General features: G+C 42.3%; 1 protein-coding gene and 1 pseudogene across 1 annotated transcript; both read right to left on the bottom strand.

Annotated features, from left to right (window-relative positions):
• Window positions 1–13,361: 13,361 nt before the first annotated feature.
• Window positions 13,362–13,480, bottom strand: LOC124723392 (annotated as a pseudogene).
• A 158,895-nt stretch (window positions 13,481–172,375) lies between these two features.
• LOC124722985 (autophagy protein 5) lies at window positions 172,376–283,658 on the bottom strand. Its single transcript, XM_047248154.1, has 6 exons — window positions 283,411–283,658; window positions 253,048–253,133; window positions 204,687–204,803; window positions 204,470–204,594; window positions 203,082–203,279; window positions 172,376–172,790 (listed from the first exon to the last, which is right to left on the bottom strand). The coding sequence occupies exons 1-6, from the start codon at window positions 283,564–283,566 to the stop codon at window positions 172,681–172,683; spliced, it is 792 nt and encodes a 263-aa protein (XP_047104110.1). The 5' UTR covers window positions 283,567–283,658; the 3' UTR covers window positions 172,376–172,680.
• Window positions 283,659–288,358: the final 4,700 nt, after the last annotated feature.

The following is a 288,358-nucleotide window of genomic DNA, read 5'->3' as shown; positions in this document are numbered from 1 at the left end:
GGTTGATTAATGCCTGTTAACGATCTTCGTCAAATCCCCAATGTTTTCATTAACGTGGGGATTCACTAATGTCAAAACGAACCATTATCTTGATTAATGCCTGTTAACGATCTTCGTCAAATCCCCAATGTTTTCATTAACGTGGGGAATCACTAATGTCAAAACGAACCATTATGTTGCCGTGCTCTGTACAGTGGCACTATCCCCACACACGGCTCAAATGTTTCTGGCTGCTTTCGCAACAGAAGAGTATGTCGGAAATGTTCCGATTTTTCAACTTGGCACTCCATTTTCTGGCGTCCACAGCTCCACTCACTATCTCCAAAAAAAATGGTTCAAATGGCTCTGAGCACTATGGGACTTATCATCTGAGGTCATCAGTTCCCTATAACTTAGAACTACTTAAACCTAACTAACCTAAGGACATCACACACATCCATGCCCGAGGGAGGATTCGAATCTGCGACCGTAGCAGCAGCGCAGTTCCGGACTGAAGCGTCTAGAACCGTTCGGCCACAGTGGCCGGCATCACACCACAAATGGCTGAGTTTGGAATGGTGCCATGAACAGGAAGCATGGATTGCTGATGAATAACGTCATGTTGTGTTCAGCGATGAATTGCGGTTCGGCACTATCACGGATGATCATCGTCGGCGGGTTTGGTGGCTGGGAAGAGGTCATAGCGAAGCACAGCGGTGTTAACTGCACTCCAGGTGCCATGGTGTGGGGAGCCGTCGGGTATCAATGCAGGCCACGGTTGGTAGTGATTGAGGGACTTCGGACAGCAGAGCAGCACGTCACGGACATCCTGTTTCTCAGGTGACAGCGTTATGGTGCCATTTTTAAACATGGCAATGGAACGCATGGAACATGTCTCTGTGAACTGTCTGTGTGACGCTGAGATGGTCTCTTGACCAGCAAGATCACCAGATATGTCCCAAATAGAACGTTTGTGGGTTCAGACCTGACGTCCAGGCTGTCGTGGTGCCAGTACCTGGGATATGGAGTACCAGTATCAGCAGGTGAAGGCCAACTGGTGGTGACCTACAGTAAGAAAACGGCGTTAGAAAGGACCTATTTAAACGTAATTATCCATTATAGCGGTATAATTCAGTGTAAACAAATATTTAGGACATAGTACTTCTAGTTATGTTTTATTTACGTGAGTATTTTTTTACATTGTGTTCGATCGTTACGAAGGAAAGTTACGTTAAATAGGTCCTTTCTAACATCGTTTTTAACGTAGCGCACCACCATCCTAAGGACCTCTTATCGTAAGGGAGAATAAGGAGCCAAAAACTTATGTAAACTATAGCAAATATGTATTTTGAATTGAATAACCGTCTGAAGATGACTGTCGGTTCGTAACCAATTACGGTGCTATTTATGAAAATAAATAGCGTTATCAGTGGTGGCCAGTTGCTTTCTTCTTCTTCTTCTTTCGTCGGAGGAGGGCCAATTGCCCCAAGTACTGGAGACTAGGAGTAAGTGGAGCGACTGAGGTATCGGCACGTTCAATGATGGTGGGGAAAAGAGAATAATCAAAGTGGGGATCATCTGGGACGGAGAAGACCTCTGAAAGGTGGGAAGCGAAGTGGTTGGCCTTACTGAGTTTGTCAGGAATGGGGCGGTCGTTATGGAGAAGGGGGTAGTGGGGAGCGGAATGGGAACCAGTAAAGCGATGGGAGGTGGACCAGTACTTGGAGGAGTTGATAGGGCGGGTGGCGTTGAGTCGTGTGCAGGTCTGGTGCCAGTCTCGGCATTTCGTCGCTGTAATAAGGTTCTGTATGTGTCGCTGTATTTGCTGGTGGTGTTGGAGTGTATCCCTGTCACGAGTGTGCAGGAAGGAGCGATAGAGGCGGGGGGGATTCACGACGGAGGAGGACAGCCCACGGAGGAAGAGTGGGACGGTGGAGGTGAATGGTTTTAGTAGGAACATGGGCCTCCACGGCGTCAGTAATTACCATCTGAAGGAAAGACGAGGCGTGGATGATGTCGTGAGGATGGCGATAGGTAAGAGGGTAGCTTTCGACCTGGGTGTTAGATTCCCGATAGGCATCCCAGTTGGCACGGTGGTAGTCATGGACGACCTTGGGAGGGGGTGCAGGGTGGGGAGTCGGAGGGGGGCGGTGAGCAGACGTTATGGTGAGAAGGACGGGGAGGTGATCGCTATCTGTGGAGTCAAGGATGGCGACGGCGATACCCCCAAGGAGGTTGGCGGAGGCAATCACAACATCTGGGGTGGTGTCACTTTCGGGTCGGGTGTGCTGGGGAAGGGGAACAAGGCCACCTTGGATCGTGGAGAGGAACTGATGCCACCGCCGAAGGCGGCAGGAGAGCGGCTATGGACGTTGAGGTCGGCGGCAGTTACGTAGGTGGAGGAGGTGCTTCCCGGAGTCAACTTTATAGCAAATAATTGGCGCGAAAACGCATGCGCATTGGCCTCCGTCACAGGAGCGTCCTCTATCGAAATCCGCGCCCTCTGGAGCTAATGTTCTATCTGTGGCGCGCATGCGCATGTGTAAAGGTGAAAACTACATGTCCGCCCTCTGTCGGAATGCGCGCCCGCGTCGGTAAAAAGAGACGTCAAATGTCGCCAGACGTGTCATTATGAATAAAATGTCTTCTCTCAGAGGAAATTAGAGAGATCACCGGGTCCCAGGCCTTGTCCAGCTGAAAACCGCCATCACGATTTCTAAGATTTTGCGCTAGGCGTATCTCCACAGATTCTTTAATGACCGAATCCCAGAAAGTTTTCGCTGGAGACAAGATTTTCGTGGCAGAAAAATTCATAGCGTGTCCTGTGGTTATACAGTGTTCAGCTACGGCCGACTTACTGGGCTACGAAAGGCGAGTGTAGCTTTCGTGTTCAACGCATCTTTCATGTACTGTGCGAGTCGTCTGACCGATGTAAGTTTGTGGTGGTATGTGGCATTAGATGTCTACGCACAGGTCATGTAATTCGCGTAAATAGCAGACCGCTGATTTGTGTACGCGGTGATGGCGCCCGATAGTGACCCAGACTAGGTCCAGAGGATTTACATCAGGCGAATTTGAGACATCAACGTGAGTTCACTATAATGTTCCTCAAACCACCGCAGCACGGTTCTGGCTCCGAGGCACGGACAGTTATATTGCTGATAGATGACATCGCCGTCGGGGAAGACATCAAGCATGAAGGATGAAGGGATGCAGGTGGATCACAGCTGTCAGCAAGTGCAGGAAAATGCTTCCCATAGCATAATAGTGCTTCCACCAGCCTTCGTCCACGGCCCACTGCACGTTTCGAGCCTGCGCTCACCCGATGACGGCACTTGTGTAGACGACCATCAGTCTAGTGTAGCATAAATGTGATTCACCCACAACAGCCGACAGGTTTCAATTGATCGGTGGTCGAATCCCGATGGTCTCATGCCCACTGCAGTCGTAATTGATGATGTCGTTGGTCAATATGTGAACACTTGAGGATGGTCTGATTGTGGAGCTCCGTGTTCCATAATGTACGATAACTGGTGTGCTCTAGAACACTTGTACGTGCACCATCATTGTGATCTTTGGGCAGAGATGCCACAAATCACTATCTGTCCTACTTTACAGAGCAGACAAGCCCCGAACCTCACGTTCTGTGAAAAGTCGTGGACGTCCAACCTTTTAGCGCCTAGTGGTAGTTCCACTGTTCCTCTACCTCTGTTCGTAGATGCTCACGACGGTAGTACGTGAACAATCGACCAGCTTCGCCGTTTTAGAGATACTCATTCACAGGCTCTGCGTAATAACTTTGTCAAAGTCGCTGATCTCAATGGATTTTTCCCATTTTCAGCCCATATTTTCGCTAGGGTGAACCCCATCCGTGTCTGCTCCGCTAACACATTTTTGTTACCGCGTCCCGTGCCCACAACGCACCCAACGTCGCGATGGCAGTAGTCATAATATTTTGGCTTATCAGTGTATAAGGGGCATGAACAACGTCAGGTGTTGAGTGAGCACTGTGAAGGACACAGAGATGCCACCTACTGGTGTGAGATAGCGTTATCAGTGTGTGACAGAGTTTGAGAGGGATCTCGTTGTGGGCCTGGATTTGGATAGTTGATCGATCGTGCAGTATCCAGATTTTTGAGGCATTCGAATGTGACAGTGCCTCGATTTTAGAACGTTGGGGAAGAGATACTGTCATAACCTGTTCACGTCTGTGCTTCCCACCTGAGAACAAGCAATGGAGTCCTTGGAACACTGTGTCATCCCGCACCACTGGTAGGATAGTAGCAGCAACCGCACTAAGGAGTTACCGTCTCAGGCGTAGGCTCTCGTTAACACCACAACACAAACGGAGAATGGTACCACGACCATGAATCATGGATTGCTGATGAATGGCGTCGCACTGTTCAGCGAGTCTGGCGCTTTTGCGCTATCCCGGATGACCATCGTTGGCCTGTAGGGCGGTCACGTGGGAAGAGCTCCCATTCTGTCACTGTTCCGCAGAGGCACAGTGGTGTCACTGTACTCCTGGCGCTACGGTGTGGAGAGCCGTCGGGTCTGACTTCTGGTCATAAGTGACTGAGGGAACTCTGATGGTACGACAGTATGTCACGCACGTCCTTATGCGACAGTACTGTAGTGCCATTTTTCAGCAGGACAATGCACGTCCCTACATGGCACGTGTCTCTATGTATTGCCTGCTTGATGATGAGGTACTACCAGGGCCAGTAAGAACGCCAGATCTATTCCCGATATAGGCCTAGCATAAAGGGACCTGCTCGGACGTCAACTAAGTCCCAGTGCCAGCATGCAGGATATCGAGGACCAGTTACGGCAGTTGCGGACCAGCTTGCCCTAGGAGAGGATACAACGGCTTTATGACACGCTTCCCAACCACATCAGTTCATGCATCCAGGCCAGAGGGGGTGCAAAGCCATGCTGATAAGTGGGCTCGTACTGCCAAGTTCTTTGTAAATCTGACTCGATTTTGTAATTGCTGAACTAACGTCACATACGCTCTCGTAAACTGACGTACGGCCGGGGGAGCGGTATGCAGACCACATACCCCCTCCATATCTGCATCCAGTAACGCCTGAGGGTTGAGGACAACTGGAGGTCGGTCGGTTCTGTTGGGCCTCCATGGTCTGTTGGGGCAGCGTTGTTTTTTTGCAATCTCAACCCGTGAAGTTTCATTTCGTTTCCTGCTTCCACTCTGGGTGCTTCAATATTTTTGTCATGTAGTGTATTATGTATAATAATAATAACTGTCATAATAGCAGTGACAAGACTACTTCAAACAAGATTTGTACATACATATGGAATAACAGTACTAACAACTAGTAGCAACTAATCAATAATAATAGCAGTATTACTACAAGTATTATTATTATTATTATTATTATTATTATTATTTATTTCCTTTCTCAGACGTTATGTCTGGTTAAAAATGGAAAGTGACGCGGACCTTGATCAAGCGTGACTTCCTTTTAACTGTACGGTATATGTTACATTGCATTTAGGAACTTTCGGGTAATTGAACATGTATCAATAATTACAGATTTCTGTAGTTGTATATATACGTTTGGATGTATTATTATTATTATTGGTAATGGGAAAGATATATGCTGGCTACAGGAAAATTAAAGAAACGTTAGGAGTAAAGAGAAGCGACTTGATGAATATCAAGAGCTCAGATGGCGAGCCAGTGCTAAGCATTATTATGGAAATCGAAGTCGAAGTGGATGAAGAGGAGGTGGGACATATGGCACTGCGAGAAGAATGTGACAGCACTGAATGACCTTAGTCGAAACTAGACCCCTGCCATAGATGACATCCCTCAGAATATCTCTCTGTCTCTATACCACGACAAAACTATTCTACCTGGTATGCGAGATACACGAGACAGGCAAAATACGTGTAGTCCATCAGAAGGATGTATTTATTTTAATTCCAAAGAAGGTAATTGCTGATGATTTCGAATATTGCCGAAAAATCATTTTAATAAGTCATGGTTCACCGATGGTCCAATGAGGCGTTTACCTGCAGTATTTGAAGCTTGTAGTTCAGTCCTGAAGTGGTTCAGTGATGTTTGGCGGTGTTTCTCGTATCATGATTTGTGCCCACCAACAAGTTTGAATTTCAGAGAGTGGCTATACGTCCGCCAAATTTGAAGGAAATCTCTCGTGTATTCGAGACCGTAGTCTGTTTTGTCACGATTCATTGAAATTATCTTTAACCTTCTTAAAATAGCTCAAGCTGACTATTTCATCTGAGAAAACGCAGCCGGCCGAAGTGGCCGTGCGGTTCTAGGCGCTGCAGTCTGGAACCGTGAGACCGCTACGGTCGCAGGTTCGAATCCTGCCTCGGGCATGGATGTGTGTGATGTCCTTAGGTTAGTTAGGTTTAACTAGTTCTAAGTTCTAGGGGACTTATGACCTCAGAAGTTGAGTCCCATAGTGCACAGAGCCATGTGTGAACCAAAACGCAGTGAAGTGTTGTTGGGTGAGATGATTCACAAACTTTCGTAAGTAGCTGTACGCTATGCCGTAGCAAAACAAAAATGTAGTCAGAGCCAATTTCCTTATTTGCTGAGGATATCACGATACTTTACCACTTGCTTGAGGTTCCAACAGCCCCTTCAACAGAACAGTTAAGTTTTCAGTATTTAACACACCAGAAACTGAATTACATATCTTTTTTTCCAAACCATCAACTGAAGTTTTCAAGTGCACAACTATTATTTTGTATCGCACACTAAGTTGATGTATACGCTTCTTCAGTAGAACATTCATTGCTTCTACTCAGTCACATTGTGCTTTCAGCTTTTTTTGAACATGCAAGGCAGTAAATTTGACATCATAAACAGGTGTACTAGCCACCAAGAGAATGAAATTCTACCATAAGATTATAATAATAGTTTTACTGCATAAAAAATAGAAATTATCAGTATCCATCAGTGTCTACATACTTAATCGTAACCGAGTATTTACGAGCCTGATTTTAAATCGTTGGGCTTTTCTTAATGTTCCAACCACAGTGGAGATGTCAGTTGGGTTAACGTGGGTTGCCACAAGGGGCGCTGTAAATCGTGTTAGTCACGGTGTGAAATTTTAACTCGTCGGTGCCCGCTCATTCAGGTTACCGTGAACGTGAAATAAGATAATGCGTTTCGTTCTACACAATCATGATGAGTAAACTGCGGAAACTACCGTCTTTCAAGATGAAAAACGCGCTCACCACAGAGCTGTACGCGTACGTCCCTGGTCTGGCAATCACACAGTCATCCTGTCGCACCGCGCGCCTCGATCACCCAATTTTAATCCCACCGAAAACATCTGTGACTATATGGAGCAGCAGGTGGTGGAACTAAACAGTCGGCATGCTCGCAGGTTGCTAGCTGTGCGGGATGTAAGCGTCAATCAGTGGGAGAAGTGAATGTGGCGCATTCCTCGCCGAAATTAGGCTATTAAGAAGACCGGAGACGGTGTTACACGATATTACAGTCTTGCCTCCGAGGATGACTAATTTTTTATCCGGTGTGCTAGTTTCACAGAAGGAACATTAGAAAAAAATATTTTTTATTCTAGTAGAATTTTTAACACTTACTCATTTTAACCATATTCGCCTCATCCGATTTCTGGATGGGTGCTAAAGACCTAGATGTCGTGTCCCAAACAATTATATCATCCATAAGTGGTATTTGTTCTTTCATATACGTCCTAAAGAACAGACACCATTTCGATCATATAGCCACTGTGAATCAAGATACAAAGGAGTTAAAAATATTAGCTGCCAGTGGACATTGATTTATATTAATGGGGCAAGTTGAAAATCTGTTAACAAAATGGCTCTAAGCACTATGGGAATTAACATCTGAGGTCATCAGTCCCATAGACTTGGAACTACAGCTGGCCGGTGTGGCCGAGCTGTTGTAGGCTCTACAGTCTGGAGCCGCACGACCGCTACGGTCGCAGGTTCGAATCCTGCCTCGGGCATGGGTGTGTGTGTTGTCCTTAGGTTAGTTAGGTTTAAGTAGTTCTAAGTTCTAGGCGGCGGATGACCTCAGAAGTTAAATCCCATAGTGATCAGAGCCAAAACTTGAACTACTTACACCTAACTAACCTAAAGACAGCACACGCATCCATGCCCGAGGCAGGATTCGAACCTGCGACCGTAGTAGCACCGCGGTTCCGGACTGAAGCGCCTAGAACCAATCGGTCACAACGGCCGGCTTGAAAATCTGTGCCGGACCGGGATTCTCAACCGGAGTCCCCTACTTCCAAGGCAGATGCACTGACCACTACGCCATCCGGACACAATTGTCACCACAACCTCAAGCTCGAACTCTTAGGGGAATCGGCGAGATGCCACGAGTAATGAGGCTAATGAGTGGGGGCATTGTATCAGCAGTGTGTGGTATAAGTTGAGCATTTGGGTCTGACGGGAGACGTACTATGGTAGTCCCTGCAATTGCGGTGACCACAGGGTCCAGATGGCGTACTGATCAGAGCGTCTGCCTAGTAAGGAGACGACACAGGTTCGAATCCTCGTTCTGCACAAATTTCCAACTTGCCCCATTGATATAAATCAATGCCCACAAGCAGCAAATGTCTTTAATTCCTTTGTGTCCGCGCTAGTAATGCCGGCACGGTAGCTCAGCGTGTTCGGTCAGAGAGCTATTTGGCCTCTGTAATAAAAAAAACTGAGTGCTTCCACTCAACAAACGAACTTGAACAGATGTCATGTGACGTCCGCAACGACCAAACACAATGAAAAAAAAAAAAAGTAGCTGAGCGGTCAGCGCTACAGAATGTCAATCCTGAGTGCCCGGGTTCGATTTCCGGCTGGGTCGGAGATTTTCTCCGCTCAGGGACTGGGTATTGTGTTGACCTAATCATCATCATGTCATGCCAATCGACGCGCAAGTCGCCGAAGTGGAGTCAAATCGAAAGACTTGCACCCGGCGAACGGTCTACCCAACGGGAGACCCTAGTCACACGACATTTATATTTTACCATATCACACCAAAACATATACAGTATAAGGTAAGATATGAAATTCGTGGCGGAAAATGTGATTTTCAGTGTTTTCTATATGAATGTTCTACAAACGTCTCGCAAGTGTAAATAAGTAACGGCATCCTACTCCCTACTGCGTCCATGGGCTCTGTGACGCGCAGAGTATTTATGCCGATGTTGACGGACGAGCTAAGTTCAGAATGAGAGCACACTTACTCCAAATGTGGAATTTCCGAGTAAATAAATCCCTTCAAAGGAAGTGCATAGGCACGCCGCTTGTGTTGCTGACAGCAGAGGGAGTGGCGAGAAGACGCCTGCGAGGCAGCGAAGTCTTATGATGGATGCGGTGGAGAGGTACCTCCTGCACCCGTATCATAAACGTGTTGCCCTTAGGGAGTAGAGATACTCTTCCAACCTGTATCAGGCTATTATGCCTGAAAGAGAGCAGATATCGACGAATAGCCCAAAAATATAGAACCTAGCTCAATTTAATATTTAAAAAAAACGGTGAATGAAGAATAATACTTAGTTAATGTCAATAAAACAAATCTCACGCGGGCTCGTGGATTTTTCATGCCGTGTTCCTTGACTTCCAGAAAGCGTTCGATACTGTTACGAATTGTCACCTGATGAATAACGTATGGAATATCAGACCAGCTGTGTGATTGTTTAAAATACGTCGTAGAAAACGAAATACAGCATGTTATTCTCAACGGAAAGAAATCGTCAGACGCATATGTAATTTCGGGAGTACACGAATGGAGTGTTATAGGACGAATAAAAAAATGACTCTGAGCACTATGGGACTCAACTTCTGAGGTCATTAGTCCCCTATAACTTAGAACTAGTTAAACCTAATTAACCTAAGGACATCACACACATCCATGCCCGAGGCAGGATTCGAACCTGCGACCGCAGCGGCCTCGCGGTTCCAGACTGCAGCGCCTAGAACCGCACGGCCACTTCGGCCGGCTAGGACGAATAACCTTCACAATATACGACGACGTACTGAAAAACCGTGCCTTCGAATATTTTATGTGAAAACTCTTCAAGCTTTTTAAAAAGAACAGAAGTTATTAACATTCTACGTCTTTATTCTTCGTGTCTACATTTTGCAGCGCCCTGCCACTCAAGGGCTCAGATTGTAGCACGTAGCCTGGTAACGTAGCTATGTCGGTGCATGGGAAACAGCGTACCGTAATCGAGTTTAGGATTCCATGAGTTCGTCCGCACGTGGAGCACCATGTCCTTCAGCATGACAATGCCAGATGACACACGAGCGTTACGACATCTGCAACAAGACGCCTAACGTTCACTGTCATTCACCATCCTCCTTACAGTCCCGACTTGGCTTCATCCGATTTTCATCTCTTCCCAAAACTTAAAAAGAACACCTTCGAGGTCTTCACTTTGATGATGATGAAGTGATGCAAGGAGAGGCGAATTTGTGGCAGCGTTAGCAAAGCCAATAATTCTACAGTTAAAGTATCAACAAACAGGTCTTTCGGTAGGAGATGTGTGTTCGTCGCCGGGGTGACTATGTTGAGTAATACACTGAAGCGCTGAAGAAGCTGGTATAGGCATGCGCAATCAAATACTGAGATACACAAACAGGCAGAATACGGCGCTGTGGTCCGCAACGCCTATATAAGACAGCAAGTGTCTGGCGCTGTTGTTAGATCCCTTACTGCTGCTACAATGGCAGATTATTAAGATTTAAGTGAGTTTGAAAGTGGTGACGTAGTCGGCACACGAGCGATAGGACACAGCATCTCCGAGGTAGCGATGAAGCGGGGATTTTTCCGTACGACCATTTCACGAGTGTACCGTGAATATCAGGAATCCGGTAAAACATCCGATCTCCGACATCGCTCCGGCTGGAATAAGATCCTTCAAGAACGGGACCAACGACGACTGAAGAGAATCGTTCAACGTGACAGAAGTGGAACCCTTCCGCAAATTGCTGCAGATTTCAATGCTGGTACATCGACAAATGTCAGCGTGCGAACCATTCAACGAAACATCACCCATATCGGCTTTCGTAACCGAAGGCCCTCTCGTGTACCCTTGTTGACTGCAGGACACAAAGCTTAACCCCTCGCCTGGGCCCGTCAACACCGACATTGGACCGTTGATGACTGAAAACATGTTGCCTGGTCAGACGCTTGGTAGCCGAGCGGTTCTAGGCGCTTCAGTCCGGAACCGCGATGCTGCTGCGGTCGCAGGTTCGAATCCTGCCTCGGGCATGGATGTGTGTGATGTCCTTAGGTTAGTTAGGTTTAAGTAGTTCTAAGTTCTAGGGGTCTGATGACCTCAGATGTTAAGTCCCATAGTGCTCAGAGCCATTTGAACCTGGTCAGACGAGTCTCGTCTCAAATTATATCGAGCGGATGGACGTGTGCGAGTGTAGAGACAACCTCATGAATCCATGGACTCTGCATGTCAGCTGCTGGAAGCTCTGTAACGGTGTTGGGCGTGCGGTTGGAGTGATATGGGAACCCTGATACGTCTAGATACGACTCTGATGGGTGACACGTACATAAACATGCTGTCTGATCACCTGAACCCATTCATGTCCATTGTGCATTCCGACGGACTTGGGCAGTTCAAGGAGGTCAATGCGACATCGCACACGTCTAAAATTGCTACAGAGCGGTTCCAGGAACACTTTTCTGAGTTTAAACACTTCCGCTGGCCACCAAACTCCCCAGATATGAACATTATTGAACATATCTGAAACGCCTTGCAACGTGCTGTTCAGAAGAGATCTCCAGCCGCTAGTACTCTTACGGATTTATGGACACCTCTGCAGGATTCGTGGTGTCAGTTCCCTCCAGCACTACTTCAGACATTAGTCGAGTCAATGCCATGTCGCGTTGCGGCACTTCTGCGTGCTCGCGGGGCCCGTACACGATATTAGGCAGATGTACCAGTTTCTTTGGCTCTGTAGTATAAATACGTAGATGTGAGGAATAAAGATATAGAACGTTAATAACGTTTGTTTCAACTAAAAATCTTTAAGAGTTTACATATAAAAATTATGAGGCATTATTTTCCAGCACGCACTCGTATATAAACAGCCTAGTGCATAACGTCGGAAATTCCATGAGACTCTTCGCGAATGACGATGTTGTAAACAGAGATGTTGCAACGCTAGAAAATAGTGGCGAAATGCAGGAATACCTCGACAGGATCAACATTTGGTTAGGAACGCGCGTAAAAAATGTCATGTATTACCTATAAATAAACAGAAAGACCCATTACTGTACGATCACGCGATTTATGAAACATCACTGGAAGCAGTCACATCCATTAAACATCTGGGAGTAGGCATACTCAAACTATTTAAAGTGGAACGATAACATAAATCTAATCGCAGGAAACTCAAAAGCCAGACAGATTCGTTGGAAGAATCCTGAAGAAACGTAGCCTATCCACGAAGAACATTCGAATATTCGGATCTGCGTCCAATAGGATTAACAGAGGAAATAGAGAAGATTCAACGAAGAGCAGTGCATTTTGCCTTAGGTCCATTGAGTAAGCACCAAAGCGTCGCAGAGATGCACATCCATCTCCAAGGGCAGATGTTACGGGAGAGCGTTCTGCATTATGGTGTGATTTGCTGTTAACATTCTCATACACACTAAGAGATGGCTTCCGGAGTATAGATGTAGGTGTCCTTCTTAATGTTGAACGAGGAACTCGTGTGTCAATGAGGGTTCTGCTTAATTTTAATTATCCCTTTTTATACATTGCCTGAAGAAAGTGACACATCCAGAAGACATGGTCGGCTGTCAATATAACTTCGCACACGTAGGCACCATCGGAGGATATTAAATAATTGGAGATGCAATTATCTGGAGCAGATAGGAAGGTCACCACAGTACGTCAGTGTTCTTCGTGTCTAGTGCTGCCACCAGGGCTGGCAAGGTATATAAGCAACAGGAACAGCGTCAGATGCTGAGTGGTCACTGTGAAAGACACTGAGATGGTGCGTGCTCGTGTGAGACAGCATTATCAGCACGTGACGGAGTTTGAAAGGAGACTCGTTTGGCCGGCTGGTCGAACTGTGCAGTATACATATTTGTGGGGCATTCGGATGTGAAAGCTGTCCGATGTTAGATAGCATAGGAACGTGTGGTCAGGTATACTAGACGTCAAGGTTCCAGCCGATCAAGTCTGATCAGAAAACAATTAATGAACTCCCTCCAACAATCATGCTGTCCCGCACCATTGGTAACTGAATAGTCTAAAGTAAACTAAACTCCGTCCGGACAGGCCATGAAGGTTCAACGGTACCAACCGGCCGCCGTGTCATCCTGAGCTCTCAGGCGTCATTGGATGCTGATATTCTGAGTGCGCCCCGCTTGCCAACAGCGCTCGGCAGACCGGATGGTCACCCATCCAAGTGCTATCCCAGCCCGACAGCGCTTGACTTCGGTGATCTGACGGGAACCGGTGTTACCACTGCGGCAAGGCCGACTAGCAACGTCTGGACTAGGGAATCACCGTTCCATTCGTAAACTGCCGTTGGCGTTACAACGCATCGGCTGGGTCTGGAGTGGTGTCGTGACCGGAAAGCATGAACAGCTCATGAATGTGCTCACATTGTTTTTAGTGATGAATCGCGGTTCTGCACTACCCTGGATGGTCACTTTCGGTAAGTACGGCCACAACCTGGGGAGAGGTCCCATTCTTTCAGTGTTTTTGAGAGGCACAGCAGTGTTATTGTACTCCTAGCTCCGCGGTGTGGGGAGCTGTCAGATACTATTACTAGAGGTTATGGCTAGTGGCGACGGTGCGTCACGGACGTACTGCGTCCTCGTTGTTACCTATCATGCGACAGCATCGCAGTGCCATTTTCCAACAGGTCAATGCTCATCTACCTGTGGCGCCTGTCTCTGTGAACTGCCTGAGTGATAAGGTACTTTTATGGTCAGCAAGCTCCCCAAATTTGTCCCCGATAGAACATGTATTGGACAAGCGCGGTCGTCAACTCTGTCCCAGTGTCAGTATCCGTACCAAGAACCAGTTACAACAGTTGTCGGCCAGCTTACCTCAGGAGAGTATACAAAGACTTTACAACGTCCTTCTCAAGCAAATCAGTTCATGCATTCAGGCCAAACGGGGTGCAACTTCATACTGATAAGTGGGCTCATACTGCCAAGTAATCTGTAAATTCGGCTCGAGTTTGTAATCACTGAAATAACATTGTATATCATCTCAACCCGTGAAGTTTTAATTCGTTTCCTCTTCCTCTTTTGGGTTCTTCAACTTTTGCAGTAGATTTGATGTCGTGTCGGCCAGTGCACATCGTAAGTCATACTCAATGTTCATTCAGTCTTTGCTTTCGTTTTCATTTGTTTTTTGTAAATCATTCTTCAAACTGGTATGACGCAGTCCGCCACGACTTGCTCTGCTGTGCCATCCTCTTCATCTCACGGCTGTAGTTAGACCAAATATCCTCGATTATTTGCTTGACACATGGGCGTCCGCAGAAATCCGTCCAAGGAGAGGCAATATTTTAAAACTGCCATTTTTATATAAGTCATTCTGTGAGTTTGAGAATGTAATTTGAGGGGATATAGGCCTAAATCTGTTTTCTGCTCTCTCAAAAGGATTGGAAGTGACCTAAAAGGCGAATACTCACATTATAATATGCAAAGTAGATCGTTTTGTACTATCAGTATGAATAGGTATGCTATTCTTTTTTAGTTTAACGTACTGAAATGACTTCATGTGACCAAATCGTGCGTATCCGACGAGTTGGGAAATGAGGCTAAACAATTTTATTAGATATATTTCTATTCATATTTCATTAATGTTAACATTAAAAATCTGATACAGAGAAAAATGAGGCTGACTGAGAAAAGCGCCTTGGTTGAAACTTCCTGGCGGATTAAAACTGTGTGCCGGACTGAGACTCGAACTCGGGATATTTCCCTTTCGCGGGCAAGTGCTATACCATCTGAGCTACTCAAGCACGACTCACGACCCGTGAGTTCGAGTCTCGGTCTGGCACACAGTTTTAATCTGCCAGGATATCTCGTTCTGGAGCCCCTTGGTTATCTACAAAACTAACGATCAAAAATGCTATTTAAATTCGAGAAAGAGCAAATAAATTTTATTTAACTTTGGTGCAATATATAACACTGCTTGCTTATAAACCTGCACGTATGAGCATGTTATTGGATTTATTACATTATTTACATGCAATCTATATTCGAAGTTGAACGAAATTTATTTTGGAAGCTACTTTTCTGGGTTGTTTGGGTTAATGTAACCCGCCGCCGGCATTCAAACCCCGCAAACCAACCTTAAAATTAACCGGTGAATCGACTCTTGAGAGTCTACGGAAAAACCAACATGGACATCTTTTCATCAGTTCTACAGCCATGCCAACTGGACTGAAGAATTCCTAATTTTATAGATTCTAATAACAATACCAATAAAGTATGTAAAACATTGTAACACAATAGTTGTCATTTCATTACACCAATGCTTAGAAGTTAGCTTTAGCATTATGTCCAGGCCGTTGCAGTTCAGGAAAGTACAGCATTTGAAAGCATTCGTCCGAAAATTTGAGAAGTACATGTGTCATGCAGTTAATTTAACGACTACAACGGCGACAACATCTAACAACTTTACAACTTCTTCTCTAATAGGCCCGCAGCGTACATAAGGTCAACACGCTGTGAAATTTTATTTCAACAAGTACAGTGTTATCTACAGATTGTTTTATATGGCTCATATTGATTACGTTGATTCACAATGAGCTCGTTTCGGCGGGACTGCCATTTTCAAGTGGTTTCAATTGAGCTGTCATAATTGTTATAATATACTTACGGCTATGTACTTTCTATTTAATACTAAATTATATTGTACTTACGTCTAGGTGGAATGGTGTACGTGGAGTGAGTTTTCTCTCTTGTAAAATGTCATTATTATGAGTCACGTAATTTCTTACGTTTTAGAATCTTGGCGATTTCATATCGTACTTCTTGACAGTTATTTGACGGTTTTCACCCAATCGGGGCTTTACGTTTACAGAGGAAATTGTATTGCGGAAGTTCAGGGATATTATCTGAGTTTCAGAGAGTGTAAATTTGTAGATATGCGAATCTTAAGGTTATCTATTGTTTTTTATGCGTGTGCCATTTTTATCCTTTTCTTTTTACATTTTTTCAATAAAATTTTCTAAGCAGTTTTTATGTTTCAGATCTGTCTGTTCATTGTGGAAGTTGTTCGGACATTTTTGGTATATGTGTAAATTTCCATTTCTTCTAAGATGTTCATGGCATGACCTTTACGTATTTCATGGAATCTGCAAAGCATTTTCGATTCGTTCTGCCTTACGATTTTGTCTTCTCAGATCTAATTTTGTAAAAATTTCTTGCGACGACTGCGCTAAATTATGTGTCGGACAACCAAGAAGAAACTTTGGAATCAGATTTAACGAAAATACAAAACACTGTGAAAGTAGCTAATCAAGTGTTTTACTAACACTTGAGAAGCCAAAACACAAGGTAGAACAAATCGGAAATGCTTTGCAAGTTCTACCAAAATAACTAATTTAGAAGTAGATATCCTCGGAGTAGTGAAACAACTTAAAACACTTAATAAAAGCAATCCTTCTGGTCCAGACTGTATACCAATCAGGTTCCTTTCGGAGTACGTTGACGCAATAGCTTCATACCTAATAATCATATACAATCACTCGCTCGACGAAAGATCCATACCCAAAGACTGGGGAAGTTGCACAGATCACACCAATATTCAAGAAAGACAATAGGAGTAATCCACTAAATTACAGGCCCACATCATTAACCTCAATATGCAGCAGGATTTTGGAACATATATTCTGTTCTAACATTATGAAATACCTCAAAGGGAACGACCTATTGGCACATAGTCAACACGGATTTAGAAAACATCGTTCTTGTGAAACACAACTACGTCTTTACTCACACGAAGTGTTGAGTGCTATCGACAAGGGATTTCAAATCGATTCCGTATTTATAGGTTCCCAGAAGGATTTTGTCACCGTATCTCACAAGCCGCTTATAATCAAATTGCGTGCTTATGAAATATCGCCTCAGTTATGCGCCTGGAATCGTTATTTCCTGTCAGCGAGGTCACAGTTCTTAGTAACTGACGGAAAGTCATCAAATAAAACAGAAGTTATTTATGGTGTTCCCAAGATAGTGTTATAGGCCCTCTGCTGTTACTTATCTATATAAACGATTTAGGAGACAATATGTGCAACCGACTTATGTGGTTTCCAGATGACGCTGTCGTTTATCGTCAAGTATTCAGAAGATCAAAAAATTGCAAAATGAATTATAAAAGATATCTGTACGGTGCGAATATTAGTAACTGACCCTAAATAATAATGATAAAGTGTGAGGTCATACACATGAGTCTTAAAAGGAATCAAACTTCGATTACACGATGAATCAGTCAAATCTAAAGACCGTAAATTCAACTAAATACTTAGGAATTACAATTACGAACAACTTAAATTGGAAGGAACGCATAGAAAACGTTGTGGGGAACTCTAACCAATGACTGCGTTTTATTGGCAGGCCACTTAGAAAATGTAACGGACTTACTAAGGAGACTGGCTACACTACGCTTGTCCGTCCTCTTTCGGAGTGGGATCCTTACGAGATGGAATTAACGGAGTACACCGGGAAAGTTCAAAGAAGGGTAGCATGTTTTGGGAGAGAGTGTCATGGACATGATACAGGATTTCAGGTGAACATAATTAAAACAAAGGCGTTTCTCGTTGCGGCGTGATCTTCTCACGAAATTTTAATCACCATCTTTCTCCTCCGAATGCGAAAATATTCTGTTGACTCCGACCTACACAGGGAGAAACGATCATCATAATAAGATAATGGAAATCAGAGCACGTACGGAACGATATAGGTTTTCATTTTTTCCGCGCGCTGTTCTAGAATGGAGTTATAGAGAATTGTTACAATTATTGTGAAGGGGGTTGCTGAACCGTCTGCCAGGCCCTTAAGTGTGATTTGCGGAGTAGCTATGTAGATGTAGATAATATACCTAAAGATTATGTTATAAACATCTTGGAAAAAATCGAAATTTACATACAAAAAGTAATAGATAACGTTAAGATTCGCGTATCTAGTAATTTACCATTTCTGAAACCCAACGTCTCTGAACTTCCGCAACATAATTGCCTCTGGAAAGTTAAAGCATCGCTGGAGCGAAAACTGTCTAACTGTCTAGAAGTACGATATGTATCGTCATCTATGTCTTTGCATTCAGTTTTTGCCCTCAACTAGATCCTTTAGTACCATGGAAGTTATTCCCTAATGTCTTAACACGTATCCTGTCATCGGCTGCTACCGGAGTTGACAGTCTGCAGGTGGTCCACAGGCGTGGAGCCACCCTTCTAAGCCGGCCGCGGTGGTCTCGCGGTTCTAGGCGCTCAGTCCGGAACCGCGCGACTGCTACGGTTGCAGGTTCGAATCCTGCCTCGGGCATGGATGTGTGTGATATCCTTAGGTTAGTTAGGTTTAATTAGTTCTAAGTTCTAGGGGACTGATGACCACAGATGTTAAGTCCCATAGTGCTCAGAGCCATTTGAACCACCCTTCTAAAACAAAAACAGGCAAATAAACAGAAACTTGAAATCAAGAGGTAGTGTCAGATGGAGAGGTAGAAAACGTTCAGGTCATTGTGGAAGTCACCATCTTGCACGCTACTTTAATTTTTAAACGGAAATAGGGTGCCGTGACTTATCAAACAGATAGAGAATTACACGAGAAAAGGAAAGATGTATTTCATTTGAGGATCGCTTTCTTCATTTTCAAGTACCGTCGCATTTTGTATGGAAGAAGGCAACGTCTGGTGATAACACATTAAGGCTACAGAAAGTGCGCATCATATTGCCCAGAAAGTTGTAAGATTTCCGTATCTGCCTCACGTATTCCTCACTGACGTTAACCTACACATACACTGCCTCTCTCTAGAGGCGATTAAGCAGTCACATTCATATGCGAATATGACGAGTAGAAATTCTGTAGTACATTGTACAATGGGATACACTTCACAGTGGTTTTCAAAGTATGGATGTTACATATAGATATTTATAGTAGAGCACTGTTAGCCTCGTGACGTTACGTTCAGAGAAACAAGCTGCGTTGCACGAAATTCAGGTGCAGAAATTTACGAAGTGTCCAATAACTTAGGGGTCAATATAATAAACGCGGGAAAGGATCGTAGCGAAATGTTCCGACATCAGGAACTAATCTTTGGAAACGACTGTTTCAGGCGGTACACGTCTAGCGTGAGCAATGTGTGTAAAACACGCGAAATGTTGATATCAGACATCTGCACGCCGCGTCGATGTTGGCGGTGCCGCACTGATAAACAATGCTTAGTCGTCTGTGATATGTCCAAGATGGAATCTGCTCTTTCTTACTGTCTATAACAAGTGAGCAAAGATGGAGTATGAATAGTACAGGAATATATGTAATATACCGCTAGCCATTAAAATTGCAGCATTGTAAAGGCGACATGCATCTGAGGAAAAGATTTGCCAAATGTTACATCTGGAGCGTTGCACTATATGGGGCTGAGACCTGGACATTGAGGAGAGAAGATGAAAGAAGATAGGAGGCACTAGAGATGTGGATATGGAGAAGAGGAGAAAGAAGATATAAAATGCTGGACAATATCAAAGGAGGCAAATATTCAGAAATGGAAAGACTGGCTATGGACAGACGAAAGTGGAAGATGCTTAACTGATGACAACATCTGCCATAAGGCAGAATACCATACATACATACATGCAACAAAAATCAAACTAACATTAATTATTATATTAATGCTCAAACACGCAAATGACTTATCATTCCAGTGTACCCACATAAACTGAGTTGGCAAAAGTCATGGTATAACTCCTAATATCGTGTCGGACCTCCTTTTTTCCGGTGTAGCGCAGCAGCTCGACAACGCGTGGACTCAACCAGTCGTTGGAAGACCCCTTCAGAAATACTGAGCCATGCTGTCTCTATAGCCGTCCATAATTGCGGAACTGTTGCCGGTGCAGGATTTTGTGCACAAACTGACCTACCAGTTATGTCTCGTGAATGTTTGATGGGACTCATATCGGGCGATCTGGCTGGCCAAATCATTTGCTCGAATTGTCCAGAATGGTCTTCAAACCTACCGCGAACAGTCGTGGCCTGGTGTTATGGCGCATTGTCATCCATAAAAATTCCATCTTTGTTTTGGAACATGAAGTGCATGAATGGCTGTAAATGGTCTCCAACGAGCCGAACATAACCATTTCCAGTCAATAATCGACTCAGTTGGACCAGAGGATCCAGTCCATTCCATGTGAACGCACCCCACACTGTTATATAACCACAACCGGCTTGCACAGTGCCCTGTTGACAACTTAGGTCTATGGCTTCGTGGGGTCTGCGCCACATTCAAAACCTAACATCAGTTCTTACCAACTGAGATCGGAACTCATCTGACCAGGCCACGGTTTTACAGTAGTCTAGGGTCCAACCGATATGATTAGGAGCCCAGAGAAGCGCTGCAGGCGGTGTCGTGCTGTTAGCAAAGGCACTTGCGTCGGTCGCCTGTTGTCATAGCCCATTAATGCCAAATTTCGCAGCACTGTCTTAACAGATACGTTCGTCGTACGTCCCACATTGATGTCTGCGATGTGTTGCTTGTCTGCTAGCACTGACAACTCCACGCATAAGCCGCTGCTCTCGGTCGTTAAGTGAAGGCTGTCGGCCACTGCGTTGTCCGTGGCGAGAGGCAATGCCTGAAATGTGGTATTCTCGGCGCACTCTTGATTCTGTGGATCTCGGAATATTGAATCGCCTAACGATTTCCGAAATGGAATGTCCCATGTGTCTAGCTCCAACTACCATTCCGCGTTAAAAGTCCGCAAATTCCCGTCGTGCTGTGATAATTATGTTGGAAAACTTTTCGCATGAATCACATGAGCACATACGATAGGTACGCCAATGCACTGTCCTTTTATACTTTGTTTAAGCGATACTACCGCCATCTCTTTATGTGCATATCGCAATCCTAAGAGTTTTGTCATGTCAGTGTATCGCTGTAACAGTTTGTGGGGACGTGAAAAGGAATGTTCGCATCAGTTGTGGGTAAAGCAGTTCATTGATAGGATACTGATAAAATGTAGGCAGTCTACAAACGAAAGTGCTATAAAACCATTTGTACAACCCATCGCTGAATATTGCTCCAGTGTAATCAACTCATACCATGTAAGAGTAACAGAGATATTTAACGAGTACAAAGAAAGACAACATCACTGGCCACAATTTTGTTTGAGCCGAGGGAGAGTGTGACGAAAATGCTGAATAACCTTCTCGTGCAGATGCTTGAAGATAGACGCCAACTATCTCCAGAAATGCCCTACATATCACTGCAGAGGCAACGAAGCAATCACTTTTTCCGCACATCATTTTCGAATGGGACGGATAGAAACCCCAATACATTGTGCAATGGAATGTACAATCCGCTATGCACTGGTTTTCAGAATACGGATGTCAGATGTAGATATTGATGCTAGGGCGCTATTAGCCTCGAGACGTATCGTTCATTTTTTTATGGTTTTAGGGCGCAAAACTGCTATGGTCATTAGCGCCCAGTCTGTGACTTAGGAAAAGGCAGAAATGGGAACGAGACTCAAAAAATTGGAGAAACTAAAAATAGGAGAGCTTAAAAAAACACTATAGAAGAGGGTTGGTTGTCCCCAAAAAGAGCTTCAAATGACTGTCGTCATCTCACTGGCACTTATAAACCCGAGAATGCGATCGGCTGAGCGCATGTCATCTGCTAAAATGTAAGATATATCAGGCGACAGCTGTAGACGGGCGCGTAACGGAGTAAAATAGGGGCACTCAAGTAAAAGGTGTCTTACCGTCCACAGCTGAGAGCAGTGGGGACAGAGTGGGGGAGGATCACCACTTAAAAGATGTCGATGGTTAAAAAGACAGTGCCCTATCCGGAGTCTAGTTAAAATTACCTCCTCCCGACGACGCGTTCGGGAGGAAGAGGTCCAAACACAGGGAAGAGCTTTCACGTCTCGCAATTCATTATTGGGAAGTGTCGACCAATGTGCGTGCCATAAAAGAGTAACACGACGACATAAAACACTCCGTAGATCGGTGAAGGGAATCGTGCGAATAGCTGGCTGAAGAAGAGAGACTGCAGCCTTGGCCGCTATATCGGCCGCCTCATTTCCACAGATACCAACGTGTCCTGGGATCCAGAGGAACGCCACAGAGACGCCCCCCAAGTGGAGCAAGTGGAGGCAGTCCTGAATCCGGTGGACCAGAGGGTGGACAGGGTACAGAGCTTGGAGACTGAGGAGAGAGCTGAGAGAATCTGAACAGATAACATACTGTATCCGCTGATGGCGACGGATGTATTGGACAGCCTGGAGAACAGCGTAAAGCTCCGCAGTATAAACCGAACACTGGTCGGGAAGCTGAAATCGATTTGGGGTGTCGCCAACAATATAGGCACTCCCTACACCTAACGATGTTTTCGAGCCATAAGTGTAAATAAATGTGGCATCCTTCATTTGTGCACATAGAGCAGCAAATGCCCGACGATAAACAAGTGAAGGGGTACCATCCTTGGGAAATTGACATAGGTCACGGAGCAGGCAGGTCCGGGGACGGAGCCAAGGCGGTGCTGTACCCCAAGTTGTCAAGAACGTTTTAGGAAAGCGGAAAGAAAGAGAATGGAGCAGTTGACGGAAGCGGACTCCCGGCGGTAGTAAGGAGGAAGGGCGGCCTGCATACCCTAAATCCAAGGAGGCGTCGAAAAAAATGTCATAGGCCGGATTAGCAGGCATGGAAGACAGATGGCTAGCATAACGACTCAGAAGGACTGCTCGCCGATTGGAAAGCGGAGGTTCAGCAGTCTCAGCATAAAGGCTTTCCACAGGGCTGGTGTAAAAAACTCCAGACACTAAACGTAATCCACGGTGGTGGATAGAGTCGAGACGCCGAAGAATAGACGGCCGAGCAGAGGAGTAAACTATGCTTCCATAGTCCAATTTCAAGTGCACTAAGGCCCGATAGAGGCGGAGAAGGACCACTCGGTCCGCTCCCCAGGAGGTACCATTCAGGACACGGAGGGTGTTGAGAGATCGCAGACAGCGGGCCGAAAGATAGGAAACGTGGGAGGACCAGCACAATTTTCTGTCATACATAAGACCCAAGAATTTAGCGACGTCCGAAAACGGAAGGTTGACAGGTCCTAGATGTAAGGAAGGTGGAAGAAACCCCGTACGACGCCAAAAATTAACATAAACGGTCTTACTGGGAAAAAAGCGGAAGCCTGTTTCGATGCTCCAAGAGTGGAGGCGATCGAGACATCCTTGAAGACGTCGTTCAAGAAGGCTCGTCCGTTGAGAGATGTAGAAGATCGCAAAATCGTCCACAAAGAGGGAGCCCGAGACATCTGGAAGGAGACAGTCCATAATTGGATTTATGGCTATGGCAAACAGTACAACACTTAGCACGGAGCCGTGGGGTACCCCGTTTTCTTGGGAGAAAGTACGGGAGAGAGTAGTGTTCACCCGCACTCTAAATGTGCGCTCTGCCATAAATTCGCGAAGAAAATGGGGCAGCCGACTTCGAAAGCCCCAAGAGAACAGTGTGCGGAGGATGCCTGTCCTCCAACAGGTATCGTATGCTCTCTCCAGATCAAAAAATATTGCTACCGTTTGGCGTTTCCGGAGAAAATTGTTCATGATATAAGTGGAGAGAGCAACAAGATGGTCAACTGCAGAACGATGCTTTCGGAAACCGCGTTGGGCAGGTGTTAAAAGACTGCGGGACTCCAGCCACCAAGCTAAACGGCAATTCACCATACACTCCAAAACCTTACAGACACTACTCGTGAGAGAAATGGGGCGATAGCTAGAGGGGAGATGTTTGTCCTTTCCAGGTTTCGGAACAGGAACGACGATAGCTTCCCGCCATCGTCTGGGAAAAGTACTGTCGGTCCAAATTCGATTATAAAGGCGAAGGAGGTAACGCAGACTATGGGTTGATAAATGCAGCAACATTTGGATGTGGATACTATCCGGTCCTGGGGCGGAGGAGCGAGAAGAAGAGAGTGCATGTTGGAGTTCCCGCATGGAGAAAACAGTATTATAGCTTTCGCGATTTTGAGAGGAGAAAGCAAGAGGTTGCACTTCCGCTGCACGTTTCATCGGGAGAAACGCAGCTTTGTTTCCTGAAGACAGAAGATGACCGGCGAGTAGGATCGTAAGAGGATCGACAATTCATCCTTATTGGCTCGAATGCCGCGGATATTGCAGTGGATAATGGTCATAGGGTGAACAGAAAATGGAGGAATGGGACCAAGGTTGACGTCAACTCAATGACTGCTCAGAGCTTGCAACTGACAGCGTGGAATGGCATTCAGCCGAAGGCAGAAGATCCTGATCCATAGGTTGTTCAGGAGCAGCTCCTGCCACCAGCGATCGGCCGGTTGATCGGCCGCCAGCAGTGCGCCTCGGCGACACAGAAGACGGCCGAGGGCGGCCACCACCAGGTGGTGCTGTAGATGAGACACGCCTTGGCGGAGGAGAGGAACTGGGTTTCTTATTAGCCTTCTTGGAAACATGATGTTTAGATGAAGGAGGAACCGATGGTTGTGAAGTTGGAGTACGTAAAAAATCTTCACGAGTATGCTCTTTTTCGGAAGTCTTGGTGTCTGACTTTTGGGCTCGAGATTTAGCAGAACCCGATGAAGGGTGAGCCATAGAGTGAGCAGGCGAAAGTGGGGAGGTTGAACGGGCGATCTTTGCGCTGGCCGATCTGACGACCGTGGCACTAAAGGTGAGATCACAAGTCCGCGTGGCCGCCTCCTTTGTTTGTCGAGGAGAGGCAAGGACAGTGCTGTATTTTCCTGTCTGAGGCACAGTGGGCTTTCGACTGGCGAATAATTTTCGAGCAGCAAAGGTCGACACCTTTTCCTTCACTCTGATTTCCTGAATGAGCTTTTCGTCTTTAAAAATGGGGCAATCGCGAGAGGAAGTAGTGTGGTCACCCATACAGTTGATGCGACGAGGGGATGGAGGTGGACAAGCACCCTCATGGGCATCCTTGCCATACGTAACACATTTTGCCGGATTGGAACAGGACTGGCTGGTGTGATTGAACCGCTGACACCGATAGCAACGCGTATGGTTTGGGATGTAAGGGCGAACGGAAATTATCTCATAGCCCGCTTTGATTTTTGATGGGAGTTGAACTTTGTCAAATGTGAAGAAGACAGTACGGGTTGGAATGATGTTCGTGTCAACCCTTTTCATGACTCGAAGAACAGCCGTTACGCCCTGGTCGGACAGATAGTGTTGAATTTCCTCGTCAGACAATCCGTCGAGGGAGCGTGTATAAACGACCCCACGTGAGGAATTTAAAGTGCGGTGCGCTTCCACCTGAACAGGGAAGGTGTGTAGCAGTGAAGTACGCAGCAATTTTTGTGCCTGGAGGGCACTGACTGATTCTAACAACAAGGTTCCAATTCGTAATCTGGAACAAGACTTTACAGGACTTGCAATTGCGTCGACACCTTTCTGAATAATGAAAGGGTTGACTGTGGAGAAGTCGTGACCTTCGTCAGACCGAGAAACAACAAGGAACTGTGGCAACGATGGAAGGACTGTCTGTGGCTGAGACTCTTTGAACTTACGCTTGTGAGCAGACATAGTAGAAGATGAGGAAACCATTGCGAAAGTATCCCCATGATTACCGGCGTCTCCGATGGCGCGCTTCTTCCTTGTGGGGGCCCTCTCTGAGGGCACTCCCGCCTTAGGTGATTTTTCATACCTCCGGTCACACCTCCCGAGAAACGGACGGAGGGACCAATCGGCACTTTCGGAAGGTATCAGCTCGGGTAATCACCCCTCCCTGGGCCTGGCCGTTACCAGGGGGTACGTACGTGTCCTACCTGTCTACCCGGGGTGGGGAATTACGCGTTACCCCGTCACCGGCTACTCATGGAAATGCGTGGGTCCGCCTTCAGACACACACAGGGAGGAGGAAAGATAAAGGGAAAAACAAAGAAAGGGAAAGGAAAGAAGAGAGGTCTCAAACGCCGCAGCGGAGAAAAGGGTAAAGAGAAGAGGTAAGGAAAAGGGAAGGACAAAGGAAGGATGAAGACATGCAAGCAGAGAAAGCGAAGCATGTGTTACATTTTCGAGCGTCCGTCTCCGGACGTAGGCACAAACCATACTCCCAGAGAGGGAGAAAGGGAAGGAAAGAGGCGGAGGTGAGGGGGGGGGGGCGAAGATGGGGGATGGGGAAGGATGCGGAAAAGGAAGGTATGCAGCCCGAAAAGGAAGGAGGGCCACATTAGCTTGGCGTCCCGTGCTCGCTACGCACGTATCCACAAAAGAGTTGTGGACCCCCTGGGCGGACGTATCGTTCAGAGAAACATGCTGCTTTGCACGGACTATCCAGGTCCAGAAAGTTACAAAGTGTTCCAAAGCTTGCTTTACTTACTTCACGTGTTCAGGATCAGAAAATCGCACATAGCTACAAGGCTCCTCTTACACTGGATTCTGTTTTGTGCCTTCTGTTGATAATCATCTTCTATGCCGATCTGCAGCAAGTCCTCGAGGATTCAGTCCCTCCACCTTTTCTTTGGTCTTCCTAATGGTCTTCTTGTACGGAGAGTAAAATCCACGGATTTCAGAGGCCATCATTGTTTATTCATTCGAGAGATATTTCCTGTCCTTACTAGCTGCATGCTTCTTGGCGAGCCTACCATGTTTAGTCTATTGTAGATTTCATTCAATCAGGTGACCACTGTCCTCAAATCATCTGATATATCCTCCAAAATCGGGATCCGCTTAATTAATTGGTGAATTTCTTTGTGGAATCTCGCTCCTCTAGCTTGAATGACTTCTGCCTGGATTCCATCTTCTCCTGGACGTTTGATGTTCTTCAGCTTCATTATCTGAATCTATTTTCCTCCATTGTAAGTGATCGATAATATAGATCTACAATGTCATGATATATATTTTAAAGCATAAGATCAGGTGATACCAGCATAGCTCTGCCGAATCATGTCATGAGTAAAATGCTTTTTTAGTGATATTAGCGTAAAAAGTTTTCTGTTATTACGATGTCATGAGATTGTAATTCAAACAGATCTTTAGGTTCATCACAGTTGAGGAGCTCTGTGAAGTAATGTTTCCATCTGTAGACAATGTTGGCCTCAAAGTGAATATGGTCCCATAACTGTCCTTGCCGAAGTTTTGGCTATTCTGGTATCCCTTCTTAAAGAAGTTAAATTTACGGTACATCTTTTGCCTCTCTTTCCCCAAAAAATCTTGTTGAGCCTCCTGTACATTTATTTGATGTACATTCTCTTTGCTCTCCTCATGGTTCCTTGGGTACTTCTCCGTATTTCTTTGTAGTGTACTTTGCCCTAAGCGAAATCTGCTCCCCGTGGCCAGCTCTCGGTGACTTCCCTTCCCTTGGCTAATGCGTTAATGCATTCGTCCCAAAGCTTACGTATCAATATAATACAGGCGGTAGAGCATCGTAACGATGTGTTCCGGTATCTGGAATGAATCGTTGGAAACGATGATTTTGACTGATTCAAGGCCTAGCGTGAGTAATATGTGTAAAACATGCGAATTTTTTATGTGAGACAACTTCACGCCGCGTCGATGATGATAGTGCCACAACGATAAATAAAACTTGATGATGATTAGTTAACGAAGATGGAGCACGAAACGCGCAGGAACTGCAAACATGCACGAAATGTACCGCTGGCTATTAAAATGGCAACATTATGAAGGCGGCATGCAACAACGCCAAACTGGCATGAATTGCACTAGTTGCTTGAAATGCAAATGGTTTGTAATTTCAGTGCAAACACATAAAGGACGCAGGAGTACTATCGTCTACATTCCGTAGTTTAAGACAGAGCATGCAGCGGGTTTCTCATTCAGAAATCGCATTTGAATATTGTCTGTTTGTGAGAAGATAGTGTTATGCCTCATTTAAGAAAGAGGACAGCGGCAGCATCGTGGTCTATCGAGAATGCGGTATATCGTTCCGTGTTACTCCTCCTTGCGTCAATCGGGATCCTATGACAGACAAATATCGATCGGTTCAGGCAGTCCGCAATCAACTTCAAGAAGGATCTCAGTGATCCCACGCGACTAACTAAAGAGAGGAGAGGCATATTGTTCGTTCAACATGCAGGATCATACAGCTACGTTTCGAAATTTCAGTCAGGAAATGGACATGTTTGCTGCAAGGACAGTGGAGCACAGCGGATTGTCGGCATAACGACCTTTTCGTGGGTTATCTTTATGCGGCAGCGGAGAGAGGCTCGCCAACGTGGTCATTTACGACAACGCTGGACACAGGAGTAGCAGCACTTCGTCCTTTAAGACGAATCCGTGTTCTGCGTACAGAATCACAATCGACGTGTCCGTTTGTGGAGGCTCCAAGGAGTTCGAACGTTGTCAGAATGCATCCGCATTCTGGCACATAATCACGTCTGGTATGCATGGACAGCAACCGTTACAGTCTTCGCATACTGCAGCTGCTTGCTGTGTCCACGGGATGTTATCTTCCAACAAGATACTGCAAGGTTGTATGTTGCTCATGCTGGCCAGCAATTTCTCCATTGCGGGGAACTAGCGCGCTACCACTTGTCAGCCATTGCAATTTATGAATTACAACATGGTGCTGAAACAGTATGGAACTACATAGTCATTCAAGCTCAGTTCGACTCTATGCACACTCGGGTTAGATCCATTGTTTCTACCAGAGGTGGTAGCACTGAATTATAAATTTCGCACCCTTCGTACTCTCAAATCACTGTTGCGCCACAGCTTCCTTTTACTTGGTGTGGCTGAGGTAACGGGAGTTGTCATCAAGACTTGCCGCAAGAAGCGTCAGGGAAGCAGGACAGAGGGATGCCATCGAGGCATTCTTTGGGAAGAATGAGCAAAGTTGGCACAGCAAGATTCGCCGTCCAGGCCATGCCACATGCAAAGCTACCACACTTCTAGGTCTAACTGCCACTGGCGGGGACGAGCACCGCTGATACAGCAGAAGTACAAATATATGCTGGAGTAACCCCGAGCCGGATTACCACACAGCTTAGCCTGACATTAGGCTCCTAGCTGTCCTACGCGACAAGGATTGCGAGTCTCTCAAAATGATGATGCGTCAAACTGCCATAAATACTGTCCATTTTAGCCAAGAAGTACCTGTAGTACCTGCACCCAGCTACGAGAGGAAGTCTACATCAGTCACCGTCCTGAAGTGGGTTATCTAGCTGCCTCAAATGGATACTGACTTCGTTAAGTTGTGTGTGCTCGTGGTCGGATGCCGTTGGGGGTTGAACTGGTGCCCTGTAGACAGACGGCCACCTGTTGGCTGATTTCCATCAACTGCACATCTCTTACCTCTACCAGCCGCTGTGGCCGCCATATACGCTAGGGTCCACGGTTCAACCCCGTACGCTCTGATGCGTCCTGCACTAACCCATGCGCCAGCGCCCGCCAGTGCGGTCGCCTTCCCGGGAGGTCGTCACAGCTGTAGTCCGTCCTAACCGGAGAGCTGACACGGCGGTATCCTGCCTTGCTCCAGCCTGGTTACTCCCTGATCTGGATGCTCCATTCGCTACCCTCGACGCGAACCACGGCCAATGTTGACCGTGTCCACAGTCTGCTACAACACAACGCTGTAAACCTCTGAGTATACAGGGTGTCCCAGCTATCTTGTCCACCCAAAATATCTCTGGAACAATAACAGGTATTGGAAAACGACTTTCACCGGTATCAATGTAGGGCTGGGGCCCATGAATGTACACATTTGGAAACATTCTAAAACGAAAGCATATGTGTTCTTTAACACAAACTTATGTTTTTTTTAAATGGACCTCCTATATTTTTTCTTCAGCAATCCATAGCATGACAAAGCACATACACAATGGCGTTGATTGCATCGCAATATTCCCATTACATCCCGAGATACTGAGACGCGAAGTTGACGCTTGAAACACCCGACATGCGCTGCTAGCGCACGTCCTGAGGCTCAGGCGTGAACCCCATGCTGCCCGTAATCGCGATGTGATTGTGTAATCACACCTCCATACTTATCAAGAGGTCCGAAACAACGGTAAAACTTTTAGTCCACTTGCTCGTTTCACTAAAACCATCAACATGAGTTTTACTATTACGAGTGAATGATTAACTGTCACTTGCGCTAGATCTACAGTAAAGTAAAGTTTTAACGTTGAACGGCATTACCTTTTTAGTAACGGATTAACGATAAGCGAAGTTAACTTTGTGACTAACGTTGCGGTACACAGATATGTTACAGAACCGCATCACCCCTAGCCTATGGGATAAATACCTGCTGGAATGTACGACGTTAATGCAGGATGGAAGCAGACCGTATTATTCGTTTCGGACCTCTTGATAAGTATGGAAGTGTGACTACGCATGTCAATCACATCGCGATTACGGGCAGCATGGGGTTCACGCCTGAGCCTCAGGACGTGCGCTAACAGCGCATGTCGGGTGTTTCAAGCGTCAACTTCGCGTCTTAATATCTCGGGATGTAATGGGAATATTGCAATGCAATCAACGCCATTGTGTATGTGCTTTGTCATGCTATGGATTGCTGAAGAAAAAATATAGGAGGTCCATTTAAAAAAAACATAAGTTTGTGTTAAAAAACACATATGCTTTCGTTTTAGAATGTTTCCAAATATGTACATTCATGGGCCCCAGCCCTACATTGATACCGGTGAAAGTCGTTTTCCAATACCTGTTATTGTTCCAGAGATATTTTGGGTGGACAAGATAGCTGGGACACCCTGTATAATACTGTTACCCTCTTGAATTATCAGAAGACAACCACCCAATTCCTACCCACAGCCACGCTGCATCAACGCCCAGGGTGAAGAGTCGAACGCATTCCTGATCTTCAGAATAACGACTCTTCCGCACGCTGTAGAGGTCAAGTCACCCCAGACCTAAAATTTCCTGGCAGACTAAAACTGTGTGCCAGACTGAGACTCGAACTTGCGACCTTAGCCTTTAGTGGGCAAGTGCTCTACCGACGTTGTACTGCATACCTTGCGGGACTAACATCCCGAAAGAAAGGATGTTGTGGAGACAAGTGGTTCAAATGGCTCTGAGCACTATGGGACTTAACAGCTGAGGTCATGAGTCCCCTAGAACTTAGAACTACTTAAACCTAACTAAACTAAGGACATCACACACATCCATGACCGAGGCAGGATTCGAACCTGCGACCGTAGCGGTCTCGCGGTTCCAGACTGACGCGCCTAGAACCGCACGGCCACACCGGCTGGCTTGTGGAGACAACCTTGCCGACGTTTTCCCGAATGAATTTTCTCTCTGCAGTGGAGTGAGCGTTGATAAGAAACTTTCCGGGCGATGAAAAATGAGTACCGGTTCGGGACTCTACCTTACACTTAACATTCAACAAACTGGTACTTTCTGCAGAGAATACTTACGATATAATAAATCTCAATAGAGAGAAAGCAACAGAAAAGATGTTAAATGATATTTTCCAAAGAATTATGAAGTAGGTCTCAGAAATGTAATTCTAGTCAAATTTTGAAAAAAAAATCAACAATATATTCATTTCTGTACGACAAACGGTGTCTTACCAACAACTGATGTAGCACTTGAGGAGGAGTCAGTCAATAGGATAGACTGCTCCAAATTTTTGGGAGTACATAATCGATGAAAACTTGAACCGGAAAAGGCATATTACTGAGCTTCTCAAACAGTTAAATTCAGTTACTTTTGTTCTTCACATAACTGATAATCTTGGAAACACTCGAATCAAACTACTGACATATTTTTCCTATTTCAACTCAATAATATCTTACGGATTAATCTTCTGGGTAACTCATCACTTACAAACAAAGAATTGATTGCACAAGAGCGAGCAGTAAGACAAATCAATAGTGTTCACCCACGAATGTCATGTACATACCTCTTCAAGGAGACAAACTTCTTAACTGCGCTGTCGCGGTACATGCATTCACTAATGAAATTCGTCGTAAATAATCCATCACAATATGATAAGAATAGTGATGTCCACACATACAACACCAGAGGGAAAATTGGCCTTTATTATTCATTATCAAAGCAGCCAGTGGCTCAGAGAGGAGGTCAGTATGCAGCAGCAAAGACTTTTGACCATTTGGCCAGTAACATATTGTGTCTGACAGGTAACAAAGCGTGTTTTAAATCTAACTTTAAAAAAATCATTTCTATTGGGTAACTTCTTCTTACTTAACCATTGGTAGCCAAGAAAAAAAGAGAAAATAATTTGTTTTTAAGCGTAGTTGCATGAATATGACTAAAAGATAATGTGCTCATTAATGCTAACACTAAGCGTGAATACATACCCCATAAACTGTCTAGTTCCATGTCATTTCGATAAAAGAATCGTTCAAATGATCTATGGAACATGCAACTAACTAACAAACTAGGAAAGTATGGGATGAGGCACTGGCGGAAGTGAAACTGCGAGGAGGGGTCCCGACTCATGTTCGGATAGCTAAGTCAGTGGCGCACTTGCCCGCAAAAGGTAAAGAACCTCTAGTTCGGGCCCCGGTCCGCCACACAGCTTTACTATGCCAGGAAGTTCTATAGTAGCGCACACTCACTGCACAGTGAAAATTCATTCTGGACTCCCAAGACCTCTACATCACCTACAAATTTGATATTATGCTCTCCCTGCTGCACTGGACGCGCACAATAACTAAAATTTCTTATTTTTTATCGTTCCTGCCGAAGCACCTAGAGTAAAAACTTTCCTTTCAGGAGACATCCTGACTGGAAGAAATTTATCGCTGTGTACAGAAACTTATGGAGTAGCTGATCGTTCATGTCACAGTCAGCTGGTCACGGTTCATGGCAAAAAAATATTGTTCAAATGGTTCAAATGGCTCTAAGTACTATGGGACTTAACACCTATTGTCATCAGTCCCCTAGACTTGGAACTACTTAAACCTAACTTATTTAAGGACATCACACACATCCATGCCCGAGGCAGAATTCGAACCTGCGACCGTAGCAGCAGCGAAATATTGTTCAGTCAGTATAATTACAGGAGATGGTGGTGAATTGTTTGTGATAATATTCATAGATAATCACTCGTCAACTTGTCGGTCATCACTTCAAACATTTGCTACGAACTGTAGTTGTTGCTGTAAGTTGTTAACATAAATAAAAACCCGAATGGTCATTATGAACCGTTGGTTCCTTTTCTCAGTTTGGTAATGGATGGTGTAAACTGTACTCGTACTGAGACCTGAACATGGAACCTTGCGTTTCGGTTACAAGGCTCTAATAATTAAATTTTAAAATAAAACTGAAAATGTTGGAATGAATCTTTTGTGTTCAGTGTTGTCAGTGAATCATTGCCTCCGTCTGCCATCTTTCGTACTTCAACCTCCAGTGTCTCTTCGCCCACGAAAATATTTTTGTTCCTCTGTGGCGAATTCATTAACGCGCTAAATACATATTGATCAGATGATGTGTTCCCTTCTGCATTAGGGAACTGCTTCTGGATTTTCAGAGTTCCGGGTGTAAATATTTAGTAGCCTGTGACGGACAACTTCCGTTTGTGATGCTCAGATAACAGGGTGCAAATCGAGTTCTGAATGAGATTCCAGAAAAGTTCTCATATCGCATTCCCTGTTATGGCGTGCTTTTGTCGCTCTCCCGCTACTTAATATGTCGCTGTCACCTAAAGGGAACATACGCGCGAAACTACTCATGTATGTTTTGTGCCGTACGACGGTACTCAGTACAAATTCGGACGGAGAAAGTACATATTCCAGCTATGGAAACGGTAATCCTGTATGTATGATTTACAAATAGTTACATGAGAGATACATTGGTATAAATCTCCGGTCACACAAGTCGACTCCTCCCTCGGGCATGTGTGTGTGTGTGTGTGTGTGTGTGTGTGTGTGTGTGTGTGTTGTCCATATCGTAAGTTAGTTTAAGTTAGAGTAAGTAGTGTGTAAGTTTAGGGACCGATGACGTAAGCAGTTTGGTCCCATACGATCTTACCACAAATTTACAATTTTTTTTACACAAGTCGACTCTAACGTGCAGATGGTCCCGACGGAGGTTCGAGTCCTCCCTCGGGCATGCGTGTGTGTGTTTGTCCTTAGGCTAATTTAGATTAAGTAGTGTGTAAGCTTAGGGACTGATGACCTTAGCAGTTAAGTCCCATAACATTTCACACGCATTTTTTTCGACTCTAACGAGCGACATACCAATCGCGAAATTCACGCAAGGTCTACGATCAGTTACACATCTTTGAAAATAGTCCTTTTCAGATTTTTATGCAGTTTAACGATTTGTCAGTAGTTAAGTTATTGAAGTGGGAGAAGCTGGCTGTATTTAGTAACATCTGGTGGCGAATCGTCAGTGCTAGCAATACATATGTACATACACAAATGGTTCAAATGGCCCTGAGCACTATGGGACTTAACATCTGTGGTCATCAGTCCCCTAGAACTTAGAACTACTTAAACCTAACTAACCTAAGGACATCACACACATCCATGCCCGAGGCAGGATTCGAACCTGCGACCGTAGCAGTCGCGCGGTTCCGGACTGCGCGCCTAGAACCGCTAGACCACCGCGGCCGGTTGTACATACACCCTCTGTCGAACAAGTTCCGAGACTTTTTCTTCCTGGCGTATAAATTACGTCAGCGCAGAAACTACGCTGGCAGCTGGAACTAACATGTAAACAACAGATATGCATTCGACCAGTCGGTTGTCAGCAGCCAGTGTTACGTAGTGCACGTCCGGCCGTAGTGTGACAACGTTGTTGTGCCACAAATCGCAACGGAGCGACATCTCTATAGCACAAAGACATTCTCAAGAATGTTTGCAAGAAGAGAGAAGTGTGTGCAAAGTTGGTACGGCGCACTTTGACTCCCGAACACAAATATGGACGCGTGGACGCCTGCCGCGACTTAATTGAAACGAAAAACGTGGGCAGTTCTTTCCCGAAAAAAAAAAAAAATAATCGCGGGTGACAAGTCTTGGCGCTATCAATACGAATCTACCAAAAAACGATAAAGTGCAGAAATTTACGTGAAACGTTAACACTTCAAACCAATGTGACGTGCGAGCTAAGCAACATCCAAAAGGAGGACTCTTCTGACCGTTTCGCATGGTTGCATGAATGTTTTGTGTATTGAATTCAAGTGGGGATATACAGTGTAGAACACATGAAACCTTAATACCACCCTCTTAACTTTTCTCTGTTTTTCATTATTCCAGTCCCGAAACTTTTTGGAGAGAATGAGATACATCCTTTGTGGCAGAGGATACTTCTGCTATCTCTATCATACCTCCTTTTCTTTTCTGCTCTGTGCGGTAAGAAAGGCTGTCGGCAATCCTCTGTACAATCTACTATGTCTATGATTTTGTCGTCATACTCGTTTCGCAAGGTGTACGTGGGGAGGAAGTAATATGTTGCGTGACTCTTCTTGCAATGTACGTTCTCGGAATTTTAACAGAAACAACGCATCTCTTGTAGCATCTGCCACTGGAGGCATTCTCGTGACGCACTTGAGCTTAATAAATGAAGCGTTAATAACATACAACTCTCTATTTAGGATCTTTCATATCCCTTCTTCTCTGTCTCATGTGGAAAGTGTTCAAGACTCACAAGATATACGAGGCGTGGTTTTTAAGTAAGTGCCGTTTTGAAATTAAAAAAAAGACGTGCTAAGATAACTCAATAATTTTATTTTTACATGAAAGCCTGCACCTTAATTTACTTTTCTACATAATTTCCGTCAATATTGAGGCACTTGTCATAACGTTGTACCAGTCTTTGAATACCCTCCTCATAGAAGTCGACCACCTGACTTGTTAACCACTGCATCACCACTGTTTTGACTTCGTCATCATCTTGAAGACGCCCAGGTGTTTCTTCAAGTGCAGGAACAGATGGTAGTCACTGGGCGCAAGATCATGGCTGTACAGAGGATGATCTACGGTTTCCCATCGAAAAGATGAGATCTTTGGTCTGATTCGCCACATGCGGACGGGCATTGTCTTTCAGCAAAACGATGCCCTTGCTCAACTTGCCACGTCTTTTGCTCTGAATTGAACGGCTCAGATGTGCAGTGTCTTACAGTAAGCTGCTGCATTGATTGTCTTATTACGAGCAGAAATTCCACAAGCAATACTCCTTTTCTGTCCCAAAAAACAGTGCACATGATTTTCCGGGCAGAAATTGTTTGCTTAAACTTCACTTTTCTGGGTGAATCTGAATACCGTCATTCCATTGCTTAGATTCTGGTGTGACGTAGGCCACCCATGTTTCATCGCCCATAACAATTTGGCTTAAGAAATCATCACCGTCGTTGTGGTACCGCTCAAGAAAAGTCAATGCACTGTCTAAACGTTCGGTTTTGTGCACATCCGTCAACATTTTCGGTACCCAACGTGCGCATAATTTTCGATAATTCAAGTGCTCGGTCACAATGCCATACAAAACACTACGAGAAACATTAGGAAAGTCATCCCACAAGGAGGAAATCGTAAAGCGTCTGTTTTCTCTCACATTATTGTCCACTTCCTGGACCAAACTTTCATTAACGACCGAAGGACGCCCACTCCGTTGTTCATCATGCACATTTGTGCGGCCATCTTTAAATGCTCTCACCCACTTTCTTACCATTCCATCACTCATAATGTTTTCTCCGTAAACTGTACAGATCTCACGATGAATATCGATCGCTTTTAGGCCTTTAGCACTAAGAAATATTATAACAGCCCGTACTTCACAGTCGGCGGGACTCACGATTATCGGAGGCATCTTAAACACTCAGTACACAACGTAAACAGGGAAGAATCAGCCTGTAACGGCATCAGTGCGTAGATTAAGGTACAGGCTTTCATGTAAAAATAAAATTATTGAGAAATCTTAGCACGTCTTTTTTAAATTTCAAAACGGTACTTCCTTAAAAAACACATTCGTACTTGAGAATCGGCCGAACGATGGTTTTGTAAGCTGCTTTTTCTCTCAGAATTCTTCCTATGAATCTGAGCCTATCATCTGTTTTTCCTACATCTAGTTTTATGCGGTTCCTCTGCTTGAGGCCGCTCCAGACGCACACTCGTAGATGCTTTACTGTTTGTGTTCCCGATGACTGATAGCCTATGTAGAAGGTAGCGTCCTGATATTAGCATGAACTATGTTTGTGAGAACTAAAGAAGACCTAAATCAGCTTCAGTTCACTAACTGTAGATTATATCAGAGACGTCAGTTTCCAAAAAGGGAAAGATAAAGAGGGTACGAAAGCGAAAATGTAGTCCTGAAGAGACTAAAAATGCATACAATGACTATGCAAAATAGAAATGATATAAGATGGAGAAAATCGTACCGAATTACCATGAAGTGCACCTTGTTAGTTGCCAAAGATTCAGGCAAAACCACTTAAGTTACGTCACATGGCTGACAACACACTTCAGTGACTTCACATAATAAGAGCCATATTCATAAAAAGACATTTTGGAAAGGAACGAAACAAGCAGGCAACGGTTACTGAAGAGATGTACTGTTCCACGGCTTCGCGATTCATTTCTATCACCTGTAGGGAAATTTCAGGATATGGTTTAAACGCGGCCATCACATATGCCTCGTTTCTAATTTCCTGAAACCAGTCCTCCATGATGAGACTGTTTTAGGCAGCAGATGAGGAAGATACCGTACTGCAGTGTTGTTACTAATACAAACAGTGCTGTCACTGGGCAGTGTTGAGCTAACCAGTACTCAGAGGACTATTCTTTTAGCTCGTCTCCAAAAACTGACAGTAGACTTCTTGAGGAGTAGCGAACCAAGCTGCATGGAATGGTGCCTATAATATCGAATTTATTTGAGTGAAAAAGCTAATTACATGTTTTGCAGATCATTCGGACAATTATTGTAGAAATAATGTGGAAAAAGTCAGTTTATCGAGACCCGTGTACACGATTTGTTTGTGAGTATGGTTAGATGCCCGCCCGGTTGGCCAGTCTGTGGATGGTTTTTAGGCGGTTTTCCATCTGCCTCGGCGAATGCGGGCTTGTTCCCCTTATTCCGCCTCAGCTACACTGTGTCGGCGATTGCTGCGCAAACAAGTTCTCCACGTACGCGTACACCACCATTACTCTACCACGCAAACATAGGGGTTACACTCGTCTGGTGTGAGACGTTCCCAGGGAGGAGGGGGGGGGGGGTCCACCGGATGGCCAAACCACACAATAACCCTGGGTTCGGTGTGGGGTGGCGAAGCGGTAAAGTGGACTGCGGTAGTCGTCGTGGGGTTGCGGACCACTGCGGCTGCGGCGGGGACGGAGGTCCGCGGTTAACATACAATACATTGGTTAGATGCTGGCCATCTGCAGGTTACAAAGTAATACGCTGTATAACGTGGCATTTCGTTATAAACTGCTTATGCTGTTTATGTCTGTTAAAATTCTGACATGGGAAGTCAAGTATAACGTGCCTGATACTGGAATTCCAGTTAATGAGAGAATCTGCAAATTACAAACTTCAGTTTTAATTACTGAAATTCTCAAGTCTTTCTTTTGTAACAGTGTTCTGCTACACATGCATATACGAGTAATTTGCTCTCTATTACCATTAAGATTATAGTTAGCTCAACTTGAGGGCGTCGATCTTTTCTTGGCACTGTTTAGTATGTAAGTGATTAAAGTAAATAACACACGTACAATTATTTCTTTTGAGTTATCACTAATTATTTTCAATATTGTTTTGGCACCGACTGTTATCAAATGTGCAAATGTGTGTGAATTCCTAAGGGACAAAACTGCTGAGGTCATCGGTCCCTAGACTTACAAACTACTTAAACTAACTTAACGTTAAAGACAACACTCACACCCATGCCCGAGGGAGGACTCGAACCTCCGGCGGGAGAAGTCGGACTGTTATCATACAATCATACTATTGGTTGTACAACATTTTTTCAGTGTATAAGATATTGCAGTGGCTGTGATATTCTGAATTACGATTCAAAGTTCGTTCGGAGATGCGAAAATTGCATCGTATTTTGAAATAATACAGGCATTGCAATATCGTATTTATCCGCCGACACCGGACCAGTGACTATCAAGTAAAGTGTCTCCCCTGTACGGGAATATACATAGTGGATGTACGAGATCAAGCTGTACACGCGTGTTTGACGACGTATGGAACTTCGGGTCTGGTCATGAGTCGCGCATGGATAGCCAAATGGTAAGGCAACCGCTCGTGATAGGCGGGAAATCCGGGTGCGAGTCCCTGTCCTGCGCAAATTTTCATTGTCGTCATTCTATTCTACAGCTGATGTTTGTCCATATTCGTAACTGCGAATACATTTAACGTTGCTCGTAACGGTTGTAGTCGCCACAGTGCCTGTTCCTTTGAGGAAACTTGCACCGTAATTCAGAATAACAGGCACTACAATGTCGAATTTATCCGCCGACACCGGTCTAGCGACTTTCAGTAAATGACTCACCTGTACGGGAATATACAGGGTGGTCCATTGATCGTGACCGGGTCAAATATCTCACGAAATAAGCGTCAAACGAAAAAACTACAAAGAACGAAACTTGTCTAGCTTGAAGGGGAAAACCAGATGGCGCTATGGTTGGCCTGCTACATGGCGCTGCCATAGGTCAAACCGGTATCGACTGCGTTTCTTAAAATAGGAACCCCCATTTTTTATTACATATTTCTGTAGTACATAAAGAAATATGAATGTTTTAGTTGGACCACTTTTTTCGCTTTGTGATAGATGGCGCTGTAATAGTCACAAACATATGGCTCACAATTTTAGACGAACAGTTGGTAACAGGTAGGTTTTTTAAATTAAAATACAGAACGTAGGTACGTTTGAACATCTTATTTCGGTTGTTCAAATGTGATACATGTACCTTTTGTGAACTTCTGAGAATGCATGCTATTACAGCGTGATTACCTGTAAATAGCACATTAATGCAATAAATGATGAAAATGATGTCCGTCAACCTCAATGCATTTGGCAATACGTGTAACGACATTCCTTTCAACTGCGAGTTCAAATGGTTCAAATGGCTCTGAGCGCAATGGGACTCAACATCTGAGGTCATCAACCCCCTAGAACTTAGAACTACTTAAACCTAACTAACCTAAGGACATCACACACAGCCACGCCCGAGGCAGGATTCGAACCTGCGACCGTAGCGGTCGCGCGGTTCCAGACTGTAGCGCCTAGAACCGCTCGGCCACCTCGGCCGGCTCAACAGTGAGTAATTCGCCTTCCGTAATGTTCGCACATGCAATGACAATGCGCTGACGCATGTTGTCAGGCGTTGTCGGTGGGTTACGATAGCAAATATCCTTCAACATTCCCCACAGAAAGAAATCCGGGGACGTCAGATCCGGTGAACGTGCGGGCCATGGCGTGGTGCCTCGACGACCAATCAACCTGTCATGAAATATGCTATTCAATACCGCTTCAACCGCACGCGAGTTATGTGCCGGACATCCATAATGTTGGAAGTACATCGCCATTCTGCCATGCAGTGAAACATCTTGTAGTAACAACGGTAGAACATTACGTAGGAAATCAGCATATTTTGCACCATTTAAATTGCCATCGATAAAATGGGGGCGAATTTTCCTTCCTTCCATAATGCCGCACCATACATTAACCCACCAAGGTCGCTGATCTTCCACTTGTCGCAATCATCGTGGATTTTCCGTTGCCCAATAGTGAATATTATGCCGGTTTACGTTACGGCTGTTGGTGAATGACGCTTCGTCGCTAAATAGAACGCATGCAAAAACTCTGTCATCGTCCCGTAATTTCTCTTGTGCACAGTGGCAGAACTGTACACGAAGTTCAAAGTCGTCGCCATGCAATTTCTTTTGCATAGAAATACGGTACGGGTGCAATCGATGTTGATTTAGCATTCTCAACACACACGTTTTTGAGATTCTCGCGCAATTTGTCTGCTACTGATATGCGGATTAGCCGCGACAGCAGCGAAAACACCTACTTGGGCATCATCATTTGTTGCAGGTCGTGGTTGACGTTTCACATGTGGCTGAACACTTCCTGTTTCCTTAAATAACGTAACTATCCGGCGAACGGTCCGGACACTTGGATGATGTGGTCCAGGATACCGAGCAGCATACATAGCACATGCCCGTTCGGCATTTTGATCACAATAGCCATACATCAACACGATATCGACCTTTTCCGCAATTGGTAAACGGTCCATTTTAACAGGGGTAATGTATCACGAAGCAAATACCGTCCGCACTGGCGGAATTTTACATGATACCACGTACTTATACGTTTGTGACTATTACAGCGCCATCTGTCACAAAGCTAAAAAAGTTGTCCAACTAAAACATTCATATTTCTTTACGTACTAGACGAATATGTGACGAAAAATGGGGATTCCTATTTGAAAAAACGTAGTTGATATCAGTTTGACCTATGGCAGCGCCATCTAGCAGGCCAACCATAGCGCTATCTGGTTTCCCCCTTCAGGCTAGACGAGTTTCGTTCTTTGTAGTTTTTTCGTTTGATTCTTATTTCGTGAGATATTTGGCCCGGTCACTATCAATGGACCACCCTGTATATATATATAAATGATAAGGCGACCGCTCACCGTAAGTGGGAAATGCTGGTTCGAGCCCCCGTCAGGCACAAATTTTCATTGTCGTCATTCCACTCTATAGCTGACAGTTGTCCATATTCGCAACTGCGGATTCACTTAATTTATTATAGTATGTCTACCGCTTTGTTAAAATAAAACTTATTCTTTAACTTTCTTATACAATAGTCACACTTATCTGGCTCCCTCAGTATTCTGTCTACACTTGTTAAACATCTCAATATATCTACAGCACTCCCATATCTTCCGCCGGTATCACTCGTATGTCCAACACCACGACGACCTAAGTCTCTCGGATGTGTGCGGATGCTACGAACGCTGGTTTAGCGTCCTCTTTCCAGCGATTTTGCATCCTGGCGTCAAATGCGATGCTTTTCACAGATCGGCACCACATGGCTTCATACGACCTGCCGATGTGTACAACATTGTTTCATACGATTTCCTTTTCTTATTGGCGCTTTTTCTTACGAAGCTGCTACATAGAACTCAAGCTGAGTCCAGTTTGGGCTTATGAATTCATTTCCCTGTCGATAAATTTAATTATTTGTCCGTTAGTAAAATGTGAGGTGACATCGAAGGTTTTCGAAGATTTGGTCACCTTACGACTGGTTTAAATTTAATAAAAATGAACGGAAGTTCACTAGACAATATGTTAGTCACCCACTTAAAAGATGAGACAGGTCTCTTTGGAGCGCTGCAGCTCTCACAATACCGTCAGTGAATTTGCCTGCACTGTTGGGGTGTCGACGTGGACTGTCCTACGTGTCTGCTAGAAACTGTGTATTACACGCAGCCGTATAACAAAGTGTAAGAACAGTGATCGCAAGAATGTCCTTACCGACAGGGGCTGGAGATAAGTGTTACATCTTGTTAGTGACAATAAGTTTCTAGCCTAATAGGAATTACTATTGTCGGTGAACGCATACCCATCTCAACCAGTTTTCAAGCGAAAATTGCGAAGGGATATGCATACAACGGACATTTGGAGTCGAACGTCTTACAAAAGCCTATTGCTCATAGCGGCACGTAGGGCCCGACGTTTCGATGGCTCAAAGAACAAAAAAACTGGAAGGTTTCGCCGGTTTTAAAATTATGCAAAGCGGCGCGTATGCCGAGCGGTTGTAGGCGCCAGTCTGGAACCGCGCGACCGCTACGTCGCAGGTTCGAATCCTGCTTCGGGCATGGATGTGTGTCATGTCCTTACGTTAGTTAGGTTTAAGTATTTCTAAGTTCTAGGGGACTGATGATCTCAGCAATTAAGTCCCATAGTGCTCAGAGCCATTTGCACCATTTTTTTTTTTTTTTTTTTTTTTTGCGGCGCGTGTAACGAGGGTCCAACGAGGCGTTTAACCCGCTGTGTGTGCGGGGTGTAGCTTGGATCAGAGGAAAGGCTGTGATGTTTGGTGGTATTTTTTGTACCATGGCTTCAGCTAATTCGTTCAAGTTACCGTGAGCAAGAAGCGAGGTTTTTATTTCAACACTCTCGAAGGCCAAGTGTTGCACGTTATTCTGCGTCTTGTTGATGAGTATGCTGTGGACACTGCATTCGTCCAAGATGGGAATAGCTGTGCTCATACAGCTGCACGCATACTTTCCTCGTTTGACGAACACTCAGGCTACGAATTGCATCTCGACTGTCTCGCCAGATCAATCTGTCTTAACTCCACAGAAAATGGAACAGTCGGTGCAATTTGGAAGTCAACACTGATACAGTTGGGAAGCCTTAATTTAGCTGGATATGAGATAACTGAAGAAACTCGTGACCTCTCTTATTTGTTTAAATGAGGCCCTTGTGAGGGCCAAACGTGACGGTGTACGGTGTTAGTATGTGCCTTCTGAGAGTGACTCATTTTTTGTCCCGCCTGCCTATTAGTCTTTAATACTATAAGGGGCAATCAAAAAGTTTTCGTTAGAAGATTATACAGTCTAGAATCGATATGCCAATCAGGCAAGATCGCCGTGAGCATTGAGGGAACAATCCCATCGACGAACCAGGTTCACCATTCCCGTTTGATAAAACACCGTGTCCTGCTGCATGAAGAAGTTAGTACCTGCTGTACATTTTCGTCCGACTGGAATCGTCTATCATTCAGGGTATTTGTTAAGGGAATGAAGGCGTGATTAACACGTGTCGGAAGATCAGGACTATAGGGTGGAAGCACGAGTGTCTCCCACTTGGATGAGGCTGGCCTGCAGACCGACCGGCGTCTTGTCAGGTCATGTCCAGCATGGAACTTGGAGCACTATTTCACAGTGGTGGTTTTCAGCAGATATTCTGCCCCATACGCATTCTCCATTGTCCGGCGAAGTTAAATGGCGTTTGTCTTTCGGTAGCCAAGAAAAAAGTAACAGAACTTCGGTCCTGTCAGGATGCATTTAGTAATAACGTCGCCATAGTTCACGTTTCCGCTATTACCCCACGCACGTCGGAAAGAAACGAATGTCACATTAACCCTTTGCCAGTGCTTATATACCCGCATCGGAGTCGCGCTAGATTGCATATACGCTGCAGCAACGCTTTCAAACGGAAACTTTTTGATGGGTCCTTATATTCATGTAGCTTGTAACACACATATCTTTCTTTTTGTTTTAGCTACACATACTACTAGTTCCATTCAAGAGTCGTGTATGGAATAAAGTGAGCTGTGTAGAAGAAACAATTGTAGGCAAGATATAAAATTTGCTGTGCTACTTGACAGGAATTTTATATTACTGGTGCATGTTGAACTCCTATCTGATCCATTGACAGCTTCTAGTGTTGTAATTGGGGACATCACTGTTCTCCTCAACTTGGGGTATATTGTTTATGAAGAATTCCGTCGACAAGTGTATATATTGGGAAGGAGCAGTTAAAATGCCTCACTGCTTGAAGACGAGTCTGAAGACGAGTCTGCAAGACTGCAGTAGATGGACGCCAAAGAGTATTCTCTCTTCTCGCTTTCATGCACTCAACGCTTTCCTTCTGCGTGGTGTTTACCCCGGAAATTATACCTTAATACATTCGTAAGTGGAAATAGGCAATATATGTGAAGATATGATTTGTTTGTTTCCAACACAAGCAGTTATGCGAAGAGCAAACGTTGATAAAATTAGATGAATGAGGAGCTGAGTAATAGTGCGTCATAGTATGCAAGCTGATGTAAATGTAAATACCGTGTGACTAGGGCCTCCCGTCGGGTAGACCGTTCGCCGGGTGCAAGTCTTTCGATTTGACGCCACTTCGGCGACTTGCGCGTCGATGGGGATGAAATGATGATGATTAGGACAACACAACACCCAGTCCCTGAGGGGAGAAAATCTCCGACCCAGCCGGGAATCGAACCCGGGCCCTTAGGATTAACGTTCCGTCGAGCTGACCACTCAGCGGACACATATTGACGTAAATAGCGTGTTGCAGCCGGGCGCCTAAAGCAGACGCCGACGCCGTTTCTGTGGAGCGCGGTTTTGCGACGGACAAAAAGAAGACGAGCAAAAGCAAAGGGGGAGTGTGATGGCGGAGTAGAACGGAAAAGGACAAGAAGAAGTTGTGGTGGTGGTGGTGGTGGTAGTAGTAGTAGTAGTAGTAGTAGTAGTAGAAGAAGAAGAATTGATGTAATTGGAAGGCACTAAAATCGGAAGTGGGCTGTGACGTATAAAAGAAATCGTGACGAGATTCTTACTGTACTGTTCCCTATGACCTACCTGTCCCTGCTTGTCTTATTTTCTACTACTAGTTGGAGCTACTCTCGTTATGACAGGTGAGCCAACGCAACGAGAGTTTAAAGAATATATTTTACGTCCTTTTTTACCGCTTTGCATGATCAGCATTGAAACAATGAAAAGAAATCGCGTTACTGTTGCAAGAATATCAGTTGAACTGTGTATTTTCCAAGCTCTGAATTTTATAGTAAATAAAATAATTATTCCGATAATAGCATATTTCGTGTCCGCACCATTGGCTAGTTCTGGTTCCTGTTGTGATCGCAGTAACCGGTTTTCCAGTTTTTGAGGGACGAGGACTATTCTGCAGACTGGAGGTAATGGGCCAGAATGTGTGAGAAGGGGTTCGAGTTGCACTTAGCACTCGCTACGTGGACAGAGGTCTCCTCTTATAACTTGGAGACATCAGTTAGCTGGCGGTAGCGTTTGATAACAACAATACGAACTCGAGAAGGTCTTATAGAAAACAGTAAATTCCATTTGGTCCAATGGAAACTTGTGGTGTTTTTACGTGTGTCCGTTTTTAACTTTAAGATGTTATCCTGTTTTGTTTATGGAGGAGATGCTAAACAGCGGTTCGAAACGGCGTAGTCACTATTTGCGGTGCTCATTTTCCTATCCAGTGGTCAGATCTTTGAGTCTTCTGAAAGCAGCTGGATTGCTACAGGGCGTTGTGGTGTCGGAGTAGTGAAAATTTTAACCCTGTTTTGCGTGTCAAAGCATAGCTGGCGACCCTTATTGAAATGGATAGTACGTGTGTAGCAGTTCAGGGAAGTAGTCCGGGTCCGAAAATAAACGGTTCCGAGAAAGTCTGCACAGCAGTACGTCGCGTCATTTGTCTCGTGATCCACGAATAGAGACGACTGTGTCGATACTGGCTGCGGCAGCGACCTCGAGTGTGTCTTCGCCGGACGCTACAGTCCTCCGAGGCAAGAACCGGAAGGAACGTTTTAAAATGCCTACCTTCAACTTTATTGTAAGGTCAGATTGATATCGATGAAAGAAGAAACGGGCTAAGCAGCGATAGGGGCTAAACAAAAATGGTGAAATATCAGCAGTGGAGGGGGGTTCGCAAATTCGATTTTTACCCTGGTTGGCAGTTAGCTTGGTTACTCCACCGAGTATACTATCATACGCAGTTGGATTTGAGACAGCTAGTTAGTAGTCCGCACCTCGTGGTCGTGCGGTAGCGTTCTCGCTTCCCACTCCCGGGTTCCCGGGTTCGATTCCCGGCGGGGTCAGGGATTTTCTCTGCCTCGTGATGACTGGGTGTTGTGTGATGTCCTTAGGTTAGTTTTAAGTAGTTCTAAGTTCTAGGGGACTGATGACCATAGATGTTACGTCCCATAGTGCTCAGAGCCATTTGAACCATTAGCTAGTTAGTAGCGTGTAGCACTCTCTCTCACGAGACAACCAGAGTTTTGGTGATCCATCCTGCTCCATGACCATTCAGCTGCAGCCTGTAACTTATACAGATTTATAGGGTTGCGTTCAAGGCGAACACATTTACCTCGATGGTGTCCCAGACTTGCTCACTAGGTGCGCCGGAGGTAGGAGGGACGGTTACAAAACACCTTCATGACCGACCAGTGTTCTGCATACCAATTTGACGATTCTGGGCAGTAAACAAACTGGCCACCTGAGTACTACGGGAGAAAAACTGTAGGGAGGTCCTTAGGGTTGGATATAGACTTAAAAAAAACAGGTAAAATAGTTTAGTATGAAATAACAAAGGGGTAAAACCTATGTGGTTATGTCACCAACATGGTGGCCATTTTAAATGCATGCAAGTAATTTAAAATCGTTTGGTATGAGATAGTAAAGGGGTGAAACGTATGTGATTATGTTACCAACATGGTGGCCATTTTGAATACAACCTCGTAATTTTCAAATAAAAAGTGGGTCATGTGATATGAAGGGTGTTCGAAACTCTTTATATCAAAGGTCTAGGTGTGACAGAACACGTCGTGCGGAACAACTTCTGTTAGAGACAAAATGTTCACATGCTTCCCAGCGATGCCAGGCATCCTTTAGTATTCGCCGGCCCTGGGACAACGAGGTTTCAACGCACTACCAGGCTCTGCTAACCAGGTGTGCTGCATACTGCCTACCCCAGTAAAATGACAGAATAATTTTCAACAACAAAACCTTAACAATGAGTGTCACTAAGCGTAGAAAGATATTTAGAAGCGAATCAGTACTACAGTTTTACTGGGCCTACCCCCGTTAATATGAAGCAGATAACTGTATTATATGTAACGCAAAAGTCATACTTACACAGCAGAGTGCCTATGCCCTATTGCCTCTCAGAGGCATGACCAATACAAAAGGATGTCGTCGGGAAGAGTCAGTAAGCATTTTGTGTCTAACAAATGATATTCCCCATGACGCGATCTAGCACCCCTAGACTTCTGATGCAAAGACTCTGAAACAACTATATATAAAACATAATGAACCACGCGAGAAAGACAATGGTATGTATACCACACGACTCCCTTCGCAGCTGTCAGTTCTGAAGTAATACTGAACACGGTATAGTCGGTAACTTGAACTTAGTCTCAAGTTAACAGAATCCGCTGACCAGCTCTACTGTTGACAAATGGGATGCGTCACTTCATGTAGTTTATGATCTTTGCTCGGCAAAACGAGCAGTGGGCCCAGCAACAGATGTTACCTTGCAGTGCAAACGTCAGAAATGACTGAGGCAGCAGCGACGCCTTGCTTTTAAAGTCATTAAATTTATTTATTATTATTAATTATTATTTATTAATTATTATTTATTAATTATTATTATGAGAAGGAAAAAGTAGATTCGAAGCGGGATTCATCATTGAAACAATTATACTCCAGCCAACGAGGTTCCAAGCCGATGACGTGTCTGGAGATGCCCCGGACAGCGGCAGGATGCCAACCTAAATATCGCCCGCCATACCGCCCGACAACTAGGACTGATGGTGCCATTATTTAATTATGAACTTTTGTAAAAGCGGAGATACTTTTTTCAGTACCAGTTCTCCGCAAAAGCCTATTTACGAGATCTTCACAAAAATTCAGCAGACTGATACCTTCCAATTAACTTCAACAGTTTCACCCAAGTTTTCATTTCCGCACAATACGTACAGAGTCGTGTAACACAGTAACAAGTCCACAACACAAGTCTTGATCTTTCTAGATCACAAGATCAGCTGAAAACTTTTTCAATACAAATTATGTCTTTCATTCTTTTACATTGTTACAACAAATACGCGTAGACAGAACTTCGAACTCTCAGCATATTTTCCGTCCATATGGCTGCCGACTTGATGGGGAAAAATCTCCGGTGGCGTTAACGCATTATCAAATTGACAGATGTAAACAACCAAGCACGAGCAGCGCCTATTAGACGGACGGGGTCCGACAGCCGATTAGTTCCAGTCACTCCACCAGGAAGGAGGTACACGGCTCGTGTTATCTGTAGTTCACCCATGCCTAGACGGTCAGTACCGGGGTTCGATTGCGTCCGCATTATTACTTTGTGCCAAGAAAAGCTCTCAACATGCCCAGGCGTCTCGGAATGAACCAAAGCGATGTTGTTCGGACATGAGGAACCGTCGATGACGTGCCTCGCTCAGGTCGCCCAAGGGCTACTACTGTAGTGGGTGACCGACCTACGGACTGTGGCTCTAAGGAACCCTGACAGCAACGTCACCATGTTCAATAATGCTTTTCGTACAGCCACGGGACGTTGTCTTACGACTCAAACTGTGCGCAACAGGCTGCACGATGCGCAACTTCACTCCCGACGTCCATGGCCTGGCTCTTCTATGCAACCACGACACCATGCAGCGCGGTACAGATGGGCCCAACAACATGACGAATGGACCGCTCTGGATTGACATTAGGTTCTCTTCGTCGATGAGTGTCGCATACACCTTCAACCAGACAATCGTCGAAGACGTGTTTGAAGGCTGAAGGCCTTAGACACACTGTCCAGCGACTGCAGCAAGGTGGAGTTTCCCTCTGCTGTTTTGGGGTGGCATTAAGTGGGGTCGACGTACGCGCTGCTGATCGTGGAAGGCGCTGTAACGGCTGTACGATACGTGAATGCCATCCTCCGACTGATAGTGTAACCATATCGGCAGCATATTGGCGAGGCATTCGTCTTCATGGACGACAATTCGAGCCCCCATCGCGCACATCTTGTGCAAGTCTTCCTTCAGGATAGCGACATCGCTCGACTGGAGCGGTCAGCATGTTCTCCAGACATGAACCCTATCGACATGCCTGGGATAGATTGAAAAGGGCTGTTTATGGACGACGTGACCGACCAACCACTCTGAGTGATCTACACCGAATCGCCGTTGAGGAGTGGGGCAACCTGGCCCAACAGTGCCTTGATGAACTTGTGGATAGTATGCCACGACGAATACAGGCATGCATCAGTGCAATAGGACGTGCTACTGGGTATTAGAGGTACTGGTGCGTACAACAATCTGGGCCATCGCCTCTGAAGGTCTCTCTGTATGGTGGTACAACATGCAATGTGTGGTTTTCATGACAATAAAAATGGCGAAAATGACGTTTATGTTGATCTCTATTTCAATTTTCTATACAAGTTCCGGAACTCTCAGAACCGAGGTGATGCAAAACTTTTTTTTTATGTGTGCATTTGCTCAGCAAGGGTGACAGGATGAGAGGCACCCACATGCCTTGCTCATACTGTGGCATCAAGCAGTCAGGCCTGCAAGATGAGTGGTCTGCCAAGCGAGTGGATTCATTCTTATCGAGTAACATGAACTCTCGTACTCACAATTTAGTTACAAATTATCCTCCTGTATGATTAATACGCAACGGAAACACGCATCTGACTATCAGTAATTTACAGCAGAACTCTGACTGTACACTACGCACTGGCAATACATTTTCTTTTTGTCTTTTATTTAACGGCTTTTGTCAACACGTGGCCACCGCACTGAGTATGAATGGCGCACACATTACAAATTCGGGACATTATGACAACATACAATTCGAAGGAAAAGTCCACCAATCTTATTCTTTTCACTATCTTATTTATTCCGATAAATTCTCTAACCTAAACACACAAATTCTACAACCTACAACAATAACACATGAGAAATCCCGCCCAGTGGGCATGGCTTTACAATGTTGAATCTCTATATTATGGTCTCGTAATTATTTTAACGCTACAGTGCACTTTCTGGATAGGATGGTGGATCTTTTATTATACCTCACACTTCGACTCTCACAATCATCATCACGAAACTTTCCTCCAGACCGAGCGGTACCGAAGGAACAAGCATAACCCACTAATCTTTTGAAACTACCTCGCTACTCTCCCATGCAAACCACACATACCCAAATTACATGACATACACCACACTACAACATGAAATACTACACAGAGGATAGTCACAACATTATCACTTTCAGCTTTCCCACTTCAATTAGTATTTATCCCAGTTTCACACAACACTGCCCCACTTTGTAATTCTACTTTCCTACTATGAACTCTGGAGATATTTGCACGTCTTCCTGTGCAATGCAAGCCAAGTGGCGTTGCTGGATAGACGGCCGACTCACCTTGCTTCTCTCTCAGAGTTTGAATCAAGCATCACACGGAATCATATCACGCAAAGTAATATTAAGAACATCACACACGCGAGTCCTCAACTGATACCATGGACGAGTACTTCTCTTTATCCTTTGTCTCATACACAGATTGAGACTCACACAGGACTCACCACGTGGAAGTACTCGTCTCTAATTTCAAGTCCTGCACACGCCATTTCTTAAATATTTCAGCTTATGGTACACACTCTATTTCTTAAATATTTCAACTTATTGTACACACGCTAGTAATTCAGCTTAACTTAAGCACACCGAAGTATTTCAACTTATTGCTACACGTGGTTTCTTTGTGACCGTTGGTCACTTCCGAAGATTACTACAATCCCATTAATATTACCTGCCTGACATTTAATTCTCCCCACAAAAGTTCCTGAGATAGAGAAATTATTATTTCAAACTACTCTTAAATATTCCACATGCATACCATGTCTCCACTCTTTCGTCATTACGGAGCACAACTAAAACAGGTCTTAACAGCACAAGATCCAGCGGCAGAGTGCTGAAATATGGCCGTTCTCGAGGTGCTCTCGCACCTCTGTCGAAGTGGGGGGAGCACCTTCTTACCGTATTGGTCAGCCACATTTCAGGCGCTCAAAGCTCTGGTAAATTTCATCTCTTTGGTCCCACCAAAGGTGGCCAAAGGATCGACTCAAAGATGATCATATATTCACATTCACTATCTGCGGTTAGCAGACGACCATACATTCATTCATTTCACAGATCTCACCAAACTGGATGTAGGGATTTACTTTGTGGGAGTGCACATGTGATCAATTAAATAAATAAATTGTCATTCTTTCCCACACTGGTATCCGACTTCGCTGTATTAATTGAAATTGAGTTATTTTACAAAAAAAAAATGTGTTGTTCTGACAAAAATAATCAAGTATTTCGTACCTATTTTCAATGTCGGGCGGTACTGTACCCTTTCAAGGATACAAATTTCAGAATATCTCAGCAGTCAGCATCAAATATTTGGCAAAATGTAAATGTCGTGTGACTAGTGCCTCCCGTCAGGTAGACCGTTCGTGGGGTGCAAGTCTTTCGATTTGACGCCACTTCGGCGACTTTTGCGTCGATGGGGATGAAATGATGATGGTTAGGGCAACACAACACCCAATCCCTGAACGGAGAAAATCTCCTACCCAGCCGGGAATCGAACCCGTGCCCTTAAGATTGACATTCTGTCGCGCTGACCACTCAGCTACCGGGGGCGGACCAATATTTGGTGATGAGGATGAAGATGTGGAGAACAAATGGAAAAAAATCAAAGGCATCGTTCAATATGTCCTAGACAAGTATGTTCCGAGTAAGGTTTTAAGGTATGGAAAAGATCCACCACGGTTTAATAGCCGTGTTAGAAAAGCACTACGTAAACAAAGAGCACTTTATCTCAGATTCAAGAGAAGTAAAAACCTAGCTGACAAACAAAAGCTGAACGAAGCGAAAATGAGCGTAAGGAGAGCAAGACAGAAGTGTTCAGTGATTCTGAAAGTAAGACGTTGTCAGCCGATCAACCGACCTGAGTAAAATCCCCCAAGAGATTTTGGTCGTATGTAAAATCAGTAAGTGAGTCAAAATCATCTATCCATTCTCTCAGGATCCACACTGGCACCGAAGCGGAAGATAACAGAGAGAAGGCCGAAATACTGAATTCAGTCTTCTGAAGTTATTTCACCGCGGAAGATCGTAACATTATGTCTCCTTTCAATCGTCGTACGAACGTCAGAGTGGCAGATATTGAGATAACCGATCGAGGAATTGAAAAGCAGCTACAATCGCTTATTAGTGAAAAGGCGTAAGGACCAGACTAGATACCTATAAGATTCTATAAAGATTGTGCGAAAGAAGTGCTCCCCTTGTAGCAGTAATTTATCGTAGATCGTTTGAGTGATGAAAGGCACCTAACGACTGGAAAAAAGCGCAGGTCATTCCCGTTTTAAAGAAAGGCCGTAAGACAGATCCACGCTAATATATACCTATATAGTTGATGTAAATCTGTTGTAAAATTACGGAACATGAACATGTTTTATGCTCAAGAATTATGACGTTTTTGGAAAATGAATATCTCCTCTACAAAAATCAACATTGATACCGCAAACAGAGACCCTGCGAAACTCAGCTCGCTGTGTTCCTCCATGAGAATGACAGCGCAGTGGACAACGGCGCTCAGACTGATGCCGTGTTCCTTGACTTCAGTAAGGCATTTGACACCGTCCCTCATTGCCGTTTGATGAAAAAAATACGATCTTACGGAGTATCGGAGCAGACCTGCGATTGGATTCAAGACTTTCTTGCAGATAGAACTCAACACGTCGCTCTTAACGGAACTAAATCAACAGATGTAAAGGTAATATCCAGAGTACCACAGGGGAGTGTGGCAGGCCCGTTGCTGTTTAGAATATACTGTATATAAACGATCTAGTAGAAAGCGTCGGATGCTCTTTAAGACTATTCGCAGATGATGCAGTTGTCTATACCAAAGTAGCAACGCCAGAAGATAGTAAAAATTTACAGAACGACCTGCAGAGAATTGATGAATGGTGCAGGCTCTGGCAGTTGATTATGACGTAAATGAATGTAACATATTGTTGATGACAAACCGCTGGAAACAGTATGTACCGCAAAGTATCTAGGCGTAATGATCCAGAGCGACCTTAAGTGGAATGACCACATAACACAGATAGTGGGAAAACCAGACACCAGACTCAGATTCATCAGAAGACTCTTAAGGAAATGTAACTCATCCACGAAAGAAGTGGCTTATTAGGCGCTTGTTCGCCCGATTCTTGAGTATTTTTCGTCTATCTGGGATCCCTATGAGGTAGGACTGATAGAGGAGGTCCAACGAAGAGCGGCGCGTTTCGTCACGGGATCGTTTAGCTGGCGAGAGAGCGTTACAGAGATTCTAAACGAACTCCACTGGCAGACGTTACAAGAGAGGCATTGGGCATCAGGGAGAGATTTACTATTGAAATTTCGGGACAGCACTTTTCACGAGGAGTAGGACAACATATTACTTCCCCCCACATACATCTCGCGTGTTGACCGCGAGGAGGAGATTCGAGAAATTAGAGCCAATACAGAGGCTTACCGACAATCATTCTTCCTACGCACTTTTCGCGAGTGTAACAGGGTTGAAGGGATCAGATAGTGGTAGCGAAAGTACCCTCCGCCACACAGCATTAGGTGGCTTGCAGAGTATGACGTAGATGTGGATGTAGAAGTAGATGTAGAACTGCAGCCGCTGGCAACTTGTTGCTCCGCCTCCTATGAAACAAAATAAAATAACATTTTTTGTGGTTACATCTGAATAATCCAAAATACACAATGTGATCAAAAGTATCCGGACACCCCCCCAAAACATACGTTTTTCATATTAGGGGCAATGTGCTATCAGCTACTGCCAGGTACTCCATATCAGCGACCTCAGTAGTCATCAGACATCGTGAGAGAGCAGAATGGGGCGCTCCGCGCGACTAAAAGACTTCGAACGTGGTCAGATGATTGGGTGCCACTTGTGTTATACGTCTGTACGCGACATTTCCACCTTCCTAAACGTCCCTAGGTCCACTGTTTCCGATGTGATAGTGAAGTGGAAACGTGAAGGGACACGTACAGCACAAAAGCGTACAGGCCGACCTCGTCTATTGACTGAGTGAGACCACCGACAGTTGAAGAGGGTCGTAATGTGTAATAGGCAGATATCTATCCAGACCATCACACAGGAATTCCAAACTGCATAAGGATTCACTGCAAGTACTATGACAGTTAGACGGGAGGTGAGAAAACTTGGATTTCATGGTCAAGTGGCTGTTCATTATCCACACATCACGCCGGTAAATGCCAAACGACGCCTCGCTTGGTGTAAGGAGCGTAAACATTGGACGCTTGAACAGTGGAAAACGTTGTGTGGTGTGACAAATCACAGTACACAATGTGGCGATCCGATGGCAGGGTGTGGGTATGGCAAATGCCCGGTGAACGTCATCTGCCAGTGTGTGTAGTGCCAACAGTAAAATTCGGAGGCGGTGGTGTTATGGTTTGGTCGTGGAGGGGGCTTACACCCCTTGTTGTTTTGCGTGGCACTACCACAGCACAGGCCTACATTGATGTTTTAAGCACCTTCTTGCTTCCCACTGTTGAAGAGCAATTCCGGGATGGCGATTGCATCTTTCAACACGATCGAGCACCTGTTCATAATGCACGGCCTGTGGCGGAGTGGTTACACGACAATAACATCCTGTAATTGACTGGCCTGCACAGAGTCCTGACGTGAATCCTATAGAACAACTTTGGGATGTTTTGGAACGCCGACTTCGTGTCAGGCCTCACCGACCGACATTCATACCTCTCCTTAGTGCAGCACTCCGTGAAGAATGGGCTGCCATTCCCCATGAAACCTTGCAGCACCTGATTGAACGTGTGCCTGCGAGGGTGGAAGCTGTCATCAAAGCTAAGGGTGGGCCAACACCATACTGAATTCCAGCATTACCGATGGAGGACGCCACAAAGTTGTAAGTCATTTTCAGCCAGGTGTCCGGATACTTTTGATCACATGGTGTATAATCATAGCAGTTATTTATTACAGTGACAGAAGAATTAGTACTGGTAGCTCTACCAGTCTGAGCGTGTGCAAAAAATCTCTTGAAAGCAGCTTCAGTCCGCTGTATTGCTATACTGGTCCTCCATGACTTCTTACGACACAGAAAAAAATTTCCAGCTGGTGTTGACCGGGTTTACCTTTATGTAAACTCGCAATATTTTACTTGCTTTACACATCGAATTCACTTTATGTGGTAAAATTCATAAAATATAATCGCTTATTTTGCGTAAAAAGTGGACATTAGAGGTACAAACGGATTTCATTTCTTATTTCACGCGTCTTACGAGGAATCGTAAGAAAACAAATGCTTCCTGCAATAATGATATTTTGTCATTTACTCCTGTGGAAGCGGCCAACAAAAGACTCACACTGAACAAAAACAGGTATTCACTGAAGAACTGTATTTTATTGCTTGTAGACAGAACAGTTAGTATGTTTCACCTGAACCCATGTAATATCGATAACCATCCCATTAATATTAACAGTTTCGAAGAAATTAGGTCAATCAGTACTTGATTTCAGCTATAAATGAGAAAAATTTTAAATGTCAACTCCAGTCCAAACAGCGCGTAACACCAGTAACCCAGCTTCCTGCCCCGAACAACGTGACTTAGATTTTGGTTCAAGTGTAATGACGTCATGCGCAGTCTATATTATCTACGGTCTATGCTGCCAACCCATGGGCATCACGTGTGTGGATAGCGATTGGTGGATGTCTCGTTAAATACCGGAGCTACGGCGGACAGTTCTCTTCAGTGCACGGAGTTGTGTACAGCCTCCAGTTAGCGCCGCGTCTAACAAGCTACAGTGCTCGTCCGCCGTCTCCGAGACAGACTCCGTAGGCATCGTAGACCAGCTCTGGACTCTACGTAGGCATCACTCAGAAACACAGTGAAGGGGAATTTCATATTTTAGAGGACTTGTAATAATTTCAACATCTAACTGTGCTGGAAATTTCACAAGAAGCAGCATCATTTAAGCTGAGTATTTCTTCATATTTAATAAATATCATTTTATTACTAATTGTTGGGATTCTCCTGCATTCCCAACATATACAAGACTACTCCCCATGTTCTTTTACCGTAGTTGTCCAGCACAATGTTACAAGTTTCGTTCTACCATAAGATAGTTTTGCAGTTACTTTAGAATCTTGCCAATCTGTTCAGTTCAATTTAGAACTGCGGTAAAGTGAGTTATAAAAGTCACTGTGTTTAATTACGTAGTACATTTGAGTAATTTCGGAAGTAACCATTATATCTTCTTCTTTAGACTCAGCTTTTGCCAAAATTACCAAACTTGGTGATAATGCACGACATTTATTTTTAATGAGTGTGTTTTTGTGCCATTTCATTAATAGCGCGCAATAAAATGAAATGCAGTAAACACAAAAAGTATATGTATGGTGATTTAACAAAAAAGTACCAAGCTGAAACAGTAAAAACTGTAGTCAGGTCCATCAAATACTTTAGAACGAACGAAATAAATAAAAATGCAGCGCAGTCTGCGTGGAAGCTGAGCAGGAAAGTGAAATGGCTGTGGAGCAGTGCTACCGACTGGTCAAATTACAATGCTAAATGTTGTAATATATATCCATATTTTTGTTTTGCTAAGTGACGATGCAGAATCAGGAGCATTATTTGAATTCCTAGTCTCTGTTATTTTTCTGTCAATACATAACCTTCTTACCATACCACTCCATCGCACACAAAAGCAACTGACTGCGAAATGCCGGCCGCGGTGGTCTAGCGGTTCTAGGCGCTCAGTCCGGAACCGCGCGACCGCTACGGTCGCAGGTTCGAATCCTGCTTCAGGCATGGATGTGTGTGATGTCCTTAGGTTAGTTAGGTTTAAGTAGTTCTAAGTTCTAGGGGACTGATGACTACAGATGTTAAGTCCCATAGTGCTCAGAGCCATTTGAACCATTTGACTGCGAAATGCGACTGCTCGCTGCCATCCACTCTGACACGAATGCGGAAGTGGAGAGCGTGCAAAACCCTGACAATCGATGGAACATGAGCGAACGCGAACCGAACTCGCCCAAACGCTGTTTACTCGTGTTTGTCAACAGGTTACGCGGAGAGTTTTCTCAGACCACTGATTCTCGTATGCTCCAGTGTAAACCAGTTGAAGAGACGTTCTCATCTAGGGTTACAAGACACCAGGTACATATGTAAAAGGTAACTGGCATTTCAGGGAAGGACAAGAACAGGACGGTTGGCAATCTCAGCACTAGCCACCTAGTATTATATAAGGCGCTGTTGCAAAGCTCACCCTTAGCTCGGGAAGTCTTCCACATATTGAACAGCGATTATTTTGTATGACTACGACGGATAATGTTTCTTATGTTTCAGGTGGCTGGCGCGCCTCAGTTAATTACGGTGAATGTATGGAAAGACGGCTTACCCCGTTGATGTGTCGGCAGTGCGTCAGTGAAGTTTTCCCAGGTAGGTCTACTGTTCACAGTAGCTCTGTTTGCATCCGCTATTGGCTTCAGAGTTACGCCACAGTCGCTAGTTTTGTATACACCATACTCCACTGTTTTTAAGCCACACCAAGAAATATTCCTTCGTCTGCAAAGATGCCGTGGCGTCACGTGAAATTTCACTGGCGTCCGCGGCCACAAGCCTCCACAGTCTAATTTAAGTTAATTGTTTATTTTTGGAGCTGATCTGTCAAGCATCGATGGATGACTCGGTTGCCAAGGGAATCTTTGAGAGAAAGGCGACGTTGTTCTCGCGAAACTGCATTGCGCGAATTTAACGAACTGTTATTCCAGGAAACCTGTACAACATTTGTGCTACCACCATCCTATATCTCGAGAAGGGATCGTGAGAAGAAGACAGTAGAGATTAGGGTTCATGAGGAGGCATATAGACAGTCATTTTTCATTCGCTCAATACGTGAGTGAAATAGGTGAGCACATCGCTAATATTGGTATGAAGTACCCTCCGGCATACTCTGAACACTGACTTCCAATGTGTACAGGGTGTTTCAGGAGAACCTGCCACTATTTTAGGAGTTGGTAGTATTCACTAATTCGAATAAAACGTTGCATGTAATGTGTCTCCTATTTTTACCGATTACAGAGATACTCATTCGTAGTTGTGCAATGACAATTCTCGATTTAAAGGGGTATTTATCTCAAGATAGTGGGTTTTAAAGGGATGATAACACGGTTTAAAGGGACACTTCTCGTAATAAGATAGTAGTCATACAGTACAGATAACGATCTTATCTCAAGGTCACTGATAAGATAAGGAACTGATAAGGTAAGAACTTACAGTGTCAGGTTACATTTGACATTGGGCATGCAACACACAAATAACCTTACGCATACAAGTACAAATGACCTTGAGAGATAAGATAAAGATTTCTGGCATCAAGTTATACTTGACTTTGAGAGGGAGTATTATGTTACAGCCCTATTCCCCTCCCTCACCTGACAAGGCCTTCGAGTGCCAGGTTACACTTGACCTTGAGAAGGGATATCATCTATCAGCTGAGGCAGTTGGGCAAGGTATATTCAAGGTCATCCCCCATTCTCTACCGAGCGAGGTGGCGCAGTGGTTAGACACTGGACTCGCATTCGGGAGGACGATGGCTCCGGTCATCCTGATTTAGGTTTTCCGTGATTTCCCTAAATCACTCCAGGCAAATGCCGGGATGGTTCCTCTGAAAGGGCACGGCCGACTTCCTTCCCTATCCTTCCTTAATCCAATAAGACCGATGACCTCGCTGACTGGTCTCCTTCGCCAAAACAACCCAAACCCCAACCCATTCTCTCCCCCTCCATGCCTGCCCACACTCTAGGGGTACAGCCAGCTCAAGCCAAGATCGATTATTACTGATTTAAATACAACATTTCCCATTTAATCTTTGCCTCATTGTTTTTTCATTCTGTATAGAGTATTTTATATTTTAATCATCTTTATATATACAATATATGAGAAACGGAGACTAGCAGCAGCAGGTGAAGAAAAATCACTCATATACACTTGTTACACATACATACACGAGTGTGCACATAATTTGCACACAATTAGTGTGCAGTCATTCATGTATACTCATACACACAATGAACCATTCGTTGTCAAGACATGGCAGCCTGACTTTCAGCAGCAGCACTGTACGTGCCCTTATGGCCTTGCGCTGGAAAGACTACTTGGTGCACCATATGCAGAGCGGTACCAACGCTCTCGAACAAACACATCTTGTAATCCTCTATCGTGAAAGTCTTTCAGGCCACATGATGTACTTTGTTAGCCTGTCTTTGAGTGACACCTGCATCTTTGTGGTAAGTGCACATTTTTGACCTGAGCCCCACAACCTCCACAATCTGTGACATATTCGTCTCGTCTTTCATCAGGCCAATAGCCATCTTGTTTTTAGGTATTATTACATAAGAATTTTCGACGACACATCTAGTAGATGTATCCATATAAAGTAGTTTGGGAGCAGCGAAGTTTGGCTTCATAAACTCTTAGTGGCAGCAGTACATGTGCAGTCTGGAGAGGCCCAGAAGACACATACAAATATACGAAGTGTCCATAATTAAAGTTCCAGTTTCAAAACACTGTCGAAAGAGAACCACTGCTCAGAATGACGTCAAATTTGAACAGAATATGATTGACACAGGTGGAAACATCATGGAACATACAAAAAAATTAACGAAAATTTGACCAATAGATGGCGCTGTAAGCATTAGAATATGCACACCAACATATGCGCAGTACACGTTTGTTCCTCAGTCTGCGTCCGAGACGCCCGACGTGACTGTCTCGATGAAGGATCACACACTGCAAACAAAACTCTTTTAAAAGACAGGTGGCTGTGTGCCAGTAGGTATGCAGAAGTTTCGGACACTCAACGGAATGAAAAAAGGCATTGGTCCAATGTCTGCTAATCGTCTGGAGAAAATGATTAAAAATTTCGAAAAGGCAAGTTCTTTTGAGGTGCATTGTGGTAGAGGGAGTAAAGGAGTTGATCCGACGCCTGTCGAAGACGTGACCACAGCATTGGAGGTGGAGTCGAGAGGTGGTGTGCAAACATGCAGAGCATGAGGAATTGCCTGAACGCGGACATGTCTGCGAGCACGGTGCATAAAATTCTTCAAAAATGCTATCCATACCAAATCAACCATGTTGAGGAGTTGCTTCTGGCAGTCCTGCCGCAAGACAAACGCTCGCTCTCGAATTTATTGCTCGCTCGGAAGTCGACAGTTAACGACCATAGAATATTCTGTTGACAGACGAAGCCCATTTCCAAGGACATGTTACTACGCAGAATTTCAGAATATGGGCAACGGAAAATCCGCACGCTCATCAAAGGGTCCCACTTCGCTCTGTAAAGACCGCAGCTCGCGGTCTAGAGGCTAGCGTTGCTGCCTCTGGATCATGGGGTCCCGGGTTCGATTCCCGTCCGGTTTTGGGGATTGTCTCTGCCTGGGGACTGGGTGTTTATGTTGTCATCATTTCAATATCATCATCATCATCATCATCCGTGACAGTGACTAGATTGGATTGTGTAACAAAATTGGACTGTGTAAAACTTAAGACTTTATGCGGGCACTGATCACCGTACTGCTGAGCGCCCCACAAACCAAACATCTTTATCATCATCATTATCATCATCATCATCACCACTCTGCAAAGGTGTGGTACGGGTTGATGGCATCGTTATTGTAGGGCCATATTTTCTCAAGCAGATGAGTCCTGCGGGTGATTGTTTGGCTGGTTGGTTGATTGGGGGAAGGGACCAAACAGCGAGGTCGTCGGTCCCATGGGATTAGGGAAGGATGGGGAAGGAAGTCGGCTGTGCCCTTTCAAAGGATCCATCCCGACATTTGCCTGAAGCGATGTAGAGAAATCACGGAAAGCCTAACTGAGGATGGCCGGACGCGAGTTTGAACCGTCGTCTTCCCGAATGCGAATCCAGTGTGCTAACCACTGCGCCACCTCGCTCGGTCATGCACGTCGTGTTACCTGTACCTTCAATGGTAAATGCTATGAGTCTTTTCCCCACCAACGTCATTCCAACCCGTGGTTGTGTGGGTAGGATCATTTTTATGCAAGGTGGCGCTCCTCCGGAAATTGCACAGCCAGTGAAGTGGCTGCGGCAGAGGCATTTCGGAAATGCTAGAATTATCAGCTGTCATTTCCTTGCAGTCTGGCCGTCCAGATTACCTGATCTTAATGCGTGTGACTTCTGCTGTTGGGTTATCTGAAAGATGTGTTTAGTGCTCCAACTATGAAAGTAGCTGAACTGTCGGCATGCATTGCACAACACATTCTGAAAGTGACCTCCGAGGCACTCCGATCTGTTGTGGAACGTGCTCTTTCTCGACTTCAACTAGTAGCAGAAAACGGTGGACAGCATACTGAATATACATTGCGCCAGTTTCACGGCAATTAGAAACCGGTGCCATTTTGCTTTTATGCGGTTTCTGGCCCCAGGACAATAAAAAACCGATAGCATTTTGCTTTTCATGCAATTTGTGACCCTAGGACAATTAAAAGCTGAGGTCATTCTGCTTTTTAAGCGGTTTTTGGCCTCTGGTCACCGATTTTTTCCATCCGATGTGGTACGACCTTGCCGTGGTGGGTGGGCTTATCTAACGAACAGTGTCACAATTGTTGACTGCTGAACTTGTGCAGTCATGCACACTGAACAGTACGGATGGTGCAATGTGCAACTCAAACGACAGCCATCGTATTCTGATTCATCTGTCATTTGTAGCCGACACCATTTACGTAAAGACGATTATAACGTCCTCTATTAGTAAAAATTTCGTTAATTTTTTTGTTCCGTGATGGTTCCCCCTGCATCAGTAATAAGCTATTCCAATTTGACGGCATTCTGAGCATTGGTTCTCTTTCTACAGCGTTTTGAAACTGGAACTTTAATTATTGATGCCCTGTAGATACGTTTCATGAACTGCGCTGAATCTTAGCCATCTCCACAGCGACTAGTCCTTGACTGATGATGGTAACCCGCTTGATTGTTTTCCCGTGCATTTTTCATTAATTAAAAAAATCGAAAACATACGTCATGGATGCCATCATTTCGGTGTTTCAATCAATGTACGCCTTCAACTAGCATGACTGGTTGAAGCAGATGCCGCGGGTGATTCTTGAAAGTTTCATCACACACCCGAGACAGTACTGGAGGTTTCTGTAGTGTAGAATATATCTCTCCTTGTTTCCCAGCTTTGTCATCAGTTTGGGACGTAACCTTTGCGTGGGACTAGGCGGCAAGTCACTGTGTGCATCATGCAAATGGATGGGATATTCCATGTTGGCCTCCAGGACATGTCCACCACCAGAATCCTCAGCATCCATTTCCCATCTGGACATCCATCGGAACTCTCCAATTGGGAGAGATTTCTGCATGGCTTGCCCGTAGAGGTTCTTTGCATCAAATTAAAGGATGTAACTCAAGCTGTGAGATGCTCTGCGCTCCTTGCATCTCATTCGTAGGTCATTTGCCTTGGCATATCTGTGTACACACTAGCAAAGTCCCAGGCGAATTCTGCGTTCGAAGAAGAGCAATATATCGACATCAGGCAGTAGTTCGATGTCGACTTACGTCTTCCTTGACATCGTGTCCCATGAAGGCCCTGGAGCAGTGTAATAGAAAGCAGGATCCAGAAAGTACGTGCCAAGGCATTCAGTACAGAACTCCTCAAAGACGTTTACGAATAGGCGTACGTTAATGTTCATGTACAATTTTGCATTTTTCCCTAAATCAGGGACATTGAACTCCTGCCAAATGATCACCGTGTACTCATACTCGCGTCAGTTACGGCAGTGCCCGTCAGTTTGCTAGAGAATGCAATTATGTTGGGCAATGTAGTTTTGTGGAGTATCCTCCGAATCCCGGTATTTGTAAGGAAAGACCCCATTCTTCATCACAAGCTGAAACTTTGCATCATCGGAACATGCAGTGCAGGTGATACGCATATAATCCTGATGTATCATCTCAGCAAGTTTCTGAAGAGGCACATGCATGAAACATAGCAAAGACAGGAAGGAGAGCATTAGTATTGGCGTGATCCTCTTGGAAAATTCAGTATACTTTTCATCAGTGTCAGGAATGACTCTGACCTTATCGTCCTTCAAACTGAAATCACTCAAGTTCCTAAAAAGAAAGTGAGCATCGAACTCTGTCAAATTGTGGAAGAAAATAGGTACGTATCGTGGCAGTTGGAATTTCAAGCTGCAGGCATTGTGGGCTCCACCGCAGAACTTTCCTGTTAGATGACAGTAGTCTATATGTGGAGTTTCTGCTTTTCTGTCCAATGGCAATCCACAAATATGACATGCTGCATGCTCATACAAGGCATCATTCTCCTGTGAGTTGGTAACAAACTCAGTCCTATATTATGAAGGGACAGCACTCCAGTTGATGGGCGTTCTTAGGTCTAAAATTTTTTTCTCCTCGGTAGACATTTGAGCAGGTATTGGTTTATGGCTAGAGCAATCAATCAGATGCCTTTCTAGACACTTGCTCTCGGTTAAAGAGTTGAGGCATCTGCAGCAGAAATACTTTGCGCTGTCATGTTTCGACAGTTGGGCGGAAAGTAGGTGGGATTTTTTTCTGAGCCTGATGTAATTTTGCTTCTCACTCTTGGAGAAAAGTGACAAATCTAAGTGTTTGGGGCATTAACCGATAAATGTAGAAAAGTAGAGGGTTACAACTGCTTTACGCTTGACTTCTTCCTGCACAGTGTGCTTGTGGTCACCAACATCTAGCTTGAGGTGCCTCTGAATTTATGATGCCCACAGATATTAGATGTTTCGTAAGTATTGGCGCTGGAGAGCGTTGAAGCCTGAGAACGAACGGTTGTGACTGACTGGTGTCTGAATACGGAAGATACGCAATCCTTTTGCCATCTGTGTACTGCAGATGGACGACCTGAGCCTAATGAGATTCCTGCGCATGCGCCACATTTCTGCACACAGCCCTCGTGCGCATCCTACTGTGGACCTTGAGTGGTCTGTCAGTGTACTCACGTTGTTGACAGCAATGCGACGTGTACCAGTACACGGCTGCAGAAATTACATACGGCGCAACAGATTCCAGTGGGAGAGCTGCTGCAAGCTTTTATGCCGAACGTTTCCCAAACAGATGTAACACACATCGAGAGATGCCTCAGAGAAGCCAGAAAGTTGCACGTAGGTGTTTTCTGTCTATATATTCACGAATCAGAAACATACAAATTTACAGTAGCCATACACATCAATAAATATGTACACACACACACACACACACACACATACACACACATATATATATATATATATATATATATATATATATATATATATATATATATATATATACAAATTGTATTTATATTACATGTGCCCAGTACTTTGCAACCTCCAAGGCGCTTGGAGTGGCTTGCACGAGATCAATCTTCGTGTAGGATGTAGGACACAAAAGGCACTGGAGCATGTGACTTGTGGTTTGTTCTTGTCCACAATCACAGGACGTATCTTCTGTTATGAAGCCCCATCTCTTCAGGTTGCCTCTGGATCGTCCAGCTCCTGATCGTAATCTGTTTAAAGATTTCCACAGCAGCCACCTCTCGTTGTGTCCAGGTGGTAGTTCTTCAGCTTCTGGCGTCTGCAGGTGAGGCGTCGACTCCTTCCATAACACCAGACTTGCCTTCTCTGGTGAAATGGTGAGCTTCTCGGATGTACTCAGGAAGCTCTTTCGCGATCTCAGTCGTTGCTGTCGTGGATTATGTCCGTGCAGTGGATGGGCACTGTCCTGTTCCACTGTCAGTCTCTCCTTGTTGGCAGCCACTGTTCTGCGTATCCATGGTGGCGCTATTCCAACCAGGAGGCAGTAGAGCTTATCAGTTGGGGTAGGTCTTAAGCAACCTGTGATCAACCTGCAGGTTTCGTTGAGAGCAATGTCTACTTGTCTGGCATGAGATGACCTGTACCAGACGGGAGAAGCATATTCAGCAGAAGAAAAGCACAGTGCCATTGCAGAACAGCGAATAGTTTGTGGATGTCATCCCCACTGTGTCCCCGCTAGTTTGCGAATTAGGTTGTTTCGAGCGGAGATTTTCATTTTGGTGTTCTTGCAGTGAATTTTGAATGTCAGAGTTCTATCGAGAGTGACTCCCAAGTGTTTAGGTGCGTGACGATGCTGGAGTTGGATGCCTGACCATGCAATATGTAGCTCACGATTAGCTTCCCTGTTCCTTAAATGAAAGGCACACACTTTCTGCCTGAGGTGTGTACATTGTACAGTAAAGTAAGAGCACTTGGTGCTTGGTACCTGGGAATACTATGCCCGTCTACTGTTTTTCCTCTGGTAGGTGCTGAAACGTAACGGGTTTGGCGTGTTGCCCATGAACACCCGCTCCAACCATATCATCAGCAGAAAGTGCAGGCGTTATGGGAGGATGGCTTTCCACGTCGGGTACAGTTTGTGCATTGGTGTCCGCCTCCGTAGCGTAGCGGTAGCGTTACCGCCTACTACGCACGGGGCCCGGGTTCGTTTCCCAGCAGGGGACTGAATGTTGAGTGTCCATCATCATTTTCATCATCATTGACTCGCAAGTCGCCGAAGTGGCGTCAACTAAAAGTGACTTGCAATACGGCGGCCGAACTCCCCCGACAGGGGCCTCCTGGCCAACAATGCCATCCGATCATCATGTGCAGTGGTATTTACAGTAATGCATATTCCAGCCACTATTCCCTAGCTTCGTGCTATTCGCGGACCAATGTACTTTTACTAGAGACGGTATATTAATCTTCCACAACATGTATGTTTGGACTACGAAAATCGGCGTGCGTCGATGATTCAAAATCATCAACGTAGGCTCGGTAGTAACATCTGGGCGTGGATAATTGGTGACCGTATCATTGATCCATTACTATTTCATTTTTTCTTTACTTTTACTGTTAGTAACAGGGCAGATCTACCTCTCATTTATTAGAGATGTTTTGTCTACCCTATTGGATGTAATGCCACTAAATGTTTGGATGGACATGTGGCTGCAACACGACAGACTCCAGCACACTTTGATGTCAATGTGTGGAATCATCTCAGCGTCGCATATCCCAATCGATGGATTGATAGAATAGGATCAGTTCCACGGCCATGGTATATGGCACACCTGTAATGTCAGTGGATCACCTTATTGCTCGCGTCCACGGAGCGAATGAAATACTTCAAAGACAACCACACGTAATGATTGGTTCATGTGCGTGGGGCTCAGCACCGCCGATGTATATATTCTGCATATGATTACTAACCGTCCGGCTTTTTTCCGAACGTGTCTGGCTTTTTTATAATGTCCATCCGGAACATTTGTTTTTTAGAGAATTTCCAGATTTTTGGTTATAAAGTTGCAGTTTGATTTGACGAATTTCAGTGTAGTGTAATTGGACTGCCGGCCGGTGTGGCCGAGCGGTTCTAGGCGCTACATCTGATTACGAAAACAGTGCTATTCAAACAAAGGTTTTTCCCTTACAAAGTTGTCGAAACGAAGCTCCAGAAAGTATTGTCAACTGTATTATAGATACTGTGAGAAAGCATAACTACACAAATTCTCAATGTACTGCTTTTGTTGGTGATATCGCAAATATTACCTTGGTGCTCTTGCACGCGCAGGAAAAAAAACTGTGTATTGTGGTCTCAAATGACAGCTTTTGGAATACTACCTACGACCAGCTTAAGGACAGAACTGATGACACTCTCTGTAGGACCTGACCATCATTTTGCAGGACAATGCTCAAGCACGTACATTTACTGATTTCTTTGACTGATGGGGCTACTAAGTGCTATACTACCTACTGCACTAAAAATGGCTCTGAGCACTATGGGACTTAACATCTGTGGTCATCAGTCCCCTAGAACTTAGAACTACTTAAAGCTAACTAACCTAAGGACATCACACAACACCCAGTCATCACGAGGCAGAGAAAATCCCTGACCCCGCCGGGGATCGAACCCGGGCGCGGGAAGCGAGAACGCTACCGCACGACCAGGAACTGCGAACCCTACTGCGATCCCCTGACTTAAGCCCTCGTGGGTTTTTTATTTATTTATTTATTTAACCTGATCAGATTAGGGCCATACGGCTCTCTCTTACATCGGACCAGTGTTCCACACATGCAGCATTTTGCACATCATAGTTACATCGTGACAGTAGTTTGAAATAAGAAAAATAGATTAAGCTAGTGACAATATGAATAAAGAGTAATGACTAAGACCTAATAAAGTAAATACTGGCAGTATTTTTACAACAGCTGCTATACATAAAAATAATAATACTAACAGTAGAAGTAAAGAAAAAATGAAATAGTAATGGTAAAGATGAGAAAAATTGGCGATAGTAATGAAGATTTGTGCAGATGTACATTAATATATTGGTGTATAAAGTACATGTTTACTGGTATAGCGAGTTTTGGGGAAGGGAGATTTAAAGAGGCCGCATCAGTTAAGAAAAAACGAAACTGAGGAAGATCTAGTGGGAAAGAAGGAAGAAATGGGGTGAATTGCATTCATGTACAGAGGAAGGCATTACTGTTGCTTAAGTAGATACGTCATTAACTGTTTTTTGAAGCCAGACATGTTATTATGTAGTGGAACAGAGAGGATTTTATTATGATGGCAACGTGTGTTTCTGTCATGTTGTTCAGACAAGAGCGTTAAGGACGAGGAGAGATATGAGGGACAGTGTACATTTACAAGACAGTAGATGAGACAGAGTGTATGGAAATCCCTGCGTTTGTCTGCACGCAGCCAGGACAGTTGTGCATATGCTGGTGAAATGTGATCAAAAAGTCGAATGTCACCGGACGCAGACATTCATGACTAGTTCCAGGCTTCGCGAATTTTCCGGAGAGAGACCTTGTAGGATAATATCGCTGTCGTCAGTGATTGGGAGTATAAGCGTTTGTACTAATTTCTTTTTCAGATCGAAAGGGAAGAGTTTTTTATATTTTTGTAGGGCACGAAGGGCTGCTGATGCTTTTTTGCACACTGCAATTACGTGCTCTGTCCAATTTAGATTTTCATCTATTATTACTCCCAAACTCTTTGCTGAGGGGGAGAAGTTGATATTTGTTCCATTTAGGATAGAGATAGTACGGATTCCTTATGTTTTGGGCTAATGAGCTTAGAGTGACCAACAGGTACCACTTGGGTTTTAGATGGGTTGAGTTTTAGTCCTATGTTCTGTGCCCATTTTGATAATTCATCGAGGTCAGCACTGAAATTTTCAGTAGCTTTCTTAAGATTGATTGGTTCTGCTCTTAGATACAACTGAAGGTCATCAGTATACATGTGATGTTTGCAGTAGGTCAGCACCGATGACATCATTGACATACAGAGAGAAGAGTGTAGGACCTAATACTGAGCCTTGGAGAACGCCTGACACTACCTGCTGCCATTGTGATTTTATATTCCCGGACAGGACGCGTTACTGACGAGACGTCAGACCAAAAACTGCGTTTTATTGGCAGTACACTTAGAAAATGTAACAGACCTACTAAGGAGACTGCCTGCACTACGCTTGTCCGTCTTTTAGAATACTGCTGCGCGGTGTGGGATCCTTACCAGATAGGACTGACAGAGTACATCGAAAAAGTTCAGAGAAAGGGATCACGTTTTGTATTATCGCGAAATATGGGAGAGAGTGTCACAGAAATGATACAGGATTTGGGATGGGCGTTTTTCGTTGCAACGGAATCTTCTCACGAAATTCCAATCACCAACTTTCTCCTCCGATTGCGAAAATATTCTGTTGACACCGACTTACATAAGGAGGAACGATCACCAAGATAAAATAAGGGAAATCAGAGCTCGTACGGAAAGATACAGGTGTTCATTCTTTCCGCGCGCTATACGAGACTGGAATACTAGATAATTGTGAAGGTGGTTCGATGAACCCTCTGCCAGGCACTTAAATGTGATTGTGGAGTATCCATGTAGATGTAGATGAGCGAAACCATTGCACTGCACTTGACGAGAAATTTAGGCCGCTAAGTTTGTCAAGTAAGATGTCGAAGTCGACAGTATCAAATGCTTTGCTGAAATCTAAGAAACAAATGATAATCGCTTATTGTCTATCCATGGCAAGATTCAGGTCATCTGTTACCTTTATCAACGCGGATGTTGTGCTTCGATGTTTACGGAAACCTGATTGGTATTCGTCTAGTAGGTTGTTAGTAGTTAGGTAGTTGGTGAGCTTGTCGTGGATTATGTGTTCTAAGGTTTTAGATAGTGCAGGAAGAATGCAGATGGGGCGGTAGTCAGAGGGTACAGTGGCAATGTCCTTTTTAGGCAGCGGCTTAATTTGCCACAGTTTCCAGGCCTCAGGGAAAACACTTGTGATTAAGGAATCGTTGAAAATGTCTGTTATAGAGGGCAGTAGTGGATCAATAATAAGTTTTACCATCTAGATAGTGATGCCACCATGTCCAGCAGATGTTGATTTAATCCACACGATGGCTTTCTTGACTATTGCAAGTGACGTGTTGTAGATAGAATTTTTCTTTGCTAGAATCGTTCATCCCCATGACGTAATCAATGATTCTCTGCTTTTATTTTTGCGGTTCAATTGTGGTTGTAGGTAATGTGAAGAATCAGTTTAGTTATTCAGCTGGGACCATGGGATTTTCTGCAACTTTTATTTTGCCTAAACCGAGACTACGGAGATTTTTCCACAGGATAGCTGGTCTACGTCTATTGTCAGTTAATGCACGGACATGCCTGAGCTTAGCATTTCTCACCGCTTGACTGACCATGTTTCTTTTCTGCTTGTATAGAGTATGATTTTAAGGTGTAGGGTGTATCTTGTATGCTCGATGTGCAGCGTCTCTGAGATTCATCAGCTGTTTTAGTTCGTCAGTCAGCCAAGGTGCAGGTTTCGTTTTTACTCTTCTGGTCTTTATTGGAGCATATTTGTCATATAGTTGAGTAATTTTGTTAGTGAAATCCTGAAGTTTTTCATTTATGTCCATGAGGGGAGTAGAGGTCATCCCCCAAACTATTTCTTGTTTCGAGCCCAGGCAAATTTATGCGTTTGAAGTCTCGGTATGTAGACAGTTTTTGTTTCTTTTTAGGACATTCTAGTGAATACTTCATGAAAATAATGTCATGTTCAACTCGATTTCTAAATTGAAGGAAACACTTCACGGCAGTCGCTTCAGTACTGCTACAAATGCCGGCCGGAGTGGCCGTGCGGTTCTAGGCGCTACAGTCTGGAGCCGAGCAACCTCTACGGTCGCAGGTTCGAATCCTGCCTCGGGCATGGATGTGTGTGATGTCCTTAGGTTAGTTAGGTTTAATTAGTTCTAAGTTCTAGGCGACTGATGACATAAGAAGTTAAGTCGCATAGTGCTCAGAGCCATTTTTGAACTGCTACAAATTAGTCGGGCAACAGACTGCACTGCTCGAACGGTCAACACACCTGGCACTGCTAAGAGTATCCTGTGACCTCCACATCGCTGGCAGTGGCTTATACACAATGCTGGTGACTGCGTTGAAGGTCAGTAAAACTTTGAAACACATATATATTTTGTACGAGCTGTAAATAAATAGTTGCCACTATTAAAGTCCCAACCCTCATATATATATTTCCCACAAAGAAGACTTCCCGAACGATCGACATTTGTCGGTGTTCACCAAATATATATATATATATATATATATATATATATATATATATATATATATATATATATATTTGCACCTTATATATATGGTATAAGGTGCAAAAAAAATACTGTTAGTAGAACACAAGTAACTGATTCAAAACGTCTAGTAAGGTGTTTGTCCATTTAGTACGGTTGTCCCAGAAAAAGAAAAAAAGGAAAACAGTTCATCTCGTGACAATATTTTGGAAAAGTAGACACTAGTGCTGCGCGTACTGACATATCGAGCGTGAGAGGCAAACACGTAGACCAGAACGGCCGTCGTGGTTGCGTCACTGTAACACGCCGATCGTCGGCAGTTGTCGGGTTACCTGTGCAGACGTTATTGGAACTATGTTTTACGTTAGGATGGAAGGGAGATTTAGTATCACTGAACTATGCGATATTCATTTAATTTATAGCAAGGCAAAAGGAGTTGCGAGGCAGCTGTACGAGTTTATCAAGAGCGCTTCCCACAAAGAAGACTTCCCGAACGATCGACATTTGTCGGTGTTCACCAAAGGTTTGTTTCATCATAATTTTCTACTTTTACTCGATTATTTTGCGACTCATTTGTAACAAAATACACAGTAGTTATCTTTACCTCTAATTCTGTATGCGAAACTTATGTCTGTTCTGATGTGGTTTCGTTTTATTATTAAGTAAATCATGACAGACTACAGCTTACGAGTACATATTTAAATTGCATAGATTGAAATATACTGGCTCTTTACTACCCCGCTCGGAAGGCAGAGGCCCACAACGCGAAGAACGTACTTTGGAACCTGAGGATGGACCGCATCCACGAAGATCGTGCTTATAGTACTAGAAGCATCGCGCGCCAAGTGGGTAAATCGCACACTGTCTTTCATCGCACTTTGAAAGAGGAGTGTCTGCAGCCATACCACATTCAACGTTTACAAGCATTGCAAGAGCATATTTCTCTCCGCGACGAGAACTCTCGAAGTGGTTTTTGTTACAAAGTGCGCAGCATGATTTTATAAACAAAACACTCGCCACAGATGAAGCGTGTTTCACTCGCGACGGTATAACCAATTTGCATAAGATGCACACGTGGAGTGTCCAAAATCCGCACCACGTAGTAGCAACACATTTTCAGCGCCGTTTTTCCGTAAATTTATGGGCGGGTATAATCGATAATTACAGTATTAGTCCTTACATTTTACCTGCGCGATTGACTGGTAACAATTTCCGAACCTTTCTAGGGGAAATATTGCTACCAACTTCATTACAAAATATTCTGCTAGCCGTACGTCATAACATGTGGTTCCTCCACGGTGGTGCTGCATCCGACATTGGTCACAGAGTACGAAGATGTTTGAATAGACGATTCCCAGGACGATGGATAACACGTGGTCCACGTAGATGGCCAGCACTCAGCCCTGATTTAAATCCACTGGATTTTTCCTTTTAGGGCAATATGAAGGAACTTATTTATGATCAGCAAGTAAATAGCGTGGACGAACTTAAGCACAGGATGTTCGATGTTGTCAAGGCCATAGATGCAAATGTGCGTGGATGTGAACAAATGCGAAGAAACTGGGTTCGCGGTAATGAATCATGTGTCGAATAGAATGGTGGGCATTTTGAACACTTATTGCAGCATTGGTGTAACACGAAACGTTACAGTACTGTTGTAGAAAGGGAAAATAATTTCAGTTTAATTCTCGTTACGTACTGTATAAAGCGGAAAATGTTAATTGTAATTAACACACAACAAATTACGTGGTATTTGGTTGATTTTGTACTAAGGGAAACACATTGTATTTGATGTTAACTTTTCTATCACGACCTTCGTTATGGTAATGTTGTAAAAGAGAGCACGTCCGATTGTACTTAATTCATTGTTTCCGTAAACCGAATTACATGTTACTGAAAACCCAGTATCTGTTTACATTGCTTCTTTCGGTAGTATCTAGCCGGCGCGCCGTGTAGTTGTATATATATACACACACACACACATATATATATATATATATATATATATATATATATATATATATATGACCTTGCTGTGCGTTACCGACATCGACGTTGCGGTCAGACGGTCAGAGAAAGGTAACGGACGAACCGGAGTCATGTAAACATCGGACGTGTACAACGACACGGCGCGCTGTCTAAGTACTACCGAAGAACATGTAATTCGTTTTACGGAAACAATGAATTAAGTACAACCAGACGTTTTCTCTTTTACAACATTACCATAACGAAGGTCGTGATAGAAAAGTTAACATCAAATACAATGTGTTTCCCTTAGTACAAAATCAACCAAATACCACGTAATTTGTTGTGCGTTAATTACAGTCAACATTTTCCGCTTTATACAATACGCAACGAGAATTAAATTGAAATTATTTTCCCTTTCTACAACAGTACCGTAACGAAAATGAAAGCCACATTACTCTGTTTCGTGTTACACCAATACTGCAATAAGTGTTCAAAATGCCCACCATTCTATTCGACACATGATTCATATATAACGGTATAAGCTGCCAAAATTATACAGACGATACGACTCGGTGTGCTTTAAAAAAAGTCTAATGAAACGTGACGGAGAAATAATCGCAACTCCAAGAAAAGTTGGTAGGCGTGTTTTTATATCCGAAAGATGATGTCTATTCAGATTTCGCGCCAGTCGCATAAGAGAGGCGCTAGTAGCGCCACTATGAAGACGCAAATCGAGTTTGCTTTAAATACACACTGTAACGGTAGTGAGCTTTAGTTGCCTTTCAGATGAGCTGATGTTAGTTTAAGGCGACAAAGACGCAGTTATGAGCAACAGTTCGCACCACAGCGACACAACGGACTGTTACAAATCGGTTACTGCAAGGACAGCTCCGAACAGACGCCCCGTAACGTGCGTTCCACGGACCCCAAACCACCCCCATTTCCGTCTTCAGTGGTGTCAAGCGAGGGATCATTGGAGGGCAGTATGGAGGCCTCAGCGCCAGTGATGGCTGTGCGTTGGTTAGGAGGTGGCCAGTTGAGGGCCTGCAACCAACCTGTCTCCGTGCTAGACACCTGAGGTTACGGTATGGGGTGCGTACGTCAATCTGGTGATTCGACCTGTTGTGCTGCCATCCGTGAACAGCATTCCAGGGGGTGTTTTCCAACAGGATAACGCTCTCCCACGTACGTCTGTTGTAACCCAACATCCTCTATAGAGCGTTGTGCCTTGGCCTCCTCGATCACCAGATCTGTTTCCAATCGAGCACGTATGGGACATCATCGGACAACTCCAGCGTCATCCACAACGAGCATTAACTGTCCCTGTATAGATCGACCAAGTGCAACAGGCACGGAACTCCATCCCACAAATCGGAATCCGGCACCTTTACAACACAGTGCATGCACGTTTACATGCTTGCATTCAATATTCTGGCGGCTGGCGGTTATTGATTTACCAACATTTCGCATTTGTAATGATGGCTGATCCGTCGCTTACATTACCTGTGATCTTGCAATGTTAATCATTTAAATATGTTACCTAGGCAAATGTATTCCCAAAATATCATTACTCTAAATTAATTATTTTTGGTGTTGCGATTCTTTCTGAAAGTGTGTGTGTGTGTGTGTGTGTGTGTGTGTGTGTGTGTGATTTACGTGGAGTACGCGGCTGAGTATCTTGCCCGACTCTCTTTCCTGCATTTCGGAAGAAAAATAGCCGAGTATGACACTCTTGCCAAACGTTCCACGCCACTCTTCAATTAAATCGCCCTGCGATATCACACCAGTTCTCCCCCAAATTTGGACGATGCGCTTCTCACCAACATCACTGCACTCTTTCAAGCTGGGCTGCTATTAGCACTTTCGAACTCCTTAATCATTCCTCCCGCTTACTTTATGTCATATTTATTTTTACAACCACCTTCCGCAATGCCCGACGGTGCTGCTCGTCAGTACACGAGGTCTTGCAGGTGTTGCTTTAGCTGTGGTTGCTTCTTCTCGTTTACACTTCACAATCACGTCACCAACATTCGACTTGCGCAACTTCAGAACTTTTCAAATGTCCCTGATGGATTTGTTACTCAGGCGACATCTAATGACTAGTCCACGTTCAAAGTCACTGAACTCTCCTTCTGTTTCTGCTTCTCTGCTGACAAACCAACACTCCCCGCCTCCTTTTATACTGGTCGGCCCACCTTTCGTGACATACAGTGGTCAATTCCTCATTATGCATGGGTGTTATATAGTTTTGATAGGATAGTGTACGTGTTATAATGTAACCCAAAGAAATACTCACAGAAGATCTTCATCAAAGGCAAATGATTAAGTTCAAAGTTGATTTTCATTAAGTCCACCTCCGACTTCAACACACTTTCGAATTCTCTTTATAGCGTCACGTGTAGCTATTCTGAGGTTATTTTGGCGTTCTTTAACGCATGTGTAATATCCGCTACATTTTTGTATCGAACACTGGCACATGCAGAAATTCTACATGTGTTTGTTATAGGACTATGTCTTGTTACTGTTGTTGCGGTCTTCAGTCCTGAGACTGGTTTGATGCACCTCTCCATGCTACTCTATCCTGTGCAAGCTTCTTCATCTCCCAGTAACTACTGCAACCTACGTCTCTCTGAATCTGCTTTGTGTATTCATCTCTTGGTCGCCCTCTACGATTTTTACCCTCTACGCTGCCCTCCAATACTAAATTGGTGATCCCTTGATGCCTCAACACATGTCCTACCAACCGATCCCTTCTTCTCGTCAAGTTGTGCCACAAACTTCTCTTCTCCCCAATCGTATTCAATACTTCCTCATTAGTTATGTGAACTACCCATCTAATCTTCAGGATTCTTCTGTAGCACCACATTACAAAAGCTTCTATTCTCTTCTTGTCCAAACTATTTATCGTCCATGTTTCACTTTCATACATGGCTACACTCCATACAAATACTTTCAGAAATGACTTCCTGACACCTAAATCTATACTCGATGTTAACAAATTTCTCTTCTTCTGAAACGCTTTCCTTACCATTTCCAGTGTCCATTTTATATCCTTTCTACTTCGACCATCATCAGTTATTTTGCTCCCCAAATAGCAAAACTCATCTACTACTTTAAGTGTCTCATTTCCTAATCTAATTCCCTCAGCATCACCCGACTTAATTCGACTACATTCCATTATCCTCGTTTTGCTTTTGTTGATGTTCATCTTATATCCTCCTTTCAAGACACTGCCCATTTCGTTCAACTGCTCTTCCAGGTCCTTTGCTGTCTCTGACAGAATGACAATGTCATCGGCGAACCTCAAAGTTTTTTTTCTTCTCCATGGATTTTAATACCTACTCCAAATTTTTCTTTTGTTTCATTTACTGCTTGCTCAATATACAGATTGAATAACATCGGGGATTGGCTACAACCCTGTCTCACTCCCTTCCCAACCGCTGCTTCCCTTTCATGCCCCTCGACTCGTATGATTGCCATCTGGTTTCTGTACAAATTGTAAATAGCCTTTCGCTCCCTGTATTTTACCCCTGTCACCTTCAGAATTTGAAACAGAGTATTCCAATCAATATTGTCAAAAGCTTTCTCTAAGTCTACAAATGCTAGAAACGTAGGTTTGCCTTACCTTAGTATATTTTCTAAGATAAGTCGTAGGGTCAGTATTGCCTCACGTGGTCCAACATTTCTACAGAATCCAAACTGATCTTCCCGGTCGGATTCTACCGGTAATTTTCACATGTGTCATCACCTGCTTTCTTTGGGATTGGAATTATTATATTCTTCTTGAAGTCTGAGGGTATTTCGCCTGCCTCATACATCTTCCTCACCAGATGGTAAAGTTTTGTCAGGGCTAGCTCTCCCAAGGCTGTTAGTAGTTCTAATGCAATATTGTCTACTCCCGGGGCCTTGTTTCGACTTAGGTATTTCAGTGCTCTGTCAAACTCTCCACGCAGTATCATATCTCCCATTTCATTTTCATCTACGACCTCTTCCATTTCAGTAATATTGTCCTCGAGTACATCGCCATTGTATAGATCCTCTGTATACTTCTTCCACCTTTCTGCTGTCCCATCTTTGCTTAGAACTGGTTTTCCATCTGACCTCTTGATACTCATACAAGTGGTTCTCTTTTCTCCAAAGGTCTCTTTGATTTTCCTGTAGGCAGTATCTATCTTACCCCTAGTGATATATGCCTCTACATCCTTACATTTGTTCTCTACTCATTCCTGCTTAGCCATTTTGCACTTCCTGTCGATCTCAGTTTTGAGACGTTGGTAGTCCTTTCTGCCTGCTTCATTTACTGCGTTTTTATATTATCTCCTTTCATCAATGAAATTCAATATATCTTCTGTTACCCAAGGATTTCTACTAGCCCTCGTCTTATTACCTACTTGACCCTCTTCTGCCTTCACTAGTTCATCCCTCAAAGCTACCCATTCTTCTTCTACTGTATTTCTTTACCCCATTCCTGTCAAACGTTCCCTAATGCTCTCCCTGAAACTCTCTGGTTCTGTCAGTTTCTGCTACGATCGCAGGTTCGAATCCTGCCTCGGGCATGGATGTGTGTGATGTCCTTAGGTTAGTTAGGTTTAAGTAGTTCTAAGTTCTAGGGGACTGATGACCTCAGATGTTAAGTCCCATAGTGCTGAGAGCTATTTGAACCATTTGAATCTGTCAGTTTTGACTATGTCTTATCAAAGGAATAATGTCTTCCACTTCATCCACACACTGTTCATTTGCACTGTCAGATGAAATATGACAGGTTGCCACTGCACCAGTCTCACTCAGTTTAGTGAAAATAAGCTTGACTGGTACTTTGAGGTTAAGAAATCGTCTACCATATTCTGCACAAGGAGCAGCAGCTTTTCCATTACAAAATCCGTGTACAAGAACCATATCGGCATACCCAGAACTTGTAAATACGTGCGGCATGCTTACAAATGTCAATCATTGAATAAACCCACTGCAACTTGATTAATAATACACGAATGAAAACTTGTCTCTAATCAGCTATATCTCTGTATCCAATAAAAGTTGGACCATGTTATATAGAATGTTTTATTCGACTTAGTCTATACTAACATCTCTCGAAGTATTTACTGTTCCTTCTCAAGCATGCTGTATATGTGGATGTAATGCATGAAAATATGAAGAGGAGGTCCTTACGCAGCGGTAGTCAAATGGTTGCTCCTGCTGATGATAATGGCGATACAGAAATTCACGCTAAGATTGTACTGTGTTTGTCTCGGAACCGAGTGAGTGGTGTGGTGGATATTGAGAAGAATGCGGGTGACGAAATTTTGAGAGAGGCTGGATGGCTAGGAGCCAACGTGCGTCATGAGGTGAGAAAGACGGCCAGTGCCCTAGCTGACTGGCCGTAGCGCCAGCAACGCAAATAAAATTCACTCCGCTGACATCTGCTAGGGTTGCTCGTGAGCTCAAAAAGAGGCGAGTTGTCACTGGTGAGAATATTAAAAGTTGTGCTAGCCACGTAAAGTTGAGTCTTGCCTTGGAGCCGTCGTGGAAACACTTTGGGAAATGCTGACGTGGTCTTTCCGTGGGCAGAGTTCTCGCTTCGTTCCTAATGACAAAATCACTGCAGCACAGTGCGGTTATGAAACTTGTCGAGAAGTATGCAGAGAGGGCGGCTCCGCCCCTTCCGTGTGGAGGTGGGAACTCGTTTGGCCTCCCAGCTGCCAATGCGCTGGTGGCCAGTGGCTCGCAAGCCGGCAGCGGTACGCACGTGGGATGCTGCCCGCTCCTGCTTCACCAGGGTGAGCACCATAGCTACCAACGGCTCGCGTTGTTTATGTTACTAACACCACGACGGGTCTTCCCACTGTAATTTTTTCGGATGTTCTCAATGGACAATCCAGTCTAGTTCTATACGGTTTATTTCGTTCATTACGCATTTAATGTATAATAACTTTTCTTGTTACATTCGCCGGATCGCATCTTGGTTTCATACCTGGCAACATTTGTTACTCCAGGGATCGAAATGTTCATTTGCAATTCACTTTGTAGGTCACTGTAGTCCCTAAAAACGAAATGAAATAATTTTTCTTCTTCTAAATTGTCTTGTCTGCTAAGAGGAGCATTTTCTCTTTTTTTTTAAAAAAAAATTATACGTTTTCCAGTATGCTTTGCTCGGTGTCAAATTTTTTTTATTACATGCATTTGAAAACAAGTTAACGATATAATCTAAAATTAATGATTCAGTACTTTACGAACTATAGATACACAATCTTGTCTCACTTGCTTCCTCTGAGAAAGCAAGGTGTCAGGAACGACATATTTTATTTTAAGCACAAGGTTTTTACCGCACTATTTATTTATTTACACGTGGTTATACCTGTTACACCATCTTCACAGGTACACTCGATAATGGCAAAACGCCGAAACGATCTCGTCATGTAACTTGTATCACTACGAGTAAATAAATAAAATAATAGCGCAGCAAAAAAACTTGTATCTGAAATAAAATATGTCGTTCTTCGACCTCATGCAAGCTGCGGGCGCACTGGAAAGGAAAAGGTGTGAGGAACTGCAGCGGAGTGGACTGTTTTATTGTATTAGTATGTTGCACTAATTGTTTCACATTCTTTCAGCATTCCAGAGGTTCTACGAACGATTTATGTATTGGGAGCTTCATTTTGTAGAATTGCACCACTACATTACAAGCACTGAGCACTAAACAGGTTCCTGGAGTAATTTCTCAAATTCAGTGCAGAATTCGGTTTGTAACTGCACATAAACATTCACAATATTACTCCCATATGGCAGACATATAGCTGACGCCACGATATCGATTATCGACTATGTCAGTGGCAGTAATAGCTACCTGGTTTTTGACCGCCATAAAACAAGGGTAATGGAATGTAATCGAGTTAAATAAGGTTATGCTGGGGAATTAGGAAATGAGACATTAGAAGTAGCAGGTGAGTTTTGCTACTTGAGCGGCAAAATAGCAGATGATAGCCGAAAAGTACAGAGGATAGAAAATGCAAACCGGAGATGACAAGAAAACAATTTCTGAAAAAGAGAGCTGTGTCATTATCGAATATAAACTTAACTGTTAGGAATTATTTTTTGAAAGGATTTTTCTGGAATATAGCCTTGTACGGAAATTAATGTTGGACTGTAAACAGTTAAGACAATAATAAAATAGAAGCTTTTGAGATGTACTGCTACAGGAGAACGCTGAAGATTAGATGTTGTTGTTGTTGATGATGTGGTCTTCAGTCCTGAGACTGGTTTGATGCAGCTCTCCATGCTACTCTATCCTGTGCAAGCTTCTTCATCTCCCAGTAACTACTGCAACCTACATCCTTCTGAATCTGCTTAGTGTATTCATCTCTTGATCTCCCTCTACGATTTTTACACTCCACGCTGCCCTCCAATACTAAATTGGTGATCCCTTGATGCCTCAGAACGTGTCCTACCAACCGATCCCTTCTTGTAGTCAAGTTGTGCCACAAATTTCTCTTCTCCCCAATTCTGTTCAGTACCTCCTCATTAGTTATGTGATCTACCCATCTAATCTTCAGCATTCTTCTGTAGCACCACATTTCAAAAGCTTCTATTCTCTTCTTGTCCAAACTATTTATCGTCCATGTATCACTTCCATACATGACTACACTCCATACAAATACTTTCAGAAACGACTTCCTGACACTTAAATCTATACTCGATGTTAACAAATTTCTCTTCTTCAGAAACGCTTTCCTTGCCATTGCCAGTCTACATTTTATATCCTCTCTACTTCGACAGTCATAGATAGATCATAGGTAGATCAAATAATGAATAAGGGAGGTACCGAGTCGAATTTTAGAACAGAAATTTATGGTTTAAGTTGACTAAAACGAAGGGTCGGTTGGCAGGACACGTCCTGGGGCACGAAGGATTCGTCAGTTATGTAATGGAGTGAAGTTTAAGTGCTGAAAACTGTAGACGGAGGTCAGTGTTCCGATATGTAAGAGGGTTCAAATGAATGTATGTTGCAGTAGACATGCAGAGATGAAGAGGCTTGCACATGATAGACTAGCGTGAAGAGCTGCACCAAAGCAGTCTTCGGACTGAAGACCACAACAACAACACGAAGATGCCGCCTTAAAGCTTTGAAATGGTTGAAGATGAAATAATAATTTTTTACAGAACTCACTATTACGAATTTGGACATTATGTTGAAAAATGGCAATAGATTTGAGTGTCTCTTCTCATTCTTTGTATTTCTAATCCCACTTAATCACACACAAACACGAAAATTTCTGAGGATGTTTATATGCAAATATATCTACTTACGACAGAAACGGAAGGCAGGCAGCTCCATCCATGCTTCACGGTCAGCCGGAGGAAGCCAGTAATTCACTGAAACGGCACGAAATTCCCGTCTAAAGAAAAGCTGCTCCCTGTCCAGCAGCAGGCTACGCTTTCCGGTGCAATTTCTGGAGGGACGTGCAGCCCAAATCTGTCTGCACTTACCGAACTGTGAGGTGCGTTCAATGAATGATGCAACAATTTTTTTCTCGGCCCATTTTAGTTGAAAAATGCAGAGTGTTGTGGGACATCGTGGAATATTCCCGCATCAGTCCCTATAGTTTCGTGAAGTTGCGATAGGTGGCGGCGCTATACGTAACCTTCAAAATGACGTCTGTAACGGAGGTGCGTTGCAAGCAGAGAGCTGTCATTGAGTTTGTTTTGGCGGTAAACCAGAGCATCGCAGATATTCATAGGCGCTTGCAGAATCTCTGCGGAGACCGGACAGTGAACAAAACCAAAGTGAGTCGTTGGCGAGGCGTCAGTCATCATAGCAACAAGATCGCTCAAACCTGTCCGACTTCCCGCGTGCCGGCCGGCCGCACACAACTATGATTCCTGCAGTGTTGGAACGTGCGGACACACTCATTCGAGGTGATCGACGCATCACAATCAAACACCTCGCTGTTCAACTGGACTCCTGTTGCTTGCTGAAGCGATTTCTGAACTGAATTCTGGGTGGACGTAACTTTTGTTCCTGTTACCCACAGTACGTAGATTTCGGAAACGTTCCTAAGTTTCTGAAAGCTTGAAAATGACTCGTTTTACATCTGAAACTGAAAGTGTAAAAAGTTGGCAGTAATAGAGCCGTAATGAGGTGATCCTGCACCTCTGGCAGGACTTTCAAAGCTGCGCCCACCTGCCTCTCCCCCCCCCCTCCCCCACTCCACTCTCCACTCCTCCTCCCCCCCCCCCCCCGCCCTCACTTTCTGCAGATTTTTGTGCTCAGAATTATCAAATTTTGTAATCTTGTAAGTAGGTTCAATAAAAAAAGTAGCTTTATTCAAAATTGTTATTTAAGTGAACAACGGTGATGAAAAGTATTGCACAGAACAAATTAAATGTATCTAGAACATATAAAGTGCAAAATATATAAACCGAACAAATAAGCTGAAAATAACATAAGACTCTGTACCTCGTTGGTTTTAGAATGTTATATAAAGGGACATATTTTATTTGAGCCTTATAAATTATTAATAATGCATAAATTATTATTTATAAATAAAAACAGAAGGACTATAAGAGATGAGAAAATATCCTTTTCCAGGAATAGTGTTTTTCTTATAATTGTACTTTTCATTTCTTTACGTTGTGCGAGACAAAGACATTGATTCTGTTTTTGAAATCAGGTTTATCAGCTGTGTTGAATTCAATCGACAAGACAGTAAAATTTCATTCGCCCTGGAATAACAACAAAATACTAAGGCATAAATAAGAGCTGCTTTCAGTGGTCTTACAACACCAGATGCTTGAGCATTGTAGCCAATGAACAATGGCGGAGCATACGTTTGTTTACAGGACGGTTCAACATAGATTAATTGACTTTTCAATTGTACATAAATAACATCTGACTGCAGAAATGGTTTTTATTTTCTTCAGTGCACGGTCCAGGGACTGTCAGTCCTATCTTCAGGTGCTCCTGCACACATAGCAACAGTTTGCAAAAATTAACGTTACATCCGTGCATAACAATGTAACAGCATTACTTGTGTACTGTATGGTACTCATTGTCAGACCTACTGGTTGTTGTGTTGTGGTCTTCAGTCCGAAGACTGGTTAGAGGAAGCCCTCCTGTGCAAATCTGTTCGTCTCCAAATAAGTAGTGCAGTCTACAGCTTTTTGAATCTGCTTTCAGTATTAATCTCTTGGTCTCCCTCTACATTTTTCACGCCCTCCTCCCCTCCCTCCTACCCCCCCCCCCCCCCCATACACACACTTCTGCTACTAAATTGGTGATCCTTTGATGTCTCAGAACGTGTCCTTTCAAGCGATCCCTTGTTTAGTTAATTTATGCCACATACTTCTTTCTCGCCAATTCTATTCATTACCTCCTCGTTATTTGTATGAGCTGTGCATCTGACTTGAGCATTCTTCTGCAGCACCACATAGCAGAAACTTCTGTTCTCTTCTTGTCTGAACTGTTTATCGTCCACGTTTCACTTTCGTACAAGGTTACAATGCAGACAAATATCTTCAGAAAATACTTCCTAATACTTTAACCAATATTCGATGCTCACAAATTGCTCTTCTTCAGAAACACTTTCCTTGCCATTGCCGCTCTACATTTTATATATCTTCTCTCCTTCAGTCATCATCAGTTATTTGACTAAATCACAAAACTCGTGTATTACTTGCAGTGTCTCGTTTCCTAACCTTAGGTGACAAAAGTCATGGGATAGTGATAGAGGTGGCGGTAGTATCGCGTGCGCAAGGTATGAAAGGGCATTGTATTGGCGGAGCTGTCACTTGCACTCAGGTGATTCATGTGAAAAAATTTCCGATGTGATTATGGCCACACGATGGGAATTAACAAACTTTTAACGCGCAATCGTAGTTGGAGCTAGATGCATAAGTCGTTCCATTTTGGAAATCGTCGGGGAATTCAATATTCCGAGATCCACAGAATCAAGACTGTGCCGAATACCAAATTTCAGGAATTACCTCTCACTACACACAACGCAGTGGCCGACGGCCTTCACTTAACTACCGAGAGCAGCGGCGTTTGCGTAGAGTTGTCAGTGGTAACAGACAAGCAACACTACGTGAAATAACCGCAAAAATCTATGTGAGACGTACGACGAACGTATCTGTTAGGACAGTGCAGTGAAATTTGGCGTTAATGGGCTGTGGCAGCAGCCGACCGACGCGAGAGCCTTTGAAAACAGCGCGACATCACCCGCAGCGCCTCACGTTGGCCCGTCATCCATTCATTTCCGTGTCCGGTCAGCATTTCCAAAAAATAGAAGCTGCGATAGCTTTGTCATTTCCCATTTGGATGGAGACCGGCTGTGAAAGGATTTGCCGTCAGCGCGCTTCTTCTGCCGTTGCCCAGGGTACACCCAATTGCTACTCATGTCTTGGTCTTCTCTTATTGCAATCTTCGTGGAGGTTCCTTCCATGTACCCCAATGCTGGCCCGTGATCATATCGGTTGGACGCTAGACGACTGGAAAACCGTGCCCTGGTCAGATGGGTCCCGATTTCAGTTGGTAAGAAGTGATGGTAGGGTTGGAGTGTGGCGCAGACCCCACGCACCATGGACCCAAGTTGTCAACAAGGTACTGTGTAAGCTGGTGGGGGCTCCATAATGGTGTGAGCTGTGTTTACATGGAATGGACTGGGCCCTCTAGTCCAACTGAACCGATCATTGACTAGAAATCGTTCTGTTCGACTACTTGGCCACCATTTGCAGCCATTCATGGAATTCATGTTTCGAAATAACGACTGAATTTTTATGGTTCAAATGACTCTGAGCACTATGGGACTTAACATATGAGGTCATCAGTCCCCTAGGACTTAGAACTACCTAAACCTAACTAACCTAAGGACATCACACACATCCATGGCCGAGGCAGGATTCGAGCCTGCGACCGTAGCGGTCGCGCGGTTCCAGACTGAAGCGCCTAGAACGGCGCGGTCACAGCGGTCGGCACGGAATTTTTATGGATGACATGTCACCGGGCCACAGTTGTTCGCGATTGGTTAGAACAACATTCTGGACAATTTGAACGAATGATTTGGCTACCCATCGAACGTTTATGGGACATAATCGAGAGGCCAGTTTGTGCTCAAAATCTTGCACCGGCATCACTTTTGCAATTGTGGATGGCCGTAGAGGCAGTATGGCTCAGTACTTTTGCATGGGACTTTCAACGACTCGCTGAGTCCCTGCTACGTCGAGCTGCTGCACTGTCCATGCCGGGCCTTGTACCTTAACTTCTTGAGTAATTTGTTTTGCCCCATCAAGCATTGTTTGAATCTCTTCATCATCTGCCGCGCTGGTTAGCACATATACTTGTACTACTGTGGTGGGTGTTGGCTTCATGTCTCTCTTGGCTGTCGATAGTAGCTTACCCGCATTCCTGTTTCCTTATTCATTATTATACCTACATCTATATTATCCCTATTTGATTTTGTATTTATGACCCTGTACTCACTTGACCAGAGGTCCTGTTTCCCCTGCCAGAGAGCTTTGCTAATTCCCACATATCTAACTTCAAACTATTCATTTGCCTTTTTAAATTTTCTAACCTTTCTGCCCGATTAAGAGGTCTAACATTCGACGCTCCGACCCGTGGAAAGCCAGTTTTCTTTCTTCTAGTGACGTCATCCTCCTGAGTAGTCTCCGTCCGAAGATCCGAATAGGGGACTACTTTTCCCTTCAGAATATTTTACCTAAGAGGATACCATTATCATTTAACCAAACAGTAGAGCTGCATGTCCCGGAAAAAAATGGCGGCTGTAGTTTCACCTTGCTTTCAGCAGTTTGCAGTACCAGCCAAGCAAAACCATGTTGATGTTGGCTGATGTTACAAGGCCAGATCAGCATGACACCCCAGCACGGCAAGGGCCACGGTTCCCTGGAGAGGGTGGGGGCGGGGAATGGGACATATACCGGTTCTAAAATCAGGATGGTGCGTAAGTGTGATTATGCGTGAAATTTCAATGATTCTCAGTCTTAATCCCAGTATTTAACGATAGTAGTTTTTATTTTACATGGGTCAGTGTTATTATATATTGTTTATTTACATCTAAATTAAAACCATTTTTGAGTGGAAGTATATACAGGGTGATTTTTTGCACCCTGTACAAACCCTAGAGATTCATCAATTAGAGGATACAGAACAGAAAAGGTCTAATGAACTTATGTCCGGAAATGCATGGTTTCCATGCTAGAGACCATTTATTCAGTGTACATTGTTACAGATACTGCGGTCTAATACACGCTGTACCATGCAGCCACAGCTACAGTGTCTGTTGAAAATTGTTTCCATGTGCCTCAACGCATGCATGTACGCACCGTAGCATTTTCTGTCTTACACGTTCACATCGGCCAGGCTGCATACGAACAGTATCAAAGGCAGAATGAATACTCTGCTCCAGTGTCTCCGCATCTGGAATGGGCACTGCATACACGATACTTTTTTGATGGGTCCATAACCAGAAATGGCACGGGTTGAGATCTGGTGAACGAGCAAACCATCCAACAGGACCACCTCGTCCGATCCATCGACCAGGGAAGACACGAGTGAGAGGCGTCCGGACGTTAATGGTGAAGTGGGCTGGAGCACCATCCTGTAGCAGCCACATAACCCTTCGAATCATCAATGGTACTTCCTCCAGCAGGGAAGGCAAAGTCACCAGCAAGAAACTCCGATGGATCCGGCCTGTTAGGCGACGTGAGAGGAAGACTGGTCCCAAAATACGATCGCCAGTTATCTCAGCCCACACATTCTGGCTGTACCAATGCTGATGATTCGCTGTCACCATACCGTTGTCGTTCTGCATACTATCCCACAGACGATTGTTATAAAAGTTGAAGATACCACTCCGCGTAAAGGTGGCCTCATCTGTGAATAGGGTGGATGACACAAATCCCCGAACCGTGGTTGCCTGGTGAAGAAACCAGTGACAAAACTGCTCCCGATGTGGAAAGTCTGTCGCTAGTAAGCCCTGCACATCTGTAAGTGATAAGGGTAGTAACAACTGTCATGGAGAATGTTCCATACGGCCGTCTGGCTTACCCTGTGCTGGCGGGCAAATGCCTGGTACTGACATGGCGGTCGCCTTCCACAGTGTTAATCACATTTTCCTGGAAGTCTGGTCTCCGAACATTTCTGGTAGGTCCTTCATGATATCTTGCTTCCTGAAATGACCCTGTCTCAGACAAACGGCGAAATCCTGTTGCAAACACTGAATTCTGTGGTGGTTGTTGGCGGAAATAGGCCTCCTGATGCAAACTTGCTGCCCGCCTCCCGTTGCCATTTGCCTTTCCGTAAATAAACACCATGCAGTAAGTACTGGGAGATGAAGAAGCTTGCACAGGATAGAGTAGCATGGAGAGCTGCATCAAACCAATCTCAGGACTGAAGACCACAACAACAACATCGGCAAGCTCTCGATTGGAATGCGGAACCACTGTGTACAACGCTGTATCACATCCACTACGAGGTGTGTCAGCAACGGAAGTGAATCGGACACAACGTTACCAGTTACTATGGCAGGAGAGGGCGCTAGGGCATGACGTATGAGGAACAGTACCAACCTCTAGGAGGAAACCATACATACTGCAACTGTGGCTGCATGGTACAGCGCGTATTACACCGCAGTATCTGTAACAAAGTACGACTGAATAAATGGTCTCTAAAATGCAAACCATGTATTTCCAGACATAAGTTCATTAGACCTTTTTTGTTCCGTATCCTCTCATCGATCAATCCCTAGAGTCCGTACACGGTATAAAAAATCGCCCTGTACATCACTTTCTGCGAGCATCAGCCATTTATGGCATTAAATGGATTTCTATGATAAGAACGACTGAATATTATTTTGAAACGCCATGAGACATAATGAAATACTATTTCTAAGCCCCATAGACTCCATAGTCACAGGTGAAAATTAGGTAAATGTAGACCTGTGAGACAATCACACGATAAAATAACTATTTAAAAATCTAAACAACAAAGTACATCTGGTGTAACAAATCATTCCCAACCAAGACAGGGGACTCATCGACTTGGCTATTGTGGACACCAGAGTCGAGAACTGAAAATACACAAACGATTGAAGGCATAAGAAGTGGCCATTACGCCACATGTTAATGGCTCTGCACAAGATACCATAATTGTATCTGTGATAAATTTCACAAAAGTTTTGTATGGATGAAAGAAGGAAGCGTCAGCAGATTACACATCTCATTGGCTGTCCAGGTGTCAACAAAAAGGAGGGCTTTAGTTTTTTCTTATATAACTGGCCACATTACTTGTTGTGGGAAGATTTTTAAATGGTTCAAATGGCTCTGAGGACTATGGGACTTAACATCTGAGGTCATCAGTCTCCTAGAACTTAGAACTACTTAAACCTAACTAACCTAAGGACATCACACACATCCATGCTCGAGGCAGGATTCGAACCTGCGACCGTAGCGGTCGCGCGGTTCCAGACTGAAGCGCGTAGAACAGCTCGGCCACTCCGGGCAGCCCAACGCCTTGATGTTTGGTAAATTTATATTCATATTTGCAGGAAAATGCCCCGTGGGCTCCGGTACAAGGACATACAAATGGGACAGCAGAGTACCATCCATCAAGATCCAAGGCATTATCATATAAGAACTTGTGTTTGCCGATAAGGATCCAACCGCACCAAAGACATGCTTGCTTTCCTTTACTGCGAGAGTTGTATAACCCGTAACTCTTTATCAAAACTTGATCTGGTGACGATTTTATGACCTTTTTGTTGAATATCAGTAGTCCCTTCAACCAACCGCTTGCTAATTTTTTGGGTTATTTTGCGACAGACAATCTTTTTCTTAAATTTAAATTTCTTTACTCACGAGCTGGAAGCTCTGAACTGCAGTGAACTGTGAGGGTCAATTCTCCTCTTTGTTTTCAGTGCCCAAAGTCTCAATGTTCGGTCATGTATTATTGCGTTTTCCTATCCCTTTGCATCAAAATTATCACATAATTCACGATTTATTATATCCTGCAGAATTTTTGGGTTCGACGAATGACGTTGTTGTTTTAGCCTGATTTCAAAGTTTTGCAACACATTCTTGATATTTATTTTCCTTTTCTGTACTAACACTGTTCCATTTTTCAGGCGCGGTGAATTGCTAATCCAGGACGACGCAGACAGAGAGGATCAACATTTCCATCTTTTCACCGTGATTGTTTTGTCCATATCTTGCACAAATCAGCCAGATATTCTTCTGGAAACTTCATTCGTTTCCTTGGAGATGATGGCTGATCAGATGAACCGCTGCTTCCCTGGAAATCCGGCGCTGATGACATTGTTTCATTGCTCACTGCCATGGCACTATCATTTTCTTCATCTGATGAGTCTTGACTTGATGCCTCTTCATCTATTAAAAGTGTAGAAACCTCTGCTATTACGGCATCCTCTTCTGTCAACTTTTGCTTTATTTGATCATAAACAACACGTTTCTCTTCTATAGGCACACATTCTGCAATACCAAAGTATTCTACTAACAATTTCACAATTACTGCCTGCCTCGTCGTCCAGGGTGAAATCAGCACACTTCCACATCACAAAGATAATCTGATTACTCTAACAGCAAACACAAACCCATCTAAAGTATTGCGACCGCTGCGCTGCTTTCAGAGCGATACGTAAATGGAGGGCGATAGTAGAGAGGGGAAAACTATCACCACCCCAACTATTTCTTTCTCTCTCTCTCTCCTCTCAATACCGTTGCAGCATACCACTTTATGAAGAATTGTTCTTTCTAGTCAGTAACAAAACAAAAGCAGCTTTGTTCTGTTGCCTGCAACAACTACCGTGACCTTGTCAGATCCTCCGCATGGCAACCTGCGTACTGACTACTCACTGTGCAGCTTTCTCAGCTATTGTTATTATGGCGATAACGTATGGCAGAGGGAGAGCCTGTTTAGATCTTAAGAGGACTTGTTCATTTCGGAATAGATGATACAACTGACCTGGGTTTTGAGCTTCTTTATCGATCTGTTGCTCTACCCTGTTATAGCTTGAAATGGTGCATCCAAGATATTTTTACTGGTCTGCTGTTGCAGGCTGTGTATCTTCAAGCCTGATCTTTCTTTTTTCTTCTGCCAGTTGATTGTCATGGCGACCACTTTTGATTTATTTATGGTTAAACTATGTGCTTTTAGATGGTCACTTCTGGTGACCAGCCTCTCCTTGTGTTCTATCTGTGTGATAACGCAAATTACTGCATCATCCGCAAATGGAACTGCTTTAATACCCTTATCGTTGTCCTGCTTCATTCCTTTCACACGACAATATTGTCGCAGAAGAAGTTCTGTAGTACAGTCACCGTGGTGTAGTGGTTACGATACTGCACTGTTGCATGGTCGTGAGTTCAAAACTCGTCTGAAGTGTAAAATTTTAATTTCTATATTCGGTTCAAGTACATTCTAGAAGTATCTACAAATATCAAGAATCATTGTACTGGAATGTTCTATAACAGCCGGCCGCGGTGGCCGAGCGGTTAAAGGCGCTTCAGTGCGGAACCGCGCGACTGCTACGGTCGCAGTTTCGAATCCTGCCTCGGGCATGGATGTGTGTGATGTCCTTAGGTTAGTTAGGTTTAAGTAGTTCTAAGTTCTAGGGGACTGATGACCTCAGATGTTAAGACTCATAGTGCTAAGAGCCATTTGAACCATTTGTTCTGTAAATGTATGTATACCGTATGCATTCTGGCTGGAGCCAGTTTACTCCGTTCTCTTGTACGTGCAAGTGCTGAATAAACCTTCGTTAAGTGAAATTAGTGTTCGTCATTCATCTAAGTACACCTTTTCTACGTGACATTATTCTGGTGGAGGCGCCTGGTATATGAACTTGTGATAGCGCACATTATCAACACAGTGGCTCCCATCAGGCCACGACAGAGCCGCCGTTTACGTGGCGAGAAACTCGAGTTCGGGCCGTATTCAACAGATCACAATCTATCGGAGACAGAGGAAGAAGAGGACGTTATGATGAAAAAAAAAATGGCTCTGAGCACTATGGGACTTAACATCTGAGGTCATCAGTCCCCTAGAACTTAGAGCTGCTTAAACCTAACTAACCTAAGGACATCACACACATCCATGCCCGAGGCAGGATTCGAACCTGCGACCGTAGCTGTCGCGCGGTTCCAGACTGTTGCGCCGAGAACCACTCGGCCACCCGGCCGGCGTTACGATGACAGCAACTGTTTGTCACCACATGAGACATCCTTCCGGGGTCTCTGGTGGGTGACGATGGCCAAGATCCAAACAAGTGGCTGAAGGTATATGAGCGAATAGCCAAATTTAACAAATGGGATGACACTGTGTGTTTGGCTAACGTATTTTTCTACTTGGAGGGCACTGCCAAACAATGGTATGAGAACAACAAGGAGAAGTTCACAAGCTGGGAAGTATTCCAGGCGGAACTGCGCAAGTATTTCGGCGACACACAACGACAGAAGTGCAAGACTGAAGACAAATTAAAGTGCAGGGCACAGCGTCCAGGAGAAACTACAGCATCCTACATTCAAGACGTCTTGGAGCTGTGTAAAATAGTGGATCCTAGAATGAAGGAGGAAGATAAGGTTGCACATCTCATGAAGGATGTTGCTGAGGACATGTATCAAGCCCTACTTCTGAAGGAGGTTTCGACAGCAGACGATTTCATAAAATGGTGCCAGTATATCGAGACAATGTATCAAAAAAGAATTACATGCAAGAAGTTTGAGCGGCTTCCAAACGTCGTATCGATGTCTGTGATGGAGGAAGGAACTGATTTCACAAGTGCTCTTCGTCAGAAAGTGAGAGACGTAGTTCAGAAGGCACTTGGATTGCTCGGCGAGCAAAAAACCGAGACGCTTCAAGAGGTCATAAGGAAGGAAGTGGAACAGACATTAAACCCAATCTCTCGTCCTTCATTTCCCTTTAAAACGGTGAAAAATTCGAGACCCAGGCAACGATACGCTCCTACAATGCCACATGAGGAACCTGTTTGGGCACCAAGGAAGGCTGACTTCTGGAGAACCCAGGATAACCAACCAGTATGTTTCCACTGCGGACGACCGGGACATGTGATGCGCTATTGCCGAGAAAGGCGGCGGATATTTGATGATGCCCGCCCCAGAAGATAGCAGACCGATCTTAGCCGACGCCAACTCCTGGACGACGAAGATGAACAAGAAGATGTGGGTGCAGGACGACGTAGGTCACCATCGCCGCAAGCTAGCCGCTGCAGAGGACGCTCCCCAACACGCCGATCAAGGTCTCCATCGCCGTTTAGAAGCTCCAGCCGATCACCTAGCCGCCGCAACCTGGAAAACTAAAGGATGCGACCTTCCTTGGAGGTGAGGCCGCCGAAGAGAAAATCACTACAAAAATGATAGGAAACTACACCAATATCCTCATGGATGGTCGACCAGCCCAAGCTCTTGTGGACTCTGGAGCATCATATTCAGCCATTTCGGAGAAGTACCGTCGCCAGTTGCAGAAAACCGTATTCGTCGACAACAAAACATCTCTGATGAAGGTGGCTAATGGGAAATATGTAAAACCTGCAGGGAGATGTGTCATTCGTGTGGGTATAAGTGACCATACACAACCCTTAGAACTCATAGTCTTACAAGAGTGTAGTCATGACGTCATTCTCGGATGGGACTTTTTGAAAGCTTCTCAGGCAATTATAGATTGTGGTCGCTCGAAGATTATACTAGACGAGATGAGATACTGTGGGCAGGAAGATGTGCATCCGAGTGTGTGGAGACTGTGTGTGCTGGATGAAGTAATCATTCCTGCAGTCAGCGCTAGAAAGGTAACTGTCATGTGTCATGCCATGCATCAACCCATGGATCTTACAGTGGAATGTAAGAGAAGCATACTACTGAAGAATAATTTGGTCATCCCAATCTCTGTCGTCTCGTTTAAGGACGGATTGTGGATAGTTAACTGTCGCCGAGAACCTGAGATCCTTCCAAGACGCATGTGCGTAGCAAACGCTGAGCCGTTAATTCCCGAACATCTGAGCGTCATAGAAACCTCCCATGCCGAGTCTGTGAGCGAAATTGGCGCTACCACTACGAGACAAGATCTTATAGCTCGACTATCACCAGATCTAACTAAGGAACAACAGAAGAAGCTACTTGCCATTCTTTCAGAGTTCTCTGAATGCTCCAATCCACAGGTGAAGAGCAAATTAGACAAATCGACGGTGAAGCACCGGATTAGAACTGGAGACCATCAACCAATAAGCCAGAGAGCATACCGTGTGTCAGTAACGGAACGTCGAATAATTCGCGACGAGGTAGAGAAAATGATGAAGAATGACATCATTCAGCCTTCGCAGAGCCCACGGTCATCACCAGTGGTTCTCGTCGGGAAGAAGGATGGCAGCTGGCGGTATTGTGTTGATTACAGGAAGCTTAATAAGATAACTAAAAAGGACGTTTACCCTCTTCCACGACTTGACGATACACTAGATTGTCTGAAGGGGGCTAAGTTTTTCTCAGCCATGGACATGTACTCGGGATACTGGCAAATCGAAGGAGATAAGGCTGATCGGGAGAAAACTGCATTCATCACCCCTGAGGGCCTGTATGAGTTTAAGGTCATTCCGTTTGGTTTGTGTAATGCTCCAGCAACTTTTGAACGGATGATGGATAATCTCCTAAGTCACGTGAGGTGGACGATGTGTCTGTGTTATTTAGATGACAGTATAGTGTTCTCAGAGACATTTGATGAACACGTAAAAAGACTGAGGGCCATTCTTATATATCTCCAACAAGGCGGACTGAAACTTAATCCAAGAAAATGTCTCTTTGGGGCAAAAGAAATCAAAATACTTTGACACCTCGTGTCATACTAAGGTGTGTGGCCAGACCCAGAAAAGTGAGATCTATAACGGAATTTCCTATTCCTAAAAGTATAAGAAATGTGAGAAGCTTCCTCGGATTATGTTCTTATTTCCGCCGTTTTATCAAAGACTTTTGTATCAAAGCCAGGCCACTCCAAGTGTTAAAAGCCGATGCTAAATCTATCTAGGGTGGTGCTCAACAAGATTCTTTCAATGTGCTGCGAAAAGCTCTGACGTCTGACCCTGCACTTGGTCTGTATGATGAGAGAGCACCTGCAGAACTACACACAGATGCCAGTGGGTATGGCATCGGTGCTGTTCAAATCAAATGACTCGGAGCGCTATGGGACTCAGCATCTGAGGCCATCAGTCCCCTAGAACTTAGAACTACTTAAACGTAACTATCTTAAGGACATCACACACGTCCATGCCCGAGGCAGGATTCGAACCTGCGACCGCAGCTCGGTGCTGTTCTGGTGCAAATTACTGATGGAGAAGAGAAGGTTATAGCCCATGCTTCTAGGACACATACAAAAGCCGAGAGAAACTACTCAACTACAGAAAGAGAATGTCTTGCTGTGATCTGGGCCATGTGCAAATTTCGACAGTATCTGTATGGGAGGCCAATCAAAGTTGTTACAGACCATCATTCACTTTGTTGGTTGGCAGGTCTTGAGGAGCCAACAGCACGACTCGCAGGTGGGCACTACGTCTTCAAGAGCATGGCATTACTCCACAAGAGGTGGAAGAAAACACCACGATGCCGACTGTCTCTCAATAAACCCTGTGCAAGGCCATCAAGACTTTGATGAAGATAGTGACCAACTCGCTGCACTCCAGGATCTCTCTGCTGAGCAGAAGGAGGACGCCAAGATATCTCAAACTATGCTTGCCTTAAATCGGTCAGAGGATGTGAAAAGACAATTTAAGGTAGTTAATGGATTACTTTGCAAGAAAAACTTTGATCCAGTAAGAAAGAGGTGGCTACCAGTGATTCCTAAACACATGCGCTTAGATGTTCTACAGAAATTCCTTGACACACCTGAGGTCGAACATTTAGGATTTATTAAGACCTACGATAGAATCCACAAGAGATTTTTCTGGCCAGGTTTATTTAGGAGAATCCGTCACTATGTGTCGCACTGTCGAGAGTGCCAGAGGAGAAAGGCAGTTCCTCCGAAACCACTTGGCCGACTCATACCAAATCCACCCGCCGAAACGCCATTCCAGCGTGTTGGGATTGACCTCCTCGGACGATTTCCAACGTCTGGTAGTGGCAATAGATGGATTATTGTTTGCACCGATTATCTGACAAGCTATGACATTACAAAAGCCGTGAAAACAGCCGAAGCATTCGAGGTAGCCAAATTCATCGTGGAAGACATTGTATTAAAACACGGTGCCCTAAGGTAGTTAGTTACGGATCGAGGGGAAGTTTTTCAATCTTGTGACAGAGATAAACCGTCGGTGCAACATTACTCATCACATAACGACTGCCTACCATCCGCAAACTAACGGGCTTACTGAATGCCTTAATAAGGCCTTGGCCAACATGCTATCGATGTTCGTCAATGTTGAGCGGATCAACTGGGATGAGGTGCTACCTTTCGTGACGTTTGCCTACAACACCGCCAAACAAGACACCACAGGATTTACGCCATTATTCCTGGTGCATGGGTGTGAGGCGACTACGACGATGGACACTGTTTTTCCGTTACATACTGATTGTGCAAAGCCTTTACGATCTGTCTTTGGAAATATTACACAAAAATTTAAAGAAACTGGAAGTGTGAGGAAGGAAACACGCTAACGAAAAAGCATAGTAACTGGTGAGAGAAATGCAATTAACATTTTAAAAGTGGTAACACAGGCTTCAATGCCACTACAAGGCAGCTTCAGTTTCCACGCGGGAACGACGCATCGTACGAAAAAAAAAAAAATGTTCTAGGTGAAAAGTTGATATTAGAAAAGGGGACATCTTTCTGGGCTACGACTGGCCATCTCCTAACCACCCCTCCTGCATTGGCGGAGTCAACTTTGCATATTAAAGTGGAAACTCCCCTTTTTATTGTATATTTGGATTCTTCGCCAAAAACTACTTGCGGTTTAATCAAACTATTGTTTCCCCTTCGTGGTAGACAGCGCTGTAATAGACAAGTATCAAGTGTGGCTGTCTTACAATTAAGAACCGGCGCATTTGATTCTACATTTCATTTACGATGTAACTGTAAACATTTGTGTTCTAACGGTTGATATTTATGTTCAAAATTTACTTTACTCTCGCAAATTTGATTGTGTAATACGATGTGGTTAGCTGTTTCAATGTCTGATTAGAAACTACGTTTATCGTGATACAGGAACAGCGAGATGTATGTAATAGTTTTCGGTTATCATCGAGATACTTGATATCGCTGAATGCCCTCTCTCTCTCACCATTATTGTAATTCACAATTAATACTGAAAGTGACGACCTTCCATTTCGATACATTCACTAATTCGTGCGCGAAATCCATGTACACAACTTAAAAGCATTGTGAATTTCAATTATGATGAGAGGCATTGGAATCAAGCACCCCTACGGTGAGAGGCAAGGGGACTCATCAATCCGAATATGCGAGGAATGGGCAGTTGTTTCTAAAATGATTATAGTCATTCTTTAACTTTGCATTTCAGAAGAGTTGTAAATTGTACCGTAAAACTCTATCAGTATAAATAAAATAGTTATAGTTTAGTCGATCTATTTATTTTGCTGATTTCATATCATCGACATCTGCAAGCACATTTAATTTTAGAACCAGTTTAATCAGGCAAATTGATCCTGTCACACTTTTGTTTTATTTATTTATTTTAAATCTGGAGTGAGGTTGCTTGTTTATATAGACCTACTTCTGCCTTGAATGATTTTACATGTATCCACATTTCATGTACATATAACCCGTTTCCCTGCAATGTCACATTCAGTTAATTTTATTTCTCAGATACATCAGCTGCAAACATCATCTCATATATCCACTCCTCAATCCTATTTTTGTAACAACATCATGAAACATTTTCTTTGTGTCCAGGAATAAGAGGCTTTTATTCTGCAATGCCCAGACTCTTTTTAACACTTCGCTCAGGCTCAGTCACCTCAAACTGTTGTGGTTAATTACGTTTTCATACTTTGGCCCAATATATTCAAGAACTGATTTGAACTGTCGAGCCCGCATCTCGTGGTCGTGCGGTAGCGTTCTCGCTTCCCACGCCCGGGTTCCCGGGTTCGATTCCCGGCGGGGTCAGGGATTTTCTCTGCCTCGTGATGGCTGGGTGTTGTGTGCTGTCCTTAGGTTAGTTAGGTTTAAGTAGTTCTAAGTTCTAGGGGACTGATGACCATAGATGTTAAGTCCCATAGTTCTCAGAGCCATTTTTGAACTGTCGATGGTGGAATGCCCATGCTCTGTCTGTGTTCACAACACCAACAGTAGGATCTATCACATACTTTAAATCCAGTACAGCTTTACGAAGGCTCTCCTGATGCAAAATGCAATGAAAGGACAAGATGTCACTATCTTGCGTCTTGTGCTCGTAACTTGTTTTTAAAAGCTTCATCACACATGCATTTTTCCCACAGAAAGCTCTGCCCCCATCTATCGTAACGATTAAAATTTTTTCCAGGGTCAGCTACTTTTGTCCACACAATTCACAGCACACTCAAGCAAGTCCCGACCAGTGACTATCTTTAGTTGTGCGATGACGAAATTTTCATTGATTCTCATTGATTCCACTGATAAAGATGAATAATTGTGCAGCGTCTTCGTTATCTGTGCTCTCGTCCATTGCCAAGGAAACTCGATCAAAATCTTTGCTCGCAGACTTCAGCTGTTCTGTGAGTTCCCCACTAATTAAACGAATGCGCTGCACTATGGTCCTTCTTGACAACGAAATGCTTTCAGGTTTGCTTCCAACATCAGGACAAAAGATACTTGCACTCTGTACCGTACTCTGCTTAATAAACTCGCCATCAGATAAATACTGGTTGCGTTCAGCAGCGTTATAAGCTACCCTGAAACTTGCCTCTGTAGTGCTATTCTGAAGTGTTGATTGCTTTGTAAATAAACTTTGTTGCTTCTTCATCTCTTTCACACTCTCCACACCTTTTATTTTCCCTTCTTCCTTGGAAAGTTTGTAGCCAAATTCTCTGTTTTGTTTCGTAATGATTCAGTTGTACTCCTTAAACATGGCTAGCATTTCATGACACAATAAACATTTTGCTTTATTCCCAGTTTCAAAAAAAGAAATATGTGTTTGTTCATTCTTCATTAAACATGACATGCATCAGTGATTTTGCGTTTTTTCGGAGTGTTCATGGTTCCATTAAAGTTGGTTATTTATGTGTTTACTCTTGCACAGACAAAATGGAAATAAACCAGATCAATCGGAACAGCGCTGTGTGTCATACTATTCGCAGAAATCAAGTCGATGCTCAGCGCGGCGGCTGATGGCACTCCCATGAGCCACCGCGCCGTTTGTCGACTTAGTTTACGTGAATACTATCTACACTGCGCGTGCGTGTTGATATGGCCGTACTCGTGGAAATCTTCGCTCGCGTGAGAGAAGGAAATCTCGGCACAAGGCAGATTTTTCTGACCGGCTTGGCGTGATGCACAAAAATCATTAGCGGGCTGCATGTGCCCCGCGGGTCGCTATTTGCCCATACCCGGAATATGCAATAAAATTGGGATGGGGGTGGGGTTCCCATTTGAAAATGCAATGCTGATCCGCCCACGCAGGAGGAGTGGTTAGGAGGTGGTCAGTTGTAGCACAGACATTTGTCCCCATTACTGATATCAGCTCTTCACCTAAAGCATTTTTTTTTTTTTTGTACGATGCGTCGTTTCCGAGATTTTTAGTTGTCTCAGGTTAAAACAAATACCCTGTGCACAGTTTCTAACAGTTATTGAAAGACATCCCACAGGACATAAAGCAATCCATGTAGTAGCAACATCACGGATATCCCATCCATTCTGTATAAATAGGTCCGTATCTTCTTAACAGAACGTCTGTAGATCATTGGATCGGTTGTTCGGGAATCCTAAAATGTCCCGCGCGCTCACCAGACTTAACACATTCGGATTTTTTTATCCATGTGGAAAATTAAAACAAGAAGTCTACAAGAAAACACCGACGACCTCCGAAGACATGAAATGCCGTATAACGTGGCACAATAAACATACGACCGTACCTGAGTTCTGTGCCTGTTCAGGATTGGTACACAAGAGCAGAGGTTTGTCGGACCTCTTCTCCTGACTGCCGGACAATAGTTTGCGGCGCTGTTATCTTTCCAGTGCAATAGAAAAAAGTATTTACTTCGATAAAAAAAACGATGTCGGTGTAGTAATCGGCAGCTCTAAACGCTAAAAATTAATTGCGTACGTTTACTCGTTGTGAATGCATTTTTGTTGGCCTCTTCTAGCTTCCTCACAATGTATACGGCAACCTGGCAAAAATCTCCACAAACGCTGCAGTGATCGTATGAATGCAAACCACACAAACAGTTGCTCCAATCAGCAATACCCAGTGCCGTCAGTAACGCTGGGAATCCTCTCCAAGATATGATCTACACATACTTTAACAAACGGATAAGAGATTACAAACAGATTTGTATAAAGGACTTGAAAGCTTCATAAATGGTAAAAAAATAGCGAAACAAGTTAATGCATGACAATTTAGAAAGCAATAATACGATTTGATCAAAAAAAAGTTCTTCCCAATAGATTGCCTGTTTCATTAACATAAACATTTTGTAATTCCCTTAGATTTCTTGAAAAAACATTTATCTGTATAAGCATGTGGACAAAGGTTATAGAATGCGAAGATGGTACACCTCTAACCAATACAGAACTAGTTGATGATAAGCGGAGAATATGTTGCAACAAGATGTAAATGGATAACGATGGAAAACTGGATCGTGCAGACATTCCACTTGTGAAGGAACCAAACATCTTAAAAGGAGTTGTGCGCAAGCCTATTGCTAAATTGAAAAATAACAAAGCAGTTGAACCTGACGTTATTACTGCCGAAATGATCAAAGCATCTAGAGAGCTTCGTTTGGAAATCCTACATAAAATTTGTTACAGCGTATGGAATAACGAAACATGGATAGAAGACTGGACCATGTCGGTAATGATTCCGTTTCATGACAATGGAAACGCACAGCGTCGTGACAGCTATAGAACTATCTGATTGATTTCGTATAAAAGCAAGATTTTTCTAAGTGTCATCTATCAACGACTGAGAACCCACTTAGACAAAGAAATACCATCAGAGCAAGCTGGGTTTGTGCATAAGAAAGACGAGAACACATTCTCGACGTCAGACAGCTAATTAAAAAGTGTAGAGAATTCAATATTCTTTTAGTTCTTCGTTTCTTGGACTATAGCAAAGCTTTCGACTGCGTTCAGTGGAAAGAAATGTGGAGCGTGCTAACGGAAATGAGCGTTTCTGCTCACCTTATTGCCCTTATCAGAAAACTCTACTCTAGAGAACTTTTAACATTGCAGTGCGTCTGCAATAGTGAATAATTTAATGATTATAAAGAATCCGCCTCGATTGCAAATAGGAACCGGATGTTGACCTAGGTTTCGGCGCGGATAGCCACGCCTTCTTCGGAACACACTAAAACTACAAACTGCCTAAAGAGGCATGGCCCAAAAGGACAAAAGACTCGCATAAAATGTAAAATAAACGGTACGTGTGTACCATGTCAATAGCCGTACTCAGCTCAAACGTCAGAAGCATGCTTCCACACCCCAGCCGATGTTCGGTGGGCCGCGGACTCCAGGTAAACTGAGGTGGCGCCGGGAGCTAGGCTGTGAGAATGTCAGAAAGGAACGCGCATGCGCAAATTGAGAAATCGTCTTCTTCCATGTGATTGGCATAAAGTGTGTTCCGAAAGTGATCCGCTGACTGGGTCAAAGGCGCAAGAAGTTAATGCGTGTGTATGTATAGTGTCCTAGCTCGAGGATAATTTTATAGAACTATAGAACGTGGATAGGCTGAAACTATATATGTGGGATAGCAAATTCCACGGATGGTCAAAACGCATGCACGCAGGACAGACGAAATAGCATCAGCTAGAAGCAGGCTAAAAATGTGGGGGATGAATAACCCATTTTTCAATTAGTTGGGGTCGGTGATAGTATTTAATGACTACGCTTAGATAAGCGTGTAAAGTTACTATATTAAATTCTAAGTGCTACTGACCAGAAAAGGGTCAAATTAGTATGACAGGCTTAATGTAATTGCGTGAAAGGGCGTGCAAAGTCGCCTTCCTCGCCCTAATATCTAATGACCGACAGAGGTCATCTTGAATATTGCTATCGGTTGTGTACGACGTTTGAGCTAAGTACAGCTGTTGACATTGTACACGCGTACTGTTTATTTTACATTTTATGCGAGTCTTTTGCCCTTTTGGCCGTTCTGTATTAATGCTGGACCATGCCTCTTTAGGCAGTTTGTAGTTTTAGTGTGTTCCGAAGATGGCGTGGTTCTCCGCACCGAAACCTAGGTCAACATCCGATTTCTATTTGCACTCGAGGTGGATTTTTTATGATCATTAAACTCTACTCTGTTAGTAAAGCAGTGAGCAGACTGGAGAAAGCTATTTCAAGTCCTTTTCAACCACGTAAAGGAGTTAGATAGGGGTGCATTCTATCACCAGTTCTATTTAGCATCTACGGAAAATATGTAATGAGAAAATGTCTTCATGGCTTGGCTAGTGGTCTACGAATTGGAGAAAGAAGAGTCAGTAAATTAAGATTTGCTGATGGCACCTCGCTGTGCGTCGAATCAAAAGTGGAAATGAAGCAACCACAGGATACAGTTAAGAGAGAAAGTGAGAAATTCGGGCTATCAGTCAATAAGAAAAAGACCAGCATCATGGCAACTGACAGAGGTGAACCACTGCCAGCTACCGATGTACTATCGGAATATGAAGAAGTTGATCACTTCGTCTACTTGACCTCAGTTGTTCAGAAAGAGGGTGACTCCACACAGTAAATACGGCATAGAACTTACCTGGGTAGACATGCTGCATTGAAGGTGACAATGATTTGGAAAGACCGAGCCCTAACCAGACATACGACATTCAGACTACTGAAGTCTCTGGTTTTTCCAGTTTTCCTTTATGGGACTGGAATTTGGACGATAACTGAAGGGGACTCCAAAAGAATTGATACTTCTGAGATGTGGACATTCAGGAGGTTACTGAGAATATCATGGATGAACAAACGAACTTACAACTCAGTCCTTCAAGAACTCAGGATGGAGATTAGGTTGGCCAGTATTTGCATCCAGAGAATCGTTTAGCTCTTTGGTCACATAGTTCAACGACAGGAAGACAACTCGGAAAAGATGATCATCCAGCCAAAGTCGAAGGGAAAACATTGCAGGAAAGGCTAGTGCAAAGGCTGGCAAAAGTCGAAACATACCGTTAGGAGGATCGTGTGATGAGCCACAAACTTACAGCTATGAAACAGGGAGTATTGATGTTGAAAAGAGTGTGGTATGTGGTAGTTATTTCCTCTGTTAACATGTCCCATAGTGTCATTCAAGTATAGTAATAGAAGAGTTCAAGTGCAATATCTTAACAGTGTGATTATGTTTGAAAGTTCCAACCACTGCAGTTTAAAGGAGGCTCTGTGTGAGTGTAAGCGATGTTTTTATTTTGTTTAGTGCATCATGTGCCACAGTTTGGAATATCTCACGAAATAAGCGTCAAACTAAAAAGCTACAAAGAACGAAACTTGTCTAGCTTGAAGGGGGAAACCAGATGGCGCTATGATTGACGCTCTAGATGGCGCTGTCATAGGTCAAACGGATATCAACTGCGTTTTTTAAAAATAGGAACCCCCATTTTTATTATATATTCGTGTAGTACGCAAAGAAATATGAATGTTTTAGTTGGACCACTTTTTTCGCTTTGTGATAGACGGCGCTGTAATAGTCACAAACATATGGCTCACAATTTTAGACGAACAGTTTGTAACAGGTAGGTTTTTTAAATTAAAATACAGAACGTAGGTACGTTTGAACATTTTATTTCGGTTGTTCCAATGTAATACATGTACCTTTGTGAACTTATCATTTCTGTTACAGCGTGATTACCTGTAAATACCACATTAATGCAATAAATGCTCAAAATGATGTCCGTCAATCTCAATGCATTTGGCAATACGTGTAACGACATTTCTCTCAACAGCGAGTAGTTCGCCTGCCGTAATGTTCGCACATGCATTGACAACGCGCTGACGCATGTTGTCAGGCGTTGTCGGTGGATCACGATAGCAAATATCCTTCAACTTTCCCCACAGAAAGAAATCCAGGGACGTCAGATCCGGTGAACGTGCTTCGACGACCGATCCACCTGTCATGAAATATGCTATTCAATACCGCTTCAACGGCACGTGAGCTATGTGCCGGACATCCATCATGCTGGGAGCACATTGCCATTCTGTCATGCAGTGAAATATCTTGTAGTACCATCGGTAGAACATTACGTAGGAAATCATCATACATTACATCATTTATATTGCCATCGATAAAATGGGGGCCAAGTATCCTTCCTCCCATAATGCCGCACCATACATTAACCCGCCAAGGTCGCTGATGTTCCACTTGTCGCAACCATCGTGGATTTTCCGTTGCCGAATAGTGCATATTATGCCGGTTTACGTTACCGCTGTTGGTGAATGACGCTTCGTCGCTGAATAGAACGCGTGCAAAAACTCTGTCATCGTCCCGTAATTTCTCTTGTGCCCAGTGGCAGAACTGTACACGACGTTCGAAGTCGTCGCCATGCAATTCCTGATGCATAGTAATATGGTACGGGTGCAATCGATGTTGATGTAGCATTCTCAACACCGACTTTTTTGAGATTCCCGATTCTCGCACAATTTGTCTGCTACTGATGAGCGGATTAGCCGCGACAGCAGATAAAACACCTACTTGGGCATCATCATTTGTTGCAGGTCGTGGTTGACGTTTCACATGTGGCTGAACACTTCCTGTTTCCTTAAATAACGTAACTATCCGGCAAACGGTCCGTCCTTCTACGGATCTCGTTCCGTCTGCCGCCACCAGCAGCCATAATGGCGGTGGTAAGCCTGAAGATGGTCTGAGGAGAGGGCCGAAACCGGATGCTAACAAACAAAAAAATCTGAAAACGCGATCGAGATTGTTTTGATTGATTTTTACCATTTTATACCGATCGCTATGCACCAGTCAAGAATGCTTTCAAAAATTTTAAAAAGCAGTTGTTGTTATGGTCTTCAGTCCAAAGATTGATCTGATGCAAGCTTCATTACCTCAAACTACATCAACTTGACGTTGTTTACTGTATTCAAGCCTTGTTTCCCTATACAATTTTTACCCCTAACACATCCCTCCATTACCAAACTGACAATTCCTTAATGCCTCCGGTTGTGTCCTATCAACCGATCCCTTCTTTCAGTTAAGTTGTGCTATAGATTTTTCCCCTAATTCGATTTGGCACCTCCACTTAGTTATTCGATCTACCTATTTAATCTTCAAGGTTTTTTCTGTACCACCACTTCTTGTCCGAACTGTTTATCTTCCACGTATTACTTGTGCACAAGGCTGCACTCCAGAAAAAATCCTCCAGAAAATACTCGCCAATTCTTAAATTTATATTTGATATTAACAAATTTCTCATTTTCAGAAATGTTTTTACTTGATATTGCCAGTCTGCACTTTAGTCTCTCATTCTCTTATGTAATTCTCTGACCATCGCCTGGTTTAATTCGACTTTATTCCACTGCTCTTGTTTTACGTTTGTTGAAGTTCAAAAATGGTTCAAATCGCTCTGAGCACTATGGGACTTAACATCTGAGGTCATTAATCCCCTAGAACTTAGAACTACTTAAACCTAACTGCCCGCATCTCGTGGTCGTGCGGTAGTGTTCTCGCTTCCCACGCCCGGGTTCCCGGGTTCGATTCCCGGCGGGGTCAGGGATTTTCTCTGCCTCGTGATGGCTGGGTGTTGTGTGCTGTCCTTAGGTTAGTTAGGTTTAAGTAGTTCTAAGTTCTAGGGGACTTATGACCACAGCAGTTGAGTCCCCTAGTGCTCAGAGCCATTTAAACCATTGAAACCTAACGACATCACACACATCCATGCCCGAGGCAGGATTCGAACCTGCGACCGTAGCAGTCGCGCGGTTCCGGACTGAAGCGCCTAGAACCGCTCGGCCACCGCGGCCGGCTGTTGAAGTTCGTTTTATAATTTCCTGTGAGGATAATATCCAGTCAGTTCAACTGCTCTTCCAAGTTCTTTGCCATCTCTGACAGAATTAGGATGTCATTGGCAAACCTTAAAGCTTTTGTTTATCCTTTCCGAAGTTTAATTCCTTTTCTAAACTTCTCTTTGGTTTCCTTCACAGCTGGTTCTATGTACGGATTGAAAAACGTCGCAGTCTGGAACCGCAGGACCGCTACGGTCGCAGGTTCGAATCCTGCCTCGGGCATGGATGTTTGTGATGTCCTTAGGTTAGTTAGGTTTAACTAGTTCTAAGTTCTAGGGGACTAATGACCTCAGCAGTTGAGTCCCATAGTGCTCAGAGCCATTTGAACCATTTTTTTTGAAAAACGTCGGGGATGGCTACAACGCCACTTAGTTCCCTTGTCAACAACTGTGTCTCTTTCATGTCAGTCGACTCTTGTTAACTAAAAAAAATGGTTCAAATGGCTCTGAGCACTATGGGACTTAACATCTGTGGTCATCAGTCCCCTAGAACTTAGAACTACTTAAACCTAACAAACCTAAGGACATCACACACATCCATGCCCGCCGGCCGCGGTGGTCTAGCGGTTCTAGGCGCTCAGTCCGGAGCCGCGCGACTGCTACGGTCGCAGGTTCGAATCCTGCCTCGGGCATGGATGTGTGTGATGTCCTTAGGTAAGTTAGGTTTAAGTAGTTCTAAGTTCTAGGGGACTTATGACCATAGATGTTAAGTCCCATAGTGCTCAGAGCCATTTTTGAACCATCCATGCCCGAGGCAGGATTCGAACCTGCGACCGTAGCAGTCGCGCGGTTCCGGACTGAGCGCCTAGAACCGCTAGATCTTGTTAACTACATTCCGGTTTCTGTACAAGGTGTAGATAACCTTTAACCCCCCTGCATTTCTCCTTACTACTTTGAGAATGTAATTCTCGAGTTAGCAGTCATAAATTCTACGCTCGACAGCGATATCAGTATTTAACGCCTGTCCGACTGGCCGGCGTGGACAAGTCGCTGACATGGGCTGTGTTCCTTTGTACAACTGCTTTTCTCGAGGGCAACAACTAGAACTCGCGGCGCTACGCGTCGCCGAGTCGCCTGGCAAACATTTAAATTGCAGCCCACTGTTGCCTTCTCAAAGATTTACCATCGCTCAAAGGGTTCGGGGCTTGGAGGGCATTACGATGTGATTCCAGTGCGGCGGCTGTGGCGACGCAGTTGCCAGTGTGCTGCAATATTAAAAAATAAACAGAAAACAATTTCACAAAAAATATATTAAAATATAAAGTAGTACTCACTCAGTGAAGTCCACATGTCGCCGTTTTCTGCTGTAGAATTTAGCTATGACTTTGGAGCTGAAACCTCAATGTTGGTTACCATACTCTTCTCAGTTCTTCTTCCTAAATTGGCCAAATATTTGTGACAAAGGAGAATACAAATGTGATTGCTGATTCCAGAATCTGTTGTTAACACGAAGAAGGAATAAAAGGGAAATGCACTTACTTCCTTCAGTTCTGTAACTAAACGTCATACCGCCCGCATCTCGTGGTCGTGCGGTAGCGTTCTCGCTTCCCACGCCCGGGTTCCCGGGTTCGATTCCCGGCGGGGTCAGGGATTTTCTCTGCCTCGTGATGGCTGGGTGTTGTGTGCTGTCCTTAGGTTGGTTAGGTTTAAGTAGTTCTAAGTTCTAGGGGACTTATGACCACAGCAGTTGAGTCCCATAGTGCTCAGAGCCATTTGAACCATTTTCTAAACGTCATACCGCCACTTACGCAACATTTAACAATATTATTATTTATGTTAGTATCTCCTGAAGTTTTTTACCACTGACACGTAATTAATCGACATTTAATTATGGAGAGTTGTAGAGATTTTGTTGTTCCCTTGAATTGTCTCAAAATACGTCTTTTTTCAGTTATAACTCATTCGTTGCGAAGACAGTCAAAATGCGCCTCAAGAAACAAAAAGAAACTTGATAATAACGCAAACGCTGCTATCAATCAAGGAATTTCTTAGCAATTGAAAATAACGACACATGCTTTCCTCTCTTATTTCATTTATTCGCTCGTGAAACTCTCGCTAGGTGGTGAGTTGATGACACTTAGCTAATGTACTCTAGACAGACATTTACAACCTTACTATAGTGTACAGAACTGTCAGTGCTAGAAACAAACGAGTATCTTTAACGCTACCAAAACATTAATATTAAATATCGATTAATGACTCACTGTAGCTTAACAGAGAGAGAAAGTGAAAAGGATTTGAGAGTGAAGGTTCAACCACTCTAAGGATTTCCCTTCGTTCTAAGCAATGGAACATGAAAATCGAATCGAGGTTGGTACGAATCCCTTAGGCTCAGCTTGTTAAGCCTTCTAGAAACCGATACGAGCCTTTCTCCCTGAAAGTTATATCTCCCCCCTCGCCACCCTAAAAAAATCAGCTACATGGACCTAACCGGCATTTCAGTCTAGAGCCAGGCTAGATACTACCTGTTTGAAAAACATCACTCGGTATCAACAGTTACAAATACAGTGACTGATATTATTTAAACCCCTTGTAGAAAATAATCTAAATGCGACCTGATAATTTAAATTCTGTAATACATTACTCAAAAATATATTTTTTTTTCGAGCAGCTGTTGGGGTTGGGTTGTTTGAGGGAGGAGACCAGACAGCGAGGTCATCGGTCTCATCGGATTAAGGAAGGACAGGAAAGGAAGTCGGCCGTGCCCTTTCAAAGGAACCATCCCGGCATTTGCCTGGAACGATTTAGGGAAATCACGGAAAACCTAAATCAGGATGGCTGGACGCGGGTTTGAACCGTCGTCCTCCCGAGCAGCTGTGCCTCAGACCTTTGACCAACAAGCTGCGCCTGATATGCCCACAGTGTAGCACGATCTGTTTCAGTACTCTTACATCTGGTTGTAGTTTTAGCTCAATTTATGGAAATTAGTGTAATTAGTGAGAACGGTTTCAGTGTCTACAATGTGAAAGGTAGCCTATGGCCTCATTCACTCTCCCATTTGTCAAAAACCTCGAGTGTGTCCTTGCGAGCTACAGTACATTTAGTCACCTACGTGTTGTGTGGACGACCATCCTGACACGACTGGAGTTTAATTTGCCCCGTCCTCTAGCGAGCCTTCTAATCTAAACAGTCTACAGCAACAGTATAAAGCAACAAATAGCGTCAGGCAAAGGTTGTAAGAGGTTAGTGTATGTATGAAAACATCTATGCGCGAAGCATACTACAATTACCATCGTCATACCTTGGCAAAAGATCTAGCCCAAAACCCAAGAAAATTCTGATTCTAAGTAAAGTCGCTAAGCGGGCCTAAGGCTTCCATCCAGTCACTCGTTGAGCAGTCTGGCGTGGCAGTTGAAGATAGCAAAATGAATGCCGAAGTTTTACATTTCGCGTTTAAGAAATCGTTCAACAAGGAGACTCGTACAACGTACCTTCGTTTGACCATCGAAGAGACTCCCGTACGGATGACATAGTAATATTCATCCCCGGCGTAGAGAAACAACTGAAAGTGTTGAAAACAAATAAGTCGTCATGTCCGGATGGACTCCCAGTTCGATTTAACAAAGTACACACTACGGCATTGGCCCCTTACTTGTTTGTATTCATCGCGAATCTCTCGCCTAGCGCAAAGCCGCAAGCGACTGGAAAAAGGCGCAGTGACTCCTGTATATAAGAAGGATAAGAAAACGGACTTGCACATTTACAGACCAATATCCCTAATACTGGTTTGCTGCAGAATTCTTAAACATATTCTCAATTCAAATATAATAAATTTTCTTGAGAACGAGAAGCTGGAAGAAGAACGGGTTTAGAAAGCATCGCTCGTGTGAAACTCAGCTTTCCATTTCCTCACATGATATCCTGCGAAATATGGATGAAGGAGAGCAGGCAGATTCGATATTCCTAGATATCCTACCGAGCAAGGTGGCGCAGTGGTTAGCACATTGGATTCGCATTCGGGAGGACGACGGTTCAATCCCGCGTCCTGCCGTCCTGATTTAGGTTTTCCGTGATTTCCCTAAATCGCTCCAGGCAAATGCCGGGATGATTCCTTTGAAAGGGCCGGGATGGTTCCTTTGAAAGGGCACGGCCGACTTCCTTCCCCGTCCTTCCCTAATCCGATGAGACCGATGACCTCGCAGTTTGGTCTCTTCCCCCAAACAACCCAACCAACCCCTAGATATCCGAAAAGCATTTGACATGTGCCCCACTGCAGTCTGTTAGCAAAGGTACGAGCGTATGGAATAGGTGTCCAGATATGTGAGTGGCTAGAAGACTGCCGGCCGGGGTGGCCAAGCGGTTCTAGGCGCTACAGTCTGGAACCGCGCGCCCGCTACGGTCGCAGGTTCGTTCCTGCCTCGGGCATGGATGTGTGTGATGTCCTTAGGTTAGTTAGGTTTAACTAGTTCTAAGTTCTAGGGGACCGATGACCTCAGAAGTTAAGTCCCATAGTGCTCAGGGCCATTTGAACCAATTTGAGCTAGAAGACTTTTTAAGTAGTGGAACTCAGTATGTAGCCCTCGACGACAAGTGTTCAAGAGACAGGGGTACCGTCAGGAGTGCCCCAGGGAAATGTGATAGAACAGCTATTATTTTCTGTATACATAAATGATCTGACGGACAGGGTGGTCAGCGATCTCCAGATGTCGAAGTTAAGTGACTGTAGCAGAATACAAGATGACTTAGACAACATTTTTAGTTGGTTTTATAAATGAAATTTATTTCCAGCGTTAGCAGTGTCCTGCTTGACCCAGACGCATCGGTTAAATATCTCGGCGTAACTTTACAAAGCAATATGAAATGGAACGAGCATATGAGGACTGCGGTAGGGAAGGAGAATGATCGACTCCGGTTTATTGGGAGGATTTTGGAAAAGTGTGGTTCATCTGTAAAGGAGACGACGTATAGGGCACTATTGCGACCTATTGCCGGCCGGTGTGGCCGTGCGGTTAAAGGCGCTTCAGTCTGGGACCGCGTGACCGCTACGGTCACAGGTTCGAATCCTGCCTCGGGCATGGATGTGTGTGATGTCCTTAGGTTAGTTAGGTTTAATTAGTTCTAAGTTCTAGGCGACTGATGACCTCAGAAGTTAAGTCGCATAGTGCTCAGAGCCATTTGAACCATTGCGACCTATTCTTGAGTACTGCTCGAGTGTCTGGGATCCGTACCAGGCCGGACTATTGGAAGATATCGAAGAAAATCAAGGGCGGGTTGCTCGAACAACACACAAGTGTTACGGAGATGCTCCGAGAAATGAAATAGGAGTCCCAGCGACGTTCTTTACGAGGAACACTATTGAAAAAATTTAGAATACCAGCGTTTGAAGCTGACTGCGGAACGATTCTGCTGCCGCCAACATACATTTCGCGTAAGGACCACGAAGATACGAGATATTAGGGATCATACAGAGAAATAGAGACGGTCGATTTTCTCTCACTCTTTTTGCAGGTGGAACGGGACAGGAAATGACTAGTAATGGTATAGGGTACCCTCCACCACACACCGTAGGTGGCTTGCGGAATATGTATGTAGGTGCAGATGTAGACACCTCCTACCAATTTTCTCCGTCGTCGCTCAATTTATTGTAGATGCAAAATTTATCTTGCGCAAGTGAGGACACATGTTGGCGACAGTAATGAGTTGCGACAGCCTAGATGGAGAGAGTGTTGCCGTGTGCTCGCTGGGGTATTTTGTGTTGTTGGCGGCCGTCCAGCGGCGACTTGGCAGCGTCCGCGTGGCGCCACTGCCGGCGCCGAATAACCACGGATCACCGCCACTCACCAGACATCTGGCCCGCGGAAAGCCGACCACACTGGCACCTCCAGTTACCCTGTTCAGACTACTTCTGCGGAACCCACACACAAGCCACTCCGCACGCACACACTCGCCAAGGCGCACCTGGGAGGTGTGACCACAGTTTCGACCGAAGGAACACATTGGCCTCTTCATCTACTAGGGGGCTACATTTCAAGCCATGAATTGAAGGATTCTTATATCTGGCTTGCCTGTTAAAGAACTAGAGAAGAATGACCGTTCTTGTACAGGCGTTTTCAATGTTTCGATCAACACTTAAGTGAGAATTGCATAGCAGTCATGTGGATGTATATATAGAACTTAAAGAAAAAAAATGGTTCAAATGGCTCTGAGCACTATGGGACTTAACATCTGTGCTCATCAGTCCCCTAGAACTTAGAACTACTTAAACCTAACTAACCTAAGGACATCACACACATCCATGCCCGAGGCAGGATTCGAACCTGCGACCGTAGCAGTCGCGCGGTTCCGGACTGAGCGCCTTAACCGCGAGACCACCGCGGCCGGCAAAGAAAAAAAATCTTAAATCTCAGTACGATAAGAAATTGTTATTCTTCGAGTTAATGGAAACCTAAAGTAAGTAGACAATGCAGAAGCTCTTTTTTTATTGGTGACTTCAAATTATATCTTATTTCAACTAATGACTATTTATAACAACAGCTTGACTTCTGTTAAAATTCTGTACTAGACATAATATCAAATGGCTCTGCGCGCTATGGGACTTAACTTCTGAGGTCATCAGTCCCCTAGAACTTGGAACTGCTTAAACCTAACTAACCTAAGGACATCACACACATCCATGCCCGACGCAGGATTCGAACCTGCGACCGTAGCGGTCGCGCGGTTCCAGACTGTAGCGCCTAGAACCGCTCGGCCACTCCGGCCGGCCATAATTTCAATGTTACATCTAAATTCTACAACTGTCCCCATCCGTCCTATCTGGTCATCACTGTCGACAGAATGTTATCATATAAAAATCATATCGAGAAACCAAAAGCTAAAATACAAACACGTAATGGCATACTGAACGAACTGACATCTACAAAACGGGGAAACAACAAGAATGTACTCTGTTCCACAGCACTCACACCTGCTTTTCAGTTGCTAAGTATGGATATCCAGTTTGGGAAAGATCTCGTTACGCTGGAAAAATATACGCGATCCTAAACGATACCTGCAGGAAGATAACTCACTGCCTCAGACTTACCAGAGAGTACCATTTATATTCATTATCGGATATTGCTCCACCAGTTGTCAGAAGACCATTCCTGAGCTTGAAAGAAAGGAACAAACAGATAAATGAGTAGCGCCACCAGCTACACAACCATCATCCATGCTAAAAGGCTTAAATATACACGAAGTTACGTATATTTAGTACAATCAACTGAAATTTCCATTATACCGCTATGGGAGGAGACTATCTAGAAGCCTTTATCACAAAGCAAGCTCTACCCAAGGTTCCTACCTAGACTGGCGAGACTGGAAAATGTGATGGAACTGACTTCGTACGGGCACAGGGCGATCAAAACAACTTATGAAAAGTTGGGACTACACGGACACTGACAAGTGTAAGTGTCGTGAAATACAAACAATGGCACACCTTCCAAAATGACCGTTAGTGGATACACCGAGAGAGTGTACTCAAGACGACCTCCTGAATTGTACCGAGACAGCTGCAGCTTACACCGAATTCTGGATGAGCGAAATATGATACAGCTTATATTTATGATTGTATATTTCTGTGTTTCACTAGTATGGTTCTACACACTGAGATGACAACAGTCATGGGATAGCGATATGCACATATAGAGATGGCAGTGTTATCGCGTACACAAGCTATAAATGGGCAGTGCATTGCCGGAGATGTGATTTGTACTCTGGCGATTCATGTGAAGAGGATTCCAATGTGTTTATGGCCGCATAAAGCGAACTAATAGATTTTGAGTGGGGAATGGCAGTTGTAGCTAGACTCATGTGGCTAGACTACATACCAGCAATCGTTATGCAATCCAATATTCCAGATCCACAGTGTCAAGAATTTACCGAGAACACCACATTTCGGGCATTATCTCCCACTACTGACAATGCAGTGGCCGACGACTTTCACTTAACGACCGAGAGCAGCGGCGTTTGCGTAGAGTTATCAGTGCTAACAGACAAGCAACACTGCGCGGAATAACCGCAGAAATCAATGTGGGACATACGACGAACGTATTTAGGACAGTGCGGCGAAATTTGGCGTTAATGGACTATGGCATCAGACGACCGACGCGAGTGCCTTTGCTAATAATGCGACATCGCCTGCAGCGCGTCTCCTTGGCTCATGACCACATCGGTTGGACCGAAGACGACCGGAAAACCGTGGCCACGTCAAACGAGTCCCAACTTCAGTTGGTAAGAGTAGACGGTAGGGTTCAAGTTTGGCGCAGACCCCACGAAGGCATGGACACATGTTGTCAACAAGACACTGTGCGAGCTGGTGGTGACCACATAACGGTGTGGGCTGTGTTTACGTGGAACGGACTGGGTCCTGTGGTATTGCGGAACCGATCATTGACTGAAATTGGTAATGTTCGCCTACTTGGAGCTCTTTTTCAGGCATTCACGTACTTCATGACCCTCAACAACGATGTCTTGTCACTGGGCCACATTTGTTCGCGATTGGTTTGAAGAACATGCTGGAAAATTAGAGGGAATGATTTGGCCACCCAGACATGAATCCCATCGCACATTTATGGGGCATAATCAAGACAACAATTTGTGCACAAAATCCTGCACCGGCAACACTTTCGCAATTCTGGATCGCTACAGAGGCAGCACGGCTCAATATTTCTCCAGGGGACTTCCAACGACTTTTGAGTCCATGCCACGTCGAGTTGCTGCACTACGCCTGGCAAAAGGAAGTCCGACACGATATTAGAAGGTATCCCATAAGATTCATCACCTCAGTCCATAAACATAACTGTTTTTTGTTTTAAACTATGTACTTGTATTATTTTCAGTTGTTATGCGGGATGGTTCTTATTAACGTTTAAAAATCCCCGAAGTGGCGTAGATGTCGCTGAGATAAGTAATTTAATATAAAACACATGGGGCTGCAAACGTCGGGAAATACCCCAGAAGTGGATGACAAATGTTAAATGTGTGACGTCACCAAATGATGTACCTCGCCGCACATGCAGCGGTGGAGGCTACCGTCCTGTCCCACCTAATCATCAAAACACAAGTCATAAGTATTCACGTCGGTGTAGCTCCAGGTCTCCGAGCGGGACTCTAGCGAGCGGGGTTCAGGATTCGAGTCTTGCGTCTCTTTTTGCGCTGCGTTAGACAGTTATGTGTTTACATTGAAGTAAGGTGTATTGTTTTATATACCGGTCTCGCGCTTTCCGCTGGTTAACTGCAAAGTAATGTACATCGGAAACCTGAGTCACAAGTAAGCAAGTATAAGCTTCCGAATTGTATCGCTTACAGTAAATGACGCACGTGTCCTTTGCTGAATAAAGTCTGTAAACAAAACAGAAAGGACAAAAGGAAAGAAACACAAAATTAGAGCAACTTTCGCTTGGTTACAGCTAGGGCAATAATTTTGTAACTTCTACTTTTAAAACAGATCACATTAACAAAAGGTGTTCGGAAAGAGAGTAGCGTAGCAGAGAAATGCGTAGCACTGTTCCTTACGGGCGAGGGTAGGATCGACAAGCCCAATCGCCACACGTGTGGCGAGGTACGTCAGCTGGTGACGTCACATATTCAACATTTGTCATCCACTTTTGGGATATTATGTCAGTGTCATCTACGCCGTGCAGTCAGGGACTGTGCGGCTAGTCCCGGCGGAGGTTCGAGTCCTCCCTCGGGCATGGTTGTGTGTCTTTGTCCTTAGGATAATTTAGTTTAAGTTGTGTGTAAGCTTAGGGACTGATGACCTTAGCAGTTAAGTCCCATAAGATTTCACACACAATTGAGCATCTACGCCGCTTCGGGGCTTTTTAAACGTTAATAAGAATCACTCTATATATATTTTATGATGTAGTTCGAAATCGAATAAATAAATCTGTTAAATAATACTTTTCCAAACACATAAGAAATTTGTTGAAAATTCAAAGCGAAATAAAAATCTAGATGTGACTATGGATGACCTTTTTTTTATTTAGTAACAAGTTGTTGTGGTGGCCGTTAGTCCAAAGATTACTTTGATGCATCTGTGTACACTAGTCTTTCCTGTGGATGCGCCTCAATGTCTGCATAATTACTGCAGACTACGTCCATTTCGACCTAGTTACTGCAATCAAGCCCGATCTGCCTGTACAGCCTTTACTCCACCCACTCCACTCCATTACCAAAGCGACGATGCCTCAGGATTTGTCCTGTCAACCGACCCCTTAACTTTTCTACCCAATTCGATTCATTACCTCTTGATTAGTTTTGTAGTCTATCCATCAAATTTTCAAAAGTCTTCTGTAGCCCCATAGTTGAAACGCTTGTGTTCTTTTATTGTGTGAACTGTTTAAAGTCTACGTTTCATTTCTCCATAAGACTACAACCTCAGACAAATAACTTCAGAAAAGGCTTCCCAACCGTTAACTTATATTCGTAGTTAATGTTTCTTTAAAAAAAGATTTTTTTCTATTCGCACACCGAAAATAATAATTCATTTTTTAATTTCTCACTTTGTGATATAATATATGAAGACACGGGGTGAACTGAAAGCTCTGCATGATGGCCCATCCTTGTAAAAGGAAACTGGTGATGAACAGAAATTTAACGTCAAGTATAAGGGGCAGTCAAATGGAAACGAGACAGATTATTTCAAAAGTAATTGCCATAATTCTTAATAGATTTATGGCACTGTAAGAGAAGGTGTTCAATGCCTTCATGAAAAAATGTTTGTGGTTGCCCACGGAACCACAATTGTACTCAGGTGTGCACCTCTTCTTCCGAAGTTGATCGATGGCCGCGAATGTCTTTCTTCAGGGCTCAAAAATATGAAATCGCATGGTGCGATATCGGGACTGAATGAGGATGTGCAAGGGTTTCCCAGAGAAACTTCTGCAGAGTAGTCGAAACAATCTGTCCCCATTCAATATCCACATTTTTAGAGCCCTGAAGAAAGACATTCGTGGCCGTCGATTTGCTTCGAACAAACTGGTGCACACGTAGTTACAACTGTGTTTCCGTAGGCAACGGCAATCGTTCTTCAGTGAAGAAATTGATCTTCTAGTCCAGATATTCCCAAACTTTTCCTCTGACCGAGCTCTCTGAGAATCCTAGTGATTTGGCGGAACACTTCGTTTATTTTGAAGGGCAATAAATTTTTAAAAAAATTAGGAAACTTGTTTTATTCAGTGATTAATTTTAAGTCATAAATAATAACACAGAAATCACAACAAAATTAAAAACAGAGCTAGTACCGTCAAAATGTCGAAAAATAAAACTACCATGTTAGAAATAGCATTTATTCACTTCCCGCGATACACTAGTGTTCCGCGGTACACAGTTTGGGAAACCCTGGTCTAGTAAAAATGGAAATGCCTTGTGACGAGGGCCTTCCATCGCGTAGACCGTTCGCCTGGTGAAAGTCTTTCAAGTTGACGCCACTTCGGCGAAATGCGTCTCGATGGGGATGAAATGATGATAAGGACAACACAACACCCAGTCCCTGAGCGGAGAAAAGCTCCGACCCAGCCGGTGATCGAACCCGGGCCGTTAGGTATGACATTCCGTCGAGCTGACCACTCAGCTACTAGGGGCGGACCCTGGTCTAGTGTTACGGTGGGATAAATGTATTAACAGTTATGGCGATTACTTTTGAAATAATGAGTAGTTTACTTACTTTTTCCATGTGTCTCGTTTTTATTTTACTGACCCTTGTACACTGGAGGAAAAAAAATTAGTACACCTGTAAAGACAACATCGATTTTGATTCGATGACGGCATATCTCATCAGGGGGATAGTAGATGTACTGATAATAGTTTCAGCGTCGTCCGCCACCATATAGAGCAGTGGCATAGCCACCAGAGCGCCATTTGTGTCTACCCTCATAAAGAGAATGCTGACAGCCAGAAGGCTAGTGTGGTGCAAACGTATGAAGCAAGCAGGCAACCATGTCACAGAGACGCACTCGTGCTTCCTACAGCCAGATAAGCGAGTTTAACAGATTACGGTCTTCCTTTCGGAGAATTTCTACATCTACATCTACATGGATACTCTACAAATCACGTTTAAGTGCCTGGCAGACGGTTCATCGAACCACCTTCATATTTCTCTATTATTCCAATCTCGTATATTGCGCGGAAAGAATGAACACCTATATCTTTCCGTACGAGCTCTGATTTCCCTTATTTTATCGTGGTGATCGTTCCTCCCTATGTAGGTCGTTGTCAACAAAATAGTTTCGCATTCGGAGGTGAAAGTTCGTGATTGGAATTTCGTGAAAAGTTTCCGTCGCAACGAAAAACGCCTTTCTTATAATGATTTCCAGCCCAAGTGCTGTATTATTTCTGTGACACTCTCTCCTATATTTCGCGATAATACAAAACGTGCTGCCTTTCTTTGAACTTTTTCGATGTACTCCGTCAGTCCTATCTGGTAAGGATCCCACACCGCGCAGCAGTATTCTAAAAGAGGACGGACAAGCCTAGCGTAGGCAGTCTCCTTAGTAGGTGTTACATTTTCTAAGTGTTCTGCCAATAAAACGCAGTCTTTGGTTAGCCTTCCACACAACATTTTCTATGTGTTCCTTCCAATTTAAGTTGTTCGTAATTGTAATACCTTGGTATTTAGTTGAATTTACGGCTTTTAGATTAGACTGATTTATCGTGTAACCGAAGTTTAGCAAATTCCTTTTAGCACTCATGTGGATGACCTCACACTTTTCACTATTTAGGGTCAACTGCCACTTTTCGCATCATTCAGATATCTTTTCTAAATCGTTTTGCAGTTTGTTTTGATCTCCTGATCACTTTATTAGTCGATAAACGACAGCGTCATCTGCAAACAACTGAAGACGGCTGCTCAGATTGTCTCCCAGATCGTTTATATAGATAAGGAACAGCAATGGGCGTATAACACCACCTTGGGGAACGCAGGAGTGCCTGCGATACTGTACTCAACGACGAACCTGGCTGCACGAATGGCAAAACATCATTCGGATGAATCTAGGTTCTGTTTACAGCATCGTGATGGTCTCATCCGTGTTTGGCGACATCGCGGTGAACGCACATTGGAAGCGTATATTCGTCATCGCCATACTGGCGTATCACCCGGCGTGATGGAATGGGGTGCCATTGGTTACACGTCTCTTGTTCACACTGACGGCACTTTGAACAGTGGACGTTACATTTCAGATGTGTTACGACCCGTGGCTCTACCCTTCATTCGATCCCTGCGAAACCCTACACTTCGGCAGGATAATGCACGACCGCATGTTGCAGGTCCTGTACGGGCCTTTCTGGATACAGAAAATGTTCGACTGCTGCCCTGGCCAGTACATTCTCCAGATCTCTCACCAACTAAAAACGTCTGGTCAATGGTGGCCGAGCAACTTGCTCGTCACAATACGCCAGTCACTACTCTTGATGAACTGTGGTATCGTGTTGAAGCTGCATGGGCATCTGTACCTGTACACGCCATCCAAGCTCTGTTTGACTCAATGCCCAGGCGTATCAAGTCCATTATTACGGCCAGACGTGGTTGTTCTGGTTACTGATTTCTCAGGATCTATGCACCCAAAATGCGTGAAAATGTAATCACATGTCAATTCTAGTATAATATATTTGACCAATGAGTACCCGTTTATTATCTGCATTTCTTCTTGGTGTAGCAGTTTTAATGGCCAGTAGTGTACGACTACTAACTGGGGGCGATGGGGTGGTGCAGTGTCTTGCTGAAGGTATTCCTGGGGGATGTTTTATCTCATATTTATCGAGAACGACTTGCGCAACGAATAGTTCCATATCACTGGAAAAGAGCACGGACCACTCCTGTTTACAAAAAGGGTAACAGATAGGAAGAACAGAATTGTAGACCGACATTGTTGACATCGGCCTGTTGCAGGCTCTTCAGCCCCCTGTGTGCCACTCCCATAGGGAACGTGAAGACAAAATTTGACTATACAGCACGCACAGAGCCATTTCACCAGTCGTTCTTTCCGCTATACATATACAACTGGAACGGAAGAAACCCATATATTTAGTACCACGCCACGAACTTAACGGTGGTTTGCAGGGTATGTATGTATATGTAAATTAGCTGACCGATGCTTAAATGCTACTTCTGAGTGTGGGATCCTTACCAGCTAAAACTAATAGAGGAAATAGAGAAGATCCGAAAAACACGGCATGTTCCTTCATGGATCCGTTTAGTAGTGTCGAAAACGTCACTGATGTACTCATTTCTCTCCAGCGACAGATGCTACGAGAGAGACATTGTGCATCATGGAGTGATTAACTATTAAAATTCAGAGGGCATTCATTTCGAAAAGAGTTAACCAACATATTGTTTCCTCCTACATATATTTCGCGAAAAGAGCAGAAACGTAAAATGAGAGAGATTTGAGATCATATGAGGGCTTCCAGCAGTTGTTATTCTCGTGTACCGTTTGCGGCTGGGATAGGAATAGTTCAGAAACGAAGGATATTAGGGGAAAAAGTTCCTGTGGTAGTAAATTTTTGTTCAGTAGAGGGAGGGAGTGGCCAACAGCCTTGCCACAGGAGTAACACCTGTTCCCGTTAGATCACCAAAGTTAAGCGCTGTCGGGCTTTGCTAGCATCTGGATGAGACTGTCCGGGTCTGCTCTCAGCCCTTGCGAAACCAATTGAGGATTTACTTGAAGCGAAAAAGTCAGAGCGACAGATGCCCTATTCTGAGTGGTTTCCGACATAGAACGCATTGAATGTACTTTTTTTTTTGAGACAGTGATGCATACATACATGTCTTACCCATCCAGCGTCTTTGATGTTTTATTCTAGCCACACCTACCACATTCCTCTCAGCCTCTTTGTTCTGGATGTCTTTCCGCCATTCAACTGGCCCACTGAACAAGCAGCTGTCCATGGTATGTTGTGAATGAATTAGTGTGAGGGTTTCAGAGTGTATCAGAGAGAAGCATCGGTTAACTGTGTTTGGCTGGGTGTGTAAGACATATATATGCGCCATTAGGCCAAAAACAAATGATAGCTTGGAAACCATTCGGAATAGGGAATATGTCCATCTGAGGCTTTTTGTTTCAAATGAACGTTCCTGTCATATTCGTGAATGTTTACCTTTCCCCCTGGGACGCCCTGTATAAACCTGAGCTCAGTGAAGGTTCCATATACACTCCTGGAAATTGAAATAAGAACACCGTGAATTCATTGTCCCAGGAAGGGGAAACCTTATTGACACATTCCTGGGGTCAGATACATCACATGATCACACTGACAGAACCACAGGCACATAGACACAGGCAACAGAGCATGCACAATGTCGGCACTAGTACAGTGTATATCCACCTTTCGCAGCAATGCAGGCTGCTATTCTCCCATGGAGACGATCGTAGAGATGCTGGATGTAGTCCTGTGGAACAGCTTGCCATGCCATTTCCACCTGGCGCCTCAGTTGGACCAGCGTTCGTGCTGGACGCGCAGACCGCGTGAGACGACGCTTCATCCAGTCCCAAACATGCTCAATGGGGGACAGATCCGGAGACCTTGCTGGCCAGGGTAGTTGACTTACACCTTCTAGAGCACGTTGGGTGGCACGGGATACATGCGGACGTGCATTGTCCTGTTGGAGCAGCAAGTTCCCTTGCCGGTCTAGGAATGGTAGAACGATGGGTTCGATGACGGTTTGGATGTACCGTGCACTATTCAGTGTCCCCTCGACGATCAACAGTGGTGTACGGCCAGTGTAGGAGATCGCTCCCCACACCGTGATGCCGGGTGTTGGCCCTGTGTGCCTCGGTCGTATGCAGTCCTGATTGTGGCGCTCACCTGCACGGCGCCAAACACGCATACGACCATCATTGGCACCAAGGCAGAAGCGACTCTCATCGCTGAAGACGACACGTCTCCATTCGTCCCTCCATTCACGCCTGTCGCGACACCACTGGAGTCGGGCTGCACTATGTTGGGGCGTGAGCGGAAGACGGCCTAACGGTGTGCGGGACCGTAGCCCAGCTTCATGGAGACGGTTGCGAATGGTCCTCGCCGATACCCCAGGAGCAACAGTGTCCCTAATTTGCTGGGAAATGGCGGTGCGGTCCCCTACGGCACTGCGTAGGATCCTACGGTCTTGACGTGCATCCGTGCGTCGCTGCGGTCCGGTCCCAGGTCGACGGGCACGTGCACCTTCCGCCGACCATTGGCGACAACATCGATGTACTGTGGAGACCTCACGCCCCACGTGTTGAGCAATTCGGCGGTACGTCCACCCGGCCTCCCGCATGCCCACTATACGCACTCGCTCAAAGTCCGTCAACTGCACATACGGTTCACGTCCACGCTGTCGCGGCATGCTACCAGTGTTAAAGACTGCGATGGAGCTCCGTATGCCACGGCAAACTGGCTGACACTGACGGCGGCGGTGCACAAACGCTGCGCAGCTAGCGCCATTCGACGGCCAACACCGCGGTTCCTGGTGCGTCCGCTGTGCCGTGCGTGTGATCATTGCTTGTACAGCCCTCTCGCAGTGTCCGGAGCAAGTATGGTGGGTCTGACACACCGGTGTCAATGTGTTCTTTTTTCCATTTCCAGGAGTGTAGAATAACTAATAATCAATTTTCCCTCGCTCTGTAGAACGTTGTGTACACGTTTACATATACTCTGGCCATTAAGTGTTTATTGCCATAGTATTATCTGTAACACGTACCTGTGTTACATGTAGTGTTGATACGCCCTGTGGAAAACTCCCATCTGCACACTGCTTTGCAAGTTATTTGTAAGGTGCGCTATGGGAGGGTTGGTGTAGCTTTGTGGAAGACCCTGTACATGCTTTTTGTGACGTAGTGAGGTAGAAAGAGTAGGGATTCGTCCTATCGCTCTTCGGTTTGCAGAGCCACAAGGGAAGGAAGTGCATGAAACAAATCCAACGACCTGCCTTCCCATCTGCAATAACACTTCACCCCCCCCCCCCCCCCCCACCGCCCTGTCGCCCCAACCCCTCAGCCTCTCGCACATCAGAACACAATTTGTCTCTCGTATATTTCTACTGCACTTGGCTGTGGTACACACATTGAATATTTGTTCCTAGCCCACTTCATTCAACAATATACTTTCATTTTATATCGTTGAAACACTGTTTTTAATAATTTGCGATTTTTCCATCTCGAGCTACACAATAACTGTAAGTCCTAGAGCAAAAATTAAGAGTACCTGTCTTGCAGGAAATTTAATGTTGTTTAATTCTCTACTAGGTTACATTTTTCTCTAGAAGCCTTGGATTTCGAATTATTCAATAAAAACATTAAAAAGTTATCTTTAAACGTGTTCCCACCACCAGTCTCACATCCTACCTGTCAGGAGTTGTATGTTGTTCATGGCACTCTCTCCTACTACTGTAAAATTTACGACTGCACGATTTTTTCCCTTATTCAGCTTGTTTTTATCTTCGTTAAATGGGCTAGAAAGGAGTAAGTGACAGTTGTAACCAATGTTCCCGCCGCCACACACTATAAGTTCGCTAGCGGAGTATACAGGGAGATTCTTATTAACGTTTAAAAACCTCGGAAGCGACGTAGATGACGCTGAGACAAGTAATTTAATATAAGACACATGGGGTCGCAAGTGTCGGAAAATGACCCAAAAGTGGCTGACAGATGTTGAGCATGTGACGTTACCAGGTGACGTACCTCGCCGCACGTACGGCGCTTGAGCCTTTCGGTCTGTCGCACCTGATCATACCAGCCCAATACAAGTACTCATCTCAGTGTGGCTCCGAGCCTACGCGCGTGGAGCTGAGGATTCGAGTCTTGCTTCTGGCAGGCAGTATTTTTTTTTTCACGCCTTTAGACAGTTATATGCGTACATGAAGGTAAGATTTATTATTTTGTTTAACGGTCTCGTGAAATCCGCTGGCTTATTGTAAAGCACAGTACAGCAAAAACCTACCGTATTGCGTCACATGTAAATAATGAGTATAAGTAAGCTTCCGAATTGCGTAGTTGCCAGCAACGACCTACGGTTTCTTTATAAATAATGTCTGTAAACGAAAAAAGAAGGGGCAAAAGGAAAGAAACACAAAAACTAGAACAGCTTGTACTTGGTTATAGCCAACGGCCTTGCCGCTGTGGTAACATCGGTTCCCGTCAGAACACCGAAGATAAGCGCTGTCGAGATGGGCTAGCACTTGGATGGGTGGCCATCCGGTCTGGCGAGTGCTGTTGGCAAGCGGGATGCACTCAACCCTTGTGAAACAAACCGAGGAGCTACTTGATTGAGAAGTACCGGCTCCGGTCTCGGAAACTGACGTACGACAGGGAGAGCGGTGTGCTGACCACATGCCCCTCGATATCCGCATCCAGTGACGCCTGTGGGCTGAGGATGACACGACGGCCGGTTGGTACCGTTGGGCCTTCGTGGCCTGTTCGGGCGGAGTTTAGTTTAGTTTTACTTGGTTATAGCGAGGAAAATACTTTCGTAACTTAAACCTTTATAACAGAGCACATTCACAAAAAGTGTTCGAGATTTGCACCATTTGCCCGAATGCAAGTATTGCGTCACTGATCACCCCTTGACTCCCAAGCCCAACCGTTGCACGTACGGCGGCGTACGTCATCTGGTGGCGTCACATGTTCAATATTTCTCATCCATTTTTGGGGTGTTTGCCGATATTTGCGACCCCATAAGTCTTACATTGTCCGCAGCTCGTGGTCGTGCGGTAGCGTTCCTGCTTGCCACGCGCGGGTTCCCGGGTTCGATTCCCGGCGGGGTCAGGGATTTTCTCTGCCTCGTGATGACTGGGTGTTGTGTGATGTCCTTAGGTTAGTTAGGTTTAAGTAGTTCTAAGTTCTAGGGGACTGATGACCATAGATGTTTCGACCCATAGCGCTCAGAGCCTTTTTTTTTTTTTGTCTTATATTATTTTAATTGTCTCAGCGTCACCTACGTCTCTTCGGTAGTTTTTAAACGGTAACAAGAATTATCTTTTAGATGTAAATGCACACGTTGTCGATTATTTTACTCCAATTTTTCACTCTTACGTTTCAGCAGGACGTGCCAGCGGCATTTCATGACACAGAAAAAGTGCACCTTTTTCTAGCGTAAAGGGGATTAGAAACAAGGGCGGATTAAAAAAAAGGCCTAAAATCCTTCAAGAATGCGAAAGAATGTTTCTAAAAGGTACAGGTAAACTTGTTTAACTAGTGTTTTTACTTTTAGTAACAGTCTCATTTCTTCTACGTCTGCATCTATAAAATCATATACTATTCAAACCACTGTACAGTACGTGGCGGAGGGTATATCTTACCAATATTATGTACATTATTTCCTATTGCATTCGCATATTCAACGAGGGAGAAATTACTATCTATATGGCTCTGCATGCGCCCTACTCTCCGATTCACGTGGCCGCTAAATTATACCGTCCTATATTTGTGGCAACATAACAGCCACACAGTCTTCTTCCAGTACGGATTCTCTATTGTATAATATTCTGGGGAAATACTGCAGAAGTTGAAAAAGTTCAAAAACGAGCAGTGAGGTTGATATCTGGAGTTACTAACAGAACATCTGGCACGAATCTTTTCAAGTCTATCCCTATCATTTCAAAAAATCATGGCTTGGAATTTTTTTTAATTTTACACGTCTAGTTCCATAGGACCAAACTGAGGAACAAATCTCCATGGTCATGGAACGAGTCAATAAATGGAATTACAACAGAAAAGTAATAACAAATAAAATAAAATGTTTATGAAACCTAAAAAGACGACCAGCTATAAATTTCTATAAACGCAGTCAGTAATATAACATAGGAATCAGCTTAATTTTTCAACGGACTCCTCGACAGAATAGGAGTGATTCATGAGGAGGCCAGTTGAGATTTGAAAGCGCGTTGGTTACTGCTAATATTTTTGTTTTCTTGTGGTAGCTTAATTAAAATGGATGCAGCAGAATACTGTACGCCTTTCTGTACAAGAATCAAGGACGTGCTGTCCAAATGCAGACTGGTTTTCTGCCTAGTATTAACTGAATGAAAGCTGCTAATTCTTGGGAATAAGCTGATATTGTTAACAGTAAACGATATTAAAGAATATATGTTTTGAGAGACCAGTGTCAGAATATCCGTACTAATGAACAGGGATCGACAAGAGGGTTGCGAACTTACACCACTTATTGGCCGAACCGACCGTTTCTAAACCAAAAATACCCTTTGAGAATGGGAAAAGTTACCCCAAAATACAACACCATACGTCCTAAGAGAATGAAAATAAGCAAAGTAGACTACTTTTCATGTCGAACTGTCATTTACTTTGGATATTGTTCTCATAGTACAAATGGCAGCATTAAATCTTTGAACAAGTTCCTGAACATGGGCTTTCCACGAAAGTTTGGTATCTATCTGATCACCTAGAAATTTGAACTGTTCAGTCTCACTAATCATATGCCCACTATGTAAAACCTGAATCTTACTATGATTTAGCGTTAATTTATTTTCTATAAGCCATGAACTTATGCCTTGGACCGCACTATTTGAAACAGTGACAACGTTGCACACAACATCCTTTACTACCAAGTTAGTGTCGTCAGCAAACAGAAATATTTTAGAATCATCTGTAATACTAGAAGGCATACCATTTACAGAAATAAGGAACAGGAGTGGCCGCAGAACTGATCCTTGGGGCACTCCCCATTTAACCATACCCCACTCCGACCCCACATCATAGCCATTCTCGGCACTGTGGGGAATGACTTCTTGCTGTCTGTTCTAGTTGGAAACTATTTGAGATAGAGATTCGTGGTTTGTAGTAAACCGTTTAGCAACTCTCAAAGTATTTTTTATTTTGCCTGTTTTGCAGTTTAGACATAGAGTGCATCAACATGGCGACAGTTCTGAAGAAGGCGCAACGTGTCACCTGGTATGCAGGATACAAATCTGTGACAATGGGACTGTGGATTTATTGATGCCAGTATGGGAGAGCATGACGGAAGAAAACAAGCACCATGTGGTGGTTCAAAAACTTTACAGATACGGGCAGTGCCAGACACCTTCCCCGAAGTAAACGTCACTCTATGTTTCCAGTACCTACTGACAGAATGCAAGCTGCATTTCATCGAGGATCGCGTGAGCACACCAGCAGTGACGTTGCTGCCCTTCGTGCACGAATCAATGGAGCAATCAGAACTGCTACTGCTGCAATATTGACCCGTGAATAGACAGAACTCGGTGTCCTACGAGCAACGGGTGGGGCACGCTCTGAAACTCTGGCATAACAGAAAAAATCTTTGAGAGGCGCTAAAAGTTGCAACGAAAAAAATGGTTCAAATGGCTCTAAGCACTATGGGACTTAACGTATGAGGTCATCGGTTTCCTACACTTAGAACTACTTAAACCTAACTAACCTAAGGACATCACACACATCCATGCCCGAGGCGTTTGAACATACTGACTGGATGTTTTGTTTTGCCATTATTTTAATTGTCTTAATCTGAATTACATAATTTCATTTTTTTAAATCCTATGGGACTTAACTGCTAAGGTCATCAGTCTCTAAGCTTACACACTACTTAAACTAAATTATCCTAAGGACAAACACACACACCCATGCCCGAGGGAGGACTCGAACCTCCGCCGGGACCAGCCGCACAGTCGAAGACTGCAGCGCCCCTGATCGCTCGGCTAATCCCGCGCGGCAATTTCATTTATGTTTTTGCTATTTTCTCTGAGTATTAATCCGTATTTTAAAGTGATTGAAAAAAGGCAAAATACGCTATCCTTACATAGTCAAAGGTGACACACGCCATCAGCAAGTATGTTACTCTTGATTACGTAACTGTTACATGTTCAATGGTTATGCCTAAAAATGTTACATTTTATTTTTCTATTTTTGCACTCTTTGATAGACTGAATATCATATTCTGTATCTTATTTACGTTTAATAGTTAACCATGTGCATTAAACCAGGATGCTACACTTTCTCCCACAAAACTCGTTCTTTTGAAAACGACTTCAAATACGTAGATTATAGACAGAAAAATAGTATCATCTGCGTACATATATGTATTTACATCTATATTATCCCGTAAGTTATTTATTTGTATCAGGTATGGAAGAGGTCCTAATTTTGATGCTTGTGGCACCCCATGTTGAACATCAAGTGTGTTTGATAACTGACCTCCTGAACTTACCACCTGCTTTCTGTCATCGAGGTATGATTAGTCTTAGACTTTTGCCACAAACTCCATAGTATTCTAGTTTGGAGAGCAAAACATGGTGGAGAACACAGTCGAAGGCGTTACACAGGCCACATAATGTTACCTGTGTGTGAGTTCACTATTATTCCCCTCAGATCACAGCGGCATGATTCTGGCCTTGTGACAGGGTCAGTTAGCCTGCTGGTAGATGCTATCACCGCTGGAGAAGAGAGAAAGCACGAAGGGATGCAGATGGTCCGCAGTAATGTTCACCAATTACTGCCACAGGTCATATGGAAGTCCAGGTGTATGTCCTCCTCAGCTTAATACTGAGTTCGCGGCGCGATGCAAGTTTCCAGCAGGCGTTCGCCTGGGTGTTGGTGAATCAGGACACTACTATCTACATGATGTAACAAGAAACTTTATTCATCCAACCAGGTAACACGCTTCCATTGATTCACAGTCCTTTCCCGATCATCCTGTACCCCCTTTAATCAAAACTGACAATGTCACTGAGTCAACGTGGAGACACAATGGGGACATCTACAACGGAATTTGATGTTTAAAAATATGTGTGGAACTTCGTGCTCCAAAACGGTTTTGCGTTCAGTAGCATTGTACTCTGTCGTTATATCTGCCGCAATTCACTACCTAACCTAGTTAGGAAGGAGGTAAGTCTCCGTCCTCCACAATCTGCGATGAGACCTGGACGTCCAACACCCTATCGCACCAACTCCTGATTTTACATCAGTCTCTAATGACCCCGATGTCGACGGGACGTTAAATCCTAATCTTCCTTGTTCTGAGGTTTCACCGTCCTTAGACAGCCGACCAGCCTCTCCGTTTCCGAGATGCTCATTCCCAGATGCCAGGCCATAGACACCTGTCCTTTATCAAAGTTGCTTGTGTCACTGGATTTCCCTACTTTCGGTCCATTCGTCTCTGCTCTGCTTAGACTCAGCTGAAAAAAGCTGGGATAGCGAAATGCACATATACAGATGGCGATAGTATCGCGTACACAAGGTATATGTGAAAATGTTTCTGCCGTGATTATGGCCACACGATGCGAATTAAAATACTTCAAACACGGAATGGTAGCTGGAGCTAGATGCATGGGACATTCCATTTCGGAAATCATTAGGGAATTCAATAATGCGAGATCCACAGTGTCAAGGATGTGCCGAGAATACCAAACTTCAGGTATTACCTCTCATCACGGACAATGCAGTGGCCGACGGCCTTCACTTAACGACCGATAGCAGCAGCGTCAGGGTAGAGTTATCAGTGCGTGAGATAACCGGAGAAGTCAATGTGGGACGTAGGGTGAACGTATCCGTTAGGACAGAGAGGCGAAATTTGGCGTTAATGGGCTGAGGCAGCAAACGCGCTATGCGAGAGCCTTTGCTAACAGCATGATATTGCCCGCAGCGCCTCTCCTGAGCTCGTGACCAAATCGGTTGGATCCTAGATGACTAGAAAATCGTGGCCTGGTCAGATGAGTCCAGATTTCAGTTGGTAAGAGCTAATGGCAGTGTTTGAGTGTGGCGCAGACCCCACAAACCGTGACTCCAAGTTGTCAATGAGGTACGACGCAAGTTGGTGCTGGCTCCCTAATGGTGTGGGCTACATGTACGTGGAATGGACTGAGCTTTCTGGTCCAACTGAACCGTTCATTGACTGGAACTGGTTATGTTCGGTTACTTAGAGACATTGGCAGCCATTCGTGGACTTCATGTTCTCAGACAACGATGGAATTTTTATGAGTACCGATGTGCCGAGTCACCTGGCTACAATTTTATGATACTGGTTTGAAGAACATTCGGGACAATTCGAGAGAATGATTTGGCCACCCAGACATGAATCCCATCAATTACTTACGGGACATACCGGTAATCAAGAAGTCAGTTTATACACACAATCCTGCATTGGCAACGTTTTCGCGATTATGGATGGCTATAGAGACAGCAGGTGTGAAAGAGTTACAGTGTGCTTGGAGCACAATATGGTGATCTTCCTGTGGCAGCCAGATAAGTATGCCTGCACTCACGTTCCCATGCATTTCAACACTGCACAACTGTCACATCTGAATGTCCCACAAATCTAGGTATTTCATGATTCGATCAGCTGGCCAAATGGATTCCCACTGTGAGGCCTCTGTCAAAACTCTGTCAGATGTTGGTAACACTGTCACATGCGAATATACAACATCTCCATGTTCTTCATAGAGGCTACTCAACATCTGTCAAACCCATCACATACCCTGCCTGGTCTGGCAACATCAATAAACATGAACACCACTAATGCACTCTGGTGGCTGTTCTAACTATCGCAGAGAATTGAAATTTTAATCATTTACATACTCATCGATGGTGTGTCCATGTCTGAAAAGTTAGCTTTCCACAGTCTACCTAAAGCTCTTAAGACAAATAACAGGAAATTTTCTTTGAAAACAAAATGTGTGATTTCCTTTTCCAATCCGAGCTGGTGCTTTGTCCCCAGTGACCTCATCATCAAGGTATTAACCCCTAACCTTCTTCCTTTCTTTCAATTTAAGTGTTCTACGAAGCACCATAATGTCTGTGATGGTGCTGCACAACAAGATACACCTCCATACCTGAAATGGTATAACTGTAATTCTTTTCATTATTGTTGTTGTTGTTGTTGTTGTTGTGGTCTTCAGTCCTCAGACTGGTTTGATGCAGCTCTCCATGCTACTCTATACTGTGCAATCTTCTTCATCTCCCAGTACTTACTGCAGCCTACATCCTTCTGAATCTGCTTAGCGTATTCATCTCTTGGTCTTCCTCTACGATTTTTACCCTCCACACTGCCCTCCAATACTAAATTGGTGATCCCTCAATGTCCCAGAACATGTCCTACCAACCGATCCCTTCTTCTAGTCAAGTTGTGCCACAAGCTCCTCATCTCCCCAATTCTATTTGATACCTCCTCATTAGTTATGTGATGTACCCATCTAATCTTCAGCATTCTTCTGTAGCACCACATTTCAAAAGCTTCTATTCACTTCTTGTCTAAACTATTTATCGTTCATGTTTCACTTCCATACATGGCTACGCTCCATACAAATACTTTCAGAAACGACTTCCTCACACTTAAATCTATACTCGATGTTAACAAATTTCTCTTCTTCAGAAAAGCTTTCCTTGCCATTGCCAGTCTACATTTTATATCCTCTCTACTTCGACCATCGTCAGTTATTTTGCTCCCCAAATAGCAAAACTCCTTTACTACTTTAAGTGTCTCATTTCCTAATCTAATTCCCTCAGCATCACCCGACTTAATTCGACTACATTCGATTATCCTCGTTTTGCTTTTGTTGATGTTCATCTTATATCCTCCTTTTAAGACACTGTCCATTCCATTCAACTGCTCTTCCAAGTCCTTTGCTGTCTCTGACAGAATTACAATGTCATCGGCGAACCTTAAAGTTTTAATTTGTTCTCGATGGATTTTAATACCTACTCCGAACTTTTCATTTCATACAAAATGTTACTAACTCCATTTTCTCCCTTCATTAGCTTTCCTCATGTTTACATTAACATTTTACACAATCACTATTATTATTATTATTCTTTCTTTCTTTCTTTTCTCAGGCGTTATGTCTGGTCAAAAATGGAAAGTGACGCGGACCTTGATCAAGTGTGACTTCCTTTTAACTGTACGGTATATGTTATATTCCATTAGGAACTTTCGGGTGATTGAACATGTATCAATAATTACGGATTTCTGTAGTTGTATACATAAATTTGGATGTAGCTGTATTGCATTGATGTACTGGTGGATATTGTGTGGTATGACTCCTGTAGTGGATAGTATAATTGGTATAATGTCAACTTTATCCTGATGCCACATATCCTTGACTTCCTCAGCCAGTTGGATGTATTTTTCAATTTTTTCTCCTGTTTTCTTTTGTATATTTGTTGTATTGGGTATGGATATTTCGATTAGTTGTGTTAATTTCTTCTTTTTATTAGTGAGTATGATGTCAGGTTTGTTATGTGGTGTTGTTTTAGCTGTTATAATGGTTCTGTTCCAGTATAATTTGTATTCATCATTCTCCATTACATTTTGTGGTGCATACTTGTATGTGGGAATGTGTTGTTTTATAAGTTTATGTTGTAATGCAAGCTGTTGATGTATTATTTTTGCTACATTGTCATGTCTTCTGGGGTATTCTGTATTTGCTAGTAGTGTACACCCACTTGTGATGTGATCTACTGTTTCTATTTGTTGTTTGCAAAGTCTGCATTTATCTGTTGTGGCATTAGGATCTTTAATAATATGCCTGCTGTAATATCTGGTGTTTATTGTTTGATCCTGTATTGCAATCATGAATCCTTCCGTCTCACTGTATATATTGCCTTTTCTTAGCCATGTGTTGGATGCGTCTTGATCGATGTGTGGCTGTGTTAGATGATACGGGTGTTTGCCATGTAGTGTTTTCTTTTTCCAATTTACTTTCTTGGTATCTGTTGATGTTATGTGATCTAGAGGGTTGTAGAAGTGATTATGAAATTGCAGTGGTGTAGCAGATGTATTTATATGAGTGATTGCTTTGTGTATTTTGCTAGTTTCTGCTTGTTCTATAAAGAATTTTCTTAAATTGTCTACCTGTCCATAATGTAGGTTTTTTATGTCGATAAATCCCCTTCCTCCTTCCTTTCTGCTTAATGTGAATCTTTCTGTTGCTGAATGTGTGTGATGTATTCTATATTTGTGGCATTGTGATCGTCTAAGTGTATTGAGTGCTTCTAGGTCTGTGTTACTCCATTTCACTACTCCAAATGAGTAGGACAATATTGGTATAGCATAAGTATTTATAGCTTTTGTCTTGTTTCTTGCTGTCAATTCTGTTTTCAGTATTTTTGTTAGTCTTTGTCTATATTTTTCTTTTAGTTCTTCTTTAATATTTGTATTATCTCTTCCTATTTTTTGTCTGTATCCTAGATATTTATGGGCATCTGTTTTTTCCATCGCTTCTATGCAGTCGCTGTGGTTATCCAATATGCAATCTTCTTGTTTAGTGTGTTTTCCCTTGACTATGCTATTTTTCTTATATTTGTCTGTTCCAGAAGCCATATTTATATCATTGCTGAATACTTCTGTTATCTTTAGTAATTGGTTGAGTTGTTGATTAGTTGCTGGCAGTAGTTTTAGATCATCCATGTATAGCAGATGTGTGATTTTGTGTGGGTATGTTCCAGTAATATTGTATCCATAATTTGTATTATTTAGCATGTTGGATAGTGGGTTCAGAGCAAGGCAGAACCAGAAAGGACTTAATGAGTCTCCTTGGTATATTCCACGCTTAATCTGTATTGGCTGTGATGTGATATTATTTGAATTTGTTTGGATATTAAGTGTGATTTTCCAATTTTTCATTACTATGTTTAGGAACTGTATCAATTTAGGATCTACTTTGTATATTTCCAATATTTGTAGTAACCATGAGTGGGGTACACTAGCAAAAGCTTTTTGGTAATCAATGTATGCGTAGTGTAGCGACCTTTGTTTAGTTTTAGCTTGATATGTCACCTCTGCATCTATTATCAGTTGCTCTTTACATCCTCGTGCTCCTTTGCAACAGCCATTTTGTTCTTCCTTTATAATTTTATTCTGTGTTGTATGTGTTATTAATTTCTGTGTAATGATTGAAGTTAATATTTCGTATATTGTTGGTAGGCATGTTATGGGGCGATATTTAGCTGGGTTTGCTGTGTCTGCTTGATCTTTAGGTTTCAGATAAGTTATTCTATGTGTAAGTGTATCAGGGAATGTGTATGGGTCTGCAATGTAACTGTTAAATAATTTAGTTAGATGTGAATGTGTTGAGGTGAACTTCTTTAGCCAGAAATTTGGTATTTTATCTTTTCTAGGGGCTTTCCAATTGTGAGTAGAATTAATTGCTTGGGTGACTTCATGTTGCAAAATTATCACTTTAGGCATTTGTGGTATCATCTTGTACGTATCTGTTTCTGCTTGTATCCACCATGCATGCCTGTTATGTTGTACCGGGTTTGATCATATGTTGCTCCAGAAGTGTTCCATGTCTGTTATGTGTGGTGGATTGTCTATTTTAATGTGTGTGTTATCTATTGTCTGGTAAAATTTCTTTTGGTTTGTGTTGAATGTTTGGTTTTGTTTCCTTCTATTTTCACTTTTTTTGTATCTTCTAAGTTGTCTGGCCAATGCTTGTAATTTCTGCTTCTTTTCATCTAATTGCTCTATCACTTCTTGTTGTGAGATTTTACCTAACTTTTTTCATTTTTTTTCTGACATTTCATTTCTTATAAATTGTGTTAGCTGTCCGATGTCTTTTCTCAGTTTTTCTATTCTGATCTGTAGCCTGTGTTGCAATGCTGGTTTTGTGGGTTTCTTCTGTGTGTTGGTTGGTTCCGATCTCTGCCTAGTGCGTATATTTAGTGTAGTGAGTGCTCCTATATAAACCAGTAGTTGTAACTCTTCCATAGTTATGTTTTCATTTATTTTGTTGTGTATGATTGTGTTGATAGTTTTTATTGTTGTTTCGACTTGTGGGTTATTTGGCGGTCTGTGCAAGAATGGTCTAATGTCTGTATTTGTGTCTTTGTATTCTATATATGTCAGCTGAAATTTTTCTTCTATATCTAACATGTGTGTCACTTCGTGTTCTATTTGTGCTTGTTCTGGTGGCTGTCTTAAGATTTCGTTTTCCTCTGACTGTTTAATTGATGCATGTTGTTCTTTGTTTGTTTGCTCTGGGATGTTTGAGTCCATTACTGTATTTTCTTCTTCTTCTGATTGCACATTATTTTGTTCCAGTATTTGTTGTACTTGTTGTTTGATGTTTTCTAATTCTGACTGGGGTATCCTGTTAGTTTTGATTATTACATGGAACTGATCAGCTAGTCGTTGTTCTGTTAAAAATTTTAATTCTGGGTATCTGGTAATAAATGTTGTGTATACTTGTGATCTGTATCCAGTTGTGTTGGTTCCTAGGTTTGTTGCTTGGTAATAACAGAACATGATGTGTCGATTAACTTCATCTGACCATCTCATCCTCTGTCTTTGTTTTCCTTCTAGGGTGGTTGCAGGAAGCATATCCTGCAAAACACCTCTATTTGGATTTGAATCATTTTCCAGTTGGCTAGCAGTGTCGTTACCATTGTGGGCGGGCATAGGGTTCAAGCGTCGTCCCCGACCATGACGGCACTTGTCCGAGGCTTCTTTAGTTCTGTCCTGAACCAACTAATCACACTAAAAGGGAGGTTAGCCCCATTACTGGTTTGTTCTTTTCGTCGCCTTTTACGACTGGCAGAACATACCGGAGGCCTATTCTTTTCCCGGGCCTCCACGGGGTTTTTATTATTATTATTATTATTATTATTATTATTATTATTGCTCTTATTATTATTATTTTAGTATTATTTTTATATTTTAGCTGCTATTGTTATTCTCAGTAGCATAACTTATTATTTTGCCAATGGAATTGTTGTAATTGTTTCTGCTTCAGGAATACCTCAGTCTGAGCTAAATAATATTATTCTTGTTATTATTTATGATTGTTAATTTAGCTGGTAACAGAGGTAAAGTTAAGATTTTTGCATGTATACAACCTTGGTCTCCTGTAGAAGAAAATCACTGGATATGCCTTTTCAGCTAAACGTCTAAAATTCGATGCAGTGCCAGAATGGTCCTTACAGACAAGAAGATGCAGCAGAGGAAATAAGGAAGCGATACAAAGATACCTCTCTTGTTATTTTCATGGTAAGCATTCCTGAATCAGCAAACTTGTCCCTCATATCTTTATACAAAGCATGTAAACAGTTTAGCATAAACATTTCATTTGTGAAGTTTGTTTTTACTAGTCATTAATGCACCAACTTTGTCCTCTTTTTTTCCGATTATACTGTTGCATCTAGCATCTGTAGAACTGTCTTGAGTTACCAGTGCCTGTGTGATAGTAGCAGCATTTTTTGTAAATATCTTGCCTTGCTACCAACAAGGTAAATTGTCAGCCCCCATTACATTGTTTTGATGTAATGACAGCCACAGATCTGCTCTCAGTATCAGTATGTTGTTTCATGAGAGTGTATCAAGTTATCAATGAAAACTTTGAGAGATACAAAAAATTATTAAAAAATATTCTAACAGACATTGCATGCTTATATGATACACAGCATTTTTGCAGCTCTTTTCCTATTTGAAACTAAGAGCTTGAAATGAAATAAGGGAAAACCAAGAGTCCATGTGTTGGCAGTATAAATAGTCATCTTCATTTGTTCCCTAATGCACAGCCAAGCATATCCGGATGCAAAGACAAACAAATTCAATGGAGTAGCAGGGAATGCATCAAAGTCAGCAGTCAAGACAGATATTGAACATGATTTTGAGGAAAAACCTCTCATTATCAAATCATGGTACATTAGAATGAGATTTTCACTCTGCAGCGGAGTGTGCGCTGATATGAAACTTCCTGGCAGATTAAAACTGTGTGCCCGACCGAGACTCGAACTCGGGACCTTTGCCTTTCGCGGGCAAGTGCTCTACCATGGTAGAGCACTTGCCCGCGAAAGGCAAAGGTCCCGAGTTCGAGTCTCGGTCGGGCACACAGTTTTAATCTGCCAGGAAGTTTCATGGTACATTAGTATTAATTTTTGTAGGACACATGTAGGTTACTTGTTGTGACACCTTATTTTTGTAGGCCCCTATTTAGATCTGAAAAGTCATTTATTAACACTTGTTTATTACACCCAAACAAAAATATGATGTATCGTTCATAAGTGTTACGAATGCTTTGAATTTTTGAGACTACAAATAAAAACAATCAACAGTAACACACTTTAATTTTGGCAGTGGAAACCACTCATAGGTGACGTGAAAATTAATCACTTAGCCAAATGGTATCACAGTCCATCAAAGTAGAACATAACAGCAGTAGTCTGATGTCTGTATACACAGATCTCAAGCAGGTCCAGATGTAACATGCACAACTCAAAGAATAATCAGTGAAATGCAGAGGCATTGTCGGTACTTTATCTGGTGGCGGAGATGAACACATTCATTTGCAGACAGAAGTGAGACTAGACCAGTGTCCACTTGGCCCTAAATTGGCTGGCTTATGGGCTCATATGACCTGCCAGCTGGAGAAGCTGTGTTGTTTCCCTCTAACAACAGGTTCACCAGATGTAGGATGGCATATCGATAGTACTGCATAATCTATCACTACGTTAATCATGTTTGTTGAGTAATAATCAGATACTTTAATGTAGCTCTTTTCTGATTGTTGAAACTTGGCTGACTTTGGGTTACTATGGAATATTTACTCTTGTTGCCAATGTTAACAACATAACAATTTCGTGTGTCATAGCAACAAAAATTCATTTATTTCAGAAGCTATAAGTTAGCTGCCCTGAGAGAAGGAGGCAGGGCTTGTCATTGCAACCAATGTGCCATAATCCAATTGCAAGCATCTGCAACTTAGTATCTGCCACAGAAAGGCCAACTTAATATGCATGATTAGTAGGTAAACTGAGGAACATATCAGCTTAACAGGTAACAAAGAGGCACAGTAGATACATTGACTGCCCAGTGTGCTGGAAGATGCTGTGAAGGGCGATTGTAAATATTGGTGGAGTCCCATTTCAAACTACATTAACATTAGCCATATAATAAGAAACATACTTTGATGAACATGGGTTCCATCTCTTTCTGTTCTTTCCAACACAATCACACCACACCATCAGCCTATACCAACATGTAGAGCAACTCACTACTCCAGGAAGTGTCTCTCCTTGCCTTTAAACTCCAAAGGTGACGGTCATGTGTCCCAGCTCATCTGTGTGTAATCTGACACATGGTTAATGGTGATACTTATGTCGGATGAAATGAGAAGATATGATGTACTGATAGCAGCACAGAGCATGTGATGTTGTTGTTGTTGTGGTCTTCAGTCCTGAGACTGGTTTGATGCAGCTCTCCATGCTAGTCTATCCTGTGCAAGCTTCTTCATCTCCCAGTACCTACTGCAACCTACATCCTTCTGAATCTGCTTAGTGTATTCATCTCTTGGTCTCCCTCTACGATTTTTACCCTCCACACTGCCCTCCAATACTAAATTAGTGATCCCTCAATGTCCCAGAACATGTCCTACCAACCGATCCCTTCTTCTAGTCAAGTTGTGCCACAAGCTCCTCATCTCCCCAATTCTATTTGATACCTCCTCATTAGTAATGTGATCTACCCATCTAATCTTCAGCATTCTTCTGTAGCACCACATTTCGAAAGCTTCTATTCTCTTCTTGTCCAAACTATTTATCGTCCATGTTTCACTTCCATACATGGTTACACACCATACAAATACTTTCAGAAACGACTTCCTGACATTTAAATCTATACTCGATGTTAACAAATTTTTCTTCTTCAGAAACGCTTTCCTTGCCATTGCCAGTCTACATTTTATATCCTCTCTACTTCAACCATCATCAATTATTTTACTACCCAAATAGCAAAACTCCTTTACTACTTTAAGTGTCTCATTTCGTAATCTAATTCCTTCAGCATCACCCGACTTAATTCGACTACATTCGATTATTCTCGTTTTGCTTTTGTTGATGTTCATCTTATACCCTCCTTTCAAGACACTGTTCATTCCATTCAACTGCTCTTCCAAGTCCTTTTCTGTCTCTGACAGAATTACAATGTCATCGGCGAACCTCAAAGTTTTTATTTCTTCCCCATGGATTTTAATAACTACTCCGAACGTTTCTTTTGTTTCCTTTATTGCTTGCTCAATATACAGATTGAATAGCATCGGGGATAGGCTACAACCCTGTCTCACTCCCTTCCCAACCACTGCTTCCCTTTCATACCCCTCGACTCTTATAACTGCCATCTGGTTTCTGTACAAATTGTAAATATCCTTTCGCTCCCTGTATTTTACCCCTGCCACCTTCAGAATTTGAAAGAGAGTATTCCAATCAACATTGTCAAAAGCTTTCTCTAAGTCTACAAATGCTAGAAACGTAGGTTTGCCTTTCCTTAATCTTTCTTCTAAGATAAGTCGTAGGGTCAGTATTGCCTCACGTGTTCCAACATTTCTACGGAATCCAAACTGATCTTCCCCGAGGTCAGCTTCTATCAGTTTTTCCATTTGTCTGTAAAGAATTCGCATTAGTATTTTGCAGCTGTGACTTATTAAACTGATAGTTCGGTAATTTTCACATCTGTTCACACCTGTTTTCTTTGGGATTGGAATTATTATATTCTTCTTGAAGTCTGAGGGTGTTTCGCCTGTCTCATACATCTTGCTCACCAGATGGTAGAGTTTTGTCAGGACTGGCTCTCCCAAGGCTGTCAGTAGTTCTAATGGAATGTTGTCTACTCCGGGGGCCTTGTTTCGACTTAGGTTGGTTCAAATGGCTCTGAGCACTATGGGACTCAACTGCTGAGGTCATTAGTCCCCTAGAACGTAGAACTAGTTAAACCTAACTAACCTAAGGACATCACAAACATCCATGCCCGAGGCAGGATTCAAACCTGCGACCATAGCGGTCTTGCGGTTCCAGACTGCAGTGCCTTTAACCGCACGGCCACTTCGGCCGGCTCGACTTGGGTCTTTCAGTGCTCTGTCAAACTCTTCACGCAGTATCATATCTCCCATTTCACCTTCATCTACATCCTCTTACATTTCCATAATATTGTCCTCAAGTACATCACCCTTGTATAGACCCTCTATATACTCCTTCCACCTTTCTGCTTTCCCTTCTTTGCTTAGAACTGGGTTTCCATCAAAGCTCTTGATATTCATGCAAGTGGTTCTCCTTTCTCCAAAGGTTTCTTTAATTTTCCTGTAGGCAGTATCTGTCTTACCCCTAGTGAGATAAGCCTCTACATCCTTACATTTGTCCTCTAGCCATCCTAGCCTTTTTGCACTTCCTGTCGATACCATTTTTGAGACGTTTGTATTCCTTTTTGCCTGCTTCATTTACTGCATTTTTATATTTTCTCCTTTCATCAATTAAATTCAATATTTCTTCTGTTACCCAAGGGTTTCTACTAGCCCTCATCTTTTTACCTACTTTATCCTCTGCTGCCTTCACTACTTCATCCCTCAAAGCTACCCATTCTTCTTCTACTGTATTCCTTTCCCCCATTCCTGTCAATTGTCCCCTTATGCTCTCCCTGTAATTCTGTACAACCTCTAGTTCTTTCAGTTTATCCAGGTCCCATCTCCTCAAATTCCTACCTTTTTGTATTTTCTTCAGTTTTAATCTACAGTTCATAACCAATAGATTGTGGTTAGAGTCCACATCTGCCCCTGGAAATGTCTTACAATTTAAAACCTGGTTCCTAAATCTCTGTCTTACCATTATATAATCTATCTGAAACCTGTCAGTATCTCCAGGCTTCTTCCATGTATACAGCCTCCTTTTATGATTCTTGAACCAAGTGTTAGCTATGATTAAGTTCTGCTCTGTGAAAAATTCTATCAGGCGGCTTCCTCTTTCATTTCTTAGCCCCAATCCATATTCACCTACTACCTTTCCTTCTCTCCCTGTTCCTACTCTCGAATTCCAGTCACCCATGACTATTAAATTTTCGTCTCCCTTCACTACCTGAATAATTTCTTTTATCTCATCATACATTTCATCAATTTCTTTGTCATGTGCAGAGCTAGTTGGCATATAAACCTGTGCTACTGTAGTGGGCATAGGCTTCGTGTCTCTCAAGGCCACAATAATGCGTTCACTATGCTGTTTGTAGTAGCTTACCCGTACACCTATTTTTTTTATTCATTATTAAACCTACTCTTGCATTACCCCTATTTGATTTTGTATTTATAACCCTTATTCACCTGTCCAAAAGTCTTGTTCCTCCTGCCACCGAGCTTCACTAATTCCCACCGCCACTGAACTTCACTAATTCCCACTATATCTAACTTTAATGTATCCATTTCCCTTTTTAAATTTTCTAACCTACCTGCCCGATTAAGGGATCTGACATTCCACGCTCTGATCCGTAGAACGCCAATTTTCTTTCTCCTGATAACGACGTCCTTTTGAGTAGTCCCCGCCCGGAGATCCGAATGGGGACCAGAACAGCAAGGCCATTTTGGTTAGTGTTACAAGGCCAGATCAGTCAATCATCCAAACTATTGCCCCTGCAACTACTGAAAAGGCTGCTTCCCCTCTTCAGGAACCACACGTTTGTCTGGCCTCTCAACAGATAACCCTCCGTTGTGGTTGTACCTACGGTATGGCTATCTGTATCGTTGAGGCACGCAAGCCTCCCCACCAACGGCAAGGTCCATGGTTCAGGGGGGGGGGAGCATGTGATAAATTCTGCAAAACAGCACAATGTGGATTGAAGAATACCACAATGAACACCAAAGAAATAGTGGACAGATGTAGTTAATAAAGATATATGTGTTGCAGACCTACATCTAGAAAATGCATTGGACTGAACGACGTAGTGAATACTAATTCACAAAACAAAACCATTGACCATATGACAATGGTGGGAAGAATAAGAAGAAAGGGTGGTGTAGCATATGTGGTAGTTATTGTAATGTAGCACTGAAATTGAAAGTTATCTGTGATAAACGTATCTACTGGTACAATCCAAGTTAACTTATTTTTTGTCTCTCCAACAAATGCACTAAACACGTACTTACAAAAACTGTTCAAAAGGAAGTTGAGCACAAACTGCATATCTGCAAATATATGTGAGCTTACATTCAAGAGGTACAGAGAATGAAATGTTTGAAGTGTCATAAAAAAATTATCATGAAGTAAAAATGAATGCAATAACCAAAATAAAGGGAGTCTGTTCGAAAATGCAAATCTTTGCACATCTGCAAAATCAAAATCATCTGCTGGGTAACATTCAATATTGTCAATGCAGTAGTCTTCTTATGGGAACACGTTATTAGCTACGATGGCAAATATTGGTACAATGATAACTAGTTTCAACAATTGCCATCTTCAGATCACTTAGTACAAAGTATTAGTACCTACATCAGTCTCTGAAGTTAGATGCTTTGGCATAACCATGTTTTACAAGTTTACTCTCAGTTAAGGCATTATTATGTTTCGCCCAATAGCACTTCGTAACACAATAGGTACATCAAAATGGTACAATAAGCAGTAGCAATATACATACAAAGTGTCAAGAAAAATAGTGTACATAAAAACTAACTTAAAGCAGATACTCATCTTCAGTGTACGTCTGTGGAGAAACTAATGATTCTAAAAAAGACAGGACATGGCAGCAATGATATTGTGTGTAAGAGCACCTGATAATGGCAATACACTGAAATGGGCTCATTGTAAATAATGTATAATAATCATGTCATTAAAAGATATAGTTTTCAATACAGGCCCCAAAGAACAAAAGTTATTAAATAATGTGTTGCGCTACATCATGCATTGTAACATTCTTGGATCGTCCTTCATTAGTCAATGGAGAGAGCCTGACTGAAGAGTATACACAAGCCCTGGTGTCTTGTTTACTGAACTGCTCTCAGAATGCAGGTTTACTTTTACTTTCTGTATACAGCATAACTTCCTGTGAGAAGTTTATTTATCAATATATTTAAAATTTCCTCACAGCACAAATGAACATAAGATGGATTCCTCCTCTATAGGCTAGAACCAACTTTGTTGATACCATTTAGAAATAACCAGTTTACAATTGCTCTTCTTTTACAGATCAGAAAACTGTTCACAACAGCACAAATGTGCACAACCACACATTTACCCACATTGTATCCTGAGATACTCGCTTTTTAAGGCATGCCATTTTATTTTACTTCTTGCCTATTTTATAAGGCAAAATGAATTGAATTATTCAGCGTTTTCAAATTTTTAAGGTCATCATTAGATATCCCAATACTTTTACACATAGTAAATGTGAAAAGAGGAAAACAATGTTCCCAGACACCCTGATACATCATGTTAACTCTTGGAGTAACTAATGGTGTAAATAATAACTCTTAATTAGTTCTCTGAAACTTTGAATGCCAGAAATTTGTGGATTTTACATTTATCAACTGTGTACTTGTTGAAAAAACACACTTTCAGTGCTTCGCATGTTTTGCCATCTGTCTTGGTTTACTTGTTTTGTCTTTCATTTCTGCCTGTTTTCTCTTTTTCTGTAACTCACACAAAGAATAACTACTGTATTAGTTTCTGACTAGGTTCTTTGTCTACTGAATAATAGAAACAAATGTACTACAATTAAATGAATAAAGGAAGTTTAATTTTCTTAGGAGCAGCAGAAACTTTCCCAGCAGGAGAACAACTTTTTGTCTTTTGGTACAAGCCGACGGACAGCTGAACACAGTAATTATGGAAACCATGCTGTTATTGTCAAACAGCCTTTCAGTGCTGATCATAAAACACAGATGTGTGCACTTCTATGAAATAAAAATAGTAAGTCATTATTCATTTCAGATTATATGATATTATTGGATTTTTAAAAACTTTGGTCTCTGTTCTGTTTGGATCCTAAAATCAGCTGTAAGTTTGCAGATTTTTTTCTTTTTTTGTGAAAAGTTTGTAGAAGCTAAATGGACAGTGTATAATTATGTTTATCTCATTACATTAAATGAACAACGCATGACTATTTTATATGTTATTAAATTAACTTGTTCCAAGTACATACAAAACTGAGACAACTATGTGTTAGGTATAAGCAAATGATGTAGTGCATTTGCTAAGACACAGGTCTCAGATTGAGGAGGATGGAGGCTCACATTGTGTCTGGGCATTTACATTTATATTTTCCAAGGTTTCCTGAAATCATTTCAGGGTAATCCCAGAATGGTTTCTTCAACAAAGTCATGGCCAACCACCTGTGCTGTCTTCTCCACCTTAAACACACATTTATTCTTATGTTTGTATATATAACTTATGTTTTTCTTGCATTAAGCTGGTGGATCCTACATCACTGTAAAATGATCCCTAGACAAATAAATTAAAAGCACTGTTGCTAAAATTATGAGTGATAGAGAGCATGAACATTCCTAGATGGCATGCCAAAGCAAGAACTAACTGAGCATGAAAATTTGGTAACTGTTTTCTTCATTCCAGTATTACCTTTTCATCACCCATAGCACCATCTTCTAGTTGACACTCAAGAGGAAATTAAGACTGTTTTATTATTGAATTTTACAGTATCTCAGAGTAAGCATTGATTATGTAATGTATATAATAAGGAGGTACTAAATATATTAGCATAGTAAAACTGTAGAATTGTATGTTTCAGGTACCAAAAAAACCATCAGTGAAGAGAAAAGTCTACAATAAACACCTTACAATAACAAAACATGGAGTATAACATGAAAATTAAGCTACAGTATTGCAAAATGGACTTACATTTCAACAAACAAACAAACAAACATTTTTGTGAACACATGGTCATTATTTGGTACAGAATTAACCAAATAAGGTGGTGCCATCATAAAGTAGGAGTGCAATTACAAATCTCCATGTAGCCCTCTGGATTTAGTATTTCTGTGGTTTCTGTAAAGCGATCCAAGCAAATTTCAGTATGATTCCCTCTACAAGACTATTACCTACTCGTTTCCTCCTGCATCCTTGTCCTTAATTTCAGTGGGTCACTGAACTAGAACTTTTTGTTGCGTGTAAAGTTATACATCACATTAAAGAAAAGTGCTGCAAGCTGCATCTCTTTTATTGATATGCCATGACTATTTCAAATTTGTGCCAGTAAGGATAGCATTAATTTCACTGCAGTGAATTTACTTCTATTTCTTCACCTGTTGTACTTCAATCAGCAATCCAGTTTATGTGTCTGATGTAATTTATTTGTAATTATAGGTTTTCTTTGTAAGTGTAAGTTGCAGAAGTAAGTATTATACATACCTAATAAAGGCTTGTAAACAGAGATTAATCTTCAGTTGTGTCTTGTGTCTGAATTTCTGCTAATTTATAACTAAATCACAACCGTTGTTAAACTTCCATTTCCTTTATAATCTTATTAGCATGTTTAGTCTGTCATGTTAACATTTTTATCTCATTTTTAATTACATTTTTATTTTTTTCTTAAGGGCTTCGTTCGTACTTTACTTTTGATTTTAGGCTGAGGTTATCACTCATTAGCATACCAGATATGTTCCATAGGGTTTGGATCAGGTGAGTCCAGTGGCCAAGACATCAATGTGAGTTCACTAGCATGCACCCCAAACCACTGTAGCATGATTCTGGCCTTGTATCACAGACAGTTATCCTGCTGCAAGATGCTATCTACATCGGTGAAGACATGAAGCATGAAGGGGTGCAGGTGGTCGACAGTAATTTTCACCTAATCCACACCTGTCTTAGTGCCTTTGATTACTAACACAGGTCCTATGGAAGCTCCAGAGAATGCCCCCCATAGCATACTACTGTTCTCACTGGCCTATGTCTGTGGCATGGTGCACGTTTTGACTAGATATTTGCCTGTATTATGGCCTATCTGGACACAACCATTGACCTGTTCTAACAAGAAATACGATTTATTTCCTATTGGGCATGTGGAGCACCTTGATGCAGGTTCTGCAGCTGTATTATTGGTTTTGAATAAAATTCCAGTATCAGTCACACTTTTCTCTCTATTTTAAAAACCACGACCAGTTTTTCCACCGAGGTTGTTATCCAATGGCATATGTCGCGTGCCCTGAGAGACTGCCAGTTGACCTGTGTTCTCTCAGGATGCCTCACATATACCACTGGATAATGGCCTTGGAGCTGAAACTGGTTGTAGTTTTTAAAATGAAAATATAACACGACTTATCTGACCAGGTGACACATTTCCAATGACCCACAGTCCAATTTCTATGATCCTGTGCCCACTTCAGTCACAATTGACAATGTTATTCGGTCAATGTGGTAACACATAGGGGTGTTCTGCTGTGGAGTCCCATGATCAACAATGTGTGCTGAACAATGTGCTCTGAAACGCTTGTGCCTGGACCAGTGTTATATTCTGACTTCATATCTGTCACAGAGTGCTGCCTATCCTGCTTTACAGACATGATAAGCCTCTGATGACCTTATTAATTGATGAGGTGTGGACATCTAACATCTTGTTATTTACTCATGGTGGTTTTACCACCCTTTGTCCACTTTCCATAGATACTCACAAGAGTAGCATGTGAACAGCAGACCAGCTTCACTGTTTCCCAGATTCTCATTCCCAGACACCGTTCTCTAGCAACCTGCCCCTTGTCAAAGTCACTTATGTCAACGGATTGCCCCCTTTTCAGCCCATGTCATTGCTAGAATGATTCCCCATTCATATCTGCTTCACTTATACACTTTCCTAATCACTTGACATGCCCCCAACACCACTAAGTGGCATTCTCATTGTGGTAATGTTTTGGCACTACAGTGTATTTCTTGTAAGCTTGTAGGTGGGACATTTCTGAAGTTTGCCTGTCTCGGGGTGTATGGCTTGTGGGTTTTTGGTTGGCATCAGAGGGTGGGCACAGTGGGATTTTTCTACCTCAGCTTCATTTTTCCTGCATCAACCAATGTGTTTTCTGAAATGAATCTTTCTCTCTGTAGTAGGAAGTGCACTGTTATAAAAGTCTGTGACACACTAAAACTATGTGCTAACCCAAGATACAAACTGAGAACCTTGCTCTTTGTGGACAGTAGTCTTTTGAACGGAGCTATCCAGACCTTCTCTGCTTTTGAAATAATAACATTCTCATCCTGAAGTTTTTCCACAGATTGCATTGTATTGTAGCAACAAACTCATTAACACATGATGTTCAAAATTTTGCTTCACTATGAGGAGCAATTCTTTCAGAGGAACTCATGTGAACAGTGAAGCATTAAAACTCACCAACATGTTACCTGAATCCAATTTTAGTGTCCTTAGGATGGCCACAAACTGTGCTGAATTTTTAATGTGGTAATTGCAGTCACTCATGTGGTCACCCAGTATGGCGGCAAGATGTTTTGATAGTACATATGTTAGTGACCCTATGGCACTAATTCTGCCTCTTAATTGTACACCCTCATTGTGTACCTTTGGTAGACACTACAGATGAGGTGGGATTGGTTCCTATCATTGCAAATGCTTCATGATCTTTTAAGGTAACACAGAAATGTCCAGCAATATAGTTGTCTTCTATGTGATGCCAAGTGTTGGGTCCTTGTCAATTTTCTTGTAAGTTGGATCATTTAGGTCTGCTGCCAACATACATTTCAAGTAAGGACTGTGAATATGAGATAAGAGAAGTTAGGGCTCATAAATATAAAAAAAACTTGCATACTTTGCTTACTTTTGCAAAAGTGTGTAATAAGACTCATTTGTGGTGCAAATTCAAGAACACCATGTAGAACCTGTTCAGGGAACTGGACATTCTAACTGCTGCTCCTCACTGTAATCATTCCTTCCTTAATGAAATTTGTTGCAAATTATGTCTCTGTATCCAGCCAATAGCTAAATACATGCTATCAACACTAGTAATAAGAACAATTTACATAAAGACCTAAAATCACATACCTTGGTCCAAAAAGGGGTCCAATATTCAAGAAAATTTTCAGTATGTCGCCAGAAACTGCTAAAAACTTGGTTTCAGATGGGGCACAGTTTAAACACAATTTGAAAGACTTTTTGGTAGGCAATTCCTCAACTCTATAGATGAATATCTTAACATGACTGTTAGATCAGGTTAGGTAAATATTTCTATTAGATTTCAGTTTTGATAGAATTGGTCACAACAATCAAGATCAGTTATTTTTTGTACAGTACATTTATTACAAGTGCATAACTATGTTTCAGTATGACAGTTTGTTAATTCTGTAAACATTATCAGTTCAAATTTACTGTAATGTATTCACATATCTTGAGAATCTTCTGACAAATGATCAGGGAAGTGAGTATTATATTCAAACCTTTTATATTTTTTATGTTACACATTCTGACATTTCCACACAGCAAGAAGCATCTAATTTTTGAGTCTATGGAACAAAAACTGAATCTAATCCCTAATCTAATCTTATCTAGTATGGAGGCATATAGACAGATGTTGCTCTCTTGCTCTATTTGTGAGTGAAACAGGAAAGGAAATTACTAGCAGTAGCACAAGGTATCCTCTGCCATGCACCGTATGGCAGCTCGCAAAGTATGTATGAAGACAAAGTCAGTTATTTGGCACACAGTGGCATTCTCTTTGTGAGCAGTAAGACTGACTACGTCATCCTGATGTAATTCCTTGGGGACTGCCTTCTCAGATGCTGAGATGTTAGATATGAAAGCTCAAATGGTTGTAAGAATTTGGCACACAGTTTGACAGATTCCTTCAGCTGTTTCAGATAAAAGTCATCTTATGCCTTGTTTCACTCTACTGGTGATAATCACATTTTGGCAGTATTCTGGTTGATACAGCAAAGACCATTACTTTGGTGAGAAGTGAAGAAATGCTGTGTCTAATTCTATCTCAGTCAGATTCACAGCCCTACCTGGAAGTGGTTCCAAACAAGAATGGAATCAAGCCCAGCTTTCAACCACCTGCAAAAATAAGGATTTGTTTTGTATAGTGTGAAAGACATTCTTGAGATATATTGATCTAGGTCAAAACAAAGAGCATTGGAGCATAGCACAAAAGACACACTAAAAATAAACAAACAAATTGGGCCCAATATAATCACTGTACCTCCCTGTGACAAAAGTGAGCAGATTTTGTTACACGTAAATGTATAATCCTTAACAAGTAAAGTTACTGAACTCCATTACTGACCAGATGAAATTAATTGCAGCATTCTCCGTGTGAATGAACACTGGATTAAAACTACATAAATAAACCTATTTGTGCTATTTGGTTAATTTCTGGCAAGCAGTTACTGTAGACCAAATATTGCCAATCTTTATCAGTAAGAATATGAATTTGGAATATGCAGCTATAGATCTCACCAAACTCTCTGTAGAATGTGTTTTTGAAGCCTATGCTGTGGCAGTACACACTCAAAAACTTATTATTGAATCTGTTTACTGAATGCCGGCTTCTGATGAAAGAACATTCGCAGAAAACCTCTCTGCTTTAATTTTAAAGACTGCTAAATATCAGCATTAAAATATTTTAATCATAGGAGATGTTAACCTAGATACAAAGGAAAAGAGAAAAAAATTTGATTTGTTTACTACATATGTTATGATTTAAATGATGAAACAACTAAGATGGAAACAAGGCTTGACAATTTAATTAGGAATGCATGCAGAAATCAAGTGGAATGTGAATCCAAATTAGGAATATCTGACCATGACAGCATAGGGCTCATAACTGGAAACTGGCCTATTGATACTTCCAAGATTTTAACTACATACAGAGTCCTCAATGAAAAGAATACTGAAATAATGAGAAAAGAATTGAGACCAATAGAGTGGCCCAGTTCATTAACAGTGACAAAGATGTTAATGAATGATTCTTCACATTCATTTCTATCATAAAACATACACTAGGCAGTAACTGCCTCCTTGTTACTGAAAGATGCAACATTAGCAACAGACACAAACCACTTGATGACTAGGTTTTTTTCACCTATAGAGTTACTTGTAAAACCCACATTGTGTACATGATCAGTGTTGGATGAATGAATAGCTCAGTGACTGAAATGTGAAAGAAACCCAAGTGACAAACACCTTGATTGAAATGAGTACTGGGATGCATATTGTATAGAGAGACAGTACAGTTTGGTATCACTATTGTTCAAAAACAATGAATTTACAAATAAATAACAATAGACTATGTTAATGTAAGTGACCAATGTTGCCTCAACTGTATCAAAGGCAGCATTTGTTGTATGAACCGGCTCAATGGTCTCATTCGTAGTACACACACTATGTGATCAAAAGAATCTGGACACCTGGCTGAAAATGTCTTACAAGTTCATGGCAGGTATCTATGATGGTCGAAAGGCCTGGCACGAAGTTGGCATTCCAAAACTTCCTAAAGGTGTTCTATAGGATTTAGATCAGGACTCGCAAAATAACAAGGGGTTCTAGCTCCCTCCATGAGAAACACGACCACGCCATAACACCACCGCCTCCGAGTTTTACTGTTGACACTACACACTCTGGCAGGTGATGTTCACCAAGCATTTGCCGTACCCACATGCTGCCATCGGATTGCCACATTGTGTACCACGATTCATCACTCCACACAAAGTTTTTCCACTGTTCAATTGTCCAATGTTTATGCTCCTTACACCAAGTGAGGCATCGTTTGTCATTTACCAGCATGATGTGTGGCTTGTGAGCAGCTGCTTGACCATAAAATCCAAGTTTTCTCACCTCCCACATAACTGTCATAGTACTTGCAGTGGATCCTGATGCACTTTGGAATTCCTGTCTGATGGTCTGGATAGATGCCTGCCTATTACGCATTATGACCCTCTTCATCTGTCGGCGGTCTCTATCAGTCAACAGATGAGGTCGGCCTGTATGATTTTGTGCTGTATGTGTCCCTTCATGTTTTCATTTCACTATCACATCAGAAACAGTAGACCAAGGGATGTTTAGGAGTGTGGAAATCTCGCGTAAAGACATGTGACACAAGTGACACCCAATCACCTGACCACGTTTGAAGTCCATGAGTTATGCAGAGCACCCCATTCTGCTCTCTCACGATGTCATGACTACTGAGGTCACTGATATGAAGTACCTGGCAGTAGGTGACAGCACAATGCACCTAATACGAAAAACATATATTTTTGGTGGTTTCCAGATACTTTTGATCACATAGTGTAGTTATAGATTACATGGAGTGGATAAAAATGATATAGATTCATTGGGGACAACAAGGCTCATGTTTAGTGTTGAGGCTAAGACCTATTCTGAGCATGTGTAGGTGCTGCAACAAATGAGGCAATTTTGGTATGGACAATGTGAGTCTACCATAGGGCTCAGTAATCACAACATTGGAAATTTTGGAGGAAGCGGGTATAGCTGGGTCATATACCGACAAAAACCACAAGCATACCATCAGTGATTCTGCATTACAAAGTAAAGTGAGCCATCTGCAAGGCAGTGACTGGCAAGTTGTGGAAACAGTACTGTTACAGTTTAAGGATTTATTTAATGCACAAGGTTCATTATCCATGACTCCTATTACCCATTGCATAGTGACAGGGAGTAATGCTCCAGTTTATAACAGGCCATATCGTATACTGAAGTGTTTATAACTGCTCATGGAAGAATTTATTGACCAACAGCTGGCAGGAGATGATATAGAAACCAGTGATGGTCCATGGCCCCAAAGAAATTGGCGGATGGCACCAAGAAATTTCACTTTTATTCTGGCTATAGATATTTTAACACATGAACTACCACTACCTCCTATCCAATACTGAATATTACAGACACACTTGACAATTTAGGCAAGTACTTCTCTACAATAGAGTTGCGTAGTGGGTACCACCAGATGAAAGTAACACCGGTAGATAGGCCTACAACAGTGTCTTCAGTTCCAAGGGAGCATTTTCAATTTCACCAGATAACATTCAGGCTTAAAATGTGCCAGCTACATTTCAAAGAGTACTAGATGGAGTTTTGAAATGATTGAAACCTAGGTAGTGCATGGTGTATCTCGATGATATTACAGTTTGTTTGGAAGATATAGGCGAACATGTGAAATGGTAAAAGGAAGTATTTGATTGACTAAGACCAATGCATCTTACACTAATTATTGACAAATATAACCTTGCCAGACACAATCAAAGTTAGCGAGGAGGGTGTATAAACTGATCCCCATTTAGTATCAACAGTTTCTGAATTTGCAACTCCATAAACAACCAAACAGTTACAATCTTTTCTGGGCCTTTGAAATGAAAGTATTACTGAAAATGTATTAAAGACTTTACACCCACTACTGGTGTTTCCCAATTTTGATAAGGAATCTATCCTTTCCTATGGTGCAGGCAATACGGCTATCAGTTAAGTTCTGAGTCAGGATACTGATGGAAAACAGTATCCTGTGGCATACGCTTCTTGACAGTTGGACAGACTGGAACACAATTACTCTGCCACATGGAAGGAAATGTTAGTGCTGATTAGAGGATAATGTACTTTAGATGTTACCTATACAGGCAGAAATTTAGGGTAATAACTGATCATGCTTCCTTAAAATGGCTATTAGGCTCGAAGGATCCCTCCAGCAGATTAACCTGGTGGGCCCTGAAGTTGAGTGAGTTTGATTATATATTTGTTCACAAATCTTGTAGAAGAGGAACAAATGCAGATACTTTGAACTGCAAGGTAGCAATATTGCAAATACTTGGGAAAAGTGTGACCAGCAGAGAGAACAGGCAGCTGACATGAGCTGTCCGGAATTCAGGTCGCAGGCACAGTTCACAACATATGTAGCCTTACTTTGCAGATCTAGAAAATGTGGACTGTTCATAGTTGTTCCTCTGTCACTAAGGAACGAAGTGTTACAACAGGCACATGACTGCATTTTGTCAGCTCAGGGGGCTGAAGAGTGACTGATAGAACAGTAACCAAAAAGTTTTTGTGTGTACAAGGGAGCATGATGTGCACCAATATGTGACGAACTGCATACCATGTGCACAGCAGGAAGATCTCAGCCATAAAAAGATTCCTCTTCAAATGTGATCAGAGATGTCCAAACCTTTTCAAATAATAAGTTTTGATATTTTAGGTCTGTTCAACAGGACTCCAGCTGGTAATAAATACATATTAACAATCACTGAGTTGCCACGGCATTGGTGAATAATTGTATTCTTGAATTTGGTGTGCTGGAAGCCTTAATAACTGATTAATAACCTTAATAACCCCTTATCTGATTTGGTGAAAAACCTTTGTCATGCACCTTGTGTTCACAAGTTACGGACAAGCCCGTTCAGTTTGCAAGCAGATGGATCTATGGAATGAATTCACTGGACAATATTGAAGATGGTGAGTTACTGTGCCAACAGCCAACATCACTGGAAAACATACCTTAGTTATGCTATCAGTGCATACAATTCTATGCTAGTAATGCTCTCTTGCTCTACAAGGTGGTCTATGGATGAAAAATGCCTTTGCCTTTAATGTACTGAAACCAAAGTTGGGATCTGATGTTGGATCAGAGAAGAAATATGCAGAAATAATACACAAGGTATAGAAAACAGTTTGATGAATCAATACAAAAGTACTGGTAAGGCAAGAATGTGTGGGACAGTGAGCAAGTCAGTTTCCATATTGGTTACCAACCCATATATGTCAAAAGGGCAAACCACGAAATTTTTAACGAAATATAAAGGTTATAAAGATGACCTCCCCAGTCAGTGCAAAGATCCAATTACCTACCAAAAATTCTATTGTACGTATTAGCAGAGTAAAGCCACTTGATGGTGTGATACCACAAATTCTGGTAACAGTACCACAACAAAGCAACAAACCAAGGAATGTTATGGGGACTGGTCTGTGAATACCAGGGGAGACCTTGAAAAAAATGTCAGTTTTCTAAACAGTGTAACTCAAAGAATAAGATTTATAAGCCCATATAATGCTTACCAGCTTTTAAGACATCTTTTGGGAACATTTTTATGTATGAACAACAGCTTTAGCTCTCACACTTATTTTTAATTGTATTTTTTTGTTGCAAGTGAAATAAATCATGCTAATTATTTATGTAAATCATAGTTATTCAAAATACAAACAAAGTGGAAGGTTTATTTTTTTTCCTGTAAGTTCTTTAAAGCAGACTCTTGAAAAGATGCTACTGTCATAAATTGTGCCGGCCGCTGTGGCCGAGTGATTCTAGGCGCTTCAGTCTGGAACCGCGCAACCGCGACAGTCGCAGGTTCGAATCCTGCCTCGGGCATGGATGTGTGTGATGTCCTTAGGTTAGTTAGGTTTAAGTAAGTCTACATTCTAGGGGACTGATGACCTCAGATGTTAAGTCCCATAGTGCTCAGAGCCATTTTAACCATTCATAAATTGTGGTACAAAAAATTTTAAGTAAGATTATCAAAAATTTTAGAAATGAATTCAGGGTTTTTCTTCAAAAAAGCATTTTATTTTCAAAGTTAAGTCACAAGAGTAGTCTACTTTTTAGTTAAGCATGTTTTAAGACAGTATACAACTTTCGGGAAATTCGAGTTAAAAATTCCTCCAATCCATCTGTGGCATGAATCAGCAAACCATTGTTTATTAGTATTAGTTGAAAACAATCTTGGTTTCAGTTTTAGTTTTTTTATTTATCAATTATGTGTTTCACCTTATTTTGTCATCTTCAGGCTGATCTGCATAGAAAACAGAGAACAAATACATCTATTTAAGGATCGTGATCACATTGTGCATTCTTGGATAACCTAAAAGCATGTATAAACAGATCAAATACCAAAAGAGCAAATACCTTAATTTGGTATTTCTTAGGACGATCCCTTAGACAGTGTAGTCAAAGGGCATCGTTGAGTACATCAGGCCAACATCGCCTTTGTTAACCTCAGTAAATACTAGAAATATAAAATAGTAAAAATGGATAACAGAATTGACCAATGATCAAACACTCAGAATGCAATCATATTGCCGAAGTCTTATGATAAGGCCTTACCTTTCTAGATGGACGTGAGTGACTCCAAGACCTACATAACGCGCATATGTTCACAGGAGCAAATGATAGAATAAGATGGGGCTTAAGTAGTTAGCATTATGCACCACAGTGCCGTATGCTAGTATTGATGCCTAATACAGAATCACCCCATTAGATGGCACTGTCACGCAGCTGCCGGTAAGAATGAGAGATCGTAAACTGGATATACATTGCCACTAAAAACGCGATAATGATTGCGATCCTTAAATAGATGTATTTGTTCTCTGTATTCTATGTAGATCAGCCTGAAGATGCCTAAATAAGGTGAAACATGTAGTTGATAAATAAAAAAACTAAAATTGCAACCAAGACTGTTTTCAACTAATACTAAAATTTAAGTTAAAGTTAAAACTTGCTTCCTCTATTAAACTTGCATGGTGCTAATGCATCTCAGGTGCAAATTCATCTTGTTTCCTGCATTGCTCTTCCTCCCTTCTCTTTCTCACTCATCTTCTTCTTATTTTTGCTTCTTTTGTGGCTTCCAACACCGATTTTTCTGCCTCAGAGGGTGTCAATGGCCATTAGAGCTCTATACATATTTAGTCCACCAGGCACTCCCATCAGTTCCATAACATTAAGCCTTGACACTGCACCATCACTGATACACAAAACAGCATCAAGCACACCTATTTTCAAAGTATTTAGTTGTACTAGAACAGTTCGTGGTACTGTTCCCATATACAAGTGTTGAAATTTTCATTTGGATTTTGAGTCCTACCATGCAAACATTTCCCTAATAATCTTGTGTCACTAAGATCCTTATATATAGGTTTTATAACTTCCATTGTAGCAAATAGCATAGAATGTTTATGGTCGTAGGTCTCAGCTTGAGTAACAGCCCTCTGGTAGCCACACCACGAATCACTGCCAGGTGGGCAGAGTGCATGAAATGGGTTGTCATCTGTGGAGGATTTTTGACAGAATGTAGTCCATACTGCGTTTTTCATTCCCTCAAGGTCATTTTTATTTTGTCTTATTGCTTGTCCATAATAATACTGCAACCTGCCTATTTCTTCGCCTGTAAGCCAACCACATCCACTAATGCACTTACCATCAGCAAATTTCTTTCCTTTCAAATTCCTCTTCATGTGCCTCAATCTTGTACCTAACCTTTTCTGGACATGTTCAACAAATTCAATTTTTTTCAATTTTAGTGTCAGCATAAGGTTTGGATTCACATACTTTTTGGTACCATTTTGAGTCCACATCTCCCATGTAAGATTTATACATCACACCATATTTCCCCACTGACCTGGAAAGTATCTTCACAACATGTTCAGATTCCATCCCTCTACTATAACCTCTAAAATTAATCAAAAATTTATTACTTTCAGTTCCACTAGTACAGCCATGACAGTACTTTGTAATACATTCCACATCAATGACTTTACCATTGTCCGAGGAGGTAGCTGTCACTACACCATTTAGGGAACTATAGCCTCTTCATTGCCAGGATGCATCCAGGACTGCAGACATACATGTATTCCTGAACAGCATTTTTCATACTATCATTTGCTACTTCATCTAAATTCTGTAGAATAATTTTATTGTACCTGTCAAACCTTGTGGGGGAAGGTAAGTTCATAAGAACAGAGAAAATATTTGTGCACTTCGGTACCCTTTGCCTATACACCTCATAGCATAAGCAAGTTTAATATTTGTGTTATGCACTCTCTGTTTATTTATGCCACAAATATAGCCACATTCACTTAAATCACAAAAATTACAACCAATTCTTAATTTTGATGCACAACCTCATCTAGCACATGTCTCCTCAACTACCTTCACACCACTGTTGCCACATCCCTTTCACTACAAAGCTTTATTTATTGGTTCAGCTGAAGCATAGAGTTCAACAATAACACAACCTGAATCAATAGTTAGTGTCTGTATTATCAGCAGTAATACTGTCAAGCCCATTGTCCATATATTTCAGTTTTAGCTTCAGAGCACTTGGACTAATTGAAGCTGATTCAAGCATTGCATCACGTTGCATTTCAGTATTGTCAGAGTTAATCCATTTGGTGAACCGATTTCCATAAAATTTGCATTGTTTAAACCGAAATTCTTAATTCTTTCCATTGCTTTCAAGCAAAATAACAAACTCGCACACACAATTACTTCACTACAAACAAAATATTCACACCAAAACAACAGCAAACAATGACTAAACTATCTGTATAAACAAAAGATAAGCAACTGTAAAGCTTTTGCAGTTTAACCAACTTAAGGGACTATAAAGTCATAAAAATGAAACAAATGAGAGCAAAACTTTATTTTTAACAGAGCTGACTCTGTGCCATGAGGACGTCGTGGTGCATGCAGCCACTTTCGAATTCCTCTAGTTTTGGTACGCTCTGTAGTCCATTCTCCTGAAGTAAACTTTTTCTCATTCAGTAAATTACAAAGAATGTTTTAAGAGGAAAATGAAAAAATCGATCTTTTGACAGTTATTCATATACAAGTCTCCTTAAGAAGACTGTGCTACCAAATATTCTTGCCATGCACAGGGAACTGTAAAAAATTAGATCAAGGGACTAGTTTACAATGTACTTTTCCACTTTTTAAGGTATTATATTGGTAGAGAATGTTAGGGTTTAATCAGATATTAACATAAGTCATTCATTATTGTTATTATTATTATTATTATTATTATCAGGTGGGCATACTTTTGAAGAAGGGAGGGGAATTGACGTGCATTCCTTTCCCCTACGTGGCATAACAGCAAGGACACACCAAAGAATAACTGTATTTATGGTGAAGTGGGAAGTGGGAAGTGCAATCCTGAACTAATCACTAAACTCTGGAGTGTTGTTTTCCGAACACAGCCAGATGTATTACTGACTAGCCATCACTGGACACTGAGGCTACATTTTGAGGTATGGAAAGTTAGAACTGAGATTTGGAGGCTACAAGAGATATTCATGGAATTACACGAGGGGGCACAGAAAGAAGCCATTGTATCGGCGATTAAAGACTAATACCAAGAGCTGCAACCTCCATATGACATGTTAAGGGAAGATAATGCAAGTGTTGGATGTAGTGCCACAAGCAGCTATAAGTAGAAAGAGGGGATGGATCAACACAGGTGAGACATTATTTGGTACAGCAAATGAAGTAGATGTGTAAGAACTTAATACAGTGATAAGCAGGTGCAAGGTACAGTAGAATGTGTACAAACCACAGTAGAGTGGTAATTCAGTCAACTAATGAACCTGGAACATAATTTACTGAGCAGTATTAGAGTGATACTGGAGGTAGCTAAAGAACTCAGGGAATGTGTGTGCAACCCATGGCGATGAATGAGTACCTTAGGTGAGAAGACGACTATTGCTATAATGTTACGGGTGCTGACCAACAGTGTTACTGATGCAAGACTTCAAGTTTCAGGAGTGCAAGAAGCCATACATCATGCGAGCAATTAATTTTGGAAGGCTTACATAAAGCATGGAGAGATTTTCTGCCAGAACTTCAGCATGTAATCAAGTTGACACAAAGGAATTTAGCACTATTTTATAAATAAAGGATCTTCAGGAATGTAAAACAGGGTGTAGTACTATTTGTACAACTCGGATAGTACAAATGGATACACATCCTGTGAGGTACAACTGTTCAGTGGTGAACATGACACCATGCAGTGTCACAGAGAAGTGTTGAAACCTGAATCACATTTTCAGAAAAACCCACATGATTTACTCAGTCTGCTCACCAGAAACAGTAATAATCAACTGTTTTGAGGATGGAAAACCTAGTGGCAGGTAAAGGATGAAACTATGGAACAGTGGAATATAGATCAATGGCACGACTTGTGATATAGCAAGTGAAACCAACATTTACCTGCAGCCATTACTGGTACAACCTTGATTAAGTTGTCAACACTAGTGCTGAAAAAGGACAATTTCTTATGGAACAAATGTTCAGGCATATTGAAAATTTTTGAGAACAGTATCACAGAAATGTCATTATTGTAAGTGTTTGAACTACTAGCATAACCACATTTCTCATAGCAACTTGTAAGCTCTACCTATGCTCGAGGTGGAAAGCTGTCAGTACCTCAGACCTACCATTGCAGCAGATACCTGTGGAATGGCTTGACACCATATGTAAACAATAAAAACTAGACTTACTTGCTGTAATACTTATCATATTTTAATAATTTGAGATCAAAACTACACTCATGCTCATAAATTAAAGATAATTGCAGAATGTGGTGCCACACAATGTGGCACTACACAAAACTGGCGCTAATAGCATAGGCACGTAGCGAACACACACAGCACAGATCTGTAAGTCCACGGTATTGGCAATAAGATGAGAAAACCGTCCTGAAACACATGTGCTACAAAATGCCACCGTTTCCTGCACATGTACATCGACGTCAATATGGGATATGATCACCATGCACACATACACAGGCCGCACAGTGGGTTGGCATATTTTGGATCAGGTGGTTGAGCAGCTGCTGGGGTATAGCCTCCCATTCTTACACCAGTGCCTGTCGAAGCTCCTGAAGTGCCCTTGGGGTTTGAAGACGTGCAGCGATACGTCGACCAAGAGCATCCCAGACGTGCTCGATGGAGTTTAGGTCTGGAGGACAGGCAGGCCACTCCGTTTGCCTGATATCTTCTGTTTCAAGGTACTCCTCCACAATGTCAGCTCGGTGGGGCTGTGCGTTACTATCCATCAGGAGGAAGGTGGGACCCACTGCACCCCTGAAAAGGCAGACATACTGGTGCAAAATGATGTCCTCATACACCTGACCTGTTACAGTTCCTCTGTCAAAGACACGCAGGGGTGTATGTGCACCACTCATAACCCCACCCCACACCATCAAACCATGACTTCCATACAGGTCCCTTTCAAGGACATTAAGGGGTTGGTATCAGGTTCCTGGTTCACACCAGATGAAAACCCAGTGAGAATCAGTATTCAGACTATACCTCGACTCTTCCGTGAACATAACCTGGGTCCACTGTTCCAATGACCATGTACTGTGTTCTTGACACCAGGCTTTACAGGCTCTCCTGTGACCAGGGGTCAGTGGAATGACTTGCAGGTCTCCAGACGAATAAACCATGTCTGTTCAGTCGTCCGTAGACTGCGTGTCTGGAGACAACTGTTCCAGTGGCTGCAGTAAGGTCCCGAGCAAGGCTACCTGCAGTACTCCGTGGCCATCTGCAGGCTCTGATGGTGAGATATCGGTCTTCTTGTGGTGTTGTACACTGTGGACATCCCGTACTGTAGTGCCTGGACACGTTTCCTGTCAGCTGGAATCATTGTCATTAGCTTGAGATCACACTAGGTGGCACACGGAGGGCCCGTGCTATGACCTGCTGTATTTGACCAGCCTTCAGTCACCCTAATCCGCAGGTCAAATGCACTGCATGGTCATACCTTGAGGTGATTTAAACCTGCAAACCACCCACCAGAGTGTTGTTTCACCATGTATCAGCATTATCCTTAATTTATGAGCATGAGTGTAGATTTTAAGGAACAAAGTGGTAATGAGCAGTAAAACCCACTCTTGTGAGTTGTTAAACAATAATTGCTAAATACAGTACTTTGTAAATATAACCTATGATATGGAGTTGTTCTAGTGTGACACTAACCCAAAATTTGGGTAGAATTTCTTGAAGAAAGGAGGACTGTTGCCCAGCAACCGTGTTCTGGTGCACCAATAAATTATTGAAACTATTGCTCAACACAGACAGTAAGAGACCCAAGTCTGACTCAGACAGTGTGTCAGAATCAAAATCTAGAGCATGCAAAGAGTGTCAGTACTGCAAAAGTTAGGTAACACTCATAACTCAGTGAGCAGAGCTACAGCAAGGAGTGCAAATGGTGCGGTAAGACAGACCCACAACATTGTTCTGCAAACTCTACAACACGGAATAACAGGCAACGTCCGAGCTCTGCTCCAAGCATTCTAATGCTGATAAGAAATGCATAGGCGGAGTACACAAGTTGTTATGAGAAACATGGTTATGCTAGTAGTTGAAACATCCATGCTTGAGACACCATGGCATGGACAGGATCACTGACACCTCAGGTTAAATGAGGGCAATTGGCCACCTAACCTGCTATAATGACATGATGTCTGGCTTTAAATACCCATTTTGGACATCTTGTCCTCAATGTCTGATCATTCCATCTGCTTCACTGATCCCGACAGAATAACCGTCTTACTAGTTACAGGTTAATTCTGCAGGCAAACTGTGATGTGCTCCTTGCCATCTGTTTGAAGACTTCAACTATGAGACTGCAGCTTATTGGCTGTGGTTGAACTTAATAATTCCATGCCATCACTTCTGATGGGTCGCAACCATGACTGATAGGCGATACATACCATCTAGGCCTTCCCCTGGTAAAGGGCCAAAATGACTTACTTCAAGCTGCCATCTTCTACTAGCTGGATGGGTGCCCAATTGCTGCCTCCCAGGCTGTACATGTATCACATTCTTGGTTGTAGGCTGTGTGTGCTGGGGGAGACCTGGATGCTGGAAGACACCAAGGATGCAGATTCAAGCATATGTCCCTCTTTGGGAGCACAGAAGCCATCATGTCCACAGAGTTGCGTCCGCACGCATCACTACCACAACCCACTCCCACGCAGTGTGTCAGACCCGCCGCAAAACTACATTGAGCCCTCAGGGTGCTGCATCTAACATTCCTCACCGACACTTGAGCAAGCAGCTTGGCCCATTTGCTGAGTGCCAGGGAAGACAATATTCATTGCAGTAATCACGTTAACAAAATTTTATTACAGATACTGCTGTTTCACTGACAACTTCTGGCATAAAACTGTAACACTCACCAGCGCTTGGAGCTCAGTCTCCAACACTAGTAACATCACCGTCTCACCTGTCCATCTTTGAATCCCACTGAGTGCCTGACCTGAGGGCTTGACCTTTACAACTGGCATCAGAAGTGGTTGACCATGTTATGACTGGTGGTCGGAAGTGGACCTCACGATAATGTGGTACGCCATTATGACTGGTGTGTGGAAGTGAACACTGATTGTTGATAGTGCACTACATAACACAGCTTATTTGTTGGTGATGTAATTTGCATTATGATGTGACAATGATAACTAATTCATGGTTTATTGTCTGACTTCAATGATTTTATGTTTGCTAATATGATACTGTAAATGCTTTTAAAGACCTGATGGTTAGTTGACTGAAACTGGTTGTGTAAATAAAGATTTTATCAGCAACTCAGTGGTAATCATGACACTTTTCAAAGAGGGAAAAGCCGTAACCGATGTCGTATGAGCAAGCTAGGTGGTCAGCAGGGAACTATTCTAGGGAACAGGTCTATGAGAAGACAGATTCAGAGAGTAAAAAGGAAGAGGTAATACTATAGTTTGAACCCCATCTTGCCTAACAAAGTGAGTTGTGATCCCCCTGGGTGCACTAAAAGTAGTATATGATTTTTGCTGTTTGAGTAGCAAAGTAGCTGATGTCGGTCAAAGTAGAGGAGGTCTAAACTGTAGACTGGTAATATGAAGAAAAGCATTTCTGACAGAGAGGAATTTGTTAACATTAAATATGACTTTAAATGTTATAGATTTGTTTTCTGAAGATATTTGTCTAGAATTTAGCCTTGTGCAGAAGTGAAATGTAGAAGATATACAGTTCAAACAAGAATAGAATGTGAGCTTTTGAAATATAGCGCTACATGAGAATGTTGAATATTAGATGGGTAGATCAAATATTAATGACGTACTGAACTGAAATGGGGAAAAAAAGTGGAAAGCCATGGCTTGGATATGGTAAGCAGGTTCAACTGGATATAGGTTACAGAAGTTATGTAGAGATGGAGAGAGACACTAAGACAGGCTAACATCGAGACTTGCACTAGACCAGTCTTTGGACTGAAGATCACAACAATGGGATCTAATCATCAATGAGTGGCTTCATCTGGATAGATACGGCAAGAGATACTTTTGGGCTCACTTCCTCGCCATTATTGAGGCTAGACACAAGTCATACAGTATTAGTGTGATGCTTCTTGAGGGTGCCTAATTTTTTGTCTGGTGCACTGACAGCACAACACACAATGTCAACATCAGTGTGCTGACTTTTGTCAAAAGACCAACTCACCCAGATTCTCATAATTTCCTGTGATAGCACAGTAGAAAGCTGAGGTAGTGAACTTGTCAGAAGCTCTGATTAACCAGATCCACTAACTAGCTATACTCCACTCAAATGACTGCCCTCTCCGTTTGCTCCAGCTGGACTGATTGTCAGACAGTGACAACTACAGTGAGTGAATAACAATTTGGAACTCTTACTTCCAAGTTACCCAAAACTGCTGACTAGCCCTAGTGCTAGGGCAAAAGGAAGGGAAAGGATGATTAGGAATTTATATGTGGATGAAAAGCTTCATAGAGATAGAGAATAAGCTGTTGTTGGGGAAGGAAACTGAGTGTGTCCTTTTCAGAAGAACGATCACAGCATATTCTTCAAGCAATTTAAGGGAATCACAGAAAACTGGCCAAATTTTAATTCTGGCACTTCCAAATATGGATCCAGCATCTAATCACTGTGCTGTGTGTGTGGTCTGAATGGAAGGGAAAAGTTAATAACAGGTTAAAGCTGTGGGATACCAATGATATTGCAGCAGTGGCAACATTGGTTTCCATCAGTTCACTGAAATTAAGCACTGTCGGGCTTGGCTAGCACTTGGATAGGTGACCGTCCCGGTCTGCCGAGCATTGTTGGGAAGTGGGGTGCACTCGGCCCTTGTGAGGCAAATTGAGGACCTGTTTGATTACTTAAGAAACAGCAACTCTGGTCACGAAAACTGATGACAGCCAGGGAAGCTGTGTGCTGACCATATGCCCCCTTCCATATCTGCATCCAGTGATGCCTACCAGCTCAGGATGACATGGCAGTCAGTCAGAGCTCTTGGATCTTCTGATGCCTGTTTGGAGAGAGAGAGAGAGAGAGAGAGAGAGAGAGAGAGAGTTGTAGGATTGCCTGTATGTCTCCAGGTTAGTCAACTGGAAAAGCACTGCTTGCAAAAGTGACTTCTGGGCTGGAATTTTGGCCAGTTTTAATTTTTATGTACATTTAACACAATAGATATTTCATTAATTTCACCAAAAGTAAAAGATTTTACACCATATTATGTGCTTCTTATCCAAAAATTACTCCGTAAGTTCCTTTGTGTTGCTTTAAAATTTGGTTGGACAATGACTTTTTTCTGAAACTGTATTGCACAAGAGAGAACTCATGCTCTTGGTATTTATCCCAAAATACTGTACCTGCTGTTTACCTAAAAACTGTCTTGTGAAGGATCTTATTGTTGGTGCTTTATAAATGAAGTATTAAATGTCAGTTAAAAATTGATGCCAGGTGTTTCCTTTACAATCTTGTGTCATTATATAAGTACATAGTGAGAAATTTAAAAACATTGTGTGCAATTTTCCTGCTTATGTGATAGTAAACAGGAGTAGTTTAATTTGTCTGCAATTGACTAAGAAAGTTATGGATTCACTATGAAGCAATAGGGTCAATACGAATCATCCAAAATTTTTCTACACGTATTACTGATGCGGTGTGGTCGAATATCGAGAGCAGTGCAAGAAGTAATGACCGCCACAGAGATACTGCACAGTAAACTGGTATCATGAGATGCCAATGAGATGCTACGAAGAAGCCGGGTCTCCCGTAGTTCTGAGGCACCTCTGCCCTGGAATAGCATTGCCAGAGGCCAGGAGCGCAGTTCTGTTAGAGGTCAGATCCTGCCCACTTCCATGAAGTTCCTGTCGGAGTAATGTCGTCACGCTGCCTTCTCGCCATGACATAGCCCGTGTCAACCATTAGGGAGTGAAGAGACTTACGTCTCCTGTAAACTGTGCCTAAACGCCAACGCTATCAGAAGTGTCAACAAGTGTCTACGAACTTGTGTTTTCTAGTGACTGTAGTGAAGCTGCAGTACAGCCCTTCTGAACTTGTATCAGTTTGCCACAAAGTAATCATGGCTCATTTAGTGTGTTCTGAACTGCTCATCAACACGTGCAGTTTCATAGTTACAGCCAAGCCTGGTGAGCAAAGGTAAGTTTTGTTGCAATTAATGAAGTATTACTTATTTAGGGTGTACAAAGCAACTGCATTATTACTGGTCACCTCAGTGTCTAAGAAGTCATACACAACATCGGGAAAATTATCATGAAAAACTTACTACTTATACTGCAGTACCACATTATGGGAACAAACTTACATTATTAGTGGCCGGAAAGAAGTGATTTTACAGAAATTTGCTCAGAATAAAGAACACTTAGTTTTAAAAAAAAATTATCACAAGTTATTCTTTTGTTGAACTTAATGTGTCACACACAGGATGGTTGTGTTTAAACAGACCGTAAAGAAGGCTAAGTGAGAAGTCTTCATCAAATGCAAAAATAACAATTTTGTCTACAGAGTTAACAAAGAATATCAGTCATTTGGTATGCTGCAGCTCTGATGATATCCTTGTATTTGACTTGAACTACTTTTTCCTGCTGAAGCCCATATGTCTGGCCTAGATGTCTTTCTATGAATGACTGTTGGAAATATCTAAATGTCAGCTGCATCAAAGTTAAGCTTATTGCTATCTCCTTCACACAACTTGATGTGAAGAAGTCTCATACCTAAGAAATAGATCATACCCAAATTTTAATATAACATAGCCTGATTACATATGATGATGCTTTATTCAATCATGCAGAGATTAGCATCTACTATACAAATGATACTTATTTCTGTGTATATTTTATATATGTATCCACAGATGTACCTGCATGTAAACACCCCTCCCCCCCCCCCCCCCCCCCAAATTGTGAACACTTTTACCCACAGAATTTTTATTACTGTGAATATTATTATCTACATAAAGCTCTATGTATAGATCGATAATAAACTATGCTGCTGTTTCCAAAAATGTGATCTCCTATGAGAAATGTTAATAGTCTGATCTTTCAGCTGATCAACAGCTGGAGTGATGACAATATTGTAAATATACCCAAAAGAAAACTAATGTATATAAGCACAGCCAATGATGAATCACTTGAATCAGTGTCATCATTTATATACCTCTGTATGATAAAAATAACACAAACATGTGAATCTTAAAAATGGTACATGTAAACACCAACTGAAATTCATTTGCAGTGTAACTTCTTTATGAAGGAAGTAGCTTACAAGATGATCATGAGGATCATCTTCTGGCACAATGCGTCTGTCTTACAATGTATCAAATTAAGGAAGAAAATATAAACAAAAATGGCATGATTTGTGACAGGTTTCTCTATTATACTGCATGTCATATGAAGTGTCAATTTTTAAAACTGTGAGACTATTACCAGCCACACACTATTTTAAGAACTCACTCATCCCCCCACCCCCCTCCACTCGCACTATTTTTTTCTGCTTGTTGGACCCATATCAAGAACCAGAAGATTTATGATGAACAACATGTTTGTTAACTTGTGCATCTGCAGCATATGAGAGCTGTTGTATGCTGCAGTAAGCAGTTTACTTGAAGATGAGTGATGAAGTACTTCTTGGTCTATCATAGTTGTCGCCTCTCACATCTGATTTATCGTATGAGTCAATTTCAGTTTTGATTATAAGCAGCATATGAACATTAATTATCTTTGCATGCCTGTCATTTGCTAAGTTGGAATCTTCTGTATTTCATTGCAACCAAAAGTGTGCAGATAGTACGTATTTTTTCCAATTGCTATCTCGATAAAAGCAAGACATTGTGATACGTACTGAAGTCTACAGCCATTATCATGCTTCATCCCAACAGCAACCATGAATGGAATTATAAAGGAAGGAAGTGAGTTTAGAATTTAACATCTCTCAAAGAATTACACTGTCGGCAACAGATCTCAAGCTGAAACCAACCATCCTATATTTGCCTTAGCTGATTTAACGAAACCCCAGAATGACACAATGACAAGGAACACTGATACAAGGAACCCTCTGCCACATACTGTGCAGTAACTTATAGAGTAACTAAATAATCATGAAGTAATTTTCATTTATTACAACCTAGGGTCTGGCATTTAAGAACCTGTTTTGAAAACCAAAGTACTTTATTTTACTGCAAAACCACTGACATTATCTTAATGAATAAATGAGTTGTCAGAGTTCCAGAAATGCATTCCATTCTGAGTAATCCAGTGTTTCTCGGGATCTCCACACACTTTTCATAAATCAAAGCTAATTCTTTATATTTGATCTGATAACAACAATATTTTGTACAAGGAAACATAACTACCAACATCTGCTGGAAAGAAAGGAATATGAAACCTTCACAACACCAGTTTGTAATGCCCTTAAATTTAACTACTGTTCCATGTAGAAATGTAACAGTAGATACGAAATAAACCTCTAATCATACACTTACTATTACAAAATTACAGACACAAAATTTATTTTGAAACACATTTATTTGTCACACTGAAAATACAACAAAACATACAACAGCAGCCCACAACTTCAGATACCATTGAAAACAAATATTCACAGTTGGTAGTGTTGACACAATGTATAATAAGTACTTACTAAAATGTGAAATACATTTTCCATCACTGTGACTAATGAAGCACATGAATACTACGTACAACATTAAGTACCTCATGGAATCAGATTCACAGCACAGAATGAAATACTTAAGACTTTTTAAAATAAATTACTACAGATATTAACACAAAGTTCCTTGAAAATACAGCTACACTGGACAGCTTTAGACGGTTTCTCTTTTTCAAATATGAGATCACATAAATCACAACAGTGAAATTGAACTTCAGCTTAGGAATGATATTTTGCTTAATAACTGTGGAATCATTTAGGATACCAAGTTAAATGTAAAATACGAATAGGCCCAAATACTCTAGACAAAAATGAAACAAATTTACTTTATTGGCATACAGTATTTACATCTGTACTTGAATGTATTCCTTTCATTCTGTGCAATAAACATAGTTAAAAGAAGCAATAATATGACTTCTGCTGCTTTACACAATTTTTATAACAACATATGAAAACATAAATAATAATCCATACATGGGAGACATCCATTGATTAACCCGAGGCCAAAACTGTTGTATTTTTAATCTAATATAAATGACATGCATAATTAAACTATTTGACATTTCTGCACTGAGAAACAATTACTAATTTAAAGACATTTCCTTATATTTCTTCCTCTATCTACATCCTAGCACAGAGGGGAAGAAATGACACAGCAGACTATGGAGTTTTAAGGCACATTCTTCATTTAACAATGCATGAGACACTTAGCCTATTTTGTCATGTAGTTATTTCAGTGGCAGTTAGTCTACTTCGAAATAAAACATCTTTAAGGGGCTGCAACCTCCATGTTATCTGGCACAGGACATAAAGGTAAAGTCATGTAACTAAGTATGCAGACCAATGTACAAAACTAATTATTTCATAACATACATGTGCAATTTTAAAACTGCTTGATTGCTGAAATTACTGGCAACAAATACTCAGAGATGAAACTGCAATCAACCAGCATTCTCATGTAATATATTACAAAACCTAGAGTTACTCATGCAATTTAACTAAAGGCATTTTCAGGAAGACATCTTAGCCCTTCAGGCAGTTAATACAACAACAAAATGTATGTACCACATGAATAACGTCCAATGATGCACTAAATGTAAGGGTGCCAGAAGAGGTCACTCTGACCTCCTTGTTTTCTTGTCAGCTCATTTCAGTTAATTATGTTTCCACATTGCACTGGAAACTTAATACACTCATTACCAAATCTATCAAGATGTTAGATACTCCAGACTGTTTGGCTCATTCAGTACACACAGCAATAACACTGATTCGAGAACAATATGTAAAATCTATATCTCTCCTTACAGTCACAGAAATGAGAGCCTGCTTCCTAGGCTTTAGAGCTTTACCATTCACTTAAGTACAGAACTGGAAGAAAATTGTACTCTACTTTGTCAGACAAAGCAAAAAATCCTAACAAATCAATGGTGATCATGTCTAATAAAGCTGTGAGGTATAATAGCAACACTAATATAGTGTGGCAACATTACATTCCTGAATGTTTAAGTGCCTTTATGAATGACTTAGGACAGGGGTAAGTTATCATATGTTTTAAATTTTTTTTTTACAGCCCCTGTAAGATACTCTCCAACATCTCAAAATTATTGGCCACAAATGAACATTTATTCAACAGTCAACTGAAAGCATTTAATAATTCCAATCAAAAATTACAGAATGTTCAAATTATTATACAAGCTTTCTGGACAGACTCACAATGGGGTCTATAATGTCAGTTGCTCCTACTTTTTAATTTACAATATAACAAAAACACATAGAAATACTGATATTTATACTATTAAAAATATAAGCCATAATTTAAATTTTTTATACTTTGATCGATTAAAAAAATTCTAGCTTGAACATCAATGTATTCAAATGTAAGTAATTTTAAAAAACTGATATATGTAACAAATGAGTTTTCAACTTTTACTGCAGCATTATCAGCATGTTTTATTTTAATATTGGACCATATTTCAGAAAAATCTGACATGTGATACCCATTGAAACCAGTGTGTTTTCATAAAAATAACACTGTGGTATATCATCATAGAGCAATTTGCTTTATGATTGTCACCAAATAATAACAACATGTTTATTTGAGCATGCTCATTGCTATAGAAACAAACAGTAAATGTACTGAAGCTTTGCACGAAGAGTTGTAAAACAAGTTTGTCTCTTAGAAACCCAACAATGGTAACATCATGATATGATCTATAAAACATGACTACACAGACACAAACCCAGGAAAGTGTCATTGAAGATGACAATACACCAGTGAAGTTCACAGTTCTCTCTCTCTCTCTCTCTCTCTCTCTCTCTCTCTCTCTCTCTCTCTCTCTCTCTATGTGTGTGCCATATTGGCAGAATTGCCATGTCCTGAGCACTACTGTAATTACAGCACAATATGTTATAAGACTTCCACAGAATGCAATAAGCACAATGAAGAGTTAAAGCACTCAAACAATTTGACACAAAAGAAATCTAAGTAGGAAAATGCTGAACACAATTTCTACAGTGTAGAGTTTGATTACTGGAGAAATTCATCAAGTTCTTGTCTGGATGAATACAGTTACCTATCCTCTGAAGCATATAAAAAAGATAACTTACTCGCAGTATTTCTTGCAAAAAATGTTCAGTAAAACAGTTTGTGGTATGATTATCATCATACCCAAAATTTCAGATTGTTAAACACAGATGAAATATGAATCACAATGCTGTTAAAAATAAGATCTAAAGCAGTCTGGAATGTAAAGTGTAACAAAGGCTGTCTTCGGAGATGTCTGGCTTTTTCGGCATAACTGGTGTCAAGACTCACTGTGCCAGGCTATTGTTTCATTATTCTTTGTAATTTGGTGAACTACATCAATTGTACATGAGTTTGCAAAGATTACAACACATTATTGCTGGCTCTATGGGAACAGTTAATGTCATGTAATTCTGATTCACATACAGTGGTGTCTCCCAGTTGCAGATAGCTCATTGACTGCCACCCTCAAACCCTAATATAGTACTAGAAGAATGAAGAATGTGTGTGTCAGCATAACTTTTATCATGTTTATGCAAAGATAACAGAAATGAAACCTCTAATCATGCTCAAAATTTGTATCAATGAACAACCTTGTACGGCAGTATATACTCGTCTCCTAAAGATAGCGTACATCAACCTGAGAGTGGAAGACAGATGTGGATAAAGCAAAATAGCTAAATATTTAAACTGAAAATTTCCATCACATGAAACAACTTTATTTTATTTACTCCATTAGTATTTGTTCCATTCTTCAGTTACTCTACAAAGCACAGCTGCATATGAAATATCATAAAGTATCAGCGCATAAAATTCACAATCTGGTTTTCATGTGATCTACCCTAGGTGATAAGGCAAATGCTGGAACTGGAAGCCCCCTCCCAAATATTTCCAATTTGGAATCCCTCTGCTCCACCCTCAGCCCACAGGGATATTTGGCTGAAAAGAAGAAATTTCTACAGTAACCTACCCTGTTGCACTCAGAAGTATGGAACAGAAGAAACACACCAATGAGTAGACTGTTAACTAATTGTAAAATGGTGTAACTTGACAAATCAGAATCTAGTCCCACCTATCGCTGCAACTAAACTTTGCCACACGATAAGGTATCATAAGGTGAAAGAACAAAGTCGGGTGCATTGTTTTTTTGTGATATAAGCATATCAAGAAATATAAGAAAATGCGTTTGTCGACAGGCATGAATGTTCGATTTTAATGATACTGAGTTAATTGATGAGCAGAAAAAGGAACAACAAAGTAACACTAAAAGGCAATGAGATGCTAAGGTAAGACAACTATAAAATACAGCATACGAAATATCGAGTAGTTACGAGAGTAATTTCAGTGCCTTCCACAGAGAGGAAGAACAAAATGAAAAGTGCATAACTCAATAAATCTATGCACAATTTACATAAATGTGCTACGAAGCAGCTGTGTCTCTGTACTGTTAATAGTGCAAACAAACACCAACTTGATATTTCTACCAGGAGTGCTAGTCTAGCAAGTTATGCAGGAGAATTTGTGTGAAGTTTAGAAACTAGGAGAGAGATACTGGCAGAATAGAAGCTCCTAGGGCACATCGGGTGTAGCGCCTGGCTACCACAGTTGGTAAGAAATAGGCAAGATTTTGGGTTTGAGTCCCAGTTGGTGACACATACTTTTAATCTACCAGGAAGTTTCAAAACAAAACAAGAACACACACACACACACACACACACACACACACACACACACAGCAGGGTAAAAAATTCATTCAAGAAACATCAACCCTGACGAAAGCGTACCGCTTTTCCTTATAAATTCCACATCAAGTAATGAATAAGTGATGGCCACATGACAATGTGCATTTCTAATACCAAAAGATATTGCTGATCAACATTTAATTGTGGCTTCTTATGTTTTAGCATACACAGCCTTTTGCAATATAAATGTTTTAAGCATATCTGACAGCAGTCTAGACTAAAATCCAAAGCAAATAACTCCGAATCTTGGAAATAATGTGAGGTTCACCTTCAGGCCTTACAAAACAGTATTTTATGCATCTTCTGCTGAAATATCTTTCAATGAAAGTGGCAAATTGTTCCTGTTTTCTTGAAGCAACTTGGGACTCAATTGAGAGATTATTTATCCAAACTGTGTGTCACAGCACTCCACTTGTACCAATACTGAGGAGTGCATTAAGTTCAAATTTCTGCAACTTTTTACAAGAGCATGCATGCACAACACACACACACACACACACACACACACACACACACACACACACACACACACACACATTATAAACTGCTGTGTCACTGTTTACTGTTTGCAATAATGCTAACTTTAAAATATACTTATCACAGAAATAAACTGGTATACATAAAACACGGTACATAAGAGTGTAGTACAACTGGGATATCAAAAATGCATGAATTACTGGGTGGATATTGATGTTAAGAAAACAAATAGCAACTTGGTATTCCTGATTTGGAGCAGGTGTCTTCATAAACTTCTACAGAGAATGTCAGACAAGTTTTTTTCTTTGTTTTCAGTAGAAAAACAGCAATGTGAAGAGAAGCACGCTATGACTGAAAACTATATCTCAAATAACTCACTTTTTAGAATGTAACTGTTAATCAAATTCTGGATGAATTACAAATTTCCACAGTCTATCATTACGGAAAATACTGCTATGCACAAGCAACCATATATAGATTTGGAAACTACTTGTGTGTTATAATAAGGTGGGTACAGAACAATCATCCACATCTGGAAATTCTAGTTTTCTAAAATAAGAAATTCTGAACAGGTATTTTGATCCAATGTATAAGGTTATCTGTTAAGACTAAGTGACAATGTACAACTGTGCACAAAAATGTACACAAGTTTACTCAACAATCCAGAAAACATGCCTCACTTATATCATGGAGAATAAAATTGAAGAATTTTAAATGAGATTCATAACACAAATTTCCACACCCAGTTACAAAGCAATATAATCTAGTAAAGCATTTCAAAGAGCATACTTTCATTCCAATACATTTAATACAATTACACTCAAAAAGTACATGTTAAGAATTCCCACCTGTGTACTCGATAATTATAACCAACATTATGAGCTAATACAATTTTGCACAACAATGGACAAAAGAACACAAAACTGTTCCATTGACCACAAAATGTATACATGATAGTGGACTAGGCAGGTATCTTAAATAAGACAAAATATAAAAATATAAAATAATACATAAAATAAACAGCAAAACAAAAACAACTAGTCTCAAAGAGAAAATAACGTGAAATTTATAAAGTCCATAAATTAATAAGAAAATAAAGCTATATTCTTAAATATTATGTGTGAACACACAAATGCAGGAAGTTGTCTGGGTAACTGAGATGTTCACTCATCCACTGCAGAGGAGTGTCTAATGGAGGTTCAATTCCGTGGGTTACCACTCGTACTGGAAAATAAAGACAAGCTTTTTTATGCCAATGACTTAATCTGAAACCATACATCTGTTTCAAAACAAAAAAATACTATTCTTACCATAAACATTAAATACTGTCACTATTATCATATGTCCACATTTTTAAATACATTTAAATATTATTAAAATTTGTTTAGAACAACTGTGCAAAGTAAACAGAATTAAAATATCTAAGCTTATCACAATTATACACTTAGAAAGCCATTTCCTAGGTTTTCAATGTTGAGCATCAACTGATTTCTTCCATAAGCTAACGAAGTTTTCATCCATTCTCTTTCTTTGTGTGCCTGTCGATGACACCATTTCTGCTATTCGGTGATTCACCTCTCTTATTTCATTCTCATGGTCCCTACATGAGATTTTCAGAAATTCAGCAAAATGGTAGTGCAATCAACCTCTAACATCACTCCTCTAAATTTTCCCAACAAACTTCTTTGAGAAAACATTTCTTTCAGGGATTCCTATTTATGTTTGCTGAGAATCGTTTATACTTCTGTGTTATCTATTCTGATCTGTAACAATTCTCACAATACTTTAAATGCCTTCCTTAACTTCAACTTAATATGGACATCAAAAGCTTGAGAAATACTTTACAAATGCTTACATTAGAGTCTTATGCATCATTCCTATAAAAACGTATAGTGCACCTAAGCAAATGTCTTCCATTTGCCTTCCCCACTATGGTGTTATAGTTTCATTACACATTCCTTTAACCTTTGGCAGTTTAGAAGTTTACAACTAATACAGTAATATGATACAGTTTTGTCTTGTTTTGTTTTGTTTTAGGGTGCAACAACAACTAGGGTCATACATGACCATGTCAGAGATGTAGGACACAAAGACAAAAAAGGTGTTAAAAGGATTACATGTTAAGCCCAACTGACAGAAGGAAAGACAACTAAAAACAGGGACTTTGAGAAAGGTCGATAAAATACACCATGAGAAATAGAGGTCCTGAACTTAATCTTAAGTGTCCTTTGCCATATTGCTACGACCAACAAAACATGAAACGTGGTCAATAGCCTGCATGTTGTTCACTGAAACAGCCAATAAATCAAAAGGCAAACATAAATGAGAAAGTAGTAGTAGTAGTAGTAGTAGTAGTAGTAGTAGTAGTAGTTGTTGTCGTCGTCTTCAGTCCAGAGACTGGTTTGATGCAGCTCTCCATGCTACTGTATCTTGTGCAAGCTTCTTCATCTCTGAGTACATCTACATCTACATACATACTTCGCAATCCACCATACGGTGCGTGGCGGAGGGTACCTCGTACCACAACTATCATCTTCTCTCCCTGTTCCACTCACAAACAGAACGAGGGAAAAATGACTGCCTATATGCCTCTGTACGAGCCCTACTCTCTCCTATCTTATCTTTGTGGTCTTTCCGCAAAATATAAGTTGGCGGTAGTAAAATTGTACTGCAGTCAGCCTCAAATGCTGGTTCTCTAAATTTCCTCAGTAACATTTCACGAAAAGAATGCCTCCTTTCCTCCAGAGACTCCCACCTGAGTTCCTGAGGCATTTCCGTAACACTCGCGTGATGATCAAACCTACCAGTAACAAATCTAGCAGCCCACCTCTGAATTGCTTGTATGTCCTCCCTCAATCCGACCTGATAGGGATCCCAAACGCTCGAGCAGTACTCAAGAATAGGTCGTATTAGTGTTTTATAAGCGGTCTCCTTTACAGATGAAGCACATCTTCCCAAAATTCTATCAATGGATCGAAAATGACTATCCACCGTCCTCACAACTGCCATTACATGCTTGTCCCACTTCATATCACTATGCAATGTTACGCCCAAATATTTAATCGACGTGACTGTGTCAAGCGCTACACTACTAATGGAGTACGCAAACATTACAGGATTCTTTTTCCTATTCATCTGCATTAATTTACATTTATCTATATTTAGAGTTAGCTGCCATTCTTTGCACCAATCACATATCCTGTCCAAGTCATCTTGTATCCTCCTGCAGTCACTCAACGACGACACCTTCCCGTACACCACAGCATCATCAGCAAACAGCCACACACTGCTATCCACCCTATCCAAAAGATCATTTATGTAGATAGAAAACAACAGTGGACCTACCACACTTCCCTGGGGCACTCCAGATGACACCCTCACCTCCAATGAACACCACCATCGAGGACAACGTACTAGGTTCTATTACTTAAGAAGTCTTCGAGCCACTCACATACTTGGGAACCACTCCCATATGCTCGTTCCTTAGTTAGGAGTCTGCAGTGGGTCTGATACCCTTCATCCATGGTTTGCAAGATATCATGAGAAAAAAGGGCGAGTTGTGTTTCGCAGGAGCGATGCTTTCTAAAGCGGTGCTGATGCAAGGACAGCAACTTCTCTGTCTCAAGGAAATTCATTATATTCGAACTGAGAATGTGTTCGAGAATCCAGCAACAAACTGATGTTAAGGATATTGGTCTCTAATGTTGAGGATCTGTCCTTCTACCCTTCTTATATACAGGTGTCACCTGCGCTTTTTTCCAGTCACTTGGGACTTTACACTGGGCAAGAGATTCGCGATAAATGCAAGCTAAGTAAGGAGCCAATGCAGTAGAGTACTCTCTGTAAAACCGAATTGGAATCCCATCAGGACACGGTGATTTATTTATTTTCAACCCATTCAACTGCTTCACAACCCAGTAAATACTGCAACCTACATCCTTCTGAATCTGTTTAGTGTATTCATGCCTTGGTCTCCCTCTACAAATTTTACCAGCTGCACTTTCCTCCAATACTAAATTGATGATCCCTTGATGCCTCAGAACATGTCCTATCAACCGATCACTTATTCTAGTCAATTTGTGCCACATATTTCTGTTCTACCTAATTCTATTCAGTACCTCCTCATTAGTTATATGATCTACCCATTTAATCTTCAGCATTCTTCTGTAGCACCACATTTCGAAAGCTTCTATTCTCTTCTTGTCTGAACTACTTATCATCCATGCATGGCTACACTCCATACAAATACTTTCAGGAAAGACTTCCTGACACTTAAATCTATACTCGATGTTAGTAAATTTCTCTTCTTCAGAAATGCTTTCCTTGCAATTGCCAGTCTATATTTTATATCCTTTCTACTTCGACCACCATCAGCTATTTTGCTCCCCAAATAGCAAAACTCATCTACCACTTTGTGTGTCTCATTTCGTAATCTAAGTGGTTAAAAAAAGGGCATTCTCTCAGGAAATGGTGAACCATCAAAAATTGAGGGCACTGAGCAAAAAGTGGTGGGGGAGCACCACTCAATAAATGGTGATGGCTAAGAAGTCTGTGCCCAATATGCAACCTTGCTAAAATGATCTCACCACAGTGAGAGGGCCAGGAGGAGAATGTCCAAGCCACTGGGAGAGGTTTAATTCGCTAGAGCTTGTTCCCATGAAGGGAGAACCAGTGGTGATGCCAAAGTGACACCACCTGTGGACAGATAGGAACACAGAGATAATCAAAGGGAATGGAAGAACTAATGGGCCGAGGCACGAGGACTGCAGCCTGGGCAACAGCATCAGCGGCCTTGTTTCCTGTAAGACTGATGTGACCAGGGACCCAGATAAACATCACATTGACTCCATCAAAAGTGAGTAAGTGACAGCTGTCCTGGACCTGTTGCACCAAAGGATAGATGGTTTACAGCACACAGGTGATCTGAAGGGCACTGATAAGAGTCGGAGCAGATGACACAATTGAAAAGCCTGTGTTGCCGGATGTACTGTGCAGCCTGATACAGGGCGAAAAGCTCTGCTTAATACTGAGCAGTGTTCCAGAAGCCTGCACCGAAAAACGTCTGTGCTAACGACGAAGACACACCCAACACCACAATCAGTCAGAGAGCCATCAGTGTACACAAAGGTACCATCGTGAAGTTCCATGTGTACATCGTGAAACTTAAGACGATAGAGCAAGGCAGAAGTAGTGTCCTTAGGAACGGAATGAAAGCCAAGATGAACACGGGCCGCTGCACGAAGCCAAGGTGGTGAAGGGTACACACCCATTGGGAAAGTGGCAGGTAGTGTGAAGTTAAGCTACTGGAGCAACAGCCAAAAGTAAACTCCACAAGGCAACAGAGAAGAGGGACACGCCCCTTACTGCTTATCAAAGGAGTCATCAGAGGAGGCGGCACAGGATGGGTGGCCAGGCACGGCAGACAAATAGCATGTGTATCTGCCAAGGAGAAAATCACGGCAATATGACAGTGGTAGTTCAGTACCTTCTGCATACAGACTCTCAACCGGGCTAGTGTAAAAGGTGCCAGTGGTCAAACACATGCCATGATGGTGGATAGTATTGAGATGCCATAAGAGGAATGGACGTGCATGTGCATAAACTAAACACCCGTTGTCTAGTTTTGAACAGACAAGGGACCAGTACAAATGGCAGGGGGTAGTCCGATCTGTGCCCCAGAAAGTACCACTGAGGACATACAGGGCATTGAGGGACCGCATACAGCAGCCGCCCAGGTAAGACACGTGGGAGGACCTAGAAAGCTTCCTATTGATCATGAGCCCCAGGAATTTTGTAGTTTCAATGAACAGAAGACAACTGGCCCAAGATGTAAAGACAGTGGAAGAAGCCAATTGTGCCGTCAGATATTCATACAAACGGTTTTGTCAGTGGAAAAGAGAAAGCCATTGTCAATGCCCCATGAGTAAAGATGATCGAGACAATGCTGAAGACAACACTCAAGGAGACAAGTTGGTGGAGAACTGCAATGGATAGCAAAATCATATCAATGAAAAGGGAGTCGAAGATGCATGGTGGGAGACAGGCCATTATCGGTTGGTTGGTTGGTTTGTGGGATTGAAGGGACCAGATTACTAGGGCCATTGGTCCCTTTTTCCATGAACCTTAAACACCCACAAGGAATAAAAACAAACAATGGAGATGACAAGAGACGACACAAGGCAAGAAAGACACAGACAGACCAGACAAAAGGAATTAAAATCACAAGTGTGACAGTGGTTGGCCAACCATAGAAACAAAACAAAGGAAGAGAATACCAACAAGAAACACGCTAAAAAACCCAGTCTAAAATCATAGGCCAAAGGCCAGACTCAACACAAAAAGAAGGACAAACACTCAGCTCAAGCGATAAAAACCCCCTGCACGAATAAAACTCAAAACTAAATGGGCCAATGCAGCGTCATCTGACAAAAAAAGCAGGAAGCATATCAGGCAGCGCAAACGTCTGCCAACAAGACAGAACCCACACATACATTGAAAACTTGGTCTTTTAAAAATTCCTGAAGATAACGGGGCATGCAGCCATGAGAGCCCTGGTGTATTGTGTATGGAGGATACCAGTCCCCCAACAGGTATCATAGGCTTTCTCCAAATCGAAAAACATGGCCACAGACTGGTACTTCCGCAGAAAACCATTCATGAAATGGGTGGACAAAGTGACGAGATGGTCAACTGCAGAACAGTGCGGTGTGCTCGAAATCCACATTGTGCAGTGGTTAGTAAATTGAAAACTCGAGCCACTATACCAGCTGGGCATGAACCATACATTCCATCCCCTTGCAATAATAGCTGGTGAGAGACATGGGGCAATAACTAGAAGGAAGGTGTTTATCCTTAACAGGTTTAGGTATGTGTATGACACTGGTTTCATGTCAGCATCTGGGAAGTGTGCCACCTGCCCAGATGCAATTGTACATACGAGGGAGAAAGTGCTTGCCCGCAAGAGAAATGTTCTGCAACATCTGAATGTGAACATCATCTGGCCCTGTGGCAGAGGATCAGGATGAAGTGCATTGTAGCACTCACGATTCTGAGAAGCGAAGGATATTGTCGAGACTCCTCCACTCGTTTCAGATGGAGGAAGGCAGGGTGATGGTTGGTGGAGCTTGAAATCTCTGTGAAACAGTCGCCCAAGTTGTTGGAGATAGCAATAGGGTTCACGATATCATCTGCTATGGTCAAGCTGGAAAGTGGGCGATAGACCTCGGTCCCAGAGAGTCATCGGAGGTTGGCCCACACGACAGAAGAGGGACTGGAACTGACAGAAGACCTAGTCAGCTACCTGCAAGAACGCGACAACACTGTGCATGCAACTGTTTATAACAAATGCAGCTTGCCATCATAGGACGATGGGGAATGCGGACAGCACGTCTCCACGCACAAATTGCATTGTGGCATGCCTCAGTCCACCGAGGGACCGGGATACGGAGCAGTAAAGAGAAAGTCTGAGGAATGAAATGTTCTGCGACAGTAAGGATAACGTTTGTAAGGTACTCTACCTGGTCATCACAACTGGGGAAATAATGTTCATCAAAGGTCACCAGGGAGGGTAAAGCCTTCTGTCAGCCTTAGAAAGCTGCCATTTGGGTGTGCATGTAGGTGGGGCAGGAGTCAGCAAACGGATAGCACATGGGAAATAGTCGCTCGAGTACATGTCAGGGGAACGGACCACTAGAGACCATGGGAAAGCTGGGCAGTGCAGAAGCAGAGGTCCAAATGGGAATAGGTGTGCACGGAGTCTGAAAGGAACGTCGCTGCTCCTGTGTTAAGGCAGATGTAGTTAAGTTGATTGAAAAGGTCAGCAATGAGGGCACCCCTCCGACAGGTCCTGGGAGACCACCAAAGGGGATAGCGCGCATTAAAATCACCATGCAGCACAAAGGGGTGAGGGAGTTGCCCAATAAGCTGGAGGAAGTCTGCCTGGTGAAATCGAATGATGGGAGGATGTAAACAGTACAAAGGAAGTGAGGAAGGAAAATGCAGACTGCAACATCTTGAAGGCAGGTAGTCAGGGAGACGGTTTGACTATGAACGTCATCCCGAATGAGCAGCATGACTTGCCTGTGAGATGGAATGCCATCCTCTGTGGGAAGGTCAAAGTGGATCAGAAAGAAATGCGAGAGCTCAAAGTCGTCATGAGGATGCAATTTTGATTCCTGGAGGCAGAGAACAAGTGGACATTGCGATTCCAAGAGCAGCCTAAGTTCTCTTGTTGGCTCTAAGGCTGCAATTGGAGGAGAGTCATGAGGAGGAAAGGTGAGTAAGGTACAAATGAAGGGCTGCCATCTCAGCAGCTGCCAAGTGCCAGCCTTCAGACTCACTGGTACAGAGCACAGAGGCTGGAGGATCCAGCTCCATGAGGTCTACAGAGGGATCGGCATTCTCCCTTTGTCAGTGTGTGGAGTATAGGGCAGAAAAACTCGTGGCGGTGCACAACAGTGACAATGAGGTCAGCTGGGTGAGATTATTACGTGGCGACACCGTCGAAGAGGATCTCCAAGTCAGCGAAGGAGAAGACTGTTTGCCTTTGTTTGACTTCTTGGAGCCTTTCTGGTTGTCAGAGGAAGACTCAGATACTTGTTGGCTGGAAGGACGTAAAGAGTCTTCATGGGAGCATTTGTTCGGGGCAGAAGTTTGGTGACTGCACAGCTGGAGGAGGAGACGGGGATGCTACTGTGACACTGGGTGATTTTACAACTGTATTGCTAAATTTGAAGTCGTACGTCTGTGTGATCGTGTCCTTAATGGAGAAAGTTGTAGCAAGAACAGTACTGTAAGTGCCATATGGCAGAACGCATGGTTTCTGACTAACCAATAACTTGCGAGCGACCGGGTAAGGCACAATTTCCTTCACCTGGATCTCCTGGACAGCCCGCTCATTGAGGTACACGGGACAATCTCGGGAGGGGGTTGCACAGTCACCATCGCTACTGATACATCGGGGCGAAGAAGGCAGACAATCACGTTCGTGAGCATCCCTACAACAGGTTACACACTTGGCCGGGTGTCGACAGAACATTCAAGTGTGGTGGTAACGATGACACTGGTAGCAGCACATCGGGTTTGGAATGTACCATCTGAGTGTGATAATTTCACAGCCTGCTTTATCAAAAGTGAGAAAAAGAGTGTGCGTGGGCACTGCTAAGGATGCATCTTCATTTTTCATCACCCAATGGACTGCAATGACACCCTGATCAGAGGTACGCTTCGATTTCTGCCTTGGTCAGACCATCGAGCAGCCTAGTGTAAATAACACAATGGGAAGAATTCCGTGTTGGTGGGCCTTGACATGAACAGGATAGCTGTGGAGGAGTGAAGCTGCAAGCAGTAATATGATACTACAGAGCTATTTCATGTTTAGGGTGTTAATCTTGTTTTTGTGTGCATTTAAGCATAACATCAAATAGAAATACTGTCCAAGTCTTTCTGCATTTCCTTACATCATCCAGCAATGTTACTATCCTACAGACATGATCAGAGCAAACCAGCACTGCTGACTACTCTATGTACACAGAGAACATTTGTGCTCCCATTACAGGTCCCAGAAGTATACCTGATGTTACTCTTGTTTGAACTGAAGATTGGGCTTCCAGTGCAGTTCTATCAGACAATTTTTTGAGCCAATCAGATAATTGGGAAAATGTTTGTATTATCCTGTTCTTGTTGCCAAATGGCAATGTGATAAATACCTAATGCCTTTTAGAAATCTAGATTCGTAGAATCTACAAACATGCCTGTAGTTATTTACAAGGATATGTAATAGGGTCCCTAATATTTTTAGTATACATAAACAATTTACCATGTAGATTCAGACACACTACAAGATCATACGTTAACGATACTGCTGTGTACAAGAAAGTATCATTTTTGGACGATCGTAAGGAATTCTAGAAAGACTTGGACAAAATTTCCACTGAGTGTAATGAAAGGCAGCTCTCTTTAAATGTGAAAAAAATGCTAAATAATGCCTCTAACAAAGAGGAAGAGTAATACAGTATCCGATTACAAGATTAGTGGTGAACATCAAGACAGACCGAGTGTAGATGGCAGATACAGTTATGCCATTCCATGCTGCTTCAACTCTATCCAAAGTTCACCAATGATTGGTCAGTGTCAGTGTGTGAGTCTCCACAGTCCATGACCAGATGTTTTCTGTGGGTGACATGTATGGTTAGGGAACACTCCTAATAACCTCTGTACATTACGTAGGGCGAGAGAGAATAGGCAACATTTGGTCTCGCACTATCTTGTAGAAAGATAACATCACAGAGACCTTGAAGAGACGTTACAGCCAGGGGCCTAGACACATTCAAAACGTAATGGCTGCTGTGAAAATTGCCATCTATACAAACCATGGGAGACCATATTATGTACCCAATGGCACCCACTATCATTACACCAAGTGCTGGGTCCATATGACAATAGTGAATGCGTACGATATTGCAGTGCCTGTGCTGTGTTATTCACAGCAGTATAATGGAATGATGCCAATGAAAATTTGTGCCAGACCAGGACTCTAATCAGGATTTCCTGCTTATTGCAAATAGTTGCCTTACCTGTTGGCTATCCAACCATGGCTCACAGCCAGACCCAAACTTCCAAATTTCATTAAGCATTTGTCCACAGCCTGCACGTGTATGTTCTTATGTCTACACCTGCATAATGGAGACATTTTAATTGAAAGTCACTTGCCAGGTGTCGGCAGATAAATACAATATTGCAGTGCCTGTGTTATTCAGAAATACCACACAATGTTCCTTCAGACATGCAGGCAAACAACTTTCGATTAAAATGTTTATCCTGTGTGGGAATACACATTTGACTGTATGAGTGCAGGTTGTAGACACATGGTTGACAACAAATGTAAGTCTGGGTCTGGCTGTGAATCGTGCTCGGATAGCCTCATGGTGAGGTGACCGCTGGCAAAAAAAAAAACGAGAAAGCCTGGTTCAAGTCCAGTTCCAGCACAAATGTTCATTCTCGTCATTTCATTATATAGCTGATGGAAGTCCACATTCACAAATGTGATTACATTTAATGTATGATGTACGCAATCTGGCCACATTCATTCATTCTCTTCTGAGCTTTCCCACACATTCACATCGATAGTGGTACTTATGCACAGCATATGTTTATAGCAAGTGGAGTTGGATTGCCTGTATTCTAAAATTTAACAAGGAGGTCAGTCTACATGGTGCAGACTACAGTTTTTTTTTAACCATGACCACCTAGTTTGAAAAAGGAATGACAGCCAAGGGCTACGCAGATATTTTGGGTGGTCAAATAAAATATACAGCACAGATGTCTTCCTTTCTATCTTTATAGATTGCAATGCTCAATTCGCAATGCCAGTTTTGTTTTGAGATTTGCTTGAAAACTGTGTTGGTGATAACACCTATCCTTGCCAATACAATCATTCTACAAGTTACAATTTTGACCAGATTTCGTTTCCGATCACCACTGATGATAAATGTTACAAAACTACACTGAAATGACTCAATTCTGACATCAGTCTTGACCAAAGCACAGTTCCATGATCAGAAAGCTTACACATGGTGTCCCATGTTTCAAAATTCTCTCTCCCACAAGAAACCTGGTGGTTTCTGGAGCTTCAGCAGTGAATACAGGCCATGTAACAATTAGACCAGTAAGTGTGTGAGGCAGTCAACCTGGAAAAACTCACCAACAGGTTAATTCTAATCCAGTGAAAGGGCACAATTGCAGGAGGCGGGAATTGGACCTGTGTCTAGTACTTTGCCAGTCGATACTTATGATTCCTACACCACTGCATACAATGCACAGATATTTCTGCAGAATTTTGTTTCTCAGATAACTTTTGTACCAACCAAAAGAGACAAACAAAATCACAGCTACACTGCACCCAAGTTTAATCTTCTTCCACATATAAGCAAACAACAGTTGATAACACACACACGAACATAGAAACAATTCAGGAACATTTGAAATGTAGCATGCCAGTGGCCTTGTGCCACAGTGTGGGGCCAACTACAGGGTTACAGCGTGCGCCCCCCCCTCCCCCCTCCCCCTTTTCCCCTGCGGAATGAGAGCTCTGCCAATGTTGGGGTCAGGGCAACTGTTTAAATGAGCACAGTCTCTGCAGCAGGAGGAAGGAGATACGAGGCAAGAACCGGTGAGTAGGGGCGGAAGTGGTGTGGCCGTGGACACGCTCAGCAGTCACTCCCCCATGAAGTACCATACGAGACGTCCGGTGGCAAGGGCAATGGTGGCATATCAACATCCAGTTCCCTGTTCCTCAGCATAGTGGAACTATGCCAGCAGTGAAGGTGCCACCCGTTCGAATGGAGGTTTTGTTTTTAGGGTGCCCATGTCATAATCTTTTAACACTAATAAGAAAAAGAAGTTCAAAATGCCTACACATTAAGCTCAATTGATGGAAGCAAAGAGAACTCAAGACAAGGACTTCCTTTTGGAGAAAGGTCCACAAAATATGCTGTAGAGAAAGCAGACAACCTGAGCCAAAGATTAAATTAAATGTTCTCTGCCGTATTGCTTGAACAGATAAAACGTTAAACACGGTTGACAGCCCACACATCATTGATTAAAATGGCCAATTACTCAGGTGGCAAACATACAATATAACATAAGCAGTTAAAAAAAAGGGCATTCGGTTAGGAAATGTTGAACCATCAAGTGTTGACAACAATGAGCACAAAGTAGTTTGGGACCACCACTTAACAAATGGCAATGGCTAAAAAGACGGTGCCCAATACACAACCTAGTTAAAATGATCTCCTTGCGACGAGAGGGCTGAGAGGAGGTCGGCCAAGCTGTTGGGAGAGGTTTAAATCCGGAGGGAATGGAAGAACAAACTGACCGAGTTACAAGGATTGCAGCCTTGGCAGTAGCATCAACAGCCTCATTTCCCATCAGACTGGGTTGACCAGGTATCTACATGAACATCACAGTGACTCCCTCAGCTGCAAGCAAGTGGAAGCTCTCTTGAACTTGTTTCACAAAGGGATGAACTTTGTACAGCACACAGAGGCTCCTAAGGACACAGAGAACCAGAGCAAATGACAATTAAAAAGCCTGTGTCGCCGGGTGTACTGGGTGGCCTGATACAGGAGGAAGAGCAGTGTTCTGGAAGTCGATACCAAAAATGCTTGGTGCAAGTGACGAAGGCACACCCAATATCATGGTCAGTCTTAGAACCACCAAAGTACATGAAGTTGCTATCGCTAAGTTGTATGCGAAGGTCGAGAAACTATCAGCAATAGATCAAATCTGGAGTAGTTTCCTTGGGAAACGAATTAAGTTCAAGATGAACACAGGCTGCCACATGAAGACAAGGTGATGAAAGATTCACATTCACTGATAACATGTTAGGTAACATGAAGTTAAGCACCGGAGCAGTAGCAGGAGGTAACAGAGAAGAAGGGCAAGTCCCATACTGGCAGTCAAGGGAGTCATCGAAAAAGAGGGCATTGGCACCATTGTAGGTGAGTGGTCTGATCCGCTCCCTAGGAAGTACTGCTTAAGATACACAAGACACTGATGGACTGCATACAGCGGGCGGCCACATGAGACACGCATCACAAGCAAGAAAGTTTCCTATCAAGCATGAGTCCCAGGAATGTTGTGGTTTCAGTAAATGCGTGAGCAATGGGCCCAAGATGTAAGGACGGTGAAAGAAACCAATTGCACTGCTAGAAATTCATACGAACGATTTTGTCAGAGGAGAAGTGGAAGCCACAGTCGATGTTCCACGATTTCTGAAGACACCATTCACGGAGAGAAGTCTGTGGAAAACTGTGATACATCACAAATTCCTCAACAAAAAGGGAGCCAGATATAACTGTCAGGAGACAGGCCATAGTCGGGTTAATGGCTACAGTAAAATGTCGATAAAGTCCGAACCCACATGTACCTTGAAAACTTTTGTCTTTTAAAAACTCCTGAAGGGAATGAGGCAGGCGGCCTCGGAAGTCCCATGTGTATACAGTATGGAGGGTACCAGTCCTCTAGCAGGTGTTGTATGCTTTTTCCAAATTAAAAAACACAGCTGCAGTCTGGTGTTTTCGCAGAAAACCATTTGCGGTCAACTGCACAATGGCACGTTCAAAATCCACATTGAGCCGTGGTTAGTAGATCACAGGAATTGACCAAACACAGCCAGTGAGAGAAATGGGACAGTACCTAGAAGGAAGGCATTTGGCCTTACCAGCCTTAGGTATGGGTGTGACGGTGGCTTCACACCAGCAACTGGGAAACATGCTACCTGTCCAAGTGCGATTATATGTATGAAGGAGAAAATGCTTGTCCTCAAGAGAAATGCGCTGCAACATCTGAATGTGAGCATCATCCAGCCCTGGGGCGAAATATCATTATTAAGTGAGAGCATTGTCTAGCTCCTTCATAGTAAAAGCAGCATTGTAGCATTCATGGTTCTGAGAGGACAAGATCAGCACACAAGCTTCCTCAACTTGGTTCCGAGGGAGGAAGGAGGGGTGACAGTGGGTGGATCACAAAATCCCCACAAAATAGTGGCCTAAAGTTTGGAAATAGCAATAGGGTCCACATCTGCTATGGTCAGGCCAGAAATCAGGAAATGGACCTTGGTCCCAGAGAGCTGACGTTGGTTGCCCCACACGACGGAAGAGGGAATGAAACTGTCACAAGAGCTAGTAAATGAAATCTAGTTGGCTGTTTTGTTATCCCGAAGAATGCGATGACCCTGTACATGCAACTGCTTATAACAAAGGCAGTTCACTATTGTAGGATGATGGTTAAAAATGGGGAGAGCATGCCTCTGCAAGCGAAATGCATCATGGCATTCCTCAGTCCACCAGGGGACTGTGACACGGCACAGTAATGATACAGTGCAAGGTATGCAATGTTCTGGATCAGCAAGGATAACGTCTGTCACATTCTCTACCTGGTCATCACAACTGGGGAAATGTTGTTCATCGAATACTGCCAGGGAAGAATCAAGCCTCCAGTCGACCTTGTATGTGTCGGAGTGAACGGACCATTCAAGATGACAGGCAAGTTGGGCAGTGCAGAACAAGAGCTCCAAATGGGAATAGGTGTGCATGAAGTCTGAAATAAATGTGAGCATTCCAGTATTAAGGCAGAGGAGGTTGAGTTGACTGAGGTCAGTTAAGGGGGCACCTCTCTGACAAATTCTTGAAGAGCCTCAAATAAATTGCACGCATTAAAGTCACTGAGCAGCAAAAAGGGGTGAGGGAATTGACCAATAAGCTGGAGGAAGTCTGCCCTGGTGACAGCAAATGACGGAGGGATACAGACGTTACAAACAAAAAAAGGCGGACATGGACATGTTTGTATGGGCGCACGACAGCAAGGTCTTTAGCACCCGCACAAAGACAGTTTGCGATGAGTGTCAGTAAAATACACTAAACAGGAAGACAACACAGCACGTAAAACACAGCAAACAAAAGCTTGAAAACTATGTGCATACCCACACAGAACCACAGAACGAAGTATTGCGATAGTAGTAAAACATTAACGACACAGGAAGAAAGTGGTAAAAGGAGCTAAAACAATATAGCAGATGGACATGGCTGGCTAACCACAAGAATAAAAAAAGGAGGAGCCAGCCACTCCACAACACACTAACACCTTCAGCCTAAAAGTTTAGGCCAGAGTCCAGACACATCACAAAACTTTAAAACCTTAGTCACACTAGTCTCATCATCAGCTAAAATAGTGGGCAGAACAAAAATGTTCAAATGTGTGTGAATTCCTAAGGAACCAAACTGCTAATGTTATCGGTCCCTAGACTTACACACTACTTAAGGGGGGACGACATTGATAAAATTGACCAAAAATGTCAATTTTTTATTTATTTTTTATTTGTTAGTACAACTCGGGACAATAAGTTCCCAAAGTTTCAATGTTGAAATCGCATCTGAAGTGCCTGAAAATTAATTGAAAGTGTGATGTGACCTTGCGGCCACGCCCACGTTTTGAAGCAGCACTTCAATACCACTTCAATAACAACCCCTACATTCACAAGGAGAGGCTTCCAAATTGTATCCTGGATCTTGTCAAGCCCACTTACAGGTTTCTGGTTGATCCTGCACTTTTCAAAAAGTGTGTTCATGGCAAAAGCCAAAATCCAAATGAGTCTCTAAATTCACTCATATGGAAACGATGCCCTAAAAACACATTTGCATCTGCTACAGAATTGCAACTTATGATGCAGTTATTGTATTTAATGATGGGAACGTCGGAAGGATGAAGGTATTAGAAAGAATGAGCTACAAGATAGGAAATTTTACTCAAGATATCCTTAGAAAAATAGATTTACAGTGCGTCTCTGCAGCTGCAAAGTCAGTTGAAGACCTGGTAAAGGAAAGAATACAGACAACAAAAAACCAGATGAGAAGCCTTGAAGGGAAAGATGACCCAGAGTACAAATGTGGTGCCTTCTGAAGAAGTGACCCAAGGAAAAAAGTTAGGTTGAACTTTAAATTGTTTCTCCTGAAAAGTTTATGTACGTTTTCCTCAGATTCTATAAATGCTAGAATTATGAAATTTTGTACACATATTTCAGTAAACTTAATAAACTTTGTCTCAGGGGCAAATTTTGAAATTCTGATTGCAAGCTGAGATATGGGGCAAAATGCTCGGAATTTTGCATGAATTTAAAATTTTACTTGTGGAATTACAATTAAAAAATAAGAAAATTCTCCTATTTGACATATTCCAAAAACCTCATGAGAGAAGCTTACAACATCTAAACAGATGAAATAGAAATTTTTGTAGAAATCTCTTGAATACTTTCTGAGAAAAAGGAACATACATTATTTTTTGAAAATAAAACTTCAAGTTTCATTCAAAAAAAAGTTGAATATATATAATCAAAGTATGTTATATGTAAATGTGTTACTTTCATGTAAAGCATGGTACAAAATTTAATTGCCATATCTCCAAAACTGTGGATTTGGTGCATTTTTGAAATAGGGTGTGTTTTTCATCAACGTCCCCCTTAAACTAACTTATACTAAGAACACCACATACACCCACACCCGAGGGAAGACTCGAACCTCCGGCGGGAGGGGCCGCGCAAACCGTGGCATGGTGCCCTAGACTGCGCGGCCACTCTGCGTGGCTAGAGGGCAGATCCCCACCAGTATCAGCTTCTTCCCTTACATCACAATATAAAATGCTCTTTGTTAGAACATGGTGGATAGAGATGTACACGCCACAAGCATCACAAAATGGGGGATCCTCTTGCTGTAGTAAGAATCTGTGTGTGAGAGGGCAGAGCCCAATTCTAAAATGTGTGAGGATCTCTTCATCCTGCCTGAGCAACTGGCAGGAGCAACGCCACGGCTGGGTTGTTGATTTCACCAAGCACAGCTCATTGGTCGTCACTGACAGCCATTCCTCATCCCACAACTGCATGCACTTCCTGTGTAGTGTAGAAATGACAGCCTGCAAGGGAATAGGACACTGTGCCACATCCTGTCCTCTGCAGGCCTCCTTGGCAGCCCGATCGGCCTGTTCATTTCCCAATGACCCTACATGACCTGGCCCCCAGCAGAATAATACCTGCTTACCCTGCCGCTGGAGCAAGTACAGTTGGTCATATATCAGCTGGACCAACTCCTCAGCTGGGTAAATGCATACAAATTAAAATACCTCAGAGAACACTTCATCCAAAAAGGTTACGTACTAGACACAGCAGAAGACACAAGAACGAGGACGACCAAAAAGCTTTACGTGGAACTGAGAGGAGAAGTGAAACGGAACAAGACTGAACCAAAGAAACCCGTGCACAATTGGAGACAAGTGTGGCTCAACCTGCACGAAAGCACACTCAATACGAACGTCAAAGTGACGTGATACAAAGCAATAAACAACACTGTACCCACAAATGAAAGGTTACCAGCAATTCACCTCAGACCATCAAGAAAATGTCAGACCTGTAATGAAAACGATACCTTGGAACATCGTTTCCAATGTGGAGAAACGAAACAAATATGGGAGATAAAACTATGCTGGCACTGATAAACAGAAGTACACCTGAAAGGATAAACATCGAACTATTAACCATCCCGGACATAAAACCATTCCCCAGAGCAAAGAAACAAACCACCACTTGGATTTTAGGTCAAACAGTGTATGCAGCAAAAGAACAAAAACAAGGAGATGTTCATGGAATACCTCTCGTACTTATGGGAGGAAAACAAAAAGCCATGAGATCAAAAGGGTACAGAACAGAATTCTCAAACTTCCTCAGAATCGTCATAGAAGCAGCCTTCAAGAGAGCCGTGCAGGCCCCCCCTGCCATCACCGCCAGGCCGACCGCCGCGGACGGAGCCCAGCTGAGGGAGGGCAGCGGCCCACGGCAACACCCACCGCCGCTCCAGCCCACCGCTCCAGGCTGCACACACCTACCAGCCATCCCAGAAAAACCATCAAAGGGCTTCTGTGAAGTTCTCTTTCAGTATCGAGTGCAGTGTTTGTTTTTGTTCAGTGCTAGACCAATGCCCTCGCTGGGAATAAAAGTGAAAGCAAAAGCAAAATCACCCTTCTTACACCAAATCAATAATAAGCAAATATTCAATTGCCAATTCTATGTCTTTGTGTTTTCTAATACATTAGAAAAATATTGTCCACATTAATCACTACCAAAAACTTATAATTAAAACAGTCAAGTCCATTATCATGACACAGAAAGACTCAAATTCGACAAAAAATTTAAATATAAACGGAAAAGGTTTTAAAAATGAAATAAACTAACTTAACACAGTAATGCAATAAAAACAATAACTATAAAAATAGAAAACTGTAAACAAAATGTAATGAATTTTAAAACTTAACTTGTATCTACTATATATCTTTGAATTAAATAAAGTTTTACGTACTAAAAAAAGTGCAAGTTCTGTAACGATTGTAAGGCACTAAGACCAACCATTTGCCCTGAATATGATGCATCTGCTATAGTGCTTTCAGGGTCACGTGGAGCTCCGCTGAGAAAATGGTATTCTCGTCATGAACGCAAATACTGGTGAAATGGTCAGAGAACATGACAGGGCAGCCAAGGGAATTCCCTTGTTTGGAGTCATCTGTATACACTACCGTGAAATCGTGATGCATACCTAAAATGTTTAAAAGAAAGAGATTGAAATGTAAAATCTGACGTATGATCTTTCTTAAAATTCGTCAAGTCTAAGTCTGGGCCTCCACAGAAGCCAAGGTGGAATTCTGCTCCCACCGTGATGTAAAACATTAAGACTGGCCACTCCCATGTCTAGATGGCAATCCTGTGCATGAATCCCGTACGGCCTCATTGCCTGGTGCCGGTTATGAAAAAGCCTTTCCAGTGGAGGCTGAGTAAAGATATGGTACTTGGGTTGTATGGTGTGGACAGTGTTCTATATGCCTGGCACACCGTAAGTAGCCATTGCCTGACTTGAAATGGAATATCACCAGCTTCTGCACAGAGGCTTGGTATGGGACTTGTTCTGAATGCTCCAGTGGCAAACCAAATTCCTTCATGGTGCACCATATTCAACATCTTTAAATAAGATTGTCTCTCAGACTCATACACCATGCACCCATAATCTAGCCGAGATCGCACAAATGTCCTGTAAAACCGCAGCAGCCAAATCCTGTCTGCTCCCCATGTACTGTGGCTAAGAAATTTTAAAATACTCAAAGTCTTAAGTGACCATTTTTCTCAAGTCCTTAAGATGTGGTAAGCATGTAAGCTTAGAGGGAAATATGATGCCCAGAAACCTTACTGTGTCTTTAAAAGTAACTCCGGAAAGATTAAAATGGAAAGAGAACGGTTAAAAACAAGACACACAGACTTCTTGGTGGAAAACTTTAAAACCACTCTTCTGCACCCACTCTTCCAAATGTTGAAGAGTTAGTTGCAACTGATGTGTTGTTGTTGCGAAGCTTTAGGAAGAGCGAAACACAGAGAAGTCATCCAAAAACAAAGAACACTGGACAGGGCTTTTCACTATAGATGTAACGCTATTAACAGCTATGGCAAAGACAGTCAGACTTAAAACGCTACCTTGAAGAACACCGTTCTCCTGCTCAAAGCAATCAGACAGGACGTCACAGACTTGGTATCTAAAATATCGTGGCGAGAGGAAGGACTGAATAAAAATGGGATGACAACCAATAAAACCTCATTCATGAAGCTGCTCCATGATAAGAGACTCCAAGTAGTATTGTAGGCCTTCTCGATGTCAAAAAATGTACCTAGAAGGTGACACTGGTGTAGCAAAGTCTGTTGTATAGCCACCTCCAGGAGGTAAGGTTATCAAAGGTGGAGCTATACCTCCTGAACCCACACTGAAAGTGTCTAAAGAGTTGCCTGGATTCTAAAAGCCAGACAAGACAGCAGTTGACTATCCACTCCATGGTCATCCTCATGCAGCCAGTGAGGGCAGCACTATGGTAACTACTTGAGCATGTATGGTCTTTCCCATTTTTTAAAAGAGGAATTAAAATAGTCTCACGCCACGAGCCAGGAAAGTGACATGACACCCAAATGGCATTAAGTAGTGCGAGGAGGATATCTTTGCTTCGCCTTGTGAGGTGCCACAGCATACTGTAATGGATCCTGTCATGATCAGGGGATGTGTCACGAGCAACAGACAATGCAGAATCCAGTTCCCATATGGAAAAATGGGCAGTTGTTATCTTCATCAGAGGTGGACCGGAAGTCCAAACTACACCTCTCAGCAACCACTCTACGGTGCTGTAAATATGGTTCCTGACTGGCTGTTGCAGTATCTGTGGAAAAATATATTTCCATAGTCTGGGCAATGTCTCACAGATTTGTTTGGAGAGTGCCGTTCCCGGCACAATGTTTGAACTGAGCCAACTGGCTATGAAGTGTCCAGTCGGCTCTACCGAGCACCCATTGTGGCGGTTTCCTTTTGGGTTCCACCCCATCTGGCAGGTGAATCCGGATTGGGAAGACATCACTTCTGTGCAAGTCATCGACCCCTTCCCATTGAGCAGTGTGAGCAAGAGATGGAGAGCAAAGTGGGAGAGCAATGGCAGAGAACAACCCAGTTGCTGTGCAGAAGTGAGTGCTCTGTCCCGCATTTAGCTAGTATGTGCATGACACAAGAAGTGCCTCAATTGCTCTACACCTGGGGCAAGTAGGTGCAGAGCCCCAAAGTACATTGTGTGCATTAAAATCGCCACAGAGGATGAAGGGATAGGGGAGCTGTTAATCAGGTCGTTACGGACTCTTTATCAAGCACATCATGTGGGGGCAAGTAATGGGAACATATTGTCAACGGATGATGCATCTGCACGAATATAGCAACTGCTTGTAAAGACATCGTAAGAGAAAGAGATGAGGAGTGGTAGTCGGTAATGATCTCTCTCCACTCAGGTCATCATTTTTGTGAATTACATAGCCTCGTAGCTCAAGGATGTACGACTGATGGAAATGAGTCTCCTGGAGAGACAGACACAGTGGTGTAATCTGAGATAAGAAACAGAGTTCCTCCATATGTGTCCTGAACCCCTGCAAGTTCCACTGTAGGATGGGAGCCATTTCGTCATCTTAGTTTTAATTTAACCCTATCTTTGGACCGTGGAGGTGAAGCACTTGTCGAACGAGGGAGAGTGGAGGAGTTGCCTGGATCCAAGGCATCTAACTCCATGATGTCCTCATCATCAGTCAGACCTGAAAGAATGACGTCTGACGGCGCTCGAGACAGCTTTAGCCGTGCATCTTTTCCTGCACCCTGTCCCTTCGACATGAGGGAGAAAGAGGGCATTTAGAGGCACTCTGTTTGTTGTGTGCCTTCTTGACACTCACTACAGAACTGTTGCTGGTCTTTTCTGTGGTGACTGCTTGTACTGCTTTATCCTTACTTGTTTTGCCTTGGCATGTACACATGCAAGTACAGGTGCTGATGATGGATGGTTGTAACCGGATGAGATCTGCATCAAGGCCTTGCCTTAGGAAAAGGTTTCTGTGACATGGAATCATAAGAAGTGGTGAAGACAAAAGGGTTTGTTGCCTTACATTCTTTTTTGGTTTCAGCATAGGAGATCTGCTTGGTGGTTTTTACACTGTGTGATCAAAGGCATCCGTGCACTTGGCTGAAAATGACTTACAAGTTTGTGGCACACTCTATTAGTAATGCTGGAATTCAATATGGTGTTGGCCCACCCTTAGCCTTGATGACAGCTCCCACTCAAGCAGGCATCAGGTGCTGGAAGGTTTGTTGGGGAATGGCAGCTCATTCTTCACGGAGTGCTGCATTGAGGAGGGGTATTGATGTCTGTCGGTGAGGCCTGGCACAAAGTCGACATTCCAAAACATCCCAAAGGTGTTCTGTAGGATTCTGGTCAGGACTCTGTGCAGGTCAGTCGATTACAGGGATGTTATAGTCATGTAACCACTCCACCACAGGCAGTGCGTTACGTACAGAGACTTGATCGTGTTGAATGATGCAATTGCCATCCCCGAATTGCTCTTCAACAGTGGGGAGCAAGGAGGTACTTCAAACATCAATGTATGACTGTGCTGTAATTGCACCACATAAAACAACAAGGGGTGCAAGCCCCCTCCATGAAAAACACGACCAAACCGTAACACCGCTGCCTCCGAATTTTTTACTGTTGGCACTACACACATTAGCAGATGATGTTCAACGGGCATTCACCATACCCACAACCTGCCACATTTTATTCTGTGATGCGTCATTTCACACAACGCTTTTCCACTGTTCAATCGTCCAACGTTTACGCTCCTTACACCAAGCAAGACGTCGTTTGGCATTTACCGGCGTGATGTGTGGCTTGTGAGCAGCCACTCGACCATTAAATCGAAGTTTTCTCACCTCCCACCTAACTGTCATAGTACTTGCAGTGTATCCTTATGCAGTTTGGAATTCCTGTGTGATGGTCTGGATAGATGTCTGCCTATCACACAGTATGACCCTCTTCAACTGTCGACGGTCTCTGTCAGTCAACAAACGAGGTCGGCCTGTACACTTTTGTGCTGTACGTGTCCCTTCATGTTTCCACTTCACTATCACATCAGAAACAGTAGACCTAGGGATGTTTAGGAGTGTGGAAATCTCACTTACAAATGTGTGGCACAAGTGACACCCAATCACCTGACAATGTTCAAAGTCTGTAAGTTCTGCGGAGCACCCCATTCTGCTCTCTCATGATGTCCAATGACTACTGAGGTCACTGATATGGAGCGCCTGGCAGTAGGCGGCACCACAATGCACCTAATACGAAAAATGTATGTTTTTGGGGGAGTCCTGAATTTTTTGCTCCTCTGCAAAAACAGGGCAGTCGCAGCTCCAGACTGGGGGCTCCCAGATCAGTTACCGCAGACTGCTGGAGATGGACAGTCTATCCCAGCTTCATGGGCTTCCTTTCCCCATTTCCCATAGGTCGCTTCACCCCCGCAACTCAGCATTGTGTGACCAAAATGATGCGGACTGCATAAGGCCTAACCCCAAGTCGGAGGAAACCTGCCATGATGTGATTAGGCAACATTGGAGAACCAAAGGTCACAATGAAAGTGCCAGTCTTCTCAATTTCTCCATTATTCCTATGCATCCTTTGCTCTATGTCCATTATCCCCTGTAACTCCCATTCCTGTGTAAGTTTGGCTATGTCGATATCTATAATGTCACAGCATGTGACCACACTCTTGCGAGAGCGAAGGGAGTTATGCAGTTCAACAGATACATCATATTCACCCAATTTTTTGGTCTTTGTAAGTAGTTACACCCGCTTTGCCATGTTAGTCTTGACCAGTAGGGATCCATTGCTCAGCCAATTAATAGAATTCAGGCTTCCAGCAAGTCTTTCCAAGCCTTTATGGATATAGAAGGTGGGGACACTTTTAAATGTCCCCTCTTTCCTCTTAAAGACCAAAAACACATTTTGATTTATGACCCCTTGAGCCCTGTTACTATAATTCAACTGATGCAGATTACCTCATTTGTTTGGAGGATTGGGTGTGAATATTCCCAGGCAGTACACCCTTACCACTGGGAGGAGAAGAAGATGATTTAGAGGGTTCCATCTCAGTCCCAAGAGCAGCTAGAGAAACACAGGTCGACTCAGACAGAAGCCTGCACATGCCTGAGTAAGCCTAATACAACTGAAGTGCGGCAGGTTCCCCACAGGTTACCACTAATGACTGTTCCACATCAATAGCCCTGCATCTCCTCAGCACGCAGCACACCTTGAGATTCAGGAGTTTCTTATAGAGGTTTTTACCATCTTCGCAATCCGGGCTGTGAAGTCAAGATCCCCATTCCCTGCGACACACAATGCTCGACTGCCACACCACACAGTGGTCATTGAAGCATGTCCAGAGCTTACGTTAACAGGAAATTGGCAGCGCTTACCGGTCCCCAGTACAGGAACCCCGGGATCACCATGCCTGTACTCAGCAAAAAAAAATGCTGAGCCCCTGAGGGCAGGAAAGGTGGAGAGAGGAAGGAAAATGCGGACTGCAATAGCTTACAGCCAGGTGTTCAGCGAGATCATTTGGCTATAGATATCATCCCAAATGAGCAGCAAAACTCCCCCACAAGATGGAATGCCATCTTCAGAAGGAAAGTCTAGGCAGTCTGGAAGGATACGTGGGAGGTCAAAGCAGTCATGAGTACACAATTTCGTTTCCTGGAAGCAGATAACAACCTCACACGGTGCTTCCAAAAGCAGTTGCAATTCTTCCTTGTTGGCTCTAATGCCATAAATATTCCAGCAGAGGAGAGTCATAATAGGGAATGAGGAGGGGGGAACAAATGTATGGTAGTCACCTCAGCAGCTGTCGAGTGCCAGCCGTCAAATACTCTCTGCTGCATGCCACAGAGGCTGGAGGATCCTGTTCCTCGAGATCTACAGTGACACCGGCCCAGGATTGACCTGTGGATTCCAGGGCAGAAAAACAGTAGGTGATACACACTGGCAAAATGGTGGTCAGCCAGGTGAGGGTATCACGCGGCGAAACAGTTGAAGAGGATCTCCAAGTCAGAGAAAGAGAAGACAGTTAGCCTTTATTCTATTTCTTAGGGCCTTTATAGTTGGCAGATGAAGATTCACACTATTATTGGTTGGAGGGACATAAAAAGTCTTCACAGAAGTATTCTTTTTATCCTTTCTGTCCTGCTGGTTGTGTAGCAGGTGATTTCGCTGCCTGGGACAAAGATTTGGTGGCCTCTTGGGCAGCTGTAGGAGAAGGAGATGGGGTGCTACCATGATACTGAGCAATTTTACAACAGCAGTGCTGAAATGGAGGTCGCAAGTCTATGTGGCCATATCCTTCGTGGAGGAAGGCATAGCAAGAACAGTACAGTAAGAGCCAGATGGTAAAATGCAGGGCTTTCAACTAGCCAAGAACTTGCAAGTGACAGGGTAAGGTGATTTTTCCTTCACCTGGATCTCTTGGATGGCACCCTCATTGAGACACGCGGAATATACAGGGGATGAGGTGGCTCGGTCACCATTACAACTGAAATAGAGGGGAAAAGAAAGTGAGCAGTCGCCCTCGTGAGCATCCCTTCCACAAGTAACAGATTTGGCTGTGTTTTGACAGGACATGCAAGTGTGGTTGTAACATCGACACTGGTAGCAACGCACTGAGTTTGGAATGTATGGTCAGACCATGATGACTTCACTGCCTGCTCTAATTTTTGATGGAAGCACTATTTCATCAAACATGGGAAAAAGAGTGTGTGTAAGCACTAAGGTTCCATCAACCTTTTTCATTACCCAAGGACCACAGTGACGCTCTGATCGGAGAGGTAAGTTTGGATTTCTCCCTCAGTGAGACCATCAAGCAGCCAAGCGTAAATAACACCACGCAAAGAATTCAGTGTTTGATGGGCCCCAACACGAACAGGATAGCTGTGAAGGAGTGAAGCTGCAAGCAGTTGCTGAGCTTAAGAATCACAATTGGTATCCAAAAGCTATGTGTCATTACACAAATGAGAGCAGGATTTCACAAGGCCAGCAATTACAATAACACCTCTCTAAATTATAAACTCATTAACTGTAGCAAATGACTGACCTCCTTCAGAAAATGACACCATGAGGAACCAAGGTGCAGATGGGAGAGTCATGAAATCTTTAGCCTCATTCCTCTGACGTTTAGTGGATATAGTCTGAGATGGTCATTGGCTCATTGCGGTGGGGGGGGGGGGACCTATGATTTCAAAGGTCTCCAATGGCATGCTTCTTCCAACTGGGGGCTCCCATTAGAGGGGGTCTCACCCGCCTTAGGTGACTGTTCATACCTCAGGCAGATCTCACGATCTCTTAACAGAGGGACCAACTGGCAAGTGGGAAGGTAACAGCTAAGGCAATCATGCCTCCCTTGGCCTGGCCTGTACCAGGGGGTACATGCAAAACACACCTGTTGACCCGGGGCTGGGAATTATGCATAACATAATCACTGGTTAGGCATCAAACACATGGGCCAGCCTTCAGGAGCACAAAGGGAGGAAGAAGGAACAGAGAGAAACCTCAATCGTAGGTGACAGCAAAGCACCATGGGAAGGCCCAGCAGCAGGTGCCAGACAACTGGACCTGGAGGAAAAGCAGGAGGTGGCAACACCCACAAGGAGGGCAGGTCTGCCCCTGCAGCAATGATGCCCCACCAGGATGGGACAGGTGCTGAGGGATGAGGTGGTAGTGGCAGTGAGGACGCAGCTGGTCATGGTGTGTACCATACAGAGGTGGCAGCCTCGGCAGCTGTGGATTGTGGCTGGACTCCACTTCAGTCAGCAACCAAACCCCTGAGCTCATATCGCAGAGCCAGTAGTGAACAGTGACGATGGTCACGCTGATGGATGTTGGTGGGGTGGCATGCGCAGGTACAGGAAGGGTGCTACCATGCAGCATCTTTGTTAGCTTCCGATCCTACCACACCAGCGTAAATCTGAATGAACTCAGGTGTCATCTATGGAGTGGTTTGTGACATACTATTTCATCTGAAACTTCAACATATGAACAAGATTTTTCTGCCTTCCCATTAGATTCAGGATGAAAAGGACAAGCAGTCATGTGACAAATGCTTTAATGACCGCAAAAATAGTAGAAGACCTGGGACACAAACTGTGGATTGTTATCTGTCACATGCTTATAACGCAATCCTTCAATAGAAAAAAAAATGGTGGAGAGGGCCTGAATCATAGCCACGGTTGATGTCCAAGGACAGCAGATAACATATGGAAATTTGGAGAAAGCATTGACTATCAGAAACCTGGAAGAATAATTTAGGACGGGTCCAACGAAATCAATATGGATGCATTCCCATTGACGCTGTGGTGTTGTCCACGGAGAGAGCACCGCCTGTTGGGTAGCACAATGAGAGCAGGCAGTGAGGAGATGTACATTGTCACCGTTGATACTGGGCCAAAACATGTCCTGACAGGCCAATAACTTGGCACGTAAAATACTACCCCCCCCCCCCCCCCCTTTCCCCCAAAGTCCCTGTTGTAGGAGCTGAAGTCGTTCCACTGTAGGTGGCCAGAATCACATGCCTACATGACAGCTCGTCCATAACTAAGAACACCACCTAATACCAGAAGGTGGGGATTATGGGCAAAACAGTTGTACAGAGGATCAAAAGCATGTAAAACTGGACTGGCAGTGATGGGAAGAAGCTGGGACAGCACATTGATGTTGGCATGTTGCGATGTAGGCTTAAAATGTATTTCACATTTGTAGCATGACAGAAACGATGCCCAACACTTCAGGCAATGCTGTTTTTGTTGAGTAATGAAGCAGAAGGATTACGGGCATTCAGAACCATCCTCATATTGATGTGCATGAATTTCCCCAAGTCCGTACTGAGAGCTGTCCGTAGACAGAACAAGGTGATGGCCAGCGTGGAAAGTAGCCTAACACGAAGCAGAATGTAATTTAGATTTAAAAAATGTGAACGTGGACTTGCAGGCTGAAGTCCATTGAAAAGGAATGTTCTTGTGGAATAACTCGTGGAGGGGATGAGCGAATGCGGCCGGACCTGAAATAAATTTGTTACAGTAAGCAATGTTACCTAAAATCACTGAGTTCTTTGACATTTGTAGGGCGAGGTGGAACTGTGAAAATGGCGACATGATGACATAAAGGTTTCACACCATCCTTAGAAACTTCAGAACCCACATACACGACACATGGCTGCATTTCAACCCTGCAGTATGTTAGACTATGAACAAGTTGCGTAAGTTACATAAATGCTCTTCCATGGACGTGCACATCACAATGATGTCATTGAGGTAGTTTACGCACCCTGGAAAGGACATTGTCAATTGTTCCAAAAAATACTGAAAAATTGTTGGAAGGCACTAATATTTGTACAACCCCAAGGACATGTTAATCCTAAGGAGCTGTTTACAATCCTCATCCAACAAAACTGTAAATAGGCTTCAGATAAATCAGTTTTGGTAAAAACTGCCCCCCTATGAGTTTAGTCAATAATTCACCCATACGAGATAGAAGGTAGGGGCCAATGATAGATTGAGCATTAACCGAAACTCTGAAGTTGCCGCAGAGGTGAAGCAGACCAGTAGGTTTTTTAAAAATCACAAGGGGGTGTAGGCCTCTCACTCGACCCAATTCCGATTTCACTTTATCACACAAAGCCACTGGAATAGGGTGTGCACGAACAAATGTGGCTGCACCATATGTTTCAGGGTAATGTGGGCTGCAAAATTAGTGGCACAACATAACTTATCTGAGGAGAGAGACAAGAACTCTGAACATGAAGAATCAAACTGCTGGTAAGGGACTTGGTCAGGAACAAAGTGAACCGTATCTGAAATGGGAAAACAAAAAGCATTGTAAACATCCAGACTGAACAAATTTGCAGTACCAGCACCATCCGCTACCAAAACAGTCAAGGAATGAAGCATAGATTTATACATAGTGGGAGCTGTAAATTGCCTCAATACTGGAATATGCTGCTTGTTGTAACTCACTAAATGTCGAGTACCCAGAGACAATGCCGGAGATAACAAATCCACATCAGTTCACGAGTTCAATAAAACATGGCTTCATCTGTGTCTACTTGCAGACTGAGTATTTTGTCCATCACTCACACTTCCATCGTCCTCCCCAGACAACTGACTGACGCCAACAGCCAGGAACAGAAGCCACCCAATGATGTGACACCAAGTCTCAATCTCATCACCAGCAGCACCTAAAATGTTGAACAATATTTAATACTTTGGCCAGACATGGAATTTCATACTGCAGTGCACACTGATAGACCTCCTCGCAAAAGCCAATCAAATGATGGCATCACGGATCATAGTATGTAACCATGGTGAGTGTTGCTAACCAACTGATTTTTGCAATTGAGGCCATGGAGTTTGGGCACCCTAGCCTGATATGACTGGTGGGGCTGTTTATGACAATGACAGAACTCTTCACAGCCTGCAAAGACATGCTTGCATTTATTATGATAGTCTGACAACGTGCACATGTCGAACAAAAGTGATCTGGGTTCCTGGATCAGGGCTAATGGGCACAGCAACTGGTAGGCCCAAGGAGAAATCCAAGAAAGGAATAAAGCCTTACACCCGTTTTCATCAGTGACACCAGAAGTGAGGAAGTGTTGCTGCAGCCGCTTCTCATAAGCCTCCCAGTCTTCGGTCGCATCGTCTCAAGGGGGATAGGATGATGAGAGATTGGAGCTCTACCTCCATGTCCAGAAGAACCGACAGAACAACCAAATAGACTGAGCACTTAGAAGTGAAAGCCACACTCATCGCCAACTGTAATGTACCATAGAACACCAACAACATGGCCACAATGAACCACAGTTTATTATTTCTCCAGTCACAAGCAAACAATAGTTGAGAACATAGACACAAACTTATAGGCAACCCGAGTACTGTTTCAAGCAGCAAGTACTGTTTCAAGCAGTTGCTGACAATATGTATGAACACAATATGAGTGCAAACATCTGCAGCACTGCACTTATGAAGAGGGGGGGCTCTGGCAGCAAGCGCAGTGGATGCCGTGTCGTGTGCACACGTCATTTTGCCCATCACATGTGGCCTGTGGTGGCCGGCCTCTGCAGAAGCCAGTGGCAGAATATTCAAAATGTAGAATGCCAGCGGCCTGTTGCCATGGCAGGTATCCAAGTATTAAGTACAGAGTTATAGCAATTTTCAAGACTCTTCTAATTCATATACCAGCAGATCGAATTTTACCCTATTTTCTTCTACATTATTTCATTTTCTTCTTCAGAAACAGTTAATTTAGTTACATACAGTCCCCACAAAGTTTACCAGATAGAGGATGATCTAGTCAAAGAGCCACAAGTATGCTTAAGTTCTGAGTCAATCAATTGCTAAAAATGTACTAAGCAACTTTTATACCAAACTGATTTTAAACACTATAATGAAATAAGACCATCGGGACTGATAAGGTACTCTCAGAATTACTAAGCAACTTTTATACCAAACTGATTTTAAACACTATAATGAAATAAGACCATCGGGACTGATAAGGTACTCTCAGAATTATTGCAGTCTAAGTTGAGAGGTCGTGGTTTAGGAAACGCACATCATTTGTGTCACAATTAATTTCACAAATATTTTTTTTTTCTTTCGTACAAATTCAGAAACAACAACACTCAACACTGATTACTGTATGTACATTTACCAAGTCACACTTTTAATAACACATTGCAAGAGACCCAAAACTGCATGTTACATTTAAATATAAAGACATCACCAAGAACTTAACTATAAAAAACCCAAGAAAACAGAACACACCAATATTAAAATTCTACTATTTCATAGGGTCCCACGGACACAGTATTTCAGCAATTAGACATGCCACAAATGTCGGGTGCTCTTATGAATTGAGCTCCTAGGCGTGCCCACTCAACTTTCATCCAACCTGTGGAGAAGCCATGGAGGAAGAGGTAGCCACTGTCTATAATATCACATACTGGCACATTATCAAGACAAATTGCACACATACTGAAAAAGCACTGAGTAAAAACATTCTTTTGCATGCCCAATAAAACATGGGCAATATTGGCAAGTATCGAAGATGACCTAGGTTGCAGGAGGCTGTTCTATATCAGACTGCGTGCCAATGTGGCAAGACATATATCGGAAAACAGGCCCACAATTGAAGATCAATGCTGAGAACACCAGCAGCACACTTGACTAATGTATCGTAAGTTGGTGGTCACAGAGGACAATATATCTGAGAGTCATGTGATAAAATACAAATATACCAGGACTTTAACATCGACTTTGAAATACTGGGACAGCATCGTTGGAGAGGCCATCGAAATTCGCACCAGCGACCATCTTATCAACCGAAACTATGGCTACAATCTCAGGATGGCTTGGGAAGAAGCACTATGAAGTACTACCCCTGTTTCACACTATGAACTGGTGGTATACCCGTGGACTCTTTGATCACAAATACGCCGGGAGAAACTGAATAATCACATTAAAATTCTAGTTTACATAGAGTGAATGCCCATACCGTTGGGTAAATTTGGGTAGACTTCTTGTAGCAAATGCTGAAGGGTTTTGCGCTGCCCCTCTTCTGTCACAGGTTTCACCAGTTTCTGCAGGAATGGCTCCTCACTATTATAACAGCGGAATGGTATATACTTAAATGTCTCATCACCAGTAACTTCCATGAGTTTTCTATTGGTTGCCCAAAATGGATCAAACTTATCTGAAAATAACAAAAATACATATATAGATACTCATTTAAAAGATAATTCTGACATTAGAAGAGGAACCTACACTTACTATTAACCACTACTAAACTGATTGATCTTCAACATCTGTTAATAATATGCTTCACAGAAATTCATCTATGACATGCTTTTATGTTCCAAATTCCCACATCAACTATATGTTTCAATTTCTTAAGCTTAGCTCTCACTTGTGATTTTAGGAATTTCAGCCATCATTAAAAATAACTAAGTGCATTCTGGAGTTAAAAAACCCAGGGTAGCCTTAAAAGCCTTCACAGTACAGTGTAAGTTGAGAAATTTGTAACTAACAATGTTACAGAACCAATGAAGCTGCTGGTTTAGGCTCTTCACTCAGATCCAGACCAGATATCCCCAGGACACACCAGAAATGATACTACAGATAGAAAGCTGTTCTGATATTCCTCGAGTACAGCTAGTTGTTGTGACCACATATGCCAAAGAATGGTCCTTGATTTCAAAAAACAAATAAAATTAGTATGACCACAGACAAACAATGTCCTGCAATTCACATAACTCAATGCCACTTTGCTCCCAGCCACCTCGTGCTTACCCATCCCAATATTCATGGAAGTTGTCAATTCTCGTGCTAAAAGTGAATATTCATACCTTTTTCTTGTTCAACAACCACAACAAACTCTAGGGACTCTCAGAACTAGTAACTATCCACTTCTCCTAAAACAGTGAAAGCAAAGGGGCAGGTGATGGCTGAAGGTCCAACAAAAACCCCGAGCTCGTGGGGTAAGTCTTTCCAAGCATGAACACTGTTTCTGTTTTATGACCCTTTTTGTTCTAGGAGAGCATGACTACAAAGTGTTTCAATAATGCACCTCAACAAAAATAAATGAAGGCTGATACAAAAGTGAAATATGATGAAGAATGCTGGAGAAGACATTTGTAGTAAAGCACACTTAGCACCTCTAAAATTAAATAAATAAATAAATATACAAGTACTTCATTAATGAAACAGGAGATTATACCCCACATGAAATAGCACGAGAACAGCTCAATTTTAAATTACTTATCTTTAAGTGTTTCATCTGTAGATTGATGTCAACATTACATACACAACAAAGCAAATAAACATCATTATTTCAATTTCTTGGGAGGAATTTCATTATTGTAATGAGATATATGTATCACTCACCATTCTGCAGGCCAAGCCACAACTGCATATGGTCCTTCTTTTGCATGTTTGATACAACTTGACTTCTGTGTTTTAGAACATCCGCCTCTTTCACACAGGCCATGAAGTGTGATTCCACAGCTTCTCTAAAAGACAACATATTGTTCATAGTTTGACTAGTTTAATGATAAATATGACACTAATTATTTATGTAACTAAAACAATAACATGGACTTACCTACCAGGGCAGTGAAGTAATTCTGTTTCAGGAAATTTTTCAAAATGTACAGTTATATTCCAAGGCAAGTTACTTTCAGATGCGTACAAATCATAAAGGACACCAATTGGATAATGCCTGGAAAGAAAAAAATTATCAGCAGGGGCAAATGGCAAAATTGCATGCTGCTTTACAATAGGCTGATATTAAAATCCTTTTTGACTTGCAAGTGATATTACAGAAAGTAGAAACAAATGTAATCAATATTCAACTTACAATGGCAAACTGGTATTTAGAAACTGTAGAAGAGAAAACTCCAAATCATTATTCATAAGTTTTAAAACTCCAAACCAACATAAATTTTACATCTTAGGCTGTACAGTCTGAGATATAAAGCTCCTCAACTTGTCGTTGCCATTCTGTATCTGTCTGGCCTAAAAATACTGACATGGATTTTTGTGAGTCAATCTAGTTTACACTTCATATTTATTTTTACAGTAGAACTGCACAGATTGCTAGATTCTTATTTCTAATACTCTTGTCCCTGCTCTAAATCACATTATTTGCTTTTGGAGAATGAAGGGGCACATTGTTATTTGATGTAATATCCTTTGCCTTATCTGCCTACTGGGAAATAAGTGAACTACTCAGTATTCTTGACATACTTTCACGTTTATTTGGGATGAAAACCTACAGCTGCATGTACAAGAGTAGGTGTTTAGCTTTCAGAACTTTATGTCTGAGTGATAACGTTTATCTTCAGAATAGATTGTTTTAATGCTGACAAACCATGGACCATGGACCTTGCCGTTGGTGGGGAGGCTTGCGTGCCTCAGCGATACAGAGCCATACCGTAGGTGCAACGACAATGGAGGGCTGTCTGTTGAGAGGCCAGACTAATGTGTGGGGCTTTGCTGTGTTGGTACGGCAAACGGCTGAAAGCAAGGGGAAACTACAGCCGTAATATTTCCTGAGGGCATGCAGCTTTACTGTATGGTTAAATGATGATGGTGTCCTCTTGGGTAAAATATTCCGGAGGTAAAATAGCCCCCATTTGGATCTCTGGGCGGAGACTACCCAGGACGACATTGTTATCAGGAGAAAGAAAACTGGTGTTCTACGTATCAGAGCGTGGAATGTCAGAGCGCTTAATCGGGCAGGCAGGTTAGCAAATATAAAATGGGAAATAGATAGGTTACAGTTAGATATACTGGGAATTAGTGAAGTTTGGTGGCAGGAGGAACACAACTTCTGGTCAGTTGAATACAGGATTATAAATACAAAATCAAATAGGGCCACTGCAGGGGTAGGTTTAATAATGAATAAAAATTTTTTTTAAAAAAAGGAGCACAGGTATGCTACTACAAACAGCATAATGAATGCATTATTGCAGCAAAGATAGACATGAAGCCCACGCCTACCACAGTAGTACAAGTTTATATGCTAACTAGCTCTGCAGATGACGAAGAGATTAATGAAATATATGATGAGATAAAAGAAATTACTCAGATAGTGAAGCGAGACGAAAATTTAATAGTCATGGGTGACTGGAATTCAATAGTAGGAAAAGGAAGAGAAGGAAAAGTAGTAGGTGAATATGGAATGGGGGTAAGGAATGAAAGAGGAAGCCACCTGGTAGAATTTTGCACAGAGCATAACTTAATCATAGCTAACACTTGGTTCAAGGATCATGAAAGAAGGTTGTATGCATGGAAGAGACCTGGAGACACTGGAAGGTTCCAGATAGATTATATAATGGTAAGACAGAGATTTAGGAACCAGGTTTTAAATTGTAAGACATTTCCAGAGGGAGATGTGTACTCTGACCACAGTCTATTTGTTATGAACTGTAGATTAAAACTGAAGAAACAGCAAAAAAGGGGGAATTTAAGGAGATGGGAACTGGATAAACTGAAAGAACCAGAGGTTGTAGACAGTTTCAGATAGATTAGGGAACGATTAACAAAAACAGGGGAAAGAAATAAAATAGAAGAAGAATGGGTAGCTTTGAGAGATGAAATAGTGAAGGCAGCAGAGGATCAAGTAGGTAAAAATACGATGGCCTGTAGAAATTTTTGGATAACAGAAGAGATATTGAATTTAATTGATGAAAGGAGAAAATATAAAAATGCAGTAAATGAAGCAGGCAAAAAGGAATACAAACATCTCAAAAATGAGATCGACAGAAAGTGCAAAATGGCTAAGCAGGAATGAGTAGAGGACAAATGTAAGGATGTAGAGGCATATATCACTAGAGGTAAGATATATACTGACTACAGGAAAATCAAAGAGACCTTTGGAGAAAAGATAAGCACATGTATGAATATCAAGAGGTCATATGGAAAACCAGTTCTAAGCAAAGATGGGAAAGGAGAAAGGTGGAAGGAGTAAGGAGTATACAGAGGATCTATACAATGGCGATGTACTCGAGGACAATATTACTGAAATGGAAGAGGTCATAGATGAAGATGAAATGGGAGATATGATACTGTGTGGAGAGTTTGACAGAGCACTGAAAGACCTAAGTCGAAATAAGGCCCCCGGAGTAGACAACATTCCAGTACCACTAGTGACAGCCTTGGGAGAGCCAACCCTGACAAAACTCTACCATCTGTGAGCAAGATGTATGAGACACACAAAATGCCCTACTTCAAGAAGAATCCCAAATAAAGCAGGTGTTGACAGGTGTGAAAATTACTGAACTATCAGTTGAATAAGTCACAGATGCAAAATACTAATACGAATTCTTTACAGACAAGTGGAAAAACTGGTAGACGCTGACCTCAGGGAAGATGAGTTTGCATTCTGTAGAAATTTTGGAACGTGAGGCAATACTGACCCTCCGACTTATCTTAGAAGATAGATTAAGGACAGGTAAACTTAAACTTACTTTTCTAGCATTTGTAGCCGTTGATAATGTTGACTGGAACTGTCTCTTTCAAATTCTGAAGGTGGAAGGGGTCAAACACAGGGAGTGAAAGGCTATTTACAATTTGTACAGAAACCAGATGGCAGTTATAAGAGTCGAGGTGATAAAAGGGAAGCAGTGGTTGGGAAAGGAGTGAGACAGGGTTGTAGCCTATCCCCGATGTTATTAAATCTATATGTTGAGCGAGCAGTAAAGGAAACAAAAGAAAAATTTGGAGTAGGAATTAATATCCATGGATAAGAACTCTGAGGTTTGCCGATGACATTGTAATTCTGTTAGGGACAGCAAACGACCTGGAAGAGCAGTTTAACGGAATGGACAGTGTCTTGAAAGGAGGATATAAGATGAACATCAACAAAAGCAAAACAAGTATAATGGAATGTAGTCTAATTAAATCAGGTGATGCTGAGAGAATTAGATTAGGAAATGAGATGCTTAAAGTAGTGGATGAGTTTTGCTATTTGGGTAGCAAAATTACTGATGATGATCGAAGTAGGGAGGATATAAAATATAGACTGGCAATCACAAGGGAAGTGTTTCTAAAGAAGAGAAATTTGTTAACATCAAGTATAGATTTAAGTGTCAGGAAGTCTTTCCTGAAAGTATTTGTATGGAGTGTAGCCAAGTATGGAAGTGAAACATGGATGCTAAACAGTTTACAAAAGAAGAGAACAGACGCTTTCAAAATGTGGTGCTACAGAAGAATGCTGAAGATTAGATGGGTAGATCACATAACTAATGAGGAGGTACTGAATAGAATTGGGGAGAAGGGAAATTTGTTGCACAACTTGATTAAAAGAAGGGATTGGTTGGTAGGACATGTTCTGAGGCATCAAGGGATCACCCATTTAGTATTGGAGGGCAGCATGGACTGTAAATATCATAGAGGGAGACCAAGAGATGAATACACTAAGCAGATTCAGAAGGATGTAGGTTGCAGTAGGTGCTTGAAGATGAAGAAGCTTGCACAGATAGAGTAGCTTGGAGAGCTGCATCAAACCAGTCTCTGGACTGAAGACCACACCACAACACACCACACAACAACAACAACAACAACAACAACAACAACATCTGCTAAATGCATGCCACCATATTCAACAGCTAGGAAAATGTTTTGGAGAAAATATTGTGACAGTATAAAAATGCAAATGTCTTCTTCGCAGAATTTTGGTCACTTTATCCACCTGAATTCTAATATGCTCTGTTATCTGGCAGGCAGATGTATTCTATGGAGGAACTTAAAACAGTCAATCCCAAGTTCTATGCTAAGACTATTGTGCAATATAGTCCAGTCAACAAATGAAAATTAGCAAAGAGTCGTATGATCACAAATGTTTGTACAGTGGTAGGAGGGTGTGCCATGTACAACATACTAAAATTTCTGACCAGTGGGGAGTGGGCATTGTGGTGGGGGTGCGGGGAATGGGAGGGGGTGTAACGGTCACTTTTTTAAGTTTTCCTTGAATAGCTCAAAAACTGTGCCTTCTAGTGAAAATGTTACCCAATACAAAATAAAACTAGATTCAATTAACTGCAAAAAGACCATTTCATTTTTTCTCTAGGATCAATGGTTTCCACATTGCAGGTGATGAAAATAATCTGCAAATTATTAAAAGTAGTCTTTCAATGGTATAAAATTAATGTTCAGTTTTCTATGAAGTGGGTTAAGAACAAATATTAAATGTGTGTATCACATCTAAGTGCATATGAAGGCATAAATTGTGTTACAGAGGTGTATCAGGATCGGGATGGGGGTGTTGGGTGGTAATGGGAGGGAAGGCAGGTCATGATAGAGTGGTCATGCATTTCCCTCCTTCATAAAATTGCAAACTGAAGAGCGAGCAGGTTATTCCCCATTCTCTCTATGATTCTACATCACAATAAGCAACTACACGGTATTTCACAAAGTTGTACTGACCCTTGGGCATCTTATCTTACAAATCACTGGCAATACTGTTTACAGATGCTACCAGGGGTGTTTATTTTCCACAATGTGTGCTAACATTATGTGGAATGCAGATGTGAGTAACTAATAATACTAATACAAGAAATGTATATCGACAGAATCTATATAAATCTCAGCACACTAGTCTACACTGACCCTATTGGGCAGTTATAGCATTCTGGAAGAGGCAACTTCACCCATCACTTTCAGTTTACAGATACTATACTTTCCCAACATTTCCTGTCCAATTATCTTATGGGAGTAGACAAAAGAACTTCACTGAGCTCTTGTCTATATAGTGGAGTTATATTCAGTTTTTAAGTTGGTAGTTATTTGCAATTGTTAAGTGAGCTATTATATAATAAGGCTCATCAGCTGTAGCTGTCAACTCTACTATGTTGACGAGCCTGCCTCAAGTATAACACGCTGTCAATATGTTTTGGACAAAGTCAGTTTCACTGTGCCACTATTACTGGCAGCAATACTTTTCTCAGTATGAGGTGTACCAAATGCATCACCCTAGCCACAGCTCTCACAACTTATGAAGATGCCAACAGGCTTGAATTGGTTCCCTCTGCAACACAAGTAGGGCACTTATGTGTTACAGAACTTCAGATATTTCAACACAGGTCAGTAATGCATTACACCAGATTAGTATTCTAGACTGAACATCATCAGTCCCATTCCATTAGTCATATTCACATTCACCTTACTAGATGTGGTGGGGATGTGTGGTAACTGGCTCCACTCAGTGCAGCCCACTCTCCGAGTGCCAGCAATCCCTGAATGGAAGAGATTTATGCAGTCTCCCAGTAACAGTTACTGGTGAGAAAAGTGAAGGAACTTTCTTATCATTAATTAATCCACTATCAACTGACTACAACACCACACTTACCAATCCAATCCCTTCCCCACCAGCACTACATAGGTCACTGACATCAATACACTTACTAAATAATTACTTCTCAGCCACTGTTTATAGAAACTTATTTTACACAAAAACTCACTTAACAGCAGCAATTAAGTATTCAGTTAATGAACTCAAAATGACTAGTATATAAACACCAGCTCAGAGAAGTTTCTTCTACCCACATATGAGAACTGGACAGGAAATGCTGGGAAGGTTCTGTCTCTCTGTAAACTGAAATGCAAGCTGTCATTGTGGTGGGGGAAGTCACCTTTCCCAGAAGAATACCACACCCGCTCTACAGGATGGCTAAGAATCAATTTCCCCTCTAGCAGTGTAGAACAGTGTGCAGAGATTTTCATAGAATCTGTCCATATGTATAAGTATTATCAGTAACTCATACCTCTATTCCAGTTAATGCACTTTGTGGAAGATAAAAAACCCCAGACATTTCTGTGGATTACCATATGACATAAGCGTATGAAAATATGCGAAGTAGACTACTTTTCGTGTTGAAATGTCACTTATTTCAGATACTGTTCTAATGGTAAACAAAGCGGCATTTAGTTTCTGAACAAAATCCTGAACATGGGCTTTCCACAACAGCTTACTATCTATCCGTACGCCTAGGAACTTTAACTGTTCCGTCTCGCTTATAACATGCCCATTCTGTCTGATTAAAATATCAGTTCTTGTTGAATTGTGAGTTAGAAACTGTAAAAACTGAGTCTTACTGTGATTTAGCATCAAATTATTTTCCACAAGCCACGAACTTATTTCATGAACTACATTATTTGATAATGTTTCAATATTACACACAAGATCCTTCACTACCAAGCTGGTGTCATCAGCAAACAGAAATATTTTTGAATCACCTGTAATACTAGAAGGCATATCATTTATATAAATAAGAAACAGCAGTGGCCCCAGCACCGATCCTTGGGGAACGCCCCATTTAACAGTACCCCATTGGGACTGATCATCATTACCACTCTCAATATTGCGGAGAATTACCTTCTGCTTTCTGTTCTTAAAGTAAGAGGCGAACCAATTGTAAGCTACTCCCCATACTCCATAATGTTCCAACTTCTGCAGTAATATTTTGTGGTCAAAACAGTCAAAAGCCTTTGTTAAATCAAAGAAAACACCTAATGTTCGCAACCTTTTATTTAATCCATCCAAAACCTCACAGAGAAAAAAGAGACTATAGCATTTTCAGTTGTTAAGCCATTTCTAAAACCAAACTGTACATTTGACAGCAAATTATGTGAATTTAAATGCTGCAGTAACCTTGTATATACAACCCTCTCGATAACTTTAGCAAACACTGATGGCATAGAAATAGGTCTATAATTATCAACATTATCCCTGTCTCCCTTTTTATAAAGTGGCTTCACTACCGAGTACTTTAATCGGTCAGGAAACCGACCACTCCTAAAGGAAAAGTTACAGATATGGCTAAGTACTGGGCTAACATACATGGAACAATACTTCAGTATTCTGCTAGATACCCCGTCATATCCATGAGAGTTCTTGGTCTTCAGTGATTTAATTATTAACTCAATCTCCCTCTTGTCAGTATCATGGAGGAGCATTTCAGGTAACAGTCTCGGAACACTTTTTTCTACGAGCGCTATATGATTCCCTGTTGGGACTAGGTTTGTATTTAGTTCACCTGCTATATTCAGAAAGTGATTATTAAATACTGTACATATATGCGACTTATCAGTAACACGGACATTCCCACTACGCACTGATTCTATATCCTCGACCTGTCTCTGCAGACCAGCCACTTCCTTTACGACTGACCATATGGTTTTAATTTTATCCTGAGACTTAGCTATTCTATCTGCATACCACATACTTTTTTCTTCCTAATAACATTTTAAGCATCTTACAATACTGTTTGTAATGGGCTGCTGCAATTAGATTGTGATTGTTTCTAATGTTTTGATATAATTGCCACTTTGTTCTACACGATATTCTTATACCTTTAGTCAGCCACCCAGGCTGCCTGTTTGTGCTAGTACCCTGTTTTGAACGTACTAACAGAAAGCAACTTTCAAAGAGCACGAGAAAAGTCTTGAGAAAAGCATTATATTTATCGTCTACTGTATCAGCACTACAAACATCTTGCCATTCTTGTTCCTTGATAAGGTTTACAAAAGTCTCTACAGCAACTGGATCAGCTTTCCTAAAAAGTTGGTAACTATATTTAACCTGTGTTGCAGCACAAAAATCTTTTAGACTTCAAATTTGTGCATCATGATCTGAAAGGCCATTCATCATTTTGCTAACAGAATGCCCTTCTAGTAATGACAAATGAACAAAAATATTGTCTATGGTTGTTCTACTGTTCCCTTGCACTCTCGTTGGAAAGAATATGGTTTGCATAAGATTATATGAATTAAGGAGGTCTACCAGCATCCTTTTCCTTGCACAATCACTTATACAATTTATATTGAAGTCACCAAATATAACTAACTTTTTGTATTTCCTATAAAGTGAACCAAGAACCTCCTCTAGCTTTAGCAAAAATGTTGTGAAATTGGAGTCTGGGGATCTATAAATAACAACAGTAAGAAGTTTAGCTCCACTAAATTTAACCACACCTGCACAACATTCAAACGCCTTTTCAGTGCAGTACTTTGAAACATTAATTGACTCAAATGGGATACCGTTTTTCACATACATGGCTACTCCCCCACACCGCAAAGAGCTCCTAGAAAAGCTGCCAGCCAACCTGTATCCTGGTAAAGGAAGCTTCTGAATTATCTCCTTATTTAAGAAGTGTTCAGATATACCAATAATTTCAGAGTCAACATCTATAAGTAGTTCACTAACTTTATCTCTAATGCCTTGTATGTTTTGATGAAATATACTAATTCCCTCATTAATCGGATACCTAAGCTTTGTCGAAAGTGGTTTCTTTGTTAGAGAGACTTCCCTTAAGCAGGAATACCTGTCAGCTGACTTCAATCTAAAAAAGGTACAGCTCCAACACCCACAACTACCGGAATTTTCCCATGAGCGATCCCACCACCCCCACCTATGCTGTCACCTATAAGCTTTGCCAACCTCCCCTTTCCATACCTGTTGAGGTGCAGGCCATGTCTAGTGAAACCCGTCCTGCTGATAGACTCCATCGACACCACTGAAATGTGACTCATGCCTTCTGTCATTAGCGCACCCCCAAGTCTCATGTTATTACGCCTGACGGCTGTATTAAGATGAGGCCGATCGTGACGCTGAAACAGTTCCACGAAATGCACATTCGTGTTGCCAGTCTGAGTGGCTATCTTTTCCAGGTCACCATCTATGTCATACTCCCCATCCCTATCAATACTATTACCAGCCCCACCCACAATCACTACCTGATCCTCTTTTGTAAAATCCCTACATAACCCCCCGGCCCCCCCCCCCCCCCATGTTAAAAGTCACCTGAGCCAATCCTGCATTAGGCTTCACAATGCTGGTGACCTGGTACTCACTCCCCAAAACTTCCTGCAACTGCTGGCCTACACCTCTACCATGAGAACTACCTAACAGCAGAACCTTCTTCTTTCTCTTAGACTTTGCAACTGTCCTAGCCACTGTAACTGCTGAGGTCTGCTGCATACTTCCTACATCTACAGCTACTAGAGATTCCTCTCCACTAGACTCTGACAGTTGGTCAAATCTATTACAAACACCAATAGTAAAACTATCTGAAAATCTCCTTCTCCTAGCAGATCTCTTGCCAACAGCCAGCTCCCATTCCCCAACCCCCTTTTCCCTCCTCATCCTATCTAGCTCCTCCTGTGCGGTTTTCAACTGCACCTGAAGGGCACAGATCTTACGCTCCTGCTCCTCTATCAACTTACTCTTGCTACATAACCTGCAGTTCCAGGAGAGGATCTCACCAGAATGCCCACTGGCTTCCCTACTGCATTCCCCCCCCAGTGAAAATACTTAGAATAAGTCTCACACCGCAATCCACTACTCACGAACCCACTTCATTTACAACTGACCATAAATTTTATACCAGTAAAACACTAATCATGTTATTTTTCAATTCCCTGCAAAGCAGAAACTATCCATCCCACAGAAAAACGAATAGAACCTTTTTCGTAAGAAATTTAATGGAGTTTAATTCTGTATCAGGAAACATTTTTCCTTGAAGCTGCAGTTTTTGAATTATTCAGGAAAAACACAGAAGGTAACCTTTATACACCTCCTATACCGATGCACACAGACCACCAGTCAGCATTTTAGTATGTTGTCCATGGGTCCCCTCCTACTCCTGTACAAAAATTGGTGGCTACAGGAACTTTTCCCCTACACAACCCTTCTTTGGTCTTTGTCGACTGGGCTAATAAGAGTGGCGCAATGTCAGAAGAGAGTTTGGGTTGACTACAGAGAGATTTCTGCTGCATTAAAGTGAACAGTTATATCACACAGTGGGAGCAAAATGGCGCGGCAACTGGAAATTTACTCCAAAGTTGAAGTATGGAGGACAGTACGATTTCTGTGGGTAACTGCACACAGATTCATCATAAAATTCAAGCAGTATAAGGGGAAAATGCAATGTTGCATCCAGCTGAAGTGAAATGATACCAACAATTTGACCAAGGCCACACAGCCAAGAGTTGATGCTGACCAGGAAGGAAGGCAATCTACATTGACCACAGACTTTTCAATAATGAGGATGTTCACACAGTGGTTCTCAAATGGCTCCGTGAGCAAGGAACAGGTTTCTGTTGTCGAGGAACTGATCGATTGGTAGAATGTTCCGACCACTGTTTACAATGACTTAGTGACAATGCTGATAGTTTCGGTGTAACTTTGAAGTGTAATGTAGCATTCAATAAAAGTTACTTGGCCTGCCATAACAATGTGCACTTACTTTTGAACGTCCCATGATATTCACAGATTGGAGGAAATATTTCTGATTTACTAGCTTTTTCTGACTTTGTGTACAGGTTTTGCCAAGAATTTCATGGTTCGGACACACGAAAGAGCAGTGTGACTGAAAAGTGAGGGCAGTGGGAGAATTCCTTGTGCAATAAGACCGGTTGGTTGGTTGATTAAAGGGACCAGTCTACTAGACAGGTCTACATGACTGCAGATCAGAGAGAGTCTACTGCACAAAACCCATGGGAAGAGAAACCCAAGGTGTACGAAATGTCAATGAAAGAGAGGTAACAGATAAAAAGAAGAAAGGGAGAGACAGCAAGAAAGGCATGCAAGGTGCCCCTTCTATGGAGCATCTGGAAGCTCTTGAAAGCAGAGGTACTTCACTCAAATTGATTTAGTGTAGCAACACGGACAGGGCAAGGGGAGCACAGGGAGACAAATGATAGACAAGTCTAACATACCTCGCAAGAGGGAAGAGCGAAATAGCTGGTAGGGTTAGGGCTGGGTTGAACCACCAAGTCTGGTCTGTGCAGAGGTGGCAACAGTGCGTTCTGCCAATCCCTCCGCAGAGTGGCGGATCCTCTGCCCAGAGGAGGAAGCCACATGTTAAAGGACTATGTCCAATGCGCAGTTTGGTAAGCAGAACATCCTTCCAGCGGTGAGGCTGACATTAAATCCGCCACGCCCATGTGGTCAATTTGAGCGACCGCAGTTTGTTTCCTGTCACGTGCAACCATTCAGTCTCCCACTGACACATTATGCATCCGTCAGAAAATGAGATGATGGCGTGCAACAAGACGGGACATTGATGGATAGCACCATCCCGACACGCTTCCGGCAGCTTTGTCGGCCATGTTGTTTCCCTGTATCCCAATGTCACCCCAGGTACCCAGCAAAAGATCACCACCTTGCCACAGTGTTGAAGTCACTGTAAGGCATCATCGATGAGCTTAATCAGGATAACTTCGGTGAAGTGAATGCAGTGCACTAAGTGAGTCGGAATAGACAAGAAACCTTGTCTGGTGACATCTGTGAATCTTCTCCAGTGCCATCAGAATGCCATATAATTCCACATCATAATTCGTAAATTGCTCTGGAAGACACACTTTAAAAACCCTATTAGGGAAAACAGCAGAACAACTTAGGATATTCGCTTGCTGTGATCCATCTGTATAAACAACAATAAAACTGTGGTACCTACTTAAATCTCGAGAACAAGTTTTCTTGCATTGTGTCAAGCTTAAAAATCACTTTGGGCCTCTGAAGACGCCAAGGCAACAATGTGTTTCACCCCTCGGTGTGTATTTTGATATCTGATAGATCCAGATCCTTGCGACAGTCTGTAGCATGTATCCCAAATGGCTTGGTCGCATGGGACTTGTTCCTGAGCAGCCATTCAAAGGAGGGTTGGACTACTGCACTAAATGCTAATGACTGAAGTGACACAGAGATTTTCAGTGCCTGTTGAGCCAAAAGGATACATCACCGAATCCAGAGTGGTGGTTCACCAGCCTCCGCACACAGACTCAGAACTGGGCTAGTCCGAAAGGCTCCAGTCGATATCCGAATGTCCTCAAAGTGGACAGCGTCTAACATCTTGAGGCAGGAAGTATGGACTGATCTGTAGACAATGTTGCTATAATCTGAACAAGATTGAAAAAGTGCCCTACAAAACTGCAGGAGGTGGGACCTGTCAGTTCCCCATGTTTTTCCGCTAAGGCATTTCAAAATATTCGATGACTGGAAGTCCTTTGTTTGTAGGTCTTTCAGGTGTACAAGCCAAGTTAATTCCAAATCAAATATTGAACCCAAAAAGTGCAGTTTCTTGAAAACGTAAAATATTGTTCCCCATTGTGGGCACCGCCAATGGCCTTGCCGCAGTGGTACCAACTGTTCCTGTCAGATCACTGAAGTTAAGCGCTGTCGGGCTGGGCTAGCACTTGGACAGGTGACCATCCGGTGTGCCGAGTCTGGCTGGCAAGTGGGGTGCACTCAGCCCTTGTGAGGCAAACTGAGGAGCTACTTGATTGAGAAATAACAGCTCTGGTTTCATAAACTGACATACGAGCAGGAGAGCGGTGTGCTGACTGCATGCCCCTCCATTTCCACATCCAGTGATGCCTGTGGGCTAAGGATGACATGGCAGCCAGTTGATACCACTGGGCCTTCCAAGGCCTGTTCGGACAGAGTTTATTGTGAGCACTGGTTGCTTATAACTTCAATGAGAACAGTTAAAACTGCACATGTAGGTTTCTCTGGTGAGACCCAAAAACCAGTTGTCCTGGCCCACGTTTCCAGCCTTCTAATGGTCAGCTGTAGCTGCATCCTCGTCATCGTCATCGTGAGATCAGAGGAACAGCAGAAGACTGCAAAGTCATCCTCAAACAAAGAGCATTTGACAGGGCTCCTAAGTGCGAAGGAAATGCCATTGATAACAATGGCAAACAATGTGACAATGAGGACACTGTCGTGGTGGACCCAATTCTCTTGAACACAGCAGTCAGACAAGGCATCTCCAACGTGTTGTCAAAAATGCTGGTCCTTGAGAAAAGATTGGATAAGAAGAGGAAGGTGTCCACGTAATCCCCAGTCACGAAGTTGGCGAAGATTGTTGTACCTCCAAGTAGCGTCACATGCTTTCTTGAGGTCAGAAAACACACAAACGAAACTGTTTCGGTAGAAGAAGGACTCCTGTATCACTGTCTCCAGTAGAATAATGTTGTCAAGGATGGAACAGTAGTGCCTGAAACTGCACTGGAAGCGTCTCAGGTGACCTCGTGATTTGAGCAGCCAGACAAGGCGGAGGTTGACCATACATTCAAGAGTCTAACTCATAGAACTGGTAAGAGCTACACTCCAGTAACTGTTAGGGGCACTATGGTCCTTGCCTTGCTTCCAGAATGGAATTAATATTTCTTCCTTCAAAGTCGTGGAGTACTGTCTATCAAACCAGATCTGATTGATACAAGAGAGGAGCTGTCCTTTCACTTCAGGGCACAGATGACAAAGAATGCCATAATGGATATCATCAGGCCCTGGAGCAATGTCTGGCTGCAGACAAAACCGATTCCAGTTCCCACATGGAGAATGGAATGTTGTGGACTTCCTCATTATATGAGAAGAAATTGAGCTTCCACATCTCCGCAGTCCTAAAGAACACCTTAAAAGCAGGAGCTTGTCTGGATGAGGTTGTGACAGTAAAGAAGTGTTCAGCTAAAACCTGAGGCATGTCTTCTGGCATGTCCACCAAGACCCCATTACTTGACAAGGCCACAATGGGATGTGTACTGCCCTTGCCGGAAATCTGTCATATTGAATCCGAAATTTGCACAGTAGAAGTGGACCAATTAATGGAAGTTGTGAATTCCTTCCAGGAAGCCCCCTTCCAATCTTTTATCACTCACCTAGCATGTGCTCTCCCAGATCTGAAGGCATGAAGGTTTTCTATAGTTGGACAGTGTTTGAAGATCTGCAGAGCTGTTCATCTGGCCCCAATTGCCAATCAACAGTCGTCATTCCAGCAAGGTACAGGCCATTGTCTGAGGCAGTTACTAAACCGGGAGATGGACTCTGCGGCAACCTGTTTGATCTCACAAGTGATCTGGGCCACCATCTCCTGTTCACAAACCTTTTGTTCAAAAACAGCATGTCAACTGTACTGCAACCAATTTGCCCTTGGCATCATCCATCTGCGTGGTCTCCTGTCAGCCACCATCCCAGTTGGCAGGTGGTCACTAGAATGTAAATCAGTAGCCACTTCCCACTGAAATGAGCCTGCAATAGCTGGGGAACAAAAAAAGGTCAATGACTGATAAAACCCCTGTAGCTGTGGAAACGTGTGTCATCTGACCTGTGTTCAGAAGGCAGATATTCTCAGAATGGATGAGTCACTTGATCATCCGACCTCTGGAGCAAGTGGTAGCAGAGTCCCCACAGCACATTGTGTGCATTGAAGTTTTTCACAAGCAGGAATGGGCGTGGGAATGCCCGGAAGAGTTCCGCCAGTGCATCTGCATCCAAAGCATTGTTATGTGGAAGGTAAAAAGAACACACTGTGATATTAAAAGGTGCTATAACTTTCACGGGAATTGCTTGTGTGGTCGTGATAAGAGGAACAGGAGAGGAGTGGCATCTGTCACCAATGAAAACAGCCACTCCACATTTAGCCCTGTCTCCAGCAGTATCATCCTTCCTGTATGGGTGGTAACTCCATACTGCAGGTGTGTCGGTGACTTTAAGATGGGTTTCTTGTAACCACATGCAGAACGGTTTCTCCTAGACCAGGAGCTATAATTCTTCCAAATGTGAGTGATATCCATTTATATTCCACTGCAATACCGAAGTCCCAGTGGAAGCCATTGTTTAGAGAAGGTTATTCTTGTCTTTCTCCCTCAAAGGTGGAGATTTACCAGGGAAGTCAGGGGGAACATTAGCCAGTTCCCGGCTCTCCAGTTCCTCCGACTGGAAGTCAATATCCTCAAGAGCATAGTCCCCATCAGAGAGTGATAGAGCTCGCCGATCCAAAGGTTTAACTTTTCTTTACTTATGGGAGGAGGTGGTTACTTGGGTTGTGGAGACGGCTTAGCTGGCTTCTGATAGTGGGTAGTGGTATGTGGCTTAGGTAGTAAGCCCATTGCTGACAGCTTCCAAATAACTTCTGTTTCAAGTGGAGTGTTTCCTTGCATGAGCTCATACTTGAATCTGTGGTCCAAGTTTGTGTGGAGGCTTCGCACTTAGCGATTGGCGTCTTAAGGGCTGATGCAAAAGAAGTAGCAACAACCAGAAGTTCCACAGCTGTGAAATCTTTTTTAGCTTCACCCATAGGGTATTCGTCTCTTGACATTCAACTCCTGAATTTTCCTTTCATTGTTGTAAACCTCACACTTTTTTGCTCCACACTGGGTGATTTCTGGAGCAGTTCACACATTTCAGAGGAAGTGTACAAGGATTGCCCGATTCGTGAGCTGAGTCTCCAAAATTGCCACACATAGCCCTCCCATTACATCCCATAGTGGTACGGCCAAATATTTGACATTTTTAGCATCGCATTTGGTTAGGAACAAATGGGCGAACCTTAAGACAGATATAGCTGATGGTAAATCTGTCCCATCAGGAGTAGTAGTTTGATGAGGCCATTCCATAGGGATCCACAATACACTAGGAAAACAACTGTTGACTCAGGCAAAGCCCTGCATGCCTGAGCAAGCCTTATACAACTGGGCGAGGGGCCCGCTACAGACTGTTTTACCTCGACAGCCATTCACCTCATCAGCATATGGCATACCTTGAGGTTAAGGGATTTTTTTAAAGAGGTGTGTACCTTCCTCATGGTCCAGGCAGTGAAGCCAAGACCCTGTTCTCCAAAACACACAACATTCTACCACTGCAGAACATGGTGGTCACTGAAGCAGCATGCCCAGAGTTTACAGTGAGAGAGGGGTGGCGGCGCTTACCAGTCCTCAGCTCAGGAACCCCGGGGCCATCAAGCCCGTACTCAGCAAATGAATGCTGAGCCCCTGAGGGGGGAAGCAGCAAGAGCAGAGCCCCCAACCATCAGGGAGGGAGGGGGGGGGGGGGCAGGCATGGTTGAGCAGCCCTGAGAGCCCACTTTATGAGATATAATCGGTGGGAATACTGTTGCCAATGTGGGTGACATCATAGTAGATGTATCAGATGAAAGTTTTACGTGCTGGATGCAACTGCTTATGCTACTTCTTGGCCTCTTGGTAAGTTAGTTTGCCCAATATTCTTGTATTTCCATCTCTCTCTGGAAAATAGTGCAATCTGGCGAGCAGAGAGAATGGCACTTTCCACAATTGACACAGATGGGTGGAAATGCACAAGGAGCATTCACATGCAGCGCTCATCCACAATCTCTACAGGTTGCGCTAACATTGCAATGCTAAGACATATGTCAAAATTTCAAACACTTTAAGCATTGCACGGGAGGGGGGACATACAGTTTCACATCACCATCCCCTTCACCTTTTCAGGCAATGAATCATCCTCAAAAGCTAAGCTGAAGGCACTGTTAGCGGCGCTGTTGTCCTTTGGCCCTTACATACTCTCTGTCCATCATGTATAGCCCATCGCTCCCTGTTGGCGCATAGCTCATCATCGGATTGCAAGAGCAGGTCTTGGTGGAAAATGATGCCCTGAACCATATTTAGACTATCATTGGTAACGACAGTCACCAGTACGACACCCAGCTTGTTACAAGCTTCCCCCTACTTATACCTCCCGAGGAGATCACGAGTGTAAAATTAGAGAGATTCGAGCACACACGAAGGCTTTCTGGCAGTCATTCCTCCCGCGAACCGTACGCGACTGGAACAGGAAAGGGAGGTAATGACAGTGGCACGTAAAGTGCCCTCCACCACAGACCGTTGGGTGGCTTGCGGAGTATAAGTGTAGATGTAGATGTTTACAGGGTACTCTACCTAGTCATCACTGCTGCCGAATTTTGTTTGTCAAGGTTTGGCAAACCTAAGGCATAAAGCTTGCACTCAGCTTTAGAAAGCTGTCAAGTTGTCTTATGCCTGGACTGTTAGCAGTTCAGCAAGGGAATTACACACGGGAAATGGGTGCTCGAGTGTGTCCGAGAAGATGGACTACTCTAGACAGTGAGCAAGCTGAGTGCTACAAAATGAGAGATCCAGGAGTGATAATAAATGTGTTGAATCTGTAAGAAATATAGGTTCACCTGCATTGAGAGCAACAATATTCAGCTGCTGCATAATATCTGCCAGGAGTGCATCCCTTGCACTGACTCTGGGAGAGCCCTCAAATAGAATGGTGAGCACTGCAGTCACCAAGCAGCAAGACAGGTGTTGGGAGCTGGATGATAAATTGTAGTATGTCTGCCCTGGCAAGAACAAGTGAGATGGATATGTAAATGTTGCTAACAGAAAATGTAATTTCACAAAGGGAAATACAAACAGCAACAGGGTGTTTAGTGGAATGATACACTGTTTCAGGTGAGCGTCAATACGCCCCTCTGAGCTCGAGCTGCAGCCTCAGGAGGAAGGCCATTAAGTATTGGGGTGAAGAGTGAAATATCAAAATTGTCTTGAGGCTGTATTTTCATTTCTTGCTGGTATGTAACTGCTGGGGATAGTGAACACAGTAGCAGCTGCAGTTCTGCACTAGTCAATCTAATGTTGCGCCTATTCCATTGAAGGACAGCTACAACTAACGATGAGAGATGGCACTTGTGTTAGTAGCCATAACCCTGGCAGCTTTGGAGTGCCTGGTTTTGTATGCACTGGACTACAATGTTCAGAACCAGGAAGATCCTGCCCCATTATTTCTTCAGCAGTACAGGTTTCCTCCCCGTGTCGATAAGTTATCTCTAAAGTAGACGGTCAATTGACAATTCATGCCAATGAAGTGCAGGTTGGCCAAGTAATGTTTTTTCACAGTTTTGCCACCGAGGAGGATCTCCGAGCTGGGGAAGGGGAAGAATGTTTATCTTTATCTTCTTAGTTATTTTGCATTTGTCAGACAAGGATCTGAATTTTCACTGACCAGAGTTAAGCAGGAAATTTTCTTGGGGTATTTCCTCTTAAATTTCCCACTTTTTGTGGAGTCACAAGAGACTTCTTTTGAGGGTGAATGTTTGATAATATGTTGTGCAGGTAAAGTAGTGGATACTACTTCAGAGCTTGGGCATTTCACAATTGTGGAGCTGAGCCGAATTGTAAGTCATAGGTCTGCATGGCCGTATCCAGTTTTGGTCACGGTGTAGCCACGATAGTGCCGTAGCTGCCAGATGCCGGGTAGCAAATTTTTTCCGAGCAACCGTAAGTGAAACATTTTCCCTCACCTCAGTCTCCTGTACAGCCTACTCGGTGAGGTATACAGAGCATTCACAAGATGAAGCAACATGGTCTCCCCTGCAGTTGATGCAATGGGGGGAAAGGGTGTGTGCAATCTCTCTCATGTACATCTCTGCTACAATCTGCACATTTTGCTAAATTTTTACAAGACATAGAATATGACTGAAATGTTGACACTGGTAGCAACATATTGTGTTTGATATACAGGATTTACATTGATTGCCTTGTAATCTATCTTAATCTTCAATCAAATATAAGGAATACGTACAAGCAGACACTAATTCAATGTCTATCTTCTTTGTAACTCAACAGATTGCTTCCACATCCTGATTGGAAATGGTAACATTGTATTTCTCCCTCACCCAGACCATCAAGCAGCCTGGTAGTAACAACTCCCCATGAGCAATTTGGAGTTCAATGGGCCTCTACACGAAAGATGGTTGGTTTAAACGAGGGGGGAGGGGGGGGGGGGGCGAAGGGACCAAACTGTGAGGTCATTGCTCTCTTATTCCCAGTAAAATAATTACACAAAGGAAAGAAGAAAAGAAAAGAAAGGAGACAAACAGCACAATAAAAGGAGAATGGAAGAACGACAGAAGGACAACCAACACTATTATGGACAAAATAGGAAAAGAAAACCACAGAGAGAGGCAAGAAAATAGCAGAAGGGATAAAAACAAGAGAGCAGATGACCGTGGCTTGCCGACCACGAGAATAAAAAGGAAACGCCAGCCACTCTGCGACACATTAAAACACCCAGCCTAAAAGCATTAGACTGGAGAACACAAAGGGACAAAGGACATGCACGAAAACATATATAGAATGATAAAACCCACCATCACATATAAAACATACAACTAAATTAGCCGACAAGGTGTTCTCAGCTAAAATTAATCGCAACAAGTCCGGTAACTGAAGAGTCCATCGTAGGGCAGCCAAAGGAGGACAGCTCATCAAGATATGGGCCACTGTCAGCCGGATGCTGCACTGACACTGAGATGGGTCATCATGACTCACCAGGTAGCTGTGTGCCACCCCAACGTGGCCAATGCGGAGCCGACAGAGAACCACAGAGTCCCTGCGAGAGGCCGGCATGGAGATCTTCCCCACATTCATAGTCTTCTTAATGTCACGCAGTTTGTTGTGCATACTGAGGTTATGCCATTGCGTCTCCCAAAGCCGCAAAACCTTGCGGCGTACTAGTGAACGCAGGTCAGTTGCAGAGAAGCTAATCTCCACAAGTGGTTTCTGCATAGCGTGTTTGGCCAGCCTTTCGGCAAGTTCGCTGCCTGGGATTCTGAAGTGACTTGGGGTCCAGACAAACACCACTGAACGACTGGACCGTTACAGGGTGTAGATGGACTCCTGGATGGTCACCACCAAAGGATGATGAGGGCAGCACTGGTCGATAGCTTGTAGGCTGCTCAAGCAATCAGCACACAGAAGAAACAACTCACCAAGGCATGAACAGATGTGCTCAAGAGCACGAGATATAGCCAACAGCTCGGCAGTGAAACCACTGCAGCCGTCAGGCAAGGAATGCTGTTCAATATGTCCTCCAAGGACATATGCGAAGCCGACGTGATTATCAGCCATTGAAGCGTCAGTGTAAACTACTTCACAGCCTCGGTACATATCAAGAATTGAGAGGAAGTGGCAGCGGAGAGCCACGGTGTTAAGTGAGTCCTTAGAGCCATGTGAAAGGTCCAGGCGAAGCTGCGACCTAGGTGTACATCATGGAGGTGTATGTCAACGGACCTCAAGTATAGGAGGTAAGGGCAAGGACTCCAGTTTGGAAAGAAGAGATCGGACATAAACTGCAGTTGGAAGCCCTGACCTGGGCTGCCGATGCGAGAGATGAACCACCACAGGTGTGAAAAGGAGATGGTGATTTGGATGCACAGGAGAATTACGAACGCATGCAATGTAACTGGCCAGCAGTCGTGCATGCCTAACCTGCGATGGAGGGACTCCGGCCTCCACCAGGACACTGGTCACTGGACTCGTCCTAAAAGCTCCATGGAAGGGTGCTGCTTATGCCACTGTAGAGCTTGCTGACACTCCTTAATTGCTTCAGTGACTTCCAGCAACCACCAAGGGACTGCCATTCGCCAGGGAACCCGAAAGAGCAGCAAGGGATCATGTTTTCTGCTGCAGAAAGGATTGCTGTAGTCCCCTGCTTAACCATCACATTGATGTTCCCATCCCTGACGTGATCATGAGACAAGGATGACATGAAATATTCAATGAAGCAGTTTATGCCACAGCATCATCTGCTGCCACTGACTTATTGCCTGAGCAGTCTATATCCATTGCACCTGAAGGCCCGGTGAGATCTAGGTCCTCAGCAGACGCCAGAATCTCCACCTCATCTGCAGACACAGAGCCCGTAGGTAGCAGTGGTGTGGGAGCCACCGCAATTCCCTTGGTCTTGGGGATCTTCTTTTTGGATTTCTCTAGCTGCTCGTTTGGTTTTCCTGGCTGGGAGGACTTCACTGATTCAGTCTCCGGGACTGAGGATGAGCGTGAAGCCCTACGACCAGCTGCTTTTGAGCTCTTTAGCCAGTGGCGGGTATCATCTTTCCTACTAGCAGAAACCTGGGAAGGTTGTGACCCAAGGGACCCCTTCCAAGTGAGAGGAGCTGAAGAAGACTTATGCTTCTCCAGTGCAGAAGTAGGGACTGATATCCCTGATGGTTGGGGGGGGGGGGGGGGGGGGGGAGGTGTTCCTCCCGAAGTAGGTGGTGCAGGAGCAACAGGGAGGGAAGTGACCTCCCACCATCAAGGGGCAGGTGTAGTCTTCTGGCTCTGAGAGGTGACTGGGGTTGGCGGAGCTGATGGGGCTAGAACTGTTGTACCATTGGTGTTGTAAGATGTCATATGTACAGGATGTAAGCATTCAAATTTCCTCTTAGCCTCAGTGTAGATCAGTCGGTCCAGGGTATTGTACTCCATGATTTTCCTTTCTTTCTGGAGAAATCCTGTAGTCAGGTGAACAAGATGAATAGTGCTCTCTGCAGTTGACACACAGATGGGAGGCGGGGCACATCGAGTATGCGATGTGTGTCTGCAATCATGACATGTGATGCTGGAAGTACAGCGGGAAGACATATGGCAGAACTTCCAGCATTTTGGGGGGAGGGATATAGGGCCTTACATCACAGCCATAGACCATCACCTTGGCCTTCTCGGGTAATGTATCACCCTCGAAGGCCAAGATGAAGGCACCGGTGGCAACCTGATTATCCCTCGGACCCTGGTGGACACGCCAAACAAAATTTACACCTCACCGTTCTAAATTGGCACACAGCTCATAGTCAGACTGCAAAAGAAGGTCCCTGTGGAATATGATACTGAGGACCATATTTAAGCTCTTATGGGGCGTGATGGTTACAGAAACATCCCCCAGCTTGTCAAAAGTGAGTAACGCCCGTGACTGGGCAGAGGATGTTGTTTTGATCAAGACTGATCCAGATCTCATTTTGGAGAAGCCCTCCACCTCTGCATACTTTTCCTCTAAATGCTCAACAAAAAACTGAGGCTTCATCGTCATGAATGATTCCCAATCAGCCCTCGAACATACAAGGTAACGGGTTGAATAAGAGCCACGGCCATCCTTAGCCTAATGTTCCTCCCATGGTGTGGCCAGGGAGGGAACGATTTGGGGTCATACTTCTGTGCATGGAATTGAGCCTATGAACACTTACAGACTGCTGGTGTTTGACCACCAGCAAGAGATAATGTACTATGCTTCATCGTGTGTCATCCGCCCTGATGCCACCCACTCTGACCAGGGGCCCTCGCACAGGCGCCACCCAGCAGCAGCAAAGGCCACCTGGCAGTATGGCCATTGCCAGGAGTCCCGATGCCCCAGGATTACGGAAATCTACTCCTTGGCATACGTGGGGAGTTAACAGCGCAGGCATCACCAGATCGATCCCTGTGTTGTCAGGGAGCTAAAACCAACAGGGTACATGGCGGTCGCACTACAATGGACTGGCTACTGTACTACATATCAAGTGGAACCAAGCTAAAAAGTCAGCGTAGAAAATGATACTGCACAGCTGATGGAAAAATACGCAACCAGGAGGGTGACCTCGCCCAACAGTTGAAGAATGAACAAAAGTGCAGATCCACATTGATGAAGGATGCGATAGGTCTCAGCGCATGATGGAAACGATGCACCATGTAAGGCGCCCTTCCCCAATTGGCTCGCTCTTCAGGAAAATTTTGAAAAACAGAGGTCAAACCCTACAGAGGACCATCACATAAAGGCTGAAATGTGTGAGACTCCTTTTAGTTGCCTCTTATGACAGGCAGGAATACCTCGGGCCTATTCTAACCCCCAGACCCACAGAGGGTCTACACGAAAGACGTATCCATGGAGGTGTGTAGCTTTTCAACACTTTTTGTGCCTGGTATGCCCTATCTGTTGTGATCAGCAGGCTGGTTGGCCAATTCACTGATCTGTGGAAAGGGGACCAAACAGTGAGGTCATCGGTCCCATCAGATCAGGGAAGTAAGTCTGCCATACCCTTTCAAAGGAACCATCCCAGCATCTGCCTGAAGCGATTTAAAGAAATCATAAAAAACCTAACTCAGGATAGCCAGACATGGGTTTGAACCGTTGTCCTCCCGAATGTAAGTCCAGTGTGCTAACCACTGTGCCACCTCACGTGATCTTGATAGAAGGTTTCCGTCATATAAGTTAGAGCATGGGTTTGCAGCTGTGTCTACTTCTTGGTGAGTGATGAATGGGTTTGCATTAACAGAACTCTAATCTTCTTCTGTGTGTCACAACTACTAAGTAGTGACGTGCAGCTGGAAAGTTCATTAGTCCTTTGGTTTCTTCCCAGTTCTCTTTCTGAGATGGAGGTTGAAAGGATTGGTTTGGTGTGCACATTGCGATTTGATTGCCATGTCTCCAATGGCATACTCATTCCTGCCCAGGCTTCCCCATGAAAGGGTACTAACCTGTCTTGGGTTATCATTCACACATTTAAAACTCCACACACAGGGACCAACTGACCATTGAGAAGACACCAGCACAGTTACCCCTATCTGGGACTGCCCTTTATCAACAGGTACATGCGAGCCCTACCTGTTGACCCATGTTCTGGGAATTAGCATTACTAAGTCACACCTTAGATGTCAAATATGCCAGCCAGCCTTCGGGAACGCACAGGAAGAAAAAGAGGAGCTGAAAGGAAGACTTCAAATGCCGCAGTGGATGAAGAATGCAAGAATTCAGCGGACAAGAAAAGAAAGAAAGAATTATTCTACAAAGAATAGGAAGATAAAAGCCTGTGGCACAGGAAATGAAGTAAAACTGCAAGGGCTTGAGCCCCATGCTCACCAAACACTCATTCATATCACCACCAGACACTCAGCGATGTAGCACATTATGCACATCTCAGTTGCCTTGAGTACCTGCCAAAAGCTACAGAACTGGAACTATAGGACTACTACTATACGTATCACAGATTCCAAGATCATCAGGTGTCATCCAGATGAACACACGAGTATCCATGTGCCACGTGATGATGGCGACTACACTCAGGCCTCATCTTCAAACTACTACACGAGGCACACTGCACAATGTTGAGGTTTTGGTTGATTTGGGAGAAGGGACCAAACAGAGATCATCGGTCACATCAGATTAGGGAACGATGCGGAAGGAAGTCGGCCATGTCCTTACATAGGAACCATCCCAGCATTTGCTTGAAAGGACTAACAGAAATCATGAAAAACCTAAATCAGGATTGTCAGATGTGGGTTTGAACCATTGTTCTCCCGAATATGAGTTCAATGCGCTAACCACTGTGCCACCAGACTTGGGACAATGTTGAAGACGAGGGTGTTGCCAAGGAGTTGTGTGCTGACAGTTCCAGCTTTCATTCACCGGTACTAATTTGGGCTCATGTTACTTGTTGTTGTAACATTCACTTTCTACTGCTTTTTCTGCTATCGGCATTGTGCTTGGTTTCCACTTTCTACATAGTTTTGTGGAAGTGACCTGCCTAGTTTAGTGCCAGGCTATGACAAACGTGTGTACCCAGAAGGGTTAGCAAGTAAGTGTATTAGAAAACTGCTACAAAAGAAAAGAGTGCTTCATAAAAGATTTAAATGAGTTGAAAATCATGTTTATAAATATAAGCTGAAAGAGGCAAAACCAAACACAGGAGAGGAAAATCAGTGCATTTGATGAACTATAAAGCAAAATCTTGGTTATCAACCTGCTAAAATATCTCTACAAGCTTTAGTCATGCATAAAGTCGGTAAACAGATCAAAGTCATCTGTACAGTCATTGAGAGTTCATACTGGCACCAAACCAGAACAGTCGGTGAAGAAAGCTGAAGTGCTGAATTTCATATTCTGAAATTCAGTCCCTCCTTTCAATCATCCAGCAAAAGCTGGAATGACAGTAACTGAGATATGGAACAGAAAATAAACTACAATAGCTGAAGAGAGGAAATGTAACAGGACCAGAAGGGGTACATGTATGATTGAATAACTAACTGACTAAATTAACTATAGATTATAGGAAAGAATTTTCTTCCCTTGTAGGAGCAGCTTATCACATGTTGCTGGAGGACCAAAGTACAGGGTGTATAAAAATCATCAATTTTTTTTAAAAATTGTAACTATTATGTTATTTGAGATATGTGCGTAACAACATACTGTTGGAAAGAGCAAACACTCAAGCTTTATATGGTTCCCGCTGGGTAGCAGGAGTGGCGCCCACTTCAGTTCTAGTAAAAATGAGGTCAGGACAACAGAAAGTATTTTGTGTTCTACATTTTGCGTCATGTGTGTCATTAATAACTGTTCAGTGTGACTTTCGTACTAGGTATGGTGTGGATCCTCCTACAGCACAGGGCATTAGATGATAGCACGAGAGGGACTCTCCAAGATTTAATGCGTTTTATGCAGTTTCACAGTAAATGGTGGATGGTCCCTTTTTTTTTGCCAATAACACTATTAGAGGAAGCACAATCTCGACATGTTTGAGAACTCTCTTTTTCCACAGTTGGAGACGGATTTGAATGACTTCATTTACCAACAGTCACCCAGGCATGGAATTTGTAAATCAAAGGATTACTGAACAATGGATCGGTTGCAGTGGGTCAAATGATTCAGCCTTACATTACTGGTCTCCAAGGTCACTGGACCTGACTGTATGTGATTATTTCTTGTGGAGATTTATGAAAGACTGTTTATGTGCCTCTGTTACCAACAACAATGAATGAACTATGACATCACTGTGGAAGCTGTAACTCAAGACATGCTTGCTGCAGTGTGGGAAAAATCTGAATACCACATTGATAAATGCCATGCATGTAAAGGGAGGCATATTGAAAACCCATGAAAAAGCATGGGAAAAAAAACTGTTCGAGTTTCCCGTTCATAAAAACACAAAATTCATTATGTATGTTTATTAGTTTCAGATATATAGATGTGCCAAATCAGATGATTCTTTTTGATACACCCTGTACTTCAAGCAATAGGAAAAATAAATAGGTTATTCACATTTGCAAAAACCCATGGCTGTCAAATAGATACACATAATTATAGGCCTATATTGTTGTTACCGAATTATGGAATGCATTTTATGCTCATGATCATGAACTTCTATGGTCAATGACAATTTCCTCTACAGATATAAACACAGAATCCACTAACATTAATCTTATGAAACAAAGTGCTCCCTCTTCTTTCTCAAGTTGCAAAAAACTTGAGAGGATGGTGATCAGTTTGAGGTCATATTCCTCGCCTTCTGGGATGTGTTTGACATAGTTCTGCTTAGTCACTACGAGCCTACAGAATGTCAGACAGGCACTGTGATTGGCTTCAGGACATTCTAATGGACAGAACTCTACACATTATTCTAGCTGGGATGAAAGCTTCAAAAATAATAGTAATTCTGGTGGTATCTGAATGCGTATCGTAGGGCCGTTACCGAGTAACTGTCAGGAGCGATGCAAAATGACATGATTACATAAAGTTAGTTGTATGAAAAGCAGATTCTGGACTATGATTCACTGAACGAATCATAAGGAAATATAATTCATCCTCAATGAAACCAACTAGAATATTCATTTGAGCAATTTACGAGTATTGTTCATCAGCCCGGGATCAATACTGAGTAGTATTAATACAGGTGATAAAAAAGATCCAAAGACCCATTTTTAGTCATGAGTTTATTTTGTAAACATGACAGAATCCCACAGAGGTTGATCAAACTACAGCTGTGGGTGGTACAAGAGAGGTGGTGAGCATAACGGAGAGACATGCTGTTAAAATTCCTAGAGTGCATGTTATAAGAAGTCAGGAAATATATCACTTCCCCCTTACAAAATGATCATGATGGAAAAAATCAGCCGATTTCAAGCTTATGTAGAGGCCTACTTGTAGTCTTCTTCTTGCACACCATTTTCAAATGGAACAGAAATGGGGAAATGCTGAGAAAAGCCCCACCCTGCATCCGACCCCCACCAACGCGATGAAGGGTGAAGATAGTTACACAGCAAACAACATTCAAGATGACAGATTGAGAACAGTAGAAGTGATAAGGTAAAAAATGTAATGGACATCAACTGGAGCGTCAATAATAAAAAGTAGATGAGAGAAATAGGTAAAGCAGCAGGTGGGTGTCCCCGGGACTATGGATGCAATGGGAGTTGCCCCACCACAGCCTTCCCACCCCTGCTCCGGTGTAGTCAAGGTGTTAAAGAGCACCCATTATTCAACATAGTGATACCTATAAAATAGAAAATGTGGTCTCACAGAACAGGAGACTAATGGCATCTGAGAACCAGTTCAACTGTCTGGCCACGAGTCCATCTCGGGTGGCAGTGTCTGTACTGTGTTTGGCCCTACCTTTCCTTTAAAACAGCTTCCACTCTTGACATCATTAATTTAATAAGGTGATGGAACATTTCCTGGGGAATGGCAGACAATTCTTCTTGGAGAGCTGCAACAAGGGAAAGTATCAACGTGTGATGGGTGGCTCTGATATGGTGTGAAGCCTGCATTGAAAAATATCCCACTAGTGTACCCCTCACCTCCCATCTACCCAATCTGAATGGGTGCCCTGCCATATTGCTCCAACTTGTTCACCGGCAGAGAGCAATTAAGTACGAACAACGTTCAAGTAAATCTCTTCACTGATACTCAATGTAGAACAACAAAATTCCTAAGCCCTTCAGATAAGAAACAAGACCACACTGTAATTACTCCACTTCCAAATTTCTCCATAGTGGCAATCAATGTCAGTCACTATAACAGCCACAAATTTACATATCCATTCTTCATTCTACATCTACAACTATATCCATACTTTGCAAAGCGCATGGCATAGGGTATGCCCCGTTGTACCAGTTATTAGGGTTTCTTCCCATTCTATTCACGTACAGAGTGCAGGAAGAATGAATGACTGAATGTCTCTGTGCATGCTGTAATTATTCATATCTTATGCTCACCATCCCTCTGTAAGGGATACAAAGGGGGTCATAGTATGTTCCTGGAGTCAACATTTAAAGCCAGTTCTTGAAACTTTGTTAGTAGATTTTCTTGGGAGATAGTTTATGTCTATCTTCAAGAGCCTGGCAGTTCAGTTTCTTCAGCATCTCTGTAACACTCTCCCATGGGTCAAACAAACCCATGACCATTCATGCTGCCCTTACCTGTATACATTCAATATCTCTTTTAGTCCTATTTGGTATTGTTCCCACACACTTGAGCAATATCTTAGAATGGATCACTCAAGCAATTTGTAAGCAATCTCCTTTGTAGATTGATTGCATTTCCTCAGTGTTCTACCAACTAACTTAAGTCCACCACCTGCTTTACCCACAACTGAGTCTATCTGATCATTCCATTTCATATGCTTACTAAGTGTTACGCCCAGGTATTTCTTGGCTGATTCTAACCGTGACTCACTGATATTATAGTCATAGGCTACTACACTTTTTTTCATTTTGTGAAGCGCACAATTTTACATTTCTGAACATTTAAAGCAAGTTGCAATCTTTGTACCACTTTGAAACCTTATTGCTGGTCGGTGTGGCCTAGCGATTCTAGGCGCTTCAGTCTGGAACAGCACGACTGCTACGGTTGCAGGTTTGAATCCTGCCTCGGGCATGGATGTGTGTGATGTCCTTAGGCTAGTTAGGTTTAAGTAGTTCTAAGTAACTGATGACCTCAGATGTTAAGTCCCATAGTGCTCAGAGCCATTCGAAACCTTATCAAGATCTAACTGAATATTTATGAAGCTTCTTTCAGACAATACTTCATTACAGATAACTGCATTGCCTGGAAAAACTCTGAGGTTACTATTGTCTGCAAAGTCATTAATATACACCATGAACAGCAATGGTCCCAATAGACTTCCCTGGGGCACACCCGAAGTTACTTCTGCATCTGACGACGACTCTCCTTCCCAGATAACATGCTGTGTGCTCCCTACCAAGAAATTCTCAGTCCAGTCACAAATTTCACTTGAAACCCCCATACGAGCATACTTTTGACAACAATTGTAGGTGTAGTACCGAGTCAAATGCTTTTTGGACATCAAGAAACACTGCATCTACTGACTGCATTGATCTGAAGTTTTCAGTATTTCCTGTGAGAAAAGTGCGAGTTGGGTTTCACATGATCAATGTTTTCGGAATCTGTGCTGGCTGGCATGGAGGAGGTCATTCTTTTCAAAATTCCTTATTATGTTTGAAATCAGAATATGTTCTAAGATTCTACAACAAATCAATGTCAAGGATATTGGATGACAGTGTTGTGGATCACTTCTACTAATCTTCTTGTAGACGGGTTTTACCTGTGCTTCCTACCAACTACTGGGCACAGTGTTTTGTTCACAGGATCTATGATAGATTACACTTAGAAGATGGGCTAACTCAGCTGCAAGTTCAGGATGGAATCTGATAGGGATTCCATCAGGTCCTGGAGCTTTGTTCAGTTTTAACGATTTGAGCTGTTTCTCAACACCTCTCAACCGCACTCATCTTTTCAGTGGTTTGTGGGTTAACTTGGGGTAATACTACTGGATTTTTCCTCGTAAACAAACATTTCAAAACAGAGCTAAGAATTCCAGCTTTTGCTTTCCTGTCTCTTTTGCTGGGGACTGGACACTAACATTGGTGCCACTAACTGGAAATTTCTTTGGGATTTACAAAAGATCATTGACAATATTCAGGTATGGTAGACACTCAAGACTTCATGCAGTGCCATCTTGACAGCCAAATGCGTCTCATTCAGCATCTCTGCTATAGTCCTATGCTTTGCTTAACACCTATTATGCAGCAGTCTCTGTTCCTTTAGAAGTTCAGATCATTTCACTGAGATAACAACAACACACTAGTGCCCGAAAGATAAGCATAAATGGTGGGTAGAGGACAGGGGGGAGAGGGGGAGGGCAATTAAATGAAGAAAGGAGGGTGTGCAGTTACTGTAAATGACGTGAAATCAATCCACAAACCAGAATTTTTTTGTCTCTAGAGGAAAGTAGCACACCTTTTCCAAACAGGTTTACAATTCAAGAACAACAAAAAGCACTGCATCTGAGCCATAATGTCCCAGTTGTGTTTGCTGGTGAATGCTCCCACAGCTTCAGGCAGATCACACACAAACCACAACAGTCTTACCAATACTGAATGTGATGTGTCACTAAGTGTCATCTTGAGGCTTTGGTGCCAATATTGAAAAACAAAAAAAAACAAAAAAACAAAAAATCTTCATCACATGCCAGTACAACAGACAAACAAGAGTTATCACTCCACAAGAAGACTGATATCTGACCTAAAGCTGTCATGACATGGGACGTATTGCAAAGTATGCCAGGTGAGGTGTCCATCATGGTTGCCGGATGCTCTGAAACTACTTGCTACATCCCACAGAATGTGCTCCTCATGGTGATATGCAATAACAGTGCTCTCAGCAGCACTTCTAGTCTGCAACTGGGCACATAAATTAACAAACTTTCTTTACAAGAATGGATGTGAGTAAAATAGCTGTTTTAATTCTGTTAATGATTGTTGAAGAAGAGTGGAGAAAATTACCAAGAAGATTCTTGGCTCACCAATGGCTTGAACAGCAAATTGCTGGTTGAGGAATACTAAACAATGCTGTACAAAGATCTGAGACATGTACTAGTAGAAGTTATTCATCAACTCAATTAAATCTCTATCAGTTTTAAATTGAATACACTGGCTAACAATGAAAATGTTTTAGGCTCAAAAATAGTTAATTCTCGTGTACGCAAACTGATGCCTCTTGTGAAGTCTGCCTATCAGTATTATTTTGATATGAAAGTAGGGCACCGGGATAAGTCTTGGGCTCCACATATATGTTGCAACACTTGTTCAGTTACACCGCGAGAATGGCTGAAAAATAAGAAATGGTCTACGACTTCTGCTGTGCCTATGGTTTGCAGGAGCCTACAAACCATACAGATGACTGCTATTTCTGCTGGACTCCATGCATATAGGCAGGATTGTCTATGAAGAAAAGAAGAACAGTGTAGTACCCTAATCTTCGATTTGCTAATCGACCCATTCTGCATTCAGATAGTTTATCAGTTCCTACTCCACCTGAAAATTGTGTGTTTTAAGTAGAAAATGAAGACACTGTGGAATAAGAATAAGAAGAAGAACCAAACAAGCCTTCCACATCCCGTGACCCTGATTTTGAGGGAAAAGATGATAAACTGCACAGACTGACTCAAGTGCAATTGAGTGATCTCATTAGTGATCTTGACCTGTCAAAGGAGAAGGCAGAAATTCTTGGGTCTCACCTACAGCAATGGAATCTTCTCTAAAGTGATGTCACTGTCTCACAGTACAGAAAACATCACATGGAACTGCTTCCCTTTTTGGAGAAGAAAAACAATCTTGTTGTTTGTTGTGACATTAATGGCTTAATGAAATCTTTGAATTTGAACCATGATCCAACTGAATGGAAGCTACTCATACACTCTTCCAAACTTAATTTGAAAGCTGTATTACTTCACAACAGCAACTGTCTTCCTTCCATTCCTATTGGTCATGCAGTTCACATAAAGATGACATATATAAATGACAGCCCTCTTGGACTCAGTCACATATCATGAACACAAATGGACAATCTATGGTATTCTAAAAGTCATTTCCACACTCTTAGGACTACAATTGCGGTAGACAAAACATTGCTGCTTCTTATGTATGTGGGACAGCATGGATAGGAAACCACATTATATTAAAGCAGACTGGCCTGAAAGAAATTTTAACCTAGTGAGAAAAACGTTGTTGCCGAGCATCTCGTGGACCCAAAACACGTTGTTCTTCCACCCCTGCATATCTAGCTGGGTTTGATGCAAAATTTTGTCTAAGGTATGAACCAAGAAGGATGGGTCTTCAAGTACCTAAGAGAAAAATTTCTGAAATTAAATGATGCAGAAGTTAAGGAAGGTTTTTTATCGGATCACAAATTCCAGAACTTGTAAAGTATCCTGCATTTGACCAAGTTTTGGAGGGGGAAAAAAAAAAGGACGCTTGGGAAGCTTTCAAGGGAGTTGTTCATGGATTTTTAGGCAACGAAAGAGATGATAACTACACTCAATTGGTGACAGTGATGAGCATGGAGAAAGATTCCATCAGGACATTTCTGTTATGGAACAAAGATATCAGGGCTCTTGGAATGAAGAAATGCTTGCGGATTACTGTTGGTCTTTGTGTAGGGATGCCCCAGAACTTCATTACAAGAGGAAAGCTAAAAGACAATGATCTCATGCAGCCACCATGATTCTCTTCAGACCCAGCCATCTGCGAGGATTTCTTCCAGCAATTCAGAACTCTTAAAATGTAGCTACCATTTAAAGAATTCAAATAAATTTTCAATGTTGTTAGCATATGTAATTAAAATGTGTCTTTTTTTCTTAACCCATTAATACAAAATACTTACATCTAATGTGTATCACAGAAATTGCTAAGAATTGACTCTCATGAAGTGCGGGAAACATTCAAAAATTGTTTTTTGTTGGCCAGTGATATATTTAAAGTGTCTAATGTCAGTTAGTGCATGTATAATATCAATATTCTCAATGTTCTACTGACTATCATCACTCAGAAATAACGTACTTCACATATGTTTCAAGACTGGTATTAATTTTGTAATTTCATTCCAATGAAAGAGGGATTTTCCGAAGCTGCTCACCATCACTGAAAAAGGTATTTAATTACAAGCATGAGGCTGTATATAAAACCAAAAGATAGGTATAGATACTTCACACAAACTTGCAGAGTATCAAAAAACTTCCTGTGTATAACTTGTGTTTACTTTCCGACACAAGCTGGCAGTCACGTTTAGATTTCTGGCCACTGGGGTAATATTCCAGTCACTGGGCTATGCAACAATAATTGCAGCAAATGCATTATTTATAATAAAGAACATTGACTACTACAGATAATACTTCTACTAAATTAGTAAGAAAGGCCTAGAATCTTTTAGAAAGCAAAAGGTGACAAAACCGTTTGAAGCAGCTAGACACCAACCTCTTTAAGATCACGATGCCACAAACTACACTACAGTTTCGGCATGGCTGCATTGCCTTAGTCATATGGTGTACACAGTGTAATGGTTGCATCTACAGATATCATTTGATATTCAACAATGACAAATTATATCCAAAATGATATGTTTTTGATATATCATCATTGTATCACAGGACTGAATTGGCATACTTTGACAGCACACAAGTTACAACACTAAAAACAGCAAATATGGAAAGCCTGAACTACTGACATGTAGTCTCCCGTCATTTTATTTTAACACATCTTACCTAAAACAACATTTTTTCAGGTGATCCTCAATGTGCTGATGCTTTGAAACAGGTTACACGCATACTAACCAAATACAGAACTTAACTCCATATAATATGGCAGCTCATATGTTCTGCTTGTGATGTAAAACCGATGCCGCATTTCATTGGCCATGTTCCTCTCCACAAGGCAAAAATCTGACAAGACAGACTCTCTATTTCACACTTCATTATGTAGTGGAATGTAGAATTCTTAGCTGCAACATCACCATATCCTTGTCCACGTATGTTTTTCATATCATGTAAGAGGACATCTTAACTTCATGAAGCAACCCAGTGATTATTAGAAAGATGCACCAGAATAACTGCTTATGAAAATTAATCTTTTATTAAAAGCAGACTTTTTCGGCATTTTTCGCCATTGTCAAGAACCTGTGAATACAGTTTTGGTGAGAATGTGTATAAATGTGAATATAACTTACATTATAGCAACTATACAGTATTCATGACCAGATTGATGCGACTTCCATATTACGTCATTAGTGAACTGTATTATAGCTGTCAATGTTTTGCTTAGATGGTAACTGATGTAAATATATCGAAAATAATATGTTAATTATGGTTTGGCAGTTCTACTCTTATGACATTATATGTTTACAGAGATTACACAGACGAACAATGACATCACTTTATTACCTACATTTTGTCACCATTATCTTTTGTCATTGCATCTGCTTTAGCCATTTTCGTGTTATGAAAGTTCAGTACAGTATTTGAGGTAGTATTGTGTCTAAATTGATAAATCGGAAATAACAAATGCAACAACCAAAGATAAACGTGACAAAATTTAGTTAACAAAATAATATTGCTGGTTCATCTGTATAATCTTTGTAAAAATATAATGTCATAACAGTAGACATGTCACACTACTGTCAAACCATAATCAATATATTATTTTCAATATATTTATGTCAGCTATCATATAATTAAAACACAGAAGTTACAAGACAGTTCACTAATGACATAATATGGAAGTCACATCATTCTAGATGTGAATACAATACAGTCACTTTAATGTGAATGACATTCACATTTATACGCATTCTCACCAAAACTGTATTCACAGGTAACTGACAATGGTGATAAATGCCAAAACAGTCTGCCATTAACAAAGATTCATTACTGTGAGCAGCTATGCTGGTGCATCTTTCTAATAATCACGTCATTATCTAACATATACTGTGCTGCTTGCCCTAAAGAAGAAAAATTGTTGACAAAACCTACTGATGTTTGCTGAAAACTGTTTATGTAACACACAACTGGCTCAAGTCACAGAATGCAGAGCAGTTAGTATGTATACAAGATGTCCAACAGTGTATCTTCTGCTTATGGCAGTGCACAGATGCATTCACTTACTACAAATTTGTCAAAATTGAGACTGGACCTGTGCTCTCACAGATGAATTCCATTCCACTTTGCAAAATGATACTCACTTCAAGAGGAGGTTAGAACTGGTAAAACCATTGGACCACTGTGCAGAGAGGCCAGCTGGGTGGAGGTGGTGGTGGTGGTGGTGGTGGTGGTGGTGTCATCGGCGTTAGTGTGGGAAGACACCATGTTGCATGAGAGTACAAAGACAAGGGAACGCAACCACATGTGTGGTTTTTTTTTTTTCCTTCAAATGTACAGTTGCTCCATGACATCATCAATCGCCAGTGAGCTTATCTGAGGGATATATTTCCAACAGATGAATATATGAAAAGGAGGACTATCGAGATGTGTCCCTGTCTGAATCATATAGAAAGAGGAATACACAACTGTGAATAATTGTAGCCATAATTACTTTGCATGTAGAACATGCACTAATGTGAGTACCTGTGTCTGCATCTGCAGATATCTGCAACAATAATTACAATGTGATTAAAATATTATGAAACACTTATTCACTTACAGTCCACAAAATTGCATGAAGCAGCACCACGTGTTGGCAGACTATGTTATGTTAAAATTTGGCCATGATCACCTTCTAAACTCCTATTTTACAGCATGTGAATAACAAGGTCTATCTGCAGAATATGCAAAAAAACTGGATAAGGATTCTTCCTGCTCTCTTTCCCAGGGCTGGCAACAACTGTCAATCGAGCACTTTAATCACCCCACAGGGAGTGTCTGATCACACTTCATCTGGTTCCTTAAATTGTTCAATATCCAGATTAGAAAATAGGATATTCTTCTTTGGCTATGCACAGTTTTTATAGTATCCGCATAATTGACATGGTTGTATTCTGCGAGATTTCAGCTCTCTTGATTCGTTACCCCCTCATGCAAGCACTTTAATGTTCCATGAGGTGCACAGTATTTTCATTTGCTGTTTTGTTCCTTATTTGGACGCTGTCCATACATTCCACATGGGAAGTGATGCATCACATCTATGCCACACTGCTTGGGTGGTGTCTGGATACTTTTGATCACACAGCATAATTAAGTTAACAAACACATAGTATTTCTAACACAAAGTGTTTCTATTCAATGTATAAATTTTAAAAACAAATTCTAACTTGAATGAAATTTACACACTGCAGCATAGTAAGGGCTGATATGAAACTGCCTGTCAGATTAAAACTGGGTACTGGAAGGAGACTCTGATGATCAGCGCCTTTTGTGGGCAAGTCTGCTACCATTTGAGCTACTCAAGATTGGGTAATTCAGTTGGTAGAGAACTTGCCTGCAAAAGGCAAAAGTCCCAAGTTCAAGTCTCAATCCGGCACACAGATTTCATCTTTCAGGAAGTTTCAAATTCTAAGTTACAACACAATATAAATTACAGGCAGTTACAAAATTATAATATAAATAATAGATGAAAAATAATATAAATCACTTGAATGTATGACACAATCATAAAGTTGAGAGACGCTTCTGTAGAGAAGAAATCAGTTCAGTTTATCAGAGACAACATATCATGCAAACACACTGAAATCTGTACAGTAGCACACCAAAATTAGTTTAACAGTGCTTAAAAATGTTAGTTTACAGAAACAATGAGGATTCAGTTATTTCTATTTCTGATCTTCTGATATAGAAGAGTATCTTTTCTAGAACACATAACTGTCAGCCAGATGAATATGGCACATCAACAACACATGCTTAAGAAGAAGCAAAAGGCAAATAATGCCTCAAATGAAATTAGAGAAGATGTTTTTGAGGCATCTTTAATACTATCAAAAATTAAGCATGCAAAAATTTGAATGGGAAAAAGAAGTATAAAAAGTAAATAATTGTGAACACACTGGCATAGTTGTCAATAAAGGAAAAAATATCCTGGTATCAGTCTGAGATCATTATGAACTATATGAATAATAGAGACTATAATGACAATATTGTTTAGGCTCTTCAAGCCATGGGTACAGATGTGTGGACTTCAAGTATTCACTTTGCAAAATTAATGAACTGTTTTTACCAATTCAGGACCTATATTACACGTTTGTGTAGGTTGCATAGTTTTACTTTTTGCCACTAGACCTCACCACCCTCCAATCCTAGTGTCACTTATGTAATTTTGAAGATATGACTCAGCAGAGTGGCTGCCCACAGTGCATGCTCTGAAGGTTGTTTGAAATAGTCCATTATTGTACACCTTACATTTACTTTATCTGTTGCTTTTAACACATGAAAAAGTCATATGTCATAAGTCATATATCACATGTTTTTACAATTATTTCTTATGCTGAGCACAGCAGATGACGAAATTCTAAGTACATATACAAGTACTTCAAGTCACAACCTGCATTTCCTAGTCAGTGCAAATTGTTTCTCATTTCAAGTTTTAGTTGTTATGGCACTGCGTGAGGAAAATTCTCCCCATTATCTAATGTTTAGGCATATTTAACTTGATTGTTAGGAAACAGATTATTATAAAATCAAGAATAAATTTATGTTGTTATTTTCAGTTATCGAAGATGAAGAAATACTTCGCACACTGGAGGAGAGCGATTTCAGTTTAGCCTCAGACAATGAGTTTTAAACAAACTCAGATGAGGAGACATTGTCAAATCTGCAGTGGCTACCAAAGCCTACACAAATCAAAGTTGAAGACACACAATCTAACACATCGAAGGACAAAGTACACGGCTATAAGTTAAAGTGGACTCAATCAAATATGGCAAACAAGCAACCAGGAGAAGACAGTTATGAAGAATTGGCCCATAGTGCGTTCAGGGTATTCTTTGAATATTATGATAAGGAACTACATCTACATTCATACTCCGCAAGCCACCTGATGGTGGAGTTTATCTATCATCTCCGTAACGCTGTCGCGATTACTAAATGATCCTGTAATGAAGCGCGCTGCTCTCCGTTGGATCTTCTCTATCTGTTCTATCAACCCTATCTGCTACGGATCCCACACCGGTGAGCAGTATTCAAGCAGTGGGTGAACAAGTGTATTGTAACCTACTTCCTTTGTTTTCGGACTGCATTTCCTTAGGATTCTTCCAATGAATCTCAGTCTGGCATCAGCTTTACCAACAATTAATTTTATAAGGTCATTCCATTTTAAATCACGCCTAATGCCTACTCCCAGACAATTTACGGAATTAACTGCTTCCAGTTGCTGACCTGCTATTTTGTAGCTAAATGATAAAGTATCTTTCTTTCTATGGATTCACAGCACATTACACTTGTCTGCATTGAGATTCAATTGCCATTCCCTGCACCATGCGTCAATTCGTTGCAGATCCTCCTGCATTTCAGTACAATTTTCCATTGTTACAACCTCTCGATATACTATAGCATCATCCACAAAAAGCCTCAGTGAACTTCCAATGTTATCCACAAGGTCATTTACACATATTGTGAATAGCAACAGTCCTATGACACTCCCCTGCAGCACACCTGAAATCACTCTTACTTCGGAAGACTTCTCTCCATTGAGAATGACATGCTGTGTTCTGTTATCTAGGAACTCTTCAATCCAGTCACACAATTGGTCTGATAGCCCACATGCTCTTATTTTGTCCATTAAACGACTGAGGGGAACTGTATCAAACACCTTGCGAGAGTCAAGAAACAGGGCATCTACCTGGGAACCCGTGTCTATGGCCCTCCAAGTCTCGTGGACGAATAGCGCGATCTGGGTTTCACACGATCGACTTTTTTGAAACCCATGCTGATTCCAACAGAGTAGATTTCTAGTCTCCAGAAGTCATTATACCCTAACATAATACATGTTATAAAATTCTACAACTGATCAACGTTAGAGATATAGGTCTATAGTTCTGGACATCTGTTCAACATCCCTTCTTGAAAACGGGGATGACCTGTGACCTTTTCCAATCTTTTGGAATGCTACGCTTTTGTAGATACCTACGGTACACTGCTGCAAGAAGGGGGGCAAGTTCCTTCTCGTACTCTGTGTAAAATCGAACTGGTATCCCATCAGGTCCAGCGGCCTTTCCTCTTTTGAGCAGTTTTAATTGTTTTTCTATCCCTCTGTCATCTATTTCGATATCTACCATTTTGTCATCTGTGCGGCAATCTAGAGAAGGAACTACAGTGCAGTCTTCCTCTGTGAAACAGCTTTGGAAAAACACATTTAGTATTTCGGCCTTTAGTCTGTCATCCTCTGTTTCAGTACCATTTTGGTCACAGAGTGTCTTGACATTTTGTTTTGATCCACCTACCGCTTTGACATAAGACCAAAATTTCTTAGGATTTTCTGCCAAGTCAGTACATAGAACTTTACCTTCAAACTTGTTGAACGCCTCTTGCATAGCCCTCCTCACACTAAATTTCGCTTCATGTCATTTTTGTTTGTCTGCAAGGCTTTGGCTATGTTTAGGTTTGCTGTGAAGTTCCTTTTGCTTCCGTAGCAGTTTTCTAACTCGGTTGTTGTACCACGGTGGCTCTCTTCCATCTCTTACAATCGTGCTTGGCACATACTCATCTAATGCATATTGTACGTTGGTTTTGAACTTTGTCCACTGATCCTCAACACTATCTTTACTTGAGATAAAACTTGTGTGTTGAGCCATCAAGTACTCTGAAATCTGCTTTTTGTCACTTTTGCTGAACAGAAAAATCTTCCTACCTTTTTTAATATTTCTACTTACAGCTGAAATCACCGATGCTGTAACCACTTTATGACTGCTGATTCCCTGTTCTGCATAAACTATTTCAAATAGTTCGGGTCTGTTTGTCACCAGAAGGTCTAATGTGTTATCGCCACGAGTCAGTTCTCTGTTTAACTGCTCAAGGTAGTTTTCAGATAATGCACTTAAAAAAATTTCACTGGGTTCTTTGTCCCTGCCACCCATAATAAACGTTTGAGTCTCCCAGTCTATATCTGATAAATTAAATTCTCCACCCAAAACTATAACATGGTTGGGAAATCTACTCGAAATATTTTCCAAATTTTCCTTCAGGTGTTCTGCCACAACAGCTGCTGAGCCAGGGGGCCTACAGAGACATCCAATTACCATGTTTGAGCCTGCTTTAACCATGACTTTCACCCAAATTATCTCACATTTCGGATCTCCATCAATTTCCTTCAATTTTTGGAACATTGTTGCAGAACAAACAAATATCTATCATGTGCAAAATAATTCCGCAAATCTGAGCACAAACATTAATGAAAATCTTTCCTTTATTGGCCTTGGGATCCTTATAGGCACACTCATGTTGTCACAAGCCAGGATGTACCAGAGTACGTCACCTGATATGCCTCTTATCACTAATATTATGACACAGGATAGGCATGCGAAACAATTTAAATTTTGTAAATAATGTAGATGACCATAACAGGACTAACAAACTCTGGGTAGTAAGGCCTATAATTAATTCTTTGAAGAAAAAGTGAATCGCGTAGCCAGAATCTAAACATTTCTTAATTTATGATGCTCAGGTGGTCCCTTTCTCTGTAACATGTGGCATGAGAACGCATGTTCCACACAAGCCAAATCCACTTCGGTTAAAGAACTTTATTTCGGGTTCCACAAGTGGTCTAGTTCTTGACTTCACTATTTATATTCAGAGAGGAACATTGCCTGAATATAATTAAAAGAAATAGATTTATGAGCAGGTTTATTTACACTTTCAACTGTGACAGTTCCAAAAAACAGCGAGTAATACACAGTGACAGATTTTTTACAGGCATTAAGTCAACTGAGCTGTTAGATAACAATATGTCTCAAACAGAAACTGTCATGAAAAACAGAATTTCTGAGGTGGTTTCAGAATTGAAAGAGTTGATGGTGATTTGAATACAGGGGATTAGGACAAATATGTAAGGCAAGACAAAAAGGTGTGTGCCCTTAAATGAAAAGATAAGTCTTATTTCTCCTGTGTTGTAAGTGCAAACACCAGGACAAAAATGTGACCAGTTATACTGTTTATTCATTTTTATGATTTCACTATTGTTAATCATTTGATTGTGTACAAAAAGTCTTGTGCAAAAGAAGGAGTACCAAAATTTAACTATTTGTCTGTATTAAATTTTAGACTGAATTTGGGCAATGAGCTAATAAAAGTCCTCTCGTGTGAAAAATTTCTCTCAGTTCTACAGAGAAATATGAGAATGGGTGGGAGAGCACTGACAGTTATGAAGCTGATCAATACACCCAAGAGAAGAATCATTGTCCCCCAGCCAAGAAACCTATGTCGATATGACCAGGTTGCACATCTTCCCCAATATGTAGAGACAAAGAATGCATCTAAATGTCACTATGAACAAGACGATTTGCAAGAAGTGTAATTTATATCTGTGTGTACTTAAAAATAACTGCTTTTTAAAATTAAATGAACCAAAATCTTAAAATGTGTTACAAAATTTTTTTCTTCTACTGATTGAGACCTGAAGTACACATGTGTACCTTAAGTATTTTAGAAAATACAAAAAATGAAAATTTAAAAAATGTATTTTAGAATGTAACTCTGTAACAACAATAAGACAAATGATGAAAACATTTTTCTTTCTTTATTTTATCACTGGGACTGAAGAGGTTAATCATGTTCAATATAAGTGCACTTTGCACGATGAATGATAGGAAGTGAACAGGAAGAATTGAGAGTCTGAAGTGGACAGCCAATCACACTGCATGTTCGTAATTTCCTAGGATTCGTAAATGAAGTTAGCTAGTATTTTGTTTCATTTGTAGTAATTTAAGCTTTGCTATTAGGTACCAACCTAACCAAAACCTAGGAAATAGTGACGTATTCAGAGGGGGGGGGGGGAGTGGGGGGGGGACAGGACAACCAAGATTATAAGACTGTGTGGTTCTCCTCAATTGGTACCATATACTAATCACCCAATTGACTATGGCCAATGATGATGAACCGCTAACAGTAGCATGCAACGGAAGAGCTGTGGGAACCTTAAGTGCACTTGAACCGAGTTTTTATTATTTATTATATTTCATGGAAATTGTATAATAAAAAAATAAAAAAAAAATCAAGTGATCTAGATGGCATTACTTGTTATGCATGGTTGTTTGGTGCAATTAGGCAACATTATCATGAAGTTGAATAGGAAGCTGAAGTACGTCCAAATTGAAACATGAGATAAACATGAAAAGGATTCCATTTACTGATTGGCTTTCACATTAAAGAAAACTGAAAGCTATGAGTGAAGTCCTATAAAAACATTATAATATATCCCTGAATTTTATTTAAAGCATGGAAAATGTTTCCACAGATTCTTAATGTTTTATGCTTAACATAGGGCATTAGCAGCTGCAGAAAATTAGAAAGATAAAGGCAATGAAATCAAAGCAGTGCCATATTGGTGCCCACAAATAAAACCAAATTTATTATCGTAAACTATTTGCCTCTAATGGCCTCATTATGATGAGATGTTAAACCTAAATGTTCCAGTGCTGTTACAACATCACCAGTGAGTTTCTCTTCATTTAATAGTAAAACATAACTCACATTGTATCTAAATGTAAGGTTGAGATAACAGTCAGCAGCTTTATAAAATTAGTTCAACAAAAGCCTTACCAGTACTTTTGTTGTTAGTGTTACTGTCTGTCTTGAGCAGTCAAATAATGAGTGTAAACAGTTATTTTATCTGCAACTAAAGGAATTTTTTTTTTGCTATACTTACTATGACATGAAAACATATGTCTAAACCTGTCACAAAAATCACTAAAAAATTAGTAGATCCATTTTTGACATGTTTTTGTTCCACAGAAAGTACAGCAAAGTAAAAAAAAAAAAAAAAAAAAAAAAAAATTCTAATTATTTGCAGCTGATAAACTCGTCTGCTCATATAATTAAACATGAAGCATACTGGTTTGCACAACACGAAGGTCAGCCAAATTCAGAACCAATCCACATAGTCGACTAATGACCACCGATTTAAAATACTGGCTACTCTAAACGCACAGGAAAAAAGTTCACACTATTCAGAGACGGACGGCCCACACAGCTTCCAACACTTAAATTAAGCAATAACCGTGGCAACATGAAGGGCATCCAGCCACAACATTAAAATAAAATTACCAAATCCAGAAAAACACCATATACTGTGTGACAGAACAAACACTGGGAAAAAGTGTGTTGCAGGTGACGAACTGTATAAAAATTTTGTATGTACTGAACAATACAACACAAAATGAATCATGAAATGTGATGTTAAGCAGTATGGTTGGTTGGTTGAAGGGTTATGGGACTAAACAGTCCCATCATCAGTCCTTCATTCATTGGACAGTCCATTCGGAGTAAGCTCCATCAGCCAGAAATCTGACTGAATTATGATAGTATGTAAGAGTAGTAAAATCAAGGCATTAAAAGCAATATAGATGCCAGAGATGGGAAATAATTGCTTCTGAGATAAAATAATATAGGTCAGGTCGCCTTGCAAGCCATAAAACAGACCAGGAACCCCCACAGCTCAGCTGAGGCAAGAGACACCTTCCCCACTAGTCTGGCAGGTGTGTGCTGTCCAATGTTCCTCACAACTCAGGATGTGATGGGCAGTGCGCCTCCCACAAACATCCCACCCCATCTGATACAAAGTGTAAAAAGATGGGAATAGAACTCTCTCCAGAACAAGCATAAAATCTGTTCAACTGTCCTGTCATGATTGACCAGTATCAAAGATAAGGAATGCTTAATGTCTTGCTTTCATCTGAGTGCTGTATGAAGGAGCCCTCTTAGAAATACATCAAATATGGTGGAGCAGAGAAAAGGGCTAACCATATCTAAAAGAACTAAAAACAGAGTAAAAAAAGGGATGAACAAGGTGGCTGATGGAGGAGATATGGCTGATAGGTCCTCGGACCTACTATGCAACAGGAGACACCCCTAAACTAACCATCCCAAAAGCAGTTTAAAACATTAGGTCTGAGAAAAATCACTGACTCTGAGGAAACAAAAGACAAATTCAACTGTCCATACACCATCTGCCAACAGCAGATGCAGGATGTGTCAACCACAACGTACGGTGGCTGATTAAATAAGAGAAAACTATGGGTTAATATGGAATGACCGATGCAGAGACAATTCAGGGCAGTGGATTCCTTCTGGGAAGAATGGAAGAAGGAATGCCATAATGCTGTGGTTTCCTTGATAGCGCAGAGTTTACTAGAAGGAACAGAAGCCCATCATGTTCCATCTCCGAGTGCGTCAATATCTTACCTGCACACGCAAATCTGTGCACAGGATCGTCGAAGCGAATTTTAGGATAGTAACTGCTTCACTAGACAGTCAGCCCGTTTGTTCCCACAGGTACTTATGAGTTAGGACCAAGAGAAAGACAAATGAGCAGGGAGTACGACTAAGGTCAGAAAAAAGGTTATAAATAGCAGCCATCACAGGGTGACAAGAATAACATCGATGAATAGCCTAGAGACTGTTCACTGTGTCACTACACGTTAAAACACGGTCACGAGAGGTCTGGTCAATAATGTGTAGGGCTCTGTTACTGGCTATCAGCTAAAAAAAAGTGTTCCTTGCAATGAATGTTGATCCTAACTAGCAGAAAACGTAAAAGCAAACTCATACTATCTATGGTTTTATAGGTGTACATGATGGTAGCACTCTCCTACTCATGAAGAACAGACAGTAAAAGACACCAAAACGTCATGGGGTGCCAAACTTTAGGTTCTTCACATAATAGATAACTCCTAATCTGTGGTCTGGGTACTAACTAAGAAAATGTAAGACCTCCATCTAAAATTAGAGCACTTTTGAGTTCTGTTAAGGATGATCTTGGACTGCGTAAGGCGGGTGTATATCGTGTCCCTTGTAGCTGCGGCATGGCATATATTGGTCAAACTATCTGGACCGTGGAGGACAGATGTACTGAGCATAAACGGCACACACGATTACAGCAGCCAAATAGATCTGCTATTGCCGAACATTGCTTGGATACTGGTCACTCCATGTTATATAATAACACCGAGATATTGGCATGCACGTCCAGCTATTGGGACAGTGTGATTCGGGAGGCAGTTGAGATTAAATTAGCGAGCAACCTTGTTAACAGGGATGGAGGTTTCTGTTTAAACTCTGTTTGGAATCCGGCTCTCTCCCTTGTCAAGAAACAGAGGGACAGACTCAATGCTACCTCACCTGCGAATTCATAGTCTCACTATCGATAGCTCTGACTTTGGCCATCTTTGGTGGCACTAGTGTTCAGTGTGTGTGTGTTATCTTTCCTGCTTGGGTCCGAGAACCGAGGTATTAAATTTGCATGTACGCCGCCTGTCCGTTGCAGTTTGCCTTGAAAATGGCGGGGTGTTCTCCCGCCGAAATATCGGCGATCGCTGAAAGTGTTACCTGGCTGAATTCCCGGAAGTTATTTGAAATTTGTAACTAAGAAAAGTTTCACAAGAATACATGGGGAGCACACTAAGGGTAGTACCAGACATTACGGCAGAGGGTCTCAAGGTGCATTCCAACTCAGAAACCCATCACAAATTTGATAAGTTGCACGATTATGAAATTGTCAGATGATGATTGCCTAAGTGAGAAAGAGTTGGTACTGTTGAAACTGAAGAGGGACGATACAACGATGCCGCTGATCCATAAATCTGGCAACTATAGTTCAGCTGAGACAAGACCATAGTGTAGTAAATATGAAGTGAAGTATTGTGTTCCACACCCCAAAATGTGTGGGAGAGGAAGAATATGAGATTAAGTTGTCGCATGCCTCTAGTCCTAAAAATTGGGACTGCATTGCATTGTCCTATTGCTGAGTACCCAGAGTTCTGAACTATTGTATGACAACAGAAATGCTTGGCCTGCATTTTCATGGGAGAAAATTGGAAGCCATGGTAGTGTGTCCAAGTAGAAGTCCTTGAGAGGCCTCCCTGGAGCTGGGGTTGAGCTGAGACTACAAATTAGGAGTTATACCAAATGTAAAAGTTGTCATCATACAGCACAGGAGTAACCACTAGTTTGACAGAGTTAATTAGCCCATTGATGGTGATATGGAAGAGTGCAACACTCAGCACAGAGCCTCAAGGGATGCGACACACTTGGACCTGTGGGTAGCTGAGCAAAATATCAACTCTAACCTGAAATTATCAGAGGAATAAAAACTGACCAATAAAAATCAGTGGAGTGCATCTAAAGCCCCACTCATGGAGGGTAACTAAAATGTGTTGCAGCAGTCAGTGTTGTATGTCTTAAATACATAAAAAAGTAGTACAATGACACTTTAGCATTAGAAAATGCCTGTCAGAGTAAACATATGGTTGGTTGTGGATTGCCCCTTCCAGAAAGAATCCCAGTAGGTTGATGAAAGACTCCAGTATAATTTTTGGCTACCATCCTTTCAAGAGGTTTGTAGAGCACGTTGGTGAGACTAATCAGTCAGCAGTTGTTGACAGACGCTGATTTAACGGTTGAAATGATGAAACTACATCTCCATTGTGAAATAATGTTGAAGATCCTGCTGAGTAGATTGATTCTGTGAGTTGCATTCAGATGTTGGATCATCAGATCATGAATCAATCAGGGCCTGGTGCCATATTGGGTGATGAGTCAAGAGACTGAAGCAAACCCTACTCAATGAAAAGTTCATTATATAAATTCAGGGTTACTGGGAGAGGAGGCGGGGGTGGTAAAGAATTGAAGGATGTCTTGTCTTTTATACTTTTATGCATTTTTAAGATGGCTGGGTAAAAAGACAATGCTGAGGAAGTGCTCAGTATGAACCAATACATCAGTAGAAATATTACTGATGAAACAGTTGTTAATCTTTGGCAGCCCTGCAAAGTAAGGGGATTGGCACACACTTGGGATACAGAGGTAAACATTTCCCAGAAGGAGACTTAAGTACCTCTTGCCTTCCTTCTTACTGTGTTTAGTCAGATAGGGAGCCACTTAAAAGTTATGAGAGCAGTATGCGAAGGATGTCGACTTGAGACAGTCATGAATAGCTGTTGCAACGTCTTTGGTCCACCAGGGTGCCTGTGGAGGGTGGAGGAAGCCCATAGAAAAGATGACAGCAGTTCCAGTGGCGCCAATTATTGCAAATACATCTGACATTCTTCACACACCGACAATACGACTTCACATACAATGGTAGACCACATGATTCTGCCTTTTTCAGGAAGCGAATACCCTTCAAAAGTGATGATTAATGCTTTGGTATCGGCCTTGTTGTTTGGCGAGCCTCAGTGTATGAAGTGCGCCCCTCACTTCTCCAAGTTTCCATCTGTAGCATTGAGTCTTAGTGAAAAATGAAACACTGTGTTATGTCTATGTTCGTATGGGATTTACAGTAACAAGTAGATTGTTTTTAAGAGAGGAATGCTCAGGACTGGACAAGATTTGATGCTTTAATTAAAGACAGTGCCTATTCATAATTGACTGAGAAAATAGAGTTCTCCAAATACATTTTCAATATTTTCATCAAAGAACATTGTCATAATAGACAGAAAAGGCTCTCCATCAATCTGAGCACAAATCAGGAACTGACAGGCGTAAGTACCGCAGTTTCCTCGGTTTTTCTTTCCCCTCATGGCATGGCCAAAGAGTGAACATTCTTAGGATTGCAATGATCTGCACTAAAGAACTCAGGTCTATCTGAAGAGGCTTCTCGAGCCTCACAGTCAACAGCTGATAACTTTGTTCTTTTCACTCTGTGTGATATCTGCGATGCTGCCCATTTCAGTTGAAGGCTCTCCCCATGGACATTACCGAGCCAGAGCAATGACCACCAGGCCTTAGAGCTACTGGCAACAGTGTTTGAGCACCCCAGATGGACAGGTACCTGCTCCTTGGCACATGCACAGAGGTAACTGATCAGGCATCAATAGTGCATTCTCAGCATAGTTGGGAGTCTACTACCACACAGGTACCTCGAAAACCCTCCCATTGGGCTGGCTATAAAGTTGTGTATCAGATGACTTCCCTCCCACTGCTGTTACAAAATTTTTGAGAAACTGGAGGTAAAATCCACATGTAGCCAACTAAGAGAAGTGTTGTAAAATAAATAAAGTAAGAAAACCATTTTCTACATCCTAAAAACAAGTCAGATTGTCAACAGGGAATCTGTTCTACAGACCAAGCCTGAGAAAATATACAATCAGGAGTAAGACTGCAACACAGGAAAGGAAAAAGTATTACAATGGCTGGAGCCCTATGCTTCCCATGCATGTACTCTCAGAAGATTTGAGTAATCTCTGAGGGGTTCAGCTATATGTTTTTAGAGAAAAAGTTTGGCTAACCTACTGACTATACTCAGTTATGTTTTACTGCAAAATAAAGAGAAAGTCAATGAACTGATCACTAAAAACGAATGGGAAATTTTGTCTTTCTAGAGGTAAAATCTTCAAAATATATTTATTTTTCAAGTAAATGAGGACATAAATATTCAGTTTTGCGTAGAAATCCACCCCACCATACCCAAGAGATCATGCATGCAAATTCATTAAATGGCATTGCATAGCAGTGGAACCATTACTCAACAGTGTCTGAAGTAATAGACTCACATTGAAATTTGATTGATTTACAATGTTTTACTTACATGAAAGAAATAACTACATACCAAATCTTAAAAACTAATCACAGCTATATGCAGAAAACAACCAGATAATAGCAAATAGTTCATACCATTTAAGAGCTTGACCATTGTAGTCCAGCCACATTTCTGCATTCTGTTTATCTGGGTGTATATGACGAATGAAATGTTTACGTATCTGTAACAGTAAATGTAAACAAGATGTAATGTCAATTTCAATATACAGAGGTCAAAAATGAAGACACAAGAGAGATCAACTTGAACGTGAAGCATGGCTGACACAAACATATGGTGTAAAAATGAATAAAAAGACGGCAAGTAGTAAGGTCTCATCCCTCTTTCTACAACATATATCTCATTATGGCAGTTTAGAAAACAACAGTGCATCATGTATTCTTTTGATTTTTGAGATCCCTGCTTTAGTTACATCAGCTGTTATGAATTGGTAAGTATGCACTTATTTTATTTATAAATTGGGAAATCAGAAGTAATGACCTTTAACTGATAGAAAATGTAGATTGACATAATGTAAATTATTTTGAAATTCTTCATACGGCCTGTGGGTACAATAATGCACAACAAAATTTCACTTCCCACTTCCTTTCCACACAATTATTTAATTAAATTATGGACTTTTTTACTCACTTCCCATGAGACCACGTGAGCCAAAGCTACTTAGTCACAGACAAATCATTAATTCACAGAACACCAATAAAACAGGTAAAATTTTTAAACAATCACTGATAGTACTTATCCCGGTTTATTTTAAGGCAAGTCCCTCATTTCCATTCCCAGTAACAGAATTGTGGACCACTTACAGAGAATCCAATGTCCAGTATCCTGATTTTTAATTTCTCTTTAGGTGGATACAGTCTATGCTGATTTTATCACACTGTATATCTGATTAAATGACACAGAAACTAGGATACGTTTGGTATACCACACAAAGTAGCCCAATATTTCAAAATCATTTACCAAAACCAGAACAGCATTAATGACAACTTGGTAACAGAAACAAGATGGTATTTTCTACTCTTTAACTTTTAGATATTGTTGATCAGCATACCACAAATTTTGGTCTTAATGTTGTTAATTTATGTTTTACTTATGTGAATGTCGCACCATAGGCTACTCTATCTCTAATAGTGAGTAGTGAATCAGGCCAACAGCCTTGCCACAGTGGTAACACTGGTTGCGGTCAGATCACCAAAGGTGAGCACTCTTGGGCTTGGCTAGCACTTCAATGGGTGACCTCCCAGATCTGTCGAGCGCTGTTGTCAAGTAGTATGGGCTCAGCCCTTGTGAGGCCAATTGAGGAGCTAGAGCTGATTGACTGTAAAATAGCAGCTCTGGTCACAAAAACTGACAGCAGCTAGGAGAGCAGTGTGCTGACCACATGCCCTTCCATATCTGAACCCAATGACACCTACTGGCTGAGGATGACACAGTGATCAGTCGGTACTGTTGGACCTTCGGAGCCCTGTTCAGGTGAAGAAGAGTAGCGAACCAGCACTAAATATAACAACAGATGACTTATTCAAGTATCAAAGGACACTAAAAGCAATGCCTTGTTGATGCAGTTGTCCTCCATCTCTCACTATTCAGTTGCAGTTGCTGCAGTTCATTCAGTTGATACCTCTTTATAATACAGATGTTTATCACCAGGATTTCTCTTTCAAATGTTTTTTATGAAACTGTTATGTTAAATCAAATGCCTGATTTAGTTTTTCTTCTCTATATCATGTTAATGATTCTCATTTCCCCTTTAATTTCTTTTAATATTTGTTCATTGGATTTTCTTTCAGTCAAGTATGTTTTTGTGGCTCTTCTCCACTTCCACATTCTATCGCTTTTAATCCACTGTACTACTATTGTCATCTGTTACTGTACTTTCGAAATAGCAAAATTCATTTACTTGCATTAGTCGTTTATTTCCTTCCCTGTTTGGTTTATATAGCATCATTTTAGAAGTTTTCTATTTATTTTCATTTTGTGGGTGTTTAAGGTACCAGAAGAATATTTAATATACAGCTTATGATTTTCAGGAACCACTGTTACTACTAGGTACATCAGCAGCAAATCAAATGCATTGTTATGTGCTTAAATTTCATTTTTATCCCATTGATGCCCCTTTTCATTGTATGTATTTCACTTTCTATAAATAAATTAAATTAATAAAGATGGAGACGAAGGATAGCCTTGCCTCACAAATCTTCTTATTGACGACACTGTCTTAAAGCAACTGATACCTATTTCTCTAGTCCACTTTTTGTATATATTGAATCAATCTTTCACCTCTTTGGTCTATTTCAGTTTTATTCAGTTTTCTGTCCATCCTATCAAAAAGCTTATCTAACTCAACAAACATAGCACACATTTTCCTTTTTATCTCAATTATTGTTTTTAAAATCATCTGTAGTTACGTTAAATCAGTAAGTGGCTCGAAACAGCATATCCAGACACTACGGGATGATGATGGCATTGAAACAGAGGATGACTCGCGTAAAGCTGAAATACTAAACACCTTTTTCCAAAGCTGTTTCACAGAGGAAGACCGCACTGCAGTTCCTTCTCTAAATCCTCGCACAAACGAAAAAATGGCTGACATCGAAATAAGTGTCCAAGGAATAGAAAAGCAACTGGAATCACTCAATAGAGGAAAGTCCACTGGACCTGACGGGATACCAATTCGATTCTACACAGAGTACGCGAAAGAACTTGCCCCCCTTCTAACAGCCGTGTACCGCAAGTCTCTAGAGGAACGGAGGGTTCCAAACGATTGGAAAAGAGCGCAAATAGTCCCAGTCTTCAAGAAGAGTCGTCGAGCAGATGCGCAAAACTATACACCTATATCTCTTACGTCGATCTCTTGTAGAATTTTAGAACATGTTTTTTGCTCGCGTATCATGTCATTTCTGGAAACCCAGAATCTACTATGTAGGAATCAACATGGATTCCGGAAACAGCGATCGTGTGAGACCCAACTCGCCTTATTTAGATACAGGCTCCCAGGTAGATGCTATTTTTCTTGACTTCCGGAAGGCGTTCGATACAGTTCCGCACTGTCGCCTGATAAACAAAGTAAGAGCCTACGGAATATCAGACCAGCTGTGTGGCTGGATTGAAGAGTTTTTAGCAAACAGAACACAGTATGTTGTTATCAATGGAGAGACGTCTACAGACGTTAAAGTAACCTCTGGCGTGCCACAGGGGAGTGTTATGGGACCATTGCTTTTCACAATATATGTAAATGACTTAGTAGATAGTGTCGGAAGTTCCATGCGGCTTTTCGCGGATGATGCTGTAGTATACAGAGAAGTTGCAGCATTAGAAAATTGTAGCGAAATGCAGGAAGATCTGCAGCGGATAGGCACTTGGTGCAGGGAGTGGCAACTGACCCTTAACATAGACAAATGTAATGTATTGCGAATACATAGAAAGAAGGATCCTTTATTGTATGATTATATGATAGCGGAACAAACACTGGTAGCAGTTACTTCTGTAAAATATCTGGGAGTATGCGTGCGGAACGATTTGAAGTGGAATGATCATATAAAATTAATTGTTGGTAAGGCGGGTACCAGGTTGAGATTCATTGAGAGAGTGCTTAGAAAATGTAGTCCATCAACAAAGGAGGTGGCTTACAAAACACTCGTTCGACCTATACTTGAGTATTGCTCATCAGTGTGGGATCCGTACCAGATCGGTCTGACGGAGGAGATAGAGAAGATCCAAAGAAGAGCGGCGCGTTTCGTCACAGGGTTATTTGGTAACCGTGATAGCGTTACGGAGATGTTTAACAAACTCAAGTGGCAGACTCTGCAAGAGAGGCGCTCTGCATCGCGGTGTAGCTTGCTCGCCAGGTTTCGAAAGGGTGCGTTTCTGGATGAGGTATCGAATATATTGCTTCCCCCTACTTATACCTCCCGAGGAGATCACGAATGTAAAATTAGAGAGATTAGAGCACGCACGGAGGCTTTCAGACAATCGTTTTTCCCGCGAACCATACGCGACTGGATCAGGAAAGGGAGGTAATGACAGTGGCACGTAAAGTGCCCTCCGCCACACACCGTTGGGTGGCTTGCGGAGTATCAATGTAGATGTAGATGTAGTACCCCTAGAGCTTCCACGGCTCTTCTCTTAAATTCAAATTGGTCTTCTCTTGAATGTTGGTTACTATTAGCTTTTAAGCTCTCTTTAACAATACTTGGTAGAATTCTTTAGTATGGCTTACTTATGCCATGGTCCTGTAACTTGAACAGTCACTGGCATTTCACCTATCTCCAGCATTCTTTAACAACCCAGCATGGATATTACCTGTTGCAGGCACTTTGACATTTTTCATGTTGTTTAAAACATTGTTATGATCCAGTAACTGGTCAGCCTGTGACTTCATTTCCACTTCATCCATTGAGATTATTTAATATCTGACATTCTGATGCATTTTTCCACCTATCTGTTACTTCAAATAGCATGCAACCTTTTTCCACCCTTAACTGTTTTGCTACAACTTTCATTAAGTCTTATCTTCTTACTTATTTGTCTCACCCATTTATCTTTTTGTATGATGAATAGAGTTATTTAGTTTTTGATTTTTCTGTTTCATTAATTTTTTAAGCTTTTTCATTCTTTTCTGTAATTCAGTATTTCTTGTATCACCCACGGTTTCCTTGTCTTCTGCTTTTCATTACTTAGTATATCCTGCACTCCTGTGACGCTATTGCCTTATTTCCTCACAGCTTAGAATTTCCTAATTTATCTAGTCTGTCTCCACTTGAAATTTCTCAGTGGTGTCTTAATACTTCGCAATTACTTACTTGACTTAGTCTCATTTGTACTTTGATGGTTTTTTAAACATAATACTACACTTTACTGTAACTATTACGTGATCACTAAGTCAAAAGCATGGTGACAATGATTGGATTTTATTTGGTTTCTTACCTTTGTTCGACTAGAATAGATTTTATTTTGTATCTAGCATTATCTCCTAGTGCTTGCTAGGTGCTGTTTCTATTTCAAATTCTGAGCCACGTGTTTGTTTGGACAATTTCATAGTACTAACAGAATTCTAATAGTCTTTCACCTCTGCTATTCATGTTTTCCAAACCAAATTTGCCAACCCTTTTTGGATTGTTGTGGCTGCCCACAAAGGAATTAAAAGTCTCCCATTATTATAACATCATTTTTCTTTGTTACTCGTAGAAATTGTTCTGCCATTTGGGAAGTAAACTTGTTATCCATGGAAGAAGCCTTTGGCTTTACCATCAGTAGTCAATCATCAATATGGTAGGTATTAATCACATTTGTTCTTCCATTTACCCCTGAGAACATTTGCTCCACCACTAGAGACCACGTATTACCACCCAGTTTCCAATACACCTAAGCACATCTAGTTCAGTATGTTTCATGATTTCTTCCAATTCTTCACTTTTACAACTTCTGAACAGTGTTTCACACTGAATGTCGCGATTTTCAATTTTTTTTATTACATTTAGTATTGTGAGGATTTTACTGCCTGATGACTTGTGTAGCCTTGCAGTAGTGTCTTCCCTGCTGAGTCATGGGCTCTGATTCCAATTATCAGTGGTGTGATTTATTCCCTTCTCCCTTTCCATTCTGGCCACAGAGTTTGAGATATCCTTAAGGACCTTTAATGTGGCAATTTGTATTTGCCTTCAGCATTCTCCTGCCACTGATCGTCAGTGAGATTCATCCAACTTCCAGTTTCTCAACAACAGAACAACCTTCCTCACAGTGTCATGAAGCCTTTTTTCAGTCCATGCTTATACTGGTCGCCTTTGGGGATTCACGCCCCTAGCCATGATGAGGAGTGTCATGGCATATCACTTCACCGGAAATAGGACCTAATGGCATTTTTTACTTCCATCTTACCAGTCAACGAAAAAAACAATCTTGGCGAAACGAAGTGTAAATTTTTTGAAAAAGTATTCAGTTACTATATGGAAAGTGAAAACCACTAGATCCGCATGCCTCTTAAAAATAAATGCAGAAGGTCACTGGTAACTGCCTGTCACAAACTGACAGCAGATCAGCAGGACATAAAAGGAAATATTTTAAGGAAAGAACTCATTGTAAATGTTCATTTCAAGAGAAAATTTCAACTCCATCAAACCTATAATGTCAATTACGGGACATTTCACATCAAAGGGACCAATATTAAAAAGTGTCCCCACTTGACCCTCTCCAAATATAATAAAATTTTATATGAACGTTCCATATTGCCTTTGATGGTTGTATATCAAATTCCAGTTCAGTATCTTCAGTGGGTGAATTTTTAGGGGCTTTTAAAAAGAGGCTACTCGCCTTCACATCATGTACAAAGTGCAAATGTGTCAAGTCTGCTAGGCTTTTTTAAAAATTCTAGCAAACATTTGGTCATTTGCTTTAATATACGTAGACAATTTTTTATGCTGAAACACACCATGGAAAAAATTAAGGATTTAGCCACACCTAAATATAGATACAGCTCTCTGAAGTGGCTAAACAATTCACCGCACTATTCTGAGAGCCAAGGTTTGACCAACCAGTACTATTTTTCTTATGAACCAATCACACCAAAACTTCAGGGGGGGGGGGGGGGGGGGCGCTATTCCTGCCTTCGATGCCTATAAATGGATCAAATTTAATTAACATTGGATGCCTAGATGAAAAGATATGCATCTGCACAGCTGGCCAAAATTTTCTATGAACAAATTTTAGGGTATTTTTGGGGGGACAATATCTTAACTGTGTCACGCTCAATCCTCTTTTTCTAGCCACAGCTGGAAAGAGCACGCTTTAAGCTTTCAGAGGTATATTGTTTAATTTCTGGATCTTGCATCTTGATGAATAAAAATGCCTATCAAAAGTAAAGAAAATGGATTATCAATGGATACAAAAGTTAATAAAATTTGAATTTGTAAATCAAAATATGCATGATTGTAGTGTCTTAATAGTATAAGATATGCCTGTGGTTTAGGGAATGTAACTGTGCCAATTATTTATTGTATAGAATACAAATATAATAAAACCTCAGAAAATGCTCTTAAGACTATAAAATCTAGAAGATGGTAATGGAACGCTATGTTACGTCAGAACGTTTTAACTCTACAATGCATGGTGGCGCATATCTGCATTGTGACTCAGTTTCCACAGGCATTATAAAGCAGCAATAGTTTTTCAAGGCTCTATCCTCACAGCAGTGATACAGTGCCGAATCACCTGTTGCTTTCATTATTGGCAGTTTTCCCAGTGGTAGTCTTCTGTGCAGTGTTATCTTTGGTGTTGACATTGTACAGGGTGTTTCAAAAATGACCGGTATATTTGAAACGGCAATAAAAACTAAACAAGCAGCGATAGAAATACACCGTTTGTTGCAATATGCTTGGGACAACAGTACATTTTCAGGCGGACAAACTTTCGAAATTACAGTAGTTACAATTTTCAACAACAGATGGCGCTGCGGTCTGGGAAACTCTATAGTACGATATTTTCCACATAACCACCATGCGTAGCAATAATATGGCGTAGTCTCTGAATAAAATTACCCGAAACCTTTGACAACGTGTCTGGCGGAATGGCTTCACATGCAGATGAGATGTACTGCTTCAGCTGTTCAATTGTTTCTCGATTCTGGCGGTACACCTGGTCTTTCAAGTGTCCCCACAGAAAGAAGTCACAGGGGTTCATGTCTGGCGAATAGGGAGGCCAATCCACGCCGCCTCCTGTATGTTTCGGATAGCCCAAAGCAATCACACGATCATCGAAATATTCATTCAGGAAATTAAAGACGTCGGCCATGCGATGTGGCCGGGCACCATCTTGCATAAACCACGAGGTGTTCGCAGTGTCGTCTAAGGCAGTTTGTACCGCCATAAATTCACGAAGAACGTCCAGATAGCGTGATGCAGTAATCATTTCAGATCTGAAAAATGGGCCAATGATTCCTTTGGAAGAAATGGCGGCCCAGACCTGTACTTTTTGAGGGTACAGGGACGATGGGACTGCAACATGGGGCTTTTCGGTTCCCCATATGCGCCAGTTCTGTTTATTGACGAAGCCGTCCAGGTAAAAATAAGCTTCGTCAGTAAACCAAATGCTGCCCACATGCATATCGCCGTCATCAATCCTGTGCACTATATCGTTAGCGAATGTCTCTCATGCAGCAATGGTAGCGGCGCTGAGGGGTTGCCGCGTTTGAATTTTGTATGGATAGAGGTGTAAACTCTGGCGCATGAGATGATACGTGGACGTTGGCGTCATTTGGATTGCAGCTGCAACACGGCGAAAGAAAACCCGAGGCCGCTGTTGGATCACCTGCTGCACTAGCTGCGCGTTGCCCTCTGTGGTTGCCGTACGCGGTCGCCCTACCTTTCCAGCACGTTCATCCGTCACATTCCCAGTCCGTTGAAATTTTTCAAACAGATCCTTTATTGTATCGCTTTTCGGTCCTTTGGTTACATTAAACCTCCGTTGAAAACTTCATCTTGTTGCAACAACACTGTGTTCTAGGCGGTGGAATTCCAACACCAGAAAAATCCTCTGTTCTAAGGAATAAACCATGTTGTCTACAGCACACTTGCACGTTGTGAACAGCACACGCTTACAGCAGAAAGACGACGTACAGAATGGCGCACCCACAGACTGCGTTGTCTTCTATATCTTTCACATCACTTGCAGTGCCATCTGTTGTTGAAAATTGTAACTAGTGTAATTTCGAAAGTTTGTCCGCCTGAAAATGTACTGTTGTCCCAAGCATATTGCAACAAACGGTGTATTTCTATCGCTGCTCGTTTAGTTTTTATTGCCATTTCAAATACACCGGTCATTTTTGAAACACCCTGTACAATCTTAGTGTTGAGTTCTGAATGTTTGAATAATCAGTAATCATTGTTGTAGCTGAAGGTAAATACTAAAACAATATGTTTTGATAGCCTAATTTGTATATTTTATACACAGACAAGACTGAATCAGTCACAAGTAATTTACAAAAACTGCAAGATTTTACCATGTGTAACAGCATCCTACATTGTGCTTCAAACCACAATAATCATGAGCTTTCAAAATTGCTTTGTTATAGGTTAATAAACTATTGTATAAAATGAACCAAGAGACCCTTACAACCTGCTACTTTAGTGGATCAGATGGAGCTGACTGTCATAAGTAATCACCACTCTATTATGTTAAAAAGTAAACTACAACCAGTCAATGAAATGTCACCAATGGACAAGGAGCATCAACAATGTAGGTCTGAGTTGATTTTATTGAAGATGCTCAAATTTGTTCATACCATAATGCCCTGTTGCTGACAAAATTTCAATTACTGCAGAGGACTAGCTGCAACTCATTTGGTAGAAGAAAACACATAACCAAGAAGGCTTTAATACCAGTACCCATTGCAATGTCTGATAGGTTGAAGTTACTCACTAATGAAGTTTTTAAACCTGGTCAGAAAATTTGTACCAAATGTAGATACGAAGTGGCCCAAAAGGAATCACCCCACCCGGATAAATAAGAATCACCATCCACTGAAGACAAAGATGTTGTTGACGCTAGCTTTAGTGCTAATACTTCATTATCATAACTTGAAGAGTCACCATTAAAGCATCAATGGATCAGCAAAAGCGATTCAATGGGATACAAAAGCACAAAGTTCTGAAAGCCCAAGACAGCATTACTAAGGTAATTGCCATGGCAGCTGGTGTGAGCCAAGTAGATATTGCTCAAATACAAATGGAAGAGTGCCAAAAATGTAAAGATATGGACCTCTTAATTGAATAGCTTAATTAAGTTTCAGATTTCAAGCAATTACTGTAAAGTTCAAATTTTGGCCGTGGCCCTAAAAAGCTAAACTATTGAAAATATGGCTAAAAGATTTGCTGTTTCAACTAAAATGGTGAAGAAGACTAGGACACTAAAGATGGAAGATGGGATTTTGGCATAATCTAGCAAACCAAAAAGAGAAAAAGCTCAATGATGAAGTAAAACAAAATGTCCTCAATTTTTTCGAAGATTTTTCTCATTTATGCCCGGGCAAAAAGGATTGTGTTGCAGTAAGAATAAATAGGGAAAGATTCACAAGCAGAAATGTCTGCTTCTCTTTAATCTGAAAGAAATGTTCATTGCTTATTGCAAGTAATATGGGAATCAATTGAGCTTCTCAAAGTTGTTTGAGCTTAGGCCAAAATGGTGTACTACAGTTGGTACTTGTGGATCACATTCAGTATCTGTTTGTGCAGTTCATCAAAATGTCAAATTAATGTTGGCTTCAGCAACATCAATCCAAGACGATTACAAGGATTTGATGAAAAACCTGTATACGGTTTGGAATCAAAAGACTGTAGGCTGAAACGTTGTGAGGAATGCCCACGAAAAATGCAACTAGAGGCTTCTCTTGACTATGACTCTGAAGAAACAATGAAATAAAAGCAGTTGATCCATACTGATAGCCACAAATTGGAGACACATCAGAACTATTGAAGATGTCATGGAAGCATTGATTCTGAAAATTACCATTGTAAGGAGCCATCCCTTTGTGTCACAACACTAAAGTGCATACCTTAAACAGTTAAAAGGAAATCTTGCAGAAAATGAATTAGTTATACTGATGGATTCTGCTGAGAATTATAGAATTATTCCTTTGTTGTTCAAGGTGCTGTGCAAGAATTTCATTGGGTGAATTATCATGCCACATTACATCTATTTGTTGTCTATTTTAGTGGCAAAGAATGTCAGTGTTAGCATTTGTATTATCACCAACTATCTCCATCACGATACCATTGCTATCAATGCCTTTCAAATAAAATTAATAGCATATTTAAAGACAAAGACTGAAAACATTATGAACATTTATTGCTTTAGTGGTGGTTCAGCTGCTCAATTTAAGAATCTTAAAAATTTCATCAATTTATGTCTGCACAAAAAGGATTTTGGCATCACTTGCCGAATGGAAATTTTTTGGAACAAGCCACAATAAATTGCCCTGTGATGGTTTTGGGGGAACAGCAAGAACACTAACTGCCCAAGTTAGTCTGCAGAGACACTTAGATAACCAACTATTGACCCCATATGATTTGTTCAAATTCTGTGATGCTAGCATTCCAGGCATAAAGTTTTTTATGTGCCAAAAGAAGAAACGGAAATAATTCAGCCTGATCTAGAAACAAGGTTTGCCAGGGAAGACACAATTTCTGGATCAAGAGAAAATCATCAATTTAAGCCAATTAGTTGCAATCAGCTCACAGTAAATGAGAGTTTCCAATGATGTTACAGCATTCCCAGTTAATGCCTTCAACACAGATAAAGAAATTTCAACAATCTCAATTGCATGTTTACAATGTTGCATGTGTGTATGACAATTTTTGGTGGGTTGGAAATGTGTGTGAAGTTACACATGAACAACGAAATGTCCTCAGCAGTCTTATGCACTCACATGGTTCTGCTCACTCCTTCCATTGGCCACCTGCTAAAAACACCTGCTAAATTCCTGAGAAACATATTTTCATGACTTCAGAAGCACCATCAACATGATCATCAGGAAGACAATAGTTATCCACAATATGTCCTTGATAAAATCATAGAACTGTTTAACCAAAAATGAAACTGACTTTTTAGCATTTTTGTTTTGGAAATTTGCTGTGTTGTGTATTACAGTTGTGTTTATGGCATGTGTTAAATTAATGTTTGAAACTGATCATACAATTGAATAAAAAAATTAATTATGGAACTTAATGTGAAGAATATTTCATTTTTCAATCTTCTCTAAGTGCTAAAGTAATAACTTTTGAAACACATTCTTGCACATCAAAACGCAAGATTCAGAAATTAAACAATACAACTTTGAAAGCTTTCAGTGTGCTCTTTCCAGCTATGGCAACAAAACAGGATTGAACATGACACAGTTGACATATTACTCCCCAAAAATACCCTAAAATTTGTTCATAGAAAATTTTGGCCAACTGTGCAGATGCATATCTTTTCATCTAGGCATCCAATGTTAATTAAATTTGATCCATATAAAGACATCATATGGTATGAATAGCCCCCTGAAGTTTTGGTGTGATGGGTTCATATGAAAACTAGTACTGGTTGGTCAAACTTTGGTTCTCAGAATAGCACAATGAATTTGTTAGCCACTTTAGAGAGCTGTATCTATATTTAGGTGTGGCTAAATTCCTAATTTTTGCCACGGTGTAATTCAGGATAAAAAGTTGTCTATGTATATTAAAGCAAATGACCAAATGTTTGCTAAAACTTTTAAAAAAGCCTAGCAGACTTGGCACATTTGCACTTTGTACATGATGCAAAGGTGAGTAGCCTCTCTTCAAAAGCCCCTAAAAATTCAACTACTTAAGATACTGAACTGAAATTTGGTATATAACTATCAAAGGCAATACAGAACCTTCAAACAAACTTTCATTAGATTTGGAGATGGTCGAATGGGGACCCCTGCCCCCCCCCCCCCCCTTGACATGGAATGACCCTTATGTATTTTGTTTAACATTGTAAGTGTGGTTGTGACAGCATGTAAAACTTTACAAGGGATTGTCCGTGCTCCAACTTCCAAGTGCATCTTGGTATTGCCTGATTCGCTTAGATAATGAAGTAATGAGGTTTTTGTTCCAATTGCGAGAGTAATACAATGTACTTATTGTACCAAGAACCTTAAAACAATGGGTGCTACAGTGTAAGTAACATTATTTTCAGAGAAACCCTTCATTTGCAAGAGAAAATAAAGACAAATGCAATAAATAATTTAACATAGTTCTCATTACGCTTTTGCGGCATGTTAGGATTTCTGCAACAAAAGCATAATGAAAACTGTCACCACAGCACAGAGTCCACCTTTAAGACAAAATCATTAATGATATTACAACACTGATAGTGCAAAAGCGGGGGGGGGGGGGGGGGGGGGGGGGGGAGAGGGAGAGAGAGAGAGAGAGAGAGAGAGAGAGAGAGAGAGAGAGAGAGATTCATATTTTAGCCAGCCAAATTTTCAATTATGACCTCTCTTCCTTCAAATGGTGGATAAAATTAAAGCAATAATTCATGAGCCTTTGAGCTATTTCCAAAATGGTGAATAGGAGACCAAACTTCGATGAAGAAAACATGTTAACTTTAACCAAATGCCACCGAAAGAGTCATTTGGAAATTCTTTAAAACAAAAGTTTCTGTAGTCACTGTTGGAAGTTTGTTAATCATTGTATAATACATCAGCAAGAGAGGTATGCTGGACATGATGAAAATGATTATACAGCACTTCTTTAACACACTCAAGACTTTACCTTTAGACATTGCCCAGGAAATTTTCTCTGGCATTTCTGATGGGAAGATTCTGTACAAAATTTCTATTCTGGACACTATAGTGAAAAAGTCTGGTGTGGACAGGTCCTTTGTAGCTGCCACAATATGAGTTCCTGCCACCTTGTCCTCACCACCTCAAGACCCATTATTGACCAGTGGTAAATAGCGCTAGCAGGTGGAAGTAAGTTAACCTGCTGAGTTCCAAAAGCTGGAGAAAAATGTATGTAGGCAATGTATGTAGGCAAAGCAAACCAGATATTTTTTATTAATATGGGCAAATTCATTAATTCAATAAAAATTGCAAATTCTTTTTTCTTATAATGTCCTTCAATCTTGTGTGCCTGCACCAAATACTGTGCTTCCATTGTAAATGCTGGTACTCACAGTAAATCATCTTGTGACAGATACGGCAACTATAGCAGCAACTAAAATGGAATAATCAATGTTTTTTTGTGATAGATATGCATTCCCATTCCCCTCACACAGCTCATGTACCTTTTCAAATTTTTGTATTTAACTGCTGTTATCACATTCAAGAGGGAAGTAATGAAACACAATACAGTCAGTTTTGACTAACAATGCTATCAATACGTATGGTGACTGATCTCATGCAATCACACATATTTTAATTATGAAAGTTCAGGAATCCTGCAAAATTATGAGTTTTTATGGCAGGAATGTTCTTGTGTTTAATTCCTGTAACCACATAAAAAATTGTAAATACCAGTCCATACTGAGAAAGTAGTGATTTTGAGAAGGAACATAGACACTATCACACAATGCAGAAAGTGTTAAAAAACCAACTGCTATTGTTGGCTTCAACAACTCACAATCAAACTACAATCTTCAGTCTTTGCTGAACAGGTTAGCTCATTTAATTATTTGGGATTTTTGATAACCCACGATCAATATGAAGAACCGAGAAATTACTTAAATTTTGACTTGTGCATTGCCCATAAACACAACACTTATGACAAAACAAGAATGGACATTCAGTGCCTATTCTGTTCCTCTAAACACGATGAACCAAAGAGCTATCAAAAGAGTTGTAATGAAATTCTTGATCAGAATGGCTGCAAAATATCAGACAGGAATGAAAGATACTCAATATAAATGAAGACAGCAGGAAGATAGTATGTCTGTGAAAAAGGCTTCATTCTACAAACCAACTTGTTAGTGATATGTTGGGGTCAATGGAAATGTCTGATCTGACCCATGATGTAAGGGCGTGTGATGTTATTATGGCAAGGAGTTTAGTTTATGAGTTGGTTGTGTTTGTATGTCATCTTGTTGTGTATGATGGTACCCTTTGGTTGGTTTTTATTTTTTTTCTAATATTATTTTTTTTTTAGGGCACAAAACTGCTATGGTCATTAACACCCGGTCTGTGACTTAGGAAAAGGTAAAAAAAACGAAACTGGAAACCAGCAGCAATGGGAGCAAAACTCAAAAAACTGAGGAAACTAAAAACAGAAGGAAAGCTTTAAAAACCACTATAGAAGGGGGGGTTGTTTGTCCCCAAAAAGAGCTTCAAATGACTGACGTCATCTCACTGGCATTAATAAACTCGAGAACACGATAGGCTGAGCGCGTGTCATCTGCTAAAATGGAAAATATATCAGGCAACAGCTGTAGGCGGGCACGTAATGAGAGTAAAATAGGGGCTCTCAAGTAAAAGGTGTCTCACCGTCCACAGTTAAGAGCAGTGGGGACAGAGTGGGGGAGGATCACCACATAAAAGATGTCGATGGTTAAAAAGACTGTGCCCTATCCGGAGTCCAGTTAAAATTACCTCCTCCCGACGACGAGTTCGGGAGGAAGAGGTCCAAGCACAGGGAAGAGCTTTCACGTCCCGCAATTTATTATTGGGAAGCGTCGACCAATGTGCGTGCCATAAAAGAGCAACACGATGACATAAAACACTCTGTAGATCGGCGAATGGAATCATGCGAATAGCTGGCTGAAGAGAGACTGCAGCCTTGGCCGCTATATCGGCCGCCTCATTTCCACAGATACCAACGTGTCCTGGGATCCAGAGGAACACCACAGAGATGCCCCCCAAGTGAAGCAAGTGGAGGCAGTCCTGAATCCAGTGGACCAGAGGGTGGACAGGGTAGAGAGCTTGGAGACTGAGGAGAGAGCTGAGCGAATCTGCACAGATAACATACTGTATCCGCTGATGGCGGCGGATGTATTCGACAGCCTGGAGAGCAGCGTAAAGCTCCGCAGTAAAAACCGAACACTGGTCGGGAAGCCGAAATCGATTTGGGGTGTCGCCAACAATATAGGCACTCCCAACACCAAACAATGTTTCTGAGCCATCAGTGTAAATAAATGTAGCATCCTTCATTTGTGCGCATAGAGCAGCAAATGACCGACCATAAACAAGAGAAGGGGTACCATCCTTGGGAAACTGACAAAGGTCACGGAGCAGGCAGGTCCGTGACCGGAGCCAAGGCGGTGCTGTACCCCAAGTTGTCAAGAAAGTCTTAGGAAAGTGGAAGGAAAGAGAATGTAGCAGTGGACGGAAGCGGACTCCCGGTGGTAGTAGGGAGGAAGGGTGGCCTGCATACCCTAAATCCAAGGAGCCTTCGAAAAAAATGTCATACGCCAGATTAGCAGGCATGGAAGACAGGTGGCTAGCATAACGACTCAGAAGGACAGCTCGCCAATTGGACAGTGGAGGTTCAGCAGTCTCAGCATACAGGCTTTCCACAGGGCTGGTGTAAAAATCTCCAGACACTAAACGTAATCCACAGTGGTGGACAGAGTCGAGACGCCGAAGAATAGATGGCCGAGCAGAGGAGTAAACTATGCTTCCATAGTCCAATTTCAAGTGCACTAAGGCCCGATAGAGGCGGAGAAGGACCACTCGGTCCGCTCCCCAGGAGGTACCATTCAGGACACGGATGGTGTTGAAGAATCGCAGACAGCGAGCTAAGAGACAGGAAACGTGGGAGGACCAGCACAGTTTTCTGGCAAACATAAGACCCAAGAATTTAGCGACATCCGCGAACGGGAGGTTGACAGGGCCTAGATGTAGGGAAGGCGGAAGAAACTCTGTACGACACCAAAAATTAACACAAACGGTCTTACTGGGAGAAAAGCGGATGCCGGTTTCGATGCTCCAAGAGTGGAGGCGATCGAGACATCCTTGAAGACATCGTTCAAGAAGGCTGGTCCATTGAGAGCTGTAGTAGATCGTAAAATCGTCCACAAAGAGGGAGCCCGAGACATCAGGAAGGAGACAATCCATAATCGGATTTATGGCAATGGCAAACAGTACAACACTCAGCACGGAGCCCTGGAGTACCCTGTTTTCTTGGGAGAAAGTACAGGAGAGAGTGGTGTTCACCCGCACTCTAAATGTGCGCTCTGCCATAAATTCACGAAGAAATAGGGGCAGCCGACCTCGAAAGCCCCAAGAGAACAGTGTGCGGAGGATGCCTGTCCTCCAACAGGTATCGTATGCTCTCTCCAGATAAAAAAATATTGCTACTGTTTGGCGTTTCCTGAGAAAATTGTTCATGATATAAGTGGAGAAAACAACAAGATGGTCAACTGCAGAACAATGCTTTCGGAAACTGCATTGGGCAGGTGTTAAAAGACTTCGGGACTCCAGCCACCAGGCTACACGGCAATTCACCACACGCTCCAAAACCTTACATACACTACTCGTGAGAGAAATGAGGCGATAGCTAGAGGGGAGATGTTTGTCCTTTCCAGGTTCCGGAACAGGGACAACGATAGCTTCCTGCCATCTTCTGGGAAAAGTACTGTCGGTCAAAATTCGATTATGAAGGTGAAGGAGGTAACGCAGACTATGGTATGATAAATGCAGCAACATTTGGATGTGGATACCATCCAGTCCTGGGGCGGAAGAGCGAGAAGAAGAAAGTGCGTGTTGGACTTCGCGCATGGAGAAAAAAGTATTATAGCTTTTGCGATTTTGAGAGGAGAAAGCAAGAGATTGCACTTCCGCTGCACGTCGGGTAATTTGAAGAGCTCGAAATCTCAGCAAAGTGTTGACCCAATGAGTTAGAAATTGCAACGGGGTCCACTAATGTATCATACACGACAGTGAGCCCAGAGACCGGGGAGAAACTAGGCGCGCCAGATAATTGCTTAATTCGACTCCAAACTTCTGAGGAGGGAGTGAAGGTGTTAAATGAGCTAGTAAAGAAGTCCCAGCTTGCCTTCTTGCTATAGCAGATGACGCGACGGCATCGCGCACTGAACTGCTTATAGCAGATACAGTTGGCCAAATTAAGATGGTGCCAGAAAACGCGAAGAGCACATCGCCGCTCACGTATTGCGCCACGGCATGCCTCGTTTCACCAAGGAACTGGGGGGTGCCGGGGCAAATCGGAGGTGTGAGGTATTGAACGTTCCGCAGCTGTAAGAATAACTTCTGTAATATGAGTGACCTCATCGTCGACGCTAGGAAAGTGGCGGTCATCGAATGTCGCTAGAGACGAAAAAAGTGTCCAATCAGCTTGGGTAAACTTCCAGCGTCTCGGGCGCATATATGGCAGTTGTGGCTGCAATCTAAGGACACATGGAAAGTGGTCACTTGAGAGTGTATCAGCAAGAGCGAACCATTCGAAGCGCAGAGTTGGCGGAACAGTACCGACCGAAAGGTCCAAATGAGAGAAATTTGTCATGGAGGCAGACAAAAATGTAGGGTCCCCAGTGAGGCAAACAAGATCCGCTTGGTGGGAGACGTCTATCAATAGTGAGCCGGAGCTGACAAGGACACGGAGATTCTCAAAGCGGGTGGTGGGCATTGAAGTCCCCAACAAGCAAATAGGGGGCTGGAAGCTGACCAAGAAGATGAAGGAGATCAGCTCTTGCCATTGATGTGGACGATGGAATGTATACAGTACAAAGAGAGAATGTGTATCCAGAATAGGAAAGACAGACAGCGACAGCTTGGAAGGAACTGTTTAAGGGGATTGGGTGATAATGGAGAGTATCATGGAGAAGAATCATTGAGTCCTGCATGTGCTGGAGTGCCTTCAACAGAGGGGAGATCAAATCGGACTGACTGAAAGTGGAGGAAACCAAAGCGATCGTGGGAACGCAGCTTTGTTTCCTGAGGACAGAAGATGACCGGCGAGTAGGACCATAAGAGGATCGACAATTCATCCCGATTGGCTCGAATGCCGCAGTTATTCCAATGGATAATGGACATAGGGTGGACAGAAAAGGGAAGAATGCGACCAAGGTTGCCCTCAACTCAACGACTGCTCAGAGCAGGCGACCGACAGTGTGGAACGGCATTCAGCCGAAGGCAGAAGATCCTGATCCATAGGTTGTTCGGCAGCAGCTCCTGCCACCAGCGATCGGCTGGTTGATCGGCCACCAGCAGTGCACCTCGGCGACACAGGAGACGGCTGAGGGTGGTTACCGCCAGGTGGTGCTGTAGATGAGGCACGCCGTGGCGGAGAAGGAGAGGAACTAGGTTTCTTATTAGCCTTCTTGGAAACAGGAAGTTGAAATGGAGGAGGAATCGATGGTTGTGAATTCGGGATATGTAAAAAATCATCACGAGTAGGCTCTTTTATGGAAGTCTGGGTGTCTCATTTTGGAGCTCGGGATTTAGCAGAACCCGATGAAGGGTGAGCCATAGAGTTGAGTATGGAGAGGTTGAACGGGCGATTTTTGCGCTGGCCGATCTGATGACTGTGGCACTAAAGGTGAGATCACTTTGTTGGCCGAGGAGAGGCAAGGACAGTGCTGTATTTACCTGCATGAGGCACAGTGGGCTTTCGACTGGTGAATAACTTTTGAGCAGCAAAGGTCGACACCTTTTCCTTCACTCTTATTAACTGAATGAGCTGTTCATCTTTAAAAATGGGGCAATCTCTAGCGGAAGCAGCGTGGTCACCCATACAGTTGATGCAATGAGGGGATGGAGGTGGACAAGCACCCTCATGGGCATCCTTGCCACACGTAACACATTTGGCCGGATTGGAACATGACTGGCTGGTATGATTGAACTGCTGACACCGACAGCAACGTGTAGGGTTTGGGATGTAAGGGCGAACGGAAATTATCTCATAGCCCGCTTTTATGTTTGAAGGAAGTTGAACTCTGTCAAATGTCAAGAAGACAGTACGGGTTGGAATGATGGTCTTGTCAACCCTTTTCATGACTCTATGAACAGCCGTTACGCCCTGGTCAGACAGGTAGGTTTGAATTTCCTCGTTGGACAGTCCGTCGAGGGAGTGTGTATAAGCGACTCCACAAAATGAATTTAAAGTGCAGTGCGCTTCCACCCAGACAGGGAAGGTGTGTAGCAGTGAAGTATGCAGCAATTTTTGTGCCTGGAGGGCACTGACTGTTTCTAACACCAATGTGCCATTTCGTAATTGGGAATAAGACTTTGCAGGACCTGCAATGGCGTCGACACCTTTCTGAATAATGAAAGGGATGACTGTGGAGAAGTCTTCACCTTCGTCCGACCGAGAAACAAGGAACTGTGGCAACGATGGAAGAATTGTCCGTGGCTGAGCCTCATTTAACTTTCGGTTGCGAGCAGACATAGTAGATGATGAGGAAACCATTGCGGAAATATCCCCCATGATTACTGGCATCTCCAATAGCGCGCTCCTTCCTTGTGGGGGCCCTCTCTGAGGGCACTCCCGCCTTAGGTGATTTTTCATACCTCAGGTCACACCTCCCAAGAAATGGACGGAGGGACCAATCAGCACTTTCCGAAGGTATCAGCTCGGGTAATCACCACTCCCTGGGCCTGGCCGTTACCAGGGGGTACGTACGTGTCCTACCTGTCTACTCGGGGCAGGGAATTACGCATTACCCCATCACCGGCTACACATGGGAATGCGTGGGTCAGCCTTCAGACACGCACAGGGAGGAAAAAAAGAGAAAGGGAGGAACAAAGAAAAGGAAAGAAGAGAAGAGGTAAGGAAAAAGAGTCGCTAAGCACGTATCCAAAAAAGAGTTGTGGACCCCCTGTGTGTGTGTGTGTGTGTGTGTGTGTGTGTGTGTGTGTGTGTGTGTGTGTGTGTGTGTGTGTGTGTTTTCCGAGGGTTATGTGGTGCATTGGGTTCATTTGAGCTCTGGTGTTGGTAGAGCGGAGTTGTTGGCAGTGTCTGCGACTTAAGGATTGAAATTGTTTTCAGTGAGTTATCAATTAACTTTTTTGTTTGTGTGTCTGTGTTTTCCCATAGGTGTTATTGGTTTTCTGTTGGTGGTGTGGTAAGATGTATAATTTATTGTGAGGCTTCTCTTGCTAGGTATGGATATGACAATCAAGTTCAACAGCGCGATGTTACGGGCAGAGATGGGGGAGAACATGATGTCCATGATTAAGTTCCTGCAGATGTTTGGGTTAATAGCAGAAGTTGTGAGGTATAGCGTCTGCTGAGAGAATATGAAGTTGGCAAGAGTTCCGACATCTCAGACCAGGGAAGGATACATGTGGCGGTGTCTGAAGGACAACCTTTGGTGTTCCATTAGACACAGTACCTGGTTCAAGAAATCTAGGTTCACCATGACAGAGAGTGTTCTGATTACTTACTATTTTTGTGATAGATCCTCTATTAGTTTTTGTGCACATAAGATTGGAGTGAGTGAGAGGATGGCGTTAGATTGGTTTTCGTTTTGTAAGGAGGTGTGTTCTGAGTATGTGAGGTACAGCGGTAAGTTGGGTGGGTTGGGGGAGGTGGTTGAGATAGACCAGCCACAGTTTTGGAAGAGGAAGTATGGGAGCAGCAAGTGGTGGGCCTGTTACTTCCGGAGGTGGGTATGCTGATTGTGTTTTCAGTGTTTTGGAGGGGTATACTAAGAGAGAATTTGTGGGGTTGATTGAAGAATATATTGAGGAAAGGACTACTGTAGTTGCAGATTCTTTTTCGTCATACAAGGATTTGGGGAAGATGGGCTATGTTGTTGTAAGCCGTAGTTTAGAGTTTAAAAATTACGAAACAGGGGCATGTAGTAATACAATACAGAGGTTTGGGGGGGGGGGGCAGTTAAATCAGTCATAGGGAGGGGGAAGAGGCGCTCTTCTAACCTGCACTCTCACTTACATGAGCATTGTTGGCGGAAGAGCGTCCCTGGGCATTATTGCATTTTTCTGAGGGCAGCGAGTAAGATGTGCAGGCCGAGGGTGGTTTGTTGAGTGGGTTTGGTATGTGTGTGGGGGGGGGAGGGGGGCGAGGGGGGAAGAAGGGAGGGGGGGCGTTGTGGGATTAGGTGGGTGGATTAGGGGGGGGGGGGTCGTGGTTGTTTTATGATTATGTTGGAGAGGGCCTTTTCTGTTGCAGCTGTTTTTGAGTTGTAATGGGTGACTGTGTTTCATTTGTTGTGTGTTTTTTATTTGTTGGCGGTGTTTTGATTTTTTGGCGTGGGGAGAGAGATTGGGCTGGCCAACCTAGTGTGTAGCACTGGAATTTATTGCTAGTACCTAGTAATTTTTTTGGGTTTATTGTTCACAAGTTGTAATGTTTTGTGTGTTTTTGAAGTTTGTAGGTATTTGTTTTTTGGTATCATCAACTGTGGTTGACCTATATAGGTCAAGGCAAATGTTCAATTCAAATTTTTGTCATTGTAGGTGTGTGTGTGTGTTTTGGTATCGTCAGCTGTGGTTGACCTATATAAGTCAAAAGAAATGCTCAATTCCAGTTTTTGTCATTATAGCTATGTGTGTGTATTCTGGTATCTTCAGCTGTGGTTGACCTATATAGATCGAAGGAAATGTTAAATTCCAATTTTTGTTGTAGCTGTGTTCTGGTATTGTCAGCTGTGGTTGACCTATATAGGTTAAGGAAAGTGTCCGATTCCAGTTTTTATTGCTTTATGTGTTGGTTTTCCGGTATCAATAGTTCCGGTTGAGCTATATAGGTCAAAGGAAGTTTCCGATTCCTGTGGATTTTTGTAGGTGCAGCGGAATGTAGTAATTTTGTGTTTTTTCTTTTTTTTCGGCATTGTTTGAGATCACGACATGCATTTTTTATGTTTATATTTAGCTTGTCCCCTAAAACTCCAATTTCCTGCAGTTGTCCCGTAACTATGATTATATTTTTGGAGGTAGATGTTACTGTCGTATTTATATTTATTTTCGTGTTTGTTGTCGTGTTTATCTAGTGACGTCACAGTAGTCATATTGGAGAATGGTCATAACTGCCACATTGATGACGTCATGGGTCAAAGCAGATGGGTGGAATCAAACGCTTCTGTAATCCCTGAGGAGATGTTTGAACTCACATTTGAACAGAATGCACCAAATGGATAGCCGTGATGATCATCACCAACTATAAATGGCACTGAACTTTTGCCAATGTAGCCATAGTGAGTTGTTATACATTAGAACATCGACACACAGTTCTTTGGGAACTGTTTGGAATATTAATTCCCATAGAAAAGTGTCGAAAACACACTTACAATAAAAAGAAATACAGCAAAAGAAAAACATAAAGCTGCAAAACAAAAATCTGATGGGGAATACTGTGCTATTGTGTCATTAAACTGCACTCACCCATCATCATTTTTTAAATCCAAACTAAGTGTGCAGTCTATAACTATGTCAACAACTACAAAGTTGTTACTGCCATCTGGACACAGACAAAACAAGTTTCCAGAATAAGAGAACTATTTTGCAGTAGTGCTGCAAATTTAACAATGCAAATGCAGTTCAGTGACAGCAATAAGGGTTCGACACAGCCCCACACATGTTCAAGTAAATTAATTAATTAATTAAAGTCTGAAACACATGTCACCATTTGGGGCAGGCAATGGAAAAACTATGATGGTGGTCACACAATGATGTGCAATGCTCTGCTGAGAGACCAAACACACCCAAAAATACATAATAAATAATGGGCCAATTCCATGCATGACACACTAGATGTAAAAAATGTTTCACACAGAGAACAGACATGGTAAAAGAGTTGATATAGTTTCCGACCACCATCATCTGGCCTATGTAGAGATTTTGCCCCTCTCAGAAGCACGGTAACAACAGACAAGTCTTAAAAGCTCTTAAGACCAAGACATTCCTCTTCACCTCAAACAAGATCAATATGAGAAAAAGAGATTTTTTTTTTCTTTTACAAATGTTAAACATGGACATCTGAAGCTTGGGGGGGGGGGGGGGGGGGAGAGACAGACAGACAAAAAGAAATGACACTTTTTACAATGCATAATCATCAAATGTTTAAAGATACTGTGGATAAGCAAAGAGACAAAACACATACAGGTCCTTCAGAAAATGGAGCACTTGCCATTAACACACTGTACAACTGATGTGTAGGCTGTACACTTTGACATGGTGGTCTATTACAGACAGTAGCCACAAATCACAATGAAGATCTAGAACAAAGTATAATGAATTAAAAGGAATAAGGCAAGAAATTAGAGAACAGAAAATAAATATTACTGAAAACTAATATTCAGAATGAAGACTAAAGAACAACATGAGCACAACCATTGTTGCAGTAACCTTGATTTTATTAGGGATCTGTGACATTCATCCAGAAGACAAACTTTGTCTCCATCAATACAGCCATAGTATCATTGAAACACGAGAGCTTTTGTTAATAACATTCTCCGAGGAGACTAGATGGATTTTGCCAATTCCCCACATCTGCACTGCAAAGAAATAAGACAAAACCATTCTGGGGGAAAAATAAATGTGAATCCATACATATAATAAAAACAGATGTATTTATTAATGTGTGTTCCACATCTCCTCCTAAAACACTGGATCAGTTGCACCCACACTTGGTACAAATATGACTTACTGTGGGGGTAAGAACCATCTACTTCTCAAAGTAGTAGGGATGAAAAAGGAGTGTAGCTCACAAAGCACAAAGAGCCAGACTACATTCATCCACTATTTGAGAATGACAGCACTTAGTAACTGGCAACAAACTTCACAAGACTTATACTCAATCACGTCCCCAGTAATTTGATGAAGGGGGAAAAAAGTTTGTCATTTACAACATTTCCATTGTTCATGTGGTAAAACTGCTACATTACACATGACTTTCTAATTTATTACTTCTTCAGTAATAACTCAATTCGCAACACATTTCAAGGCAGTCCCCACATATACCACTGGATGTATATGTAAAATTATATATCATTGTACGACACACAATTCAGGAGATGTGTTGTCTTAAATATTGAACTGCGGGAAAATGAAACCAGAAGCCAAAATTCACCAGAGATACAAATGTGTGTGACATATGCATGTGCAGGCAAATCCAGGGGTAAAAAGCTCCTTCTAAAGCACTACACTGATTTCAACCAAACTTGATACACATATTACTTACTATATGAAAAGAAATACTGTGGGGGCAAGTACCAGGACTCTCATATTGGGCCTTTCCCTGATTGGTCTCCTTTACTCCTAAAGTATTTACATTCTATCACAACTTCCCTACTACAGTAATAAAAATGAAGTATCTGAAAAACAGTAACACCTTTATTCAAAGATATCTGCATGAATTTTCAAATAGGTCTAAAGTTCTCTGGATTCTCAATAAGAGTATGAAAAAGGTATATTATAGCTTTGGTAAAGAGTTACTAGAAGACTTTCACAGAAACAGCAATTACATTCTGCAAGCAGAAACTGAATTGTTTGAAGACAGACCAAGTAAAATCAATTTCTCATCATCATCATCTTGGACAGTTTCCAGCCACTGGCTGGGTCTGTCGGGAACACAAGCCTCTCCATCGTGTTCTGTCTTTCCACCATTCCCCCTCTTCCACCTTCGTCCAGTTCTCTCCTCTTCTCGTCACACATTCCTTCACTCCCTTCACCCATCTATCTCTTGGTCTTCCTCTGGGCCTCTTCCCCTCCAGTTGCAGATCAAACATCCTCTTTGGAATTCTTCCCTCATCCATTCTCTTCATGTGTCCACACCACTGCAGTCTTGATTTTTCTATCCTGTCCTGTACTGGTTCCTCCTTTAGTCTTTCCCTCACATACACATTTCGCAATCTGTCTCGCCTTGTTACACTCAACCTGCTCCTCTGGAACTTCATTTCACTAGCCTGTATTCTACTTTTGTCACTTTTGCGCATTACCCATGTCTCACTTCCGTATGCCAATATGGGGACAAAGTAGGTTCGGTATATAATTCCCTTGGATTTCTGTGGCACCTCCTTGCTCCAAATAAGCCCCCTAATGCATTTGTAGAACTGCCCTGCTTTTTTGCACCTTTCATTTATTTCCATTGCGTTTCCCCCCTTACTTTCAATCATGCTTCCCAGGTACTTGAAGTTCTCTACCACTTGTAGTTTTTCCCCTCCACAAGTTATATCCACATCTGGCCTATTCTTCTTCCTTGTTGTGACAATTATTTCACTTTTCTTTGCAGAGAAATGCATTCCATATTGTGCTGCCGTTGCCTCCCATACATCTAACTGCTCTTGCACCTCCTCCTCGCAATTTCCCCATAACATCAGGTCATCGGCAAAAAGCACTGCCTTCATTTTATGATCTCCAATTGCATCTGATACTTGCTGTAGGATTTCATCCATAACAATAATAAACAATAAAGGCGAAAGTGCACTTCCCTGTAGCAGCCCATTTTCAAGCTTGAACCATGCAGTACGTTCCCTCCCCACTTTCACACAACTCTCACTTCCCTCATACATTTTTCTGACTTTTCGTGTTATCTCTTCATCTATCCCTTTTGCGTTCAGCACATCCCAGAGCTTGTCCCTACAGATACTGTCATACGCCTTCTCAATATCTAAAAAGGCCATGATTAAGTCCTTCCCGTACTCATAGTGCCTTTCCTGCAGTTGCCTTACCGCAAATATGAGGTCCGTTGTTGATCTTCCCAGTCTGAAACCATACTGCTCCTCTTGCAGTCTACTTTCAATACTGCTTCTTATTCTCTTCTCCAGGATCTTTTCATAGATTTTTCCACAGTGGCATAGCAGGGTGATTCCTCTGTAGTTCTCACATCTCCTTTTATCCCCTTTCTTGAAGATCGGGACTATAATTCCTTTCTTCCAATCCTCAGGAATTCTGTTCTCCTTCCACACCACCCTCAGCACTCTGTATAGCCACTGGGTTCCTACTTCTCCCATAAGTCCAACCCCTCGTCCAAGTCGTGGGAGATGGGCAACGGCACAAAGTAGGGGACTGCCTATAGGGGCGATGTACAGCGGGGACTTCGTGTGCCCCAGGACCGCTACGGTAGCTGGGAAGGCCCTATGGGAACCCTGAAACGTGACGGCTAACGGGGCTCTGGTGAAGCTGCGATAGGCCTAGCAAGCCAGTAGTGGATAAATCAACTGCTTTTAAAAAGGGAAAATCAATTTCTGCTATACATAAATAGAACAATGCTGACTAGTAAATCAGAGATAGCAATAAGATGGTCCAAATATAATGAAAAACCTTATCAATCTTTCATGAGCTCACAAGTGTTGATCCTGACTGTCCCATTTCCCGTCTTATCTAAATGAGAAAAGCAATAATGCTGTTAAGGAAAAATAAGTGATGAGGAAGAAGGAATATTAGCCAATCTGCTTAAGATTGAGGGAAAATACCTGTCTCAAAGACCCACAGACTTTTAGATCAGATGTCGAAAGAGCAGACACTGTCAGAAGAGTGGAAAGTCACTTTTGCCCATGCTTTGCCTACAAAGAAGGACAAGATGGTAGTAAATAACTGTGGAGGTTTAACACTATTAAACAAAAGTTATAGACAAAGTCTTTTGTGTATACCTATCAGCCTGTATAAAACCTTCTGCAACAGACATTAGGTGAATAGCAAGGGGGATTCCAGTAATCTAAGTTCACAACAGACATCACCTTTGTCCTGAAAAAGCACTGGGGAAATAATACACTAAAACAACTGAGAAAACAATATAGTTTTGTGGACTTCAAGAAGATTTATTATACTTTAGTACCCACAAGACAACATTAATCAAAACACTAAGTTTGGCATTCCTGTTAAACTCAAGCACTTTTTTTTAGCATGGGAGAGATGATCAAATACTAAGGAGGAAACAAACATTTATAAAGTTATCACTAACTTAAAAGTTGTAAAAAGCTTGAGACAGGACACAGGGCTAGCAGCAGTCTGTTTTCATCTAGCACTTGAGAAAAATCACATGAGAAATTACAATCAAAACTATATTTGTGTCAATTTGAAGGAAAAACCCTCCACATTAATTTTTTGCAGACAATATTATGTTTGCGTCACACACACAAAAGAACTGGAAAATATTATGGAAACTGTACAAACAGTAGCAATGAAATCTGGGCTGAAAATAAATGCCTTCCACATTGTGACAGAAAGCCAAGAGTAGAGAACAAAAGGTTACAAGTGGATGTTAACAAATATATGTGGGTCAAGGAATTCAAATATTTCAGAACAACATAAACTACACCATGTGAAAGATATAGAAGTCATACTGCAGCTGGGTAATAGACACTTCTATACTCTCAAAACACCACTGAACACACTGACTGCATCAAAGGAGCTCACAAGGTATTAACGTTCTTTGTTTTTCTTTACAAATTCCAGACTGAGCATAACAGTGCGAAAACTGAAGCATCTTCTCTTTTTTGTGAGGATGGTTCTTGGAAAAATCCATGGACTATGAAAGCTAATTTCAAGGATTGGAGAGTTCTTCACAATTCAGAGCTAGAGGGCCTGTAAAAGCAGTCCAAGAGCGTAGGGTTGGCCATAAAAATAACCCAAGGAAAGCTTGGAATGAAAAATGACAGCCAAAGATTACTAGGGACACACAAAACTGTGAAAGACTCATGGGGAGACAAAGGATGAGATGGATACACAGAGCAAAATAAAAAATACAAATGCTTGGGGCCAGGCACAACTGGAGCATGATTACAAAATATGGAGAGAAGTGTAAGACTTTTGCATGACATTGTGCAGTTTCCTTGGCTTGAACCTGAAGAAGTGGGAAATCAAATGAAGGAGCATCAGACTGCAAAAGTTTTGGTTGTCATGTGACTCAGTTTTGTCCACCTCTGCTGTAAGAGGTGATTAAAAATTCCTTGTTCTTCATAGATTTACAACAGCAAACATCAATTTACATAGCACATTTTTCACTAATCTCTCTTCACTGAATAAAAGTTCAAATCCACCAGTTACTAAAAGTAATCAACTTCCATGTTGTGGAATTATAAACTTCCAGTAGTAAACCACAAATTTAATATATTTTTCTAGGCCTCAGGCAAGACATAATATCAGCCTGTCACTCTTTTCATTTAAAAAAAACGTTGCCAAAATCACTATATCACTCATAAAGCTGGCAGTCAGTATTAACTCATCTATCCTTCACAACTACACATTTTAAGCATTCAATTTATCAATTAATGATAAGAGTATTACTGTGCAAAAACATTTAACTTCCACAAGTCTGCTCTAAGTCTGTTATAAAGGAGTCTAGAGTCATTGCACATAAAGTATTTACATAGCGCACACAAGCAATATTGCTCCATCCAACGTCTACTGTGCACATTATAACTTTTGCTTCACAGGACCATTAACTAAGGAAACCTGTGAAATCATCAGAGCAATTGATGAACAGGAAGTGTTACAGGACTACTGGTTTGACTAACATCTTGGTCTTTAGCCCATGAACATCTGCTTCACTCCCTCCAATTCATGTCATCTATTAGGGCAAACTGAGCAGATTAGCCGAAGCGTTCGATATGACTTCAGCACCTCACAACCAAATTGCCACCTTCCACTAACTTAGTCCTCAGGCATACTACAGATCAGTATGTCACCACATCTAAGATTTCATATTCACATTCATTGGCTTCACCAACTGACATCCCAACTGTTAGCCTTCAACTTAAATGAGACCTCTGAGACAGGTCGGTCTGAGACAGCACAAACTACACCCAAAAAAACCAATATAGATGCAAGGGAAGTATTGCCAGTGTTCTGTCCTTTCTCGACATGTGTGATGTTACACACCAATCATCATTACATTACAGGATGAAATCAACTGCTCAAAAATTGTTTTGCACAATCTCCACACCTACAAACATGCAAACTTAGACACATTTGGAGTAAGGAATGAAATAATAGATCTTGAGAAATTAAAAGGAACTTTACTGTTAAATAAATCAAAACAATAAAGTTGTCTGTTTTGCATACCTGTGAACTCATTATATGCTGGTGGGTAATAATATTGTGTTCCTCTCCTTCCCACCCCCCCCCCACCCCCCACATGCATTTTAAAACATTTGGGTCTTCTTTGGTATGTCGGCCATCCTGAGATCATCAAGGGTGTGAGGAGGGTTTTCAAAACTAAACACAGCAAGCTTAATTGTCCCTGCATGTACACAATCAATTTCACGACAGCATATACCTTAGGCCATTCCATTTTGTTGATTATGCTTGTGCATCATCATATTGCAACACAAACCTATGAACAACATATATCTTGATATCAATAACAAGTATTGAACAGCTGCACAAATTACATTCTTCTCAAGTTAGCTTCATATAATAATCTACAACAGGAAGCATCAGGTGACAGGATTAAGTGTTAATAACCACAGAAAGGGCATATTTTCAATGTTTTGTACCTTGTTTTATTAGCTGAAAGTTCGAATGTTATCGCTGTGTTGTATGCCCATTCCACAGGCACTTTTCCTAGCTGACAAGCTTTTTTGCCGCAATAGTGGCAATATGCACGCAATGTAAGCTTGAAATAAACGTTTGAGACGTGTACTCAAGCCACGTTCATGACTATAGAGACAGGGCGCTCGACTGAACTGCCCTGAAAACTAAATTTAATTTTTATCTCCATAACACAGGTGGATGGTAACTATTTCCTGTGGCCAGAGGCGTACAGAGAACGATATATCAGTCAGTCCTCTCTCTCTCTCCCTCTCGCTCTATCGTACTATACGAGATGTACTGACAGTGCTACATTGCAAATCATTTTGTCTTCTGGTACGATCCAGATAATGTTAAAAATATTCACTCCAAAGTTTGGGTAGAAAACCATCTCTTGACACTATGGTGTGAACATGAATGATACACAGTATGAATATAAAACTTCCAACAAAATTGAACTGTACATGATCAGTACTTTAAATAAAATCTTACATAAGAAAACGAGAATCAAATCAGTTTCAGGAGTTTTTTGTTTTTCAGAATGTATGTCGAAACTCACCTTATCTGTCACTAATGGGAAATAGCTTAACCTAGGAATCATCAGGTACACTGGATCAGGAACCTGAACGTCATGCACTTCTTCTGAATTTAAATGAAAACACGTCGGTATCCGCCCATTCCAAATCTCTCTCAGTATTTCTCTATCATTCGCCATTTGCAACAGTAATGCTACACACAACTAACTAATCTACAACTAAACATAACCGTACTGCACAACAGACTAGCTGTAACATAAACATAGAGATGCAATATCGCAGCCGTCAGCTTCCGAAAGGAAGATCTTTGAACGACTGTTTGATACGAACTCATGGAATCAAAACAGACAATGTTTTCAGTGGCTTAGAGAAGAACAGAAATATTAGAGAGGTAAGTTGCATTAAAAATTAAAACTCCTGTTCATTCTTTAATGCTCTACATATAATCGTAATTTATTTCATATAGCACCGACTAAACATGCAAAAGTCGATTAACACTGGACGTCACGGAATGGAACGAAACACGAAAACATTTCGACCGATTGGCGGCATTCACACAAACCGTCAAAGAAACTGTATGGAAAGGATCATTTATGGGAAACATATTGATTTGCTTTGTGCTAATGGGCGGAGCAGTAGGCGGAGGGGGACATCTGTTAACATCAGCATCAGCAGTCAACATACCGTAGAGGTACGATGCGCCATGCGTGTTCTTCTACAATTTTGTTTTAACAGCAAAAAAGTCACCTCTATTGATTGAGACAAAAACAGTTGTTTTTCACGTTATTTCATCTACATCCACATACATGTTCCGCAAGCCCCTGTATGATGCAGGGCGGAGGGAATCTTGTAGCACTATTAGTCAACTCCTTTCCCGGTACGCCGCAAATAATGGAGGAAAATATGACTATCTAAATGCCTCCGTACGTGCCCTAATTTCTCTTATCTTAGTAGTCCTTACTCAGGCCTACGTTGACGGTGGCAGAATCTTTCTGTAGTCTGCTTCAGATGCCGGTTCCGTAAATCTTCTCAACAGTGTATCGCGAAAATAACATCATCTTCCCTCCAGATATTCCCATTTGAGTTCACGAAGTATCTCCGTAATACTCGAGTACTGATTGAACATATCGGTAACAAACCTAGTGACTCGCATCTGAATTGTTTCGATGTCTTTCCTTATTCTGATTTTGTGGGGCTCCCAAAGAGCAGTAGTCAAGAGTGGGTTGCGCTTGTGTTCTATAAGCAGCCTCCTTCATAGATGAACCACACTTTCCTAAAATTCTCCCAATAAATCGAAGTCAGACATTCTCCTTCCCTTCTAACACTCTTACGTGCTCGTTTCATTTCAAATCGCGTTGCAACGTTACGCCTAGATATTTAATCAAATTCAAAATGGTTCAAATGGCTCTGAGCACTATGGGACTTAACATCTGTGGTCATCAGTCCCCGAGAACTTAGAACTACTTAAACCTAACTAATCTAAGGACATCACACACATCCATGCCCGAGGGAGGATTCGAACCTGCGACCGTAGCGGTCACGCGGTTCCAGACTGAAGCGACTATAACCGCACGGCCACACCGGCCGGCGATATTTAATCGACGTGACTATATCAAGCAACACATTACCAATGCTGAATTCGAACAATACAGGGCTGTATTCAACATGAGACGAATACGTCCGTGCTCTGAAAAAAATCATTAAAAGAAACTGAAGAAAGAGCGCAATTACTCGGACAGAAACCGGTCGAGAAGTATGACGAACTTGATCAGTATCAGAGACGCAATTATCGCAGGCTGTTAGGTATTCCAGGGAACAGTAGATGAGAACACAGACGAATTAAGTATGGATCTTGCCCACGAGAAGCTAGGCCTGCAGGTGACACTGAATCACGGTGACAGAACTAACAGAGCGGGACGTAGGACTTCAGGATCTACGAAACCTAGACCGATAATAATGAAGTTAGTGTCGTACAGGAAAAGTCTGAAATCTTCAGAGCTATGAAGAAACGCTGACAATACGAGAGGATCTCACCTCTGAAAGATTTAACATTTGGAATAACGCGCTTTCGAGATTTGGGCTACAAAAAGTATGAGCAAATGATGGCAGCATAATGGTGAAGACCAAAAATGGAAAAAGATCAGTTTGTAATGCAAATGAATTGGGAAGCCTGTGGTTTAGGAGTTAAGAACATTTAAGGCTTGCCGCTTCCATTTTGTGTGTTTATATTTTTATTGTAGACTATGGTTAGCCGTAAGTTAACTAAAGTATTAATTGTTGTGTTTCGATTCATCACTAAATCTTGCTTTTCCATTGTTTCTAATTTACTTTGTCAGCTACTTTACTTGCTTTATATTAATTCCATTTTTATTCAACAATTTATTATCACATTATTGTTGTAACAGTACTCATCATTAGTGCCATTAATAGTGCGCACTGTTTTTATTTCGCATATCTTGTTTCCAATACTGTTGTGCACAGATTATTCTAGCTCTGCTTAGTGAGATTCTTTTCCTCTCACCACTCAGCTATTCGATGGCTGCTGCAGATCCTGCTGGACTTGGCCACAAAACCACCCTATTTCCTGAAGCTACCAGTGCTTTCACTTCCTGGAACTTGCGCTGCTCCACCCTTGTGCATTTCTTACCTTTCGTCCACACGTTGGTTCCAATGTTGGCGCTAACGCTGGCCAATATTTATGCGACTGTGATCACACCTTGGAGCCAACATTCAGTTGAATTTGTTTAGAGCCACCTTAAACATGGCTAACAGACAGACTGTTGACGGTGCATTTGCGGTTTTGAGTGTGAATAATTATATTTTGTCATTGCAAAAGAAAGGAAAACACGTAAAAGAAGATGGTGGGCTACATCACTTCATACATTTCGAAATCAGTAAGTTTTAAAAATGCTATAAATTATCAGTTACTGTATTAAAATTTCTCCAACCTGATTTTATTTATACTTATTCTTGCAAGTATGACAGATGCCAATTATTATTAGGCCAGTTCATGTATGAACCCTCAGAACGATTTGATAACTTTTCTCATATGTCAACAACTGATTTTGAGCTGTTTCTTCAAATGAGTGAACTCCAGGAAAAGAAAGATAAGTTTTGGAGGGAAGCTATACCTGCCTAGCGTTCGCTCGGCAGTGACGCTTCCATTTCGTGCTAAGGGAGACAGTTCAAAAGCCTACATCTCTTTTTCGAAAGATCCACTCAAGTGATAACAATGATAGTGTCTGAAGTTTGCAAAGTAGTTAAGTGTGGCCTAGAGCTATTATTTTGAGGTAATGTCCATTTTTAAAACTACATTTAATAACCGAAAACGCCACTAAGTTTGAGAAGTCTGCCTTTCCTTTTAAACTATCCACTCATGTGATGTCACCGATAGTGCACGAAGTTTGCAAAACAGTAAATGAGGCGTTGAATGACTATGCTACGGCGGTGTCCACTATTAAAACAACGTTCAGGAAATACGATTCGGTTTGAAATACGATTCGGTTTGAAAAGCCTAAGAAGAAGGGTAAATAACTCTGTGTCTTACAGTATGGATACTACTCAGTGGAAATCAGTTAGAATAATTAATGACTCCACTACAGATGTTTTTAAGAATAGTTTACAGTAGGTGACCCAGAATGGAATTTATGATGAAACATATGCTAACAGGAAAAATAGCTTCCACATAAGCTTATCAGAACAGACACTAAACAGCTATGAAGAAAACCATGTATCACTAGAGGGATTAGAGTATATTGTGAAAGGAAAAGGGAAATGTATTTTTTTGCAAGAACGAGTAGGGATCCTGTAACAGTTGCACAGCACAAAAGCCACTCAAGATTACCAAGAAAGTGATTAAAACATCAGGCAACATGCATATAATGTCAGAAATCAATAATTCCAACAACAGACTTAAGGTATATGGAATGTAGTGAAACAAGAAACAGGACAACCAACAACAGAGCAGGGTAATATCACTACTGAACTAAATGGGAGGGCTGTAAATGATGAGTCACAGGTATAAATATACTTAACAGTCATTTCTTAAATATAGTAGGAAGCTTAGGGACAAGCAGTTCAAGAGAAAAATCACAGTAGTATTTTGCAAAAGTTACTCTCATAAAATTTAATTATATAAACGTATCAACAACTTCTCCTTCTTAAATTAAGAAAATCATACATTCTCTCAAAAATAAGAGCTCATTTGGTTCTGATGGTGTGGCGTCGATTGGTCACATCGACCGTGTAAAGCATGATCTTTGAACTCTAACTGCTCTTACGAGCCGCCATGTTAATGTTCCTGTCAGCCTTTATACCTTGTACAGTGTACACGTCTATCTTTCTTTGTGCTGAAATATATGTATCTATAGACATTTATGGGAACAGTCTGTTGCACACCGGCTGTGTGGAATTAACAAAATGGCTCTGAGCACTATGTGACTTAACTTCTGAGGTCATCAGTCGCCTAGAACTTAGAACTAATTAAACCTAACTAACCTAAGGACATCACACACATCCATGCCCGAGGCAGGATTCGAACCTGCGACCGTAGCGGTCGCTCGGCTCCAGACTGCAGCGCCCAGAAAAGCACGGCCACTCCGGCCAGCGTGGAATTAACAGGTTCTACGTTCGACGCCATGGTTGCCTCACCCAACGTTTTATTTGAGGGCTCAGCTACTACTACCAGGCCACTCCAATCCCCTGCCAACGGTTGTTTCGCCGCTAACGGACAGTGTTTCGCGATCTCCAACGAAGTTAAAGTCGAACTTTGCAGCTCTACAACGACCGAGTGTTAAGCCGTTACCTCAAACAATGGAGTCAGGTTTCATGTCGCCGGACTGTGCACACCACCATGTGAAAGGTGAAGTGTACGATTCCTAGAATCGTGTAACGATCGATCACTCGTGTAGCGTTCAAAGGGACCCAATTCGCACATGTGCTTTGATCCTCTATGCGCCGCAACGTCGGTTA

The sequence above is a fragment of the Schistocerca piceifrons genome, chromosome X (genome assembly GCF_021461385.2).
Source record: "Schistocerca piceifrons isolate TAMUIC-IGC-003096 chromosome X, iqSchPice1.1, whole genome shotgun sequence".
Taxonomy (NCBI): Eukaryota; Metazoa; Arthropoda; class Insecta; order Orthoptera; family Acrididae; genus Schistocerca; species Schistocerca piceifrons.
Note: the sequence above shows the minus strand (reverse complement) of the source record. Positions and strands in the feature narration are given on the sequence as shown.

Excerpts from the sequence above, each read along its gene's own strand:
- LOC124722985 (XM_047248154.1), bottom strand. The coding sequence starts at position 283,566 with ATGGCGAATGATAGAGAAATACTGAGAGAGATTTGGAATGGGCGGATA. Across the intron at positions 204,595-204,686 it reads TTACTTCACTGCCCTGGTAG|AGAAGCTGTGGAATCACACT; the intron begins GTAAGTCCATGT and ends GTTGTCTTTTAG. Across the intron at positions 203,280-204,469 it reads GTGGCTTGGCCTGCAGAATG|ATAAGTTTGATCCATTTTGG; the intron begins GTGAGTGATACA and ends TGTTATTTTCAG.